We start from the raw sequence: 288,358 nt of genomic DNA, 5'->3' as shown, positions 1-288,358 counted from the left end.
TGCACATGCAATACTTTGCGTGTGCAAAATGCAAATGTTTCCTTTACTAAAATACAAATACTATAAAAGAGTACCTAGTGACTTTTGACTACTTTTCTACTCTGGACTTCTCATAAAAAAAGTTAAGAGCAGTGAAAATAACTTATGTTCCAAATTGGCAGTATCATCAGCTTTAGAAAATATGATTTTTTGTCAAAAAGGAAAGCTTTTTGCCTTTAGTGAACAATAAATTACAATAGGCATATTTATTGCAGCATTGCTTGCCTTTCCCACGTCGATGTTCACAAAACAACTAATATCTAAATACCTTTATAGTTCACATGGTTGACAAAATGCTAGATTTTTATTAGTATCATCATATTGAACATCCGGTTATACAAATTGTATACCACGAAAGTACCACTGGATTATATCCATTATCTAAATATATAAAAGGAAAAGGTGATTGACTGACTGACTGACTGACTGACTGATCTATCAAACTACTGGACGGATCGGGCTCAAAATTTGGCATGCAGATAGCTATTATGACGTAGGCATCCGCTAAGAAAGGATTTTTGATAATTCAACCCCTAAAGGGGTGAAACATGGGTTTGAAATTTGTGTAGTCCACGCGGACGAAGTCGCGAGCATTAGCTAGTTTTGCATATGACCGCTCGAATTTATACTTGCAGCATCTAACAAGCTTTTAGTGCGCGCCAATTGTTGAGGATATTATGAGTACTAGTATAAATAATATTGCAATTAGACCGCGTTACGACTGTATCGCGCTGCAATTGTCGCGGTGCTAAAATAGCGGAGGAGTGGGCGATTGTCGCATTATAATTAGGGTTGCCACTTGCCACGCGTCTTCAGCTTCATTGTTGGATGCAAGGATGCATTTAAATTGACGGCCACTCTGCCACGGTCCGCACCACTCTAGAATTTTACCATGGTACGAATTTATTCATTTATTCAAGTTCTACCAATCACGTGCAGCGCGACGATAGCGCAACTACAGTTCTAAAGCTGTGCGACTGTAACGCAACAGCGAACAACGCGGCAGGAGTGGGCGATTGTGGCATTTGAATATTTAGGATTGTCACATGTCACAATATTTTATTTAAGGATGCATTTAAAATAACCGCCACAGTACCACGGCTGCATTGCAGAATTGCAACCAGAATGCAGCAGTTGCACTGCTTAGAGTCTATTATAACTTATTAATAGCAATTTTTTTAAAGAAGCCAAGTTAATTGCTGATTAATTCCCCTTTCCGCTCCAAGTAAGCGTAAAGCTTGTGCTAGGAGTAGGTACGACAATAGTGCAACGGGTGGGATTTGAACCGGCGACCTTTCGGTTTTCAGTCCGCTCCTTTAACCGTTGAGCTATCGATGATCTTTTTTAATTAGAATGCATCAATTCAATACAACTTTCTCTTTCAATAAATAATTATTAATTTGCGTCAATAGTTTTCTAACTATCCTAAAAATCCTTACTTACAAACTTTTGTTGACAGCCCTGGGTTAGGCCGACTGATGGGATTAAATAATATAGTTAATTTATTGGAGCTACTCCGCCTTAGCAGTTAGATTTATTGTGTTGGGCTTCTGTTTTCAGGCGTTTGTTATTGTCATCTCGGAGGCAGTTCTTCCTTCCTCTGGTTAGGTATTTCGTATTATTACAATGGAACATTTAGTAGGTATTCAATAATAAATGCTGAATTAAACTAATGGATAGTTTTCATCCAGTATTTATCCGTTGCATGCCCAGCCATAAAGTGCACAATCGAGAGGACGTGAAACTATGCTCTTTATCGTTTATCGCCAATAATGAGAAAGCTAAAAAATAAAGATGGATGGTTTCATCATCATCATCATCATCAACCGATAGACGTCCACTGCTGGACATAGGTCTCTTGTAGGGACTTCTACACGCCACGGTCTTGCGCCGCCTGAATCCGGCCGCTCCCTGTGACTCGTCTGATGTCGTCTGCCCGCCTAGTGGGGAGGTCTTCCAACACTGCGTCTTCCGGTGCGAGGTCGCCATTCTAGCACCTTGGGACCCCAACGTCTATCGGTTTTACGAACTATGTGCCCTGCCCATTGCCACTTCAGCTTCGCAACCCGTTGAGCTATGTCGGTTACTCTAGTTCTCCTACGGATCTCCTCATTTCTGATTTGATCACGTAGAGAAACTCCAAAGCTCTCTATGAATGGTTTATTTTACTATAATTATCTTTAAGCTGAAATCCTAAAAATCCCTATCAAATAACACGTTTTATACTATCATGACAGATCATATTTTTAAGTTTCTGCCACAGAGCAAGCGATTAAATCTATACGCACAGTCTAAAAAAGTAAAAGTTATAAATATTCTACAGTATGATCCGTTTTTTCCCATAAAGCGTCACTAATAGCGCGGGCTGCGCGCGCATCACCATCAATCAAGCACGCGGAGCCGCAACAATCTTGTTTATAGGAATGTTAACCGTGTTTATTTCTTCGGCTACCGAATTCACTACAGGGTGCTGCGATTCTAAACTTACGGCCGCACTCAGAGTCGCTTAATCGTTACTTAAGGCATGAATTAGTATGGATAAGAAATGCCTTAAGTAACGATTAAGCGGCTCTGAGTGCGGCTGTTAGACTATTTAGATAGACATAAGTTCAAGTATAGCATAGCAATAAATAGTAAAAATAAAATAGGTATTATGTAAACATTTCTCAACTAAAATTATACATTCTACAGGACTTTCTTTTTCGCAAAGAAGTTACAGTAAATTACCTACAGTAAAACATGATTTTAGTATGAGAAGCTCGATAGTTATTTATGTAAACTGTAGATTTTTTGATTTTTAAATTGAAAATTGATAGTTTTGACGCTACAAAACGCAGTGTGTACCCTACTTTTTGCTTGGGGGCTTTAACTTCTATTTTTCTCATTTCTGTTTTGTTACCATACCTAATAATCATGTACAAAGACTGAACATACGAGTAGTGTTGCCTTTTCCGTATTTGTACACAATCTGATTCTCTACAAAACAATCCAAAAATCTCTTTTTGTTCTTTTGCAACTAGGTTTCAGTTCACGACAGTTAGGGAACTTCTAAGAAAACGTCGAGGCTTCGACGTCACTGACTAGAGTCAAATATTAGTAAGTACATTTAACTTTATTTTTCTATGATTTCACGTCACCCATAACCTAATCACATACATAAAGACATATCGTCGATTCAGGATCAACATTAAGTCGAGAGTTCCTTCAATCAATAGTACGTGACAGGTACCATAGCAATCGGGGTATAAATAAATATCCAATCCAATCCATCAGCCTGTTTGCGTCCACTGCTGGACATAGGCCTTTCCAAGAGCACGCCACCAAACACGGTCCTCAGCCTTCCTCATCCACCCGCTCCCCACCACCTTACCGTAATCGGGAATAGCAGGGCTGCCGGGAACTGGGGGCCTTTGTCTGTTGGCGCTGCTCATTAGAAGTAATGCCCATACTGACCACGCTGGGCAGGCGGGTTGGTCAGCGCAGGGCTGTAGGCCATTTGGCACCAGTGACGCTGCTGCCCGTCTCTGGTCTGTGTTATTTAAAGCCAAGCCATTTGGAATGGTTATCCCGCCATTCTTCGGTCGTCATATCCTCGTTCGCTGATTCGCAGGGGGCACCGCGTGCAGGTGAGGTTGACATTTGGGGTGTTAAGATGTTAGTGCACCCCCTTACCCCCCATAAATAAATAAATAATAAATAAATAATTTATTGTTTCACCAAAATTACAACCAAAATTAGGCTAAGCCACCGATGCCTAAAATAAGTTGTACACTCGTGTTATAGGCATCAGTGCTCTCCCCTTACAGACTAGAATATTAAAAACAATAAAGGAATCAGAGGTAAGTACGTGGCGAGGGTATGCCTCGTACACCCACACGTCAGCCGCGATATCCCGCACCGGGTTACCGTGGGGGCCGTGCGGGTGTCCCCACCCCGATTGCTATCGACCTGTCGTGTGCTATAGGTCACTCTGATTAGCTAGTTAGGTAGTACCTACTTCATTTTTTAATTTGCATGTCAACATCCTGTACAAATAGATGCAGAACGGTATCATGATAAATACAGGGCGTGCCGTGACAAATGGTAACAGAGTGTTTTTATATATTTTTAGAATACCGTCGTGGTGTGGCCCGCCGCGGTACTAATTGGACACACAATACGTCTTCGCCCAAAACTTTTGGGCATTACGTATATTTTTGATATTGTTGTCCTCAGTGAGTGTTAGAGTGACGTTTGTTGTGTTTATTACAGCAAACTCGGAATTTTAAGCTCTATAATCTTTATTTATATTATTATCATCTATTTCTTCCATGTTTACTTCAAAGTTCAAACTAAACATTTTTGACTTACAAAGTCTTTCTAACTTGAAGTTTATTTCCAGTAAATCTGATATAAAAGTTTTCGTTTCTATAGATGATTTGTTATTTTGAATAATAACATATAAATCTTTCCGATAATTCTTTGCTCGTAAACACTTCTTCGTCATTTGCAGTGACTGCGGTGGGAGCCGTTTTGTTGAACCTTAGGATTTTGACGCTTTAAATTCTTTCCGTCACATTTCACTAAAACTAATATGACCTATGGTCTTGTTTAGACTATTTTATTGACCCAATATCTGTAAAACGACTCATCTACCTACGTAATCAGTAAACCCATAATTAACAGGCAAAGTACGAAAATTTATAACCAAGTAGGTATAATTTTAATTTCAGAACTGTTCAGAAATTTGACACACTCCGTGCGTTATCAAATGAAAAATTTAAAGAAAAAGAACATGGTAGGTATTAGTTCAATATTTAATTGAGGAATAGTATCACAAAAAAAGGAACATGTAAACTATAACACGTCGGAAATACCTGCGCACCTCGCTGGAATGCGCTTTGCCTCGCGCTTCCTCGCAGCTCGCCCATTTTCGCCTATCCACATCCAGTACCCAAAGAGTATATATAAACACCGGGTTCTACCAGTACTTACCGTTGCCCGTCCCAGTGCCAGTAGGTACTTACTGTTGCCAACGCATAACGTCATTAAGCCAGGTTCTCAGATATTTCCGACGGGTTTTACACTCAACATAAATTATTTGTCAGAGAACTAAACTAGCGGCACGCTATGATGGCCGGTTTGACGTTTGTCCGCTCATGAAGTTCCGTATTAATTGATAACGACTTTGAAGGAAATAATTGTATTACTTTATTGACGATAGTGATGTGCAGAGATTCATAAATTTTATCGAATGTAGTTTTAGGTTTAGGACTCAAAATTTATTTATTAAATTGATTTCTTAAATGTATACAAGTGTAGAAAAATCAGTTTGCACCATTTAAGGGGTGAATGTACTTGTGAATATGAACAATTTTCACTATGTGGACAAACCTCTGAAATCGCAAAAAAATATCAATAAATTTTTAAAAATGGAATCTAATACGATCGTCACATAGGATCGCTGGCTAGCACAACTACTACCTCCGGCAAACTCGCGTCAATGCTCAATGCAAAACAAAGCAGTTTCGAATTGACGTTGCTTCGAAAAGTATAAACTGTCAGTGCAATGCGATTGTGATATAGTTTTGACCTGGCTTTGGATTTCAAATATTGATACTGCATTACTGTTGACCCTTGCTCGTTAATTTGGACTCTGTTCAAGCCCTTTGTTGTGGATTTCGTCGATATGACCGAACGTACGCAGAGAACTGTTCTAAATAGTCAGACACGTGAGTTCCTAATACGCCTTCGTAACTATTTCGATCGTGAAGCTCAAAATGGAGGGCCAATTTTACCTATAACGTCAGTGGTTGAACGCGTAGCTGATGCGCTTAATATTGGACAACGAACTGTTAGACGGATAACTAAAAAAAAATATGGCGAGACTGGCACAGAAGAAAATAAACTTCACACACCAAAAAAGAGAAAACGAGCAAAACCAGTCGTAGGCATCGATAGCTTTGATGCCGATGCTATCCGAAGACATGTTTACGGCTACTATTTACAGAAGGAGTATCCAACAAGAAAAAAGTTGGTGCATTCACTGAAGGAAGCTGGATTATTCTTCGGTGGGGAAAGTTCTTTAACGAAGATTTTGAAGACCATTGGATTTCGATACAAAAAATGTAACAAACGCAAAATATTGATGGAAAGATTTGATATAGCGATGGCAAGGTATACTTTTTTACGGCAAGTGAAAGAAATCAAAAATTGGCAAAATGTTGTGTTCTTGGATGAAACATGGCTTAATGCTAACCATACTGTAGGCCGTTCTTGGAACGATGACACAGCAGCATCTACTTCCAAAGTTCCTGTAGGAAAAGGATCGCGACTTATAATTTGTCACGCCGGAACCATCAACGGGTTTGTCGAAGGTTCTCTCATGGCTTTTGCGTCAAAAACCACTGGAGACTATCATGAAGACATGAATGGAGAAAAGTTTACTGAATGGTTTACCTCAATGTTGTGTAGCCTCCCTGAACCATCTATTATAATTATGGACAACGCCCCATACCACTCGATGCAAATTGACAAGCCACCTGCCCAATCCCAAAAGAAAGCTGATATCGTCGCATGGCTTCGTAAAAATGGCGTAGATGCAAACATGAATATGTTAAAAGCGGAATTAGTACGTCTTTTAAAAGAAAACAAACCAACCAAGATCCGATACGTCATTGACGAAATAGCATTAGAACATGGGCACAGAGTTATACGGTTACCGCCTTACCATTGTGAGTATAATGCGATTGAGTTGGTGTGGGCTCAAATTAAGGGATATGCTGCAAGACACAATACAGAACCCCCATTTACCACAAAAAAAATGCTAAAATTATTAGAAGAAGCTTGTGAACATGTGACTAAAGGAGACTGGGAAAAGGTTGTGAATAGAACTGTTAAATTAATAAGGGAAGATTATGAAAGAGATGTGAAAATAGATAATATTATAGAAAACGAACATATAATTATTAATGTATGTGATGATAGCAGTGACGACAGTGAAAATAGTAGTATGGACGAATCTGATTAATTATGGCCTTTTGTGGCACCTTTTTCGGTATCTTTTGTATTCATATGTTTCTTGTGTGCATATAAAGTATGTATATTCATTTTCGTTCAAATATTCAGTTCGTTCAAATAAATTAAATAAACATATACATTTTTGTTTTATTAAACCTATTTAATCAGGTACAAAAACAAAACTTAATTGTTTTTTGTTCGAGAATAAATTGACATTCCACATCACTATTGTAATGTGTCAAACCGGCCATCATAGCGTGCCGCTAGTGTAGAATGTAAAGCACCAAATACCTACAAAGAGCATAGGTTGATACCAGCAAAAAGATGTCACATAATTTCTACATGTCTTACAAATTGGTTGAACAAGAGCACAAACCACAGTTCCATTAACTGTGAACCTAGCATTCGGCCTAGTAATACTAATGTTGACATTTGTCGAGTTATTTAATGTACCTACATTGGGACACTTCATTTGAATTAGATTTAGCATCTCATTATTTCAGATGTAGGTACCCACTCATGTCAAATTGGGTCATTCTCATCGGATGTCGTTACTCTGGTCACACTTACACTTAGAAGGTTAACATTTAAAATCCCGTGGGAACTTTTGATTTTTCCAGGACAAAAATTAGCCTATTCGTAGTAGCCCGTCCTCGGGATCAGCATCAGGATTGAGGAGAAGGGGTAATCGAGTTCAAAAAGGCTTTACTCGGTAGGTACCTCCAATATCAATTTATAGCCGACAGTTTCTAAATCCAATCGGTTTAGGTGGTCAGGTCCCCTGCAGCATCAGGATTGGGGAGTTGGAATCCAATTTTTTTATGGAACAATGTCGCAAAGTTTCTCTATTGATTAAAAATGAAACTACGCAAATCGGTTCAGTAATCTCAGAGATTTCGATGTACTCGTATGTACATAAGTAGAAAAACAAAGTCCTTTTTTGAAAGTCGGTTACTTGTTTGTGAAAGTCTCGTCAAAATAGGTTCAGCCGTTCCGAAGATTAACCCGTTCAAACAGACAGACAGACAGACGAAAATTTTAAAAACGTTTGATTCAGTTATGGTACAGTTCAAATAACGATAATATGAGCAGTTATTTCGAAATTACAGACAGACACTTCAATTTTATTTATTAGTATAGATATACATATAGATGTAATCAAATACCCAATTTATATTTTGTAGAAATAACATACTGTATTTTAAAGTGCAGATAATATTATGACCACATTGTAACAATGTTTACACAGTGTAAAAATTGATTTCCATTCATTTTTGTGTTAGAAAAATATGAAAAATCATATTCGATGACATGTGGGCCAAAAATAATGCTCTGACAGCGTATACGGCAAGATCATTTTTCATCTAGCCACAGCTTTTGTAGAGCGTTTTGCAACTTACGACTTCTATACGACATCGTTACGACGCAACGATGCAACTCCCCAAAATTATTCAATTGAGAATAAAACAGATAAGTCGTAAATGCTTTAAAGATATCGACTAAAACTATCCAGACCACGACAAAGTTAATTTAGATCCAGATAATAATCATACTTGACACTAAACCTCGTGTGGTAGAATTAGCCTAGGCTTATGCAATACGTAGCATATACATCTACTGTAGCGTACACCTAGCGTAGTAAGCACAGGTGAGATTTAGATGAAATAAAGGTACATATTATTTGAATTTGTATATTTATATAGTCACAGTGCACTTCGCTGCCCTATAGACTTCAAAGATTGTAATAAAATTAGATAACCAGTATGTATTAACGATACGATAATTATTGTTTTCATATCGTGTCGTAAAGTATAAATACAACATACATACCACATTTTCCGATCAAAAGTTTAACAAGCTTTCGTTCGAAGGAAATAGATTAATTCACTAGTAGATACTTTGTGTTGGGAATAATATAAAGTAGCCTTGTTAAAATGATTAACGCCAGTCATTATTGTTCATAACCCAAACAAATAGTTTCCTTAACGCTGAATTTAGACTGAGTTAAATAATTTGTAGGCTGAAATTGTTATTTATTATGATTAATAGAGAGCCGGAATATTTATTGTATCTAACTGAAAACTTAGAATAAAATTATTGAAGTGTACAAAGACATAGATAGGTAGGTACTTAATTAGGTACTTATCAATGTACCAGTAAAATTTTGAATGGAATCTAATAGATTTTTATTCAAATAAACTTTTACAAGTGCTTTTAAAAGTTTAGCAGCAGTAGGTACATCAGATAACTTTAAGGATTCAAATCCTTAAAGTTATCTGATGTACCTACTGCTGAGCCCCAATATAATAGATCAGTAATGTAAAATTCGTAAGAATCTCTTCATAAATAGGTATAATAGTTATAATAGTATAAATGAATATAATACAAAAAATATTATTTTTCATAATGCAAAAAACTATGGTTTCGATATTTTCTTTTTAATGTAAAAATGGGTAGGTAAATGCATCCACAGAAATCTTTGTAAGTAACAAAAGTTATTAAGATATCTGTGGGTGCATCTATAGCATAACTCTAAACTTACAAGTTATTACGAGTAGGTAACATTTGTTATTATTTTAATTTTATTTTCTTTGGAAAACCAACAGCTCAAATTGATCTTAACAATTTTAAAATTAGGTAACTAGGAACTAACAATAGGTTTTCATAACAAAACAAAATTAAATAAGTAGTTAAGTAAGAAGAACACTGACCACAGTGACAAGCAAATTATAACCAGATATAAGGTTATATAGGTATAAAGGTAAGACTGCTCTGAACTACACAACAAGCTCTGCTGCGTTTTGCAACCTCTAATTACAGCTATCTCCGCCACCGCTCCAAATTTTTCGTTAGTCCGTTTAGTCGCACGGTAGCGCGCTCCAGGTCACCCATACCGCGCACTTTGGCTGCGCTCAACGCGCTGCTGAAGGAGTCCCCTCGCTGTGACATATTTGCTGACAAATGGGCTGACCTCATGGGTCAGATCTTGCACTTTTGTGAAAATTTATAATTTTGCTTTTTAAAATTTATAATTTTAACAATTTTTGTAAGTATGTTTATGTTAGTTTGTACTCGTAGTTTAATTAGTGTAATTGGCTTTATGGCCGTTCTAATTAAATAATAAATAAATAATAATAAGTAATTACGTTATGCTAAAAAACAACTTTGTTAAACTTTGGCGTGCACTATCTAAATAGTGCAATCATTGCCATAAAACAAGTGTATGCTAGATTTTTAATGTAGATTGAATTTAGATTGCGAACAATGAAGGAGTTTGATCTATTGTTCGTTATATAGGTGCATATTATTATTAACAGGTGCATACTAGAGCCACCAGCTGATAAGATAAATACCTAGCAATAATATATTGATTGCAAGTGTATTACGCAATTACCGCCTGTATCGAAACATAATGTAAATTTAAAAAAGAACACGATGATAGGTATTGCCATGTACCAGTGTCATTCAGAAAGTTTATTACTAATTAGAACTATAAATACACAAAAGGCAATTCTCTTTATGGCTTTGGACATTGTTAAATGCTCGATGGGTGGCCCGTTCTATTCCCGTCTTAGACAAAACTAACATGTCGCCATAAATAACTGGTTTTGGTTAATTAATAATGAAACCTCTTTTGTTCTATAATTAAAGGAATTAGACGGTTATTTGGCTGTGGCGTTTTGTCATTTTATGACGGCTCTTAGTATGCTCGTGGTATGCCTTTTTTTGTGGGCGTTCTTATTTAGGTATGTTTTTCTTTTAGTACTTAGATATTAGCAGATAGCCGCGACTTGTCAATGCGGAAAAACGTGTTTTTCGTAGAACTAAATACTGAGATTAAAATAGCCCACCCGTGTCCAACTCTGAATGCTCGATTGTAGCCAGCAGGCATTAGGGTTAAATTTTAATAACTTGTAAATAACAATAATTATGAGCTTCATAAAATATTTACTTTCTCTTGAAAATCTCTGAAAAAAACCTATTCAATTTAGAGTTTTCCAAAAACCACAGTCTAATATCTACAGAAAAATTGAAGAAATACTTATTCTAAAATGTAAATGCACAGTTGTCAATATAGGTACCTACATACAAACAGACAATCATCGAATTAAATTTCATAATCTGAAACACAGACTAGAACAAAATGATAGACGGAGACCCTGTTAGTATTTCTATTTCCTTTAGTCTTTGGATGTGTAAAGATATTCCATCGTGTTACAATGCAATAAAGCGTTTAATTAGACGGCATGATTTGCACATTGTGAACGGTAGCCGAATACCTACCTACTTGTAAAAACATTGTTAATAGGTTAAGTTTGAAAGTTGACGGAATAATGGAAGTCAACGAGGTACGAAACGTTTTTATTCTTTTTTTTTGTTTGAATCTAATAGAGTTCTAAAATTCTTAACAAAGCGAATTAGAAGCAGGCTAAAAGTCTAATAACCTACTTTATTTTGCAGTTTTAGTTTCTTGTTAGCTACAGTATCATTCATCCATTCATCATTAAGATTTAGTTCAACGATCTTTCTAGAGTACAGTTGAGACTAGACTATAGAACAGGTGCCGTGTGGTGACGGCAGATCAGTACCCGTAGTACAAGATTTTACGTCTCACCAAACCAAACCAAATTCGAGAGTCGAAATACTTCCGCGTTACAGTAAAATGAACCTAGACAGCCTTGAATTGAAGTCAAATATTCAATGCCACTGATTTTAATTTCGCAATGTTTCCGCTTGGAGCGCTGGCTGTAGAAGTGTAGACAAACTTGAGCTTTAAAACAAGGCATTTAAGATCCAGTTTACTGTAACGCGGAAGTATTTCGACTCTCGAATTTGGTTTGGTTTGGTGAGACGTAAAATCTGGTACTACGGGTACAGAATACAGTTGTCATCAACCCGCCTCTTACCGCAGGTGTGGTTACGAGGCGACAAAGGGAATATAATAGAGAACGGGCAGCTAGTTATAGATCTAGAATGACGGATAATAGAATAATAGGCGTAATACGTTTGTATGGAGAAGCGCGTAAGAAGGGCAACCTTAACATCAGCTGAGGTCCTACCGCGGTTGTTTGACAGCTACAATGTCACAATCGCAATCATCTCTGATTGGTTAATGCTCGCTCACTATTGGCTACAATGCATTGTTGCAACAAGAATCGCACTAATTCAGCCAATCAGAACAATTGAGATTGTAATAATGATTGATGCAGGTTTTAGACAATCGCCCTGCTGCTTGTTTGCGGTAGAATGACAGCTACAATGTCACGATCGCAATCACCTCCTGATTGGTTGACGCTCGTTCACTATTGGCTACAATGCATTGTTGCAACAAGAATCGCACAAATACAGCCAAACACAACAATTGAGATTGTAATAATAATTGATACAGGTTTTACGAAATCGACCTTCAGGTGACCCGCCTGCTAGTTTGCTCGATACTAAGTAATATCGATTTAAAAAAAAAATATAGCTTCATACATCTATGCACCTAAGTAGGTATAAGTACTTACCTAAGTTATCTGCAAAATTGTTTTCTGTACAGACAATTGTAACGAGGGCATGACTCAGCGGAACTTTTGTGAACTAACTTTAGAGGTAAGTAATTTCATTTCAGACGATTTAACCCTTTTGTGTTCCGTTTGATTAATGTTGGCATAAAAAGTGCCTTATGTGGTTCCTTTTTTTTTACTAAAACGTTAGTACGTGTTTAAAGTTTTATTTTATTGTTCGAATATTGTAACCAGATCAGTCACATCGTATTGAATAGATCGGATTTAAACATTTACTTAGGTAAGTCACAATTAATTTTAAATACATATCAAAAATTGCGGACCTGCATGAATCGAACCCCCGTCTCTTGGGATCGCGCCCGATGCTCTGACCACAAAGCTACGGCTAGCTTGCTGCCATTTTTGAAATTTGTGATAATAGGTAGATACAGGTTATGTTCACTCAGTACTGAAGATACTGTTTATGCCATCTAGTAGCGAAACTTTTGCAGCTATCGAAACTACTTTCTTTGGCCCATATTACAATTAAGTCACAGATTCTTGAATCAGCCTTTAAAAGATTTTTGAACATAAGTTTAGGGTCCCGAACCTCAAAAGGAAACCTTATAGGATCATTCGTTGTCTGTCTGTCTGTTTGACGTATCAAACTGCCAGCTTTCTTGTTCTTTTGCGGGAACTTCACGAGCTGTCCGGCAAAATACACTCACAACATCACAATTAAATTACTTTAGATGAAGATAGTAGATACTTACATTATAATATGTCGTTAAACCACAAAATGAGCCTAAAATTACTAGTATTAGTTAAAACTTACAAAGTTTTGAAACAAAACTGAAAATATCTTACTACAAAAACTGTTGAATGAACATCGTGATGCATTTATCAAGCAACTGCAATGCGACAACAACAATCCACAAGTATATTAATGGACGATCTGAATACCCAACAACAATGTTGGAATTGTAAAATACAACAATTAACGAGGCGCCAACTTCAGTGACCACTGTAAATCAGACGGAACAAGCACTGCAATAACTTTGCAGAGATTTTATTATAACAATAACTATAAAGACGAGTTTGAACGTTTTTAAACCACAAATTTGTCTGATTCAAAACAAAACATTGCTTTGATGTTTGAAGTCCTTAATGCTTTTGCAGTGGTTTTACATTATGCGATCAGATATACCTACTTGCCGACAATTTTTGGTACGATTCTGACATGATTCCACCTAAAGGTCTTAAACAATCGTCATACATAATTATCTACTTCTTCCTCGCAAGGGTTAGGTACTATACTAAGATATCAAAATAATTTTGCAGAGATTTTATTATAACAATAACAATAAGAGTTTCAACGTTTTTATACCACAAAGTCTGATTCAAAACAAAACATCGATGTGATGTTTTTACATTATGCGATCCGATATAGCGACGATTTTTGGTATGATTTAGATGCCACAGCAACTTGAAGAACAGTCAAATATACTTCTTTTCGTAAGGAATTTGCTATAGGAATCAAGGTAATACAATACTGCTATTGGACTGAACGATGGTGATGCCATAGGTAGGTATATAGTCCGTGACAGGTCGAGATCGCAATCGGGGTATGAGGTGGGGGGACGCCCCGCACACGTCACCCGCCCGTCTTATGAGAAATGTCGTATAAGAAATTCTGTCGTATTGGTTGTTATAATATGAGATCAAACCATATTAGAAGTTTTTTTTAACCGACTTCAAAAAAAGGAGGAGGTTCTCAATTCGTCGGAATCTTTTTTTTTTTTATGTACTTATCGGATCAGACACGCGCATACTAATTTTTTCTTGACTAGTGTCTATCTTATAATGTGCAAAAGGCCTGAAGAGCTATATATTTTTCTAATCATCATCCAACATAAAACTTCCAGGAAGAAGAAAAAATACAATACTTGGAGCGTAATTACTATAACAAAAAGCAACAATCGGTTTTGTAGCCGGCTTCAATTAAACTCGGACATTCCCGTGTTCGCGGAGATTTACGTCTCGGTCGCCGCGGCCCACGACGTCAGTTAAGGGTTAATTAGAGATTCGCGTACCACCAAGAAATTTATGCGCCCGCGCCGCGCACGAGACAATTGATTGCCAGATGGCAAGTGACGCACGCGCGGCTTAGGTTTGGTACAAAACTTAAAAAATAAAAATATTCTCTAAATATTTTCTATTATCTCCTAGGTACCAAAAACCAGTCAAGAGCGAGTCGGACTCGCACATGAAGGGTTCCGTACCATCGTACAAGATGTAACACTATTTACTTATCTTAAAAAATTGCATGGCAGCCATTTTAAATTTCGCCATCTTGTTTTTTGTTATTTGTTGTGACTCTCTATTTCCTCACCCTGATAGCCCGATTGGACGGAAATCCTACACAGCCGGAGAGAGATCAGGCGCAGGACCGACGGCTTTAGGTGCTCTCCAAGGCAACATTATACTGAGGCGTTGTCCTAATAAGTACAACGCTATTACGCGATCATCGCGTGCTTGCGTCAAATAGAACGCGAATACGCGATCATCGCGCGAATGCTTATTAGGACACCTATTCGAGATCAGTTGCTCGATTGCGGTAGAATGACAACTACAATGTCGCGATCGCAATCACGTTTGATTGGTTAACGCTCACTCACTATTGGCTACAATGCATTGTTGCAACAAGCATAGCACAAATTCCAACAATTGAGATTGATGACAAGATAATATGGTCAAGCGAACAAAAATTTTCACGGTTTTGGAACCAAATAAATCAGCGCCACCTCTTAGATACTAATGAACGACCCGTTTGAAATCCAGACGTCACTGAGGTTGCATTAGTGCTAAAGCACCACTGAGTCGGTGCCATTTTGTTTGTTCAATATCCCTGTCCACAGAAGTAATGTATGGGGCAATGTTCCTACGAGTAAAATTCGCGCGAACTTGCAATGATCCCGCAATCGCGTTGTATTAGGACAACACCTTACAATAATATTAAACTCGCTATCGCCTATCACTCATCCCACACGAAAGTAGTTTTCGTCTAAGTGACCAGCTTTATTTATTGTCATTATAACAAGGGGTCGCATAGACCGTACCGTACACGACTGTATTTCTTCAGTCAATTACTGTATTTTATTATTCGTTTACGGCCACAATACTTCAAGTTTAAAGGGATTACTGATCTGGAAATTTTATTCTTCTAAATCTACACGCTTTCAGGTACCTAGGATGATAATTAGATATCGTCATCATCATCATCATTCTACTTACTGCTGGGCATAGGTCTCTTGTAGGGACCTCCAAACACCACGGTCTTGCGTCGCCTGAATCCAGCGGCTCCCTACGACACGTTTGATGTCATCTATCCTCCTAATATAATGGGGGGTCTTCCAACGCTGCGCTTTTCAGTGCGAGGTCGCCATTATAGCAACTTGGGACCAACTTAGTGACTTTGAGCTTTTTTATGGGGGCCCATAGTTAGCGACCGTTAGACATATGTACTTACGTTCATAAATAAGACTAGAATATTAAAAACATGCGTAATATAATATGTACTAGAATTAGAACAAAATAAATCAAAACAGCTATAATGGCCACCATTAAAATGACTAATAATTGTTAAAATGTATCATAATGGCGGTATTTAGAGATATGATATAGGAAATATGCGGTGAGAGTCACGCGTTAACGATATATTTCATCTCAAAAGATTACTCTTAAATCCCACTTTGACACTTTGTATGAAGAATTAGTTGAGTCTACGGACGTTATTTTTGTAGTTTTTTAAGAATAGATGATTTTATTAATAGTTTTGAGTAGGTAAGTACGACGACAGCTGTTATAGATTTTCGAAATTAATTTCCCATGTTTTCTTTTATTGTAAAAAATTGTCTTAATTTTCTTTATATATCTTACCTATAATTTGTTTCTATTTATTATTGAAAATTCTATTTATTATACCAAAAAGATGGAGATGCTCTAAATTTAGTTTAGAGAAAGACAACAGTATCGTCGCCATTGTCAAACGATGTCTGTCCTTTTCATATTATATTAGTAGAAAGAGGATGTGAATACTCTAAAATTTAGTTGTGCTCAGAATCAGTAGGTAGGTACTTGGCCTATTTCCCAACACGATCGATGGCGCTAATGCGAGATCGCATTTATCATTATCAACGCCTTTGACTTCAGTTGTAACTGAAAGGAGGGTGCTTCTGTTGTATCGGTATACGATCTTAATCGACTGTCAGTCGGGGCCAGTTAAATACATAAGCAATTACAATAATTCACTTCCAAAGACTGTATCCACCTGTGAAGAAAGTCCAGTTGCATGATAGACACTTAAAGTTATGTTGTTGTTAGCGTGAAACTTTGACTGTCATTAAATAGCGAAGTGGGTTGCACGAGAGAGACATTCTTATAACTCATATTTTAATATTATTAATGTGAGTTTTATTCATCATATATTTTTTTTTAATAGAACCGGAGCCCACAGAGTTACACACATCAGATAATAGGCCTCGTGTAATACCATTTATGGGCAGTTACATCGCATCGTGCGGTTAAGACAAAAGTCGTACAATAAAATGATTAAGGTTAGGTAAAATTTTGACCCATAGTCAACAAATCCTGACTTGTGTAAGCCATTATGCTTATATTGAGGTCAAAGTTTAACCGTAACCATGACGCGTAACTTTAATCACCTGTCATGCAATTGGACCTTACTCAAAAAAAATAGTATGTAAAGTACATCTGATATTGTTTTCAAAAATAATTTGTTAAATGCACCTGCACTAAAGAGATGAATCGTTATAAGCAGATAAACTTTTTAAATAAATTAAATATTAGTATTAAAAAAGATGTTCGTATTGCAACTGCGCTATTCTCGAAATGGTTAAATATTTTCATAAGTTGCCTTGGTAGAAGTTACTTTATTTTCTAGTTGTTCAAATATATTTAATAATTTTAATTACTTTTTTAATAACAGCTTTTAAATAATGTCTATTATTCCATAATAATATAGATAATTATTATTCTTTTATAATCTTAACAACTTTTTCATTATATCTTAAATAACAGACAACAATAATTATTATGTAGGTACATGGTGTCCTAATTAAAGCGACATTGGCCCAGAATTCAAAAGACATAATACCAAAAATAAAAGTTACATTATGAATAATAAACTCGAAAAATTTCGCAAAACAATTAAACAAAAGCCGTTCGACAGCAGCGAAGGGAGCCCCTCATTAATTTAACTTTTTTTTCAAGACGCCTCCTATTCAATGATTGAGAACCACATAATTACGACCTGACAAAGTGCGGCTGACAACTCAAATGTTTAAGAGTGTGTGAATACAACGCCTACAATAACTTCACCTCGACTTTGTCTCTTTGCAATTATAACACCCCCTGTATATCTCTACAAACTTAAAAATTACATTTCACAAAATTAAATATGAACTTTATTTTTATAGCTATAGAGCTTACTACGCAAGTTTATAGTTGATATTATAAAGTGGTAAATAGTTCATATTTACTAAGAAGAAGTGTCACATAAGGTGGGGTGTCACGCAAACTGTTAAGATGTGTCTGGTGAAATATCAAAGTATAGTTTGGTGGTTTCCTATTAATTAATGAAACAAAAGGGAAATAAGTGTTGACTAATTAATACTTGAAGTAGGTGTTTTGTTGTTTGATCTTTGAATCTACCTCATTATTATTGGTATCTACCTACCTATCAATTTTTTGACAGATGGTGTTTAATAATAGTACCTACCTAGTTAGTCATTTTTAAAAATATTTTTTTACTATATTTATAATTTTTTTATGATAGTGTTTTACCTACACTTCAAGGAAATTTCTAAATAATTTTTAAGAATGGTAAGATCTAAGAAATACAAGGAAAGGATACACTTTCACTGAAGCGGAGTGGAAAGGTATTCAGTAGGCCAATCAATAATTTTATCACGCCGCGCGCCGTCTTCAAATAATCTGATTGGTGGAAAATACACATCTTCGTTCAGCTCCACTTCAGTGGAAACGCACCCTAGGATGTATCTGTATGTGACCAAAAAACGCAATATTCTTTGTATTTGGGTTGTAAAATATAATCCGTTTCCAATAACCAAAACCTAAATAATTCATACGTACCGACAATCGCAATAAAAAGTGTAGAGGCTTGGGGTTATAGTAAAAAATCGCTGTAATGAGAGTGGTCGGCACATCCATATTTAATTGGACGGACGCAGCCGGGAGCGTGGCTAGTTTACGAGCCCAGAGGGGCGATTTTAACTTTTTATATAGGTACATTTTTTTTCAAATGCCCGATAGGCTCAAGTGGTATTGTGAAGAGGACAGTAGTGCGCGTTGGGAGCATAAGGATATAGCCATTTTTTTAAAGTGCAATATTTTGATGGACTCTTCTTTAATGAATAAAATAATAAAAAGCTAGTCATGTCTAAAAAAAACATCTAACGGCTACGTGATTACGTGATTAGTCGGAGTATGCCCGACTAGTTTCGAACTCGTTCGGGGTCTTTTTCAAAGGGCTACTGCTCGCAAGTCGCGACTTGGCGCAAATCAGACTGCTAACAATGAGCTTAAAACAAATCTCGGCTGTAATACCTATTGTGTTCACAATGAAAAATATAATTAAATACTTTTGATCATAATAACAAGTTGTAAGTAATTAAAGAAATTAAAAAAACACAACTGCCCTGCCAAAAACGAAAAGATATTCACATTTGAAAATGGCTCCATATTATATTTATGTTTCAAAAAATGTATAGCCAGTGTCACTTGGAATGATATAAGGATTTTAGCGATACCCCATTCATCTAAATTTGTTCAAGCATTTCGAATGAACCTTGAAAACATTTACACTTCTTTTTTTGGGCAGTCATGTGAAAAGTTGAAGTTTGTTATGGGTAATATTTTTTAATATCAAATTCGTTTCAAGTAAAGATTTTATTAACAAAGCTCTGAACAGGCTAAACCTTCGGCGTTTACATTGTCCTGAAGAATTTTATTTCTATGACAGCCACTTTCAATCACTACCCATCCATACTAATTTTATAAATGCGAAAGTGTGTCTGTCTGTCTGTCTGCTAGCTTTTCACGGCCCAACCGTTCAACCGATTTTGATGAAATTTGGTACAGAGTTAGCTTATGTCCCGGGGAAGTACATAGGCTACTTTTCATCCGGGAAAATTGAATAGTTCCCACGGGATTTTTAAAAACCTAATTCCACGCGTACGAAGTCGCGGGCATCAGCTAGTATTATTATAAATGCGAAAGAGTGTTTGTTTTTTGGTTTGTCATTCAATCACATCACAACGGAGCATCAGATCGACGTGATTTTTTGTATGGGTAGGTATTTAAAGACCTGGAGCGTGAAATAGGCTATTTTTATCCCAAAAAATCAAAGAGTTCCGACGGGACCTAAATCCACGCGAACAAAGTCGTAGGCATCAACTAGTAGGTATAGAATAATATTATCCTATCCACACTATTATTTTCATACCCAAAGGGGTCGCGCCAGTCAATTGCATAAAAACCCCGCGAAATAATATCGAAAAGCTATAAATGTGGGAGCAACATAAAATATAGACAAACACGGGATGAGAATCGAAGCGAGAGCTAGTATTGTACGCTCTTTATACGTTCATAATATTTTACAGCCTTTTTCTATGGTCCAATGCTTTTACAGTGAAGATACCAGTGTGTATAAACCTTGTGTTATTACAGTAAACATGAAAAGATCAATATCTCACCCCTTTTTCGATTTAGCATATTATTGTAATATTGTACATCTTATTTTATTTCTATATAAAATAAGACAAGATGCTGGCTACTTGACTCTGCTTCGCACGGGTGGGCTTACAAAAAGGTAAGGTTCACTTGCTGCCAGTGACGAAATTTGTGATATGATATGTGATATGTTTGTGATATGTTTGTGATATGTTCACTCAGTACTGAAGCGACTGTTAACGCCATCTAGTAGCGACAGTTGCATTTATCGAAACTGCTTTCAAAGGCCCATACCATATTACAATGCAGCTCGCAAGGAACGAGAAATGACACATTTGCTTTTTTATTGCTTTTTTTATACAGTAGGTACGCGGCAGAAAATAATGTACATCGACCTTTACAAGGAGATAGCGGATTTGTAGAGCATTGTCTCTGTCGTTGAGACCGTTAAACGTCATATAGGTATGAGTGACAGAGACAACGCTCTACAAAGCCGAAATGTGATTCTAAAAGCCGATGTACATTATTTTCTGCCGTGTACTGTATGTCAATTTGTCTTGTCATCATCATCATCATGATCAACCCATCACCGGCTCACTACAGAGCACGGGTCTCCTCTCAGAGTGAGAAGGGTTTTGGCCATAGTCTACCACGCTAGCCATGTGCGGATTGGTAGACTTCACACACCTTTGAGAACATTATGGAGAATTCTCAGGCATGCAGGTTTCCTCACGATGTTTTCCTTCACCGTTAAAGCAAGTGATATTTAATTAATTAAAACGCACATAAAAGCTAGAGGTGCGTGCCCGGGATCGAACGCCCGACCTCTGATTAGAAGGCGGACGTACTTACCACTTGGCTATCACCGCTTATATTTGTCGTGTAATGTTTATAAATGATGCAAAACTGCAAACCGCATTCAATTTCACCGAAATCAAAAAGTTACAAGCAAACCCACAGAACTTGCTTCATACCATCTATTACTTATCATTGTTTAATACAAGAGAAGAAAAAGATAAGTTACAAGTACTTATACCTACCTGAAAATATGACTTACAGCCGCACTCAGAGTCGCTTAATCGTTACTTAAGGCTTTCCTTATCCATACTATCATGCCTTAAGTAACGATTAAATGACTCTGAGTGCGACTGTTAGTTTTATACCACCTACTTAACTACGAGTATTACCTACCTAAGAAAAAAGAAGAAATAGAAAAGATTCTGTGGGTTAGAATTTATTGGGACCAGCTGCGGGATTTCTGAAATTTGTTTTGGTGATAATAAAAAGAATACCCGGTTGAGTTTGTTGTGGGCTCTTCTCAGACCTGGGCGCGTTTGGAACCCTCGTAATTGCTTTAGTTTTAAGAACGTATTGATTATCACCACTATATCGTATCATCTTACAAATAAAAATTTATGACAATCAGGAAGCGTAAAATTTTACCAATTCTGAATAAATGATTTGAGTTTGAGTTTGAGTTTGTTTTTTTAATTCTAAAGGAGAACCAATGTGTAAATCTTAAGTTTCTAGAGTCAGCGGTTTATGCTGTAGAGTGTATACAATAGACATGCTATAGTTACGTTGATATGTCATTTTTTTATACCTATAGGTACCTACTTACATCTTCTTTCGAAGTGAAGAGCCTTCAATTAATAAAGTAAAATCCCTCACAACAAAACAGTTCTCAAAAATCCTTATGAATAACCCTTAATCCCGTCACCATTGTACAAATCGATTTTCACAATGTTCTTATATATCCTTCGTTTGTAATACTTGTTTACACATCCATTGCGTAATTCATTCTTTATTCCTTCATAATGTTAGTATCAGAACCGCAATGGATTATAAAAAGTTTATATAAATTGGTGGCGTTTTGTGACAGATCAATGTGGTACATTGTCAGACAAAGTATGACGCGGTAATCCGTGTATTGTCGGTGGGATTCAATTTAAAATCTATACAGTTCGCGGACAAAGCTTGATTGATTACCCTTTAAAATGTGTTTCCAATGGCAATGGAAATTGTAATCGGAACATGTAGGTATTTTAGGTAGGCATATTTTGGTATATTGATGAAAATGAGTATGAAGCCTAGTAAACATAGGGTTGGAGCACAGACCACCACCTTTAGACGCCTAATAGCCGGACACTCCCGATCGCCAAGCTTTTTTTTTTTAAAAAAAAGAATATTAGCCATGTTAAATGACTAATATTCCCCTTTCCTCTCCAATAATTAAGCGTCAGGCTTGTGCTAGGAGAAGGTACGACAATAGTGCAACGGGCGGGGTTTGAACCGTCGACCTCTCGGTTTTCAGTCCAATCCTATACCGGTTGAGCTATTGAGGCTCTAAAGCTTGGGCAGTGCTCTCATTCCGCACATTGTCTTGATTACGTGACTTTTGAGTCCACCAATCACAACAAAGCATTCTCCCCTGTCCCCCGCCAACATTTGACGATATGTTTTCATTCAAAGAATAATTATCAATTCTTATATTAAAGTATACCTATACAAGTATAAGTGTTCGACTTGTAGACGATCCCAAACTAACCGGCTCGTTGGAAAGCCTGGAGCACCGCAGAGACGTTAGCTCTCTATGCGTGTTCTATCGCCTGTATAATAGGAAGTGCTCTGAAGAGCTTTATGACCTCATTCCACCCTCCTTTTTCTACAACCGCACCGCGCGCCACCGTAAGGAATTTCACCCTCACCACCTGGGTGTCTGGTGCACTTCGACCGTCCGCTGCGCCAGATCCTTCTTTCCACGCACGTGCAAACTCCCATCGGCGGTGTTCCCACTAGATTATAACATGGGGTTATTCAAGGCGCGGACCAACAAATTCCTAAAAGGCCGGCAACGCATCGGCGGTTCCTCTGGTGCTGCAAATGTTCATGGGCGGCGGTAATCACTTAACATCAGGTGACCCGCCTGCTCGTTTGCTCGCTATATCTATTTAAAAAAAAAGTATTCTTGTCATTTCCGAGTCAATTACACCTTTATCTAAATGAACCTTTGTGCATCTTAGTTTCATTTTATTACTAAAAGGTGCCTTCCGGTGGACAATTGCCAAGAATCAAAGTAAGATCGCACTCTGTCCCTTTCGCACTTGTATAATTATAATATTTCCGTCTCGCAACTGTCACTGGGCATGCAGTGAATGAAAGGGGTTTTTTATTCGTCCTTTTGCAATACCTCTGACGCCGAGCCAAGTAGTGAGTGGATATAATAACGCCAGTACCATAGACTTTGAATAACTAGATACCGCAAGCCAGGCGTAAATGAAAGGCAAATGCCCATTTTTGGTCAAGATTCGGCCTGTCTTTCTATCTCTGCGTTGTAGGTCATCGTAGATGGGAAAAATACGCACCATCATCATGATCAACCCATCACCGACTTACTACAGAACACGGGTCTCCTCTCAGTGAGAAGAATTTGGCCATAGTCCACTACGCTGGCCAATGGCCATGTGCGGATTGGTAGACTTCACACCCCATTGAGAATATTATGGAAAACTCTCAGGCATGCAGGTTTCCTCACGATGTTATCCTTCACCGTTAAAGCAAGTGACATCATAAATCCGAAAAGTTAGAGGTGCGTGCCCGGGATCGAACCCCCGACCTCCGATTAGAAGGCGGACGTCCTAACCACTAGGCTATCACGGCTATCACGGCTAAAATAGGCACGGTTGGTTTTAATACAATTTAATGGACATGCGGTATTCCAGAACAGAATTAAAGGCCTTTTAGGTATAAAGATTTTAGAATTTTCTTAGGCTCGAATCACAAACACTTTCAGAAGGAACAGTACCTAGGTACTAACCTCGTCCTGTCCAGTAGCTTAGGATTTAAGTAGAGGCAGATAACATTTAACTCGAAAAACTGCGTTCATTTTGAAGAGGTAGGTGTAGTAGTGCATTCAATATTAACTGGCGTGTTTCCACTTGAGACCGTCATTAGCAATAACAATAGGATTAAGTCGTGGCGGGTGAATTCAATAGTTGGTTTGCGGTTGAACCGGCTCCTTTAAAAATGTTTACGTGGCATGTCGAATGTAATCCTATTGTTATTTCTAATGACGGCCTCAAGTGTAAACACGCCAGTTAATATTGAATGCACTATACTTGCCCCGAATCATTTTGTAATTTTTTTCGAAATTTGAAATAGATCTTTAACTGTGCATTAGCAATGTAAAGTTGAAATAAACTTCAACTTTACAACCCAAACAGTTTTTTTAATGGCTGAGATACACTGGTGGATAAACCAATGGACTGGATGAAATTATAAGGGTGCCTTCAGCCTTGTAACTTGTTATCCAACGGAACCCCAAAAACTCATTTTCCAAATTAAGCCAACCGGAATTCGAACCCGGAACATGTTGCATCGAGGCTGAAAATGATGAAATACTTCGTTTCTATTGCTTATTAATTATGCTTATTACATAAAAATTGTACTTGAAAAGAATTTTTAACATGATATTATATAGTACCTACTTGAACATGATTATGTAAATTATGGCCTATGGCCACCAGTGGACGTCTATTGGTTAATGATGATGGTGATGATGATAGAGAAGTAATTGGGAACACTAGATGTTTCTATTTCGAGTGTAAGATCATTGTGAATTCGCTACAATACAGTAGGAAATGCCTGAATGATCATTGTGCCCCATCTCCGGTTAACGTGCAGAATTCAAAATCTAGTAGACAGGAAAATTATTTTAACAAAAACACAACAGCAAAAAAAGTCCGACCGTATACATGTTGTATACGGTCAAGTTTATAATAAAACCTATTTTGCCTAACAAGTTAAAAAAATCGATCCAGTGGGATTCAGACTCGCACACGAAAGGTTCCGTACCATCGTACAAGAAATGACTTTTATAATTTTCATGGCGGCCAATTTGAATTTTTTTATTATTTTATATTATAGCAGTAATAGACATTCTGTGAAAATTGCAGCTCTCTACCTATTACGGTTCATGAGATACAGCCCGCTGCCAGACAGACGGACGGACGGATGGATGGACAGCGGAGTCTTAGTACCTAATAGGGTTTCGTTGGCATCATTTGGGTACGGAACCCTAAAAACGAAATAAAATACTTTTTTTAATACCTATAAAAAGTCTATTCGGTTTAGACAATCGAAATTGATCAGCCGGCCTGCATGCGTCCACAACCGCAGGCCATAGTCCTGCGCTTTCTGCTACCTTACATCTGCATACTAATGTACTAAAAATTCATACTCTATTGCAATAGAGCATGAATTTTTTGTACCTACAAAGTAACTATGTCAGACTGAAGGCAAAATCAAACTATGGAACGTGTCTGTAAGTCGCGACTGATAGATGCGCAAAGTCTTCACTAGTCTAGAAGTCAAAGAACGGGATGCGGATATCTAGCGGACGTCCGAGCGCGATAGTTTGCAAAGTTTAGTGTACTTCTTACTATCTAGATACCTATAAGTCGCGGCTATCAGCCACGTCCATCAGCCGTGTCTGATAATTTGTTTCCGTCTTTATGACTCAAATATTTTGGACTTGTCTATGAGTTCTTGAGTCTTTAGTCAGTGTCCGAGAACTTATGCTCGGTACTATTTGTGGACATCAATGAAAGTTCATTAGAATAGTCTCCGTTAAGAGCAACATGGCAATGAAGTGTGTCTAATTCAGACAGGAGAGATTTATTTACCTACGTACGGTTTTTTGCAAAAAAAAACAAGTTGCTTTTTAATTTGTAATTAGATTTACAAAACTATTTATATTTTATCGGCAACAGTTTCAGCTATGTACGGGTATGTCAGTCAGTCAGTTTCTCCTTTTATACCCATACTAGCTTATTCCCGCGTCCTAGTTAACAATGCCGCTCTGGCCAGTTGCGGATTGGCAGACTTCACGCACTTTTGAGAGAGCTTACGCTCGCGACTTCGTCCGCGTGGGCTACTTTCCAACCCCTATTTTATTCCTTTAGGGGTTGAATTTTTAAAAATTTCTTTCTTAGTCCAGTGGTCGTCCACGTCATAATAGGTATCTGCATGCCAAATTTAAGCCAACTAGGTACTGAACGAATGTTCAGTAGTTTGAGCTGTGTGTTGATAGATCAGTCAGTCAGTCAGTCCTTTTCCTTTACATGTTTAGATTAGGTCACGCACCCTGGTTTCGCTCGATTGGAATTTTTGAAAAGCGATGTGGGGTTGGAATTCCCAAAAATCCTGAAACCCTCATTTTTACCTACTTGAAAGTCCAAAAAAATTTTAAGTTTTTTTTACTTTAAACATATTTGTGTTGATTTGAAGCTTAAAAAATAAAAAGCTTTGACTCATCTTTACGAGCACAAGTAACATCGAAGCCTAACAGCGATTGAGATGTCGCGTCCCACACGGCTTTGTATTTGGTATTTGCGACAACACACATGATAATATATCGTTGTGCGTTTAGTACAAGTTAACGAAATATTTATCGCGGCCATAGATATAAATGTCAAGATATGGTCAAGCCAACAAAATTTTTCACAGTTTTGGAACCAAATAAATCACGCCACCTCAGATAGATAGGTAAGTACTAATGAACGACCCGTTTGAAATCCAGACGTCACTGAGGTTGCATTGGCGCTAAAGTACCACTGAGTCGGTGGCATTTTGTTTGTTTAATAGTACGAAGTAATATATAAGTCAATGATCGCGGCTCGAATTATTTTTGCCTAAGTACAAACATTTTATTCGTGGCTTGAAGACCAAAGTCTTCGAACAGTGCGTGTTGCCAGTTATGACATATGGATTCGAAATATGTCGCTAACTATGGGCCTCATAAGAAATCTCAGAGTCACTCAGCGGGCGTTGGAGACAGCTAAGCTTGAAGTCTCTCTAGTGATCTTAATATATAAAAGGAAAAGGTAACTGACTGACTGATCTATCAACGCACAGCTCAAACTACTGGACGTGTCGGGCTGAAATTTGGCATGCAGATAGCTATTATGACGTAGACATCCGCTAAGAAATGATTTTTGAAAATTCGCTTCATAATAGCTATCTGCATACAGCCCAATCCGTCCAGTAGTTTGAGCTGTGCGTTGATAGATCAGTCAGTCACCTTTTCCTTTTATATATTTAGATATTACACACACCTAAAGTTCCTCAAGCATATCGACATGTACCGAGAGTATTCATGTTTGTTGAAACACCGCGATTGTCATGTCCCTTTCGACTTCGATCGGTTTAGCCAAGTTTTATGGATGTCGTGCGCGCACGCAAATGTTATCCGTACGGTCCCACAAATCTAACCTTCAAAACAATTTATATGTTCAACGAAAAACGAACCCTATTACCCGCTAATAAAATATATTTTTAATTGTGAGAAAACTTGTTTTACCAACATATTGTTTAGTTTACTGTATCTGAAAATAATACTATAATAATTATTATTACGTATTTATCATAGATTTGAATTATACGGTTATGGGTTTCGATTAACCGTAATTAGATTCAACAATTATAATTTATAATTTTACGTTACGTTTCGTTATGGTAAATTTATGGTGAATTTATTGGCTTGGGCCAAGTGCCACACTAAACTGATGATGTGACAGTTTTATAGATATTATGCTTAATAGGTAGGTATCTAAACAAATCACATAGGTACTTACCTATGTGCCTATTTCTCAGACCTCTCTTTAGATAGAATCGGGGTTCCAGCTGAAAACCAGCGCTGTATGCGCAAAAAAAAACCGGTCAAGTGCGAGTCCGGCTCGCGCACCAAGTGCTCCGTATCCGTACTACAGTCGTAAGTTTTCGTCATTTTGCACGATAAATCAAAAACTATTATGCATAAAAATAAATTAAAATCTGTTTTAGAATGTATAGGTGAAGCTCTTTCATATGATACCCCACTCGGTACAGTAATCTCACTTTAAAAGTTAAAAATACTAAGTAATTATTTGTTCAAAAACATTTTTTTTTTAGTGATGTGGCCACAAATTCAGGGTTTTCAGATTTTTTTCCCCTAATATCTGCTATAAGATTTACCTACCTGCCAAATTTCATGATTCTGGGTCAACAGGAAGTAAGTGATAAGTAGGTTTCTTGACAGACACGACAGACAGACAGACAGTCAACAAAGTGATGTCTGTCAGACAGAGAGACAGACGGATGGACATGATTTTTTGCATGATGACTTATATACCGGAAATTAAAAAGTTCCCATGGGATTTTTAAAACCTAAATTCACGCAGACGAAGTCGCGGGCATCAGCTAGTTAATCTAAATATATAAAAAGAAAAGGTGACTGACTGACTGACTGATCTATCAACGCACAGCTCAACGTAGGCATCCGCTACGAAAGGATTTTTGAAAATTCAACCCCTAAGGGGGTGATATAGGGGTTTCAAATTTGTGTAGTTCACGCGGACGAAGTCGCGAGCGTAAGCTAGTAATATTATATTAGAAACATCCTGTACATTAAATTTTGACGTCGACTAGACTCAGACTGTATATTAAGCTAAGACATTTACTGGGCAGTAAAGCTAAGCATCCGTGCGGTTACTAGTTAGCTATTTGCCATTCGTATTGTTTATGTGGACGCCACAACACACCGAAATAGATGAGCGCTTATAAACAACGAAATTTATCTGAGTTTACGGTAAAAATGAATTATGGTCCATGACTGTATGGTATGAGCCATAAACGCGTGGACATTAACACTAGTCGCTTTCTAAATATTTTGGTGTTTAACTTGAAGCCTTTTATAGAGCTCAATAAATCATTTACCGTGTCATAGTTTTCTCTACTTCTCTGCCGTCTAAGGTGATTTGATTAGAGGTAGAATTTTCATAATCATCCCAATGTGCGGTTAACCTTATGTAGGCATAAGCTTAACCGCGGACGTAGGTTTAGGAACCTACGTCTGAATGAATTACCTACTTATAAGTCCCGCAAATTGCTATTGCGCTGGAACCATGCCTCATTAACATCGAAATGACGTCATTTTGACGTCAGGCTAAATAAAAATATACCATCAGCTCGAAACTTCAGTCTAATGATGACGGCCACGCGCATTAGCAATTTGCGACACTTATACCTAGACTTTTTAACTGACTATAATAAGAATAATATGTGCTTACCATACCTAATTGTCTTACCTACTAATTTTTTATTTGTTTCAGGTAAAAGCTTTTGAAGTGAAGCAGTCTTTTCCACAAAAAATGGTACAAAAATTCTTCACTGTCATAATTAATATAGAAATAGGTATTCTGTAGTAGATAAACGCGATGCCTTTTTAACTACTTAAGTATCGATAAAATAATAAAATATTATAAAAATAAACTTTTCCCATCATGAAAACTTGTGAAATTTATAACGACGGGTGAATTATTCACCTCATGTATCGTAAAGGGGTGCAATCAAATTGAAATAAAGTTATTGTTAGGGGAGCAACAAGTGTTCGACTTGTTACCCTGCCCGTTTGTTCTAATAGGGTTGTCACTTACTTCGGAGTATTTAAATGTCGTTGATTTTTTTTGTCATTTATCAAATCTGCAGCATTTCTTGCAGCTATTTGATTTGCAAATTATGTAATTTGGTAACTTAAAAACTATTTGTTACACACTAATAATATAAAAGATCATCACAGAATATATTTTATTAGTTCGGTTATAAGGGCAGCCGTATCACTTAGTGATCTCTTCCAGGCAACCTATATTATGATATACCTACTTATTGGCATGTCATATTGTGATTGTGGGTCTGGTGACTGGACTAGTTAATTCCTTTAAAATAAATTATTAAAATCGAATTAATTTTATAGTAGTATGGTAGCATGGTAGTAATATTATGGTAGTATGGTATGGTAGTTTAAAAGTTTAAAAATTGAGCAATAACATCGATTTTGAATTGAATTGAATCGACCTATCTATCATGGTTCTTAAAACGTAAACTTTATAAGCTACAAATATTTCTTAATAAGTTTTTCCGTTAAGAATAACCAATTTTATTACATCGGTATAAAACTATGTTAAACGGCAGCTGTTTACCATAAGTTAATTGTTGTTGTGGAATTTTAATTTTAATTAATCTATAAATTACTTGTAATAAAAAGGTCAATTAGTGTCAACCCTACCAACAATGTATCCCGAAATAATAGGGGTGGCGGGCAAACATTTGTCTTGTGTGAGACCGATCGGAACTCGCGGCACTACTATCAACAAGTATAATACGCGACAGGTCGAGATGGCAGTCGGGGAGGGAACGTGACGTCTAGCCCCCAAGGGGGGAGAGTGAACATAAGGGACAATGAGGAGACATAAAATAATTTGTAGGGAGTCGAGAAGGTGCCCCCGGAAAACGCCAAGAGCATCAGATAACCGAAAACTAGTCCTACTAATCCTACTAATATTATAAATGTGAAAGTGTGGATGTTTGGATGTTTGTTACTCAATCACGTCGCAACGATTGAACCGATTTGGCTGAAATTTGTTACAGAGATAGATTGTAAGTAAGTAGTCTGGAATAGCACATTAGGCTACTTTTTATCCCGGGAAATAAGAGAGTTCCCGCGGGAATAAAAAACCTTAATCCACGCGAACGAAGTCGAGAGTATCAGCTAGTAATAAATAAAATAAAAAAATATATACTTTGAAATCAGTTAAAATACATGATCATAAGCATTCTAATAATATTGTTTTAAAACAAAACAAAACAAAACAAAACCGTCATAAATCAAATAAAATTGCGACGATGCGCTGCACCGCGCTTAGAATGAGAAAAGACAAAATAAAATAAAATGCAGAACAAAATAAAATAGAAGGTGAGCGCCCACCGGACGCAGCGATTGTGCGCTCGAGCTGCACCGGAAACGCGGACATTTTGCCACAAAACATCCGTCGGAGACGCTGAAAAAATATTATTGTTTCCTGAAAGACGTCTCTTGAAAATTACGTCTTGTGTGTCCGTGTGGAAATGAGTCATTTTGCATGAAAGTATAAATTAAGTAGGTGCTGAAATATTTGACTTCGTGAAATGGGATGTGTTTTTCATTGTCTTATAATTGAGGAGCTGGCGAACAAAACGGTGTAATTACATGATATAACATTTTACAGGAGGAGCAAAAAACAAGATAACAATGAAAGAATGATAAAAGCTGTTGAAATTTTACTGTAATTTGTACCGTTTTGATCGAAATCACGATGTATGGACTCAATTTTAACAGTTTAAGGCCGTTGTGCTTGGAAATGAATTCTAGATTGTATTTAGTGTTCGAAACTTAACTTTAGACTCAGTTATATTAGGTATAGTTTTTGGGTATTTTTCTAGGAAATGAGTTTAGATTTGAATTAAATGGTCCAAATTCAAAACGTTCGAATTAAAGAAAAAAATATTCTGATCAAAACTGTTATTTTTCAAAAAATTATAATCAAATACCTACCACCTACTCAATTTATTCAAATTGGGTATCATTGTAAAATGCGTAAAAAATGAGTCCACATGCGCCATTTTAACTTTATGTGTCAAAATATATCATGACAAACGTACGATTTTAGTCTTTATTTTAAAGGTGAACCGTACCTACTTTTGACATGACAGTTGACCCATAGAGTTAAAATGGCGCGTGAAAAGTCATTTCGTACGGACTATACACTTTTTGATTGTCAAATATTGTGGAATTTGTATGGTAAGGTAATAATATAATGGTGATAATGGCTTGTAGTAATAATTTAATTTCAGAAATATACCTAACATTACGTAAACTCAATACTAAAGCTACGAGGGTTCCAAACGCGCCCAGGTCTGAGAAGAGGCCACAACAAACTCAACCGGGTATTCTTTTTATTATCACCAAACTCATACGAGTATAGTTATTATTTGTTCGCCAGCTCCTCAATTATTTCTTTGGAATTTGATTTATGTTAAAAAAGATAAGCTCTCACTGGACGGAAGGACCTCATTGTTTTGACGTAAAAAGCAGCTCCTAATTTTAGCGTGTAATTTCCGCTTGAAAATGGGTAATTTGGTGTGAAAGTGTCAATTAATTAGGTGCTGAAACACTGGTTGTGATTTATCCTTTAAAAGATAACAACAAAAATACTGCAGATTAAGATGCATGCCCACCGGATGCAGTAATTGTAGCATGCGTCAACTCATATTATAAAACAGTACCACAAATAGAGTACCGTGAACGACTGACTGACAGACAACGCATACTTAAGTACTTACCTACTTTAAGTATAACAGCAGAGTGAACAAGAGTGACGGAACTCCTGGTTTGATCCTGAATCGACGATATTATATTAGGCTATGGTGACGTGAATTAATGAAAGAAAAATAGGGCAACCTTGGGGCTATTTAGCGTCAAATGTACCATCTAACATTTAACGCCTGCCAGTGACGTCGAAGCCTCGGCGTTTTGTTAAAAGTTCCCCAACTGTCGTAAACTGTGATAGCAGCTAAACCGGTGCATGGACCTATATATTTGAAACTGGGGGTATTCCATGAGTACCTACCCCAAGGAAGGATTTTGAGAAATTCGACAAGATTATTAAGAGAACCGGTCAAGTGCGAATCAGACTCGCACACGAAGAGTTCCGTACCATCGTACAAGATATAACACTTTTATGTGGAAGACTGCAAGTTAATGATGAACAGCGCCATCATTTAGTAAACTTATTATTTAATCACGAACACATTTTAATTTTATTGTGATGTAACCACAAATTTATGGTATATTTTTATGGGCTTTTTCCTTTACTTGTGATAGCACAAGTCTTATTGAAGACTGTCTTGTAGCTCTTATAGAAGACCTACAAGGTTGATTCCCTTTTCTTGACAGACACGACAGACGGTTAGACAGACAACAAAGTGATCCTATTTAAGTGTTCGTTTTTTTTGAGGTAAAAATCCCTAAAAATAAATTTGACTGCTCACCGAATATAGTGACTTTAGCATGCGTCATACGACACAATGGACGTTGAAAAAATGGTATTGTTTTCTGAAAAAGTGAGCTTCTGAATTTCACGTCTTGTTTCCGCTTGGCAATGAGTAATTTTGTATGAAAGTGCTCATTTATATACTTGACGTCGTTTAATGTGGAAGTGTTTCTCATTGTCTTGTAGAATTTGTCTTTTAAATTGATTTATATGACGAAAGGTGAAAATTTTGACACGACACCCCAAATGAAAGAAGTGTTATGTTTTAAGGGTTCATACTTATGTGGAGTTTCTTTATTCTACCTAAATACTTAAAGCTGTGGTAGCGTAGTGGTTAGGACGTCCGCCTTCCAATCGGAAGTCGAGGGTTCGATCCCGGGCACGCACCTCTAACTTTTCGGAGTTATCTGTGTGTTTTAAGTAATTAAAATATCACTTGCAGGTTTCCTCACGATGTTTTCCTTCACCGTTAAACGGTGAAGGAAAACATCGTGAGGAAACCTGCACGCCTGAGAGTTCTCCATAATGTTCTCAAAGGTATGTGTAGTCTGCCAATCCGCACTTGGCCAGCGTGGTAGACTATGGCCAAAGCCCTTCTCACTCTGAGAGGAGACCTGTGCTCTGTAGTGAGCCGGTGATGGGTTGATCATGATGATGATGATGACCTAAATACTTAAACGTGAAGTGCGGGTGTGCGGAGCGTCCCCCGCCTCATACCCTGATAGCCATCTCAACCTGTCGCGGACTATAGGTATAAGTAGGTACCCACGTACGAGCATAATAATCTCTCTCCATTTCCTGGGTGAAGGAGTCTCCATCAATGACTTTGAACTTTCTTATGAGTCCCTTAATTTATAATTAGCGAATAGCGACCATGTCTCAGAACCGTAGGTATGTCATCACTGGCAACACTGTAAGAAGGTGCGTTGGGAAAACAAACTACCAAAACACATCTCCGCAACATTATTAGTAGAGTAGTACAACCGTGATATGCAACCGTAACAGGCCTCCTACTCACTCATGACTTGAAGACATAAGAAAAACTGACTTCGAATAGAAAATTCGAACATAAGTAAAGTAGTCCTCTCTAATAAAATCGTCCACTGAGTGAGTGGCTGAGCTTTCTTGTGAGGCCCAATAGTTAGCGTCTAGCAACCATATTGTGTCAGAACTTAGAACCCTATGTCATCACTGGCAACACTGTAAGAAGGTGCGTCGGGAAAACAAACTACCAAAACACATGTCTGCAACATTATTAGATACTAGAATAATAACATGCGTGATATGCAACCGTAACAGGCGTGTCCGTCTAATCCTGTCTTCCGACATTAGCTGAAGCAGGGCTGCGCCGAAACCGGTCGAACACAAATGGACGAAACAGACCATTCTTGAGAGCAGCTCGGAATAGATCACAATAATTCATAACCATTATGCGCTGGCTACGTCGATAATACCGTACTTGACTACACTTGGATAGGCCGTTTACATTATATAACTAACTAGCTGATGCCCGCGACTTCGTTCGCGTGGAATTAGGTTTTTGAAAAGTCCCGTGGGAACTTTTTGATTTTCCGGGATAAAAAGTCTATGTCACTCTCCAGGTCTTTATCTATACCCATGCAAAAAATCACGTCAATCCATTGCACCGTTGCGACGTGATTGTAGAACAAACCAACAAACTAACAAACAAACACACTTTCGCATTTATAATAGGTGAGGGTACTGATGTCCGCAAGAGGCGCTAGAACCGCTAGACTTGCGAAAGAATAGTAGATCTCAATAATTCATAACCGTATGCGCTGGATACGTCGATAATACCGTACTTGACTTCACTTGAATTGGCCGTTTAGTTTTGAGGCCCGGTTTGGCTTCAATTCATTCTATTTGATTTATCGTGGAAAGTGTCCAAAAATACCAATACATTATTAGCTTACAAGTTCCCGATACATTGTAGCCACACTACTTATAGTGCGTTCAAACAAAGCATCTCGTCCTGTCGTGCAATAATAAGCGGAAACTTGCAGACTTGGACCGACAACCCGTCTATGAATCTGTGTACCTATAGGTACCTACCTAGTACCTACCTATACCTATATATGGTAGGTACCATTGACTATTATCTTGTTAGGGGCCGTCCATTAATCACTTGATGTTTTTTAGCATTTTTAACACTCCAGAGTGAGGAACTTCCTTACAATGCGTGCCGTCTCAAGAAGTCTTGCTGCCCTGTATCCTGCCCTTGATCCAACAGTAATTAAGCGATAGTTTCTTGAGATGCAGTCAAAACTATTCTTAAGGGGACTCAGTTCAGTACTTTCTTCATACAAACGTAGGAGGGAAATTACAACAATGGGGCCGATTCTCTTGTACACAATCTTTAAACTAAACTAAATTAACAGGTCTAAATCTAGTGCTATCCTTTTCCGCAAGCAACATTATGAAAAGGATAGCATTAAATTTAGACGTGTCATTTTAGTTTAGTTTAGAGATTGTGTACAACGGAATTAGCCACATTATTCGATATTGTACGCACAAAACTAAGAATTATATCGATTTATCTCGTCATTATCTAGGTTTATTGATATATAAAACATTGAAAAAAATATTGATTTAAAAGTTACGAGTCTCAAAATATTCCTATTTTAACACTAAATTAATGACAACTTTGGGCGTAAATAAATAAGATTAGGGATATGAAAATTCCAAAACAATTTATCATTAGACGTAGTTTATTTATTCATTAGTTGAAATAACTTTACTTTGCAAACATAAATTCTGCAGTTTTTTCTCAAAAATACTTTTCCTAAACCCCTTTCACGCACTTGATTTCAGTGAAAATCATCGTGCCTCTCAACTTTCTCATACAATGTCAAGTGAAAAGCAAACATGTTACCCAGGTGCGCTGCCAATTTCGGCCGAGCGTAAGACCATAGACTAATAGTACCTACTCCAGTTCGTAAAACTGTGATACAATCGGTACAATAATCGCTAAGTCAACATTCCACATGGCGGTAATCTCGTCAGTCAGATATTTATTTCGATACCTTTTCCTTTACTAATAGATTAAGTTTTCGGAAATCCCGTGGGAACTCTTTGATTTTCCGAGATAAAAAGTAGCCTATGTCACTCTCCAGGTCTTTGACTATACCTACCCGTGCAAAAAATCACGCCGATCCGTTGGGCCGTTGCCACTTGATTGAAGGACAAACCAACAAACCAATAAACCAACAAACATACACACTTTCACATTTATAATAGGGGTTTTACAAGAGTTAAAATAATTTTCACATTTCAACCACTCAAGAATAACAAGGACATCTTTTAGCATCGTTCCTCAATTAAAACGTCCCGCGTTCCCGCTTTAATCATATCAACGAGCAGTAAAACTGTCCGTCCGTCTGTCTTCGTCAAATGATAATGGCTTTGTCGATGTAGGCGACATTGCATTTCTAGGAACTTATATTCGTATCTATTTTATGCTTAAGTGCTTTTGAGTGTTGGAAGATTTTTCATATTTCTGTCATTTTTAGGGTTCCGTACCTCAAAAGTTAAAAGAAACCCTTATAGGATCACTTCGTTGCTGTCTGTCTGTCGTGTCTAGCAATTCGGGGGAATCAAAACCTATAGGGTACCTACTTCCCGTTGACCTAGAATCATGAAATTTGTCAGGTAGCAATTTCTCATAGCACAAGTAAAGGAAAAAATCCGAAAACCGTGAATTTGTGGTTAAATGACATAAAAAAATTAGTGTGACACGACCTAATAGTTAGTTTACTAAATCACATCATATGTAGATGGCGCCATCCGTCATTAACTTGCAGTGTTGTATAGCTGTTGGAGCGATAATTTTTTTATTATACTGAGCCCTTAGTGAGCGAGTCCGACTCGCACTCGACCGCTTTTTGCTTTAACTATTGGACCTTGAAAATCAAAGAGTCCCCGCAATTCTTTCTTTGATTTTCTGGGACCAAAAGTAACCTTTGTCCTAAGTTATCATCCCTACTAAATTTATTTAAAATCTGTGGATGGGCCCTGAGAAGCTAGCAAACAGACATACCTACACAATGTCGCATTTATAATATTAGTATGGATTATGTATATTTATACTTAGTTACATTATAAAGATGTACTCACATGCCCAACTAAGTACTTACAAGACAGCCAACATTTCAAAATTGTGACAAAGGGATGAAACGAAACAGGAATAAAACTGGGAGTGTCACATGTCTTGCCTTGAACTTAACCCTGTTTTAGTTGTTTTTAGGTCATCAGCACAACTCTCAAGCTAGGCTATATGTTTGCAAATATTATAGAACTTTCTGACCCGCTTCCGCTGGAATTTTTTATAATAGTCATAAGTCATCCATACTTAAGGCACCTTCAAACAGCGCAGCAAAATCTCACAATAGATTCCTACAGTACCCGGCAAGAAATATTGTCACATCAACCTTTAGAAAGAGACGGTTTCGGAGAGCGTTGTATCTGTTGTTGAGACCGACAAAACGTTACATAGGTATATGAGTGACAGAGACAACGCTCTACAAAGCCGAAATCTCTTTCAAAAGGCCAATGTACAATATTTCCTGCCGAGTTCATATCAAATTAACTGATTCTACTTTTCGGGTTTAGATACATAATCCTCGGTAGTATAGTGGTAAGTATCCCCGCCTGTCACGCGGGAGACCGGGGTTCGATTCCCCGCCGGGGAGGAAAAATTATTTTTTGTCATATTTCATAATTTTTTTACTTTCTGAACTTTTATTTTTTTATTGGGTAAATTAAATACTTATTTTTTTACATAGGAACGTTTAAATCTGAGTAAAACGTCAAAGCTTTCTGTCAGAATAGCCAAACATAGTGGAAATTTGGGAAATGCAACGCATTTTTTTATCTTCATCAATAATATTCCTCTTGCAATAGCTTAGCATTCTCTACAAACGATACCTTACCGCTTTTTGCCTTATTTCAAAGTCAGAATTAGCCAAGACAATTGACTTTGTTCGCAATAAGTCAGACATAAAACGGATGCCAATGTCAGGATTCGGTCGCACTGTGGCCTGAGGAGTATTAATTACAAGTAAGACGTTAATATGGATGAATTGACTTGCTCACAGTTAATGCTGCATGTCACGTAGGTATATAGATTGTTTTGTTACTTTCGTGTTTTTGTGTGATCCTTTTGAATTTGCTCTATTTTTTATTTTTATAACGCTCTCACTTGTTGGTAAGTGATGATGCAGTCCAAAGATGGAAGTAGGCTAACTGGGAAGGGGTATGGCAGTTTAATTAATTACGTACCCCGGTTCGATTAATATAATGGTAGCCCACTGTACACTCCATCCCACATACCTACTCTCTCGTTCTTGTGTTGAGCAGAATTCCTTCCAACTCCTAGTATTGTCGCACTGTAGTTATGTGCATTAACAATATTGTAGGTAGGTTTCTAAGTAGATAAATATTGAGACAGTAAATCGCGGGGTGTGCAGAAAACGAATTATTATCGTAATTTATGGCCAATTAACCCGTTTGTAGGTGAACCAAACGACCGAATCTCTTACTAAATGGCCCTAACGGCCTATGTATTTAGACACCTTTATTTATTGTCTAGAATATTGGGTAACGAAGAGTTCTCGCGGAGTCGCTTATCCATTGATTTATGTGCAAAGTGCAAACACAGGTGCACTCTCTGTGCCCTCACTTTCATAAATTTCATGATTCTAGGTCAACGGGAAGTAAGTACTCAATAGATTTTTTTGACAGACACAACAGATTTAGTGATCGTATAAGAGTTCCTTTTTTCCTTTTGAGGTACGGAACACTAAAAAGTACCTACTTAGAAGCCGCTAGTGCCGATAGGTACGTAGGTAGATAGATCTATGCCCTTATACCGAGCTATTTGGTTATTTCCAACCTGCGCCCGCGCATTCCGAAATAGCCCGACCGGCTGTTCCATTCATAAGCACCACTATTTGTAGTCCACGCCAAATGACATACCTACGCTACTGGTTTAACGCAATTTCAACTGTAATTAATGAAATCTGGGTACCTTTAGTCTACTTTTTAATCCCAGAGACCAAAATGCCAGCTAGAAATGTCAAACTTAAAAATAATGATAACCAGCTTAACAAAAATAGTGTACAGATTAAAATCGTTAATAAAATACTATTTCGTGCATAACGAGTAAAATTATCATACGAATTGTGTAATTACGAAATTAAAATGTAGCACAAATCACAAACTATTTGAAATAGTAGATACTTACTTAAAGAATTTAGTAACAAAAAATACGAAAAATACGCTACCGGAACGCTTAATCAGCGACTAAGCGTACGATGCGGTGTAGACACCAAAGGGGTGTGGGTTTAATAAAAACTGACATACCTAAATGACATTACTTCCAGGTTAGCCCGCTTCCATCTTAGACTGCATCATCACTTACCACCAGGTGAGATTGCAGTCAAGGGCTAACTTGTGACTGAATAAAAAAATTAATAAACGGAGCGGTGCGGGAGGGGTGTGATGACGTAACGCGAGAGCTCAATGATTCGTCAACTTGTGACAACTGCAGTCACCCTCCTGCACAGCTCTACCACAGGCTAGACTACGGCAGGAGCCTTCTGAGTTATGCACATCATAGGTAGGTAAGTAGGTAGTTGTCTGACCAGTTTACATAGATACCTAAAATCACTAACCATATTATAAATGCGAAAGTGTTTGTTTGTTGGTTTGTCCTTCAATCACGTCGCAACGGAGTAACAGATTGACGTGTTTTTAGGGTTCCGTACCTCAAAAGGAAAACGGAACCCTTATAGAATCACTTTGTTGTCTGTCTGTCTGTCTGTCTGTCTGTCTGTCAAGAAACCTACAGGGTACTTCCCGTTGACCTAGAATCATGAAATTTGGCAGGTAGGTGGGTCTTATAGCTGGCTTTAGGGGAAAAATCTAAAAACCGTGAATTTAGGGTTAGATCACACAAAAAAATTATATTGTCGTCATGAACTAATAATTAGTATTTTCAATATTCGGAGTAAGATGACTAGGTATATCAAGTGGGGTATCATATGAAAAAGCTTTACTTGTGCATTCTAAAACAGATTTTTATTTATTTTTATGCATCATAATTTTTGAATTGTCGTGCAAAATGTCGAAAATTCCGACTGTAGTACGGAACCCTCAGTGTGCGAGCCTTGGCCTCGCACTTGGCCGGTTTTTTTGCATGGGTATAGTCAAAGACCTGGAGAGTGACATAGGCTACTTTTTATCCCGGAAAATGGAAGAGTTCCCACGGGATTTTTAAAAACCTAAAACTACGCGTACGGTTGCGGGTATATCAGCTACTTAGTAGGTATTAAAATAAATTACGGAAACCATTTGATAATAGCTTTATTTTCTAAACCTCATTACGTTTGATAAATTGTTGTGAATAACAATTTATGAAAACACGCTATAAAACTATTTTATTATTACATAAATCTTGAGACTTTTTAAATGTTTTGTTTTTGGAGAAGGAATTCCCCAAATCGTTTTGTTAAACGTAAATTTATGATATTATTTGGACACTTAACTATTAGATATACCTATTTATAATCCACATTGGAATCTGATAATTAGTGTGTTCCTCATATTTTTTCGGATTCCGTTGTAAAACAAAGGAACCTGTTAGAGCAGGCCGCACTGTGAAATTTCACTGTACGATTTTTTCCGCAGAATTCTGTGACATGGAAAATGTATGCGTCCGCACGTATTTTTTCCGAGTGCGGCTTCAATACAATACAATACAATTTCCATAGGTAGGTACCTATTCACAGAATTTAGCGGGAAAAATCGCACGGTGAAAATTCGTAGTGCGGGCTTACCCTACGTGTCTTACTAAACTAGCGGCACGCTATGATGGCCGGTTTGACGTTTGTCCGCTCATGAAGTTCCGTATTAATTGATAACGACTTTGAAGGAAATAATTGTATTACTTTATTGACGATAGTGATGTGCAGAGATTCATAAATTTTATCGAATGTAGTTTTAGGTTTAGGACTCAAAATTTATTTATTAAATTGATTTCTTAAATGTATACAAGTGTAGAAAAATCAGTTTGCACCATTTAAGGGGTGAATGTACTTGTGAATATGAACAATTTTCACTATGTGGACAAACCTCTGAAATCGCAAAAAAATATCAATAAATTTTTAAAAATGGAATCTAATACGATCGTCACATAGGATCGCTGGCTAGCACAACTACTACCTCCGGCAAACTCGCGTCAATGCTCAATGCAAAACAAAGCAGTTTCGAATTGACGTTGCTTCGAAAAGTATAAACTGTCAGTGCAATGCGATTGCACTGACAGTTTATACCGCCTTACCATTGTGAGTATAATGCGATTGAGTTGGTGTGGGCTCAAATTAAGGGATATGCTGCAAGACACAATACAGAACCCCCATTTACCACAAAAAAAATGCTAAAATTATTAGAAGAAGCTTGTGAACATGTGACTAAAGGAGACTGGGAAAAGGTTGTGAATAGAACTGTTAAATTAATAAGGGAAGATTATGAAAGAGATGTGAAAATAGATAATATTATAGAAAACGAACATATAATTATTAATGTATGTGATGATAGCAGTGACGACAGTGAAAATAGTAGTATGGACGAATCTGATTAATTATGGCCTTTTGTGGCACCTTTTTCGGTATCTTTTGTATTCATATGTTTCTTGTGTGCATATAAAGTATGTATATTCATTTTCGTTCAAATATTCAGTTCGTTCAAATAAATTAAATAAACATATACATTTTTGTTTTATTAAACCTATTTAATCAGGTACAAAAACAAAACTTAATTGTTTTTTGTTCGAGAATAAATTGACATTCCACATCACTATTGTAATGTGTCAAACCGGCCATCATAGCGTGCCGCTAGTGTAGGTACCTAGATTATTGTAACTCTTGAGTAAAACTAATAAGTAGGTAGGTATAGTACGCGACAGGTTGAGATGGTAATCGGGATGGGGACGCCCCGCACACTCACCCAACCCCCGTGCTGACCCGGTGCGGGATAGCACGGAAGACATGCGGGTGTAGGTAAGTTATGGGGGCGTCCCTCCACCTCTTATCCCGATTGCCATCTCGGCTTGTTGCTTACTTACTATAAGTACCTACCTAGTTTGTGTTTTCGCCCCTCTGGCCATTCGCAAAATAAGGTAAGTAGGTATAGTATACCCGTAAATTGCTAATGCGCGTGGCCGCCATTTTAGGGACGTCAGCACTAGACTGAAGTATCGAGCTGATGGTAGGTATATTTTTATTTCGGCTTACGTCATTTCGATGTTAATGAGACATGGTTCCAGCGCAATAGCAATTTGCTTATAAGTCCTACTTAAATAGTAAGGTAGGTACCTACTTTAATTTATGAAAAGATTAAAAAGATAAATATAAAAGAAACAACATCAAAAGGTCCTTTGTGTCTTGGACGTTTATAAAAGACCTATCTACGAACCAAAGCTAAGTCGCAAACCAAGAATAGGGACAAACAAAATGTCTATAGAAGCGAAACTAAGCATTTCCAAGACGCTGGGGGGTTAGAGGGTTGGGGGACTATGTCGTAATAGGGGGGAAAGGGGTGCACACATATCTACAAAACCAACTTTCTAACAAACTTACTTTCGTGTCCATTCAAGCTAAATTGAACCGTGTACCGTTCAAATAGATTTGGTTTAAAACGCAATTAAAATTTTGTGTTACGGCAAAATGTTACATATTGTCCATTTATGAAAGACCCGGTAGTGCATTAGGTATATAGTGGGGGAGGCTATATCTGGGGGTTTAAATTGTGAATGTGTGCCCGTTTGTTTGAAAGCAAATCTTAAGCTAGGTACTTAGGTAGGTACATAGTAAATAGTTGTATCTTCATCTAGGTAGGTAAGTTAGTCGGTAAGTAGATAGTTGACGTGGGTGTAGGCTACTTACCTACCTTTAGTGAAGTATTTATTTTTAGTCTTTAGAGGTACAGTACCTACGGGGCAGAATGTAAGTACAGAAAGAGATAGCGGTTTTGTAGACCATTGTCTCTGTCTTCTTCTTATTTTGCTTTATGGCTATTGTCTCTGTCGTGAGACCGACAAAACGTCACATAGATATGAGTAACAGAGAGAACGCCGAAATGTCATTCTAAAGGCCGATGTAGGTACCTACATTACTTTCAGCCTGTACTGTACTCTGATTAGCGGGCGATACTAAAGTAAGAGAGAGCAGCTATGCTTGGAGTTTCTCTACGTGATCAAATCAGAAATGAGGAGAACTAGAGTAACCAACATAGCTCAACGGGTTGCGAAGCTGAAGACGTGGCAATGGGCAGGGCACGTAGTTCGTAAAACCGATAAGTAGACGTTGGAGTCACAAGGTGCTGGAATGGGGAATTCGCACCGGAAGACGCAGCGTTGGAAGACCCCCACTAGATGGACGGACGAGTCACAGGGAGCCGCTGGATTCAGGCGGCACAAGACCGTGGCGTGTGGAAGTCCCTACAAGAGACCTATGTCCAGCAGTGGACGTCTATCGGTTGATGATGACTGTAAGTTAACATTTTCAAAATTCCTAGTTCATCCCGTAGTCGGTACCTACCTAATTAGGTAGGTACCTACCTAATTAGGTACCTATCCTTCAAAGTTCAAATCGTATTTGGTGCTAGCAAAAATCTTTTGAGATAATTAATACGAAAGGTCACGGTAGGTAGGTAGATGGATAGTAGGTTTGAAGCTAGGGTAGGCATTAGTTAGGTAGGCCTGTTTACTGGCAGGTCATAATGAAAAATATGCATTGAGCTATTACAACTGGGGTAAGCAGTGCATTTATGCCTCTATGACCTGCACGCCACTGTAATAAGGTACCTATACTTAGTACCTATGTATAAGTAGGTAGATAGGTAGGTACTTGACAGTTAAAACCGGATCCACTTATTACGGAAACAGAAAAGGTAGGTACATCTATTTAACCGTAACATCGAACTCCACTAATTACTGACCTTATCAATCCTAACGCAATAACATAAAGGCGATTTTTCAACGTACTGCAATCCATGCCACTGTTAAAGTTGAACTTTAGGCCGTCGCAGTAAAGTCCGGTTTGTTTCGTTGGATTGCATGGGACAGTAAGCGACACCTGTTCGCAGCATCCGGTCTAAGATGCGTCTGTAATGAGCGCCCGCTGCGGACAGTTGGGTGAAAAATTGCTTACATTTTTTATCTTTAAGTATCTATATGATGTTAGTGTGTAGTGTTTTTTGATGATTTTCTTTGGATAATAAATAGAGTTTACAGCTAATGATTTGTTAGGTGTAGATATACCTACGAGTACCTACCAGCTACCTACCTACTTATCTATTGACACTTCTTACGATGAAGTGGTTTTCTCTGAAGAAGGCCTTGGCCGTTGACCAAAGATTCGTTAAGTAGGTAAGTACCTACGTTACGTGCGTAACGTAGAAGATTATGACAGAATACCTCTAGCTACAAGAAGTGCCTACATATAGGTACCTACCTATCTATACTTAGAGCTTTTGAAAATGTTTTGGAAAACCAATTTAAGCAAAAGTAGAGAGAAGTGAAAGCGATGATTTATCAAAAGACTCATTTCTTAAAAATCGGGAAAACCGACCTAAGTAGAACTAATAATGGTTACCTAACAATTGAATGTAGGTAGGTAGGTACCTACTTATACCTAACAAAGAACCGTAGGTATGGTATCCATCTACCTATGTACCTATTTGAATTAGGTAAATATTATACTTAGATACCTATCTAAGAAAATCAAGGTAGGTAATATTTTTTTTTTTAATATTCTTTATTGTACACCAAAAAGAAAAGACACAAAAAGAAACATGTAAAAGAAGAACATACAATCAGCGGCCTTATCGCTGTGAAGCGATCTCTACCAGGCAACTAGGTTGAAGAGGATTTAAAGGCTAGTGAAACTGGGTTTAAGGTGTACGTAAGTTGTCAGGGAACATAAAGATAATAATTATAATATAAGTAATATGTATATTAATAGGCACAGAAATGCCTTAATAATAATATATATATATATATATATATATATATATATATATATATATATATATATATATATATATTATGATATCTAATGGTTAATATTAATTAGCGTCATGGCGCTAGCACAAAAAGATCATGTCTACTAAGGTATTTAGGTAGGTACGTACTAGGAATGTCTATAAACCAAAGGAAGTGAGATAGGTACCAATTACCCAGATATTAATAGATAATTTTCTGTAATAATCAATCTCACACTCGATATTATATAGGTAATAACTCATTTTCCGCACGCTTGTACCGAGTGCATTGAACACTTGACGTATCGTTTAAGTCCATTTTGCTATTTTATATTGAATATAAATAACCCGCAGATAACTTAAGAATAATGAGCTTAGTTAGAAAACTTGGAGATATAGGATCTAGTAGCTAGTTTATCATAACTTAACCGCCATTGGTCATTTTACTTGGAGTTTATTATATTTTGATTAGGTAATTATGATAGCCTAGCTTGGAGCCTAGTTTCAACAGCGCTTATCAGTCGATTGTGTGGACTTGTAGTTTAGCAATGTTGACCCAATTGCTAGATAGGTAGGTAACTGACTTTGGATGTCCTGCTAGCAGTGGCGTGCACAGGAGTTCAAGCCAGGGTATGCATTTAGGTATGAACTTATTTTACGGCAGGTTATAATGAAAAATAAGCATTGATTTATTACAATGAGGGTAAGCAGTGCGTTTATGCTTCTATGAGCTGCATGCCACTGCCTGCTAGGTGATTCGCTAACTCAGCAGGTATCTAACACAGAATGATAGCCACCGAGGTTGGTTGGTTCTACATTGCCGCTTCACTGGGTGATAGTAAAATATTTTATCATAGAAAACCTTCAACGGATTAAAAATTGAACTCAGTGGCTATCGTTCAGTGTTAGACACTGAGTTAGACTCTAACTCTAACTCTAACAGTTGGAGTTAGAGTTAGAGAGAGTTTCTCTGAGAATCACCCCAATGGTCAGATTCTGGTTATTCTGGCCTTTATCTTTCTTTCTTGCGTCGAAGAAATGCTAGCTAGAGTGTGGTACCTACCTAGGTAGGTATCTAGATACTAACCTACCTAGGTATGGCATGTCACAATATCGCACTAGTAATGTGTTGCTCTGTAAATAGGTAAAGCTTTGAAGTTACCGAAGACAATGATGTGAACCCCCTTTCTTCATAAAACTGCTCGAAACTTTAATTTATAGTACCTGTAGAGATATATGTTCACAAGCATTTCTTATTTTTGTTAAATAAGAAGAAATTCTAAATTACAGCAGGCAGCAAATTTATTTTTTTACTGTAGCAACGTAGAAAAACTAATTTGAAATTAGAAACAGCAAACTGAACTGATTCGGAGCCGAACAATTCTAAATTTGAAATAACCACACCAATCCGACAATAGAGTTGACGCGGCATTCCAATTCGGTGCGCTATTGTTGATTGAGGCGCCCTGATTGGCCGAGGGGCACAATGGGCCACGCCCCCCACACAATGCCCTATTGTCAGCCACCTGTGTGCCGCCCAGTGAACCTACGCTAGTTTCCTCTGTAAACTGTAAAGGGACATTTGTAACAATTACGAATTTTTCACGCTGACCGTAACAATTTCATTCGAATTTAGAATCAATTCTTTGTAGTCCCAACTTCCTCTCGAGAACTTCCACTTCATCAATATTACCGTAGGTAGGTAGGTACCTACTTACCTTACCTAGATATTAACCAGTAGGTGGTACCAGTGGCGTGCACAGGGTTTGAAGCCAGGGTAGGCATTCGTTAGGTAGGAACCTGTTTACTGGCAGGTCATAATGAAAAATATGCATTGAGCTTACAACTGGGGTAAGCAGTGCATTTATGCCTCTATGACCTGCACGCTACTGGGTGGTACCTACCTATCCTAATATCTACCTATCACATTTAATTGTAATGAATCCATGAGCAGTGGCGTGCAAGTCATAGAGGCATTAATGCATTGCTTACCCCAGTTGTAGGTAATAGCTCAATGCATATTTTTCATTACGACCTGGCAGTAAACAGGTTCCTACCTAACTAATGCCTACCCTGGCTTCAAACCCTATGCACGCCACTGTCCATGAGGGCCTTTTGGGTCAAAGATAGATTTGAAGGTGTCCCATAATTATAGATAGGTAGGTTAATATCCGATTAGGTAAGTAGGTCATTAAAATCGTACTTATTCGTATCTACCTAAGTATTTCACAAGACTGATATTCAGAGATAATATACTTAGGTAGGTAAGTAAATCCGTATTAACGTAAAGAACGTAACCTATCAAGAATCTTTGTATTGGTAGGTATTAGGTAGGTAACTAAGTTTGGTATTAAAGGGCTTTTTGTATTTATTTTAATAAGAACCTTTGTCCTAACTTTCTAGGTATACCTACCGTATCTACTTACCCAATAAATTTTCAAAAAGCTATTAGGCTAAACAGGGCTAAAAAGTCACCCAAAACACATTAGAAACATGTAGGTAGATGGGTAGGTAGGTAGGTGCTTAAACTGAAAATAAAATCGTTTGTACCTAAATGTGTAAACAGATTCTTAAGTGCTGTACCTAAATGGGAATGATTTAAGGCTGTTTACAATCGAGTGTCTTTCCTACTGCTCCCGAGATTTTGTCTGTTCCTAGTTCGTGAGTTAGCTTCAGACATATCTACTTACCTATAGGCAAATATTTATACCTTTTCTCTGCCCAATACAAAGGCGACCAAGGACATTAACTTAATGATAAATAATGATATGTTAAAAGTGGAGGAGACCACCGTGTTCCTGGGAATCACGTTAGATGCAAAGCTTCAATGGAACGCCCATATATCAACACTTGCTGGTAAACTCAGCTCTGCTGCTTATGCTGTTAGAAAGATTCGACAGGTAACTGACGTGGAAACTGCAAAAATTGTGTATTTTGCCTATTTCCACAGTATTATGTCTTACGGAGTCTTGCTGTGGGGTAAAGCAGCAGATATTGGGAAAATATTCGTATTACAAAAAAGGGCAATACGTGCAATTTATAATTTAAAACCGCGCGATTCCCTACGAGAGATATTTAAGGAAATAGGTATTCTTACAGTAGCTTCCCAATATATTTACAATAATATAATTTTTGTACTACAAAACATTCACAGTTACAAAAAAATCAGTGATCTCCATGATAGGCAAACTAGAAACAGAAATAAGCTGGCTACTCCTGCGCTCCGCCTCTGGAAGGTGCGAAAGTCATTTGTGGGAATGAGTGTAATATTTTATAATAAAATTCCACAACCAATTTTAGACTTGCCTTTACACAAGTTTAAAAAATGTGTTAAAAGTATGCTCCTAAAAATAGCATATTATACAGTCGCAGACTATGTAAACGATAAAAAAGCTTGGATTTGACTCGCTCCAGCAATGCACGGGGCTGCAATGGCTTGTATAGTACGGTATAATAACATTGTAAATTGAAAAATTAAAAAGAGCAACCGCCGAGTTTCTTGCTGGTTCTTCTCGGTAGGAACGGCATTCCGAACCAGTGGTAAATTAAAACTACCTGACTATTCATAAGCACTTTTAAAAAGTTTACATGAATAAAAAAACATTCTATTCTATTCTATTCTATTCTATTATAATTTTTTTATTTACTAAATCCTTTGTTTATTAAGACCCGGCTGGGTTTTTGTGGGCTCTTCTCAGACTTGGGCGTGTTTTGAACCCTCGTAGCTTTAGTTATAGGTAAGTAGTAATTAATTATCACCACTATAGGTAGGTATATTATTATCTTACAAATTAACAATTTGTAAGATTACCTACCTACCTACCTATAGCATTGAAATAACTAATAAGTGTAGTTACACAATGTTTAAATTTGTGTAATGGCAAATCTAAAAATTCTAATCTACCTATAGGTACAGTACGCGGCCAAAAGTAATGTACATCGGCCTTTAGAATGACATTTCGGCTTTGTAGAGCGTTCTCTGTCACTCATTCCTATATGATGTTTTGTCGGTCTCAACGACAGGGACAACGCTCTACAAATCTGCTATCTCCTTCTAAAGGTCGACGTACATGACTTTCGGCCGCGCAGGTACTGTACGTATTATAATAAGTAGTCATTCGAATAGGTAGGTATTTTAGTTTCACAAAACGTCGACCTTCGTCAACAGTTCAGTTCCCGCTCCGCGTATAGACGCCCTTATTTATTTTTTCCCGAAAAAACCGTAAAAGCGTCGTTAAAAAACTAAGTGAAACGGTCATCATCACTAAGCGAGTTACACGAAATATTGGCTGGGGGGGAAATAAATGAAGATTAGTCCGACTAATGGCCGCATTTACTCAAGTCGAGAGTATTTTTAAAATATCTGAAATGGATAGGTGAATGTGATTATGATTTTTATATACTTAGGTATATTTTAACGGTTTTCTGATGATTTCTCAAATTAGTTAGTTAAAACCTTATAAAGTAAAATACTTTTTAATTTTTTGTAATTTTTTTTAAAGTAGGTAGTGTACCTACCTACCTACTAACGGCTAACGGCTTTCCTTATATGTACTTAGGTAGCTAGGTAGGTACTAATTATTCTTCCTCTTAGAGGAGACCCGTGCTCTGTAGTGAGCCGGCATTGAATTGAAACCTTTAGGTAGGTAGGTACATCTTGTTTCGATTCACGAAAACGGAGTAAGTAGGTATAATAACCCATAAATTAAAGTCAAATCTGTAAGGGCAATCAAAAGCCTTAAGCATTGCTTCATAATAAGTAAAGCTCCACATCAAACATTTGGCTATATAATTCTACTATAATTCTGTATAGTTCATAAAATACACATTATTAATGTGTCTAAATTACACGTAACAAGAGCGACAGAGTAGGGACAAAGTTATGAAATTAGGCCCAGACTAGACGAAAGGCAAGTGCGGGAAAAGACAGCGCGACAGTGTTACGGGTATCGCATTAGATTAAAACATTTCAACAAGGAATTGCTAATTATTATCTTTGGTTACTACAAAGAACCTACCTAAGTATTCTGGAATAGTTAATGGTTTGAAGTTTCACTTGCGACCATAGATAATAATTCATACCTATAGGTAGGTATCGCTACTCTACCCTCCCGTCCCTCTTCTATCGTCCCGCTAATTAGGTACTATCTGCCCTGGCGAACTTTCGTTCCGCCTAATAGTCGATTCAAAATTTTTAAATTTTTCTCTCCGTAAGAACCATCCTCGTACTTCAAGGAATATTATAAAAAAATAATTAGCGAAATTGGTTCAGCTGTTCTGGAGATTTGCGATGACCAACACATTTAGTGATTCATTTTTAACACTAAGACGTATAATTTAGTTTATGCTTAGTTCTTTCAGGTCAAAGTTAGAGAGCAGTACTCGTCACGGTCGCGGTTCGAACGCGATTTAGGAACTAGCGTTTTATGTCGCACAGTCAGATCTCGCCTTAAGCCAGCTGTAACTCATATCAAAGTTTGTAAGAGCATCAAAATGAGACAAGTTGTCGCGGTAAAGGGCGGCAGGTAGGGGTATTATACGGAAGGGTGAAGTTAGCGCGGTATCGCTTCGGGGCCCTTTATAGAGTTTGCAGATACCTTGCGGTTTGTGAATTGTGATTAAGTGAAGATCCTCCCTTTTATTATAAACACTGCTATAACTATTCTATAGGTAGGTAGGTACCTACCCACTACCCACCAAGCTAATAGGTATCTACTTATTGATAGAATAGATATTAATAAAAGGATTACCTTTATCTATTCTAAAATTTTGAATAATCCAGCCTTATCCTTGTCTACATTTGCATTATTAAGAGACCTCTACGTCCAAAGCTTTGAGCTGGTTTGTTGATAAATCAGTCAGTGAGTGAGTCAGGAGTTTTCTTTTTAAGCACCTAGGTAGGTACTTACTACTTAGATATAGGTACTCAGATATGATTGTTGTTTATTGATTGTTTAACATTTCGCGTTTTGTAAGAGTAGGTACCTACTTACCTACCTACCTAGATAGGGAACTGCTGAGTTTCGTGCTGACATTTTCTTCTTCTAAAGGGCTATGGGTTTAATAAAAACTGCTATACCTCTTCCATCTTAAACTGCAACATCACTTAGCTGTACTTACTACCAGGTGAGATTACAGTCAAGGGCTAATTTGTATCTGAATAAAAAACTGCTTGTATTGTAAATACACTACTAAACAGCCTTTGACAAAAGATGGTTCTTACCTAGACAGGTGTAGGTTCCATCTTAGATAGGTAGGTACCTATATCTTGGTAAATATGGTACAATTCATTAAACTCTTATCAAAGTTTATTGCATATCAGAACCCGACATCTAAACACAAACACGATCTCTGGAACAGGGGAAACTTTCAAGAGTTCCACGAACCTTTAAGAACTCTCTAACAACAAACAGCCAACACAGAAACCCAATCAAGTAATTGCTATTCATCTTGCAATGAACTGTCAAGACAAAGGTGACCTTACCTGTGACACTGGTTTATTTTAAGGTCGTTGTTGTAGTAGTTATGTTAACTAAGTAGGTATGTTACAAAATTAGTACCTAATAAAATGTCAGTGCCCATCAAGTGCTCGTTTGATTCACAACATGGTGGCAGCGGTGGGATAAACTAAATATATAAGTAGGTAATACCTGGGTCTGAAGTCTAAACATAGTGCCGTTTTTATTCTCGTAGAAAATAGTGACAAAAATGGCATGGTATTAGGTAGGTAGGTAGGTAGTATTAGGTATGCCATTTTAGTTTCGAGATTTTGAATTCTAGCCCGTTTCCGCGGCTAGGTATTTTGACCTACCTACCTACCTACTTAAATTGTTAGTCAAACATATTCATTATTCGTACTTTCATAAGTATGACTGAGTAGTCAGTTATTTTCTGACCATCGTGGTCAACTACTTTTAAGTTTTATGTGTGTATAGAGACTGTCTAGTCTGACTCTATAGTCTATATCTATACTTACAGATCCATACCGTCGCAATGAATTCATAAGTCTAGAATTTGTCATAGGTAAGTGTAGACTGAATCGATGTCTACTTCTTCCACCTAACTAGAGGTATACTTACTTACCTAGGTACCTAAGCAAAGCATAATATAATAGTACTAACGTAAAGTAAGAAAGTACAGATAATTTTCACCTTCAAACTCTATTTTCAGGAATCATGCCTAATCTTAAGGGCCTTAGTCTAAAAGAGACCACCTGCCCTTAAAAGGACCTAAGAGAGATAGGTAGTAGATACCTACATTGTTTTTTAAATAAATCAAGCAAGGAATCTACAGATAAAAGACCCAAGAACACTCCACAACCACAATTTAAAAACCTAAAACGCAGACAAGCCCGGATCGAAATCAAAAAGTTCCATTACTAAATACGCTATTCAGCTTACACAAACAAAAAGCAATTCGCTTGGAACCAGTATAATAAAGCCGGGGGGGTGCAACCCCCACCGCCGGGTAGATAATAACCCCCCCTACCCCACGGGGGGGTGATACCCCGAGACACACATTCCGCTACGCCTGCGCTGCGCCCTATATGAGACATATTGTCCGCTTACAAAGAAACCTTGTAAAATGTGAAGAAGCTTGGGAATTGTATAGAAGTTGTTTTGTAAGTTGGTGTGCTTGTGTAGATGGCATGTGTATTGTGTGTGTGTGTGTATTCAGAATGTGTATAAGTATCTAGAATTGGCCATTGCAGGCAAGACACTGACTGCCGCGACCGCCCTTTAACTAAGATGTCATTAACTGCTAAGTAATTGTCCAAATTATCCGATCAGTCGAACAGTCTAATAAAACGGAACAGTTCTTTGAAAAAACTTTTCACGTCAGTTCCAAGTAGATACCTACTTAACCGAGTTTCTGGTTATATCGGGATGTTCAAAAAACAACCCGATAGGTAAGTAACCAGACACTTCTACTGGGTCGTTGAATGTGTCAGGCAATGTCTCAGGAGGTAAGTGGTAGTGGTAGGCATACTTAGGTATGCCTACCTCGGTAGCAGCTATAGTACCTACCTACTTCGTTATGGGTAGGTAATAAGTATTTAGATATTAGATGATGAAATTTCAGTTCCCACCCACACTTCATCTGTTTTTAAAAGGTAGGTTCCCTCAAAAGTCTCCCTCATACCTATCTATTCTAAAAAGAAATTCAATCTCAGAGCCATTCGGGCCCGAAGTGTAAACGATCTCTAATTAACACCGCGACCGGGCGGCAACCTCAAAATGTCAATGTTGGTGTCAAAAATAGAATTATTACAGTTTCGGCTCAGCTGATATCTATCGTCGGCTCTAAAATAGCGTCCTCCTAATGGACTAAGAGCCCGCGAGGGCTAGACCTCGTTATTTTATAAAAGCTGAAAGTTTCGGTGCGCATTGTCCCCAACACCAGGCAGGCACGATCAGCGACTATGAAGTTTGGAACTTTGGATCATGGCTTTGACATCCTTAAACTTGTCTTGGGTGTCTGGCAGGGGGTTGTCACGTTGCCTTTTTTTTCCTGGCTGATCGTTCCCCCCTGTGTTGGGGACAATGTGCGGAGAAAGTGGAGAAACTATCGGCTTTTATAAAAAACTAGATGATGTCCGCGACTTCGTTCGCGTGGATTTAAGTAGGTTTTTTTAAAATCCTATGGGAACTCTTTGGTTTTCCGAGATAAAAAGTACCTACTTACTACCTAGCCTATGTCCTTCCCCAGCATCTTTATCTTTTCAGAATTACTTAAATACCTACATTGGCTAGCCACCTTTGCAAGAACGATCGAAAACGTAGATAGTCAAATGCAAACCTGCCGATGCAGAAAAAAATTGTGGACTTTTAACAAGTCGGTTGTAAACAATCGAAACCAGTCTATAATGTACAGGTTCCATTAAAAGAGCTCAACTATAGGATAAAGCGATTTTTTATAAATAATATGCAAATGTATTGTGTGGAAGCGACGTCGCTAAAAATATTCGTCGTCGGCATCGTATTTCACGCGATAAGCCGTCGTATGGGAAAGTCCGTTGTGACGATGACAATAGAGCTCGCCAATCCAGCGGCCGCGCGCACAATAGACTTTCCACCGACCACGCCTCGCGGTCACAATACAACACGCCCAGCCGACTGTCGAAATAAAGAAAATTTTCTTCACAAATACTACAGAATGTAAAGCGATTGTATCGACTTTTTAAACGCCCTCGTAGATCGCACTCCCACCTGGACCGCTTTGTGTGCGAAGCTACAATACCCGGCTCCATACTTCCATAGTCCATCACCACGCACACAGCAGCGATCCGACTCAAAGACGCTCTTGGGCGGGGCCTAGAGCGAGACAAAACATCGTCTACGCCACAACCGCCACGCGTGAGCGAGATAGAAATATCGGCACAATACGCACACAGTATCGTCCGCGAGAACGGGACGGCCTCACGCCTTTGTATAGATACCGCGCTGTTATTCCGCATAGACAATTGATTTTCAACACAGTTCTAAATAGAACCCACTTGAATTATTCATCTATAATATTCTAGATTGTGTATTGGATATATTTGTATAATTAGAAGGCAGTGTTTTATTATAATTTCGGGTGCAAGATGGTGGAAGGACGGCATTGTTCGTAGGGCAGTGACATTAGGTCGGTGCGTCCTTGTCGCGCGCGCGCGGGCCGGGGCGTTCAATTGTAGCGCGCGCGTATTGTCGAAGCGCTTCGATCTGCTAGCATTGTGTGGCCACAGCGCGCGATCGTCGGACGTGTGTTGCGTTTGAATATCGAACACGATCGCGGGCATTACGAACTATTTTATTTATTGTGTCTCGGACCATTAAGTATTTTTTTTGTGTGTGTGTTTATTTTGTGACTGTTAATTTCGCAAGTTAATAGACTGGTGTGTAATGATGCCAAAGAATCGTTGTGATAGGACGATTTTACGTGTTTAATTTTATTTCTGTTGTTTTTTTTATTTTCGTCTATTTATAGTTTTTTTATACCGATGTCTCCAAAGGCGACAGGAACAATGGTAACGCACTTGAAGGTCAGTGATTAAATTAAGAGTAGTTTTACAACCGAGTGCTTCTATTACTTACCTAAGCATATCGTGCCCACGACTTCCCTTGCTATAGAACAGCTGATAGTAGGTAGGTAGGTATTATTAGAGGAATCTATAATTACTTAATTTAATTATGGAAAGGAAAACAATAAATACCAAGGTAGGTTCTCTCTGTAAGAACCTAGATTTAGTAAAATTTAAGTATATTCTGCAATAGATTAAAAATAATTTAACTGTCGATTTTTAAACCCGACTTCATCTTTGCGCTCACGCACAGTGGTCAATTTTCAAAACCGTTAGACAAAATAATTTAATATCTGTTTTTTAAATAATACAAACGGAGGTACTTACTGTCGGTAATTAAGTAAGTAAGTATACCTCCTTCGCTAAATCTACTAGGTATAGGCCAGTAGTGTCGCAAATCAATATCTCGTTAAGTTAGTAAATAAATACGAAGTTAGATAAGACATCTACTTACTTACTTATCGCAAGATTTTATTCTGTGATTATTCCAATATTCATTTTATACAAATATTATCAGACTTTAATACGTTAATAACTTAATAGGTAGGTATGTATATTCCTCCTATATACCTACTTACCGATAAGTGATAACCATTGGGTTCGCACTTATCGGTATCACTTACCTTAGCCATGTATATCTACTTGTGTGCCCATGTTAGTATTTATAGGTAGGTAGGGTAAAAATTAAAAATCTAAATACTATAAGTCTAAAAGAAAAAGGTGACTGACTGACTAACTGATCTATCAACGCACAAACTGGACGGATTTAGCTGAAATTTGGCATTCAGATAGCTATTTTGACGTAGACATCTGCTAAGAAAGGATTTTTGAAAATTAAACCCCTAAGGGGGTAAAATAGGGGTTTGAAATTTGTGTAGTCCACGCGGACGAAGACTCGGGAATAAGCCAGTAGCAAAATATAATATTATAAAGCATCTGTTTTTACTCTACAGGAAGTATCTATCTATTACATTCAGAGTAGGTATGTACCTGTTACTAACTTAAGGCAATATTGAATTTTTCCTTTATCGTGCCTTTATCGTTATTAAAAATAATGATAAACAGTGTCTACTTTTTACCCAACTGGAAAAATCTAGATTCAGAGTAGGTAGGTACTAAGACAATATTGTATTTTCCTTCATGAACCTTTGTATTAGCTTACAACAAATTGCTGTTGTTATTTCTTGTAATTATCATAATATACAATAGTGTACGATTAAAGTGAGTTAACAATAAATAATTTTAATAGATAATAACTACAATATTAATTCATCGAAACCAAGGACTTGATTAATTACTAAATGCTTCGGTAAATAAGTATGTTTGAATGTATTATAAAAATACCTTTCTAGGTACAATCACAAAAGCGATTACCTCCATACGACATACCTAGCTGCCTACCCAACTAGATTCTGCACTATATTTGTACTGTTTCATGTTACCTACGTGCTTTGGCTAATTTTGCAATTGCAATTTATTTGCATGTAAAAGCCTAATAATAAAAGATAAAACAAAATTTATTTGCAGCTATCTTATTGTTTATTGGGAACACTCTAATGGTATTTTCCATTTTAAATCTTATAAATAAAACTAATTCGTAACTATCAATCTTCAGCCTATTTGTGTCCACTGCTGGACATAGGCGCAAGAGCACGCCACCACACATACCTACCTAGTCCTTTGTTTTCTTCATCAACCCACTTTTTCCACCCTACCTTACCTGCTTAAGAAAGTAAACTTTATTTTAAAATGCTAATTTATTTGAACCACCTATCAAATGAAATAGTTTATAGGTATGTAAATAAGTTATAAGTAATATCTAATTAAGTACCTATATTAGATAAATAAAGATAAAGAGTAATATGATTTCAATTTAAATAATTGAACGGTAAGCTTATTAGCTTTGTTAATGTTGTAGTTGCACGTAATTTGTTTGTTAATGCTTTCCCTCCTCATTGAAATAACGAGTGATAAAGTTTAAAATTTATATAAAAAACGTGTTAGTATTTTTTATTAGTTATAAGTGGATGGCACTCGTTAATAACCACCTGTCATATTGAAGTACATAATAAGTAGATACTATATTACTAATATGTAATTTTGGTTACCGTTTAGAAGAAGAAACATTTTGCATGTTAGGTACTTAGCTATATTTTTTATAGTCACGCGCTGTTTTGCCATTTTTCCAATTTTAGTAAAATACCTACCTGATTAGGTTTTTTGTATGAGCAACTGCTCATAAATTATTTATTTATTTATCTTCTTCAAATACCTAATAGGTATGTTGTAGATTCTCTACCATCATATAATACTTAACACTTTTTAACATATTCTAAAAGGACGGAGTTTTTAATTTTCCCTTCTTGCTATTACGATAATGTTAGTTACGCTTCTCAAAATTGACTGTGCGTTTGTTTTAAAACAAGCTGATGCCCTCGATTTTATTCGCGTGCATTTATGTTTTTAAAAGTTCCGTGGGAGCTCGTAAAAAGTAGACTATGTCAGGTCAGATCCAAAATTTCAATACCCATGCAAAGAAATCCATTGCTAGTGTTGCAACGTGATTAAAGGACAAACTAACAAACCAATAAGCAAACACTTTCACAGTTATTATAATAATCATGAAGTTGTCTTAATACTCAGCTTGAGTTGTAAGTGATACCTACATGTTTTGTCTTCAGCAATATCAAAAGAGAAAAAATAAAATAGGTCACTCTCATTAGCATTTTCTGGCAGCTGGTTAGTATACAACTAAGTAGATGATAAACACCTTCTTGACAATTGAGAGCGAACTTTTTGGAAACCCATATTACCACAGAAATATAATTTTGTTAATAACGAGTTTATTTTATGGGTGACAATTGTTAATTGTGGCTCGCGGCATATTCACTGTTAAAAAATTGCATATTACGGTATTGTCGAATTCAACTGACATTGATTATAGGTAGGTATTTTAAAAAGCAGACGTTAAGGTAGAGAGATTTTTGGCCTCTCATCGCTTTGTTTGTCACCAGTGTTCAACTCTGTGACTATTGTTTTCAGGTGAGTTGAATTTTTTTTACTAAAATATAGATATTACATCATTTCTTACGCGTGAGAAGATCAGTGAAACATCTCTTAGAGGCTGTTTTCCTATAATATCCTTATCTTCTTTATAAGAAGACAAATTGCTTGATTCGTTGTTTCTAAAAGCACACCATTAGATAACCCTTTCAATTATTTAAATACTAATGACTACTAATTTTATTTATGTCTCCATAAAACCACGTTATTTCCAGTTGTCTATTCTGACAAATATCTTTAAATAGTTGCTTCGGTGCATCGTTTATAGATTTACATTATAATCTGTTGGGTTATTGACACTTTAAAAAGTTTTGATAACCGAATAAATTACTCATTAGCATACTTTAAACGTTGAAATGGGAGGGTAGGTGATCAATTTATTATAATTAGATACTTTGATACGGCCTTAGAAAAAATAAAGTTGTGTGTATACCACAGAGTTATTTATTATAAATTAAATTTATTTTTGTTGAAAATTGCCTAGTAACATAAAATTGTGTTTAGGATTCATCAGTGGCAATAAACTGACCATTTGAAAAAGAACTAGAATCACCAAGAATCACCAAGAAAAAAAGCAGCTTGAATCCCTATCAGTTAACTAAGTATATAACAAAAATACAGTAGGTACAAAACATTACCCCATAATAAAGAGATATTTTATGTCTGCTACCGTTGTTCGGTTGATACTGTCCATTACCTACTGGAAAAACTTTAAAACTTTATTAGGCCTTAAATTTTGTTTTAATTTGTCCTCAGTATCGGTTTGGTCTGACAAAAGAAAGTTACTTGCAATAAAATAATACATTTACCTCATAAGTTAAATTAACCATCAGAAATAAGCTTGTTACAAAATCTTCTGTGTTATTTTAATTTTATTTAAGTCTCAGTTTTCAGTGAATCGAAAATTTTAAAGATCTTGATCTTGAGCAAAGGTAATGATGCATATTGCAATAATTTTAATTTTTACGCTTTCATCTTATTATAAAAATAGTTTTGCTCTTACCAGTAAAAGACTTGATGTGCAACATGTCCAATTGTTTTTAATTTATAATTTTTCTTATTAACCAACAGGAAACCGTCTAGCATATTTATATTAAACAGTGCCCGCAATGAAAACAGTCGTAAATCCAATAAAATGTAAACCCTAGCACACGTTCCGGATGCAATGGATATTAAAGAAAAAAATATAACTATTCAACCAAACAGAAATACTAAATAGGCAACGTCAAAGATACGGCACGTAAACATCTGAAGATGTGGTTAATTTTAATAACCGATTTATGAAGTTTTAAAAAATCGATAGGATGTGGTTTAGTCTTAAAGATCGCGACGATTAAATCAAACATTGTGGTCGGTTATGGCGTTTTAAAAGAGTTTACGATTCATGGGTTAATGAAGTATGTTATGCTGCTTATTTCAGGTTTGACGACCGCTTAAGGGAGATTTAAAGGAGTTACGTCATTTAAATTTCAACGCTAATAAAATGTTTAAGTGCTTGTCGGTACATACGGTGCCCTAAAACGCCGTAAGTTGCTTGTAAACAATATTATTGGAATGAATGGTAACTGGAGTTGTTAACGGTTGTTCAAATATTACTTAATAAAATGTATTTTTGGTAAAGTTCAGCATTGTTAATGCATGATTCAGTTAAGTAATTAGTTTGTTGTTGAACCATTTTATAGCACATTTTATTTTTGGTATGGATAAAATGTGCTTTGTATAAGTAAGAAATGGTTTTATACATCCTAAGAGCTCGCCAAGTTAGAACTCGTCTTCATCAAATGTAGGTTTACGATGATGGCAAAGGCAAGATGCGAAGTTTGTATATAGGATTATAGCCCAGCCTATCCGATAGTAACGTTTGATTTTGCCGAGTTTATTTATTGAAATGTAGTGCTATAAAGTTGGCAGTGAACATCATAATGATGATTTTATTAGTTGCCTACCTGAAATACGCATATCGACTCCGTTTGCGAGTGATATTTAGAAATACACTTTGAAGTTCTACGGATTTTCGTCGCCGTAAAATTTATCTTAAATGTCCCCGTAAATTACTACTAATGTAGTTTACATTTGTATATTGTAGATTTTAAATAGATACTTAAGTGTAAATAGATAGTTAAATGTTATTTATAAAATTGCGCCCCTTCTATTTGCAATTTTACAAGAATCTAGATACTCGTTTCTGCTTCACACGGGTATCTTGGGAGTAACTATTCCACTACGTATTATATTGTTTTTGTATGTACTATTAGTGCAGCACACGCCACGGAAGCTCTGAGATGGACGATTTTTTCCGACTTTATTCACAATTTATCATTAGGTATACCGGTAGCGTAAAATACATATTGTTGAACTCTGTAAAAAAATACATATCAGCAGTTTCTGGGATAAACGCGGACAAACACAAAATCAAACAAACTCAAACGCGGCTGGGGACATTAACTTATAACATGTAGAATTATAGCTGTTAGTTTTTTTTCAGTTTTAAACATCTCTACCTACCTAATAAAGTATTTCTGATTATTTACAGTTAATCACATTTAACCCCCAATGTTTTTATACTTCTTTAAATATAAGTATGTTAATCTAGTAAAATATTATCATTCTAAATCAGTACAGCTCAATTTGCAAGACAAATCGCTGCCTGCTTACCCGGCAAAATTAAATAGGTCGCTCACGTAACACGTTACCATTGTGACATGTAATTCACGCTAGCTAGCAGTGTTGTCGCCACCCCGTCGTTTTGCCCTCGATTTTTTTTTACTAATTCCCAACACGTCTGAACACGACGCGTCTTTGTTCATCCCATTGTGAATAACGTGTTAGCGATAGAAAGAATTTCGCCTTATATTAGGTTTGTATATTTTTTCCAGAATTTATTTGCGTTAACCCCACTGTGTACTGAATGTATTTTTTTACAATCTACATGTAAAGTTGACACTACATTTAATTTTGCCTTTACATTTGGGTTTGTGCATTTTGTCCAAAAATGGTTGTATGACCAGATTGCGTAGAAAGGTACTTGCCTAAAGGTACTAGGTACCTGCTCGGTACTCGGTATTAAAACCTGAGATTAAAACTATCCTACTCCTGTTTTATCAAATTTTTTGAACCCGGGTTACAACAAAGATGCTCAATAACTAGGTGACTGTAACTCTACTGTCAGTCGGTCCGTCTGTCTATAAGCGGGCTGTATCTCATGAACCGTAATAGGTAGGTAGTAGGAAATTTTCATCGAGTGTATACCTAGGTATTTCTATTTCCGCTATAAAAACAAATCCTAATAAAAATTCCAAAATGGCCGTCATGTAAATTATAAAGTAGGTAGGTACGTACCTACGACCTACATAACCTTGCACGATGGCACAGAAGTCGGAATCGAGGAATGAAAGTCGGTTAAAAAGTAGCCTATGTTACTCCTTGGTTAATCCTCAACTTGTCTGTGAAAGTCCCGTCAAAACAGGTTCAGCTGTTCCGAAGATTGGCCCGTTCAAACAGACAGACACACGGACAAAAATTCTAGAAACGTGTGATTCAGTATTGGTACAGTTCAAATAACCATAATGAGCTGAATTTGAGGTAGTTATTTCTAAATTATAGACAGACACTTTAATTTTATTTATTAGTATACCTAGTATAGAATAATTTTATATGGATTCTGACAAGATAATGATATGAGCGATTCTATGATAAAAATATCACGAACGCTTTAAAAAAATTAAAAAAATTAAAATGTGTTCTAGGAACCAAGTGGGGTTCCGTCTGTCTGACTTAATATTGTGATGTACTGACACTTATATCTCATAATCAGCTGAACTTTAGCGCAAGATAATCGCTGTCTAGCGCCATCTAGTACACGAGCGAGAAATCAAACATCTTGCTACAACATGAAACGTGATAACTACACTAGCGGCACGCTATGATGGCCGGTTTGACACATTACAATAGTGATGTGGAATGTCAATTTATTCTCGAACAAAAAACAATTAAGTTTTGTTTTTGTACCTGATTAAATAGGTTTAATAAAACAAAAATGTATATGTTTATTTAATTTATTTGAACGAACTGAATATTTGAACGAAAATGAATATACATACTTTATATGCACACAAGAAACATATGAATACAAAAGATACCGAAAAAGGTGCCACAAAAGGCCATAATTAATCAGATTCGTCCATACTACTATTTTCACTGTCGTCACTGCTATCATCACATACATTAATAATTATATGTTCGTTTTCTATAATATTATCTATTTTCACATCTCTTTCATAATCTTCCCTTATTAATTTAACAGTTCTATTCACAACCTTTTCCCAGTCTCCTTTAGTCACATGTTCACAAGCTTCTTCTAATAATTTTAGCATTTTTTTTGTGGTAAATGGGGGTTCTGTATTGTGTCTTGCAGCATATCCCTTAATTTGAGCCCACACCAACTCAATCGCATTATACTCACAATGGTAAGGCGGTAACCGTATAACTCTGTGCCCATGTTCTAATGCTATTTCGTCAATGACGTATCGGATCTTGGTTGGTTTGTTTTCTTTTAAAAGACGTACTAATTCCGCTTTTAACATATTCATGTTTGCATCTACGCCATTTTTACGAAGCCATGCGACGATATCAGCTTTCTTTTGGGATTGGGCAGGTGGCTTGTCAATTTGCATCGAGTGGTATGGGGCGTTGTCCATAATTATAATAGATGGTTCAGGGAGGCTACACAACATTGAGGTAAACCATTCAGTAAACTTTTCTCCATTCATGTCTTCATGATAGTCTCCAGTGGTTTTTGACGCAAAAGCCATGAGAGAACCTTCGACAAACCCGTTGATGGTTCCGGCGTGACAAATTATAAGTCGCGATCCTTTTCCTACAGGAACTTTGGAAGTAGATGCTGCTGTGTCATCGTTCCAAGAACGGCCTACAGTATGGTTAGCATTAAGCCATGTTTCATCCAAGAACACAACATTTTGCCAATTTTTGATTTCTTTCACTTGCCGTAAAAAAGTATACCTTGCCATCGCTATATCAAATCTTTCCATCAATATTTTGCGTTTGTTACATTTTTTGTATCGAAATCCAATGGTCTTCAAATCTTCGTTAAAGAACTTTCCCCACCGAAGAATAATCCAGCTTCCTTCAGTGAATGCACCAACTTTTTTCTTGTTGGATACTCCTTCTGTAAATAGTAGCCGTAAACATGTCTTCGGATAGCATCGGCATCAAAGCTATCGATGCCTACGACTGGTTTTGCTCGTTTTCTCTTTTTTGGTGTGTGAAGTTTATTTTCTTCTGTGCCAGTCTCGCCATATTTTTTTTTAGTTATCCGTCTAACAGTTCGTTGTCCAATATTAAGCGCATCAGCTACGCGTTCAACCACTGACGTTATAGGTAAAATTGGCCCTCCATTTGAGCTTCACGATCGAAATAGTTACGAAGGCGTATTAGGAACTCACGTGTCTGACTATTTAGAACAGTTCTCTGCGTACGTTCGGTCATATCGACGAAATCCACAACAAAGGGCTTGAACAGAGTCCAAATTAACGAGCAAGGGTCAACAGTAATGCAGTATCAATATTTGAAATCCAAAGCCAGGTCAAAACTATATCACAATCGCATTGCACTGACAGTTTATACTTTTCGAAGCAACGTCAATTCGAAACTGCTTTGTTTTGCATTGAGCATTGACGCGAGTTTGCCGGAGGTAGTAGTTGTGCTAGCCAGCGATCCTATGTGACGATCGTATTAGATTCCATTTTTAAAAATTTATTGATATTTTTTTGCGATTTCAGAGGTTTGTCCACATAGTGAAAATTGTTCATATTCACAAGTACATTCACCCCTTAAATGGTGCAAACTGATTTTTCTACACTTGTATACATTTAAGAAATCAATTTAATAAATAAATTTTGAGTCCTAAACCTAAAACTACATTCGATAAAATTTATGAATCTCTGCACATCACTATCGTCAATAAAGTAATACAATTATTTCCTTCAAAGTCGTTATCAATTAATACGGAACTTCATGAGCGGACAAACGTCAAACCGGCCATCATAGCGTGCCGCTAGTTTAATTCCACTTTCCATACCTATATGTATTGTTATGTAGTCGAAATTCTGATGACTGGTTTTTCGATTACTTTTAAATGTCTGATTGAGCATTCACGTGTGGTTTGGAAGTTTGGATAACAGTGGATGGTTTTAACATTGAAAGTGGAAGGTAGACATTGGAACTCTCTAATGGCATAGGTACCGCCTTGGCACCCTTCTGGTACGGATACGGAACCCTAAAAATCGGTCAAGTGCGTGCCGTAGGGACTCGCACACGAAGGGATCCGTAGCATCATGTTAATAACCGATTTCTTTTAAACTTTCGTGGCACTAATTTTGAAATTTTTATTATTTGTTGTTATAGCGGCAATAGAAATACACATTCTGTGAAAATTTCAACTCTAAGTACCTATTAAGGTTCATGAGTTAAGTAGGTAGGTAGGTACAGCCCGCTGACAGACAGACGGACAGATAGCGGAGGCTTAGTAATAGAGTTCTGTTGGCATCCTTCGGGAACGGAACCCCAAAAAGCTTCAAGCAGTCGCAAAAATTTCAATATAGGCTCCTAATAAACAGCCAAAAAAACCCAATAGGTAGGTACGTACCTAATAAATTCCACCTCACCGAGTCAATTTGCCAGAATAAGGCTTGATTGGCCAATTACTGTCGTGCTGAGCATTCGCTTAATTTGATTTCACACCCCTTTAAAAACTTTACATCGATTTTCATACTAAATAAACCCCATCGAATAACAATGGGCAGCTCCCTTCCGACTGTTTGTAACGGTTCCGTATCTCCACAAAAATAAACGAACCCTTATAGGATCACTTCGTTGTCTGTCTGTTTGTCGTGACTGTCAAGACTCGTCAAGGGAATCAAAACCTATAGGTACCTTACGGACTCAGTGGCGTGCACAGGGTTTGAAGCCAGGGTAGGCATTAGTTAGGTGAGAACCTGTTTACTGGCAGGTCATAATGAAAAATATGCATTGAGCTATTACAGCTGGGGTAAGCAGTGCATTTATGCCTCTATGACCTGCACGCCACTGCTTACGGTATACTTTCCATTGACTTAGAATCCTGAAACTGAGCAGGTATAGTACGCGACAGATAGAGATGGCAATCGAAGTATAAGGCGGAGGGACGTTTACCCGGTGCGGGATAGCGCGGGTGACGTGCGGGTGTGCGGGGCGTCCCCACCCTCAACCATCTCGATGGTCGCGTACTATACTTAGCATTTTTTTTAAATCTATCTCTATTATTATCTAGTTATTTTTAATAGACTAAGCAGCTTTCGCTGATGCGTCTATATCAGAAGTGCTTCGAGTTTTGTAAATGTTATATCTAATCTACTTATTCTTGAACTGGTTAACAGAACTTGACATGAGCACATCGTTAGGCAATTTATTCCATACTAGCTGATGCCCGCGACTTCATCCGCGAGGAATTAGGTTTTTAAAAATCCCGTGGGAACTCTTTGATTTTCCGGGATAAAAAGTAGCCTGTGTCACTCTCCAGGTCATTATTTATACCCATGCAAATAAATCACGTCAATCCGTAGCACCGTTGCGACGTGATTGAAGGACAAACTAACAAACCAATAAACCAACAAACTGATGTGAACAACTCTGTTGGTCAGAAAGTGTTTTAATAATGGATTTGACGGTGGCAATAGGCTACTTGACAATTTTTTTAAGTTGGTCTTAAATGGTTAATATTTGTCCTATTATATCAAAAAAATTAACACTATATTTTTTTGCGCCCTAAAAACCGTAAAACTTTAATTTAAAAAAATATTTTTCTTAGACAGGTGAAAACACTGTCGGCCATGTTTGGCCGATAGATTATCTGTGCTCTGACGTCATGCATTTGTAAACAACAGTATAACCCTGTGGTTATAAATATATAATATAAATATAGTGTTAATTTTTTTGATATAATAGGACAAATATTAACCATTTAAGACCAACTTAAAAAAATTGTCAAGTAGCCTATTGATATTGTAGCTTCATATCATGTCTCCTAAATCTAGGATATCTATCCATGAAGTTACTTGGTTATTTGGTTAATTTGATTTCACACCCCTTTAAAAACTGTGCAGCGATTTTCATAGTAAACAACCCTCATGGAACAACAATGACCAACCCTTACAATTGAATCCTTTATTATTTGTCGATCTTGGAGACAACTGCCTTTCGTTTCTTTCGCTTAGTAGGCAGAGTAATGTACTGTGTGGTACATGTTACAAGCGTTGAGCGATTTATTTTATTTTGTCAGTGGGTGGTACCAGGTACAGTCAAATCGTTTATAATTTGTCGATCTTGGAGACATCTTCCATTTCTTTCGTTTAGTAGGCAAAGGTAATGTACTGTGTGGTACATGTTACAAGCGCTGAGCGATTTAGGTATTTATTTGTCAGTGGTGGTAGAGCTAAATCGTTTATTATTTGTTGAACTTGGAGACATCTTCCATTTCTTTCGTTTAGTAGGCAGAGTGATGTACGTACGTCGTACAATGTACCTACATGTTAAAAGCGTTGAGCGATTTTGATATTTTACAAGTCATCACCATCTTCATCGTCAACCCATCGCCGGCGCGGGATAAAAAGTATGTCTAAGTAAGCTATGTCACTCTCCAGGTCTTTATCTATACCCATGCCAAAAATTATGTCAATCCATTGCACCGTTGCGACGTGATTGAAGGACAAACCAATAAACCAACAAACAAACACACTTTCGCATTTATAATTAGGGTACTGATTTTGAATAAATTATAAGGGGGTCTAGTGATAAATGAAACTAGGTAAATAGAAACGCCAGTGTTCATGGCTTGGGCCACACGCGCAACCAAAAGTACAAAGGGTCCCGTAGGTGTATTGCGTTGTAACCCCCCATTGTTTGCGCGACCCTCGGGTTTAGCACGTGTTCTATGGCGCAATTACAACACAATCATTGTAGGGCCTGCCAAGTGTATGTTAAGGAAGCCTCTTTGTACGAAAGAGAATGGAAAAGAAAGTGGGCGCGAACACGAATAAATAATGGATTTGTATTTTTAATGTTTAATTTTCTTGCCGGCTCTTCTCAATAGAATCTGCTTGCCAAACCACCGCACTGGTAGAGTGACAGACACTACTACTATCAATACCCATATTATAAATGCGAAAGTGTGTTTGTTTGTTCTTCAATCACGTCGCAACGGAGCAACGGATTGACGTGGTTTTTTGCATGGGTAGGTATAGTTTAAGACCTGGAGAGTGACATAGGCTACTTTTACTTTTTACCCCGGGGAATCAAAGAGTTCCCATGGGATTTTAAAAAAACCTAATTCCACGCGGACGTAGTTTATCTAGTTATAGATAACTTTCAGATATGCAGGTCTCCTCACGATGTTTTCCTTCACCGTTAACTGCGAAAAGTTAGAGATGCGTATTCGGGGTCGAACTCGCGACCTCCCGAATAAGAGGCGCACGTCTTAACCACTAGGCTAATAGGTAGGTATTATAGTTCTAATCTTTTTACGCAATAATTCAAAAATTCTTCAATCGAGTATCGAACCTGGATCATACGTGCCCACTGCCCGAGCGACTGGATCGGGCGAATAAAGAGTTTCCTGTGCGATTGTCAAATCCAATGGGAGGAAACGGCCATTATGACACCTTCACAAAGAACTTGCACGTGTTGTTCTGTGTGGAAGGGGCAAGACTATAAAGGTGCTTGTATGATCGAACTTGTTTGTCAAACTACGTTCAATCAATGATTTAATGAAGATTTCAAAACAAAGACAAGTTGGCGAACAAAACGGTGTGTAATTAGGGTTTCCAGGCGTCCGGATAAAGCCGGACATAGGTAGGCTTTTTGATTGCGTGTCCGGCCAAAATAAATGGTGTCCGGCTTGTCCGGCTTTTGTTAGGCTTTTTACAATTTTCGCAAATGAGTGTGGCCGAGCGCAGGCGAGTCGACGGTCGGTCACTCCCGTAGGCGGCAGTGCCGCCTGACAACAAGATTTATGACAATAATAAAAAAAGCTTGATTTTTACATACTATACAATTTTTTTGTCGTACCTATAATAAGACACAAAATCCTCAATAATGTAGGGTTTCCGGCCTTTGTACCCAAATGTCCGGCCAAACTGTCTGGTCTGTCCGGCTATTAGATTTGCCGACCTGGCAACCCTATGTGCAATTAGGTGTACGCAGCCAAAAGTGATGAACATCGATCTTTAGAAAGAGACAGTCGGCTAATTTCGGCTTCGTAGAGCGTTATCTCTGTCGTAAACTACCTATGTTACGCTTGCCAGCACCGGGTTTAGCGCAGGGGCTGTGCGGGTGTTCCCACTCCAATTGCCATCTCGACCTGTCGCGCACTACACCTTGAGATATGTTGTGGCCGTATGGTAATAATTAAATGCGGCAACGGTGAAAGATGTTTATTGAGAGCCGGCTTATGATCTACTCTCGCTTATGGACTAACAATACTAATAAAGAAATCTTACATACTATTGTCTTAATCGTATTGCCTAACTACGTAACCTACATAATTTTGCATCACCTCTCTTTCAATCCGATGTGCAGGCAACCTACTTCGATATATTGAGGAGTTGCATTTTTATGTTACAGCTAATATGAACATGCTACGTTTAAACTGACAATTCGTAGTATATTACACCTATTACCTACCTACCTACCTATTATATAAGAACATAATAAAATCATTCCCAGCTGTTCTAGTACGGAAGTCCACAACAAACGCGTCGGATTATTATTGTAACCGTTTACATAAAATTAACTATCGTGCTATCGCATCATATTTATAATGGAGTTTTACGAGTTTATACCGAACTCTACTAAAAATATATCCCGTTTCCACAGGATGCAGGATGCATAGAACAATGTGTTAACTTTATTGATATCGTAGATGTACCCTACCTACTAGATATCCGCATTATTATCATCATCATCCCATCGCCAGCTCACTACAGACCACGGGTCTCCTCTCAGTGAGAAGGGTTTGGCCATAGTCTAGCACGCTGGCCATGTGCGGATTGGTAGACTTCACACATCTTTAAAAACATTATGGAGAACTCTCTGGTATGCCGGTTTCCTCACGATGTTTTCCTTCACCGTTAAAGCAAGTGATATTTAATAACTTAAAACGCACATAACTACGAAAAGTTACAGGTGCGTGCCCGGAATGGAACCCCCGACCTTCAATTAGAAGGCGGATGTCCTAACCACTAGGCTATCACAGCTTAGCGTACAGATACGCATAGCGTACCTATAGATTTTTTTAAATCTTGGATAAATGTAATTTTCTCCTTTCGTTATCCAAATCTGTTTTAGGTAGGGTGCGGGTGTGCGGGGCGTCTTCCGCCGATTGCCATCTCGACCTGTCGCGTACTATAGGTACCTCACACCGCCCTCAGCCTCGGCATATCTATAATTAACTTATCCTAAATCAATCCCAAAACAATGCGCGATCAATATGTCAATCGATTTACTTCCGCCCGCCATTTTTCCGTTAACAAACAAACAGACGTCGCTATTGGAACATGTTTACTTTAAACTGTCTCTTTTCTATACATATAGAATTATTGTGCGTAAATCAGCGCATTCGTCTTTGTTTAGTTACGTTACGGAATTAGGGGCCCCTTAATTTTATGGTAGAATCAAAACATAATATTTTTTAAAGGTTAAAATTGCATAAAAATATCCTATAATATGCGTAATGTATTTGTGTTTAGGGTTCCGTACCTCAAAAGGAAAAAGGAACCCTTATAGTATCACTTCGTTGACTGTCTGTCTGTCCGTCTATCTGTCTGTCTGTCCCTCGTGTCTGTAAAGAAAACCTATAAGGTACCTACTTCCGGTGCCCAAGAATCATGAAATTTGACAGGTAGGGTAGGTAGGTCTTATACCTATAGCACAAGTAAAGGAAAAAAATCCGAAAACCGTCAATTTGTGGTTACATCACAAGAAATAAATTAAAATGTGTTCATGAATAAGTAAATATTGGTAGGTATTTTCAACTTTTAGAGTAAGATCACCTTCTATACCAAGTGCGGTATCATATTATGAAAGGAATTTACTTGTACATTTTAAAACAGATTTTTATTTATTTTTATGCATAATAGTTTTTGATTTATCGTGCAAAATGTCGATAAAATACGACTGTAGTACGGAACCCTCGGTGCGCGAGTCTGACTCCTCTTTTCAGTAGTAAGTATTCTGAACCGGTGTTGTAGAGTTCGATACATATCATAAGGCACAACTATGTAAGTAGTTGGATTGAATCAATCATTAATCTGAGGTTCAACATAATTTATAAATAAAACCCCTAGTTTTAAATTATTCCGAAATACGATTAATTGACCACTAACCAAGTTCTGAAAATCATTTAGTTAGGTAATGTGTGATTTTTTTTTGTAAAAATGTCTAATCTCAATTTTTTTTCTTTCAGGTAATGGCTGTTTTCATATTATGTACTTATTGTCATAAACATAAGCATAGAGTAAAGTACTGAATGGAGCCGCAACTCTGTGATCTGTATTGAGGTAAGCAACTAATCACTATATTTTTGTCTCTTTTAGAAACAGGATCGCCATCGACCTGTCCTTTGTTTTATTGAACATTTTAGTCTTCTTTGATAACCGAGTATAAAGATTCGATATGTTTATCTTTCTGCTTAATTTGGGACAAAAGATTAGTTCAGAATGTTCAGAACAGACGAGGCCGAATGTATTCCAAAATCAAACTGCATTAATTAGACTCCATATTGAATTACGGATGGCGCCTTTCGGGCAAACATCACAAAGGCATTTTGTCTCTGATCAAGTGTTACCAGACGTCTGCCCGGCCATAGACAATAATATCTTTGTGGCAACGGTTGCCCACATAAAGAGCATTGTGGCCGAATCAATTAAACCATAATGTAGCCATTGTGAAATGTGCGCGTAACATTGTCTTAATGTATCTCACTCGTGTATCGTAAAATAATTTTTATAGTTCTATTTATGGCCGAACTGAATTTATTGGTCAGATAAGTTTCAGTAGCTTTTCGGTTTAGAATTACTTATTCTGTTGCAACGGGTGCACGATTTATTGCTTTTGTCTTGGCCGTAAAAAGCAGAACCATAATGCTTTGCTCTGTGACGTATCAGGGTTTATTTTGGTGCACTACCTGACGCCCAATTAAGCGGAAAGTAAACAACGGTTTTAATGTCACCTGTTGATAACCAAATGGCACTACGGAAAGCTTAATGTAATATCGAGTTCCGCCAAAAAGTACTAACGCTGAGACATCAAAGAAAAAGAACACTGCACAGCCTCTTGTTTTAGATCTTAGAATTCCAAAACACGAAATATAATGGACGCTGAGATATGAGAAACTTTGAAGAGGCAGTCGTTATTGTGAAGTAACCTAAAACCGCCACATGTGTCACATATCGTCCAGGATTGCGATGCCATATGTGAAATGAAATGGAAAAAAAAGACAAAAATCTGTTGTCACTACTCCCTAAGGTACGAACAATGCCGCTTTTAAATCCAGATCCACTCAACACGTTAATTTGGACTCTAAATCGTGGTCATTAGCATGTAGAGTCGAACGAGTGAACTGGGAATTACGGTCGATTTCACAGGAACACATCTCGTTTTGAGACGATTTTTTGTGCAACCTTCCGTAACCTTTAGCCTGTGACATGGATTGTAGATTAGGGATATTGTTGACCTTTTTGCTGCCATTTTGGATGCACGTGGTTTTTACTTTTTGCCCCCGCTCATCGTCGCAAAAGGGCCTTTTGTTTTTACTGAAGATTGTACAAGATTTGCATTTGTGTTCAGAACGGTTCGGTTTTTGGAATAACAACCGATCGCGAGGATATCATTTGCGATTTGCGAACGTCAATTTGTTTTCTCTAAAAATTCTCGCGATGTCGTCGATGGAGATAAAGAATTAGATTTATCGGACGGCGAGTGGCGTTTTCTTGTTGTAATGTCAGCGGAAGTTCTAATAAGTATTGCCCCCGCTCATCGTCGCAAAGGGCCTTTTGTTTTTACTGAAGATTGTACAAGATTTGCATTTGTGTTCAGAACGGTTGTTGGAAATTGGAATAACAACCGATCGCGAGGATGTCATTTGCGATTTGCGAACGTCAATTTGTTTTCTCTAAAAATTCTCGCGATGTCGTCGATGGAGATAAAGAATTAGATTTATCGGACGGCGAGTGGCGTTTTCTTGTTGTAATGTCAGCGGAAGTTCTAATAAGTATTGCCCCCGCTCATCGTCGCAAAAGGGCCTTTTGTTTTTACTGAAGATTGTACAAGATTTGCATTTGTGTTCAGAACGGTTGTTGGAAATTGGAATAACAACCGATCGCGAGGATGTCATTTGCGATTTGCGAACGTCAATTTGTTTTCTCTAAAAATTCTCGCGATGTCGTCGATGGAGATAAAGAATTAGATTTATCGGACGGCGAGTGGCGTTTTCTTGTTGTAATGTCAGCGGAAGTTCTAATAAGTATTGCCCCCGCTCATCGTCGCAAAAGGGCCTTTTGTTTTTACTGAAGATTGTACAAGATTTGCATTTGTGTTCAGAACGGTTGTTGGAAATTGGAATAACAACCGATCGCGAGGATGTCATTTGCGATTTGCGAACGTCAATTTGTTTTCTCTAAAAATTCTCGCGATGTCGTCGATGGAGATAAAGAATTAGATTTATCGGACGGCGAGTGGCGTTTTCTTGTTGTAATGTCAGCGGAAGTTCTAATATTGGAGTATCGCGCTCAGCCATGGAGGCCGTTGACAAAATTAATGTTTTATTATGAAACAATGAACAGAATGGTGTTCTTGATAAATAATGCGTTGCGGCGCGGGTGAGAGATGTTCCCGGTCATAATGGCGACGTCGCTCTACCGCTGAGATATAGATTCGAACACGTGTTCCGTTGCTAATAAATGACATTACAGACAATGCTTGAACGAACCGAAACGACGATTTTGGACGCTAAATGAACATTTCCTTTGACACCAGTCACCCCAAAGTCGTTTAGTAGTGACCTACAAGATTTTAGTTTGCTTCTTTAAAAAAACATTGAAGAGTTGCATTAATAAAGCAATGAGGCTAATTCTGTTGTACCTACACAATCTCTAAAAATGGACAGGTCTAAATCTAGAGCTTCCTTTTCTGCAGGGAGCGTTACGAAAGAGATAGCAGTAGGTACATTTACATCTGTCATTTTAATTGAGAGATTGTGTATAGTACGTGACAGGTTGAAATGGCAATCGGGGAGGACACAGCCCCCGCGCCAATCCGGTGCGGACCAGCGCGGGTAGGGTTGCCAGGCGTCCGGATAAAACCGGACATAGGTAGGCTTTTTGATTGCGTGTCCGGCCAATATAAACGGTGTCCGGCTTGTCCGGCTTTTGTTAGGTTTTACAAAAAAATAATTTGTCGTACCTATTAGGTAAGACTCAAAATCGTCAATAATTTAGGGTGTCCGGCCTTTCTACCCAAATGTCCGGCCAAACTGGCTGGTCTGTCCGGCTATTAGGTTTGGCGATCTGACAACCCTAAGCGCGGGTGACGTGCGGGGTTGCGGGGCCTGATACCCCGATAAGTAGCTATCGCGACCTGTCGCGGATAATAGGTACAACACAACAGTAGCTGATCTACGATGTGTTTTATTTTATAGCTTAAAAAAAAATTACATCTTTGTCAGGTTGCGGAATCTAGACGAATTAACAAGAATTTTAATAGTCACTAAGCTTTTCTAAAACACGAACATTTTAATTATGCAAATTCAAAATTTGCCAATGCATTCTTTCCAAATTGGGTGTGAATACGTCCACGCTTTCTAGGAATCGTACCAGATTTATGATTGAATCTCGCGAGATGTGTTACGAATAAAAATAATAATTGTCGTATCTAATAATATATCGCCCGTTTCCGTTCGGCTTTTGGTTTATTTTGGGTTTAGATATCTGTGCGAATATTTAGGGGCATTTACCTACTTAATGAAAATTCTATAGAGTTGCATTGATGAAACAATATAGCTAATTTGTTGCACACAATCTCTAAAAATTTACAGGTCTAAATCTAAATTACGTAGACTACTTACTTACCTACCTAGAACAGAATTAGCCACATGTCGATCTACGATGTCTCTAGTATTTTAAAATTAAATTAAACTGTTAGATAGAATAGAATAGAATAGAATAGAATGTTTTTTTATTCATGTAAACTTTTTACAAGTGTTTATGAATAGTCAGGTAGTTTTAATTTACCAGTGGTACCACAGATCTTTATCAGGTTGAGGAATCTTGACGAAATAATAAGAATTTTAATAGTCACTAAGCTTTTCTAAAACCCAAACATTTTAATTATGCAAATTCAAAATTTGCCAATGCATTCTTTCCAAATTGGGTGTGAACTGTGAATACATCCCCGCGTTCTAGGAATCGTACCAGATTTATGATTGAATCTCGCGAGATGTGTTACGAATAAAAATAATAGAATTGTCGTGTCTAATAATATATCGCCCGTTTCCGTTCGGCTTTTGGTTTATTTTGGGTTTAGATGCGAATATTATAACTCTCATTCAGTGGCGTTAAACGGGATTTTAGTATTACAGCTCGTCTGATTGTTATTATTGCATGCGTATAATTAGTTTCTTGTTAATAGTGTGTTAGTGTTTAACACTGTTAGGTATGTAGATTTATGTGTTTAGATAAGGTTCGTATTTAAATGTTGAAAAATTGCTAGGTACCTACGAACTCTGTCTGCACTATTTATTGACTGCTTTTTAGTTCCTATTTAGTTACCTATAGGGAACTATTACGTATATGAATTCATATTTTTAGTTTTATCTTGAAATTTCTTTGACAAATTCAAGTTCCATAATTTTTATGCAATAATAAATAGAAACAGATGCAGATACTCTAAATTTACTTTAGCAAAAGACAAGAGAATCGGCACCATTGTTAAGGTAGTTTAAGTAATTCTTCACCTAACCTTAACAGAAGTTAATAGTTGAGTCAAAAAGCTAACACGATTTTGATGGAATCGTTAACAAAGGGCATTGAGCACGATTTGAACTTCTTAATCCACACAAACGAGCTATTCCCATGAAACAAGACCAAATCCGATGACTAATGTACATCTTTGCTTACAAGGTACAGTCAGCAGCTAAAGAGTTTTAAAATTAACTTCTCTAGGTATACCTATAATATGTATGATAAATAATAATAACTTCAAGAATAATAAAGAACTATATAATAAACTAGCTTATGCTCGCGACTTCGTCCGCGTGGACTACACAATTTTGTAACCCCTATTTCACCCCCTTAGGGGTTGAATTTTCAAAAATCTGAATTTGAAATCACATAGCGATAATTTCATACGTCGGTCTATCCACCTGTCAAAAAAAAGATTAGGTTTATTTAAGTACGGTGAATGAAAATATCGTGAGGAAACCTGCGTGCCTGAGAGTTCTTCATATTAAGTTCTCAAAAGTGTGTGAAGTCTTCTAATCTGCACTTGACCAGCGAGGTAGACGACATTTACCCTTATCATTCTGTGAGGGAGCCCGTGCTTAGTAGAGAGCAGTAGGGCGATTGTCTAAAACCTGCATCAATCATTATTACCATCTCTATTGTTCTGATTGGCTGAATTTGTGCGATTCTTGTTGCAACAATGCATTGTGGCCAATAGTGAGCTAGCATTAACCAATCAGAGATGATTGCGATCGTGACATTGTAGCTGTCAAACAACCGCGGTAGGGCCACAGGTGATGGGTTGCAGGGGATAAACGATCTTCCGGAATCTATAAAATATGCAAAATAAGCTATGAGCTATGGCACCTATACCGCGTTCATTGGCATCGTTCAACGCGCTTTTGGACAATAATGCTCAATGGGATCCATTCATTGACGGGTGTACATAACTTTGATTCGGGAGTTACTGAAGTACGCGGAGAGCATTGCATGAACATGTCATTCAATGTTCTCAGCGTACATTCAAAATCCTTTAATGTTTTATCGTTTTGTATTTTGCGTTTTTTTGTGTTTGTATTTAAATTTATCATTGATTATCTTGTTAGTGTAAGTGGCACTACCGTTCTAATTATGTATATGTAAATAAATAAATAATGATGACTTAATTATTAGGTATTATTTATTGCTTGAAATTTTTCCTGTAAAATCATTTTTGCTATCCGTACAAATCTTGGAACAATAAGCGGGAACATGATAAATGCTACCGGTGTCGGCTCAAAAGAAAAAGATCCGAGATGTAGGCGATAATTCATAAAACAACAATAATAAGCGGTAATTTCGTACGGACATATTGTTCGTTGAAAAATAACGTGTTCTCGCGACGAATTATTGTTGTTTTGTTTCAATTAGATATCGTGATGTGGGTTTTTGTCTAGATTTTTTTAACGGTAAAATGCTGTGATAGCTAGTGTTTACTGTTTAGGATGTTCGCCTCCTAATTGGAGGTCAAGGGTTCGATCTTATCGGAGTTACGTGCGTTTATATCACTTGCTTTAACGGTGAAGGAAAACATCGTGAAGAAACCTGCATGCATGCCTGAGAGTTCTTGTTCTCAAAGGTGTGTGAAAGTCTGCCAATCCGTACTTGGTCAGCGTGGTAGCGGTTCTCAATCTGAGAGGAGATCCGTGCTCAGTAGTGAATTGGCGATGGGTTGATCATGATAACGATGAACGTACCTACCTACATTAGTTTACAGCCTCATATGCTATTTCAGGTAGACATAGATAAAAGTTCAATGGAGCGGCGTTTATCTGTCACTTTGTATGCTAAATCAAAGCTTTTGGAGCAAAAATGGAAGTTATTTCGAACGATTTTCATAAACTCACTACCTACTAAGTATCTTGTCTTGGCCAAGAAATTAAACAGCGAGCGTCATAAAAACTTCATCTTCCCTTCTAAGAATACAGGCACTTTCGCCAGCCAACCGAGAATCGAGATCCACTTCTGTTTTATTGTTAGAGCAATATTTTATGACTGGATTGTGTTCAGATTTAGAATATAATGGACCGTTCTCAACTATAAATCGCTGCTACGTTTCGATACAACGCTGCGCTCACTGAGAGATTGAGTTACAGAATACAGACACTGAAGTAATTATATCTGAAACATTGATAGTTTCAGGGAACTGTCTATTAGCTTAGCTCATTGTGAGCATGTTCTTCGACAAATAATACAGTATGTTTGTAACAGTTTCTTACATAGCCTACTCATCGTAGGTATCAACTTCTGCTTTATTGCTAGAGCAATATTTTATGACTGGATTGTGTTCAGGTTTAGAATATAATGGACCGTTCTCAACTATAAATCGCTGCAACATTTCGATACAACGCTGCGTTCACTGCGAGATTGACTTACAGAATACAGACACTGAAGTAATTATATCAGAAACATTGATAGTTTCAGGGAACTGTCTATTAGCCCTATGTTCATTGTGATGTGCTTCAATTCGAATGATATAAGTAGGTACCTACTTAGTGAAAATGATATCTTCAGATTATAATGAAACTTCACCATTCTAGCACAATATTAGGTATAATATAAGTTAGTTTGCCAATCCGCACTTGGCCAGCGTGTTAGACTACGGCCAAAACCCTTCTCACTCTGAGAGGGGACCCGTGCTCTGTAGTGAGCCGGCGATGGGTTGATCATGATGATGATGATGTCTATAAGTTATAGCTAAGTAGTTACAGAGTACAGAATAGTGTCTTAGCTCTATAATATAGACAATGTGGCTAATTCCGTTGTACACAATCTCTAAACTAAACTAAAATGACACGTCTAAATCTATTGCTATCCCTTTCATAATGTCGCTTGCGGAAAAGGATAGCACAAGATTCAGACCTGTTAATTTAGTTTAGTTTAGAGATTGTGCACAAGAGAACCGGCCCCACTTTTCATGGTTAGCTTTATGGGTACCGTCGTATTCACATACGGTCAGTGTGTACCTAATCTCATTAACATTTGAAGTCCGACATGCGCACTTCATGCGTAGTCTTCAATCACACGACTGTTCTGCTATCTTCAGATTATAATGAAACTTTTATGGCTTTTATTTCGATATGTCCGAACAGAGGCGCCTTGAGATAATCACCTTTCTTATGGGGGCTTTTAGTATGGCATAATCTTTAAAGCTAAAAAAAGATCGATGCAAAATTTGCATATTCCTTCTTCTCATTTATTTGGAAATATGTTTTATTCAGATACAAGTTAGCCCTTGACCGCTATCTCACCTGGTGGTATGTGATGGTACAGTCTAAGATGGAAGCGGGCTAACTAGGAAGGGGTAGGTAGGTAAGTATGGGTTTAATACCGCCGATCGGTTTCTACGCGGCATTGCATCGGAAAGCTAAAGCGCTTGGCTGCACTGCTTTGCCGGTATGGTAACTAGCCACGGCCGAAGCCTCCCGCCAGACCAAATTGTTTTTAGTATTGAAATAAAATATTTTGTTGTCTGATTAGGAGGGTATCAAACAAAAATCGTGTTCTATAAAGCTGTCAAAATTAGTATGAAATTGTTCAGACTAGGGTTGCCCAGATCAGATTCAAAGAAATACTGAACTACCTTTGAGTTTTCTATACAAGCAACGCCAAAGTCGCGTTGCTGTTGTGCTGTGTGGCACAACAAAAAGCCACTAAATATTAATAAACAAACAACAACAAGTTGTAAACAAAAACGAGTTCCTGTCCGCAATTTTTTTTCGAAATGCTTCGGCTATGGGATACCTACGTGGGACTATGGAGGTCGGTCGTTGATTTACCTAAATAATATTTCAATTATTATCAGTCTTTGTGAAGTTTTAATTGGTTTAACATTTACTGTAATTTACAACTTACAAACAACAGTTAAGTACATGGTTGTATCCTATTCACGTTAACCACTCAGTGTACTTAAACACTAGTTAATACGCGTGGCCCATTCAAAGTGCTCATCTTAACGTCGTGTTTATTAGGCGTATATTTTATTAACAAGTGTTCAAACCCAATGTGCAATTTATTTGACATCTATTATTATTTTGTAGTTGTTAAGAAAACGGGAGACCAACTAAATATAATGACGATGTAGATTCCGTATAAAAACCCGATAAATAAGCTTACACAACAATGACTATTGTACTGCCGGTTGCAATCATTAGTATTGATGACGCAAATATAACAAATTTCAAAACAGACTATGAAAAACATTAAGAGGGGTTTAGTCGTAGTGCACTCCACACAAACGCAATTTGGTTCTCATTTGAATACTAACCAATCAACCGATAGACATGGGTCTCATGTATAGGCTTCCACACGGTTATGCACCGCCTGAATAAAGCGGCTCCCTGTGACTTGTTCGAAGTCCACCTATTGGTAGGTCTCCCAATGCTGCGCTTTGATGGGAGGTCGCCATTACATACGTGTCACTTTAAAACCTTTATTTTGCGAATATGGCAAACCACACATAGATATTAGTTTCTAGAAAGCGTCTACAAAATTACAACGAATATGATTGGTTAATATCCAAACTACGCTTGTATGGAGCGAGTGATGGAAAGACTAACATTAAGAGCCAATCAAGAGGCAGGAGCTCACAATGCTTTGTGTATTAAAGAAGATGTGTACACGTTGTGTAGTGTAATAAAGGGGGAAGCAGACAAAGGTGGTAAGAACGTAATGATTCGGAAGAGAGTGGATGTACGGAGTCGTGAATGTGAGGAACGGAGCATGAATATTACGGCTGAGGCTCAATCGCAGCCGCTCCTTTGTGTCGGACAATGTGAAGCGGTCAAGGACTTGATTGCGACAACAAAGGGTTGCGAGGCGTGGTAAAAAATTCCCATTGCCGAATTGAGGATTTGATTTACCGGTAAGGTATTCTGATTACCGCGCGTTCCAATACGATTTGTAATAATAATGATCGCGCTATTGTTGTTTTGCGTCTTATGAGATTTTTTTTTCTTAAAAAGAATATAATAAAATCATGATTAACACTCCCTTTTTCATCTCCAACTAAGCGTAAAGATTGTGGGAGTAGCACAGATAAAGGGAGTAGGTACGACAATAGTGCAACATATTAGCCAGTAGCCACTAGCTGATGTCCGCGACTTCGTCCGCATGGAATTAGGTTTTTTAAAAATCCCGTGGGAACTCTTTGATTTTCCGGGATAAAAAGTAGCCTATGTCACTCTTTAGTCTTTATCTCCATGCAAAAAACCACATCAATCCGTTGCACCGTTGCGACGTGATTGAAGGACAAGGACGTGATTTTTTGCATGGGTAGGTATAGATGGAGTGTGACATAGGCTACTTTTTATCCCGGAAAATCAAAGAGTTCCCACAGGATTTAAAAAAAACCCAATTCCACGCGGACAAAGTCGCGGGCATCAGCTAGTCTGATAATTTTACGGTCCATTGAAAAATAAGTTTCAGTACAATGCAAAATCCTCTTTGTACAAACCTGACTCACAGCCGCTTAGAGCATTGAACGAAGGTTAGAAGCATCAAAGTAAGATCAGCGTGAATAAAGGCATCGCTGGACGAGGCGAAGGGGTAGCACAATGTGGCCAAACAAAAACTGACAACACAATACGGAGTGGCCTAACAACAGTGGCCGCTCATAAATCAACCTCCGACAAAAGTAACAAAGGTATTGAGGGTACCTTATAAGAGATCTTAGCATTGTGTTTATTCTTTGATGTTCACTAATAAAACCTTTGATTAATATCGTATAGACGGCACATACGGACCAGTTGGTATGCAAATAATAGGGCACAAAAGGTAGGAATTCGTCGGTAGTCGAAACACACGTGCTCGGCTGTGTACAAAGAGGCTAATGCTACATCTCACTCACAATGCTATTGTTGGACGCCATTCTTATAGGAATCCAACTAGTTTTTACGGCCACATATTTTGGAAAATATTACGAGTTTTCTGTTTGAAAAAATCGGCCAAGTGCGGCCGACTGTCTCGCACACAAAGGGTTTCGTACAAGATAATAACACTTTTTAATTTTTTTTTTAATTTTCATGGAGGCCATTTCGAAATTATTATTGTTTGTTGTTATAGTGGCAATAGAAATACACATTCAGTGAAAATCCCAACTCTCTACCTATTACGGTTCGTGAGATACCTACATAAGAGGCGAAGCAGCCCGGAACGTACAGGTGCCAGGCCGGCACCACGGAGGAACAGCAGCGTGGATATCAGCTGTGCTAATGTCGTCTATTCCCCAAGGACGGTGAGTGAGCATTAGGGACAAGGATACTGGCTGCATTTCCGCGCTGGACAGCTAGGCTGATCCCTTGCGCAAAAAATGAGCCAGCCCTTCTGTCACCAGATGAGGCTATTAATTGCGGTAAAATGTCTCGTAATTTTTTTTAGCACTAAGGCTCCATGGAGAGGCATACTTGCTTGCCGTTTTCAGCCATTTCTGCTGCGGCACCCGGTCTTGATGCTGTCTCCCTGATAATATGACACGGGGCCAATGTATCAACGTAAGTTGCGTCCCACGTTAGCACCCGTGCCCGTTCCCAGGGAACCAGCGTCAATCCATCAGGTCTCTTGCCATCATCCCGACTAATCCCTACCGGCTCAATGAGCGCAGGAATGTCTATGGCGGCAAGAGCCCTTTTGAGAGAGCTATGCCTAAATAGCCTAATGTCGATTTTACCTATTACAAATATGGGTCAGAAGTTACTCGATCGCTGACCCAAAGATAAGTAATTTTTTTAAATGCCATAATCGTTTTATTGTTTTCAATTCGGTAGTATTATCAATTGAATTGTCTGGTAATTTGGGTTACGGAGATAAATCGGAGGAACATTACATTTTATTTAGATAAATGCCTAAGTATAGACACTGTTACTACATAACCTAATTTTTAGCCGACTACGGCAAAGCCAAAAGGAAGAGTTATGATTTTAGCATTCTATGTATAAACGTATGTATGTTTGTATATCCATAGCGCCTCAACTACTGAGCCGATTTTGATAAATGAGGTGTCAATCAATTTGTTATTTTAATCCGGGTGACATAGGATACATTTTAAATGAGGGTTTCGGAATTATTTTTGCTATCTTATCGAGTGAGGTGTCAAATGAAAGAGTTAATGATGATGATATTAATGATTACTAGGTAAGTACATAGTAGGCGCATAGAACTCATAAAAAAGCTCAGAGTCTCTCAGTGGGCGATGGAGAGAGCTATGCTTGTAGTTTCTCTACGTGACCAAATCAGAAATGAGGAGATCCGTGGGCGAACTAGAGTAACCGACATAGCTAAACGGGTTGCGAAGCTGAAGTGGCAATGGGCAGGGCACATAGTTCGTAAAACCAATAGACGTTGGGGTCCCAAGGTGCTGGAATGGCGACCTCGCACCGGAAGATGCAGAGTTGGAAGAACCCCCACTAGGTAGACGGACGACACCAGACGAGTCGCAGGGAGCCGCTGCATTCAGGCGGCGCAAGACCGTGGCGTGTGGAAGTCCCTACAAGAGTCCCTATCTATGACTGCATTATCACTTACTACCAGGTGTCAGAGCGGGGGCACACAATGCGTTGCGGCGGCGGTGCGGCGCCGGAGCGGTGTCGCTGCGTCGCGTCGTCTTACATAGAAATATCTGTGGCATGTCACACGATGCGCTCCGGCGCCGCACCGGACTTGCAACCACCGAGACGAGGCGGGGAGGGGTGAATGCGTTGCGACGTCGGAGCGGCACCGCTCAGTTGTTTTTATTAACAGACTGTCCAATGCTGCTACAGCGCCGCGCCGCTGCGACATAACAACGTTGCGGCGCCGCACCGCTCGTGTGCCCGCTGATACGGTGAAATTTTTGCGGTGCGGAACCGCAACGCATCGTGTGCGTCTCTTACAATAAAAAAAAAATGTTTACTTTCGTGATTCCCGGTGCGCTGTTTACGGAAAAAAATACACCTATAACAAAAATACACTTATCATCGTGTCTTATATTATTTCTCTATTTCTTTTGAACAAACTATTGTGTGAGGTTATCTGCTATGTCGCTATCGTAACATTTTGTTCTGTTTTGTTTGTAAACTTCGCTTTTAATAAATTCACACAGTGGCTTATTTGTTTCGCTATCAATTCGTGTTACTGCGGCTATTGTTTCTGTTTATTTTAATTCAATGTAATGTGTTGTACTTCCGACTGTTGTTTTAATTTGAACGGACTCGTAGGTGGACTGACTCAACAGGGGAGAAGAAGGAAACATTACGCTCACCTTCTCTTTCCCTAGGTATTAGGTGTAAACCTGTGTTTACACCAAATACCGGTAGCGTGCACTAAAATTTCATGTTCTGTCCCTTTTTAGCATTGTTAAAAAGAAAAGCATTTCGCTATTAATTCGTATTACTGTGCTATTGTTTCTGTTTATTTTAATTCAATATTGATGAAAATTTGTATTTTCTCTGTCGGCTAAATAGAATAGAATAGGTAGGTACGTGTTTTACAATTTTCGGAAATTACACTCCTAAGGGTGTTAAATAGGGGATGAAAATTCGTAGGAAGTCATTATCCAAGTTATATTATCACCGATTTTCAAAAATTCCACTCGAGCGAAGCCGCCTGGCTCAGCTAGCTGAGCTAATTTATTAAAATTGTATTTAAATCTGTACTAACAAATATAGCAAACACTTATTTTACTAGCAGAACGGATTCCTCTGTTATTCAAGATAACAGACATTTATTTCACTGCAATAGGAAACGGATGTTGTTCATTTACTTTGTGTTTTTAGAATATGCTTTAGTTCCTAATAAAATTCGCCAGACGTTCGTTGTAGAAAAAATAATAACTAAGCAGATTTAGATTTATGATTAAGAGTTTCACTGTTAAAAAAATTACTCATACTATCATTTATGAGTAATTTTTTTAACAGTGAAAGAAAACATCGTGAGGAAACCTGCATGCCTGAGAGGTCTCTATAATGTTCTGAAAGGTGTGTGAAGTCAGCCAATCCACACTGGGCCAGCATGGCGGACTATCCAGTGATCAGTAGGGGACCGCCAATGGGTTGATCATGATGATGATGAATACCTATATTGGTTATATCTTGTACGATTGTACGGAACCCTTCGTGTGCGAATCTGACTCGCATTTACCCGGTTTTCTTATAACTCCCTATGCGGCACTTCCATTCAATCTGACATTGGCGAAGTGCTATAGGCACTACTAAAAGCTATATAAAGCAAAATAAGAAGAATACCTGAAGAGCTCTCCAGGAAATCTAAATACATGCTGATCTATATCTATGACCATTGCAAATTAGTCGAATCGTCTAGTCACCAAAACAGCGGTTCATGTTCACATCCCATTATGCAATCAACAATATACACCCACGTTATGATACGAACACAATGTATGATATTGTCACGGTGCCGCGTGTACGCAATAATTTCGTTTGTCATATGCTTTGTTTCCTCTGAAGAGCTTGCCAACAGCTCGGAGTCTATTTGTATTGTAATTCTTGCGGTACATTTGGCTATGTTTGACTCGTTGATATAGAAATGAACGATACGCAGTTTCGAACAGCTGTAGCTCCTAAAACTGCGGCTTCGACGAGAGCGGGGGCGGAGCGGGAGCGGCGGCGAGAGCGTGACGGTAATACAATACGCAATCGTATATAAGTACCTACAGCACATAACTAATGAGGCTCCTACGGTAGTGGAGAGGTGCAGGAGGGGCAGGAGGGGTGACAGTTTGTCACAAGTTGACGAGTCGCTAAGCTCTCGCGTAATATCATCACACTCTTCCCGCACCGCTCCTATACCGCAGGAACCATAATCAGTTAGTTATGCGGTATGCCGTTAAACTTGTAAAAGTGGCTCATTATTGTATGCATATTATGAGTGTCAGTCATGACAGGTATTCTTGGAGATGGATTAGGTATAGATTTCAAGTTTCCATTTTGTTGTGAATAGATTTACTAAATAATGTTCAATAGCTGTACTGTAACAAATATTCGATCTTGAGAAAAGTAAGACATTATTTTTTTACAATCATAGACAAAATTTATAACTATTCATACATTTTCCATCCTTAAATGGAAGGGCAGAAATAGTAAGTGGCTGCAGGTAGCTACTCTCCAATATTAAAAGTTTTTCTGGAACATTTACCGCTCGCCTGCGTATCTTTGTCTTTATACATCAGCGTTTTGAACAAGATAAAAATTTCTGCGGTTCGAGAAATTATTGTTCTCATCTTGAAAGTATTTTTTTGATGTTTTATATCGTTTCGTAACAAAAATGTTGTTCATAAAATACTGATCGTACATCTTATCGTCGGCGTAGCATCTTATAGTGTGTATATAATTCTGATATCTATTTAAAACTCATGTTATTTATGGCTTGATATCTTGAATATTACACCATCCAGCTGTTCACCTATGTGAGGTGAATAATTTGAATTTCTGAATAGTCTATCTATATATATAAAACGAAAAGGTGACTGACTGACTGACTGACTGAATGACTGACTGACTGACTGACTGATCTATCAACGCACAGCTCAAACTACTGGACGGATCGGGCTGAAATTTGGCATGCAGATAGCTATTATGACGTAGGCATCCGCCAAGAAAGGATTTTTGAAAATTCAACTCCTAAGGGGGTGAAATAGTGTTTTGAAATTTTGTAGTCCACGCGGACGAAGTCGCGAGCATAAGCTAGTCTAAATATATAGAAGGAAAAGGTGACTGAGTGACTGACTGATCTATCAATGCACAGCTCAAACTACTGGACGGATCGGGCTGAAATTTAGCATGCAGATAGCTATTATGACGTTGGCATCCGCTAAGAAAGGATTTTTGAAAATTCAACCCCTAAGGGGGTGAAATAGTGTTTTGAAATTTTGTAGTCCACGCGGACGAAGTCGCGAGCATAAGCTAGTCTAAATATATAGAAGGAAAAGGTGACTGAGTGACTGACTGATCTATCAATGCACAGCTCAAACTACTGGACGGATCGGGCTGAAATTTAGCATGCAGATAGCTATTATGACGTTGGCATCCGCTAAGAAAGGATTTTTGAAAATTCAACCCCTAAGGGGGGGAAATAGGGGTTTGAAATTTGTGTAGACCACGCGGACGAAGTCGCGAGCATAAGCTAGTTTTGTTCATATTATGGTATTATTGTCTACTAGCGGCCCGCCCCGGCTTTGCACGGGTGCAATATAGATACTAATCAGTCAGGTTATTTTGTTATGTTTTACAAGAATAAGGTGACATTTTCGATGAAAACTGATTTCTTCTGCTTAAAGCAGGCCTGATTTCTTTCGACATCTTAAAGAATTATCGTCATATCGTAACAAATTAATACACAACAATATTAAACTATACCGACGTATAAACTTTCCTCTTGAATATCTATTGATGAAAACCGCATTCAAATCTGACGCGTAGTTTAAAAGATCTAAGACAGACGGCGGGAAGCGACTTTGTTTTATATTATACTTACCTTACTATGCAGGGATGGCAGAGATTTAGATTTTAGTGGATATTCTGATGACGTTTTTACAAGCCTTTTAAACTTCTGAATAGTCTATTTTGTTCATATAACATTATTATCTATTTAGTTATTTATTTAAATACTCTGATGAACGCCCGAAATTAATAAAATTAATCTAGTTATAATCTCTCAATAAGTTAGATATTTTAGCAAAATTTTTAGTTGTCAAAAGTTGCATGCCTTTTATGACAAATATAACATTATAACGATTCCAGGTCACACCTTAGATTAAGGAATTATATGCACGTTGAAAATTCAAATAAGTAAGTATGAGAAACTCAAAAAAAGAATTAAGTATTAGAATTATTACTACAGTGTTGATAAACGCAAAAGCGACCAAAGCATGTCACTCCAGAAACCGCAAAGATGTATAAACGATAATACTCTCTACTCCACAAATATTGTTAAAAGATTTACTCGGCAATAAAAAAGTAAAATGAACTGTCATCAGTAAATCACTCTGTAATAAGACATCATAAAAATAAATAATGCTCCGTCTTCAATTTGGCTCTTTGGCGTTTTCTTGCTTCATTTGTAACATTGTCCGGGTGCACTTTTCTCAATTGTTCTCTTTGATCTTCGAGACTCTGGTCTTAATGAAAAAGCATTGCATTAGTAAAAATACTCGAAAGGTTGGAATCTTTTCCAACTTTTCAAGTTATTTTAGTTCCAAAAGTTGTTTGGTTTGTAACAATTTGCCTCTTCGGTGGTAATAAATTTTGCGATTTATTGTATCAAAATAAAAAGCCATTTGGAAAGTACACTTTTAGCAGAATGAACAGACGAATTCTTTGAGTCTTTTTCATCTAAAACAGTTAGGGCGCATGCGAAAAGAACTAACAGTGACAGAAATATTCAGTGCTCGTTGAAACAAAATAAAAATTGCTAGGCTGAGCTCAAGAGTTTTCTATTAAATACCATAAGTAGGTATATCATTATCAACCCATTGCCTGCCCACAACTGTCTCCTATCAGAATGAGGAGATTTTAGGGCATAGTCCGCCACAATGGCCAAGTGCAGATTGGCCGACTTCACACACTTTAGAGAAAATTATAAAGAATATTATTCGGGGTACAAAACATCCAAGCTTTAAAAAGGAATGAAGGAAGAACACATCGTAATAAACCTGCATAGGTACATATACAAATAAATAGTTAAATATAAATACAACCAAAGATTTTCATTACAAACATTAAAGCAAATGTTCGAACAGAAAAATTGATAGAAATATCATTACTATAGAGGTCACACAATGGTCCCCTAGTTCTTTGATGTGACAACAAAACTAATCAATGGTTAACTGGGAAAACATATTTATTTTACGCCTCTTTTTGATGTCGGAACAGCCGAAGTGGAGAACGTGTGATCTTACAAATCATAATTATGTCTATGTACAATTAATATTAATACGTGCATCCGTTAACAATATCCGTTACGACTGACAAGAAAAATATTATATAAATTAACTAATTAGCATTCTATTCTTATTAACCTGGATAGCAATTAGGATGACCATGAATACAACCTTGAAACCAAAATTTATATCGTTAAAAATTGTGATCTAAATATATAAAAGGAAAAGGTGACTGACTGACTGATTGACTGACTGATCTATCAACGTACAGCTCAAACTACTGGACGGATCGGGCTGAAATTTGGCATGCAGATAGCTATTATAACGTAGACATCCGCTTATTTATTTATTTTAATTTCAAAAATTAATTATCTTTAAAAATAAGTAGCTTTTTCTGTAACATTTTGTAATGCAAGTCCTTTTTTTAGAAAATATTTATTTAGGTCCTCTAAAAGAGTAAATAAAAACACAAGAGTGAACAGATAGAACTTGAAATAATATACCAAAAATATATCATGATTCGAAACCATCGAATTGTATCGATGAATCGGGACGCATTATCGCTCAGCCCTCTTGTTTGTCGACTCGATTATTCCGCTTCATCTAACGCTTATTGGGTCCAAACAAGGTAATACTACCCTTGCTTTAATAGAGATCTCATTGTATCAAGTTATAGGAATAGGTACTTAGTTGTAAGATGTACCTTCTGCACCGGAGCTAGGTATCTAGATAATTCTGTTTTTATGTTCGACTCGTTTTTAAACTAAGGGTTTTCTGTGTTTTAGTTCTGTTTGATCCAGTATTTTCTTGTTATTTCTTCTACTCGGGGTTATTATGAACTGTAACCGGGAATTTCTATTAGATCGCCAAGCTGTTTGCACCAAAATGTTGTCTTTCCCATGCCCCTTTTGCCTTAGTATATCTTGCTTGATTATATCAACTATGTTCGCTTTATTAAAACTAGGTAGGTACTATTCTTATGAACTTACCTACCTATTCGAAAGGCTGCGCAATTCTTAGACTGTTCTACTTTAACTTCTGAGACCTTAATAATAATTTGATCAATAAATGAGCCAGGTTTATTTTTCTTCAGTAATTAGGCAAACTGTTCTCTTCCTAAACCTATCCCGCCCTTTAAAGGGTGTTTGTCTGTCCGTTCTCCGTGGCATACGATATGAATGGCCTTAGTAGGTCTATGACGATGTGAGTTTTTCGTCCTTGCATTCACAGAATTCATCATCATCATCATGATCAACCCATCGCCAGCTCACTACAGAGCACGGGTCTCCTCTCAGAGTGAGAAGGGCTTTGGCCATAGTCTACCGCGCTGGTTATGTGCGGATTGGTAGACTTCGCACACCGTTAAGAACATTATGGAGAACTCTCAGGCTTGCAGCTGGTTTCCTCACGATGTTTTCCTTCACCGTTAAAACGAGTGATAATTAATTTCTTAAAACGCACATAACTCCCAAAAGGTAGAGGTGCGTGCCCGGGATCGAACCCTCGACCTCCGGCTAGAAGGCGGACGTCCTAACCACTAGGCTATCACAGCTTTTGCACAGCACAGCACAGAATTTAATCAGTTTGTACGTATTGTTCTTAATCTATATTTGGCAAGTTGCGTTAATCTAACTCAAGGATTACCTACGTATTCTAAACTCGACTGCAAATCGCGCAAAGACGTAGCTCTCGACGGGAGAGGCATAATGAATCGTGCCTCTCTGCGGATTCAGCCATTTCCGCCTCGGCTCCCGCTGTCCTGAAGCAGTCTGATATCGATTACAACTAGCAGTACCTACTTGCAGTGCTACATACAACTTACAATAATAGTGTTATCTAATGATTTTAAGCTTATTTCGTGGTTTAACGACGTATATAATATTGTAGTCCCATTCGTGAACATGACTCATGCAACTGAATCGAAATATCGGCAAATAAAAATCATCAAATTAATCGTGGTACGTATGCTACCTACGCGTGCTACAAGATCTACTCGTGTGCTACAAGTGTAGTACGCGACAGCTCGAGATGGCAATCGGGGTATGAGGCGAGGAGACGCCCCGTACACCCGCACGTCACCCGCGCCCGCCCGCATTGGGTTTGCGCGGGGGTTGTACGGATGTGTGGGGCGCTACTCACCCGATTATCATCTCGATCTGTCGCGTACTATAGGAACGCGACTGTTCTTAAAATCTTAATTATATTTTTGTAATGATATTTTGATATTTGAATGATGGTAATTTTGTTTAACCATAGTTTTATGTACCTATATGAGTTTTTATGCTATTACATTTATCGTGCATCATACTCATTATCATCAATCAACCCATGGCTGGCTCGCTACTGAGAACGGATCTCCGCTTGGAATTTAGGCGGTAGTCCGCCACGCTGGTAGTTCACTCTGACGCTGGCGTTTGGATTGGCAGGGAGAAATTTCAGGCATGCAGGTTCCCTCACGTTGTTTTCTTGAAACCTACATAATTTCAAAAAGTAGGTGCGTGTCAATCGGGGTTTTTTTAATATAAGCTAGGCTTCTTTAAAATCATGTTGCGTTATGATGAATTCATTATTCACAGAGTTATGAATTCAAATCTAAATTGTGACATAAACAAAATACACTGAAACACGACCACTGTGTACCGTACAGCAATAATTTGCGGATTATTGCAATCTAAAATTGTAATATCAAACAGAAACATTGATAGTATACGCGAAATTCGTGATTATAATTTTGCGCACTATATAGGTAAAGTATTTACCTACTAAAATCTGAATAGATTCGGCCTCCAAAACACGGCCTGCGCGAAAGCCTATTGTAGTAACACAATCACACTGTAATGTGGATGTGACACTTTATTTATGGCACTTGCGAAATTAGACGTCACGCGTCCATTGTTTAGTATGAATAGTGCCTTAACGTGAATGGTTAAACTAGATGTTACTGTGCCGTTCGAGAAAATTAATAACCAACAGTGTGGCTGGGCTTACGAAACTGCGCCTGGGTTTGAAATATCAAAGTGGTCATGTTTTCTGCTGATTTGGTTTAAATGTTTAAAATAAAAGATATCCTTGATGATATCATCTAAGTAAGTAGTTAAAATAGTCTGAAGAAGGAATGCTTTGCCTCTATTTTAATCTGAAATAGATAATGTGGCTGATTAATGGGAACTACGATAGTCTAGTTATTAGGACGTAGCGTCGGAGGATCCGGGTTTCGTCCTCAAACTTTTCGGAGTTATGTGCGTTCTGAGTAATTTAATATCACTTCCTTTAGCGGTGAACAAAAACATCGCGAGGAAACCTGCATGCCTGAGAGTTCTCGATAATGTTCTTAAAGGTGTTTGAAGTCTGCCAATCCGCATTTGGCCAGCCGTGGTATAGCCGTGGTATCGTACTCAGTAGTGGACCGACGATGGGTTGATCATGATGATGACAATTGCAATTATTTGCTTTAAAACGTAGAGAAATGATCACACCCATTTTGATGTCTCTACATCTACTAGCATCCAGACTACCGTCATTGCTCTATGATAAAAGGCTTTAAAAATAAGCTAGATTAGGTACTGCAAAACATCACTTAACATCAGGTGACCCGCCTGCACGTTTGTTCGCCATTTTTATTAAAAAAAAAACAGCGAGATATCAACAATAAACAAATTGTCTTACTAAACGGTAACCGCATTCAAAAAAATTTTCGTGAGAACACCACTTTAAACACATCTAATAAATCTCTAAATACGTCATTGCGTCGAGTCAATTACCATCATAAACACGACGACAGTTAGCGCAAAAACATTAAGAGATTTAACCGAAAACGCCGGTTCAGAATGTTTAGTGAAATGTCTCAGAATTACGCGGGCTGACAAATAACCGCAAATTGTGATTGTGACTCCTTGAAAGGGTTAATAATGGCTTTGATGGCGTGGGATTGTGCGGAGTGCGGAGTCTGGATGTAATTCGGTTAGAAAGCGTAGATTGAGCTATTGTGAGCTGTTAACAAGGCTCCGTTTGGATATATGAAGTTTAATTGTTTGTTTATCAACTGTCACATGCTTGGCCTTTGTCTTCATCCATTCATAGAAAATCAAAATCAGTCTCTATCTCCATTTAAAGTTAGTACTATTCGGTGATAATGCATAAGTTATATTTGAAACATTCCATTAGTTTTGAGAGACTACGTTTTAACAGTCATTCCAGGAATGAATCATAAGTATATGTAATCTAAACTCTAAAAGCTGTGATAGCCTAGTGGTTAGGACGTCCGCCTTCTAATCGGAGGTCGGGGGTTCGATCCCGGGCACGCACCTCTAACTTTTCGGAATTATGTGCGTTTTAAGTAATTAAATGTCACTTGCTTTAACGTTGAAGGAAAACATCGTGAGGAATCCTGCTTGTGTGAGAGTTCTTCATAATGTCTCAAAGGTGAAATTTCTTGATAGAATTTCTCAAAGGTGTGTGAAGTCTACCAGTCCTCACATGGAACGCGAAAGATTTCCACAGTGTCCCATTTTCTATCCCTTCAATGATATTTTATGGGGCAAAGAGGGCAGACCGCGGCCCCTGCAAAAATAATACTTGTCTGACATCTAAATTATTCACTGAGGTGTAGTGGCTTTGCCGGCGACCTTATGAATTATATATGTACCATTTGATATTATTCAGCTACATTTGCCGTTTACATATGACACGATATTGGCTTTCCATCAATTGTATTGATATTTAAAACCAACTCACAGTAGATTCTTTATCTTTCTTTATTCAGATACAAGTAAGCCCTTGACTGCAATCTCACCTGATGGTAAGTGACGATGCAGTCTAAGGTGGGAGCGGGCTAACCTGGAAGGAGTATGGCAGTTTTTATTAAACACATACACCTTTGGTTTCTACACGGCATCGTACCGGAACGCTAAATCGCTTGGCGGCGCGGCTTTGCTGGTAGGGTGGTAACTAGCCACGGCCGAGGCCTCCCACCAGACCAGACCAGAAATTTAGAAATTATAAAATTCCAAATAACTGCCAGGAATCGAACCCGGGACCTCCCACTAATAAGACGCGCTTACCACTGCGCCAGGGAGGTCGTCGTAGATTTTATATTCTATCTATTATCTATTCTTCTATTGCACAATCGTTCCTCAGGTCCGAATCCTTTAAATATTGTTTGTCACAACTTATCCTATCATCATCGCCTTTGTCTCTAGACTCGTGTCGACACAGCCTAATTTTTAGGGTTCTGTACTCCAAGAGTGGCAACGGAATCCTATTACCAAAACTGCGCTATCCGTCCGTCCATCCGTCTGTCTGTCATGGGGCTGTATCTCGTGAACCGTAATAGGTAGAGAGCTGAAAATTTCACTGAAAGTGTATTTCTATTGCCGCTATAACAGCAAATACATTTTAACAACTTTTCAAAAACTTTTATAACAACAAAACATTTCAAAACAGCCACCCTGAACATTAAAAGAAGTGTTATTTCTTGTACGATGGTACGGAATCCTTCGTCTGCGAGTACGACTCGCACTTGACCAATATATTTTACATCTTCATGCTTCTCCTTAAAAAATATGTTGGTATTCATAGTTGTGGTCTAAAATAAACATAGCTTTTAAACATAAAATTAAACATACTTAGCCAAGGTTAAAAATATTTTTTGTTTTACTAAGCATTTTATAAAGGACGATAAAAAGCTAAAACTATGACAAAACACTAATACCTACCCGGACAATGTTATTACAAAAGTATTATTGATGGAGCGACGGTATTGTGATTAACACGCACAAAAAACTTAATCTAAACGTTCACATTAAACTTATTAAAAATTAATGATGATTTATTACTGTTGTAAAATTATTCTAAATAAAAAACAATAATTCAAGAGATTACTTAATAATTTATTACTGACAACTTTAACAAAATTAAAATAAATAGTTGTCATTAAAAATACTAACCAAAATGATTAAATTTCTATTAATTTTACTAACCAACTCTACATCTCCTCCCAAGTAAAGTTTTTAAAACATCGATGAAATTATCAAATTTTTACTTTACAAACACCACGTAATAATATATTACCTAGACTCTAGAGTTACCAAAAAAACTTCAGTAAAGTTACGTGGCATTCCATAATGCTGACTGAGACCCAGATGTCTTTAGGTAACAATAAGTGACCGGTGGTTGGGGTCGCAGTGATCATCCCCGAATACATCTTAAATATACAGAGGCAAGAAATCCAGAAGTCGATATGAAAGTTGGATATGACACTGAATTCTAGATGAAGCCTTATATTATGTAACAGAGTACGAAAATACTTTTCGGAGGAAACGTTAGAAATAAACTCCAATACGATGATGATGTTTTCTCCTTTCTAAAGAAATACTTGCGACTAGGTATTTGAAAACAGACATTTTATTGAGTTATATTCTATACACAAAACCCTGACCAGCCATATTAAAGACACAGGACTAGAAAGAAGATATCGATCAGACACAGCATAATGAAGTTTATCTAAAACAAGTACTATTTACAAATTAAAATACATGTGCATATCATTTAATTCCCGGCCATCCAGTACATTTTGCTTCGTAACTCCTGCTGGAAGGGATCGTCGTCCGAAATGCCCCTGAGATTTGACAATAATTCTCTATAGCTATTCTACCGCTCCCAATGAATACCGAATTGAGACGGCACCCTGCATCTTAGACTGTAGACAACATATTTCAATTTAGATTATTGCGTCGCCGACTAAATGCAATATCATTTAAAGGATTATTGCAAGTAGTTGAGCAAAAAACGACCTTGGTCCTTCGCTGCAATCAAATAAATCAAAAACATGAATAATAAACATAAATGAGATCGTATTGTGTACATCATTCATTGACCTCCCGAAATTAACAGAGATAACGCTCACAAAGGGCCTGATTGAAAAGGGCACCTTTCACTGATTCGCTACTCTTTAATCTTCCATCGAAAACAAAACTCGGGATCGTAACAGGATTGTCTGCCCGTTCATTTACTTAGCAAATTATTCTTTGTAGAACGGAAGAGAAGGCTTTGAATCCATTAATTCTCTGATGGGGTCACAAAGAGGTGGTACGAATTAAAATAATGTATTCTACGACTTCAATGGATCCCTCCGTCCGGTTCTGTTATTACAAGAATAATGTATTTAAATCAAAGTCTGCTTTCAGATGAAGATGCCCCGCTTTTGTGAGTCCACCGAATAAGTGATCACGTACGACGCCATTAGGATGTGTTTTATGTGCAAATTATAGGCTTCCATTTTTTAACTCGAATTTCAACTTCCCGTGAACAATTTCGCTTCATTAGAAAAGTTTCGTGTCGTGTTTATTGTGCGTTTTGTGACGTGATGAAACTCTACGTGTAAAGTGTAATTTTTGTAATTCGAGATTCAATTGTTATGGTTACGAAATATTACATGGCAAACAATATATTAAATATCAAATTTACAAATTTACAACAAGTTGCCAAAAGATTTAATTGTCTTACCTTTGAACATATTTAAAAATAAGATTACTGACTGGTTAATGACCCGCCAATTCTATTCGGTTGGAGATTATTTAAATTTTAAAATTTAAGAAATGTACATTTTTACCAGTGATAGTATCATAACTCTATGATTTTTACTAACTTATTTGACATATAACTTTTTTTTTTTTTTTTTTTTTTAGTATGTACTTATTCGGACATAATAGAAATACTTGAAACTGCCCTTTTGCCATTAATTAGATTATAATAATTTTATGACTTACTTAATATTAAACTTTTTTTTTTTTTTTTAAATGCAAAATAATAATAATTGATTAATTATAATGAATAATATGTTAATAATGAGATATTTGAGCTATTGTATTAATAAATAATTGTTGTGTTGCCTATTGTTGTAGTAAGGATTCCTATTAATAATTATATTTGTGTACCTTTTCAAATTTGCACACCATAATATGGTAGATTGTAGCTCGAAACAAAAATTGTAATTGACAACTTATAAATGTACCTACAATCAGCAAATAAATAATTTGTATTTGTATTTGTATTTGTATTTGTAATTGACAAGAGCCTATTATGAAATGTTAAGTGTTGACATATTACTGCTTTACTCTACATTGCTTAATAATAGTAAGGTCGAGGAATTATCAGTTTTTGCGTTACTAGATCAATGGCTTCCTCAATCATACTAATGCGAAGTTACTGTATTCATATCACTACTTTCTTTCTTTATTTCTACTATATATTTTTAATTAATATTATTTCGCTCAACGGTTGAGCCTTGCCGTTCAGCGAGGTAATAGCGCCAGTGTTTTGGGCACAATGCCCATAAATGACCATTTGGACGGCGTATATTTTTTGTAAATATAAATTTTATGGTGATAAGTTTTTCTGTATGTTTTATTGTTTTAAATTTTTTATCATTTTGCCAACTAATTTTGATGTAGTTAATACCAATAAAAAGCTTTTAATTATAAATAAAAAATAAAAAAAAAATTATAGGTCTGAATTCTTTATTGTACTCAGGTCCAAAAAAAAAGTTTTTAGTCACCGTAATTATTATACTTATAGATTCATTTAATTTCAAAATTAGCGACATTATTACAGTCTTTGTTAATTACAAATCCCGATACAGAGACAAACGTATGCACAAACAACAAATTAATCCTCACTATCAAAAGGGGTTTGGGAAACTACCCCTTGTTACGGGATAAATTCGAATATGATCACCCCATCGTCGATTATTTCGGGGCAAACATTTCGATGTATTTATTCTGGTGTTTATTTTGAAGCGTAATATGTCGTGTTCCACTTTGATGTCGTGAAATCGCTTCTGTTCTTTGTCAGTCGTTCAAGGATTTACATCTATGAAGTGATACGTTTAATTTTGGATTTTATTGACTTCTATTTCGGTTTAATTTCCTTTGTAACTTGATAGGGAATTACCACTTTCGGGAATTGGATCGGTCTGTGTAGAATTATTGCATATGGTTGGCTGGAGTTTGTTTGGCAGTATGAATGGTTCATTATACGTAGGGATACTTTGAGCGGGGCGCAGATAATATTTGCGATGTACACCATTGTTTATGATTTGGACAATTGTTTGTGTTGCTCTGTCAAAGGATGTGCACTTGTTTGTTTTAAGCGACGACAGCTAGGGCGGGGGATCGTACGTATTATAAACAATATCATTTTAATAATACATTGAACTTTAGTCTTCTTCCTTTATAGCTCTGCGCTTTGAAGTCGCTTTGGGCTGCCGTTAATACGCGACTTCGTCATTTAGAAAAATATTGTGTTTTCTCGTGTTGGTTTGAGAAAAATCTTCAAGTACCGCTCCGAACAAAATTTCTCTATCGAAAGCTTTCCTTTGCGGGCAACTGTGCGGAAATGTAGTGGCATCTTGACTCGAACTCGGGTACTTACTTGTATTTTCATGCTCAACTATAAGCCCGCCATTTTTATTTCCACTGTTTCATTCAGAAGTGTTTTGTGCACTTTTCGAGTGGATTGCATTTGTTTCACAATAATTTTTATTCAAAAATGTACCATCGTAATTGAATAGAAAAACTTCATGTTAAAAGCTCTTTTAAATATTTTTAAAATATGATTTTTTCTTGCTGAAATTTTATATGAAAATTCCGAGGTTGTGAACCACGTTGATTCAATGTAAAGGCGAAAATTTTAATCACGACATTAGTTTTTTTTTGCTTTGATTTTGATTTCAAAAACGTGTAAATTTCTTTACACTGGAAATTTAAAAAAAAGAGTTGTACTTAATCTAGACATTCATCACACGTTACGTTGTTATGAAATATTAAGTTTTGACTGCGGTTTAGCTTGTTAAATACTAAGGAAGAAAAAGGAAGAAGTTTTCATTTCAAATGGGATTTTAGAAATCAATTTCTAAATGTACGATTTAAAAGGTCGAGCATCGAAAATGAGTCCCAGCTGTATTTGGCATCAAATAAAATTGTAATGTGTAGTTCATAAAAAACCGTGATTTAAAAAAAATCATATTTGACCGTGGCACCGTGCAGCCGCTATATTAATTTCAAAATATTGTACCCAAATCTGTACATCGAAATCTGCCCAGGCATTTAGAAGTTATGGTCGAATAAATACTCACATACATACACTCTGAAAACATTACCCGTCTTTTTTTGAACAGTCATGTAAAAATGATCATCAAAGCGATTTTTAACATTCAAAAATATATAAGTATCAACGTAGACAAAACAATTATGTGCTATATTTCGAGATGGCAATCCTCAGCAATTATCCTAAACAAGAGGGTCTGATGAGTGCATTGTGTAGTCCTGAGGTCATTCAGGGAAATTAACCAAGATTGTGAGGAGCTAGTGAAAGAGGTCGCGTGAATCGGTGCTTCAACGTTCTACCAAAATTGTGTCTTTTAAGATATCTAGTGTTCTTAAAAAGGCAACTAAAAAGCGTTTATATGTTTGGGTACCTTTAGTTGATATTACTACATACACGTAGATAATACACGTAGAACTAATACTCTGGTAGGTACTGCAAATGTTCATGGGCGGCGGTAATCACTTATAACATCAGATTTTATTTATTTTATAAATGCACTCAATAGTCTATATTCTGAAATGTTATAAAAGTATAATAGCTTTCTGTTATTTTACAATAATAATAAGATTATTGCTGGTAAGAATAAGATAGCTTGAGTATGCTATATCAAGATGTATTTAAAATTTAATTATTTTTAAATTTTTTGTCTAAAAAAAATTCATAATCAAAATAATAAAATATTATAGACAATCACATACATATATGCAGGTACTTAGTTGATAAAAAACTTCAAACGTCGTATGATTTTGTTATAATTTGCCCTATAATTACCTACAGCAGGGAAAGTCGAAAATATTTTCCCTATTTCCATTTGGTAGGAACAGGGGCACGACAAAAAGATGTTGTACTAATCTTCCCGGTGATTGAGCATTGTGCCGGCGACATTACCGGCATTGTTTGCGACGACATAATCATAACGTCTCTTATTACCCTAGCAGTCGGGGGAACCGACTAACATGGAAACAGACTCTTTTATATCTTAGGCTTAAAATATTGTAACTGTTTATTCAAAGTTCCGTAGAAAAACAAGGAACCTTTAATAGTTTTGTCATGCTCGCCCGCCCGGTTGTACATTATGTTCATCATCATGATCAACCCATCACCGGCTCACTATCACTATCACTCACTATCACTGAGCACGGGTCTTCTCTCAGAATGAGAAGGGTTTGTGGGCCATAGTTCGCCACGCTGGCCTAGTGCGAATTGCCTTGACTTCAAACATCTTTGAGAACATTATGGGAGAACTAATTCGCATTCAGCTTTCCTCACGATGTTTTCCTTTATCGCTAAAGCAAGTGATATTTAATTCCAAAAAGTTAGAGGTGCATGTACCGAGCCCCCGACCTCCCGAATAGAAGGCTGACGCGCGACGTCTCCACTCTAATCTGATGAAAGATACGCGACGCTGACAGTCTAACATTTTCCCGGCTGGTTTCGTTGTGGGCTCTTCTCAGACCTGGGCGCGTTTGGAACCCTCGTAGCTTTAGTTTTAATTTTATATAATTATTTATCATCACTATATCATAAAAATCCAACAACTGACAGTCAAAAGCTGTAAATTTAACCTACTTTGAATAAATGATTACCTTTTTGACTTTTTTGATTAGTTATTGTTTATAAATTGGAAAAATTTATTTATTTCTTTTGAAGATGACGATCTGATAGCTAAACTTCGAAACAGAATCCGTTTCCATATTTTTGCCTACTTAGAACGCATTGTCGCGTGCCCAATGGGTAATTTCCCCCATTGTCAGTCACAAGAAAATCTCTCCTACAAGGATGTTCAACTGCCACTAGAAGTGATTGTTATTATCTAACAACTTCTATGGAAAATAAAACTATAATAACATACATTAACTATACTTGTAAAGAGTAAAGTGAGGTAAAACGGACTACTAAGAATATCCGTATTTTTCAAATTTATTCAGTAACGCGGAGATCCATTTTAATCACATAGATTTAGTTTTCCAAATAAAAGCTATAGATAAAGAAAATATCTAATAACTGCATATTTTACTTCTTTGGCTGATCGAAAAGTATTCGTAAAGTACCTACCTATCTATGTACATATTTTATAATAATACTAGCTTATGCTCGCGACTTCGTCCGCGTGGACTACAAAATTTCAAACCCCTATTTAACCCCCTTAGGAGTTGAATTTTCAAAAATCCTTTCTTAGCGGATGCCTACGTCATAATAGCTATCTGCATGCCAAATTTCAGCCCAATCCGTCCAGTAGTTTGAGCTGTGCGTTGATAGATCAGTCAGTCAGTCAGTCAGTCAGTCAGTCACCTTCTCCTTTTATATATATAGATTAGCCATAACCAGATGGGATTTTCTATTGACAACATCTCAGGAACTTTTCTGCTTGAAGTAGGTGAAAATTTTCCTTGAAGGGGGCTGCTTAGGGGATGAAAGTGTGTATGGAAGTTCGTCATTCAAGTATACAAGTCAGTTGTATCAGCGTCTTTGAAAGAACACCAAATTCCATATTGCTAACTTCAAAAATGACTAATTATCATCCTCTATTTTATACCCCTTGTGGGATAATTTTACAAAAATTCTTTCCCAAGGAACTTCTCTGCAAAATGTCGCGCTTCTAACACCGAAATGCATAGTCTCTCAAAGAAGCTCCTTCAGACGATATGTGTCATACATAACCTTAATGCATTGCATAAAACTTGAATATGAAATAAGTTGTTTCAATCGTCCTGTAAAGAAGCCCCTATGTTGACTATGAATTCCAAACCCACCGGCTTAAGCTGTGCTGTCACTCTGTGCTAAGAATTTTATGGATCTATTTTTATTTAAATAGGAAACGAGTCGTACAATAAAAATCTAAATAACCATTCTTAACGCTTACAAATTGGCAGGATAAAAATGGCGCATTGAAAATTCTATTTACACGGAACGCTTGGAAAATTTATTCTGTTATTGTGAATAAACTTATTATAGAAAAGAATAATCCAGTTACTGGTCGGCGCGGAGAAAACTCGGGCACTTTTGTAAGGAAGCGGGAAAAATCTGCTTTCTTCATTGGATTACTGAGCATGCTTCACAATATTTCTAATAAATTCCTGTTTTGCATTGTACCTTCTGACGACTTTCGTTTAATTTGATTTCTCTGTTTCAGCTGTGGCGAATGCTTTTGGTTCTTTTGTTATTTATCAACGCAGCTCATCTTAAATGAAAAATGATAATTTAATGAAAGTCCTACATAACTATTATATCAATAATTATTTTTTTGTGAATTACAGAGAAAAATTGACCAAGAAATAAAGCTTACTAAGCATTCGGATGTTAGCATCCGAATATACATAAGTAAAAGCCCAAAAACCATCTTTAATAATGGCACTGAGTAGTTTTACGTTATCATACAGCTAGCAACTAGTGTACGATAAATCTGACCCCTTGAAGGAGCGTAGTTGAAACTTAATTACCTTAGATCTAAGAGTGTCCGATACGAGATTTCGACTTGAGGACTTATTTAAGACGGGGCGTAGCAATTTCCCTTAACTAATAGACTGGAAGCTGACTTGGACCGGCTATCTCAGGTTGATTCCTAAACGGATGCACATGTTAATATATAAATTAGTCTATCTGCCATTCCACTGATTGACTTGGAAGGTTTTGACTGTCCCTCAATTCCGAATTAATAAGAACCTTTGTCGCAAACTGTCCCCTTTCACAAATGTGTGATCGTTCCGAACTTTGGCTTGTTATCATCAATTGTATTAATATTTATTAAGGAACTGTTTTTAATTTTATAGTGTAGCACATATTTTTAAATAGCCTAACCGCTATCTGATTCATTTCGAATGTTTTCATTTCTCTCATCTGTCTAGGTCTTGTAGTAAAAATCTGTGACTACTAACAGAATTTTTATGTTACACACATTGATTTTTATTTAAATTCTTACATGTTTTACTTATTTCTTTCATAAACCTGCATCAATCATTGGTACAATCTCAATTATTGTTGTGATTGACTGAATTTATGATATTCATACTGAAACAAAGCATTTTAGCCAATAGAGAGAGATTCTCAACCAATCAGAGGTGATTGCGATCCTCACACTGTATAGTTGTCAAACTACGGGGACCTCTCGAGTAAGAGGTTAAAGTTTTAACCACTAGGCTATCAGTGCTTACTCATCATCATCATGATTAACCCATAGCCGGCCAGAGCATAGGTCTCCTCTCAGTATGAGAAGGGTTTGGCCATAGTTCATCACGCTGACCAAGTGCGGATTAGCAGACCAGATTAAATTCATCATTCACGCATCTTAGGTTCGCAATCCTTTTAGAAGTGTGACGCAAATGATCTCTCATCGAATCAGACGCTTCGCTAAATACAACAAAGTTTTCAACAGCACATTTAAAAGCGATTTTTCCGCGTCGCAAAGGGTTACCGACTCGTTTAACAAAACAATTTACCGTCAATTTAGTAACGTCATTGTTTCCGCCCAACGCTCCCCTTCTCGAATTGAAATCAGCTGTGCCCTATTGAACCTTACCCTAATATTTTTGTAGCGCTTCCATCAAATTGTCATTAATATACCTTGTTATTTGTACTCATCATCATCATCATCATCATCATCAACCAATAGACGTTCACTGCTAGGCATAGGTCTCTTGTAGGGAGTTCCACACGCCACGGTCTTGCGCCGCCTGGATCCAGCGGCTCCCTGCGACTCGTCTGATGTCGTCTATCCACCTAGTGGGGGGTCTTCCAACGCTGCGTCTTCCGGTGCAAGGTCGCCCTTCCAGCACCTTGTATTGAATTATTTAATATTTTTTGAATTGTGTTATTTGTACTGAAATGATTATATTCTATTTTTTTTTAATTCTTTGTAATTTTAACTTTGGTATGGTGACGTTCTTGGTCGTTGGATTTGGCATAATAGTGATAATTCGTTCCCCAGACTTTTAGTTTTAATCCTCATGTTTTCTCCCTAAAAATTTCCTTAATTTACTGAGGAAATCTTTCTTTCTTCTCAGACAAGGACGCACTTGAAACTCTCTTATGACACAGGTTTATTAAACTTACTTCAGGGTTCCCGACACTAAACTGTAAACCGACATTGTTGTCATAAATAAATTTTATTTCATTTCATTTCTTATTTTTAGTTTTAATTTAACGTACCTAGGTAATCAATTATCACCATTAGGACTTACCTTTAGGTACCTAGGTAGTGAAGGTACGTCAATTTATTTCTCAAATTTCAACAACTGATAATCAAAAAGTGTTGGTATTTTAATGAGGAAAAAAGACTTTGACTTTGAAATAACTTTAAAATACTGCTTGTTTTAAAATACTCGCAATATACGTACGTACGGTATACCTACGTACCTACTTATCGCAACACCGGTTTACCTAGAAATTACACATACATATTAGGTTTATTTTATCGCAGAGTACTCAGAGCATTTCAAAGAGAATCCATAAATAATATTCTCTGTAACATTTTCTAAATATCACAAAGCTCAGTACACAATTTTCCGAACGTAATTGACTTAACTATTTTCGCGCCAAATCGCCATATTGTTCCCGCCACCACGTGATGTTATTGTGCTGGTAATAGGAAGGAAATTAATAGTTACAAACATAAAATGTAATGCAGTTCATCAAACCTTTATCTCTACAGATATAGAGTTTATATTCGTGTGTTTTGTGGCAAGTTTAATGTGGTTTCAGGTTGAGAACTATCGAGGGATGGAGTGACTACAATAACAGTAAATCCATTTCAATTCCAATGCGTTTCCAGTTTGTTATTGTCAAGTGCAGATTGCTTATTCATTTGATTTACAATTGGATTTGTAGAGTTTGATTTCGATTTTGTAACACCTACCTGCCTTTTATAAAAACAACCCTTGTAATATCATCTAGGTACTTACTTATTATATATTTTTACCTATAGGTACACTTATAGAGGCATTTTAGCTCGAGTATCTTGTTCAGCTGACAATCTACTTCATCAGTTTAGAAGCATGGGGATCTATGAAAGAAATGACTTCCCTGTTAGTATAATAATTTATTTAATACTAGATGATGCCCGCGACTTCGCCCGCGTGAATTTAGGTTTTTTAAAATCCCGTGGGAACTCTTTGATTTTCCGGGATAAAAAGTAGCCTAGTCCTTCCCCGGGACGCAAGCTATCGCTGTACCAAATTTCGTCAAAATCGGTTGAACGGTTGAGCCGTGAAAAGCTAGCAGACAGACAGACAGACACACTTTCGCATTTATAATATTAGTATGGATTTTAATTTGGTATGGTAATTCTTTAAAGATAATTAATTACATATTTTGATTCAGTTTTATTGCATCAATGAAAAGTTTCATAATATCATCGATCATAATAATCATCATCTCAATGCATCGCCGGCCGACTACTGAGCCCCTGTTTCCCCTCAGAACAAGAAAGAGTTTATCACACTGGCCAAGGGGAAGTTTGCATCTCGACCTGTCACGGACTATACGTGTTCGGGATCGAACCCCGGACCCCCGAATAGGTGACCGAAGTCTTCCTCTAGGCTATCATCTATTATTACGGCTATTGGTGTCTTTTTATGTACTTGCGAGACAATTTAAATTTCCAAACAAGATGGCATTCTCCGAGGATTCGTAACTCCTCACAGCGACCCTCCTTTGTCAGGCGGCCGATAACACAATTTCTAGTGTCACTGTGCTAACGGGACTTTATTTTATTAAGGGCTGTATGACTTCCGACCCCGGGCAGCCATCGATTCACTTAGCTTCAGGTCTTAGTAGTAAACTGCCCCTAATTTATACCGATTTTTAGGTCCTACCGCCTTGTGACTTTAATTTTTTACTTTATACGTAAAACTAAGATTTTTTTGGTTAATTTGCTTAGAATTTTACTCAGACAAATAAGTTTAATTTAAGTAAGTTAGAAGGAATAACATATACTTAGAGTAAATTATTATGTGGATTTACAAAGTTTTAGGCACTTTACCACCAGTGGCGTGCACAGGAGTTCAAGCCAGGGTATGCATTTAGGTATGAACTTATTTTACGGCAGGTTAAAATGAAAAATAAGCATAGACTTATTACAATGAGGGTAAGCAGTGCGTTTATGCCTCTATGAGCTGCACGCCACTGCTTACCACCATCAGAGATAATAGAAGTTTATATAGAAGTCTAGCATATACCTACCTAATAGAAGTTTATATAGCAGGGTTTACGCGCACGAAGTCGCGGCGACTACGTGCTAATACATACACAATTACGTCGACGACTTCCATATAAATTGCAGATTCTAGCGGTCGCCGTCGACCAAGTTGCCCGGCGACTAGTCGATCGTGTATAATGGGTGTAAGAGTTTGGGTTGGGCGTTGATAATTCAGTCAGTGATGAGTGAGGATTTTCATTTTATATATTAGTAGCTGATGCCCGCGACTTCGTACGCGTGAATTTAGGTTTTTAAAAATCCCGTGGGAACATGGATTTTCCGGGACAAAAAGTTGCCTATGTCAATTTCCGGGATGCTACCTCTGTACCAAATTTCATCAAAGTCGGTTAAACTGGTGGGCCGTTAAAAGCTAGCAGGCAGACAGACAGAGAGACAGACACACTTTCGCGTTTATAACATTAGTATGGATTAAGATAACAAATAGCAACTAATTATCTAATTATGTACTCAAGCATGTTCAAAATATACTAACGCACGTAACGTAGGTATGTACAATCGTATAACCCCAATCAATACATAAGGGGCTCCCAATCGTCTTCATTGGATGTATCAACAAATGAATTTCTTGTTCAGACACCGTCTGGCTTCGTTTGATGTTTGTTTGTTGGGTACATACCGGCTTAATTGGGCTACGAAATTGACTTATTTCACTAACCAATTCTTATACTACAGATATAGATTAAGAAGGGGTCACCACTGAGTTGCCAACGTCTTGGGAAAATCAACTTTCGGAAATCAATTAGAAAAGCTTCTGATTTTTAATAGAAGGGTTAGAGCCTTAATAGCTCAACCGGTATAGGAGTGGACTGACAACCGAAAGGTCGACGGTTCAAACCCCGCCCGTTGCACTATTGTCGTACCTACTCCTAGCACAAGCCTGACGCTTAATTGGAGAGGAAAGGGGAATGTTAGTCATTTAACATGGCTAATATTCTTTAAAAAAAAAAAGTCTTGGGAAAATCATCATTCGGAAATCAATTAGAAAAGCTTCTGATTTTAGGATATATATAATAGAATATATAGAATAGAATATCTAATAGAAGGGTTATCTTTGTAAGTGACTTCAACTCTCTACCTATTTCGGTTCATGAGATACAGCCAGCTGACAGACAGACAGATATAGACGGACAGACGAATGGACAGCAGCTGAGGTTTTACTTAATAGGGTCCTGTTAGCACCCTTAGGGTATGGAACCCGAAAATTAAATAACAAACTACAGGCTGTTTATTTTTTATCATATGATACCCCACTTGATATAGTTATCTTAGGTACTTACTTATAAATTTTGTTTGTGGTATGTAACCACAAATTCATGGTTTTCAGATTTTTCCCTGAATGTCTGCTATAAGACCTACCTATCTACCAAATTTCATGATTCTAGGCCAACGGGAAGTACCCTGTAGGTTTCTTGACAGACCGACAGACAGACAACAAAGTGATCCTATAAGGGTTCCGTTTTTCCTTTTGAGGCACGGAACCCTAAAAATTAAAAAAAACTGTAAATATTTCACCCGGAATATTTTAATAGGTACGAGTAGCTTTGTAGAGGTAAAAAATAGGGGTAACGTGCCACGTCAAAGAAAACTCGAACTTTATTCCAACGGGCACCTTAAGTCCAAATCAGAAGCAATTAGTACAATCAGCAGAGCCCAATTAGATGCTTTAACGAAGCGAGTTGGAGCCCAAGTAGCTGACAAATACGTCGCCTGTCCGACCTGCGAGAGGATGCGACGTGTTTATGTTTGCTAACAAGATGATACCTACTGGTTCACGAGTTTTAGCTGTTTAACTTCAACCGTTAGATGTACGAGATAGCACTGTTGGTTGTCGATCTAAATTCGATTTTGAATTGGATGTTTCTCCTCAATCCAATACAGTTAGGTATCTATGGTCAATTGAGTTTTGTAAACGACATGTAAAAGCATCGTTATAGATTCTACCACGGATAACGATTTTGATTAAATTTGGTGGACAATTTGCATTCCAGGGGTGGACATAGACACTTTCTATCCCGACAAATCCAACAATTCCTACGAGATTTTAAAAAAGTCTGTATAAATTCATGAAATCTAATGGATTCTTTTTGTTCCCAGAAACATGTCATCTAAAAGAAAGTCGCCACCCTCAAAATTGCAAGAAGGAGCCGCCGACACAGAGAAATCGGAACCGGGACCCGCCAACCTGGACTTCTCCGACCCCCACGAGTCAGACGAGAACGACCACCAGAACTTCTACAAATTCTCCCCTAGCTCTTCCCCCAGAACCTCAATAAGCGAGGAGGACACATACGAAGACGAACAGCCAAGCAAGAAGCAAAGATTCGACCAATCATTAGACATGACAAATAACCTTCTAGTCCCATCGTCCTTTCTAAGTCTCCACCAAGTCAGCGATCTTCAAACTAGAAGACGTGGCTCCTCAGAATGCAGTAGTCCAGGAGCGGAGGCTAAAGTTTTGGGACTCTGTAATAATAACAATTCATTGCTGAATCATAATAGCGCGTTGTCGCTTGCCGCGCCGCACAAGCGGTCGATGGATGATGTGCTGAAAAGATTAACGTCCAAAATGAACAATAGCACTATTAAAGAGGAGAAGAGGCCTACACCGTCGACGACACCTGTGAAGCAGAACAAGTAAGTAGCATTTCTTGTAACTTAAAGGGTCTCCTAAAAATAATGTAATCGTACCTATAGAAGTGCTACTTTTGCCTAATACGAGATCTGAACACAAGTAGGTAAATTTAAAAGTTTTTAAAAACCCGACTGCGGTTTACACTGCATCAATTTTTGCATACAAATTAATATAGTATAATATAATATAATATAATATAATGTTCAAGGCCTTCAATTTGGTACTCATATTTGTAATAATTGAATTTAAAAAAAAACACGTTTGAAAATGGATTATGCATCCGCCATATTGAATTTGTTTTCAAAAATGTATACCCGTTGTAACACGGGATAATATGTATAGGTAGGTAAGGGTTCTAACGAGACCTATCCAAATCTGCTTAGACATTTAGAAGTTATGGTGCATTAGAAAAACTTACACACACACTGAAAACATTAGATACACTCCTGTTTTTGAGCACAGGTAAGTAAAGTACTTGTTGGTAAGAAAGGAATTAAAAAAAAAAGAAAACTTGTCCTCACTTTTTGACGTAAACAACCTTAGCACGTAGATAGGAGACAGAGAATAACATTGATTTATCTACAATGTCATGCATGATATAGTTTATTATCATTATAATAATGATTTCCGTATCTCGCGTAAACATTGCGAAACAAAACATTTGATTAATAAGTAATTTAGGTATACATATTGTAGGAAATTACCAATAAAGGTTGACTAAAGATTATCTCTAACACAATAAAGACGTTTCTACGGACATAATAATTATTTCAAGTACATTAAGTCTGATCTAATGAAAATAACAGGGGTCTAACCCTTTCCACGGATAATTTGTAAAACGTCCTCATACATTTGAAATAGAGTTGTAAACATTATGAAAGAGAGAAATTTTCATAACATCTTCAAAAGTGAATAGGCATCTTCTAGAATCTAGACAAGCGTGCTCCAACTTAGACCTCATCATTGCTTTCCTCAAAGCTCAACGTTTTTGCCCAACGTTACTGATACGAACCGCTAAGTTCTGAAACGGCGTCCGTTTTTTCTGCCACATATAACTAGGTACCTTTCTTCATAGCTTGCTTTTAATGCATGTTTGTCGTCAAGCGCAAGCTTATCTTGAAAAATGAAAAATCTGAAAAATGTGTCAATGTCATCCTGATTTAATATCAATTATTTTAAACGTTAGAAATGTAATAAGGGCATTTTAATGTTGTATTTAATTAACCCTGCTCTAAATAAAGCTAAGTTTAATTTTGTTTTACAAAATAACCTTTGTTTGCATTAAAAAAAGTCAACTGCTTCCCTTCCCGAATCCTGCTAAATGTCACCACATAATTACGTCGTAACTACCATTTTAATTACCGACTGTTTTACTGTCCCACCAAAATAAAGCAAGTGCTTGCCGTGCTTAGTCGTTTTCTATTTAATTGGCCATATAATGGGCAGTTAAAAACAATGTTAAGACCACCACGAACCTTGTAATAGGTAAGCGTGGTTTTAACTAGCCTTTTATACATTACATGTCCTTGGATAACGGAAATGTTAACAGTTCATTGATTTTTTTATTGTTTTCCTTTTTATATTATACTAGCCTTATGCTCGCGACTTCGTCCACGTGGACTACCTAAATTTCATACCCCTATTTCACCCCCTTAGGGATTGAATCTTCTAAAATCCCTTCTTAGCGGATGCCTACATCATAATAGCTATCAGCATGCCGAATTTCAGCCTGATCCGTCCAGTAGTTTGAGCCGATTGAGACGTTGATAGATCAGTCAGTCAGTCAGTCACCTTTTCCTTTTATATATTTAGATAGAAGATAGATGCTAAATTGAATATAGATGGTAAACATATTATAGATAGTATATTAAACTAGTTGACGATTCAAAAGCACTTGTAAAAGTTTACTCGTATAAAAATAATTTCATTCTATAAAATATGTTCTATTCTATTCTATCGGTATGTAACGCGCTGTGAAATTTTTTGATTTTGATAAAAAGGAATGATTTAGAATAAAATAGTCGTCATAACTTAGATTTATAGTAGGTACCTACTTATGATTATTAGATATAATATTTATCTGTACTCTACTCAGTGGTACTTGGTCTAGTTCACAATTAAAATTAGAAGCTGATAATGTAATAATAGGTGCTAGAGGTTAATACGGTCGAGAGATCTGTGTCAATATTTGTATTTACTTGGCTGTATCTAACGCATTATCTCCATAATTAATTGCGATAGTAATTATCATATTGTTTTCGCGGATGTTATGGTTACTATGGAATACATTGTCTATACCTATATCTGACTGACTGACTGACTGATCTCTCAACGCAAAGCTCAAATTACTCGATGGGTCGGGCTGAAATTTGGCATTATGACGTAGGCATCCGCTAAGAAACGATTTTTGAAAATTCAACCCCTAAGGGGGTGAAATAGGGGTTTGAAATTTGTGTATTCCACGCAGACGAAGTCGCGAGCATAAGCTAGTGTGTATAAAAAGCATGGCGATATGTTTTTTTTCGGGTTGTGCCACACATGACAGTTTATTCCGGCGCTTCTTCTGCTTGAGGTTTTTGCCTTTCCTACCTACCAAATTTCATGATAAGTACTAGGACTAGGTCAACGGGAAGTAAGTACCCTATGGATTTTCTTGAGAGACACGACGGGCAGACATACAGACAGACAACGAAGTGATCCTATACGGGTTTCTTTTTTCCTTTTGAGGTACGGAACCCTAATAGTCAAAAAACAGAGTCATACTCTTAACTAATGACAAAAGGCGGTAGTTCAGAATAAGATGTAACCCGATTGGACGGGCTATTCGACCAGTATAATGACAAATGTACGGCCGTTGTCCCGCGGGTATCCACTAATTAAACGCAGTGCTAATCGCCAGAGATTAAGACAGGGCCCGTAATGTGTAACAATCTATCTACGTTATGATGTTGTTTTGTGCGTGGGACAAGTCACTGGCGATGAAGCTGTGCTTATGAATGAAGTTTATATTTTTAGGGTTCCGTACTTGAAAAGGAAAAACGTCCTTCTTGTCTGTCAAGAAACCTGGGCAGGTAGGTAAGTCTATTATAGGTGTTATAGCACACATAAGGGGAAAAATCCGAAAACCGTGAATTTGTGGTTACATACTCGTAAGACAAAAAAAATGTGTTTATCGACAGATAAATTAGTATTTTCAATTTTCAGCATCAATCATCATTACAATCGTAATAATTGTTAAGATTGGCTGAATCTATGGATCTAATCTTGTTGCAACAATGCATTGTAGCCAATAGTGAGCGAGCGTCAACCAATCAAAGACGATTGCGATCGTGACATTGTACCTGTCATTCTACCGCAATCGCGCAGCAGGTTTTTATTTATTTTTATGCATAATAGTTATTAGTTATTGATTTATCATGCGAAATGTCGAAAAAATACGACTGTAGTAAGAATTGATATTAGAAAGAGATGATGATGGCTGCAACTTTGCGTGAGTTTTAATTAAATTTAAGAATCTCATGGGAATTCTTTGATTTTTCACACTTTCACATATTTTATAATATTAGTAGGTATTGAAATAGAAAAATGCAACAGTATGGATTGAAATCCCATGGTTTTTTTAAAAGTAAATCGCTTATGACATGCACCACACATAATAACCCAAATTGTTAACAATAGACGAAAACTTAATTTGTACAGTGATATATATATTTTGAAAGCACAATGTAAATGTTCAGAATTATAAAAGGCAGTTAACATTAGTTAATATGAATATCTTATTTATGATGGAGTTGAGTGATGGTCCACCTGCGGCGATGTTTTGTAGGTGTTTTTACGAAACAATAGAAATATTTTGAGTTCTACCACATCTTAGCTGGTTATACTTGCTTTGTTGATATGAGTAAGTTAGGCGTTTTATCAGTTAACTAGAGTAACTATAGTATAGTATATATATACATATATATATATTATATATTACTTTATAGAGCGAGTCTACAAAACATTGAGTTTGATTGCTATAAGTATTCAAATAAGTGTTGTATAGGCGCACACACACACAAAGCACGAGTGTGTTTTGGGATTTGTGTGGCGACCAGTGGTTCAGATTCGACCTGTTTCAGCAGATTATAGCAAAATAAGCTTTTGGTTTGTATTCAAATAAGATCATTTTTTGTGCGGTTCAGAAAGGAAACTTCGTTTGTACGGGGCACTCTCGAAGGACACTCCTCTTAAGAGATACGATTTATTCCATACATGCTTACGTCAAGTAGTAAATTGAATACCTAATATCTGAGACATGTACGAGAAACAATCGACAAGGCCCCGCGACAATGCGTCTTTGTGTCCCACAATAACTCTTTACAGCTGTGACAAAGTGGTATTCTGCAAAGATTTGCCGCACACATGCAATAGACAATAGGATGTTGTTAAAACTGAATTGTCCATTCCCACAGACGTTTATGCTTATTGAATATGAGTTATGGTTTGTTTTATTGTTTTAATTGTTTAAATATTGCGCGTTTATTTGTGTAATATGTTGCCAGTGTAGGTAAGTAAGTAATAAGATACTTATAAAGGTACTTACTTCAATTGATTTTTTACTCCATTACTAGCAAGAGTGCAAACTGTGGAACCAACTCCCATCGGCGGTGTTCCCACTAGATTACAACATGGGGTTATTCAAGGGGCGGACCAACAAATTCCTAAAAGGCCGGCAACGCATCGGCGGTTCCTCTGGTGCTGCAAATGTTCATGGGCGGCGGTAATCACTTAACATCAGGTGACCCGCCTGCTCGTTTGCTCGCTATATCTATTTTTTTTTAAAAGTCCTTGTCTGTAATCTCACCTGGTGGTAAGAGATGATGCAGTCTGAGATGGAAGCGGGCTAACTTTGAAGGGGTATTGCGTATGGAAGTATACCTAATAATTAAACCCATACCCCTTATCGATTTCTACACGGCATCGTATCGGAACGCTAAATTTCTTGGAGGCGTAAGACGCCACGGTCTTAGAAATCACGGTAGAAGTCCCTACAAGAGGTCTATGTCCAGCCGTGGACGTCTATCAGTGGTTGATGGTGATGATGATGATATAATTGCAAACATTTTCGCATAAATAATGTGGATACACAACCGCAACAATCAATTCATATTTAGAATCATTATTAGATTTATAGGTATATTATCAAGAGTAAAACATTTAAAAAAAAGTTATTGTTTTTATTCTTGCTTCGCAACACAAAGCAAGTCTGTACCGGGAATCGGGATTGTGATGCGTTCCTGATTTCCGACTGCGATATCCAAAGATATCAGCCCGTTCGGTCGGTTGCATCACAGACAATTAATGTAGCGATTCATTTATTTCGCATTCTACGGCAGGGCTGTGTGTGATCTTTCCGACCTTCGATTAGAAGGTGGAGAAGCTCCTCATACCTCATACCTATTATAAGGAGGTATGAGGAGCTAAAGGTATAGCTCCTCATACCTTTTATAAAATCTCCATTGGTATAACAGTATCCGCACCGCTATTCATATTCAGGTAATCAAGCTCATTAAACACTGTTACCGTCTTAAATTTAAATAAGTAGTGGCACCGATTCCGTTGTCTTTCTCTAAACTAAATTTCGAGTATCTGCATCCTTTTCTTTTTAACAATGCTAAAAAGGGACAGAACATGAACTTTACATTTAAAGACTCTTAAATTTTAGTGCACGCTACAAATTTAAACAGTAGGCTCGCGACTGTGCGCTAAAATCACGGGTTTTATCATCTAAAAATTAAATTTAAAACTGTCAAACTGCGTCTGTCCTTTTCATATTACATTAGTAAGAAGAGGATGCGAATACTCTAAAATAATTAGGTTGTGCTCAGAATCAGTACCAATAGGCAAGTAATTTAAGTAGTAAAGTGAATTTAAGTTCAATCTGTGATCCGCCATTATGTTGGTCGGCCGGTTTTTTATGGCGCTGTGTCCCTTTATGCAAAAAGTTCTTCATACAAACAAAAACACTTTTAACATGTTTCAGCATACAGTTCAGTTTCAGCCCGTGAATAATTCATGCGAGCCCGTTTCAGCCGAAGCGTTGATAATACACAAGGGTTGTTGTTACGAACATTAAATTGAGTTGGAACAACCCTTGGGCCCTTGAACTCTATGAACATGTAACATTGTCAGATTAATTTTATTATGTGCTACAAAAATCGCATATTATGAAATCGAAATATGAAAAACTAGATGATACCCGCGACTTCGTCCGCGTGGATTTAGGTTTTTGAAAATCCTGAACTCATCAATTTTGTGTAATTGAACTCAATTGTATGTTCTTCTTTTACATGTTTCTTTTTGTGTCTTTCCTTTTTGGTGTGCAATAAAGAATATTAAACTAAACTAATTTTCCGGGATAAAAAGTAGCCTATGTCCTTCCTCGGGATGCAAACTATCTCTGATTGACCAATTTTCGTTAAAATCGGTTGAACGGTTGAGCCGTGAAAAGCTAGCAGACAGACAGACAGACACACATTCGCATTTATAATATTAGTATATTATAAATGCAAAAAGATGAGTAGATACTTACATAGGTACTATTACACGACTTATCTGTCTAAATTTGCATGCTGTAGCCGCCTATAAATAACTTAGCACCTAGAATACCTACTTACTGTATTTTTTTTGTATGATTGGTGGTTCAGTAAAAAAAAAGGTGTGAACTGCGAATATTAAAATATAAGCAATCTGTAATATAGCCGTGCTGTGATCGGGGGTTCGATCCCGGGCACGCACTTGTAACTTTACGCAGTTATATGTGCTTTTAAACAATTACCTGTATCACTTGCTTTGACGGTAAAGGAAAATGTCATGACTAAACCTGCATACCCCATAATGTTCTCAAAGTTGAGTCCCCATAATGTTCTCAAAGTTGTGTGAAGTTTGCTGATCACGGATCCAAACATACTGGAAATATTTTTACCAGAATCAAAAACATTCACTACAAAATATTTTGCACTGTTGAATAATTTAATTGACATCTAGTCACTTAAATAAAATAATTTCCAAAAATAAATTATGCGGATTATTTTCATTTAATTTGGCCCAAAATCTGTATTCATCTGTCACAAATCTTTTTCAAAATTGATTCTGATTTATTCAAATTATGTCACTATTAAGAAAAACTGGTCAAGTGAGGGTTGGAATACTCATAAAGTAGGGTTCCGTATATCATCATCAACATTATGATCAACCCATCGCCGGGTCACTGCAGAGCACGTGTCTCCTCTCACAGTGAGAAGGGTTTTAGCCATAGACTACCATGCACTATGCGCCACGTACGGATTGGGAGACTTCACACACCTTTGAGAATATTATGGAGAACTCTCAGGCATGCAAGTTTCCTCACGATGTTTTCCTTCGTATCCGTATTTCCGTATCCATGCTATATGCTAAATGCTTTTTGGCAGTCATTGGTACCAATAGTTCTGTTGCACCGAGTTGTGTGCAACATAACTAAATTTAGTGCTGTTGTTTTTCGCACGGAGCATTATGATGAAGCATATTTTGTACACTTATTTTATTATTGTATTGTACTATACCGATTTGACATTCGTAAGCGCTTTTATAAGTCTAAAGCATCATATTAGACAATAAATATTAATAAAAAAAAGATAATGTAACAATAACAATAACCATAAGTTATTACGACAAAGTAATATACATACTTATTTAACTTTAATTTATATAAAAATAAATAAACTATTATAAATGCGAAAGTGTTCGTTTGTCCTTCAATCACGTCGCAGCGGAGCAATGGATCGACGTGATTTTTGCATGGGTATAATTAAAGACTTGGAGAGTTATATAAGCCACTATTTATCCCGGAAAATGAAAGAGCTCCCACGGGATTTTTAAAAACCCAAACCCACACGGACGAATTCGCGGGAATCAGCTTATAAAGTCTATTAATTAAAATCTGTGACACACCATCAGACTTACATACGGACTAGACTGGATGAAACTATAACGGTTCCTGCTTTTACTAAGCAACCCTAATAATCTGATTTAAACCTCGTTTTAATTATATCAAAATTAACAACCAAGCGTACTCGAATATGCAATTTTGGTGTAAAAAAAGACAATTATAATGATTTATCTGTGCTCATTTCGGCGGCACAATGGTACCACTTTCACTGGGCGGGCCGGTGGCCGTCAATCATTTATTTAACTTAACGAGAGCTAATTAAGTAAGTAACTTATTTTTTGTCACAAAATATTAAAGGTCTACCCATCAAAATATCGTTCAATTTAAAATCCGTTCGACTGCTGAAGGTGCAATTAAAATACTACACAACGTAATATAATTTTTTGTATGATGCAAACTTTAATTATTTTATTTATTTTTTATTTGTACCAAAAACATTTACAGTAAAGAAAAAAATAGCAAAAGTTAGTTCTTTTATTGCATACTGTTGTATGTTAATGATGTATAAAAGAGTTTGTTTTGAATTTTCTGCGATCACCTTATAACAATAGGCGATACCTAGGTGAAGCTAATAAGTATCCCTCTTGGGTTTTCTAATTCTTTCGATTATAAAAAACGTGGTGCTAATAAATAGATTTTTATCTAGAAACCATAATTATCATAATGATTGTCTAATAACTGTGAATCACAGTTATTAGACAATCATTATCTACAACTCATAATCATCATCACAGTCTGTGATGATGATTATGAGTTGTAGATATTTGCGTCTACTGTTGGACTTCGGTCGTTACGAGTGTGCGTCACCATAAAGAGCCGCCGGCCACCATACCGTCCTGATGAAGAGAGAGCACTCTTATCAGTCGAACGTATCACCTGTTAAGAAAAAGCTACCTCTTCGGTGGTATAAAAGCTGTATAAACACGTACACAACCTGCCGCTGGGCGAGCCAATGTTTTATTTTCCTGTTCAGTGGAACGCCACTCGTAATTTATTGTCTGGCGATATAAAATGCGGTTTTTTCTCTACTCCATTTGTATAATACTTTGTGCCCAATTGTTCGCGTTTTACAGCTTAATTCATATACAGTTAAAAGATATTCCAATGGCATCTTAATCCAGTGTATAATAATTGATTCAGACCAGGGTGCGTTTGTTTTGGGACTCTCGTAGATAATTAATCTTAGTCTCGTAGCTTTAGTTTTAAGTCGATGTTAAAATTAATTATCATCATTATCTACCTCACCTATATTCTATATTATATTAGGTACTTATTACTATTACTAATATATAAAATGAAAAGGTGACTGACTGACTGTCTGATCTATCAACGCACAGCTCTAACTACTGGACGGAACGGGCTGAAATTTGGTATGCAGCTATATACTTAGCTATTATGACGTAAGCATCCGGTAAGATTTTTAAAAATACTACCCCTAAGGGGGTGAAATAGGGGTTTGAAATTTATGTAGTTCACGCGGTCTAAGTCGTGAGCATAAGCTAGTTATTTATATGAAGCTTTATGGTAGAATAAAATCTACTATTTATACCTACTGTCTAAAACTACGTCCCCCTACCTAGGGGTGACTAATAGAGCATCCAGTTCGCGACCAATATCGATTCAATTACGCCAATTTGGAGGCCACTGCTGTATCGATTCTGGGTAACTTAGTTTCTTTGTAAAGGTTTTTAGTTAAAACATGTTCAGTTTCTTCCAATTCAGTAAATAGCGTGGAAAAATTATTTTTATCTAGAAATCATAATCATCGTCATTGTCATCAGCCTATTTGCGGTTCCAACGAAAGTATGATTGAGACGAATAAGTAGGTCAGTAAGATAATCGAAAAAACTATGCATTTCAAAATGCTGCAATCATTTACGGAAGCATTAGATAAGTAATTTTTGGGCAGAGTATTTTATTCCGAATCACATGATCCTGTGGGCATGCTGCAATGTCGTATTATGTTTCTCTGGCGAAAATGAAGTTTTTTTTTTAAATAGAGATAGATAGATAGATAGATAGATAGATAGATAGATAGAAATACTTTATTGCATACAAAAAAATTACATAACATCACAAAAACAAAGAAACTAAAACTAAAAAAATTAAAGTAGGTATGCAAAGGCGGCCTTATTGCTCATAGCAATCTCTACCAGGTGACTGACTGATCTATCAACGCACAGCTCAAACTACTGGATGGATCGGGCTGAAATTTGGCATGCAGATAGCTATTATGACGTAAGTAGGCATCCGCTAAGAAAGGATTTTTGAAATTCAATCCCTGCGGCGGGAAATAGGGGTTTGAAATTTGTGTAGTCCACGCAGACGAAGTCGCGAGCATAAGCTAGTGAAATTATAAAATACCAGCTTTGTAATCATAAAGCAAGATCGTTCGCAACCTGTCAATGACAAAAACAATTCATTTATTCCTTGAGGATTGCCAAATAAAAACAAAAGAGTGCGGCGCGGCACGCACTCGCGACTCGCGACGAAATCTCGCAAGGGTTAGAGGGTGACGTCATTAAAATGCATGCGAGGGGCCTGACGTGATGGATTTTGACGTTATACAGCATGCTCTGTGAATTTAGATACTTTTTTCCCCTTCTTTTTTTTTTTATTCGTTATAGGCGCACGCTTGACCACACCTGATGGGAAGTGATGATGTGGCCTAAGATGGGACGCGTTTGCCTAGAAGGTGCCTATTCACTCTGTTTTAAAGATACCCGGATTATAATTGACAGGAAACACTGATCTAGGAAGAGTATTCCAGACCCTAGCCATGCGTATAAGGAATGATGACGCAAAGCGTTTCGTACGCGAAGATGGAATGTTGACGACATAGGGGTGGAAACTCGCCCGGAAGTTGTATCGTTCCTGATACAACTTGACTGCAATCTCACCTGGTGGTAAGTAAGTGATGATGCAGTCTTAGAAGCGGGCTAGCCTGAAAGGTGTATGGCAGTTTTTACCAAACCTATACCCCTTTGGCTTCTTCTTTATACTCAGCATCGTACTCAATCGCTTGACAGCACGGCTTTGCTAGTAGGATGGTAACTACCCACGGCAAAGACTCACCAGACCAGACCAGAGGTAAATTTAGAAATTATAAAATTTCTGATTTCCCCTGAACCCGCGACCTCCCACTGATAGGTAAGACCACATCGCTTACCACTGCGCCAGGGAGGTCGTCACATTTATAATGTTGTGATGTCTTCTCGACAAACTGTAAGGCTGAGATCTATAGAGCGCACTTTGACTTTGCTCATAGACTTAAGATTGAGTTAAAACGAGATAGATTTATGTCAGAGATATAGCTCTGACTCGTTTTAAGTCTAAGCTAAGTCAGAGTGCGCTCTATAGATCTCACCCTTACAGCCGCACTCAGAGTCGCTTAATGGTTACTTAAGAAATTCCTAATCCATACTTATTAATGCCTTAAGTAACGATTAAGCGACTCTGAGTGCGGCAGTTAGTCTGTTGGGGTTTGGGCCTTGAGGTCGAGCCTCCTTGATCAGGCGTGTCCTCAGTATCTTGGGCTACTTAGACTATAGGTATATTTTAGCCCTTTTCATGACCATTTTTGAGAACTGACACAAGATGGCTTAATTATTATTAAACCAATAAAATTCCCAGATAATTTCATTAGTTTCTCTTTAGGATTTATGTAGTAGTGTCGCTTTAGGATTTATTAGTTTCCCTTTAAGATTTAATAGTTTCTGTTTACGATTTAATAGTTTCTGTTTAGGATTTATTAGTTTCTCATTAGGATTTTCTCAATACAGTGAACATGCTAACTCAGACGGATGGCATAATGATTACCTACTTGAATGATGAACAATCACAAATTGATTTTTAAAAAATATCAAATAGGTAGTATCTATTAAGAAATAGTAACGAAACGAACGAACATACTTACTAACGAAAAAAAATCTTAGTTTGCCAATAACATTGTGCCTAATTTTAATAAAAGCTTTCCCAACCAGCCTGTATAAAATTCGATCTTGTTCCTTGTATAACTTTGGGAGACTTTAAAAAGTTCGAAACATCCAATATTAACCGTCACGCCCATCTGACGGTGTCATAATTGTGAAAAACATGTCCTTCTTATAGTACTTTAAGAGCTGGTGCTAAATAAGTTGAAAGGATTTTAAAAAAAACAATGCCACCACAGCACTGACCTCTACTAATACAAGTAGCTACACTGGAATTACGTTTGCCGACCTGCAATCAAAGTCCGACGTATCTATACAGTACGCGACAGAAAATAATTAACATCGACCTTTAGATAGCGGATTTGTAGAGCATTGTCTCTGTCGTTGAGACCGACAAAACGTCACATAGGTTTGAGTGACAGTGACAACGCACTACAAAGCCGAAATTTCATTCTAAAGGCCGATGTACGTTATTTTCTGCTGCGTACTGTGCCTACTTGTATTAGTAGAGTTCAGTGTTTTACAATCATCAATCAACGTGTATAGGATAGGCCATGTTTAAAACAAAGCGTCCATCAGCTCCTGGTCTATTACTTCATTCTTTTTAAAAAGTTTCCTTTGATTTTTCTTCGATCAAAATTTTCGCCGCTCCTTTGACGATCGCAAAGGAAGCGCAAATGAGAAATTGGCTGCTATTATTTTCTTGTACGGTTTCTTTCAATACAAATATATTATTAAACTCATTTTTTCCATTAATTATGTGGAATCGAAGGAAATTAATTCTCTACGGAGCTTTTGTCAAATTACCATCTTTAATTAATTACTTATACTGCTACTGTTTCGATTTCAAAGAATATAACTTTAGCTTGCGTGAAACTTGGGGTCGAGCTTATCTGATTTTTTATACTTTTATTTAAGGACACTTAAAGAAAATTCCGTAAAAATAATTTAAAAACATATCAGAAATTGCCAGAAGGATGCAAGGTTCAGTCTTTGCCGGTTCCGGAATTTTTGATATACTTATTACTCAAATTATTATTTATTTTCAAGCTTATGTGAGGTTATTTTTAATTATTAGCCCTAAATTGAAAAAAGTAGTGATAGTGGTTAATAAGACGTCGTAGGCGCCTCCTAGTCGATGGGTTCGGAGTTCGATCCCGGGCACGCACATCTAACTTTTCTGTTAAGGAAAATGTTGTGAGGAAATCTGTAGGCCTGAGAGTTCTTCATTATATTCTCAAAGGTGTGTGAAGTCTGCCAACCCGTACTTGACCAGCGTGGTGGACTACGAATAAACCCTTCTCATTCTGAGAGGAGACCCGTACTCAGTAGTGAGCCGGCAATAGATTGATTATGATCATGATGATGATGCTTGCGAACTGCGAAAGCTTTGTTGCGAAACTTGCAAAAGAAAAAAGATACCGTAGAGTGGACATTTATTCAAATTTTTATTGAACTTAATCACTTTAGATCGATTCCCACACTTTTTTGTAATAAAATTAATTTATACCTACCTAATGATATTGCAAAATACTTAATTAAATTATCGTGCCCATGACTTTTAATTTAATTTGTTTATTTATTACATTGCATAAATAACATGTCATTTTTTTGATAGTGTTGTGCAAAAAAATCCTTTCAAGCATACTATTATAGTAAGTTGACAATAGGTAGACATAGTTAGACATACATGATACAACCCTATAGAGGAAGTAAGAGTAGGAATGAATCCAACATATAAACTATGCAGCGTTACTTAGGGCTGTCGACTTAATATAATAAAAAATATTTTGAGTTGAATTAACCTGGCAAAGATTTAGGAAAACTGCGTTAATCAGTTGGTATCAGTACTTCGTAGTCAAAATGCAAGAGTGAATAGACATCTTCTTGGTAAACGCGTCCCATCTTAGGCCGCATCATCACTTTCCATCAGGTGTGATTGCGATCAAGCGTTTGCCTATAATGAATTTTAAAAAAAATGCTATTTCTGGTAGAAATATTTATAATATACAAGGAAAAGCTGACTGACTGATCTATCAACGTACAGCTCAAACTACTGGACGGATTGTTGAAATTTGGCATGCAGATAGCTATTAAGACGTCGACATCCACTAAGAAAGAATTTTAGAAAATTCAATCCCTGAAGGGGTAAAACAGGGGTTTGAAATTTGAGTCCGACTTCCGTCATCCGATTTCTCTCCGTCATCCATGAGTCTCCAATTCGGAAGAAATATTCGGACCGAAGTAGTCGTAGGCGTACTGTTTGTACGAATGCTTTCGCATTACTTCGAATTTTGAGTGCGTAAGGCAATATCCGAATTCGGTCCGAGTTTTTAATTCGTATTTTCATGGATTCGGATCGAATGTCTGCGTCACCACTCTAACCGAGAAGGTGACAGCCCTTACAAGTACGTATAAGGCGACATAAAGTATGCAACGGTAGGGTTGCCGACACAATTTGTGGCAACAATAAAAAATCCCTTAGCGCCAGACAACGGTAAGTTGCCGGGCTATCCGTCTTCTTCGCCCCTCGCGGCAAAACGATGGCTTAATATGGATACGCCTGGTATTTTAATAACTGTCAAAATAGACTAGTATAGTGCAATCAATAGCATTCACGTGAAGAAAAAAACCGGCCAAGTGCAAGTCAGGCTTTCGCAATGAGGGTTCCGTACTACAGTCGTATTATTTCGACATTTTGCAGGATAATTCAAAACAATACATAAAAATAAATAAAAATCTGTTTTAGAATGCACAGGTGAAGAACTTTCATATGATACCCCAGTTGATATACCTAGTTATCTTACTTAGAAAATTGAAAATACTAATTTTTAGTTCATGACCACAATTTAATTTTTTTTGTGTGATCTAACCCTAAATTCACGGTTTTCAGATTTTTCCCAAAATGTCAGCTATAAGATCTACCTACCTGCCAAATTTCATAATTCTAGGTCAACGGGAAGTACCCTGTAGGTTTCTTGACTGACAGACAGACAACAAAGTGATCCTATAAGGGTTCCGTTTTTCCTTTTGAGCTACGGAACCCTAAAAAAGCGGCCAAGTGCGAGTCAGGCTCGCGCACCGAGGGTTCCGTCAGTCGTATTTTTTCGACATTTTGCTCGATAAATCAAAAACTATGATGCATAAAAATAAATACAAATCTGTTATAGAGTGCACAAGTTTAGTCTGCTTTAGAACCCTTTCATATGATACTCCACTTAATATAGTTATCTTACTTTGAAAATTGAAAATACTAATTATTTGTTCATGATTTTTTCTGTGTGATGTATGAATTAATTGATTGATTGATTGATTGATTTAAGAATTAATTTCTCTCAGTTCCAAAGTTTGAACTAACCATAATAAAATCGAATTTATAAACAGTCATCGCTTGTTTCACATTGTACTGTTAATTAGAATAATTTTGAACAATAAATAAGAGATAGCCAATGAAAGTTGTATCATTAAAGAATTGGGTTTCTCTCCAGAACTAAACATTCAACGCTTTCTAAAATTCTTGCGATTTGGCCCTACTTTTTTACAGTCATCATTTACCATGATCAGCTCGTTTCTGAGGCATGCTTTAGTTAATTTGTAACTTCATCTAATCTAAATATATAAAAAGAAAAGGTGACTGACTGACTGATCTATCAATGCACAGCTCAAACTACTTACTGGACGGATCGGGCTGAAATTTGACATGCAGATAGCTATTATGACGTAGGTATCCGCTAAGAAAGGATTTTTGAAAATTCAACCCCTAAGGGGGTAAAATAGGGGTTTGAAATTTGTGTAGTTCACGCGGACGAAGTCGCGAGCATAAGCTTGTACTCTATCTGTCTGTCAGTATGATTGCCTTATGGGAGACTACGGTCATGGCTTGTTACCAGCCTACCGTCAAAGCCTTGCCAAAGCAAAGCGCAAGCTAAGTGCGAGCCAAGTGATTTAGCGTTCCGGTAAAATGCCGTATAGAAACCGATAAGGGATATCATCATCGTCATTGTCAGCCGATAGACTTAGGCTGAGATCTATAGAGTGCACTTTGACTTTGCTCAGTCTTAAGATTGAGTTAAAACGAGACATATTTATGTGAGAGATATAGCTCTGTCTCGTTTTAAGTATGTCTTAAGTCTGAGCTAAGTCAGAGTGCGCTCTATAGATCTCACCCTTACACTGCTGGACCTAGGTCTTTTTTAGGGACTTCCACACGCCACGGTCTTACGTCGTGACCCTCTGACGTTTGATGTCGTCTATGCACCTAGGTCCTAGTGGGTCTTACAACGCTGAGCTTTCCGGTGCGAGGTCGCCATTCTAGCACCTCCGGACCTCAACGTCGTACGTGACTGACATTAGAGTAAAGGATGATTTATGCCAGCACGTGGCGGCGTGGCGACGTCACACGGTGAAGCATAAACTGCTTCATATAAAATGTTCGTGATGTTTTAAATCCGTGCCTCGTCCGTGTGTCGTACGTGGCACGGCCCACGCCCGCCACGTTCTGGCATAAATCGTCCCTTAAGAGGCATTGAGGCATAGTAAAAACTCGTTATCTTAAAATAGTCCACTTTGAGCACTTTTTTCCTGAATATAGGTACTAATATAAAGTGAGCAAGTTACGTGAAAAATTATACAACAGCAGACGCTCGAATACATGAAGAAAATTATGAGTGCAAAAAATTTCAACAAATCACTCATCCACTCTATGTCTTAAGGCAACAATGCACTCATTATTATTTTAAAGGCAGTCGCCGGCCTCGTCCGTCATCCGAGTTTTTATTGAGCTGGCGGTTGTTTGCTGTACTTCAGAGGGGGAGAGTGATAGCATTTTAGAGCAGGTTAAGGTCAGATGGCAGTTCAAATTTAACTAAGTTTTGCATTGTAAATTTTACTCTTTACTTGACAGTATGGCATAAAATTTCAGTGAAAAAAATATCTTTTAACAAAGATTTAAAAAATGGAGGAATTAATAGCCTCAATAGCTCAACCGGTAAAGGAGTGGACTGAAAACCGAAAGGTCGACGGTTCAAACCCCGCCCGTTGCACTATTGTGGTACCTACTCCTAGTACGAGCCTGACACTTAGTTGGAGAGGAAAGGGGAATATTAGTCATTTAATATGGCTAATATTCTTTAAAAAAAAAACTGAAGTATACTATGTTACCTATTGGATTAATGTAATCCGCGATGCAGTAACTTACACGGAGCATGCGAAAAGAAAAACTGTGACAGCCATGGACGTTGTCTATGCTCTGAAACGGCAAGGAAGAACTCTGTATGGATTCGGTGGATGAATAAGTATTATAAAATGATTCGGGAGGAATAAAGTCAAATTTTAAATATTTAAATAATGTGATATTGATGTTTATTACACAGAATTACAAAAATTAAGAGTGTAAGAAATTCTTGAAATGAGTGCATCCCTGACTGAATTTATTTTATCTTGGTGGATCAGTGATGGGCCCATTTCAGGTTAATATATTCATTATATTAGGCCGCGGCCTATCCGTTTGAAGGAAAAAAAATAGAGATAGTTTGCATCCTGGGAATGGAGGGCTATTTTTTTCTTGGGAAATCAAAGAGTCACACGGGAGTTTTAAAAACCTAAATCCACGTAGACGAAGTTGCGTTACGAAATAAATATCCTATTTGGTACAGAAACAGCTTGTATCCAAGATTTTTTTAAACATAAATCCACATGTACAACGTCACGATTATCATCCAGTAGCTAATAAGTAAAAGTCAGGTACATATGGAAAAATATAAATGGGCACTCGTAACATTACTTTCGGGCCTTACCCCAAAATACACGTGAAAATAGGTTATTATGTATTTGGTAACCATCACTTACGTTTTACTGTTGGGTGTTACGATTGTAATACGAGACCAATACCACTTCAGGATAACCTGTTTCGGTCATCTAATAAAAGTTGTTTTAGTAGAAACGTCCATAAACGTGCTGCATACATTGCCAATAAATAAAATGGACCGTACGATTCAATTCTGTATGTTCAATAAAAGTACATACGAAATGTAAAGGCGAAATGTTACATGAATTCTTCATTGCAAATTGTATGGCTGGCCATGTTGGTATTATCATTTTTAGTGCTCGCCACACTGGTATATATTCAGATGGAATTTTTGATGCACTGGCAACACAGCTCCGATGCGATTGGCCGCCCTGAATATTGTATGAGCCAATCACTGCGTTGCGCTTAACGCTGCATTCCAATTTCAAATGATGAAGGCGGCAAAACAACAAAGTGAGTTGCAATGTAACGGTTATGCAACGAATAATTTTGTTATGTCATGTTCTGCAGCCCGAGTACAACCATTGCGACATGACTTTTTCGAGGCTTTTGCAACGCTTTGTCGATAAATAGGTATGCCGCGGGAAAGCGTTGTCGCGCTGATTACTTATGCTGAGATTTTTTTTAAATTTATAGACTAGCTCTTGGCTGAAATCAGACCTGCTGGTAAATGATGGAGCACGCCTGCCTAGAAGATTGATATTAAAAGTTGAGAGGAAAACTGATGCCAGAAAAGCGTTCCATAGGTACCTTAGCGTTTCGAATTAGAAACTAGGAAGCAAATCGCTTCGTACATGCCCGTGGAATTTCGACTGCGTACGGGTAGACCTTGACGATGCCCTGCGGACTGCAGTAGTACTATTACGATGGTAGAAGTGTGAAGGAGTAACCAGGTCAAAAATTTCTAGGGCACACTCTCTGCATGTTATATCCTGTAGAATACCGAGAGAACGGGAGACTTTGATTGACTGATGACTCAATTCACGACAATTAGGGAACTAGCGTCAAATGTTTCTATATATTGACGGTAGCAAGCCTATGAGTATGCATCCGCGCCTATTTGATAACCGACATCCAAAAAGGAGGTGGTTCTCAATTCGGCCCGATTTTTAATGTACCTACATCGATTTTTTCTTTGACATCACGTTATCCATATTTGACATAATATCGTCGATTTAGGATCAAACCGAGAGTGCCCTTACACTAGTTGTTTTTTTTTTTTTTTTTTTAAAGAATATTAGCCATGTTAAATAACTAATATTCCCCTTTCCTCTCCAACAAAGCGTCAGGCTTGTGCTAGGAGTAGGTACGACAATAGTGCAACGGGCGGGGTTTGAACCGTCGACCTTTCGGTTTTCAGTCCACTCCTTTACCGATTGAGCTATTGAGGCTGTTCACTCTGTCGTTGATGTAATCAAACTAGACTGCTGATACACGAAGGAAAATCTGTTTTTAATGCAGCTTCCATTTATGTACTTTATCTTAGAAAGTAATAGGTACCTACATTCCTAATAAAGAAATATGTAAAATACAAAATAGAAGACATAAATGGTGAAAATGTTTCCGCTGTGACTATTGAGGTTAATTATGACTGTTACATACGAACGTGATTTTAATGATCAAATATTAATCAACAAATTACACGGTTTCATGACCATTAGTTAGTTATATAAAGCGATGCGTTTTGTTAATGTATAAGAACCCGAATGGATTATTCAAATTTTGTTAATAAACTAATCAAAAGTAGATTTAAATTGTCGGCAGTGTTTATTTTTTCATAATTCATATTTAACAAGCTCTGAAATATACGGAACAAATGTTTTATATTGCAGATATATTAATCCATACTAATATTATAAATGCGAAAGTGTGTCTGTCTGTCTGTCTGTCTGCTAGCCTTTCACGGCTCAACCGTTCAACCGATTTTGACGAAATTTGGTACAGAGGTAGCTTGCAACCCGGGGAAGGACATAGGCTACTTTTTATCCCGGAAAATTTAAAAGTTCCCACAGGATTTTCAAAATCCTTAATCCACGCGTACGAAGTTGCGGGCATCAGCTAGTCTTAAATATATAAAAGGAAATGACAACTGACTCACTGACTGATCTATCAATGCACAACTCAAACTACTAGACAGAGTTTTGAAAATGCAATGCTTAAGGGGGTAAAACCGGGGCTTGTTTGAGTACTGGTCCACGCGATTGTAGTCGCGGGCATTAGCTAGTTAGTTATATAAACCGATAGATTTGTTAATGTATAAGAACTTAGTTTCGTTTCGCCAGTGTAGCCTGCGCTTTAATGATGTAACTATACCTACCAAATAAAAGAACCTCAATGAATGTATCACATAAAAGCGTAAATAATAACAGTAAACACTGAATCAAAAGCTAATTTTAACGGTTTTGTTGCAGCGAAAGACGCGGCGTCTTGGACGCGGCGGCGCTACAAGCGTTAGCCGGTGAGAGCGTGCTGGAGAAGGAGCGGCAGCTGTCGGAGATGATCCTGCAGCTTCAGATGGTGAGGGAGCAGCTGTTGGCGCAACAGGAGCATAGTAAGGTTAGTGCATCAAAGTTATAATAGGGGAGCGGGGGGGGCTGGTTGCAGAAATACCTACTTTTGTCATTTATACAAACACGAATATTTTTCGTACTATGAAAAACCTAATTGCTCAAGTATTTTATCTGATTACTACATTCAAGTAGTAAGGATAATATATAATTAAAAACCATTACCTACTTAGCTAAGATTGTTGATAAATTAGTTATTCCATTGCTAATCACTATACTGGATGTAACCAGAACGCTAGCAAAAACTTAGCGTTCTTGTTACACTACCTAAACACTATCCAATACCAATAACAATTTGCCTCATTTTGTAGTGTTGGTGATTTAATATTTTTCAAACCCGCAATGTATAGCGTGCAAAAACGTGTCAATGCCCCGCCTACCACGCTGCATTGACTCCGAGTGGCCTACTTACGCAACGTTCATTGACATCTAGCGTCAGTCAGATGTTTTATTTGCAATATATCGTAAACTTGAACAAAATTATACGATTTTTAATCATATCAGTAATCACCTATCTGTTCTGTACTATCACCTGTCTTTGTTTTTGCCAGCGTTCTTGTTACACCCTGTATATACATATGTAGGTATTGTATTCAATGTTAAATTGTGTTCCGTGCCATGGTCTGCATTGTGTGGATTGTCTTTTTTGGCTTGATGATGATTTCATCATCGTGATCATCAACTGATAGACGTTCACTGCTGGACATAGATCTCTTGTAGGGACTTCCACACGGCACAGGTCTTGTGCCGCTTAAATCCAGCGGTCCTTGTGACTTGTTAGATGTCGTCTGTCCCCTACTTAGTAAATTTCCGGTGCGAGGTTACATTCTAGCACCTTGGGATACCAACGTCTACACTCTACGTCATAGCAGGTTTTCAACCTGCATTTATGTGCTCTGTTCCTTGGTTAAACGGCTTTGTAACTCGTTGATCTGGTTCTCCAACGGATCTGTTCGTTGCTCTTTCCATCGCCCGCTGAGTGACTCTGCTAACGTTAACCAATTTTTATAAACCCTTGCACTGCTAGTCGTAGCAAATACTACGAACCTAAGAATTTGCTTTGATAGTCTAATTTCCGAGGCGACCCGTTTTGTTTACCCTTTTTGCAAATTAAGTTTGTTGCGCCTCGATTCGACGCTGAAAGACTTTGTTGCCGGGAAAAGTTTAAATAGGGTCTGTCTGTTTGTCTGTTGTGATGTTTTTAAATTCAATTTAAATCTTTGTGCAGTTGTTTGTTTTACGGAACGATGAACTCTTATGACCATTGCTGGTAAAATACCTATAGTAAATAGACTAATAAACTTTTATTAGCTAATCAGAAACAAAGTATCCATACCAATATTATAATGCGTATGTGTTTCTTTCTGTCTGTCTGCTAGCTTTTCATGTCTTATCCGTTTAACCGATTTCGACAAAACTTGATAAAGAGATAGCTAATATCTCGGGGAAGGACGTAGGGTACTTTTATCCCGGAAAAACGAAGAGTTCCCACGGGGTTTTTACGGGGGCATTTGCTTGAGATGAAGAACTATGTGGATGAAGATTGCTAAGACGCAGTCTCCCACTCGAAGACCTTTCGAATCCAACGTGGATGCGGAAATCCGTCAACGAAAATCCGTAGTTCTTTCGAAAGGATACTGATTGACCTGAAGTCTCACTGTTAGTGGCCAAGTTTCACTAGGGGTACGTCATTACTGGTAGGACACACTGTTCAAAGACTTGTCCTCAGGTATTGTGTTGTGCTCACCAGATCGGTTATTGACTTCTGTGCAACTTTATGCCTTTAAACGGTCATAACAAATATCGTGTTATGGTAATCAAGTATCATATCATATTTCATATATCGCGAGCTAAATCATTTATTAAATTTACGACCATTAAGGAACTGTTAGCTCTTTAAATATGATATTCCCCATATTTAAATAGCTTCCAAGTTAAATGATTTTAACTTTACAGCTCATAATTATTCGAGAAATTCACATTTTGGAGACATTTTGACGTCTTTTAATATTTTGATTGGTATATGTACAGTGTACACGTTACATTTATTTATTTGATTGGTTTTTCTGAGATTAGAAACTTTCCTTAAATGCTCCACCTATTAATAATTAATTCATCTTACATTGTAGTAACAAATTTTTATAATTTTGAAGTTCTAATCAACCCACTGCACTAGGTATTGTCGTAGCTAGTCTTAGCACTTAGTTTTACGACTAATAAGAGTGAGATTATCTATGATTGTAGTATTGTATGATTTTGAATCTCAAAATGTCGTAAGTTCTGATCTGCTCACCGCACTATTGTTATTCCCAATCTTTGCACTAAACTTAATGGTCTTGGTTGTAGTATTGTATGATTTTGAATTTCAAAATGTCGTAAGTTCTGATCTGCTCACCGCACTATTGTTATTCCCAATCTTTGCACTAAACTTAATGGTCTTGTTTGTAGTATTGTATGATTTTGAATTTCAAAATGTCGTAAGTTCTGATCAACCCATTGCACTATTGTCGTGGCTACTCTTAGAACCAGTAAGAAATCTATCAGCTTTTTTAAACTGCATTGAGTTTTTTTAAATATTTACTATTTTCTACTCTCTCTCTTTAATTAAGTCTGTGATAAAAGTGTCGCTGAATTTTCTTGATCTTTTATCAGAAAAACATCTGGTACCTACCTTTTAAAGTCAACAACTGGCTTTTATTATAGGTTTTCTCCAAAGTGGGTTTCACAACACCACTTTTCCTATCACAATCCCTTACAAAAGGGTAAGTGCGGGACAAAGAAGGGGACCCTTGTATTCAAATCTTTGAAGTTCGTGACCTTGCATGCTAAGCGACCGTCTGGACATCGGGGTTGAATAGAATAGACGGATTTATCTCTGCGAGAAACAACATGATCAATTTTGCTAGCTTCTTTTGCACCTGGGGTTCAAATTGATTCAATGTGATGCAATCATTTCAATTGGCGAGATGTGCTCTTATTAGCTGTTTGTTTGGAAATTTCCACAATAATTTCGTAATTTCCATCATTGTCAATAGTAGGTAGGTACCTACGCGACAGGTCTAGATAGCAATGGAGGTGGGGACGCCCCGCACAGCCCCCGCGCTAACCCGGTGTGGGATAGCGCGGGTGACGTGCGGGTGTGTATGTCCCCCGCCTTATACCCCGATTGCCATCTCGACCTGTCGCGTACGTAATCTAAGATTCCTAAACTAGTTTTCAAATCAGTATCCTTATTATAAATGCGAAAGTGTGTTTGTTTGTTGGTTTGTACGTTTGTTGGTGTCTCCTTCAATCACGTCGCAACGGAGCAACGGATTGACGTGGTTTTTTGCATGGATACAGTCAAAGACCTGGAGAGTGACATAGGCTACTTTTATCCCGAAAGGTCAACGAGTTCCCACGGGATTTTTAAAAACGTAAATCCACGCGAACGAAGTCGCGGGCATCAGCTAGTTATAAAAACCGTCCAAGTGCGAGTCAGGCTCGCGCAACGAGGGTTCCGTACTATAGTCGTATTTTTTCGACATTTTGCACGATAATTCAAAAACTATGGTGCACAAAAATAAATAAAAATCTTTTTTAGAATGCACATCCGAATCTGTTTTAGGTAGCCCTTTCATATGATACCTACCCCACTAGATATAGTTAGTTATCATACTTCAAAAATTGAAAATAGGTACTAATTATTAGTTTATGACCACAATTTAATTTTTTTTGTGTGATATAACCACAAATTCACGGTTTTCAGATTTTTCCCCTAATGCCAGCTAAAACGGGAAGTACCCTGTAGGTTTCTTGACAGACCGACAGACAGACAGACAACAAAGTGATCCTATAAGGGTTCCGTTTTTCCTTTTGAGGTACGGACCCCTAAAAATAAACAAAATTCACACGCACCTTTCATTAGGTATATCGGAACCAATATATAAAGCACGACTTTCGCAAAAACAGCATCGTGTATTTCCGCATTACAAAAAAAAAACACTCATATCATAGGTTCATCAATTTAAACGCTACTCATAAAGCATAAAAGGTAAAAAAGGCTTATACAAAAATATCTGATTGCGAATAGTGTATTGATTGTAGAGCGCATTGAACGTGCAATTTGTCTTTAATTCGGATTCAGATACAATAGTAATGAAAATCCTTTCATCTCAAATCAATTTCATGTATGTATGGTGTGCTTGTATGAATACTTATGTGTATGGGTGAAACTGTGTACATTAGAGCTGTGTATGTAATTTTTGAATCGAATACTTGACTCTAAATCGAATGGCTCGAGTTGGTAATAATTATAAATCTTTAAATAGTGCCCATAGAGAAGAAGTGCCCCAATAGAAGTTCATAGTACAGTCAAAGCTGTGGTATGCTTCAGGACTATGAAGCATAAGAAAAAACTTTTTTGAGAAGATCCACAAATTAAAATTTACTTTAATTTACAAATTAATACTCCCTCTTGAAATTCGCAAAATACATAATATAGTAATCACTAACTTTAGTTCATTTATTTTTATAATTTTTATGATAGTGTTTTACCTACACTTCAAGGAAATCAGTACCCTTATTATAAATGCGAAAGTGTGTTTGTTTGTTGGTTTATTGGTTTGTTGGTTCGTTGGTTTGTTGGTTTGTCGTCACGTCGCAACGGTGCAATGGATTGACGTGATTTTTCGCATGGGTATAGATACAGACCTGGAGAGTGACATAGGCTACTTTTTATCCCGGAAAATCAAAGAGTTCCCACGGGATTTTCAAAAATCTACTTCCACGCGGACGAAGTCGCGGGCATCAGCTAGTTACTAAATAATTTAAAATAAACAGTCGCTTCAGTACTGAGTGAACATACGTATCACAAATTTCGTCACTGGCAGTAAGCGGAATCGTGGCCGGGTGGTCAAGGCATCGGGCGCGCGCAGAAGATACAGGTTCGATTCCTGCCGGTTACGCAATTTTTTAAATGTATTTAAAATTATTCAGTTCATTTATTTTTAGTAGACGATGGGTAGAACTAGTAACGTGTTTGCAACTTTTTTAGATGCTGATGCAACAAAGATATTCTCATAATTATGGAAGAGCGATGAAAACAAGAATAATAAGAATTAGGCACGTAAGTACGTAGAACTTTGATTGAATACGAAAGAATACAAGTATCTTTGTTATTTTCTTATTCGAATCCGAGTTCAAGTTGGTGGTAGCAATTGAATCGAAAGATCACTCGTATTGTTATCGTAGGCGAATGTTTTTTTCGTAGTCGAAAGTTCGTAAAACATCCCTAGCGTATGGTGTTTGTGTTAGGGCGCCGACTGCAACAAAGACACTCTCATACTAATGAATCAGCGATAAAAACTCGAACTCTCGATCACATGCCCTCTGTAACAGGGCTGCCGATAAGTGAAGTAGTTTTTTAAGCTTCACTGTCATAGATTACAGAATATATGGCAAGAATTAGAAGTTGGAACAAAAATTTCTCAGGAGTGTAAGCGTTTAGGATATCAGAATTAATTTCTTGTATGATAAAATTTCTTGTGTCAGACACCGTGGTTAAAAATCTATATCAGGTAGGTAAGTTTTCTAAAAAGTAGATAAGTAAAATGTTTGGACTCCACTGTACCTTGTTTTCTTCAAACAATGTTTTCGAAGATTATTCGAAAATATAATACACTATAGACTATTAATTAAACTTTTGGAAGAAAATATTCAGTCAGTATTTAACTAACCTGCATATGTTTATTGATTTTTTATTGCAAATATAGACTATCCTGATAGAGTAAAGAATAGGGCAATCCAGCTGTACATAAAATAATTAGGTACGTATGTGCATAAATGAAATTTACTTAGGTACTGTTCCATACAATAAACTAGGATTTTTCAACCCTTACAAAAGTCAAGGGAAAAGAGAAAAAAACGCAATGGTCAATATTTTCCATCAACAAAGAAAAAAAGCGTAGTAGCGTACGCTTTCCTTCTATTGTGAAATGAAAAAAAAAGGTTTTGTCCGTATTAGCCCGCTAGCCAACCCTACAATTGTTGACTGTACAGATTGAAGAGGCCTGCCATAGATGCGCAAATGGGTACGGGTAATGGCAGCTCGTATTCGCGCGTTTTTTCAAATGCAGAACGTCCCTTTGTTGACTCCGGATCCATTCCGAATAGGCGCGTTCGATACTGGATGAATTTTGTTTTTTTTTCAGCCAATGCTTGTTGTTTTCTGTCTTTCAGCCAGCCAGGTTTGTTTAGGATTCGATTGGGCTCAATTGATTTGCATGGCATCTCTACGGTATTTCTACGTGATACACGGACTAACCTTTTTTTTACGGCAAGGAGGAAATCTTGTTAATATATCTGACGTCCTGGGAAAGACATTGGGTTACTTACGTAGGATTTTTACCTTCTAAAACCTGGGTGGTTCCGAGATCTCTTACGAACATTTCGGTGAATACTTATCAATGATAAGTTATCATCAAGATCGTCATCGATAGACGTCCACTGCTGGACATGGCTTTCTCTTAGGAACTGACATACACCACTGTTTTACGCCGCCTAAATCCAGCAGCTCTCTGCAACTCGCTTAATGTAGTCTGTCAACCTAATAGGGGGTCTGCCAACGCTGAGCTTTCCGGTCTGAGGTTGCCATTCTAGCACCTAGGGACCCTAACGTTTAATCGGTTTTTTGAACTATGTGCTTCGCCCATTGCCACTTCAGATTCGCAAGCTATTTTAATTACCTACTCTGGTTCTACGGATCTCCTCATTTCTAATTTGATCACGTAGAGAAACTCCAAGCATAGCACTCTCCGTCGCCCGCTGAATATTATGTAAGAATACCTATACGTACCTACGGATAATAATATTGTGCATAACAAAATGCAAAGTGTGTCTGTCTGTTACCAATTCGTCAACCGCTCTGACTAAATTTTCTTAAGATCGAGTCGAGGCAGTTAGTGCCCGAAGGTGGACATCGAATAATTATGGTCCTGTAAAAACATAGATTCCTAGGGGATCTTTGAAAACCCGTAGGTATCCTCATGAAATATGGAACATCTTCTTCTATGGAAAAATCTTGTAAACCTTTATGAAGTTGTTATTCTGTAATTACCTGAAATTTTCTTTTTTTGTCCACTGCGCTACTTTTATGACTCGCTTAAGTTAATTACTTAGGTACCTACTTAAAAGTACCTACAACTTCTTAACCCGTAGATTTTATGTACTAAATCGAATTTATTTTTATCAAGTTACAAATCTCTACCTCGTTCTTATGTAATTTGTTGTCACATTATACGATTCTGAATATCTGTCAAAAATATTACCTACCTACTGATTTTACCAACCCTAGTCCCGTCAATTAAGAGCAAAGTGACACAAAACATGATTATTTGCAAATAAGAAAAATCCTTGGTTCACTTTACACGTAACCGGCGTAGGACGCACCTATACTTACCTAGGTATATTCTTTCGTAATCTTACATTCATCCATTCAAGTCAATGCACCTGAATAAGGGCAATACCAAAACAGAAGTCCACGATTTATTTTTATCCGTCTGCGAAGGCACTCATTCGAATTAAATATCCGTACATCTGTACGCACTCTGCGTTGATAACACGGAACACCCCACATTGTGCCCTCCCTGCGCCCAGACAAACGGAAATATGAAAATGAAACGGCGAAACGGAAAAACGCATCAAACACCCGCGCGGCACGGCAGCTGGACAAAAAATGAACACAAGCGCTTAATTCGCAAAAAGCCCGTTTGATGTTTACTAATTGACAATCAGTCGAGGGATGCGTCTCATTGGTCCGCTTCCTCGTTCCGTTTTTAAAAATTAAAGACAAAATAAATTAACGGGGTGGCTACTTTTTTATTCTTTGTTTTTTTTTGGCAAGCCGGGCGTATCGCTATGCTGTTACCTATCTGTTTTCTGAGTGCCTTACCATACGATATATAAAAAAATACTATCCATAATAGGTAATCAGTCAGTTAATGGAATTATGTATTTACGGAAAAAATATTAGTAGGTACCTACTTACTTATTAAACTTCAAAGACAACAGAGTTAATAATTTTTCTTCGATCAGTTTTTTTTAGAATAGCCCAAAAATATTAAAGTCGCCTATGTAGGAGTTTCAACGGTTGATTTTATTATAATTTAAAATGTATTGTAATTGTGTATTGTATTGCTAAATTAAGTAGATACCTAATTCGTTTTGTCTGCCTTCAAAATCTGTACTCTTTACCACGCCATGTTGCTCTTAATAGAATGAGAAGCGCAGTTTGAGACTATCTATCTATCGATAGATCTATGTCATATCTATCGATATGGGTAGGTATAGTGGTGGACAGATCGAAATGGCAATCGGGGAGGGAACGCCCCGCACACCCGCACAGTCCCCGGGCTAACCCGGTGCGGGCGAGCGCGGATGACGTGCGGGTGTGCGGGTCGGTCCCACGCCACATACTTACCGTGATTGCCATCTCAACCTGTCGCGGACTATAGTTCTCTACCCATAGAGAGATATTATTTTTCTTTTAATACTTATTAAAAATTAATTTAATTTTTGATGTCTGAAAAAATTTAACAAGCCTACTGCTGGCAGAAGTCTATTGTAAAATGGAAAACGCGAAAAATTTACGTAACATTAAAAATAATATGACTCCGCTCTTTAATATTATGAAGTGCCAACATAAAAGTGTTAAAAAAGTCTTTTTAACGCTCGCTCGCCACTTACAAAAGCGTCATGTTGGTAATATTGACAAAATTAATTTCTACCGAGCGCATCCATTTACATCATATTCCAAACACTCCAGCTCTACACTTAACCGACTTGGTGTTGACACTTACATAAATAAAATCTACACTAAAATCGCACATGTCAACGAGGTGCATTTAAAAATTGCTCTGAAACGGAAAACGCCAGGGGTTACCGTCAGACCAATTAGTTTGTGAAAGAAGCCGACGGACAGGACAACGTTTTGATTAAAAAAAGTTTCAATATTAAAAAGTTACGGCACTTTACCTCGCTGCGCTTGCCATACAGCGCAATTGGATTGGAATAAAAAAACACGCGATCGTTTTGTGTCTATTAATATTTTAAATATAGAACGCGTAACATGGCCGAGATGAGATGTTCCAGAAAGTTTCTATTCGTATTCGGTTTTTTTAATTCGATACAGCGATGTGACAAGAATACCCGACTGAGTTTGTTGTGGTCTCTTCTCAGACCAGAACTCTCGTAAATTTAGTTTTAAGTTGACGTTTTAATTATCACCACTAGGTACATCATTGTATTGCAAATTCTGCAAATAACAATCAGAAAGTGTATTACAATAATACCTACGAAATCTGAATAAATGATTTGAGTTTGAGTTTGACATTTAAAATTGCCAACATTTGTAAAGTTTCCGAGTTATCGATCTAACTATTCGTTTTGAATCGATTACCTACCAAGTATTAGTGTACAAGGCAATCACTACAATGATAATTTTATTGTCCGTACCAATCGGATAGCTGTCATACCGCACGTTTTAATAACCCATTTCCAATTTTAATCACGCCGTAATTTCATAATTCCGTTGTAAAATCCCGCCTACGCTACGCCTGACGTCACGAATCCACTTCCTATCCAAGATCATAATAACCTATTTATACCATCTATTGTTTTCCCAATGATAACCGCCGATTCAAATTATTGGCTGTATTACACTAGATTTTCCTGCAAGCGACTCGCGACTTTATACCGCGAAAATTGTGAGTTACATGAGTGAAATTCGCACAGCAATCCTTCACTAGGGCAGTTCGGTATTGTAGTGGGGATAACAATTGTCTATTGTCGATGCCTATCTCTTTTGCGCATCGGTAACAACGGTGTTTGTTAGAAAGAGAAGCAGAATAAGGTCGTCCCGTTCTCACACAATGAGCGTGGAAATGGGCACGCCTTTGTAGTCAGTATTTTCCTCCATTCGCCCACGTTTATTCACTCATCCCATGTAATCTGTAATCTGCGCATGTCCTTTAGATAATTGTTATACCTAGCTAATGCGTATTTTATTTAATTAGACGTTAGTAAAATACTTCTTTGAAGTAGATAAGTATGTGTATCTCTATTTTCTTAGAGGTAGTTACCTATATGTTTCAATTGACTTTACGCGAACTATTCAAAAATGTCGTGTTCTACAATTTTAAGACGAAAATTTTACGTACGTCAAAAATATACCTACTAATCTCCAAAAACTTAAACTAGTTGTTTTTAAGGAAATCTGGCAAATACAGACATAAAATATATGATTATTAGTTTCTCAAAATGTTTCCACAAAATTAGACAAGTCTTGTATTCATTAGGCAACATTTGTTAATAAAGTGTTAAGAGAGACCGCCGTTGCCCGTTAAATAATCGTTTAGTAAAAAATATTATTTATCAAGACCAGAAAAATGAAAAGCTGAAATTTTTTTTATTTACCTACCCACTGTTTTTTATACCATCAAAGCATAATAATTTTAATAGGTGCTTATTGTTAAAACTACTGAATATTATCCAGCCTATTACTAAAAGCAATACTCGTTTCAATTTCGTAGTGCCTACGTTTTCTCTAACTGGTTTACTCGATGTACTAGGAACACATAAAATTTTGCAATGGCATCTGCATTCTTTTGCGTATGAATTTTCCAGTCACCGCTAGTGACGGGGCGGGAAATCGTATCTATCGATACTAGAATTAGCGTATTAGGTATTTATTGATTTACTAGATGATGCCCACTTTAGCTATTATTTAAATAGGTAGGTACTCATAATTCAGGTAACAATTTTGTTACTGTTACTATAGGTAGGTACTATTGACCATTACCATTGATGCATCCGACGATTCGAAAGTACCTAAGTACTTGTAAAAGTTTATTTGAATAAAAAGATTTTTATTTTTTTATTTTTACCCATCACTAGGTACCCAAATGCGAACGTGAGTGGTCTATTCGTTTGTTCTTCAATCACGTTACACCGAAGTAATGGATCGACGCAATTTTATGTAGATACCTATCGGTATAGGTAGGTAGGTCTAGGTATATTTAAAGACTTGGAGAGTGAGATAGACTACTTTTTATTCCAGAAAATCAAAGAGCTCGCATGGGATTTAGAAAATCCTAAATCGTGACAATAACGCAGGCATCAGCTAGTAAAGAAATAGAAAAGTAGAGCTGCAAATTGCAACCAAAATACCTTATAATTGATCACGTACCTAATAGGTAACAATATTAAAATATTTATAGGTGTTTCCTACGATATTATCACGATATAAATTAATTTAAATCTATCGATGTTAAAGTCGACATCACTGAGCAATATTTAGCAATTCATCAGTAGGTAGGTACTTCTAGAAGATTAATTGTAGAGTCGTGCATTTAATTTGTGCAGAGCGTGTAAGTGGTTATTTGGAGTCCGTGAATATATGATGTACGGTCAATCAAAGTGAACGTAATAGTGCTGTCAAACAACTTATCGATAATCAGGTAGGTACTTGTTTATTTGAATAACTAACTTATGCTCGCGACTTCGTCCGCCACCGTGGCGTGGGCCACACAAATTTCAAACCCCTGTTTTACCCCTTTGGGGATTGAATTTTCAAAAATCCTTTCTTAGCATAATATTTCATAATAGCTATCTGTATGCAAAATTCGGATCGGACTGAAATTTTCAATTCAATTCAATTCAAATTTCTTTATTGGGAATCTGCACTGTTTACCCATATTCGCAATAAAGAAATTTGAATTGAATTGAAAATTTCAGTCCAATCCGTCCAGTAAGTAATTTGAGCTCTGCCTTTATAGATCAGTCAGTCAGTCAGTCGGTGATTGACTGATCGGTGATTGATCGGCCATTCTAGCATCTTGGGACCCCAACGTCTATCGGGTACCTACAAGTTAATGTGTAGGTATGGGTAGTTGAATTATTATCAATTAACTCCTATTTTAATACCTGTTATTATAAAAATGTAGCATGAAAAGTTAATTATGACTGACATGAGAGGTATAATAAAAACAAGCAAAAATATATTTTTTTTTCATAAAACAGGTAAAAGAAATTGATGTACATTTCCTGTAATTAGATATCAGTGGTACTTAGAATCTCACATTATTTTATTGAAAGTTATTATGTACCTATTACTTTCCTACTAGCAGTCTTTATAGGTTAGTGCGTAGTCTTGTAAGTGCTTTTATCATTAATTTTATCCTTCCTACTTTAAATGACAAGCCGAGCTGCAGTAAACGTTTTGCTACAAAGTAGAAGACATCATTTTCTTGTCGATTTTATGTGCCCGCAATCGACAATAAGGTAGGCATAACTATGGTTACCATAGGAATAAGGTTTACTTATTTATTTTATTTACTCGTTTCAAAAAACGTAAAATTAAAGATAAAATGAACAGGATTTATCTCTATAAATGACTGGCAAATCACAGATACAGATATTTGTTTCTAGAACGTGGTTAATATTCAAATGAGAACACGCCTTCCATCTTTGTTATATTTATATTCTTCTTCCTTTATAACCTCTCCCAAGCGTCACTGGTAGAGATCAGTGCTTTCCTGTCCAGTTTCCTCTCTTCCTAGTTTCACAAGTTCTTCGGTATGTATAGAATACATACCGAATAACATAAAATATTATATATTTTATGTTATATATAATACTATATATTTATATATAACATAAAACTATGTTCGTATGGGAAGCGCCGACGAGCGTGCTAGGGTATACTTCTCTTAAGAGACTTGTCAGTCTTCAGTGACCGCATTCTGAAAAACGTGATACCTTTAGACAGGTAGAAAGAAGCCTTTGAGAAAATTATATTTTCTGCCCCTTTGTGGAGCAAAAGAGTGGAAGGGGGCTGGAGAAAGGGAGGGGGTGTTTCATAATTAAATAGTGTACGCTTAGTTACGCGAACAAGTCGTGAAAAGTTTGTGTAAGGAAAATTCGAAACGCGCTGTTCGCGGAGTTGCAACATTATGAGTCCTATTACTAATTTAGCAGTTTGTCTTGTTATTTTTGTTTAAGGCGTTAATTAAGAGAATCTTTTAGAGTGTTTTTTTATTTAAGTATACAAAAAAAGTTATTTGAATCAGTGAGTTTTAGTGAGTACCAACTGTTTTTTTTTCGAAATTCCCACGATTAGGTAAAGAAGTGAACGCACTTAATGTTGTTTAAAAACAACTTTTACACCAAAATAAAGTCTTACTTAAAAGAAAAAGTTAATATCGAATTTGAATAAGACTTCAAATTTCGCGTTTCCATTTCAGCGAAAAGAAGCAAAAAAAACCAGACCCGAAACAAAATAATAACTGGAATCACAAAATACAATATTGATGAGGGATCTAAAAACAGTCCTTTCACGTCAAGGGGGCCGCAACAAAAACCGAAGTTGGAAAGCAAATTAACCTTTCCACAGAACGAAACTCATTTACCGATACAAAACAAGACCCCGACCAATAGAGTCGAGTTGCCTGAATTGGAAAATAGGTGCCGGATGAAAGGAAAGTCTGAAACCGGTACGGAATCAACACTGAAACCCGGTTCTTTGTCAGTTTTATTCAGGCAGAGCACACAAATGCTTTTCTTGGACGGCTTTCACAGTTTTCTATGGGGGCAATAAAGGTTCCCACGGACACAATGAGCCGGGAAGGCAAGGAGAATGATGAAAAGTTGGGAATGTGGGCCGCGCTCCCGAGGCTAGTAGGGCCGTCGGCGTCACTCCTCTGCTTGTCGATGTTCTTGAGAAAAATCTCTTCATTTGAATACTGAAACGTCTTCGCCCGCGGTGCTTAATAGCGTGTGCAATTTTTAAATTTTGTTACATTATCTATTTCAATTTGCTAAATCGTACTAATTTTGTTAAGAGATTTTCTCAGTTTTCTAAAAATCCCGTGAGAACCTATGTCCCTCTTTAACTATAAACATGCAATAAATCACTTTACTTAGCTTAGTTTATTTAAGTTTATTTGATGTACAATATAGTGTATTTTAATTTAATATTATTTCATTATGTGAGAGAATTATTTCACATTATTCTCGATGGATTATTCTCGATAGATTTAAGAATTTTAAACCTGGGTTCCTCTTAATTCCTTATTTTGAAGTCTTGTTGTGTGAAACGATATATAACCTAGTTCAAGACGTTATCGATAGACGACAATGCTCATCACTAGAGGCCGGTTGTTCTCGTCACTTTCCAATTATTTTTGCGGGCTTTCTTCGCTACAGTCCGCGTTGAATGCCGAACATAATGGCGCCGGGTTTTAAGGAATTACGCGCTTTGTCCGCGAGTAAATGAGAGGACCGCTTAGTTTTTCCTTTTCTAGCAACTTGCGATTAATTTATTTAATAAGTTGTTGCTGAATAGACCGCTGGCTACGAGAGCTGAGGATGAATCGGACTTTCCATTTTGTTTTTTATATTTTTCTATACACAAAAGTCTTGTGTTTTGATTTCGAAACGCGAATAGACTTGAGTCTTTCTTCTTTTTTGTATAGCATTTTTAGCGGGCATCTTAGATAGTGAATGCCAGTTTAAATAGCTTCTTCTCGTACCTACCTACTTGATGACGGACTGAGTAGAGTTTAAAAATGTAGGAGAAAAGGTATGGGTAGGTACGTTTTTAGATTAGACAAGCCTATACTCGCGACTTCGTTGGCGTGGACTATACAAATTTCAAACCCCTGTTTCACCCCAATAGGGGTGAACCAAAACCAAACCAAAACCCCGTAGGGGTTGAATTTTCAAAAATCCTCTCTTAGCGGATGCCTACGTCATAATTGCACATAGGTGCATGCCAAATAGCCTGATCCGTCCAGTAGTTTGAGCTGTGCGTCGATAGATCAGTCAGTCAGTCACCTTTTCCTTTTATAGGTATATTTAGGTTTACGCAATACGAAATCATTCAAATTGGTATCTAGTTGATTAAAGTTTCCAAAGAAAAACATCGATTAACTATTTGACGAAAGCTTGAATGCGCCCTGCGGCATTCGCTTTAAGAAATTAAAATCTTATAAAAAGAAAGATATATATATTTCGCGAATTGTTTTACACACGAGCCAATAAATCCACTTTATTTTACAGCTTGTATTCGCGTTAATTTATTGTCTGTTGTTACTCAATCTCAGATTGAAATACGCTTCGAAATATATGCAAGTAAAATTACTTATAGCGGTGCGTTTTTGATCTTTTGTTTTGATGCAGTTTTGAATTCAGCTTATTAATCAGTTAATCACATACTTACCTATAGGTGGCCTAGTTGCGGTACTGATTCTGATGGACACAAAATTTTTGAGTATTCGCATCTTTTTCTTACCAATGTAATACTTACCAATGTAGACTACACAAATTTCAAACCCCTATTCAACCCCCTTAGGGGTTGAATTTTCAAAAATCCTTTCTTAGTGGACGTCTACGTCATAATAACTATCTATCTGCATGCCAAATTTCAGCCCGATCCGTTCTGTAGTTTGGGCTGTGCGTTGATAGATCAGTCAGTCAGTCAATCACCTTTTCGTTTTATATATTTAGATTAGTCAAAGTACCAGATTATTTCTCATATTATAATTTGTAATGAAGTCAAATAATCGCTTCATTACATGTTATATTATATTATGTAGTTTCTGTTCTAGTTGTACCTAGTGTTGATAGAAAAACGTCATTTTTGCGACCGAAATAAAATGTAAAACAGTTTTTATTATAACATTTTGTGTTTCCGTATTTGTTTTAATTGTATAGAATTATAATGTTTTGTATAGAAGACGTTAACGATACTATGATTTACACTCAGTATGATAATTAAATTTAACTAATGGACTAAGAGCCAGCGCGTGCCAGACCTTTGCTATTTATAAAAGCTGAAAGTTTCTTTACGTATTGTCCCCAACACTGGGAGGAACGTTTGTTCGGATCATAGTGGTTTTGGGAGATCGCAGGGATCCGCTGGATTCAGGCGGCGCAAGACCGTGGCGTGTGAAAGTCCCTACAAGAGACCTGTGTCCAGCTGTGGACGTCTATCGGTTGTTGATGATGATGATATTAATTTTGGAAAACTTAGAAATAGTTCATTCTTCTATCAAATAGTGGCATCCCGGAAAAATAAACTTGTCACATGCACTTCGTTACAAAAGAACAGCTCATAGGGTTTAGCAAGCTTTAAGCGCAAAGCGTTTTATTATATTACTTGATTCAAAATTATCATCCTACTGGTACCTTATTTTTGCAAAATTATCATCAACTAGCTGATGCCCGCGACTTTGTCTGCGTGGAATAAGGTTTTTTAAAAATCCCATGGGAACTCTTTTATTTTCCGGGATAAAAAGTAGCCTATGTCACTCTGCAGGTCTTTATCTATACCCGTGCAAAAAATCTCGATATTCCGTTGCACCGTTGCGACGTGATTGAAGGACAAACCAACAAACCAACAATCCAATAAACCAACAAACAAACACACTTTCGCATTTATAATAAGGGTACTGATTATAGTCTATAACCTTCTTAAATGATAATTTTACTATTTCTATTGGTGAAAGAAAACCCTATGAAAATCCGCACAGTAGTTTCGGAGATTCGGAGGGGGACTTATTATAATAATAGGTACGTATGGTCCGCGATAGGTTGAGATATCAATCGGGGTATGACGCAGGGAAACGTCCCGCCGACCCGCACGTCACCCGCGCTCGCCCGTACCGGGTTTGCGCGGGGGCTGCCCGGGTGTGCACTGCCCCCACCCCGATTGGCATCTTGACCTGTCGCATACTATAGGTAGTTATATGAATTGAGCATATTGGCAATACCTAAAGAATGATTTGTGTCGTTAGTTAGAGAAACCTAACATCTTTTGTCTTTTGCTGCATATGGCCAGGGGTTCCCAGCTACTTACCTACTTGAGAATGTCGGTTCACAAAGTAGGGGTAGGTCTTCCTGCGCTGTGTTTTCCGGTGGGTAGTCGCCGTTCTAACATCTTTAGGACCCCAACAATTCTCCGAGCCATTGGGTCCGCTTATTACTACTTCCACTTCGTAACCAAAGATTTTCGATTCTTTTACTTCTAACTTGCGTATAAATCTCATGCCTCATCGGCGGTCACTGAAGAACCCTTAATCACTACCCCTATTATAAATGCGAAAGTGTGTTTGTTTGTTGATTTGTTGGTTTGTCCTTCAATCACGTCGCAACGGAGCAGCGGATCGACGTGATTTTTTTCATGGGTATAGTTTAAGACCTGGACTACTGATCATAGGGTACTTTTGTCCCGGAAAATCAGAGTTCCCACGGGATTTTTAAAAACCTAAATACACGCGGACGAAGTCGCGGGCACCAGCTAGTAATTTTATATTTTTAATTTCCACCGCTTCTAACTTGCACCACATTCCACAACAGCGCCATTTGGCGGTCTGGCGCATAGATCCGTCATCGGCGGTCACTGAAATCCCCCGATATCATATGCCATTAGTGTAATAGACGTCAGAGGTTGGCAATCAGTAATTCCGGGGCTATTCAGACGTTTTGCATTATTCCCCTTTATTCGGCCCTGTGATTTATGTAATACGATTTTTTACGTGTTTCGAAAATGTTTTTCTCTTGTGATTCTCTCTTGGATAGATTCTTTCTTACATTCTAACCCAAATCCAAGTCAACTTAGAAAATAATTAATTAATATGAATAGCTTTTTCTAAAATCAAAGAAAAAGCCAAATCTTGTTTGGTCGCTGTTTTAAATCTAGGTAAACGTTTGGATTATAACTTCTTAGTCATATTTTAATGTAGATAACGGATACATACACGGTTAATTTGATGTTTTTATTTAAATAAAAACATGAAATTAATCGTGGTATGTACCCGCATTTTGTACGCATTACACAATCCGCTAAACCAGGTCAATTTTTTACTGCGACACTAGAGCATCAGAAGATGTTGACTCCACAGTGCACAATAAAATTGCCTGTGTCTTCTTCAACATCTCCCGAAGATGAAACTCCGGTGAAACTAGCGAAATGTGGCTTGAGGAATCTGTGTAGGTACTTACCTAATGGTTTGCATTTTGGATATTTTTGCTGCATTCGAAAGTTCCATGAGAGTGAATGGTGCATTGTGCATTGAAACTTACTCCTATTATTATGTATATTTAGGTACATGTACTTTTAAAACTACATTTCTGCTGGTAGTGACTCTATCACCAAAAATTTAAACAATGGAAACTCAAAGACGAAAATATAAATCATATTTCACCCGAGCTGTCGACACCTCTTGCCCATAACCTTCCGTTTGTCATCACACCTATTCGCCGAATGCCGAAATTCTAACAGATAAACGTTTTTATTCGCTCCCGACAGATTTACGGGCGGCCCAGAACTATTGTGACTCTAATATTATTGTGCTCTGTTCGCCATTGATATACAAAGTCTAGATAAGCAGTTCCTTTTGGGAACGTTAACTAATGGGTTCCTTAAAAAACTACCTACGTACATATAGTAATTACCTTTTTTTTTTTTTTTTTTTAATAGATATAGCGAGCAAGCGAGCAGGCGGGTCACCCGATGTCAAGTGATTACCGCCGCCCATGAACATTTGCAGCACCAGAGGAGCCGCCGATGCGTTGCCGGCCCTTCAGGAATTTGTTGGTCCGCCCCTTGAATAACCCCATGTTATAATCTAGAGGGAACACCGCCGATGGGAGTTGGTTCCACAGTTTGCACGTGCGTGGAAAGAAGGATCTGGCGCAGCGGACGGTCGAAGTGCACCAGACACCCAGATGGTGAGGGTGAAATTCCTTACCTATGTTAAAGATCACTTTAGTGATAAGACCGTCTGTGCATGCAACCTTTTTTTTCGTGAGGAAAATCCATCATGGATACCACCGGCCACAGGGGAGCACAGTGGTTACGTCGGACTCCTACCGACTAAAAACCTCACGAAGTTCCATCCCACCGCTAACGACGGAGCACAAGGGACCAACAACGCCTCGTTACTCCGGCAGCGGATGTCCGCCGTAGCGTGGCCGTAGCAGACCCACCTGTTACTGTCACTGGGGCACTACGTGCCCTCAAACACCAATTGTTTATCTTCTTGTTTTTATGCTTACACGGTGACACCAGCGATTCTTCAGATGTTGTCTACAATGCAAATGCACAGAGTGCGCCTTGAAGGATGTGTGTAGCATTGCGTGGTGCGAACTGCACATTGCACATTTCTTACAGTGTAGGTATGTGCAGTAGATAGTAAGGGTGGGCGACATGTAGTTTATATAACAGATGAGCTCTTTAATCCGTGAGCACATTCAATATTATTATTATTCTTCATCAAACATTTTTTTTGAGACAGATTGTATGAATATCTTGGGCTTTTCGTATCAGTGTAATTTTGTTCTACAAAAATATTGTAAGATTTTCTTATTTATTAAACTTGAGCATTAGTACTTCCTGTCAGCTCGTATGATATATTTATGTAAAGGTTAAATAGGATCACAAAGATAGATGAATCTTTTAATATTCATAACGCGAAGAAGTTATAAAATCATTTTATTTAACACATTGAACTCATTTTTAATCTTGCATCTCTTATCCTATCCTATTACCTTGTAAATTTTTATCAAATAAAGATTATTTATTATTTATTATTTATTATTATCAGAATCTATGATAGTGCTTCCTAATCGGAGGTCGGGGTTCGATCCCGGGCACGCACTTCTAACTTTTCGGAGCTATGTGCGTTTTAATTAATTAAATATCACTTGTTTTAATGGTGAAGGAAAACATCGTGAAGTAACCTGCATGCCTGAGCGTTCTCCATAATGTTCTTAAAGTTGTGTGAAGTCTGCCAATCCGCACCAGCCAGCGTGGCTATGGCCCAAATCCTTCTCACTCTGAGAGTAGACCCGTGCTCTGTAGTGAGCTGGCGATGGGTTGATCATGATGATGATGATGATGATCTCTTGTTAATTTGATTACACGCAACTAAGAATAAGTATACCTACCTATACTGGTACTGATTCTAAGCACACCTAAATTTTAGAGTATTCGCATCCTCTTCTTACTAATGTACCTAATATGAAAAGGACAGACACAGTTTGACAGTTTTAAATTTAAATTAGAGCTGTCAAACCGCGGGACTTTAGCTGCCAGTCGCGAGCCTATTGTTAAAATTTATAGCGTGCACTAAAATTTAGTCTTTAAATGTAAAGGTCATGTTCCGTCCCGTTTTAGCAATATTAAAAAGAAAAAGATGCAGATACTCTTTAGTTTAGAGAAAGACAACAGAATCGGCGCCACTGTTACTTTTATAGGAATCCGCCAAGTAAAGATTAAGGTCCTCCGGTTACCTGTTATCTTAGCTGATCGATTGGTCCATTTGCTTACACAAACGTTCTTGTAAGACGCCGCTTTAATGTCATTTTGTTTTTATTACCTCCCGTCCCTTATCGCTGGACATCAAATATCTTACAATTATCTTTATTTTTCATGTATTTTTCTTTGGAATAACATTTAGTTTGTATGTTATTGTACGGTGTATCTCGATCTTTGATATTTCTAATTTATCCAACCTAAATATAAAAAGGAAAAGGTGACTGACTGACTGACTGACTGACTGACTGATCTATCAACGCACACCTCAAACTACTGGACAGGTCGGGCTGAAATTTGGTATGCAGATAGCTGTTATAACCTAAAATTGTGTTTTTAAACTTATTTAGTCCTCGCGGACGAACTTGCGGGTCGCGGGTGGGAATTCGAAATATTTTTTTAAAGAATTCTTTAAAAAATAACGATTCATAGCTTAGGAATCGTCTAGTGGAAATCGTTTGGTGAAAAGTAAATTAGACTAATCTCCTTAGCTTAGGCGTTACCGAGTTAGGCGTTGCCTTGTTCGTCGTTAGTGAAAACGGGCATATAAGTACACAAATGCTAAGCTGAACTTTTATTGCGCAGATTGCAGATTAAGTACTTTGATTAAAGAAGTTAACAGTTTATTTTTCTTTATCAAGTCAAGACAATCAGTTGTCACTAAGACAAAATGGCCGTCACAGTGTCACAGCGATGCGCAAGCGTCGGCTGTGAAGACTTGACGAGACAATCAATATCCGGTGTGGACGGGAGGTCACTATTATGCTACAATGTAAACGACGAGGTGTGTCTTTGATCTCACCCGCTTGTTGGGAGGTAGGGTTGTCACTTAATATTATTAGTAGGTATATCAATCAATAAAATGTTTTTTTCTTTCCAATCAATCATTTATTTATTGCGCATTGGGTTTACATGGTAATTCCAATATGGTGTACTCTTTGTCCAAAAAAATTAAATGTAAGTTATTAAATATTACACGTATTGCCCTTACAAATTAGCAATGCAAAAATTTTCTCAATAAGCGGCAGGCGCTTTTACCCCACAGCAAAATTCCATAAGACAGATATGATACTATGAAAATAAATTAGTAAACACACACGGTGGCCTCTTCTATTTTTAACACGTCATTGGGGCCGATTCTCTTGTACACAATCTCTAAACTAAACTAAATTAACAGGTCTAAATCTAGTGCTATCCTTTTCCGCAAGCAACATTATGAAAGGGATAGAAAATGATTTAGACGTGCCATTTTAGATTAGTTTAGAGATTGTGTACAACGGAATTAGCCACAGTATTTACCATTAGGTTAATGTTATGTATATTCTTGGCGATTCTCTCTGTAAAAATATCGAAATCTGTAAAAATAAAACGATTATGATAAATTATTACCTAATCCTCATCCTTGAGAAAGGTACACCTTTTAGCTACATATTACCCAGTTCAGAGACACCCTACCCCGTTTCGCGCCTATCACTAAAATTGCGTTGCTTTAATATTTTTTTTAATGTATTAAGCTGTACGTGAAATCACAGAAATCGACTAGTTTTTATATAAAAGTACTATTACTTTCTGAGCTTTCTTATGAGGCCCATAGTTAGTGACCATAAGAAAGCTCAGAGCGGGCGATGGAGAGAGCTATGCTTGGAGTTTCTGTTATACGTGATCAAATCAGAAATGAGGAGATTCGTAGGAGAACTAGAGTAGGTAACTGACATAGCTCAACGGGTTGCGAAGCTGAAGTGGCACTGGGCAGGGCACATAGTTTGTACAACCGATAGACGTTGGGGTCCCAAGGTGCTGGAATGGCGACTTCGCACCGGAAGACGTAGCGTTGGAAGACCCTCCACTAGGTGGACGGACGACATTAGACGAGTTGCAGGGAGCCGCTGGATTCAGGCGGCGCAAGACCGTGGTGTGTGGAAGTCCCTACAAGAGACCTATGTCCAGCAGTGGACGTCTATCGGTTGATGATGATGACTAATACTTTCTTTTTTATTTATGTTGTTCTGTGGATGCTAAAGCATTGAAGGATTCCAACGTTTGAAAGTCTGCCTAGAAACTTATAATAATGATTGTCTAGCTAATGCTCGAGGCTTTGCCTGCGTGATTTAGGTTTTTAAAAATCTTGTCGTAACTTTTTGATTTTCCTGGATAAAAAACTAGTCTATAACACTTTCCATGTCTTTAACTTTATCCATACAAAAAATCACGACGATATAATCCTTAAATTCAATGGCTTGAATACTCTTTATTCCAAGTACTTGACTTAATGGACAAATAAGCAACTTTTTAACGTCGCGTCGTCTAGTGGTTAACTAAATGAGCGACAAACGCTGAATCTTGACTCATCGACTCATAATTAGGTCAATTAGTAAATTATGACAGAATTAGTTTTCGTTTTAAATATCACACGTTTCAAATTGTTTATTCCCCGACAACCCTAATGAGCACAGAGTAGATCACAGTACAGAGTTTACATTGCCATCATTCAAATGTATGAAGCCGCTATTTACGTTTGACCAGAGCACTCATTACGGATTGTTATTGGAATAATAAAGAGAGAGATACTCGCATATATCCGTTTGGTGGTGATCGCACACTATACACTTCACATCCGCACGTAGTACGCATTCAAAATTAACTTTCCTTGGAACGCAAGACACTGAGATGATTTTACAATAAGGTGACTGCACATGATTTAGAACGTACAAAACTCAACGTATTTTTCAACATCGATAATTCAAATGGCTTCGTCAGTAGGTACCTAAATAAAATAAGTAAATCATTCTTTATTTGGGTAAGAACGATCCAAACAGAGTAAGAAAATTATAAACACCAAAAGAGATCACACAACAATTTCGAAATTACTATACTAGACTCGTAAGTATTTTTCAGCATCGAAAATTCAAATTACTTCATCAGTAGGTAGGTAAACAAAATAAATATTTTTTTGGGATATTATCAACACAGTAGAGTAAGAAAATTATGGACAATAAACAAATTGGGTTAAAGAAAATTATGAAGAATAAATAATTTGGTTGAAATATCGACAAATAAAAAACACCAAAGTAATCGTGGTATGTACCCGTCATCTACATTATAATAAGTCTTTAAACCACGAAATAAGCTTAAAATCTTCAACAACAAACAAATATCACACAACGATTTGTACAAAAACCCGGACGCAATTTCTTGGAGCATTCGACTAACAGCTTTATTTTTATTTTCAGTAAGTGCCTGGTTTCTAAAAATGCGGTACGTCCGGCACGTACTTATTGATGTACACACATCTTAGATCTTGTGATCGTAACGTCTTTCCGAGTATTCCTCACCGTTGCGAAACGCAATCGCTTTATTCTCCGAGATGATTCTGCGAACTGACACTTCTGTTGTTGTTTATTAATCTATGTTTATATGAACTAGTTTTGTGTGAAGTTGCCCGTTTTGATAGGCTGTTTAGATTATGAAAAGTGTTAGTTTTTTTAGAGACATTTATTTTAATCGCCTCTCGAAGAGATTTTAAATGGACGCCATTTTTTATGCAAATGCTGGAAAAGTTTGGGTACTTGAAACCTTTTAGTTTTATTGGATGAGAGAAAGGTTTTAGAGGTAAGGTATGGATACAATTATCTAAAGAAATGTATAGATTTATAATGTTTGTTCGATGGGAAATCTTTTTGAAATAATTACGTTTAGATTGATTGCCTAAATTCAGATTTAAAAATTCAAAGAGATGATTAGGTAAAATATTCGTATTTCTACAATTTTAAATAGCATTTAATAGCATATACCTACCCTACCTGCGCAGAAACTGAATTTATAGCAAGCTAAAAACCTTAGGATTAAACAATTGACAATATTCTTAGAAATGTGTACCAAACCACAGACTCTGATATCTTCCCTAACGGAAGTATTATCCAACCAACAAAAATGCGAAGACTTAAATATTCATCACTTATCTGAATCTCTCACAGCAATTAAACATAATATTCAACACAAAAACGTAATATGTGTCACCTTCTTCACATCAATAAAAAACGAGGCAACAACTCGCACAAGAGAGATAAAAAAGGCAAAAATAAAAATAATTAATAGCATACAAATATTAAATGCAAAACTATAAAAAATTCTGAGGTCGGTCTCGCTCCGCTACTTACATATGAAAAGCTTCTGCCAAAAGAGCGGCGCCACGACAAAGTGCCTTAAATTTTTTAATTGCGAGCCGCCTTATGATTATTATGCGTCTTTGTGCATGCACAAGGCAACATGTGTGGAGGTTTTCCCCCGTAATATGCGAAGGCATCGTCTGAGGCCCGAATCCAGAGACGTAGCGGGCTTCGAAACGTAAGTTTAAACTTAAAACAGTTTTTAATTTCAATACATCAACGAGAGATGATGATTGATTGCAATCGCACGTAAAGGTTAGTGTAGTCTAGTGATGGTCTACAATGGAAATCATTTAATCGGGAAGACTCATCATCCACTCATACCATCGATCTCTATTTGCTAATGTCACAATTTAACGGATCATTCCGAACTTTGCGGGCTGCAATTCGTTTTTGCCTACAACTTGTTGTTTAGTGTCATATTAATTTTGACCGATTTTTGTGTGGAATAGCCATAGCCATAAATAACCGTAAAAAAATCTGTAAAGTTAGGCAGTAATTGCCGTAATTTGACGAAGTCAAAGCCTCAATAGCTCAACCGGTAAAGGAGTGGACTGAAAACCGAAAGGTCGACGGTTCAAACCCCGCCCGTTGCACTATTGTCGTAGTCGTACCTACTCCTAGCACAAGCCTGACGCTTAGTTGGAGAGGAAAGGGGAATATTAGTCATTTAACATGGGTAATATTCTTTAAAAAAAGAAAAAAAAGTACAATTTGACGATCCTAATCACATCTGATTGGCCGACACTCTCTCACTATTGGCTAAAATGCATTATTGCAGGAAAATACCGTTTACCCAATCAAATAATTTGAAGTAGAAACCCTAACGAAGAAGACAGCTCCCCGCCACCGCCTATGACTTGCAGACGGTCATCGCTCGCACCCTAGCGTTAGAATTTAATAGCTTCGCTCCTTACCAACACTCTATATGTGGACCTAACAAGACGCTTTTCATTCGGCACAATATTATAATATTATGCTCATTAGTGGGCATTTATTTAAGTTTGTCCACAGACTCTTATTATGCCGTAGAATTTAACTCGTAAGCGGTTTTTTTAATGTGGATAAGACATAACATTTTAAAGATTCCATTTACTTATTTTCTTCTTTCTAAGTAGGTACTTATAGGAGATTCTCAATGTGCCATAAGTTTAGAAGCATAAAGGTATGATTCCGAACCACGCTGCACGCAGCAGCGCTGCCGCAACAGTGCTGCCGCAACAGTGCTGTCACGGGTCACCAGCTGTCACAGTCCTGTCGCGGCACTACTGGTCCCCATACAATCTCTATAAGCTTATATGAGATTACATTCCGAGCTAGGCAACAATGTCGCGGCAGCAATGTAGCGGAACGTTAAAATATCTAGCTTAAATATTAAACTATATTGTCCCTCCCGTATATCAGTACCTACCCTTAATATAAATGCGAAAGTGTGTTTGTTTGTTGGTTTGTTGGTTGGTTGGTTTGTCCTTCAATCATGTCGCAACGGTGCAACGGATTGACGTGATTTTTTGCATAGGTATAGAATATAGATAGACCTGGAGAGTGACATATATACCTACTACTTTTTATCCCGGAAAATGAATGAGTTCCCACGGGATTTTTAAAAAACCTAATTCGACGCGGACGAAGTCGCGGGCATCAGCTAGTAGCCGAATAAAAAAACACGTGGACCATAAAATTAATTCGAGGACTCCATAAGGCGAGGCAAAGTTCCATCTAATAGAAAGCGTAACCTCTGACATTTGGGCGAACCGACCTTGTAACTAGCCTGAGGCACTCCTTGGCACCACCTTTTCTTCAGCACAGCACAGCTGCGCAATGTGTTTGATGTTTGTTTTACGTTTGACGTCACGGTACAGCTTGTTATCACACGCCTTTGTTGAAGGTTGTATAACAGGTGTTTTGTTAACTATTTTGTTTTGTGGACACTCATCATCATGATCAACCCATTGCCGGCTCACTACAGAGCACGGGTCTCCTCTCAGATTGAGAAGGGTTTTGGCCATAGTCTACCACGCTGGCCATGTACGGATTGGTAGACTTCACACACCTTAGAGAGCATTATGGAGAACTCTCAGGCATGCAGGTTTCCTTACGATGTTTTCCTTCACCGTTAAAGCAAGTGATATTTAGGTAATGGATTAAAACGCACATAACTCCGAAAAGTTAGAGGTCCGTGCCCGGGATCGAATCCCCGACCTCGGATTTGAAGGCAGACGTCCTAACCACTAGGCTATCACAGCTTGCTTTGTAGACACTACTTAGTTTAGAGCCTCAATAGCTCAACCGGTATAGGAGTGGACTGAAAACCGAAAGGTCGACGGTTCAAACCCCGCCCGTTGCACTATTGTCGTACCTACTCCTAGCACAAGCCTGACGCTTAATTGGAGAGGAAAGGGGAATATTAGTCATTTAACATGGCTAATATTCTTTAAAAAAAAAAAAAAAAAAGTTTTTATTCCCGGCTTCATCTTCCTAGAGTTCACTATAGTCCACAACCAGGCTCATTTGCTCAGTTGGTCACGTTACCATAGATACATACCTGGCACCTGCGGGGTGTTTCGCTAACAGTTCAACGCTGAATATAGATACTGATAGCCACCGAGCTCATTTGACATTTATTTTTAATCCATTGAAGGTTTTCTACGAAAAACTGTTACTATCACTCAGTGAAGCAGTAATGTAGAACCAACCAATGTCAAATGAGCTCGGTGGCTATCATTCATTGAGAGGCCATTGTGCGGGGCGTGCCTCCATCTCATATCCCGATTGCCATCTCGACCTGTTGCGTACTACACAATCGTCTTTGATTTTGAACGGATTTTGATATAATATATTGGATGGTCTGGAGATTGGACACTAACCACAGAACTATCTTTACCTGTGTGTTCTCATACCTATTATATTCATATATAGTATATTAATAGTCCTAGTACACCTGGGCGCGTTTGGAACCCTCGTAGCTTTAGTTTTAAGTGTGCGTAATAATTATCACCACTGGGTATGTCTTACAAATCCAACATCAAAAAGAGTAATTTATTACCTATTTTGAATAAATCATTTGACTTTTACTTTGACTTTATATAATCTATGTATATGTACCTCAAATTGTTTTTTTTTCTTTTTAGGTACATAATTGCAATCTTCTATAACGCCGGGGTGGGGTAAGCAATCCCTGCTTTTAAAAAACTCATGACAATTTATCTATGGAATCTTTTAAAGAGAGACGCGCAATTGAACCTTGGAATTCTTTCGTCTTATAACAAATAGGTAACCCACCACCACCCATGGCCCCACCAAACTCGCGGTTATACCTATGGCCCGAAACGCGGGAGGGTGCATGTTCGGTACTTGCTCGGTGGCTCTTTCCCGGAGCGCCTTCTTGACTCTCTACAAATTCTTTCTATCCTTTCCTTGTTCCTTTTAGTCTTTCTCCCCTTTCTGGGGCAGACTTGCACAAAAATTGGCAGACTTGGTCCGGATCCTTCCTCAAACACCCACTGGTCCATGATCACGGTCCGAGCTGTTCCGGCTCTTGTGCCAGTGGTGCGCGAACTCCCGTAGCTCGCCGAAGTTTCCCGCCGAGGCAACGAGGTCCTGGTAGTAAACCGGACCCTCTTCCTCACGAACGATCCAGTCCAGCAGGGCGTTGATAACAAGTAGGTAAGTAAAGAGAAAGTACCTACCTACGTAGGTACAAAACCTTATTATATTTCAAATGGAGCGAGCTATAAAAAGGATCAGATAAAATTGGGACGTTGCCATCAAGCTCTTAAGCCCAGTAATTAATACAAGTTCCCACGACTACCAAGAAATCATCGCTTAAAACATTTTTACTCGGATAGTTAGCTTTAATTACACCTGAGGCCGCCATTAGAGAAAATTAAGCTTGTTACAATGAACGAAAGAAAATCGTAGTGTATTACTTTTTAGAGTTCCGTACCTTGAAAAGTGCCAACGGGACGTCTGTCTGTCAGCGGGCTGTATCTCGTGAACCGTAATAAGTAGGTAGAGAATTGAAATTTCTATTGCCGCTGTAATTACAAATGATAATAATTTCAAAGTAACCACCCAATAGACCAACCGCTCGGTGGGAGATCTTCTCTTTGGTACGGTAGAACCTACACACTGCTCCCCTACAATGATGATAGGTAATTATTCAGACGTCTACTATTGTCTTGCGCCTCCTAAATCCAGCGGCTCCCTGCGACTCGTTTGATGTCCATCTAGATACTAGTCGGGAGTCCTCTAACGTTGTCGTCATTCTAGCACCTTGGGACCTCAATGTCTATTGATTTTAGAACTTTATATCTACCCTGCCCATTGCCACTTCAGCTCCGCAACCAGTTAAGCTACATATTATGTCGGTTACTCTAGTTGAAAAACAGTTCAAAGATATTTATTTCACTATTGTGACATGTCAAGTTTAATCTACAAAAGTGTGGCAGTTTTATAGTCCCAAGCCTAGTGCCGAGCGTAAAAAATGTACTAGTGTTTTTATTAATACGTACATCTACAGTACTTATAGGTAGGTAGTAAGTATGGTTAGGTATGTAAATGGGAACTTTAAAAAATAAATATTCAATGACAATAACAAATACGAAACAACGTTAATAAAACATATTGACAACAAATCTACCGATATTGGAACCAAAAAATCTAATTACAAATTTATCTTAATATAAACGGACCTACTACGGCGATATGACCATCGAAAAACCTCAAACACTGTACAATTTCAAGGATGAAGACAAACAAAAATGAATTGTAATCAAAGAAAGATAAAGTAGAGATTTGGCTGTCGTATATATTTTCAAGTGTCAATAAAATATTCAAATACACAGCGTATAAACAATAAAAGTTAGTAATGACCCGTTCACACTATACTGTCTCCCGGTCCCACGCTTCATAGCTATTTCCACTTCACCATAATCTAACAAGCTATGCCCATTAATAACTATTAGAGATATGAAAAATATTCCATACGTCATTGTACAATAAAATTTCTGTAATATAATTTAGTGTGTCCCATGCATAATGTTTTCTTCGAGTAGTTTGTTTCTGTTTCCTGTATTAATTTATGCGACTTTTTTTGATTCGACTTGTAAAATTATATTGGTTCTGTACATCATTTTTATTTTTACAAACCAACCAATTTTTTTATTATTAAATAGGTATTTTTAAATGTTATATCGAAGCTTAAAAAAAGAACATGGGATAAATGAACTGTATGAAATTATAAATGTATGCATAATTTAAACAACTATGTCTCAAAACTGAAAATTGCGATTTTCTCAATAAATTATCGATACTTATCGATACTAACACATAATATTATAATTATTGCGAAAGTGTGTCTGTCAGTCTATCTATCTGTCTTTCTTTCTGCTAGCTTTAAATTATCCATTCATTAAACCGATTTTGACGTTTAGTACTTACATCCTGGGGATGGACATGAGCTAGTTAGTAGTTTTGTATCAGAAAATCCAAGATTCCCATGGGATTTTTAAAAACCTAAATCCACGCGGACAAAGTTGCGGGCGTCATCTAGTAAATGATAATTTCTTATATGAACTATCACAGAAATCAACTCAGCATTTTACTGCACGAAGACAGATACTCATACTTACTTAGGTAGGTACATTACTGATGTAGTGGCCCAAAGAAGATGTTTGCTTTAAAGGCTACTTCCAGAAGCTTCTATTCATGCTTTTTACCGTACCTCAAAAGGAAAAACGGAACCCTTATAGGATCACTTTGTTGTTTGTCTGTCTGTCTGTCTGTCTGTCAAGAAACCTACAGGGTAAGTAGAAGTACTTCCCGTTGACCTAGAATCATGAAATTTGGCAGGTAGGTAGATCATATAGCTGACATTTGGGGAAAAATCTGAAAACCGTGAATTTAGGGTTAGCTCACACAAAAAAAAAATGTGGTCATGAACTAATTAATTGTATTTTCAACTTTCGAAGTGAGTGACTATATCAAGTGGGGTATCATATGAAAGGTCTTCACCTGTACATTCTAAAACAGATTTTTATTTATTTTTATGCATCATAGTTTTTGAATTATCGTGCAAAATGTCGAAAAAATACGACTGTAGTACGGAACCCTCATTGCGCGAGCCTGACTCGCATTTGGCCGGTTTTTTTATGCCACCTACCACCTAATTAAAACTAAGCTATAAAAGTTCGGATAGGCAAAGCTCATACATTGGTATTTTAAAAAGCGAAGCAACCCGTTCGTGCGTGTGTGTGACACGCATGCGCATAGCGGCACAGATTGCATACATAGTGGCGCATTGTTTACGCACCTCAGTAAAGCAACACCTACGAGGCTACGACCATACTTCAAAAATTGCCGACTCCTTACTAAGTCGTTGCTCTTAGGTTTGTTATTCCATAAATTTCCCAAAAGAACCCTAAATGATCCTATCACCGATGTCGTTAATAGCCGAGGAAAAGAAATGCTTCCCTATCACAATTAACGTTAAATTTAGCCGTTTAGAAGTGATTAATTCATATATCAGCTAAGAATTATTACGCGCTTCCTAGTGTTGGTAGGCACGTTTGTTTTGTAGATAGTGTTGGGAGGAAATTAAAAGAGATAGTTCACTTTATTCACAAGACAGTCAATCGTAATGACACCTGTTTTTCTAATGTTTTACTCCAGTTGGTCCTTCATGACTGAGGAATGAGGATTGTGATCACCTCACTCTCTAGTCAACACCTTACGATAAGAGGTCCTTCCATCGAGTCCTGTTTTAGCCATCTGTAAAGTATAGTAAAAGTTGAGCAGTTTCCTTTAAATGTTGTATAGAAGCAGGCGTTAAGTACTTTGCGGAAGTTCATGATATGCAATGAACCAAAAACTTAATTTGCTGTAATCCGCTGAAACAGATCGAATCTGTATGATGCAACATGCAGCATGCGAAATGCACAACCTGCCCTCCCACTGCTAATCATGCAGGAAAAGTAGCCATTCGGCAAGCAATTCGCACCACCACCACGCAGCACCACACAAATCCCAAAACACAGTCGACGTCGGGGCGAAACGTGCGTGTAACATCTATATAACCTTTGATTTCCTTCGAGTGAGGCAAACAAATTGAACCATTATTTTAGCTTAAAATCACTTATAACAAATAAAGAGTCACTTCTTACGTCCTTCAAACCGAAATCTTTGATTTCCTTTTCGCAAATTTTACATTATTCTATCAACAAATTCTCTATCGTCTAAATTCAATTGTCAATCACCTTAATATAATAGATCAAGAAGATCCAGTAAGGCAAACAATTGAACCATTCTTTTGGCTCAAAATAAAGAGTCGTCTCTTACTTTATTTTGAGAGGTAACTCAACACTATGTACCATACTAGCCAAGAGTTATGCGTGTGTCGAAGTGTCGTGCGTTGTTTGTTTGCCTCATAAAATCTCCACACCTGGACTGAATAAATTAAAAACAAAACCAGCCGCTTTTCAGTTGGACAAAGCCGAATTACGAATTAATATCGTGATGCAGGTGATAAGCGGCAGGTGAAAAGTATTTTGTAACCATTCCGTGTGTGCCTCTTATTATTTGTGTAAGATGGCGTCATATGACGCAAACGAAAGCATTCGTAATAGGTACCTACTGCACAAATATTTGGTTGAATTGAATTTTAAATTGTAGCAAAGTTTTTTGTCTGCTGTATGAATTACAACCTGTTTTATTTTTTACTACTACAACATTTAAAAATCTAACTATAAAAGCAGATATTAAGAGGAGTTTATTCGTAGCGTATTCCAAATAAACGTATAGTGCTTACGCGACAGGTCGAGATGGTAATCGGGATGGGGACGCCCCGCACGTCTGCGCTAACCCGATGCGGGATAGCGCGGGTGACTTGCGGTTGTGCGGGGCGTCCCTTCCCCGATTGCCATGTCGACCTGTCGCGTACTATATAGTTTGGTCTTCAATGAATATGATATTTAATCAGAAAGCACTGAGAAGCGTCGCGGGAAACATCTCCTAATTTCACCTTAATTCTGAATCTTACTTCAACGCGTATTGAGAGCTAATAAATTTACAGCTAGCTTATGTGACTATAGACACTATCACTGTGTTCTTATTTTCGCAAAATGTTCATAAATTATAGCTTATAACATTTTTAGACAATAACTGATTTTCATGCGGTTTTTGCCAATAGTAAGAGGAATTATTCATCTTACTATTGATAAAAACCGCATGGAAATCAGTTTTGAAGATCTGCTCAAACAAACAGGAACGCAACGCGTTACGACGATAGATTTTTAAAGGTTGCTTAGTTAGTGCCTACGTGAAAAGTGTCTAAAAATATTTTTTCCTGAAATGGCTACGCCCACGATTTGTAGGTATGTGAACAAGCATTTATGTCGAGTTGTCGAGTATATCTTAGAGTTAGGTAAAGGCTTAATAAAATGTTAATAATCCGTTCAATTGGAAACGACAAAACATGGTAACACTAACAAAAATAAACACATACGTTTTACATAATCTGCGCACTCATATTCAAAGGAGGCTTTATATATTCAAAGACTGTCTTTTCAGATGTCCATCGGTCTGTCAACAACAATAGGCGGGACAAAACACGGAATATTTTCCCATATGGGCGCACAATACCGCTTTGTGATGCGTGCGCGCATATTATCTTTACAAATCGCGTATTCCGCTTTCAGTATTGTTTTCTGTCTTAGCCTTTTTTAGATTTCCTTGTTTTGAATCATTGTCTGTTGGGATTATAATGAGTGCAGGTACAATACACCTTCATAACATGTACTACCTATCTTAAGAAAGGTTTTGTTATAAGTAGGTATAAGTACTTACATATAGATGTGCATATTATTGCAGCGCTTAATTTATTAAGAGCAATTTTTTTACGGCCCTGTATTAAAATAAGGAACCCTTAAAGATTAAAGGGACCCGTATGTCAAGCAAGAAAGAAAAAGCTTTTAGGTGATCATTAAGTATTATTGTAATAATTTAAAATAATAAATCAAAATTACAATATCATACGAACTCAATGGTATTATATTTAGAATAACTACCTATTGCAAAAACATAATAGTACATTATATCTTAGTGAATGAATGAATGAATAAATATGCTTTTATTGTACACCAAAATTGTTACAGAAAAACACATACAAAGCAAAACAAAAATATCGGTTTAAAGTTTGGCAACCTTTATCGCTACCTAGCGATTTACATTTAACTCGCACAATATTGATGAAAAAGTTACAGACACTAAACTGTAGCGTGGCAACATTTAAGTACTTCGGTCACAGTGAGAATTTCGCAAATATTTGCAAAACCCTTTTTGTTCTTATGCATTTAATGATTCAGCCGAGGCGACAATGCCCCGCAAGAGTCGACAAAGAAGTGAACCGAGCCGCATAGACAACGAGCGAGGTTTTGTCTCGACCATAGACAAAGGCTCTTTCATCCGCGAGACAATGGCGACCTGTCTTTACCTCATTTATCATACAGCCAGGTTACTTTCATCGAATAATTACAATGTAGGCACATCGTCCAATGAGGCTGAACGTAGAAATTAATTACAAAACTCCTCGGCACTTCTCATTCCTTTGTCGACGTAATAAAGTATTTAATCTCGAACTCGTGGGCTGTTAATGTGCTTCTACAAATTCTGCGCCAGCCATTATTTCATAACTGGCGTCCAAAAACACTAAATCAAGAACTGACTATAGAGTATAGACATAGGCGCGATCAAATCACACATAATGCTGGAGACAACGCATGAACGTATCTAATTAGTAGAAGACGATGACGTTTCGTCGATAAAATACCTACCCATTTTATTAATTCAAAAAAGGAATGCCATTTAAAAAGTACGCGTTTGAAAAAGAACAAACACCATTGAAATAAGATCTCGGATATATGTGCTTTATTTTTGGAGAGACGCAGTCTTTGAAACCGGTTTAGGTTTCGGGGTCCCACATCTTTCGAATTACGAGCTAGCCTTAAGTGGAGGCGACATTAGTATAAGATAATAATTCTTAGAATCACGTTACACACATTATAAGGTGAGAAATGGTACGGATCTCGAAATTGGTAATTACCTTCAAGTCCGCGGGCCTCATGCCTGATATAGAATGCGTTTGTTTCTCGTTCTCATGGTTTCTGGAATCTCCTCAGTATTCGGGTTTCATTATAAGAATATGTTATTACGGTATGTTCGGATATGCCTCTATGTAATACGAAACTGTGCTTATCAATGCTGAGGCAAAAGCAATAAATAAAATATATTATTTTAGACATCTTTTGATCTGATTGTATCGTTTTTATGAGTTCTAAATGTCAATCGAGACAAAAGTAAAGTCTTTGATTTACCTGCTTTTTAAAATGTATTCAGACCGGCTGAATCTATCAACGCTGCTAATTAATTCGTTATGTTCAAGAAATATTACGAAATCGAGACATTCGTTTCCTATTCTTAAATTATAATAAAGTGAGTCACAAACTCACAACACATAACTGATTTTAAATACCAAAAACTCTTTAAAATATTGGAATTTTTTTGTGGTATGGAATTTTAAGTGAGCATACCTATAATATCTTAGTAGATATGTAATTGGAAATGACTTTTTTTGCAAATGGAGATAAGAGAAGTGCTTATTTCCTCAGGGTAGTTTTGCCTACCAACAGTGTCAAACCATTTATAAAAATCAGTTTTTAGGAAAAAAAATTTGATTGACAGAGCAATTTCGTAACGAAATAATTACTTCATTTATCAAATAAAAAGACCCATATAGATCAGAAATCTCGGGAAAATCGTTCATATATAAAAATTAAACCGGTCAAGTGCGAGTCAAACTCGCACACGAAGAGTTCTTTACTATCGTACAAGAAATCTCGTACCAGTGTAATAAAAATGCAAGTTAATGATATGCAGCACCATCTATGATGTGATTTGTCAAATAATTAGTTTACTATTTTTTTTGTGATACATAACCACAAATGCACCGTTTTCGGATTTTTTTCTTTACTTGTGCTATAAGACATTGCTACCTGCCAAATTTCATGATTCTAGGTCAACAGGAAGTCCGAAGTACCCTATTGGTTTTCTTGACAGGCAAGATAGACAGACAGACAGACAACGAAGTGATCCTATAAGAGTGCCGTTTTTCCTTTTGAGGTACGGAATCCTAAGATATTGCAACGAATTAAAAAACCGCTTTGGTCGGCTGAGATAAAAGACAAGCAAAATATCAGTTTTCATTATTCTAAGTTTGTCTATGTTTAAAATTATAGCTATGAAAAAAAAGGAAATAACAATATCCATAAAAAGCTCTCGTGAAGTCGACCCATTATGCGGGGAGAGGCAAGGGTAAACACGGGCACTAAAAAGCAGGAGTGGGCTCCAAATGGCACGCGTCGCGGGCCACAACAAACGCACAGAACGACAATCGTAATAATTTTAATTAGAGAAAAATTGCACGAAATGCGCACTTGGGGTCGTCAGCAGAAAAAGAGATTAGGAGTTTTCTAAATCTAGTCTAAATATATAAAAGGAAAAGGTGACTGACTGACGTAGACATCCGTTAAGAAAGGATTTTTGAAAATTCAACTCTTAAAAGGGTAAAATAGGGGTTTGAAATTTGTGTAGTCCATGCGGACGAAGGCGCAGGCAAAAACTAGTTATTTCATAAAGGTCAGACCGCATTGTCAGACGCAGACTGAAGCGGTTTTGCATAGCGCGGCACAGAGCGTCAAAATATCGTGTTAATCGTTTTGAATGGTGTATGTTTGCACTAGAGCGGCGCCGCGCCGGTGCGTTGCAACGTTGTGTCTTGGAGGCAACTATAGACTAGACTCTAGTCTTGTTTTCAGGATTCACTGCTATAAACTTTTTGAAAAACAGCTTAGTTTGTTGTTGTTTGTGTCGTGTTTTTTTTAAATATTTTAAATGATTACTTGTAGAAACATGTTTTTTTTGCTGATCGTACAAACTCAGAAACAATACTTGACGAACCCTTTCCGCAAACAATTAGCGCACAAGTGCTCTCCCGGAACAACGGCAATACAGCGTCCCTTGCTTGAAGCGCTTCAATCGCTTTAAACGGCTTCCGACTCGCTGCAGGTCCCTTTGCCTTGCCGCCTTAGCGTTCCGCCATCTTTTGTTTTTCCAATTATATTTTTTTAAATTTTTAAATACGCCTCTTTGGATAAAGAAATGTACAAATGTACGTAAATTTTCATACTTACATCATTAAAAAAATCTCTAACTTGATTACTTGAGGGTTCTATAGTTTTCAGTCGTAGAAAGCTATTTTTTACCCGACTGCGGCGAAACCTAAAGGAGGAACCCAATATTTCCGTAAGTTTTGACCGGCATTTGTCCCTTTTTATGTTCAACACGTCGTATTTTAAAAGTTATTAATTTCTAACTTTTTAAAAATACAAAATGAGGAGCAGGCGTGCAAAACGGTGTAATTGCATGAAATGAAAACAGGACAGGAGAAGCAAAAATCTGTATGAAAACTGTTGAAACTTTACTGTAGTTAAACCGTTTTGACAGAAACCTTTGAACATTTGACTCAATTTTTAGGTCGTTTTATTTGAAAATGAGTTCAAGTTTGTACTTAGTGTTCGAAATCATGAACTTTAGGCTCAATTTTAGTACAGTTTTAAGCCGTTTTGCTTGCCGTATTCAGTGGGGTTAATTCGGATTAATGAAAAAAAGTATTTTAATCAGAAGTGTTATTATTAGTGTTCGCCAACTCCTCAAATGATATAAGTTACGGGTATGACCCACATGCCTTGCGTTTCATAAATTGCCTACTGTTGCAAGAATTGAGATAACTTGATATAAAGAAAAATAAAAATTAAAAACCGCTATCCAAGCAGTCTCTTTGAAACGTTATCTTCCCAAACTTTCTTCCAACACATTAACGCGCGAAAATTTTTCGCATATTGTATACGTGTGATAGGACGCGTCAAAAAAAAACAAGATAAGCATAGACAAATCGTGACTGAATGACGGTGCGCTTTGGCCTGCGCTAATGACGGAAAAATCTCTAGCGTCAGAGGGGACAAAAATGGTTGGTTTTAAAAAAAGGGGGCCCTGAAAGCCCTTTGTGGCCAATCGTGCGGCGTCCGATGTTTTGTTTGATTTTTCTCACGTTGGGGCGCTGATGGCGGATTGATTGGGATTGATGATTGTTCATCGCGTTTGAATATCGAATCCGTTTTTGTTTTTTTGTCTATGAAGTTTGATGCGCAATATTTTTATTTATAAAATTGTTTAATCGTCGTTTTTATCTTTAATTATTTTAAGAACATATTTATATAGAAATAAAATTTTAATAGGTAGGTCTAGGTATGTCCATGATTTATTTGTATCGCATTATGTAATTATATTTAGTATAGCAGGTATAAGTTCACACAATTAGGTACATAAATAGAAAGAAAGAAAAGACTATTTACAGGCTCTGCCACTCTAGACGCTATTTTTCAGATTTCTTATTGGAATATGAATAGTACTTACTCCAGCATTTAGTGGCAGAGTGTACGAGACAGGTCGTGATAGCAATTGGGGTGGAGGCGTCCCGCACATCTGCACAGCACACTCGCTAACCCGTTGCGGGATAGCACGGGTGACGTAAGTACGGGTGTGTGGGCGTCCCCCCGCCTCATACCCCGATTGCTATCTCAACCTGTAGCGTACTATACCTACGCAAAAGATTGTCTAGTTTAGGCGATAGATAATTGTATTTTAACCATTCATAATAAATATAAAATGAAAATTATTGGTTCACTTCGTCCGCGTGGATTTAGTTTTTTAGGTTTTTAAAAATTTTCCGGGATAAAAGTACTCCTTCCCCGGGATGTAAGCTAAACTCTGTACCAAATTTCATCAAAATCGGTTAAACTGTTGGGCCGTGAAAAGCTAGCAGACAGACAGACAGATAGACAGACACACTTTCGCATTTATAATATTGGAAGTACAAACGAATTGCATAAATCTGAAAAAAATCCCATGATACTAATCCTTACATCGATACTTACTCCAAAAGCTTGGACTATACCTAACTGCCTAGGTGGGAACATTAAAACATCTGTTATCCATACTAATATTATAAATGCGAAAGTGTGTCTGTCTGTCTGTCTGTCTGCTAGCCTTTCACGGCCCAACCGTTCAACCGATTTTGACGAAATTTAGTACAAAGTTAGCAAATATCCCGGGGAAGGACATAGGCTACTTTTTATCACGGAAAATTGAAGATTTCCAAAAACCTAAATCCACGCCGACGAAGTCGCGGGCATCATCTAGTAATAACATAATTATCTCACTTGTAGAATGAAATATTCAAACAAAACTCTATATAAGTCTTAATTTAAACTTTATACAAGTTTGCGTGTACCGTTTCATCTCTACCACACCTTTTTACTTTGATCGTCTTCCGTGAGCGCTCGCACACTTGACTTGACACGTGTCTGTTGATTGTTAGGCTGTGCGCCCACCGGCTGTGTAACACGGCCAATCTATGTATACTTTAACTAGCTTATGTACGCGACTTCGTCCGTGTGGACTACACAAATTTCAAACCAATGTATTATACCCTCAAGGGTTGAATTTTCGAAAATCCTTTCTTAGCGGAAGCCTATGCCATAATAGCTATCTACATGCCAAATTTCAGCCCGATCCGTCCAGTAGTTTGAGCTGTGCGTTGATAGATCAGTCACTCAGTCAGTCAGCATTTCCTTTTATAAATATAGATTCTACCAGAAAATCGATGTGATGGCAATCGGGGTGGAGACGCCCCGCACACCCGCGTGCTTATCCAGTGCGGGATAGCGCGGGTTACTGCGGGTGTATGGGGCGACCCCGTCTCATACCCCGATTGTCATCTCCGCCTGTCGCGGACTATACCTACTTACAAAACTATGGTTGCTTTTTACACGCAATAGTTTGCACTCATAAAACCAAAACATAAACCGCTTAAACAATCTGACAACGGTCACACCCATCCTTATCACTCCTGACAAAATTATCTGGTGTAAGAAAGGGACAAAAAACAAAGCGTGTTTATTAATAAGGGGGTGTAGAGGTATCATCAACGGTATTAGGCGATCCCATTAAGCCCCCGCGTACAGGGGCAGAAGGCAACGTCTTTGTTTAACCAGATAAAATCTCTTTGACAATTTGTGCTTATTCAAATAAGCCATCCCCTGATACATAATAGCTTAATTCTAATCATAATGTTGTATCTACTTACATACTTAGTCTGCGACAGGTTGAGATGACAATCAGGGTATGAGGCGGACTTAGCTTTTTAGGTTAAGACTAGGTAGGTATAGCTTGCTCTCCGGGAATGGATATAGACTATTTTATCTTCGTTCCCGGGGAAGGACTTAAGGTTACTTTTTATCCCGGAAAATCAAAGAGTTCCAACGGGATTTTTAGTAGCTGAAACTTACGCGGACGAAGTCACGGGCATAATCTAGTTGTCTAGAAAATTATATTGAAAAAAATTACTACTATTACGCCGGCCGCCTTTCGTTGAGTCTAGAAGAAACATGGGATTTTTAAAAATCCTAAATCCACGTGGACGATAAACCCAGTCTAAAATTATGGTACAGGGTACCTAGGTACAGTAGGTACCTATTCCGTACAAAAATTAAGATAATCTTTTACGCTTTGAACGGACAGAGATACCTATGCAGATAATCTTTTATCCATGAGACAAGGTCCAATTATCCCGGGAGTAAACAAACTTTGTGCCGGGGCGAAAAACGACGAAACTCAAAATTAACAAAACAGATTACATTCGAGTCAAAGCGGTTGTTTGTTGCTGATTCTTTTCATTTACCTACCCTTGGAACGAGGCTACCACCCTCTACGGTGCTACGAGCTTGTGTAGCTGGTTATGTAGACCGTAGATACCGACTACCTACTATAATAGGTATATATAGGTAGAATTTTTGTTTTGTTTCTTACTTTTTGCAGAGTAGGTACTTAACAACCTTTTTATAGTTTTAAGATCAACGCACGATGACCTTTTTGGTCTTAAAAGTAGGAGGTCCTGGGACCAAGATTCCGGTCGGGGTCCATTTTTGCCTGTGGCTAGTTACCACCCTACCGGCAAAGCTATGGCGATTGAGCGTTCCAGTACGCCATGAACTCAAAATTAACAAAACAGATTACATTTGAGTCAAAGCGGTTGTTGCTGATTCTTTTCATTTACCTACCCTTGGAGCGAGGCTACCACCCTCTACGGTGCTACGAGCTTTTGAGGTGGTTATGTAGACCGTACCTAGGTATTCCTACCTAGTAGGTATACTAGGTAGGATTTTTGTTTTATGTCTAACTTTTTGTAGAGTAGGTAACAACTTTTTTGTAGTCTTAAGGTCAGCGCACGATGACCTTTGTGGCGCAGTATTACGGGCTGTGGTCTTAAAAGTAGGAGGTCATGGGTCCAAGATTCCGGTATTCCGACGCCGGCGTGTGGCTAGTTACCACCCTACCGGCAAAGCTATGCCGATTGGCGATTGAACGCTCCAGTACGCTACGAACTCAAAATTAACAAAACAGATTATATTAGAGTCAAAGCGGTTGTTGCTGATTCTTTTCATTTACCTACCCTTGGAACGACGCTTCCACCCTCTACGATGCTACGAGCTCTTGTAGGTGGTTATGTAGACCGTAGGTAGGGTTTTGTTTTGTTAACGACAACTTTTTTGCAGACGATCAAGCTTTTTGACCTTGACCATTTCAGCGAGAAGCTACTTATTAGGGTCCCATACCCGAAGGGTGCCAACGGGACCCTATTACTAAGCCTCCGCTGTCCGTCCGTCCATTTGGCTGTCAGCGGGCTGTATCTCGTGAACCGCAATCGGTAGAGAGTTGAAATTTTCTCAGAATGTGTTGTTCTATTGCTGCCATAACAGCAAATACTAAAAATTTCAAAATAAACACTATGAAAAATAAAAAAAGTGTTATTTTTTGTACGACACACAGAACCCTTTGTACGCGAGTCCGATTCGCATTTGACCGGTTGTTTATGATCTTTGAGCATTACGTTTTAAGTAAGTATAAAAGGAAAACTAAAGTATACATAAGTACACGCGGTTCTTCATAAAAGTGTTTTACTGTGATTCTAGTATTTACATTTATTTTTACATCCATACACATTTATGTTTATACATTATTAATTCCGAATTCAAACACAAAATCGTCGAAGTCGATTCGAATCAAAGCGTTTGTCAAATTAGCCGCCACCCTCCCTCACTTGTTGGTAAATTCCGAATTCATCTTTAAAATCGCTACTGATTGTCTGTTTGCATTTCTGCGCTTGTTTTGAATTTAAAGACGAACAACTTAGGCCTCTGAAGTCTGAACGTGTTAGGATTCTCGCAGAGTGTCGACAATACTGTCGCGAAAGATTTGCTATTGAGTAAGTTTTACTACGAGTTCCTCTTTTACTTGTAAGGAATTTGATTTTTGTAAGGATTTATTTTTTATACGAACAATAGATATATTCTTCTATTCGGAATAACAACAACATCGATAAAACTTAAAGCTAGCCTTATCTAATTACAAATGTACAAATCATGCCCGTGTGGAATGGTGCCAAGAATACTATTATTAATACAGACTGATCCTTTGCGCAAAAATGAGCCAGCCTTGTCCACCAGATGAGGCTGTTAACTGCGGTGAGATGTCTCCTAATATTTTGTTTTCACTAAAACTCCCATGGTCCCGGAGTCTCCTGTGCCTACAACTAATAGATTAATTAAAAAAATACAGTTTTTCTAAACGATACAAAACACACGACCCATATTTCGTTGGTATTTAAATCCTTAACGATGGATTCGGGATCTTTAATTACAAGCATTTTGCGATCAACATAATACACCATTATTCTGATTAGGTAGAATATACCTAGGTACTTAGTTAAATTCACATCGCTTTCGCGTGACAAATACAAACTTTTGTCATCAGTTAGTATTAATAAAAATATTGTTAAACTCCATACAATTTTACATGATTCGTAATTTTACAAATTTTAAAAATATTCACAAATTTTACATGCCTTCCTAAGCTTGTCCCACTTACATTTCACCTTATCTGCTCTGCAAGGTCTTATAATGTGTAATAACTTACGAATGTAATGTTTCAAGACACTTTAGTCTTATGCCAGTATTGTTACGCAAATGAAATCGCACTTTGTAATTTAAAGGGACCATCGTAAAATGGTTACATTATTAGCCCTCAGTACATAATCGTTCCGCGAATCAAAGCACAGCGAAAATGTATTTGATTGTACTGATAAGTAGCTTTTGCAAATTACGCCAACCATATTATTTGTTTTCTGTCAACCAAACGAGAAGTTTGCGCCGAGTTTGCGAATTCGAATATTTTACAATAAATTGGAGAATATTTTGTTGAAGCTTAACTGCTTTGTGGTTATAAAATGATAATTCTTTGAGATAACACATACTCAATTCTTTTATGTCTTTTAGGTCTATACTTTTTTTGACGTTTATGACGACTTTTTAACAAGAGAAGAGAAGAAGAAGAGATTCGAGATTTACCCGTTTGAAACGCAGAATCTACTGCGAAGAAACCGGCTTGAAATTCTTCTCGATCAGTTTTTAGGGTTCCGTACCCAAAGGGTGCCAACGGGACCCTTACCTAACCTCCGCTGTCCATCCATCTATCCGTCTGACGGGCTGTATCTCATGAACCGTAATGTTGCATTTTCAAACCCAATCTCCTAATTACCTTGCGGTTTTCACAAACTTTCTCCCCCTAAGATCTTGCCATCGAAGTTACTTATTTGTGTAAAGAAAATTGCTCAAAGATTAAAGAACCGAAGAACCCCGATGTCCACTTGCATAAATTATTGTGCCCGAAGTCTATCAAAGAGATAGCCTCTTTTGTGAAGGAATGAATCGGGGAAAATTAATTTGGGATATTTTTCGAGGCCCATTATAAACGTTATTATGAAAGGAGACGTATTGACATTTTTTCCTTTTGATCTGGTTCGTGGAAAATAATAACGTATTTGTCTTTGAAATTGTGTATCTATTAATGTGATTTTTTTTTGATTATTCTTTGATGGATTTCTACTTAAATGATTTTTTGTGGTGACTTAAAATATCTTGAATGAATAATCATTATGTACATTTTCAAGTCAATTAATTGAATACTTTCAAAATCATTTTTTTTTGTTGTTAATCGTCTTTCCTGCAATTTAATTAATAATCAATGTTCAGGCATGATAGGTCTTAAAATAAATAACGTAGTTTTAATTTTTGGCGTGTTCCTTATGCTCTTAGAAGTATATCCTCAAAAGTCCCAATCCCTAGGATGTCGGCTTCCCCCTTTCCCTCTTCACTGTCGCTCGTCTTTCGACGTTGTTGCTCGTACGGGTACGCGAACGGGTATATAGAAGTGACGCGCAAGTGACGCCAGCTGCCGCTTACTGCAGTTGTAGTGCGACGAGACGACGACGACGAAATGACACGCCCTGAAGTGCATCGCAGCGCAGTTCAGGTGCGTTGGCAACTTAAGTATGATCATTTCAAGATTTATTATAGTTTTGCAGCATTATGAGGATGAAAATGCGAATTTCTTAGTAAGCTAATGAGCAGAACGCAATCTATGAGCCACAACTAATTTCGTACTTAACCGAATATTACCACACCAAGGTAAATATAACAAGACACAACGAGATAACAAGAGGTTTTAATGATAGACAACATGTTTTATTGATAGGTGGATACGCTATAGAGGTACCTAGTCCATAAGTTAGCAACTAGCGGATATAGCAAAGTTTGGCGGTGTATTTTGAATGGGTAGTATTTGGCGATTTGAATGGACCTCCAAAGCACCTCATCGTGAAAGCCATTGCTTTGTGAGCGTTGTGTTTGTCTGTCCGACCGTGCCTTTGTACCGACTATAGAAACGATTAGGGTAATAGGTAACCTCTGATAGGTTCTAAGTATTGTGATTTTAGATAAATAGGATTTCGTTATGCATTATCCATACTAGTAGTATATGTAAGTACGAAAGTGTATCTGTCTGTTACTTTTTCGTCTGTGATTGATTTTGATGAAAGTTGGTAAAAGTCACGCAAATTGCTAATGCGCGTGGCCGCCATTTTAGTGACGTCAGCACTAGACTGAAGTCTCGAGCTGATGGTATATTTTCAAAATGACGTCATTTTGATGTAATGAGGCATGGTTCCAGCGCAATAGCAATTTGCGGGACTTATACAGAGACAGCTTGTATACTTGTACCTATAGATTCGGAAAAATTATAAGTTCCCACGAGAGTTTTGAAGTCCTTAATACTTACGGACAAAGTCGCGGGCATAATCTAGTGTTTCTATTAGTGTAATACTGACAGGTTTTATATAATGCAAGTAGAGGAGAATTTTCGAAGTCCTCATAGACCTAGAGGAAATGCTTAGGTTAGGCAGACTTTATACACCTTTGAGAACATTAATAAATTAATTGTAGGCATGCAGGTTTCAGGACGTCTTATTATAACCACTAGGCTATCACCACTTCAATCCTGAGTATATAAATACCTAGTTATAATTTGCAACTTCAAACTAGAATGCGAGATTTTTAAATCCGAATTGCCAGAATCAAATAAACCAATAATAATTTTCCCATTTCCATTAATAATAACATAGCATAGATAAAACCAGTTACGCAGAATTACAATTCATTAAAACAGAGCTTGTGCAAATGTAATCCCCGACAGACAATATTTGGTTATTATAATCTAAAATTAACAGTTTAATCTTCAAAGCGCATATCTGGAAAATAACATAGTAACTTTTCAATCGAGTTCCATAGAATCCGGTATTAATGATCCACAATGGATCTGCCATTGCGGTGCAAATTCAGTTACGCAAAGCACCCCGGAACGAAAGGATTTAAATTTCCCACAATCCAATCAAAAAGCAACCTAAAAGTTACGAGACTAAAGTTGTAATTCTCCCAGCTGGCTTATACCGGTTACATCAAAGACAGCCAACTCAGGATGTGAGATTGGAATTCCTGATCTGACTAGTAATAAACTTGCTTCAACTTTAAAGAGATTTCAAAAGAACGTATAAAGAAAGCGAAGATGTTGTTATTAAAATCGGCGCGGACGGAAGAAAGGGGGATTTTATTTAAAGTGACATTCATCCGATACCTTATTTTAAAGATGGCCGACTAATCTCACGGTTCTACCACACAGGTGCAAAATTCAGAAGATCATTATTTAGCAGTGCATAATATATTGTTATTGTTGTTATTTTTTACCGACTTCATGTTATACTTATTATGTCCTTAGTGGGATATGTTGTTTACTATAACAGCCTGTTATGATACTTTGATTTGGAGATCGTGCTGAGCTTGCACTCCGACACAGATAATATACTTACCTAGGTTAATTTTTGTCTCGGAAAATCAAAGATTTCCCACGGGATTTTTACAAAACCTAAGCCCACGCGTAGAAACTCCTAGATTTAATCTAGTAGCACCATAAATTTAACTAATGACAAAAGGTATGATGATTGCAAGTGACCAAACTATATTTAGTTCACACTACTTATCAATATCGATCAGAACTTCGGGCAAGGCCGTTCAGTAATATTGCCGATATTGTCGGTCGAAATTCCACCATATTTGGCAGAGACCTAAATCTTTATCACGGTTGTATAAGTATTTTGCATTCACCACTAGGATTCTAACGTTTCTAACATAATCAAAGAACAGAATCGGCTGAATAAATTGAATGGTTGATTATTGTCAAATTAGGTAGCAATAAAGATTATTTATCAAATTAAGCAACATCGGATTACTTAATTAATTCGGCATTTTAACGACTGTGTCTCCGTCAGTAGCTCCATACACACGTAGTTTGGTTCTTATTTTAATATTAACAAATTTAACTCGATGTAGTTTTGTAGATACGTTGGAGAAACTAATATTTATTAGTATGTCTGTGGTTTGCCAGATTTCCTTAAAAATAACTAAGTAGTTTCAAATTTACTCGGGTTTAAAGATTTGTATGTAATTTCGTGTAACTTTGAAACTGGATATTTAGAAAGAAATCTGGAAAAAACACAGACATAGATATGAGGTTTTAGAACGTAGGTTTCATTGAGTTTGATTGGTTAGTAGATACCTATTCAAATGAGAGACAAACTTAACCATGCCCCTAATCCACAACTTCAAAGTCGCTCAGAGACCTAAGGAGACGGCTATGTTGGTGTTTTCCTGAAGGATAAGATCCGGAACAAGGAAATCCGCAAGAACCAAGGCTCAGATAGCTGAAGTGGCAGTGGGCAGACCAAGCTTGTCGTAGAGGCGATGGCCGTTGAAGCCGAAAAGTCCTAGAGTGGACACCGCGTACCACCGTAGCGTGAGGCACTCTCCAGCACTATGGACTGATGACATCAAGAGGATGGAGGGAAGCAACTGGATTAAGAAAGCTAAGGACAGGGTGTGGTGGCGCTCACTAGGGAAAGCCTATGTTCAACAGTGGACGTCCGCAAGCTAATGAATCAAAATATTTGTCATTTTGGTAATCACATAATTTGAATAGCGTTTCAGCACCTGTAGATATATTATTATGTAGTACATTTTGCATAATAACATTATGAGCACATTATATTTTATCTCGTCTGCAAAATTAATGATATTAAAGAGAGCATTTTTATGTTTATTGAATGAAATTTTAATTTAAACCGCGTTTTATCTGGTGTTTTCATTTATGTTTAGTATTTTTACTGTTTTATAGATTACTGGGAGTCAAATTATATTGGACGTGTTTTATTGCATTTAAGAAATTTGACGGTTTCTTCATTTGAATCGTATTTTTTAACGCGTGATTTTTGTAGGTATAGATTTGCGATTAATCCTGAATTGAAAAACTGCGAACAATATTTGTTGTAGTAGTTGTTGTCGCAATGGCCTCATATCTCGATTGCCACTTCGACCTGTGGCGTACTATACCTACCTATCTATCAGAAAAACGCATTCAGAAAAAATAAAGAAGAATAACGAAATAACAATCCTGCCGGTTCCGGAATTTTTGATATGTATTTAAAAATTATTTAGAAATAAAGGAAGTTTACATTCCTTGTTTAAAACACAGTTTCATAAAGAAGTATACGTAAGTACTTAAATACCGAGTGTTGAACAGACAATGCGAATGTTTAGATAGAAAAGTATTTAGATCTGTCCGTTCGAACACTGAACAGAGCACCCTGTTTGTTATTTTATTAAGTGCTCCGATACGCGCACATTTATTGTAATGCCTGTACGTTACATTACAAAGCGTGTTTATTTTAAATCCAAGTGGCAGCGCGGCGCGGCGCGGCGTGGCGGTGCGTTTTTCAACTAAATGTTTAAGGATGATTCACATTGTAGCTGATTCTGTTGTTCTGCAACCTCTAAACTAAAATAACAGGTCTAAATATATTGCTATCCATATCATAAAGCTCCCTAAGGGAAAATCATCATATCAATCTATTATATATCTTCTAAATATATAAAAGGAAAAGGAGACTGGCTGACTGACTGACTGACTGATCTATCAACGCACAGCTGAAACTACTAGACGGATCGGGCTCAAATTTGGCATACAGATTGCTATTAAGACGTACGCATCCGCTAAGAAAGGATTTTTTCAAGAAATTCAACTCCTGAGGGAGTGAAATAGGGGTTAGAAATTTGTGTAGTCCACGCGGACGAAGTCGCGAGCATAATTGTAATATATAAGCTAGTAATAGAATATAAAGAGTTGTTGATTTATCAACGCACAGCCTAAACCGCTGGGGTTAGTAACATGAAATTTTAACAGTAGCTTCTTTTTATAACGTAGGCATCCAATAAGAAAGGATTTTTAAAAGTTCAGCCCCTAAGGGGGTTAAAGAGGGGATGGAAGACCGTCATTTTTAGAGTAACATCGATGACCTCCTGAGTAGCCAATTCACCACTAGGCTATCACGGCACCTATCTACCGGTTTGTTTTGTTTGGGAATTGGATTTTAGTGTGAATAATCCTTTACTTTATTAAAATCTTCAAGTCAATTCGTTCAGTCGGCTTGCCGGTGCGATTGTATGGGAGTAAATATTTACTTTTGACCGCACATTGTTAGCGAAAGGTTAATATCTTTGTAAATAGACCACGTGGCGATCGCAGGCGCTGATTGACGCATCTTTATATAGACAGTCGGAACAATTACCTACCATTCACTGAACTGACCGTTTGCCGTTCATCCTGAACTTTTCTTATTAGAATAGGTATGAATGAATGATTGAGATGCTTTTATTGTACACCACATGCAAAATTATTACAGAAAAACACACAAACAATATAGGCAGATACAATTTGGCGGCCTGGCGATAAATATGTAACTGTTGCCAAAATTTGCTCAATTTATCATGTGCATTTAATTTAGACTAGATTTTAATTTTAATCATACCGCCGATTACTAGCCTTATCTAGTGACAGAAGGGCTGGCTTATTTTTTGCGCAAAGGATCAGCCTAGCTATCCAGCGCGGGAAAGCAGCCAGTATTCTTGGCACCATACCACGCAGCCATGATTCATACAGTAGTTAGATGAAGCTAACTTTGAGTTTTACTGTAACATTTTCCATCATAAAAAAACCGACCAAGTGCGAGTTAGGCTCGCGCACTGAGGGTTCCGTACTATAGTCGTATTTTTTCGACATTTTCACCTTTCATATGATACCCCACTTGATATAGTTATCTTACTTCGAAAATTGAAAATACTAATTATTATTTCATGATCACAATTTAATTTTTTTTGTGTGATGTAACCACAAATTCATGGTTTTCAGTAGGTTTCTTGACAGACCGAGAGACAGACAGACAGACAACAAAGTGATCCTATAAGGGTTCCGTTTTTCCTTTTGAGGTACGGAACCCTAAAAATTAGGTATAATCATACACATTTTAGTCAGTACTCAGTGTACTGAGTACATACTGACTAAAATGTGTAGAATCTAGTCTGTAGTAGTTAGTATGGAAAAGTGCAGCAATCACTGTCGATCAACAAAGCTATTACAATGTTTTGTAAACAATGAGAGTATGAAATTTAAAACAAGCAGATATAAGATAATGGGTATACATATCGATATCGATATAATGTCGATACATTTTGATGGAGCAACGTCTGTCGTCGGCTGCAGTAAGAGCTTGCGGATAAATCGATTCTATTTACAAGCCATTATTATTAAAACTGGTAAAAACATTAAAACCTCTCTTTCAAATCAATCAATCAGCCTGTTTGCGACCACTGTTGGACACCTTCCCAAGTGCACGCCACTACACACGTTATAATCCTCCGCCTTCCTCATCCACCCACTTCCCACTACCGTCTTAAGGTCGTCATTCCAGCGGGTTGGAGGTCTCTCACCCCAAAAAACGCGTCTGCCCCAGTAGCCATTTGCTTCTTGCGAATACCAGTGGAAATGTTGATGAAAAATATCGCTTATGACAACTAAATGATGCCTGCGACTTCTTCCGTGTGTATATAATCAACCGATAGACGTCCACTGCTGGACATAGGTATCTTATTATAGGGGCTTTCACACGGCACGGTCTTGCGTCGCCTGTATCCAGCGGTTCCCTCTGACTCTCCTGATGTCAATCAAATACTTGGGGGCCTTCCAACGCTGCGCTTTCCGGTGCGAGGTCGCCATTACAGCACCTTGGAACCCCAAGTCTATGAAGAACTATGTGCCCTCCCATTGCCACTTCAGCTTCGCAACCCTCTAAGCTTATTAGAAAATTTTAGATTTTCCTTAATAAAAATGTCTATGTGTTAATTGAGGGTATACGCTATCCCCAAACCAAATTATAGCCAAATCAGTTCTGTCACTGTAGCGTGATAGAGTAACAAACATTAAAATATCCAAACTTTCATATTTATAATAAGAATAGTAAAAAAGTAAGATAAGAACCAAGACTCTACAATCAGTTCAGAAAGTAGTTGCAACTAATATAAGAAGAGTCGTCCAGAAACACGGCGGTTACTTCTTTCAAAAGACAACATGTAACTTACAGTAGTAATCAAGCCGTGTAAAAACTAGAAGCACAGCTAAAAGCCTATCAAAATATATGGCTATGTCAAATCGTTATCAAAACAATCTAAAGTAATATTGAATGTAGCAATCATTAAGACAATCGTAAACTTTATTGCTTTCTTCTCTAATTAGTTCAATGAACATTTATTGATTTCTAAAAAAATCTCACTAGAATACCGACTATCTAAATTAAGCATCATCCAAACCTGCGCGACCAAAGCAACGGGTGAAGCCGCACGATGCGTTGCGTTGTTAGCGGTGCGGCGCCAGAGCGGTGCAGCTGTATCATCTTACATAGAAATTGCTATACTATGCCACAGGATGCGTTACGACGTCGTCGTAAGACGCCGCACTGCACTCGGAACGCACTGTCGACCAGAGAGACGAGGCGGGGAGGGGTGATGCGGTGTAACGTCACACATCTGCCGGAGCGGCAACGCAGTGCCAGTGTGGCACCCAATACTCAAATTCACATACATACACGCAACGTACCGGAAACGCATCATGTAGCCTCAGTCTTAGTACAAAGCGGGAACGTCAGCCGCGCGACGACGGCGCGGCGCTTGCCTCCCACGATATTTTAGTGGCTCCATGCGCGCGCACCTACGCGGCTACAACAATCGCGTAGGTGTACCTACCCTTATGGATTCGCGTCGTGCACGCTCCCGCATCGCGTCCCGCATCTCGCGTTCATGATGCGCAGATGTGGCTCTATCTTTAGAATAAAATACTAAACATATACCTAATTCGTTTGAACAAATTATTTTTTATTTTTTATTTCAACGGCTTATTTTGGGAAGATATCTCTTGCTCTTTATAATATATTCGAAGTCTAGTCTGGTGGTTCTAGTTTATCCTGTAACTGCTAAAAGCACTGTGCTTTCTATTAAATATATTATAGACTAGACTAATTCTTTATTTTAGCTTAGGCAAGCGACTTCGTCCGCGTGGACTTCACAAATTTCAAATCCCTATTTTACCTCCTTAGGGGTTGAATTTTCAAAAACCCTTTCTTAGCGTATGCCTACGTCATAATAGCTATCTGCATGCCAAATTTCAGCTCGATCCATTCAGTAGTTTCAGCTGTGAGTTGATAGAACAGTCAGTCAGTCAGTCACCTTTTCCTTTTATATATTTAGAAGATTTTACAATTAATGCATTATAAATATTCAATTATCATTAGTTGCCCTACGGTTGAATGTTGTTGTAAAATATCTTGAGCCCGCTCCAAAAAGTCTATCTGAACTTTGAGAATTATCAGAGGATACAGATACGGAGATAGGAAGCTAAAAATTAAAAGTTGCCTTCCAGACAGTTTGAGCTGGTGTAATTGAAGGAGACTCGAGCTAACCGGCCGGATGGGGGTAACAGGCGAGTTATCCGGATAACAAGTATCCGGGTAACAAGCGAGCCCGGCTGTGAGAGCTGCCCGGTAACGAGCCTAAGACGTAACGATGTGCAACGGAGCAATAGACTAAGAGCCAGCGAGGGCCAGACCTTCGTTATTTTATAAAAGCTGAAAGTTTCTGATTGTCCCCACGACAGGGAGGAACGATCAGCGAAGTGCCAGGCGCCCTTAAAGTTTAAAAGGTTCTACGTGAAGATACTAAGTGTCTGGCAATGCATGACGTGATTTTTATTACTATTCCGAAGAAAATATAAAAAAATTATACTTTAACCTAAGATTTTTTACACCTTTGTTACCTGTACCCGTAGTACAAGATTTTACGTCTCACCAAACGAAACCAAATTCGAGAGTCGAAATATTTCCGCGTTACAGTAAAATGGATCTAAACAGCCTTGAATTGAAGTCAAATATTCAATGCCACTGATTTTAATTTCGCAATGTTTCCGCTTGGAGCGCTGGCTGTAGAAGTGTAGACAAACTTGAGCTTTAAAACAAGGCATTTAAGATCCAGTTTACTGTAACGCGGAAGTATTTCGACTCTCGAATTTGGTTTGGTTTGGTGAGACGTAAAATCTTGTACTACGGGTACTGTTATCTCCCAAAACCACCATGTTCCAAACTTCATAATCGCTGATCGTTCCTCCCTGTGTTGGGGACAATACAGCTTTTATAAAATAACGAAGGTCTGGCACTCGCTGACTCTCTCTCTACAAGGGATAGCCTTTTGTGATTTTTGTATTTCGCTTTTCGCATTTTCATGCGAAATGCCGAAAGCAAGCGGCAGTTTTCTAGACGAAATGAGAGGCTGTTAGGTAATTTAATATATTTTAATAGTTACCTGTATTTCCCTTTCCTTTACCGACCTATCGTCCTTCCTACCTTCTTGAAGCTTCCATAGAAAAGAACCAAAGCATTCCAAATCAGATGATGGAAATGGTAGTCTCTGTCAACATTTTAAGACGAACCTGCATTCCGAACCTGTGGTAGAGTCACAGACGTAGCCTAAGAGGCACTAGCTTGCTGGTGCTGCTATATCCTACATGAAATAAATAAATTTTGATCTTGCTTTTTGAGAACATTATAGAGGAACTCTCAGGCAGGTTTCCTCACGATTTTCTCCTTAAAACGTACATATCTCCGAAAAAGGGGTGCGTGCCCATAATCAAACCCCCGATCTCCCGACAGTCATTTGTATATCGAGCCTAGACTGTTTTAAGAACCAACCAAGCGGCCTTTTAATTTCCTACGCGGGGGGAATATTACATAAGAAAATTCATTACATTTTTATTATAGTAGGTACTTACTACTTATATTTCATATTGTGGCTTACTTTACTTGTAGTTAAACATCAAAATAGAAATCTTTTATCGCGAACTATTTCTCCCTTGTTGCGTCCTTTTCCCCGGAGATTATGCCGGGCGTCCATTAGCGACAAAGGACAGGTGTTGCTTCAGTGTGCGCTAAGCTTTATTAATCTTTTCTCTCAGAGGTTTCGCACTTTTGTGGCATCCATTGATGTGGACGGAGCAGCAAATCTTTATGCGTTGGGGTAATAATAACTATAAGTGATGTGTGATATAAATAGTAAGGTATTAATGTTTTTAGAGTTCCGTACTTCAAAAGGAAATAAGGAACCCTTATAGGACTTGTTGTTTGTCTGCTTGTCTGTCGTGTCTGTCAATTCGGGGGAATCAAAACCTATTGGGTACTTATCGTTGATCTAGAATCATGAAATTTAGTCATCATCATCAATGCCTATTAGTAGGTATCACAAGTTAAGAAAAAAATCCGAAAACCGTGAATTATGGTTATATCACAAAAAAATAAAGATTTGTGTTCGACCAAAAAAGCTGACTGACTGACCTATCAACGCATAACTCAAACTACTGGACGGATATGGCTGAAATTTGGCATGCAGAAAGCTATTATGACGTAGACATCCTCTAAGAAAGGATTTTTGAAAATTCAACCCCTAAACGGGTACAATAGGGATTTGAAATTTGTGTAGTCCACACGGATGAAGTCGCGGAAACTAGCTAGTTATTCAATAAAAAAATATGAGATTTACATTAGGCAGATTTTATTGGCGGGCTAATAAAGCTCCCAAAACTACGTTTTATTTATAAACGTAACGAACACTACTAATTGCGTCAAAATAGCGTCAAAATATTTCCTCCCGTCCTTAACTAAATATAATGATAGCTGCGAATAGCGTTGTTTATTATTACAGCGCTATTTATAATTAAAAACACAAGTGTCTATTCTTGATCCGCGATTCCATTATACGTGGTTTGTTTAAAAACGAGGTAAATTATAAGATTGAATGCAGAGCCACATAATGACTCTCCAACAGACTATCGCCCACAAATCTTGAGCCGAAAGAAAATTGGGGATAAGGGGATTAAGCTTTTTATGACTACCGTCATTCACATAACTTTTTACTGGAATCTACAAGAAAACTTTTATTTCTTTGAGACAAATTTGAATAAAAATTTATGACTAACTCGCTATTTATAATTAAAAAACAAATATTTTATGACGTATTGACGTATTGAGTGTTTTGATTTTTTAATCAAAATAATTTTGAAATTAAAAAACGCATTTGATTTAGTTGTAAGTGGTTGTAAGTTCGTTTTATCTTAAGCCGATATCATGACATAATAATAATATCTCTTTTTAAATGCTTCCGCTGTCAAGTGCAGGTCAGTATCAAAATTTTAAATGGAACTAATTTTTTTTGGCGGGATCATCGTAATTTTATACATTTATAGTCTACGTTCTCGAAATTAGAAAATCACTATAAAATACAAACGTAATATAATAATCTAACAGTGTTTACAATTTTGTTTGTGCATGCACGTAAAACCTCTGGACCGAACTTTCGTAATTCTAAAGGATATAGGCGTAGTATGATTAATTTAACTTCAACTATTAGGTATTGAAAAATAGTCTACTAGAACTTGATGAAGCTTTCCAGCCCAACTTCACGAAGAATACCAAAACTCATATAAAATCAAACAAGGTAAGTAATTACCGCAATTGATAATTTGTAGAACACGGAAAATTCATGCTCATATTTTAATTTGTTTTATTTTAATAAAAAATCAAAAAAAGTCAGTAAAATTAATGTTAAATGAAACGTCCATATAAAGCCAACGCCATTATTTCCGCTGTGTAACGGAAAACAAAAAAGAAAAAGAAGAGTACGCAAGGAATAAAAGAAACGCTGAAGTGGGACGAGCATCCGGGTAGGTAAGAACCAAAGAGGCAAGACAGGAGGAGGGCAGAAAGGAGGGGAGGGGAGGAGGACAGAGACAGAGGCTACGTTGAGCCGCGATTTGAGAAGCTACTTGGAGAGCGAAATAAAGAACCGTTCATTAATCCATACTAATATTATAAATGCGAAAGTGTGTCTGTCTGTCTGCCTGCTAGCTTTCACGGCTTAACCGTTCAACCGATTTTGAGACTAATATTATAAATGCGAAAGTGTCTATACGTCTAAAATAATCTCTATGCCAAATTTTATCCCGATCCGTCGAGTAGTTTGAGCTGTGCATTGTCAGATCAGTAATTCAGTCAGTCACCTTTTCCTTTTATATATTTAAGATTTACCCGCATACCGCCCCGCTCGCCGCCGCCGCCTAAAGCCGTGGGCGGGCGGTAACGTAGCTTCAGCCAAAGAAGGGGGTACCCACGGGAGTTGGTCTGTAAGCGTCCCTCCGGCTTTGGGGTCGCCTTTGTTTATCGTCTCTTTATTTATTCAACCTGATACGCTCTGCTACGTTGTTTTTACAACTAATAGGCTTATTTGTGGAGTTTCGATATAGGTAGGCTAGGTAGGTATTGCTGTTTGATTATTGTGAAATAAAAAGGTTCCTGTATTATATTGTAGTAGCGCGTGGCGAATCCTGAAGTGGCAATGGGCGGGGCACATAGTTCGAAAAACCGATAGACGTTGGGGTCCCAAGGTGCTGGAACGGCGACCTCGCACCGGAAAGCGCAGTGTTGGAAGACCTCCACTGCGACTCGCCTGATGTCGTCCGTCCACCTAGGACGGACGACATCAGGCGAGTCGCAGGGAGCCGCTGGATTCAGGCGGCGCAAGACCGTGGCGTGTGAAAGTCCCTACAAGAGACATATGTGTGGACGTGTGTATCAGTGGACGTCTATCACTGATAGCCATACCTACACCGTCAAGTTTACTGGACGCTGCTTCAATTCGGCTGCAAACTTGACCGGTAAACTTGATTGTGTATGACTAAAACTCAATGGCTACAATTTCGATGATCACAATTTATTATTATGTAACAATTTTGATCGAATTATTTTTAGAAGTATTTTTATTACTTCCTTTGTTAGACTTACGTAGTAAATCAGCAATTAGGCTCATGCCACATCACACGCGTTTCCACGACAGTTCTATCATAATCAACGGTTAACAAAGCAATTTTAAACTTCCGGTCGTTGACGAGATTTTACGTTCATATTAGAAACACGTTTTATCAATTTTATGTGTGGAACAAAGGATTTATTTTCAACTAGCTATAGTTAAAAGATTCCTGATCGTTTCCACTGTTTTTAAGCCAGGATACCTTTGAAATATGACTGCTAACTATACAATTATGTAGGTACCTGACAAATAAGTTCGGTGTGACTCAGCGGGCGATGGAGAGAGCTATATGCTCGGAGCCCAGACTGGTCGGTCTACTGGTCTGTGACTTGAAGTTACTCCACGTGATCAATCAGAAATGAGATCTCCAAAGAATACCGTTCAATAGAATAGAATAGAATATATTTTTATTCAAGTAAACTTTTACAAGTGCTTTTGAATCGAGGTAGTTTAATTTACCACTGGTTCGGAATGACGTTCCTACCGAGAAGAACCAGCAAGAAACTAGGCGGTTGCTCTTTTTAAGTTTTTTACTAGATACAGTATTCTGGAATTAATGACTTCTCGAGTAGCAATGCTAAAGTGGCAATGGACAGGGGTCATAGTTCAAGTTACCGATGGAGGCTGGTTTCCGCTGCACGCTGGAATGAAGACCCTAGACCCCGTACCAGAAAGCAATGTAGGTGGACTTCTAAGGCGACAGATGACATCAAACGAGTCTTTGGGAGTTCTAGACATGACCGACCGTTGAATTTGGAAATCTTCAAGAGATCTAATATAGTTTCCAGCTACAGACGGGGACGTCTGTCGGTTCAGTCGACTTAGCATTTTTCTCATATTTTGAGCATCGTTGTATCAACTGACAGACGTCTACATCGGGACATAGGTCTCTTGTAAGGCTTTTTACATCCTGCGGAGTTGCGCTGCCTGAATTCAGCGGTTCCCAGCGACACATTTTGAGGTCGTTTGTCCACCTAGTGGGAGGTTTACAAACACTGTGTTTTCCCGTGCGAGGTCGCCATTCCAGCACATTGGGACCCAAAGTTCATCTGTTTTTCGAAATATCATAATATTACTATCTGATGCCCGCGATTTCGTCCGCGTGGAATTAGATTTTTAAAAATCCCGAGGAACTCCTTGATTTTCCGGGATAAAAAATAGCCTATGTCACTCTTCAGGTCTTCATTTATACCCATGCTGCATGGGTATAAACGGATTAATCCGTTGCACCGTTGCGAAGTGATTGAAGGACAAACCGACAAACAAACACACTTTCGCATTTATAATAAGGGTAGTACCTACCCAGGATTATTACCTGAAAAAAACGTTAGTTGATTATTGAATACTTAGGTAGGTAATTATTGTTAAAAAAATGGAAGTCGAAAAAAAGAAAATAATTGACTAGCTTTTTTGACGATCTAAATAGACTCCTATTATGGCCGCCCTCGTTAATTCAAAAGTGCAAACAATCAAGTTTGAACACTCAAAAAGACAAGACTTCGAAGGGGTGGCTATTGCGATTCACGGTTAGTAGCCACTAACTAGGGCTGTCACATAAAAAAATAGGGCTGTTTATTAAATTATACCATTACATTAGTGTGATTATTTATCATAATACTTATTATTGTTCAAGTTACCTATAGTCCGCGACAGATCGAGATGGCAATCGGCTTCTCGGAATGACTACACCCCATAAAGCAATTAAGATTATGGGTCAATTAAATAGATACCTACAATATAATAAACCCCGTATGTTAGCGCGTTGCAACCTTAAAAACCTGAATTACTTTAACAATGGGGGCGAGGAATGGTGCCAAGAATGCTGGCTGCATTTCCGCGCTGGACAGCTAGGCTGAATGAACATTTGCGCAAAAAATGAGCCAGCTGGAAAATCTACTTTTATATTGCTGCGTGACAACCCTTGTGGATTGCGGTTTCTTCAAATTAGCGCGGCGGTTTCGGCACACGACGACGCCCTGCCACGTGCCGACTTTATTATAGCCTTCATACTTCAAACTTCAATAATCATATTCATTGGGAATGGTCTACTTTTCGAAAAAAATCCAACATCAATTGTTTTGAAAGTTGTTTTTTTTTTAGGGACGCTCATATTTTGTGAGTTCGCTCATTCTTTGAAAGATTAGTAGGTACCAGGTATACTGCTAAAAAAACTTAGTTATACCGAACTAACTAGGTAGGTACTTTATTAATAACCATGTATCATGTAGTACCTAATAACTTACATGTACACAATTATTATTATTACTCAAATGATGTACCCAATTAACAAAAACATCTAATTAAATCAAATAACTTCCAAAAAAAGACACCCATGACTTTTGCCCATCCATTAAAAAACCAAACCCCTCCACCGAAGTCGAAAGAAGTTCAACATACATTTTGCGATCGTGCCACTTGTCCGCAGATCGCCGCAGGAGATCCTTATTCTGATGGGTGAATCGCGATTTTCAACTGAAGCTAATCCCGTAAAATCACAAGAGTTCACTTTCGTTTAATTGGTTTTTACGAAATTTGATACAAAAATAGCTTGCATCAAGAGAACTCAAAGAGTCCCCACGGGATCTTTCGAAATCTAAGTTCAAGCGAACAGAGTCGCGCGCATTATCTAGTGATATTAAATAAAAAAATATCTCATTCAATTAATTCCAAAAAGAGAAAGCATTCTAACCCATGACTTTTGCTCGTCCATTAAGAAACCAAACCCCTTCACCGAAGTCAAAAGAAGTTCAACAAACATTTTGACAACCGCCAATTAAACTGTCAGATCGATCGTGCCACTTGTCGACGCACAAATCCGCAGATCGCCGCAGGAGATCCTTATTCTGATGGGTGAGTCGCGATTTTCAACTGATGCTAATCTAACATCGGCCGGTGATTATGCGTTTGCTGTATAAAGGACTCCCCATGTTTTGTGGGCTTTATTATGTTTTGTCTGGAGTTTATCAGGCTCGGAATAGGTATACGGTATGAACAGTGGTATATAAAAGATATTGGCAAACGTGTGATACAATATTGACCAATGCAGATCGCTTTTCAAACTTTTTGCTAGGTACACATTTATAGTTGTACCTGCTAGTTTGTTGGCTATACCGCAAAGGTGTTGAGTATCATCCCTAGCTAGAATGGTTAATTGTAAATGCTTAATTTCTAAATAACTAGCTTTTTCCCGCAGCTACGCCCGTTTCGTATACCGAACTAAAGCACTCGGGGATAGTGTAGTTAATTAGTTATCTATTAGTGAAAACAATTCAAAATAGGATCATTAGTTCCAAAGATCTACTCCCTACAATACAAACCAATACAAACTCACCAATATTACCTCTTTATTAGTATAGATTAAAGGTAGACTGAAGAATTAAGATGGCACTAAAAAACCATTAACTAAAAGACCTAGATCAAAGTATCTCTTTTGAATCGTTAACTCATAAGAAAAGCATAATATTTTGTGGGCAAATGAAAATTTGTAAAAATAATCAGTCTCGGTCAACGTCGCTTATTCAAAAACAATATAACGTATAAAATTCTCGTTACATTTATGCCAAATCACGTTTATCAAAGTTAGTAATTGCATATGCCCTAACCCTTTTAACTATACCTACTTAATGTCCAACTAATCTGGGCCCCATCGGACCGCTGATAAAAACAAGTCATGGTATTGCAATGTTATAATTAATTCAAAGCATTATTGTGCAATCTGGTCTCGATATTAAAATGCATTTTAGTATTCCTATCAAAATGAGTGGAGTCGTCATTTACGCTACATACATTTCAATAATTTGATTAATTTTAGCTACAATACCTAATTGATCTTATTAATGTGTTCATGCTAATAAATGAGATTTTAATAAATCATAGTCAAAATGTTTTTTGCTTTTAATTTTCGATTAGATTGTAGGGTTTAATAGAACCACAATCATGTATCGTACGAAAAAGCACCGGAAGGCCTTATAGTATTTTTCGTTGGCTTAAAAATGTAGCTGATACGAAAATATTACATTTGTTAGAGAAAGGCAACTTACTATAAAATGATAAGGTTTTGTTAAAGACTTTTTAGTGTCTAATAATATTATGTAGCTTTCCTGTTAATAGACTATATTGTAATACCACTGGGTCAAAAACCTAAGAGAACTAGTGTATAATTTTGTGCCCTAAAAGAGATCAAGTCAGTAAGTCCCTAGTAGATTAACCATACGTGATTAATTGTGATCAAAATAAAAAATGCTAATACGGTGTCGTATTAGCATGTCGTGTCGTAGCTATATAGATAAGATATCGTCCATTGCCTTCCGTTACCGTGTCAGTGTCCAAGGTTTCAATTAATGTCGTAAAAGTTACTTTTAGTAAAAATATTGTCCGAAATTTTGAAATTAAAAATCTGTCATAACGACATGACAGCAGGAAGCTGCACAATCGAGGAAATTTTTCATGTTATCTACAAAAACATACCAGACAAGTTCTGAGAATCAAATTATCCAATAATAAAAATGGTTTCAACACAATAATTAATAATGATTCATGTTGGTTTTTAAAATTTAAAGGTTATTAGTCTGTTTGTGTGTAAGTTGCGATTTACGAAATAGGCACTTGACACATTACGCATATCCTAAAAAAATTATATTGTGAGATAGATATAATACATTACGTATTCGTAGATACGCATGCACTCAAAAATTTCTAAATAGCCTTATGCCAGAATCTGAATTCCTGTTAAATCGCTTACGCTTTTCACATTACTTTGCATGATCAACGACTCGCTCGTGTGATTAAGGGATGACTTATGCCAACACGTGGCAGGCACAAGCCGTGCCACTTATGAGGCGCGGACGAGGCACGGATTCAAAACATCACGAACATTTTATATGAAGCAGTTTATGCGTCACCGTTCCGTGTCCGTGCACGGACGCCACACGGTGAAGCATGAACTGCTTCATATAAAATTCGTGATGTGATTTCGAATCCGTGCCTCATCCGCGCCTCATATGTGGCACGGCACGCGCCCGCCACGTGTTGGCATAAATCATCCCTTATCCACCGTTCGGTTTACCACTGACCAATCAGAGGCAAATGTAGATACCTCCTCACGAAGTTTCTCTGACGTAATAAAAAACGTAATATTAATGTTAATATCGCCTCAATTTTCGTAACCTGAAAAGGGTTTGCAACGATGAAGGCTCCACTCATCCCATAGCCAGGATTGTGCATTAGCAATTCATTTTGATATGTCATCGTACAGAATGCACCGCCTGCGTTGCGCTTTGTTCAGCCCTACACGCCGCCCGACGCCTATTGTTATCCCTTTTATAATCCCACATTTAAATTATCAACACATCAACACATTTCGTGCCAACAAGTAGGAGGGTATTGTCAGTTATCCGTAAACAAATCACGATCGTCTCTTTTGCAAGACAGGCTTGCATCATCATAATCAACAGATATACGTCCACTGCTGGCCATAGGTCTCTTGTAGGGACTTCCACACGCCACGGTATTGCGCCGCCTGAATCCATAGGTTTGATGACGACAACCATGCAATCATAAGAATGTGCTTAAGTACATATGCTCTATACACAAAGATCAGTTAACATAGGGCTTTCTGTGTTACGTACTGCAATACAAATGAAAAAAACAAAGAAGTCAGCGGGCGTTAACCATTTTGAGTGACCAACCAATCTCAAACGAACTTATGTTTTCCGTACAACTCTATTAGAGAATCTAAGCTTTCAAAAAACATTCGAAATTCAATTCGGAAACATAGATTCGTTTGTGATCGGTTGGTCACTCAAAATGGTAACGCCGAGTGACTTTTGTCTTTATGATTTGTATGGGATTATGTAACAGAGAGAGGCCTAGTGGATAAAGTATAGTGTTGCCTGTTTACTTTTTCCTTTACTCGTAGCAGGAAACTCGGACGCCGGAAGAGCATTCCAAACTTCAACAGTTCGTATCAAAAACGTTAAACACAAACATTTCATGCGAATTGATTAGATGTCAACCACATAAGGTTGCTTATGCTATGACGTTTTCTCTATTCTTTGATACAACGTGGGTAGAGCGGTGAAGGAGGGACAAGGTTGTGAAGTCTCCATAAAAACATTCGTCATTGTTTATCGTAAGCTCGACGACTACAGTAATTTATGGCACACCAATCGTCCGCACACAAATACACAAAATCTAAATGGAATCCTAGAATAATATATCTAGGAATGAGGACATGTCAACCACTGACAGTAAATATTATGATTTCACCCAAGATCTTGCATCTCCTACGTCAATGTGACGTCCGTTTCATTATACAGCTTTCGATATATTTTCACCAAATCCAAGCCTTCCGCAACACACATCGACCTAATTCTAATGGCAGTTAGGATTAAAATCGTCTTTCACAACTTCAAAAATTAGGAACGCACTATTTTGATATGGGCGCCGACTTTATAAATTATGTCATGGCATGTCCGGTCATCTCTGATCTCTTTGTCAGCTCCTACTACGATTTCATATTCTTCAAGTAGGTAAAACGTTTTTGATCTACGCCTGAACCTAATCTTCTCTTTCATCTCGATCATTAGGATGCGGCATTAATGCTCTGACAATAGCTTAATGACGATTTATCGGTAGCTCAAAGTATTAATGTACAATTTCGAGATGTTGAGAGACGGGTAATCTCTTAAGCGGTGACATTATTGTATGAAATGCACCGTTAGAGTGCCAAGGACGCAGTGACAGATGGTGTGTGTTTACCCAGGTTAATTATAGCTGCGGCCATCTTTATTGATCGGACATCGGCGCGTACGCTCACCAGTCACCACGTTACGCCAGATCACGCCCAGCATTTTCTATTGGCACGGCAACCATTGCCCTAGCCACTTTAACGGTATCACTTTATCTTTCCTGTACATAAATACACATTTTCATGTATCATTTACGAGGGTCCGGCTCTCTTGGGCGGTGAACAATAAATTGTAACGCCGCACCTGGTCATCTCCATCAAAATCGAATTTTTATGTCTCAAACGTTAATAAAGCTATTAAAATGTGAAGGGAATGCCAAAAACATGGTCGGTTGTAAAACACGAGCATCCATCGCTAGGACTTCTCCGCCTTTCCGCGGAGCTATTAAATAAAAGTCTTTTTACATTAGATAAATCGCGCACGTTATTCGGGAACATCTGTCCCTTGCCGATTACATCCATACATTATGCTCGGTTTGTTGTTTTTAATAAAAAGTTTAATCCGTTCGGTTATGACGGCAATTTGTCTGCCGAATGGAAAAACTTGGTCGATTACCTACCAGTGGCGCTCCGGCCTCCGATATCGGGATCGGGTACCTATTACAACCGCACCACGCTTTTTATTCGTGCGATTATATCACGCTTATTTATGTTTTCGCTTCTGTCTTCCATTAGCGATCTTCCTTTTTATCTTCCTTGCTATATTTCACTTAATCGTATTCGCTGCCGGAGACACTTTGAAGTGAATCGCCAAAACCTTTTGTAGTGTCCGAAGTCGGTGAACCTTTTCATAATTTGCGCTCAAGACTTTTTTTGAACTCCGGACGTACGAGTCATCGAGGTATTCGGTTTTCATCGCCTTATAATATTGTACAACCATTAACAATTCAATACTGTCTTAATGAAGAGCTGATAAAATGTATATTGTGATATTAGTCACGACTCCTGGGCAATTAATCCAGAATTTCTTTTTGGGTACAAGTTTATGGGTGCAGAGATTTAGTGCAACGTCCCCTACTTGATTTGTGCACACAACTTAGTACTCTTTGTCACGGCGGAGTTTAAGTGTGCAATATATCGTGAAGAACAAATTTCTCGAAGAAAGATCTCTCATTTAAACGATTTGCAAAAGTACCGCATTCTGCTGAATGATTGTTCCTATTCGAACGTTCCTTTTGTGCTGTGGTAAATTATTGCGATTCGAGGAAGGCAGTAACATTTAAGACTGCATTAACACTTAAATGGATGATGAGGAAAATGTTTATTTAAAGTTAACAATGTCTTTAATTACGAGTTTAACGTTAGTGAGAGTATTGAATCTTGTGAAATGGTAGAATCCAATTTAATTAAAATAACTTTTCACTTGCCTGCGCAAGATTTTGTTTCTGTTTCGTTTTTATCTGTCGGACAGTGGAATTAGCGTCATCGCTTTTATTCCAATATCATTTGAGTGAAACTTTTTAGAGCCCTGATTCTGAGATACTTATTCAAAACGTGTCTTACTCCAGAGTTTGATGTCATAGACAATGTTTGTAGAAGAATAAAAGGTGTGCTGCATGTGACTGTTTTGAGATTCAGTTGCCCACGAAAATGTATTATTGGACTATTAAGTATATAAAAAGCAACATTTTAATTTAGAGACTTTAGTCTCTCGCCTATTTTTGTTTTCCGAACCAGTAAAGCCTTTTAGGCTTTACTGGTTCGGAAAACTGGACTTAATCGAAATCAACTCTCAAAATTTATTTGGACTAAGACTGCTCTAAAGAGTACTCCAAATAAATTATTTCGATTTCAAGGACAATATCTAACGTAAAATTTTCTTTTGCAGAACATTGGAACAGTATCAGCAGAGCTGGAGCTTCAAAGACTTCAGCAAGAGCAGCTACGAAGACAGGAGATGGTCAGGCGCGGGCATTCCCTGTACCCTGGACCTCCGCTGGGCCTACTTCCTCTTCTGGAGCAAATGCGGCCGCAGCCACCCCCACCAGCTAATGTAAGTCTTGCCTATATCTTCTCTCTGCCCTCGAGTAGATATTCTCTTAGAGCACTACGTCATAACTACCAAAATGTCGAAAAAATACGACTGATACGGAACCCTCCTTGCGCGAGTCTGACTTGTACTTGGCCGGTTTTTAAAATAAAAAAGCCTTTGTCAATTCTAATTGGCATTATAATAAATAAAGTTGCAGCAACCACGAAATACAATGGGAAAAAACTTATTCAGAGATTTCAAGTTTATTTTAATTTTAGCACGTCAATAAAGCTGTGAATAAATAAACACAGTGCATAAAAATTATGATAGACAATCAACTTGGCAAGCGTTCGATAGTTAGTTATAGAGAGAGAGAGCCCGCGAGGGCCAGACTTTCGTTATTTTATAAAAGCTGAAAGCTTACGCTTCTCTGCGTACCTATTGTCCCCGATTTGAGGAGCGATCCGCGACTATGAAGTGCTATTAAACTGAAAATTTAAAACTTTGAGGGTGTCTAGCAGGGGATTGCCACGATTCTAAGTGTCTGGCAATACATGATGTGATTCCTAATACTATTCTTCGGAATATAATATTTAAAAACAATTGACTTTATACTTTGACATAATATTTTTTACACCTTAGTTACCTACCTGTTATCTGCCAAAGCTACCATGATCAAAACTTCATAGTCGCTGATCGTTCCTCCCTGTGTTGGGGACAATACGCAGATAAACTTTCAGCTTTTATAAAATAACGAAGGTCTGGCCATCGCAGGCTTTTAGTAAATTAAATATAATTAATTAGGTACGTTTCAACGCTAACGTGTGGATGTTGCCTAATATCCTGTGTCGGTCTTTAATTGACGCCATATTTGTTTGTCTAAATTCAATTTCCTTACAACGCAACGTCTATTCTATTTTAATTTTACCCTACATTTTTAAAAATCTTGTGTTTACAAGAATTTACATAATATTATTATTGCAATCTATTTAGATTTCATTTATTTTTGTAAGTACCTAGGTACCTAGTACGCGACAGAGTCGAGATGGCAATCGGGGTATGAGCCGGGGGACGCCCCCCACGTCACCCACGCTATCCCGCAAAGGGTTAGCGCGGGAGCTGTGCGGGTGTGCGGGGTGTCCCCACCCCGATTGCCATCTCGACCTGTCGCGTACTATACCTACCTACTTGAGTTTCGAAAGCATTTTGTAAAAAAAACATTTTAATATAAATATTTCTATTCTATTCATAATTTCAAATGGTGGTTGTAGATTCGAACATAAAATCGTTCGGAACGGACGGATGACTTTTCGTACCCAGCCACTTCATTTTGGGGCATAGGCACTCATTTTGGAGTGCCAGCAAGACGGACCGACAATATGAAGACGGGAAGTAACTGGATCAGGAAGTTAAGGAAGGCTTGATATGGACTGTGGTGGCACTCTTTGAGAAAGCCTATGTTCTTCCATCCATGATGCTTCAAAGTTCAAACCATCTGTGTTAGAAACTTTCTATTTTTAGAACAAGATTGACAAATATTTTTTTAAAATACAAATACTAAGCAATAAATTTTTTCGGGAACAATAAATAGTACCTACCTGGTAACTAGCTACTTGCAATACCCAAAGTGGTCGTACTTAATACGCAGTAAGGTACGCTGTACTTTTCGCAGATCACATCCCAAAAGCATACGAATTGTATTTCAATGGGTCAAGATTTATTTTCATAATTTTATGAGCCATCATGATTTTTGGCACCCATTTATCATAATATCTATCTGGGTCAGGAGTTTACGAATTTTGGAGCAGTTTCAATTATTTTATAAACTGTCGACTATCTATTTTGTGAATAATTGTACTTCTCAAAGTAAACAAGAATGTCAATCTCGAGGTACCTTTCATATGCAGCAATCTTTGCGTAGTACTTAGCTAACTGTCTATCAATTTTTGTTATGCGTAGGTGCAGGATGTTAAATGACACTTATTTGATTTTTTATTTAAAACAACTTACTAAAGCAGTGATAGCGTAGTGATTAGAACATCGAATTCCTATTCGGGGTTCGATTCCGACTTCCGAGCATACCTACGAGTCTACCTTTTTGAAATTGTGTTGTAACGGTGAAGGAAAACATCGTGTGGAAATTTGCATGAGTTCTCCATAATATTCTCTAAGGTGTTCTCTAAAACCTTCTCATTCTGAGAGGAGACCCGTTATCAGTCGTGGACCAGCAAACAATTAAGATTATCAACTTGCTCAATACCTATGACCTATCTCTACATTCCAGGTGGTACCCAGCCCAGCCTGGCCTGCTACAGCCCAGCTAGCCCAACTGACAGCCAACGCGCGTTCCCCCCCACCCCAAGACCCCGATACCCCCCTCAACCTCAGCAAGCAACGCACACCGTCGCCCGCGCAGCCTATGATGATGCAGAGATTCGTGCCCTACCCTCCAATGGAAGAAAACAGCCCGTATATGAAGAAGGACGACGACTTTAACGCGGCTTGCAATAGTAAGTACATTTTGCCTTATACGTACGTACGAGGTCAAGATGGCAATCGGGGTATGAGGCGGGGGAGTCGCCCCGCACACTCGTACGTCACCCGCGCTCGCCCGCACCGGATTAGCACGAGGGCTGTCCGGGTGTACGGGGCGTTCCCTCCCCGATTGCCATTTCAACCTATCGCATACTATACTTACTTATTATACCTCCGTCATAGTTTGAGAGACAGTACTCCGTCGCCTTTGATCTTGAGGTAAATGACGACCACAACGACTCTGCCATATAGGCACATGAGTAGATATATAGGTCCCAGAATTACTGGGGCCGTCGAGGTTGCTCACTTACCTACCGCACTCTGGACTGGTAGGTAACAACATACTACTTATCCTTAGGTACTCTCTGTACCTCTGTTAAGAAGGTTCATTCACTGCCTTCCGCTATAATCAAATAATCATAAAAATATATGACGGATCTATCATCCTATTGAAAAAACTGTTCCAATAGGAAGAAGGCGATGATGAAGATTTGAAACGCATTGCAACAAGAATGCTTCACGTTTTAGCTATTATACCTACATGCCCCTTTTCCTACCTCTGAATTTCGACTAAACCTAGAATCAAGAAGCTAACATATAACCTTTCTATTATTATGTGATGTCAAACTTTATCGGGTAAATTTTATAGTCTAACCATCTATTTTTACTTTCGACGGGGTTTCGTCTAGACACATTGTAGGCACCTAGGCCTAATAAATGATTTGATTAGACAGCCGTACGAATATTTTTCAATCGTTTGCGTAAGTTGTGACGCAGATTTACGTCATAATTGTTAAGCTATGCGTCCACAAGCTTTATCTTAAAAATCTATGGCTGTATTCGTGATTACTAGTCAAATTAAGTAACTATAACAACTCTCTGTTTGTACCTAGTACTAATTTTTGTACCTATTATTTCCTTATTTATTCCTACCAAAATCTGAATTCATGATACAGCTATTGTATCGACAGAAAGATGTTTTTAAGCTATGCAACACACAATACATGATTCTACATTTTGTCGATTCTCAAATAAAAATCAAATGCGTTAATATGCACAAATTCTGAAGGCAATCAAGTTCAGGTTCAACAATATCAAAATTGTTAACGTTGGTTGGTTTAACATTACCTACCTTAGGCATGAATAAGTCTAAGGTAGTTAATGTTAAACCAACCAACAGTTAGATAGGTCAATTAATGATAATGTGCAACTACTTAAACGCATAGCTGACGAATAAGTGGAGTATGGTAAATTTTTGAATATACTGGATGTACCCAAAACCTTGGTGTAACGCTGGCAAAACCTTAGCGTTATTGTTATATACTACCTAAACACAATCCATTACCAATAACCATTTGCCTCATTTTGTAGTTTAAGTGAATTAGTATTTTTCAACCCCGCAATGTACAGCCTGCAAAACTCGGGTCAATGCCCCACCTACGACGCGGCACTGACTCCGAGTGACCTACTAACGTAACGTTCGTTGACCTCTGGTGTCAGTCAGATATTTTTTTTGCTATATATCTTAAAATTTTACAAAATAATAGGATTTTTTTATTTCTTTTTTCGCTGTTTTTTAATGTTATCATATCAGTAACCATCAATATTATCACCTGTCTTCGTGTTCTGGTTACATCCTGTAGATATGCAAGATAAATGATAAAATTGTCGCGTTTAAGTTCATGCTAAGTTGCAATCTACTCAATGGACGATTAGCTTAACCACTGATTCATGGCACGTGTGCCATGTCTGTTAGGGTTGCTACCTTTTTTTGGAATGAATAAAGTAGGTATTTAAAGTAGGTATTACTTCTCTCTTTAAATTATATTTTTGTTACCTTCCACAACATTTAACAAAAAATTGTTTTTCCTCTTTACCTCTTTGCAATCAAAATTAAAATATGTGATCAGTTCATTTTTTAATTAAATTTAGTAAAGCTTTGTTCCTTATCCTTTCGTCTTTGTTTTGTTTGTGGTTACGTATGAACGCTCAAAAGTGAATAGGCATCTTCTAAGCAATCACGCTCTATCTTAGGCTGCATCATCACTTGCCAGCAGGTCTGATTGCAGCCAAGCGCTAGTCTTCTAAATATATAAAAGGAAAAGGTAACTGACTGACTGACTGACTGATCTATGGCACGCACGTGAACGCACAGCTCAAACTATTAGACGGATTGGGCAGAAATTTGGCATGCAGATAGCTATTATGACGTGGGCATCCGCTAAGAAAGGGTTTTTGAAAATTCAACCCCTAAGGGGGTGAAATAGGGACTTGAAATTTGTGTAGTCCGCGCAGACGAAGTCGCAAGAAAAAATCTCTAACTCTATTTTAGAGTAGGTTATCAGTGGCAACCCTAGTCTCGGTGGAAACTGTGTCACAGTCTGCGATTATCTGCTAGCAAAAAAGTCCGTTTAATAGTTGTTTACTTTTAGAACATTAAATGTACCGCCATGCGCTAAGCTAATGATCTCTTCATGAATTAAACCATATTGATAGGTACCTACCTAATAATTTTTTTAAGATTTTCGATGATGTCACACTTAGTCGCCTTTTCGGAATGGACTTGATTCTCTAAATGCGAAAGTGTGTCTATCTGTCTGTCTATCTGTCTGGCAGCTTTTCACGGTCCATCCTTTTAATCGATTTTGACGAAAGGTACCTACAGAGATACCTTGCATCCTGGGGAAGGACATAAGCTGCTTTCGGTCATATACCTAAGTATACGAGATACGCACAACAGACGGAAACGTTTAAGTGCGGAAACCAGCCCAGAAGGAAGAAGAAGTATACGAGATTTTTAAAGTAAAGTAAAGTCCACATATAAACGAATTTGCGGAAATCATCTACTTTGTACAGAGATAGATACTTTGCATCCTGGAAGCGGTCATAGACTACATTTTTATCCCGGGAAATCAATGAGTTCCCACGGGGTTATTAAAAAGAAATCAGCCCGTACCTACCTAGGGAAACGAAGACGCGGGAATCATCTAGTACATAACTATGTAACATAATTCGAATCTCAAATGCAATGAATGAAAACGAAAATTCAGAACGCTAAGATAATATAGTTACTTGTCAACTTATCTAAATAATCAATATTTGTCATAACCACAGAATCAGCGAAGCATTACGCAATAGAAACGAAAATAAACAAGGAATTAGATAAATCGCCACAACGCAAGCTTTCGCCGCGAAATGTGAAAACTAAGAAATGTTCCGTGTCGCCGCCAAACATTTTGATGTTCGGGTGTTTAATTGCTAAATATAATTAATTCCAGAATCCAGATATTACACTGTAAAACAGATTGTAAGCGTGAGTTTACATTAGCGACTTTTGTCATTAAAGTTTTGATACCATCACCATGATGGTGATCATCATGATGTTAAGAATTATGACAGGACTGCTTTAGTCCGTCGCTGGTCGAGATGGCAATCGGGGTGTGAGGCGGGGGGACGCCTCGCACACCCGCACGTCACCCGCACCGGGTTAGTAAGGGTGTGCGGGGCATTCCCTCCATCCATGGCCATCTCGAACTGTCCCGTACAGTACCTACAATTTTTTTTAAATTCCATTACAAGTTAGCTCTTGACTGCGATCTCATCTGGTGGTAAGTGATGATGCAATCTTAGATGGTAGCGCGCTAACTTGGAAGAGCTGTGGCTGTTTTTTATTACACCCATACCTCAAATCGGTTTCTACCGATACCGGTCATCGTACTCGGGACCTCCCATTTATGAGACCACCGCGCTCACCACAGCGCCAGGGAGGTCGTCAAACATAATATTACCTAGTAAATAGCGTATCAGGGGATGTTTGCTGACGCCAGAATAGATTGCCTAAGCCATGCCATGATTGCAGTCATGCGCAAAAGATGCGCATCCACCTGTGATTGTGGTCAAGCGTTTGCCTCTAATGAATAAGAAATAAAAATAAAGATTTTTCGTTTACTTGTGCTATATAAAATATTGCTACTTGCCAAATTTCATGATTCTAGGTTTACGGGAAGTACTCTATAGATATGTTTTGATTCCCCCGAATTGACAGACAGACGAAGTGATCCTATAAGGGTTCCTTTTTTCCTTTTGAGGTCCGGACATTAAAAATTACTTGAAATGAAGGGTTAATCATTTATAAAAATAGCTTATTAAAAACCTACTGGCTAAAGATTTAGTCTTTTGCCTGAAGAGTTTTTTGTCAATCCTAGGGGTGCCTGTAGGCAAATGTCGATAGATACTGAATTTTATGCAATCTCGAAGCTTCCGAAAGATCCATCACCTAGTCGACCTTCGTTTGTAAAGGTATGGCAACTTTTTATCATCCGGCAAGTCGTTCTCGTTAGTGTAACCGCACACTTGTCATGAGAGTCATTGGGTTGGTATGTAATGTAGGTCAGGTTGTTAGAATCAGTTTCCAACTGCATCGTCTGATGTACTGTCTACTTCAACACGACACGGGAAGTGCAGTTTTGTTACCCAGTGTCAACTACTGCCAAGAATATAGGTTGGGGTATGTAGAATTACTGTATTGATTGAACGTCACTCGAAATAATCAGGTGTTCGTTATGTTTGATTTGTTGCACGGATTTTTTGGGTTCCGTACCCGAAGGTTGCAAGGGGACCCTATGACAAGTCTGTCCGTCCATTCATCCGTCTGTCAGCGGGTTGTATCTCGTGAACCGTAATGTTAGGTGGAGAGTTGAAATTTTCTCATACCAACCTAATGTTTATGTTTCTATTGCCGCTATAACAAAAAAAATTTAATATTAAAAAACCGGCCAAGTGCGAGTCGGACTCGCGCACGAAGGGTTCCGTACCATCATCTATAAAAACGAGCAAAAAAATCACGTTTGTTGTATGGGAGCCCCTTAAATATTTATTTTATTCTGTTTTGTTGTTATAGCGGCAACAGAAATAGGTAGGTACATCATCTGTGAAAACTTCAACTTTCTAACTATCACGGTCCATGAGATACAGCCTGGTGACAGACGGACAGACGGAAACCCTTTGGGTACGGAAACCTAAAAAATTCAAAATGACCGCCATGAAAATTAAAAAGTACCAATAATTTTTGTACGATGGTACGGAAGAAGCTTCGTGTGTGAGTCCGGCTCCGCATTTGAATAATTTTTTTAAAAAGTGTTTTTGTTCTACATTATGAAAATTACTTTCTTTCTCTCTCTCTTCGGTCATTCCTGCATTACTGAAGATAGTAGTCTGGTGAGATCCTAACCTTGAGTGGATGAGCTGGGTTTTTAATCATCAGTAAAATTTTCAAGCATTAAAATAAATAATTAGTACCTACTTAGATACCTAACAAGGGTAGAAGAAGTAAAAAATAAGTAGTATTTAACCTAACGAAATTTTTATTAATCATGTAAGTTGTAAGTCATAGACCAATAATTAATCTATGTTGTAAGTAATACCAGAGTTAACTGTACTTACCTATACCTTAATGCTTGTTGGGTTTTACCATATTAAAAATTATAGTAATAAATAAAATTTATTAGTTTGGCTTATGAATTAATGTCATCTGACCCCGGACATTTGGCATTAGAAGAAAAACTATTTTGTTTCGACTTCACTACGTATTATCTAATGCACTCAAATCAAACTTTTTGTTACATTATTTAATGTAAATTATGACGCAAATAAATTTAATAGTGTACACTTTACATAGTTGGCGCGAACCCAAACCAAAATGGTTACAAAACATAATGTCGTTTGGTTTCCTTTAAAACAAGAGAATTGCAAGAAATATGGGATAGATGGCGCTCGAGACGCACGTTTCCGCTCTCCGCTGATCTTAGCTGAAAGTACTATCGCGTACAAAAGCACTTTAGAAAATTGATATCCAAAAGGCCCGAGTTAATTCTTTTGCGTTGCGTTCGACTTCCTTCTTACCTATGGCACGTAACGATGATTTGGAACTCTATTTAGTTGTATACCAAATACTAAGACCAAATAGTTCAAAGCTTCAGCAGATTTTTGAACATTTGATTGTGCCCAAAATTATGATCCACGATAGTAATAAAACCTTCAATAAAGTCTCCCTTCTTTAAAGGTTGTCTTGAGACAGCTTTAAGCGATAAGCTACCTTTTGGCATGCTGTTCTCTGTTCTCTGTTCTATGCCTAGTCTACTCTTTCTTCTGTGAATCTTTTTATTTATATGCAATAAAAATTTAAAACAACCAAACAAACGAACTTCCTTTTTTTAATCCTTTAATTTTTTAAATTATTGTTTCTTTAAAAACGATTAACTAACATTGTTGAACTTTAGGGTCTCTATTAAAGATTTTATCAATCAAACTTTTTCTGACTTTACGAAAACAGACAATGAAAGAAGAAACTGTGAATATTGTAGTCTGCTTTTACTTTAACTATCCGACCAGAGTAATATTGTTGTACACTTGTATACTTCTGTCAAATATTCGACACTTAATCACGCGCACACAACATGTTTTCGCGTTCACTAATCATATTAATATCATTCATTTCGCGCGTACCAGTACGAAATACGTTCCGAAGTCGTCTATCGCGAATCAGCCTTATGAGTAGGATGTTATAAATTATCTAACAGCGTGTCAAATTAATACGAGGAATGCCTCGACTTTGAAAGGTCGATGTTTCCGTGCGGGCTTATTAATTGTGCGGACACTTGCTTGCAAATCCGTCAAGCGAAATGTTAGCGGATGTGTTCTGGTTGACCCACATATTTGGGAGACGAGTGACTTTTATACGCGACTGTACTATTGCAAAGTTATCTATTACATAATGGAATTTGAGTTATGCTTTGTACTTTCGCTGAAAACCTGGCAAGGAGTATCAGGAAAGCGCTTTTTGTATTGATAAAGTTGGTGCCATAATATTATTTTGAATCACTACCCGTATTATAAATGCGAATGTGTGTTTGTTTCTTGGTTTATTGGTTTGTTCTTCAATCACGCTGCAGTAGAGCAACGAATCGACCTCTTTTTTTACATGGCTAAATATAGTTTAAGACCTGGAGAGTGACATTATACTTTCATCCCGGAAAATTATAGAGTTCCCACGGGATTTTATATGATTTTTAATATCCTGAACGAAGCGAAACCCACGCCGATATCGCAGGCATCAGCTTGTTTGTAATAAATTAAGTTAGGTAACAGTTACTGGTAGGACTCATTAATCAATTGCCTATTCTACACACTAATAACTATAGGTAGGTATAACAGAACTGAGTCCTCTACCCCTAGACATAAAATTTGCAGCTTTTGCAGATAACACCGCGAATAAAAATGTCTATTGGCGGACTTTCAATTTTTTTTAAAGTATCGGTCGATCATTCCTCCGCTCTCAACGTGACAGAATAATCCTGCCCAAAATATAAAATGGAAATTCGACATTCCGTATCTCAGTGGGCTTATCCGTATAGAGCAAGAATGTTCCAGAATAGATCCATTCTTAATCTTTGTTTAACGATTGTTTTACAGCCGGCATTCACTGTTCGCGATAATTTATGGCATAGCTTAGTAAGAAGCTTCCGATTGAATTCTTTGTCCACGCATATCCACGTATCCACAGTCATACACCTACGCTCTTACCGCGTTACAAATAAAGCCTATAATCCAATCGTCAGTACCCCCAAAAGCACCAATTTTCTACACGGTGCTTCAAGCGAAAATAATCCGTATTTTTCGATAAATAGAAATTTCATTCAAACAATTCTCCATAACTTTTAATGGCTATTATAGAAACATTTTGTAAATATTTTTCGAAAGCTACCATCTTAACTGCCGGCATTAAAATAAACTAAATCAAATTGTAAGTCTTTGATTTACGTCGTGTTAAATGGTATTTTCGAATTCCACCGTATTGTGGAAGTGGACTTTGTTACAAATCTCTTTGTAAAATTCGATCATAAAATATTCCATTAAAATGTATATTTTCACGTTCTATAACACAATGAGTCTGCCTTCAAATTAGAGGCTTAATTTCTAAAACGTAAGTATCTAGGTACCTACTATTTTTTTTAACTTTTTAATTGTTTCTTTACAGCGTCATCCTGGCCACAGTCCACACCTGAAGAATCAGAAAAAGCCAAGTTAATTCGCCAACCGAAACGCGATGAAACCGGCAAACCCCATATCAAGAGACCCATGAACGCCTTCATGGTTTGGGCGAAAGACGAACGCCGCAAGATCCTAAAAGCGTGCCCAGATATGCACAATTCGAACATATCCAAAATCCTGGGAGCAAGGTGGAAGTCCATGTCCAATGCGGAAAAACAGCCATATTATGAGGAGCAGTCGAGACTTTCTAAACAGCATATGGAGAAACATCCTGATTACAGGTATGCTTTTACCAATAATATTACGTCACTGTTTACAGCTGGCTTGGTCTTGTGCCACTTGGGTTGCAAGATTTGAATCTGTTCTGTCACGAATTGGAATTTTAGGAAATAGAATATTTTTATTTGCCCAGTACGGTATACCTATGGTGTTAGTTAAATAAAATTAGACACGGTGTAGTGCCGTGCAAGACGTACAAAGTTGTATGCCCCTAAGAATCTTTGAGCCCTAAATTCCATTCCTAAATCAAACTGAATGTAATGCCGCGTACAACATACAATGAAAAAATTTACCCGTCTATATTGCTGAAATGTATCATGCAAGGTAACACATTTTCATAGACTGGACAATGGACATCCGTCCGAAAGCCGCTTTGTACACGTTGCCATAGTGCGTTTGTATTTCCAAACAATTGTAATTCTTTGCAATGGAACCAACTTATCTATTGGATTGGATTGGATGATACCTAAAGAACCATTGTCAATTTCCAGGTACAGACCAAGACCGAAGCGAACGTGCATAGTCGACGGCAAGAAGATGCGGATATCAGAGTACAAGAACCTGATGCGCACGCGCCGGCAGGAGATGCGGCAGCTGTGGTGCCGGGACGGCGGCAGCGAGCTGAACTTCCTACCTTCCATGTCCAGCCCGGGACCTTCCAACTCTTCCCCCCCACCTAACGGGGGGAGCTACATGAACCCAGTGTTCTCACCCCCTTTATCGCCGCGAGAGGAGGATTGAGGTACGGCGCGCGGCTGGCCCTACCCGCACGCCGCGCCCCTCTCTATGCCCCCCTCTCACCACCCCTGGTAAGCTTCTCGAACCTTCGCGAAGGAAAGAAGTAGGAACAGTTAAAGAGACAGTCTAAAGTTACAGAGGTTGTTCATATGCCAGTGTCGCTCGGATCTCTCGTTTATACAAATATCTAATTATAATTGAGATTATTCCATTAGTGAATTAAGATCGACTTTGTAATCTGTAAAATGTATCGTGTAGACGGCACGGGGTTTACTTTCGAATTGTGCCAAAATTGTAGGTACCTATCTACTTAGACAATTAGAAAAGTGTAAATAATAAGTTAAATTGTTATATTTCAAATCTTTCAATGTAAATATAATGCAAAATCTTTGTAGATATTGTATGCACGTATTCGATGTTCGGCTATAGGTAGTTACTCGTATCTGTAGTAAGTTCTAGAATAGGCGTAGAGTAAAAAAATTTAAGCGGTAGGATCCCGAGTTTAATTTTTGTGTGGCCATTTGTAAATCTTAGTTAAACTATCTACAATTTCGTAGTCTAAGCTTAAGGGACTTGTATCGAACCAAAAATTTGAAGCGAAATGCTTGAAAATTTAAGTGTTTTGAACACAAAACTGTTGAAGAACCAGTGATAACTATGATGCATAATAGAAATACTTTTAATAAAAAAATATAATACTCATTAGCGAAAATCTGTACTTTAATATATAGTGGGTACACAGAAAAAAATGTTTGTAATATAATATAAAACCTTCGATGCTACTTAATATTACCTTATAAGTATTTAAAAAAAAATGTAATCTGTACCATCCGGTGTTGAACACAAAATGGTGGTCAATTTGGAGATCGTCAATTTAATTCAAAAATAGAACGAATATTATACACAATATATCACAAATAGACCCACCGAGGTGTGGGGATTAATACTTTTTAAATAATAAAAACAAATATTCGCTTTATCAAATCGTGCAATTTATAAGTAGATGTAGATTAAGTCGTAGTGGACAAGTATCTACCTAATAGATCTAGATTTAGAGAACAAAGTTGTATAGTTTTAGTGTAAATCGGGCTGATGGAGTGATGTCGTTAATTGCCATTTTTATTCGTTATTTATTTTTCTAATTGTACTTTCTTGTTTTTATTTTTTTGAACTGATGGACGGGTACACACCTTTTTAGTTCTAGAACCTTTCAATTAAGTATCTCAGTACCTACTTATTTTTAATTAAATGGTTAACAAATCTGTCTACTCATAGATGTGCCTATTCATAAAGGCAAGATTATTTTATTACGTTAGAGTCAAAAAGTCTAGAACTCATAATGAAATCATAATCTTAAAAAATGTTGTTCAAAAATCATTCTACAATCTACGTCTTAACTTTTTTTGTATACTTTTGTAAATATGTAAAAATATAATTGTTTGTCACAAATTAAATATTTATTGTTCTTTTTTCATGGCGTGTGCCCGTTCTTACTTTGTATGCCAGTAATATTATGTACTCAACGTGAATAGTTGTAGAGAAATAAGCGTATAAATAAATTATTGTGTATGTGACTTAATCGAATATTTGTAGCGTGTACTATTGTATCGATTAGGTTATTTTCTATAGACATCATTACTTTTTCGATACTAAGATATAAAAATAAATTGTAATCGAATAGGAAAACGAATAAAAATCACACTAGAGCTCTATCGATAAGCTACGAGTATATCCAAGTACCTTCGAATCGGACATCACTAAAATTCCTAGTAGAAAATGTCATCAACAAAATAACCTGATGGATAGAATAGATTATACTTTAGTAAATGTGTAAGGGTTTAGACAGTGCCGTTAAATTATTTATTCTTATGTTGATTCCCAATGTAAATACGCGATATTTTTGATGTGAACGTTAGTTGTGGTTATTTTATAAATGATCGATACTTAAATATGCCATTGCGCATAGATCTCGGTCGATTTTTTCTTATTCTGTATTTATTAACTGTTTCAGGAATCTCAGTTTGTTTTTTTAAAAATAGAATGTCCTGTCTTTTTTTTTTTAAATTTTACTACACAAAGATTTTAAGCAGAGTTTTTATTAACGGGATATTTTAATGTACTTATTAAAATCAATAATAATATGTTGTTAATTTTTTATGGTTTTATAACGGAATTATTTTTGTCGATTGAGATTATTTTGTTAAACCTAGTTTTCACTCAATACATATAAGTAGACAGACTTAGGTTTTAATACCAATTCGGTATTAACCGGGACACATTATTTCAGAAATTGTGCCAAACCCAGAAGTTTAATAAAAAGTAATTATAAAAAATACTCCGTTGTTTCATTTCTATTATTTCTACGTCGACGTTCGTCGAAGAAACTGGTCACTTGACAACTAGCCAAATCAGTAACTTTTTATCAAACGTCAAAACGCGCACTTAGTAGGTCACGTCACGAGCGACAAGGCTCTCTTGGCACTTGAATGACATTGACAGAGGGGCGCTGTTGGAGAGCAAAGGCTTAGAACTTAGAATATTCAAACAAGAACAAAGGGCAAGGGACGGGAATGTTAGTTCCGATTTACGCCACGCGCCAAGATAGCCCTGTCGCACTGTATGCGATATTCTATATTCTATGAAATACTGGAATGTGACGTCATATTATCATAATGACGTACTTTTTAGTTGGTTATTTATTATTACTTTTTTTTTTTTTTTTCGGGGGAGGAAAAAATCCCTACGGACTTCTGCCTGCTGGCAGGGTGTGTCTGACTCGCACGGACTAAAATAACCTCCCCATGCCTACCAAGGTGAGCACGGAACTGCGTAAGCATTACTTCGTGCTGACCTCCTAAATTTCTATCTTCCTCTTTTCTTCTTTTTCCCTCTCTTATCATTACAGCCCTCAGCATTTTGCTATATCGTTGCCAGGCATCTTCGCTCGACAGCATCCGCGATATAAGGTTACGAGCGTTCACACCCTCCGCGTCGGTCGATCCTAGCGCTTCTGTCCTTAGGTCGGCACAACCGGGACATTCAAAGATTGCGTGTCTCGGAGTGTCTTCCTCTCCGCAGAAGTAGCAGTCTTCGCTCGGCGCTTTTCCAATTGCGAAGAGGTAGGTGTTAAACACCCCGTGACCGCTGAGTGCCTGCGTTAGCCACAGGTCTACCTCTCCATACTTCCTCTTGTGCCTTTTTTAGGTCTGTAACCAGTTCTTATTATTACACTTAAAACTAAGAAAATATGATTTTATGTATTTCCGAAGACCCTTGTCGCACTGTAATTCCATTATCCCATAACAGCGCCATCTATTAACATTATTTAAAAAAATTAAGGTCTATGTTTTTTTATGCAATATTCGGCTGAAAGCCATTAGTTTACATACCATGTTTAAATTTAAAGTGATTACGTTCAGTAATTCAGAAGTTATAAGGCTGTGACAGATGGACAAGTGCATTTTCCCTCAAGTAAACTGACTTCGCATGGTTGTAGCACTAATAAATATTGAATGAAAGATATTAAGTAAATAATTTGAAATTATTTATTAGCCAGAGTTTGAACGTTAAATAAATTATATATATAAACATACAAGTGATATGGTTACAATTTGTTACATAGATACAAAAATATAACACATGTATTCACTTAACTACCTATTAAGTATATAGCTAATAAATAGGTACCTATGTATTCTAAGTACAAATTACAATGTACCTACGCCCAAAAGCATTCTAAATTTTCATTTGGTAACATTTATTTTTCAATCTTTACAATAGTTTTTATCGGTAGTAAGGATTGTAATGAAAATGTAATGTATAACAAATATTCACCAATATAATAGAAGGTTTATTCAACGGTAATAATTTATGAACACTGCGAAAATGACCTTTATGATGATAATAAATTTAATGTGAATGATTGTCTGAAAGAATCCGAGCGAAGCCGGGGTGGGTCGCTAGTAAATTATAAAATATAAATTATAAATCCACGAAAAAAATTATTATCGATACGATTCACCATTCCGAGGCAATTCTAAAGGACAACCCCAACAAAACTTGTTAATTATTTTAACTGTTGGTTTAAGCCATTTATGGTAAAAATTGAGTGTATTATCCGTGAAGATAGGTACACTTTCAAAAAATAACAATTATCTTATAGCACAATAGGAAAAAATCCGTCTGTCTGATAATACAATGTGGTGCTCTGCTATGTGTATCACATAAGTACACAAACTTTAATGCGAAATAAGGTCGTTTAGCGCCATCTAGTTTTGAGCGAGCAAATCAACGCAAAAATCACGTTGATCCGTTATGGCTGGCATTCAACAAACACCAGTTCCGCTTTGATAATAATATTATGAGTGCTAAGTAGCTATAAAAATACAAATTTTAAAATATTCGCATCTTTTTCTTACGAATGTAATAATAAAAGGAGAGAAAAACTTAATTTAATTTAGAACTGTCAAACCTCGTGACGAGTAGGTAGCACTAAAAAAATCATTGATTTAAAATTCATTTCCCGTCCTTTTTCAGCAATATTAAAAAGAAAAAGATGCAGATACTGTAAATTTAGTTTAGAAATTGCTTAAATAAGCTACAATTGTGTACCGAATTAGCAGAAATACCTCCCCGAAGGAGTTTAGAACTAAAATATTGAATACTAAGAAACAAATTTTTAATTAAAACTATAGTACCTATGAATGTACTTATCTAACAGTGGGGCCGATTCTCTTGTACACAATCTCTAAATTAAACCAAATTAACAAGTCTAAATCTAGTGCTATCCTTTTCCGCAAGCAACATTATGAAAGGGATAGCAATAGATTTAGTTTACAATAGATTTAGACGTGCCATTTTAGTTTAGTTTAGAGATTATGTACAAGAGAATCGGCCCCAATGTCTTACAGTGCGTAAGTCACTTTTGACCGGTTTTATCATTTTAATTTTTAATGCCATTCGATGAAGATAGTTCACCCGCTTTCATTCGACCAATCAGCTGACCAATATGGCCGCATTTTTCAATTTAAAATATTATACATCAAGGTTTGCTAATGAATATTTTATAGTTTTAATACTCTCCAGTAGACTTTTTGGACTTACGCACTGTTAGAACTTCACTGACATTATATAACTTTGGTGTAAGTATGTTCATCACTTTACCTATTGGTGTTGTTGGCCTATTGGTTATTTCTTCTAGAAAATATCTTACCAATAGATAGCGCTGTGTTCCTGTTCAGTCCACCGGGTTCAATGACACAAAGTTCACCAATTATATTGTTAACATTAAAAGGTTGAATCGTTGTATTTGTTTTCAAAAATGTTAGCTAAAGTAGGTCACCAAAAATTTAGGCCACCAAAATATATGCTTAAAAATATTATAAAGTAACTTTAAAATTTAAGAATGAAAAAATACTTTAAACCTATTTAAAAAAATACAGATCCTATAGTTAATTACAATATTAAAAACTTTACCTAAAATAGTAAATTATTCTTTGAAGATTATCTAGTACAAACATTTTTTAGCATTCTTTTCCAGTTAGGTGCCAAAATGTCGTAATGGCATCTAACTGAAAAAAAAAATGTTAAATTTAAATCATGGCACTGTAAATCAAAATTGTTTAACTAAAAAAGTTTCATAATAGTTATAGGTAGGTACTTACTTAGCAAAAATAATACAAAAACCGTATACACATAGAATCTTAGTAACGTGTTTATTTTAAAAATAATGGAATTAGTGTTCAACTGAAAAATAATACTATCGCCATATTATTATTTGAACTAGCAATATGGCTAATTCTGCTGTACAGTATCTAAACTAAATTGACAGGACTAAATCCAGTGCTATTCATAAGACTCCCTGCGGTCCCAGTAGTTTAGAGAAAGTATGCAAAAGAATTAGCTACATTTTTGTTTTACTGTTGGGCCTTTTCCTATTTAGAAATAATAGAATAACCCACAACGCAAACCGGCAGAACTGAGGGCGGGGCGCGCGAAGCCCCGCCCGTAGAAATCGCTGTACCCATATGCTACAAGATGCGATACAACGTCGTGCGGCGACGCACCGCATGCGCATTGCGCAACAGGCTTGGGACTAGAGAGACGAGGAGACGAGGCGGGGAGGGGTGGTGCGTTGCAACGCCATTCTCTCTGCTAGAGTGACGTCGCAGTACCCGTTATGACATCCAACACTCAACAGCCCCCCACCGGGAACGCATCCTGTGGCCTGTCAAAATCAGGCATGGCCAAGCGCGAAGAACATCCGTGTTTTGCCTTCAGTATACCAATTTCAACGCTATGTCATAATATTATGTACATAAAGCTAAGTTTAAGATCTATAGAGCGCACTTTGACTTTGCTCAGACTTTAGACACTGTTAAAACGGGACAGCGTTCGCTGGCATAAGTCTCGTTTTAGCTGAAATTTAAGTCCGAGCAAAGTCAAAATTCGCTCTACAGATCTCAGCCTTATTATTGTTATCAAAAAGACTTGGCTGTACTCGACTCAACTCCGTTTGCGCTGGCCTTAATTTATATGACACCTATATTTTATGATGAAGACATACAATTACAATTTACAATAAATTGAAAGTTTAGAGCTATATTTAAACTTGTTTGTACGATATTATTTGTATGAGTCTATTATTTTTAAGCCACTATTTGGATACATAACAATATTTACTAAACATTACCTATTTGCAAAGAGTATAGATATCTCATGAGTATTTACTATATTATAATAGGTACTTGTATAAAAGATACATTTTTTTTTAGTTTTCAATAGTTATACAGCAGTTATATGTCGATGTTATATGTCACACTCACTCCAACACTAGTATAAAACTTATCAATATTTTTCAACATAATATACATATAACCGCATACAACATATTAACAATATACAAAATAATTACAGTAGCCGGCAAGAAATATTGTACATCGACCTTTAGAATGAGATTTCGGTTTTGAAGAGCGTTGTCTCTGTCACTCATACCTATATCACGTTTTGTCGGTCTCAACGACAGAGACAACGTTCTACAAAACCGCTATTTCTTTCTAAGGGTCGATGTACAACATTTTCTGCCGTGTACTGTCTTACGTTGTACGGTTGTGTATTACGTTGTATGGCAGCAACATTACAAATTAATATAATTACACAAAATTAAAAAAAAACAATTGCAATCTTTAAACCATTTTAATTGAAGTCATGTTAAAAATAACACCTCAATGAAATCAACTTAAAAAGCATAAATAATATTATTGGACTAGAATAAATTAACAATTTGAACAATAAAACCTGACAGACGGACGGACATGACGAAACTATAAGGGTTCTTTGTTTACTACGGAACCCTGAAAAATGAGTTAAAGTAAAAGAGTCTAAAGTCTACATGGTTTTGTAAGAAAGGATTTTTGAAAATTCAACCCTTAAGGGGGTGAAATAGGGGTTTGAAATTTGTGTAGTCCACGCGGGCGAAGTCGCGAGCATAAGCTAGTCTCATATACAACAAGTTTTAATCATCGAAAGTAGTTACGCAGAAATCTACTTCATTTCTGGAATTTGGCAAGACTATCGCAATATTTCAATTTTTCTAAATAATATCTGTCCCGGCTGTACTCACGTGTTTAGTCGACGTTAGCCCGACTAGTTTCGAACCCATCCGGGGTCCTTTTTCAAGGGAGTCCGTTCGCGCACGTGCCGCGGTTTTGACTGCCATGACTGCCATTTCAATATTTAACAAATAAAAGGCTGACATACATATAAATGTAAAAGGATGTTAATAAAAGATTAAAAAAAAACAAATAAAAATCCATAACACATAATATGGCATATGGCAAGAACAATTTCATAATTTCGATACAAAAACATGAATGTATACAAATGATACAAATTATATTACCAGTGTGGCCGATTTTCTTGTACACAATCTCTAAACTAAACTAAATTAACAGGTCTAAATCAAGTGCTATCTTTTTCCGCAAGCAACATTTTGAAAGGGATAGCAATAGATTTGGAAGTGCCATTTTAGTTTAGTTTAGAGATTGTGTACAACAGAATTAGCTACTATGTGGCTAATTCCGTTGTACACAATCTCTTAAAGAAAGAGCAGCTTCAGTGATGAGCAGAATCCGAGGTAGTTCCCCAACGGTAATCTGAAAACCTTATCTGAAAAACTAGATAATCCATTTATGAGACACTGGGTTGGTTTGCACATGCACTCTCAGTGTCTCATGGGTGGTAGATTCCTAGATAAATAAAAGTACGCATGAAACAGCCTACTTACTAACATAGTCATTAGCAATTAATTTTATTACTAACAAAATGGATGTAATAATAATAATTTATTATTATTAATCGCAACTAAATAGAGTATTCGTATCTTTTTCTTATCAATGTAATAAAAAAGGAGAGACAAGCTTAATTAAAAATTGACAAATCTAGTGACTTTAGGTGCCAGTCTTGAGCATAACGCTTAAATTTGAAGAGAAGCACTAAAACTAGTCTTAAATTTAAGATTTATTTTTCGCCCCTTTTTTGTACTTTTACAAAGAAAAAGATGCAGATATTCTAAATTTAGTTTAGAGAAAAACATCAGAATCAACGCCATTAACATAGACTTATTATAAATATAAAAATAATAACATACAAAAAGCATTCATTTAACAGAGCAAGAAGGGCACAATTTTATTTGGTTCAAGTTCAAACAAGCGCCGTGGAAAGTGTGGCCACACCTAAACACCCACAAGCCGCCATCTTTGATTAGCACTAAATTTTGTAATGGCAACCCACATAGCGCACAGTCAGTCAAATTGTTGACTGTCATGGCCATAGAAATGTCATTTGAAAGGAGATTTTCTTGAGGGTCTTTGGATAATTTTTCAAACACTTCCTTAAGCCCCCAAAAGGGCGATGTCGCTGCTATGGTTAGAGGCAATGCAGTATTATTTATAACTCCCGCAGAAGTACTTTGTAGAAGTTTGTGTATCTGAAAGAAAGAAAAAATTATGCCTTTGATTCACACATTATTATGAAAATAAGGTGTAAAAGTTTTCTGCTATAAATTATTGCACAGTATAAAGAATTTGCGCTAATCCAAAGACAAATCTGTAAATTAAACTAAATTACAATATCTATAAACAGTGTTAACCTTTTTCTATGGTCTTGACATAATTTTTTTACTCCTTTTTAAATATATGATTATTTTGTATTTTGTATAAACTACAATTTAATTATACCCCAACTGTTATTTTATGAACTGCATGAAAATTTACAAAAATAATTCGTTTCTAAAATTGTATACATACATACTACATACCACAATATTTGTACGCCGCTACGGCTAATGTGTTGAACTTTTGTGATAATTATCATCTTTTGTAACACACATTATACAAATAAATAATTCCTATTTCTATTTCTATTTAAGGAAAAGGATAGTACTAATATTAGACCAATGTTTGTTGCCAGTGATAACATTCGGATCCGAGACATGGCATGGTCGCTAACTATATTGTGTCTCATAAGAAAGCTCAGAGTCACTCAAACAAGTCGCAGGAAGCCACTGGATTCATGAGCGAAACCGCGGTGTGTGGAAGTCCCTACGAAGAGACTAATGTCCAGCAGTGGACGTCTATCGATTGACAACGGCGAATGTTAGACCTGACAATTTAGCTCCGTTTACAAAGTCTACGAAAATTTGCCCCATAATATTATTTTAAAATTGAACATAGTGGTGGCAGATTATATGGTTATTTTACACGGCATTGAAAAGTATGTTAACTTAAAATGATAGAGAAGAAATAGATTAAAACAAAATCTTACCTCTTTCCTGGACTCTTCAAATTCGTATGAACTGTATATAGTATCGGCCAACGGAATTGTTATGGTGCAGTCATATTTCTCGTACAGAGCCACCAACAGGCATGCGTAATAGAATTTCACGGTCAACGCACCAAACTCTATCAAGTTGGCATGTTTTTGCATTACTTTAACTGCATTTCTACCGCCAACCGATTTTATAATCATCAAGCCCAATTGATCCCAGCTCAACATGTCTTTTACGGATATATGCTCGAACTTTTTATTGCAGTTTAAGCACATATTTGCATACAAAGTCGCATAAAGTTGTATCGCGCGTTCCCACGTATCCAACGTGAATTGAGGTAAAAATGAGTGCAATAAACTCTCATCCAGCATCTGTAAAAGGATCCTGAGCACGTTTATTAAGTCTTCGTTCCTTCGTAAGTACAAAATTTTCCTCCACAAATAAGGCATTTTTCTACAAACTTCGTAGCATTGCTCCTTCGTCTGACTCGACCACTGCTGTTCGATAAATTCGTCTATTAACTCGGAAAATACTGGCATTTGACTCGTTCTCACATATGGAAGTGGAAAACCACATTCGCAACCAATATTTGAGTGTTTCTGAGTCTTTATATTTACAGCTATACAAGAATCTACGAAATATTTATACAGCGTTACATCTTTTATTATTAAGTCTATCAAAGCACGTTTGTTCTCAGAATTGCTCAAGTAAGTTAGAAATATATTGTTCGGCACAAACATAGCTTCATCTACAGCACCTATAGAAATACAATACTTTTCTAGTAACAACATTAGATCATATATCTGGCTAATATCACAGGCGTAGCTCTCGATTATCGAGTTTAAATTCGACAACTCTGATTCCGTATTCACAAGACTTAACCTAGAATATTGGTATAGCATTTTGCAAATCTTATCTTGCTCTAAAGCATCATTATTGACCTCTATAATATCTTGACTAGTTTCTTTGAAAATAATATCATTGTCTAACACGGCTGGCGCGTCATCGAGAGTATATTCATCGCGAGAAATCCATTTAGGAGCTTTGTCGTTTTCTTGGATTGTTTTGAATTGAGATACATCTTGTTTTTCAGTACTAAGATGTTTCAAGTCTTCCCATTTTTCTTTTAACATTTTTTTACTTGTGTTCAGTTTATCAGATACTGTTATGCTCAGTCCTTTTAAAGCTTGCATTGCTTCTGGCCCAAATATGTTTTCGTCCTGTTTCGTTTGAACATTTTCATCTAATAATGATTGTGTGTGATATGTATTTTCTAAAACGTAAATTCCAGAGTTCATTTGAGTGGCATCACTAGATTTGAGACTGTCGAACTTTTCTAGAACACCTTCAACACTTTTTAACACCCCATTATTATCCAGCTTATCTCGTAGTCCAACCAAAACATTTAATTTCGGGGATAAATTTTGTGAGAGCAAGTAATCCTTGAAAACGGTGCACAGTTCAGCACATAGTAAAAATTTCTCGTCGAAATAACATTTTACTAGAAACCTATCTAAATTCATGAACTTTAAGCTTATAAGAGATCCATTAGCCAGCCAAACATATAGCATATCATTGTATAACTTGCATTCAACGATGTCTTTATATGTATCAAACCACACTGTGTTATCGACGTTTTGAAAATTTAAAAAGTATATTGCGTTTTTATTAAATGCGAATATGGTGTCATTAAAGCTGTATATTTTAGAAAAGTTAATAGATTGTCCACTAATATCATGCGACAAATCTTCTATACAATATTTTTCTTTTTCATAGGATTCCAGTGAGACAACTTTCATGGGATGTTTGGCCAATACTTGTTTGAACTGGTGGGTTCTTTGAACCATGCCATCAACCGTAGCTTCCCATAAACGGGAGGAAGGTCGCGCGCAAAATATAACCGTATTAGAAAATTCTTCACCAACAATAAATCTAGCATCATCATCAACAATATTATATTTTTTGACTTCCGTAAAATCCTGTTCCTTATTGTCTATTGAACCGTTTGTAAGAGGCTTCTGTGCATTTGCAAAACACGCCCCAAACTCTCCATCTCTGAGCTTCTGACCTATTTGCCTGTATTGTTCTTGAGTAGTATTACAAATGTAGCATCGCGTGAGAGTTGACACAAGTATCATGCAATCTCTAGAGTCGAGTTGGCATATTCGTGAGTCTAAACTCATTATCGTTTGAGAGGAACTCTGGAATATTGTTTTTGCCTGAAATTATAAATTACAAGAATTATACATTAAAGTATTCAATTATATTCTTCACCTTTCTCATTAGTTTCGATATGTAGTACTGTAAGGGCCAGCTGATGCCCAAGACTTCGTTCGTTTGCGTGGATTTAGGTCGTAAAATATTCTGTGGGAACTCTTTGATTTTGCGGATTAAGAAGTGGCCTATGTCATTTTCCAGGTCTATATCAACGCAAAAAATCACATAAGTCCACATTGCTACATTTCGGGGTGATTGAAGGACAAACCCCTAAACCAGCAAACGAACAGGCACTTTCGCATTTATAATATGGGTAGTTGTTTTATTTTAGTTGTTTACAAACAAATGGGACACGCCCTTTAAATGTTCCTCTAAAATTCATACTTACGATAAAGCCTTGTACTTGTAGAACTGATACTTTGCCAACATCGTCGCCAGCAAACAGCATATTCCTGCTCCACACCATCGCTGTGACCTCATTCCCTTGATGTTCCTTCGACGAGGTTGATGAGTAGCCATTGCTATGCGATTGATCACACTCTGTCACTGTGAGGAAGCCTTTGCCATTCGCAAAACCTATGTGCTTTTCATCAGGTGATATTGCCAGGCGAGTAATTGGGCCATCCTGTAAAATGACAATATTATACATGCATTTTGTTTACTTTATATGGTGTTGGAAATTAATGTCAAAATTGTTGTTTCAAGTTATTATTTGTTTAAAAATAAAATTGACTATTTTATTTTCCCCTTTTTTATGTGTTCCGCTAATTGTGCCGGCGGTGTGTGTATTTGGTTGAAACAGCATGAAATCATAAATAAAATAAATAAGAAAATTAAAAAAAGTACCGAGTTGAGAACCACCTCATTTTTGGAAGTCGGTTAAAAATAGCCTTTTTTCTTTGATCTACTTATACATATTATTATATGACTAACTAACAGTATTACTAATTTCCTATTCTTATTATTTAATTATTATTCTATCTTACATGATTTATTCTACAAATTGGTTAGAGGAAATTTTCAGAAATTTAGATTGGGAAGGGTGGGGAATAAATATTAACAGATGTAAGCTATCACACCTGTGATTTGCAGACAACCTGGTACTATTTACCGAGGACCCAGTCACTCTACAAGAAATGCTTGAACAACTAGCAACAGAGAGTCAAAAAGCAGGTTTGACAATAAACACCACCAAAACAAAGGTTATGACCAACAGGCATCAACAAAAAATTAACGTAAATAATTAGGACATAGAGTATGTGAATGACTATGTCTACCTAGGTCAAGCATGAATTCTTACTGAAAGTCAAATAAAGTTTCCCTGAACAGTAGCGTATCTCGCAATCTAGCTCCTTATTATCTACACTATTATTAAAAATCGCACAAATTCTGTGGATTCATATGCTATCAAATTAGAACAAAAATTACTGCAACTTCGATAATAATTTGACGGCATCACCACATCACTTACATACACCCTTTAGCCTTTTTTCACTAGTCATTATATCCTCTGTAACATGGTTGCCTGGCAGATTGCTTCAAAGCGATAAGGCCACCAATTGTACTTCTATTTTGCTACATAACGTTTGACTTTTGAGTTTCTGACAGTGTACAATTAAGCATATTTCATTCACATGTTACAACACTTACCTTACTGGGTATAAGTTGCACAAATTCACATGGCCATCTGTTGAACACATAGATCCCACCGCTGGTAGCGCCAAATGCTATCAAAGACCTTGATATGTCAAAACAGGTATACTGAAAATTTACAAAGACTTAATTGAATTTTTGAATAAAGAACTTATAAACTGGGTCTACTTATTTTTTTAGACTGGGTCTTCTTTTTATGCTTGTACAACTAAGCTTTTTGTGCATATAACTAGGAAGAGTGGTGCCAATGTACACCTCATGGTACCAGGCAGAGTGGAAGGCGCACATCTACATCATAGTTCCAGAACTAGGTAGATGGACTTAATCTGTTCCACAACAAATACATCTGTCTCGAAGGGAGGGAGATTAGAAGAGCAGCTGTGAAGGACAACTCACAACCACAATCACTCTGCCAAGAGTGAATGAATGAGAGGAACTGTTTGTTGCTTGCTTTGCATTGGCAACCAATGCAGGCTTACATAATCTAAAACTATGGAAAGTGGGAGAGTCATTAGTGGGAATTGGTGTAATATTTTATAATAAAATTCCACAATTTTAGAGTTGCCTATATACAAGTTTAAAAATCTATTAAAAATATGCTCCTAAGAAAAGCAGTTATTATACAGTCGAAGACTAAAGGATAAAAAAGCTTGGATTTGGTTAAAAGGCTTTTTGAAAATTCAATTCCTAAGGGGGTAAAATAAGGGTTTGAAATTTGTGTAGTCCATGGGGACAAAATCGCGTGACAAAAAGCTAGTATAATAAAAAAACACACTATTCATTGCAGCGATTCATTGAACATTAGTAATAATAGATAGATAGGTTACCTTACCTAGCATTTAATTAGAAATATGAAGTTTTTGAACTGGTGCCAAATACGAAATATTTAAATGAACTAACCTTAATGCGCTGTATATTTTTTATGGGATATTTTACAGTTTCGGTAATATCTGGCAGCTCCTGCAGGATATACGGTGGTATTTTGAAATCAGACATGTTTTAGATGCACATTTTCTAATATTTCACAAATTCACACCTGTTTTTCAGTAAATAAACATTAGTGGACTGTCAATGTCAAAATTCAAATTTCAAATGTCAATTTGAGAATAATTGGGTATCAACCATAGAGATATTCTGGTCTATGGAAATTCTAAAGTTTTGTCTCAGAATAATGACTGTTGTTCTCCAACAGCGCCCCCCTGTCAATGTCATTCAAGTGCCAAGATAGTATTGTCGCCTTTGTCGCACAAAACACTCAACATGGCACTCAAATTTGCAATGGTTAAAAATTAAAATTATTTCTAAAACCCCCATGATTTACTACCCTCTAGGGGCGAGTCGAAAAACAATAGCCCAAAGAATTTCTAAGTACTAGGTACCTACTTAATAGCCTAAAGCTAAGCTTCAGTGCAAAGAAATTGTATTAAAATTTTACGCATCACGCCGACGCGCGCGACGCAACTAATTTCCTTGATATACTGCCCTCTAGTGGCGAGTAGAAGAACAATAGTTTTATAAAACTAAGCTATCACTAACAAGATGGCGCTCTGTTGCAAAGGTTAAAAAAAAACCTTTTTTTGAAGTTGGTTAAAAAATAATAATTAGGTAAGTATATTAAACCTCCTTGATTTACTGCCCTCTAGTGGCGAATCGAAGAAAAAAAGCTTTATAAAACTAAGCTTACACTAACAAGATGGCGCTCAATGTTACAAAAATTAACGTAAACCTCCTTGATATACTACACTCTAGTGACCAATGGAGAACAATAGCTTTATAAAACTAAGCTATCACTAACAAGATGGCGCTCAATGTTCCAAAAATTAGAATAGTATTACAAATCTCCGTGATGTACCTACATCTATTATTTAAATTATATTAAGAGTTTGAATTACCTATTAATTTGTAGTTGAGAATATATTTTAAATCAGCAAAAAAAAAACACTCCGACCGTTGTGGCTTGTGGCGTTATTCGTAGGGTAGGGTAAGAGCCATAACACGTTTTGTGTCGTAGCCTTTTTGCGATTTCCAGGACGCGATGCGTTGTGAGCTACCTATTTTTTCTTTGCTGATTAGGTATGCCAGTGTATAGGTACTTTTTATCGATTATAAAATTGTAGTAAGCAGGTAGGAGGTAGGTAGGTATGAGTAAAAGCAACTATGTAGGTACCTAACCTACCTACTTGGGTACTTGGGCACTACCGTGACTTGGGTATATAGGAATAAAATAAAAGAATGTACCTACAACCTAATAGGAAAATTATTTATTTCTATATTATTTTACTAGTAGGTAGTAATATTATACTGAAAGTCTTCATTTTATTAAAGTTTACAATACTTTCAAATGAACTTTAATCGTGTCTGGCCCAACTTCATTCTCGGCTACACACTGATAAATGCCTTCCTGTCTTCGAGTTACATTTCCTAAAATTAGGTCTAGCTTTCCCATGGAATGACTCCTGTAATAAAAATAATGCACGAAAATAAAATCGTAAAAATATGTTGACGAGGGACAGGGGGAGAATGCTTTGTTGTGATTGGTGGACTCAAAAGTCATGTAATCAAGGCAATGTGCGGAATGAGGGTACCGAACGGGCGTGGGCTGACTTTTATGCTAAGTAACTGCCTAAGCTTGGCGATCGCGGGTGTCCGGGTATTAGGCTTTTATAGGTGGTGGTCTGTGGAGATTATGTACAACCGAATTAGCACGGTGAATAATGTTGTAAAGTTAGGAGGCTGTGATTATTATTTCCCTCCCTATCAAATCAGAAATGAGGAGATCCGTAGGAGAACTAGAGTAACCGACATAGCTCAACGGCTTGAGAAGCTGAAGTGGCAATGGGCAGGGCACATAGTTCGTACAACCGATAGACGTTGGGGCCCCAAGGTGCTGGAATGGCGACCTCGCACCGGAAGACGCAGTGTTGGAAGACCCCCCCACTAGGTGGACGGACGACATCAGACGAGTCGCAGGGAGCCGCTGGATTGAGGCGGCGCAAGACCGTGGCGTGTGGAAGTCCCTACAAGAGACCTATGTCAAGCAGTGGACGTCTACCGGTTGATGACAATGATGATGATTATTATTTACCTTTGCAGAACGGTGGTGTCAAACTTTGGAGAAATGTACTCCCATTTGGTTGAGGGGACTGGGTTGCCGAAGGTTACGTCGCAGGACAGAATCAACGTGGTCCCAGCTCTTACTGATAATGTCTCCCACGGAAGGTGTTCTATGTACGGTGGCACTACAACAAGAAAATAAGTTATTATTTCTAATAAGTAGGTACTTATCCATATCCTCACTTAATAAAATTATTTGTGGCCCTAACACAGGATATTATAAATGCAAAATTAGTGTGTCTGTCTGTTTGTTAACGTTTCACGGTACATCTGTTTAACCATTTTGGATCAGATTTGGTTCAGAGATAGCTTGCATCCCAGGGAAGGACATGAACAGGGATACGAAAAATCAAAGAGACCCTATGGGATTCTTAATAAACCTAAATTCACGTAGATTACTCCCACTTTAGGTAGGCAATCCAAAAACTTACCCAATACGTTTAATCTTACAGTTCTTATAGCGGTGCCCATCTCATTTTCAGCAATGCAATGGTACATCCCGGAATCGTTGTAGCGAGCGGAAAATCTAAAAAAATACTTATAATAATTCATAATGATCATTATATTTTATTATCATCAATCAATAGACGTCTAAAGCTGGACACAGTAGGGCGATTGTCTAAAACCTGCATCAATCATTATTACAATCTCAATTGTTCTGATGGGCTGAATTTGTGCGATTCTTGTTGCAACAATGCATTGTAGCCAATAGTGAGCGAGTGTCAACCAATCAGAGGTGATTGCGATCGTGACATTGTAGCTGTCATTCTCCCGCAATCGCGCAGCTGGTCTCTTGTAGGGACTTCCACAGTCCACACGCCAGTCGTGCGCCGCGCCGCCTGAATCCAGTGACTCCCTGCGATTTTGTTGAAGTTGCAGTTCGATGTCGTCTGTCCACCTAGTGGGGGATCTTCCAACGCTGCGCTTTCCGGTGCTAGATCGCCATTCTAGCACCTTGGGAGCCCAACATCTACCTATCAGTTTTTCGAACTATGAATGTGACGAAAATTCGTACTTAGGTACAATCATCACTTCAGCTGCGCAACCCCTTGAGTTATGTCGGTAACTCTGGTTCTCCTACGGATCTCCTCATTTTTAATTTGATGACGTAGAGAAATAGCATAGCATAGCATAGTAGAGTAGTAGCATAGCCTTATCATTACTACAAGCACATTAAAGAGTTTACTTGTGCTATAATACCTACCTGCCAAATTTTATGATTCTAGGTCAACGGGAAGTATAGATTTTCTTGATAGACACGACAGACATACAGACGGACAGATGGACAGACGGACTGATAAACAAACAACAAATTGATCCTATAAGGGATCCTTATTTGAGGTACGGAACCCTAAAAAATACAATGATTATTATTTTACCGATGCGTGTGTCTATCATCACAATGATGGTGGTTGTCAAAAGCTATGATCACGTCGTCCTGGTACATATCCCAATGGACGTTGGCTTTGGGTACTGCATCCACGTCACAAGGCAGTTCTACCATTTCGCCTTCTTTGACAGTTATTATCTCATCGCCGTTCTTGATTTTGGGTGCATCTGTTGAAAACAAATTACAAAAATACAACGTGAACAGTAGAGTCTCGAGTCGGAACGAGACTGGCTTAAAAACCATCAACCACCCGTATTTATACAATCGTCCTAAGATGGTTGCCCCGCAACAGATCACGTGACTTCCATTTCAGAAGGAGGCGTAGATAGAATAATAGGTAGATTTAAGTACTGTGTAACCGCGTATGAGATAGCGATAGCACCGACGTAACGATGAATAATACGACAATTATTACCATTGTTTAGTAGTCAATATTTGTATTTGGTGTAAATTCGTGGGCCACTGTCCACCAGTGGTGGTGGTGGTGGCGCCACCAGTATTAAACGTTTTTTATGTGAAAACAAGTAAATAACTCATAAGAAATACAATTACGCCTTGAATTCTCAAAGTTTGTTTTGCAACTTCTTGTATGTATTCTTGAAAAAAACCAGTTACACGATAAGGGATAAAAAATAGGTTAGCTGCGACTCTGTTTATCACATTAGTAACTTTATCTGTGCTCTCTTTTTAGTGCGAATGAGAAAGCAAACGTTCCTGCATCTACCTTTATTACTCTATCTACGGAAGGCGGCAACACTTACATTGAACTTTCACTTTTACATGTTGAGAATCTGTGCCAAGAAGGTTTACTGCTTCGCATACGTAAAAGCCTCCATGTGTTATATCAGCTGCTGGTATCTTTAAGGATTTGCCTTCAACCACGACACCGTCAGGGACTGGATCAAAATCCAAGCTTCCATCTTCCGATTTATACTTCCATGTAACTTCCGGTACCGGTATTCCTGCTAAGACCCTAGAAATATCTTCTCTATACATAAAAATGAATCGCTAAATGTGTTGCTGATCGCAAATCTCGAGAACAGCTTAACCGATTTCGCTAATTCTTTTTTTATAATATGCGTTGAAGTATGAGGATGGTTCTTACGGAGAGAAAAATTTAAAACATTAGAATCGACTCTTAGGCGGTACGAAGTTCGCCAGGGCAGCTAGTTATAAATAAATAATTGTTTATTTCAGATGTTTCCATCCATAGATACTTTATTCATTATTTTAAACGAAAATTGGCCTTGTTAATCATGACTATTTCCCTTTGCCCTCCAATTAAGCATGAATCTTGTGCTAGGAGTAGGGACGACAATTAAATAGGTAGTGCAATGGCTCACCCGTTAAATTTTTCATCATTCTATTAAATTTTTAGACTTACACGCAATTTTCTTCAGTGAAATCACCAGGTTTCAACTGAATTTCCGCCGTATTCAACTTAATTTGAGGTGGTTCTACAACAAGAAAATAAACAATCGTGACTCATATGCAACTTAATTTTTCCAATTTACGTTTCAGTCAGATTTATATCTAGTGCTGCCATTTAAAATCCAGTTCTAACTTAGATAATTGTCATCATTAATTGTGATAATTAATTCACAACTCACAATTAAATTAATCGCAACTAAATTCACAACAAAACAGAAACTTGATTTTTCATTAAAAACTTAATTTAAAGTTTAAACAAAACGTTAACTGTTTTTTTAGAATGACTAAACCACCACTATTTTTGCATCTTGACCAGCTTGTATAACAATAAAAAATGTACTCTACCGTTAAAATTTCAGTTATAAGAAAACTAGAGAATGCCTGCGACTTCGCGTGGATTTAGTTTTTAAAAATCCCGTGGAAACTCTTTGTTTTTCCGGGATAAAAGTAGCCTATGTCCTTCCCCGGGATGCAAGCTATCTCTGTACCAAATTTCGTCAAAATCGGTTGAACGGTTGAGCCGTGAAAAGCTAGCAGACAGACAGACAGACACACTTTCGCATTTATAATATTTTTATGGATTTATAGATATTTACCCAATCCAGTTATATAAACGTTGGCCACATAAGATTCACTTGTCACACTGTTAGAGACTTCACATTTATATTCTCCAGTATCATCTATACCCATGTTCTTTATTAACAGCATATATTCATCGTTTACAAGCTCAACGTTCTCGGACTCCTCAAGGAGAGTATCGTTGTGGTACCACTTGATGACAGCTTCAGGATATGCGTTCGCTTCACAGAAAAGTTTTCCTTCCATACCAAATTCAATCGTAGCATCTGTATACAAAGTATATTTTTAAGAAATTTCAAACAAACACACAATAATTAGTGTTCCTTAGTTTTCTGAATATAAAAAAGGAAAAGGTGACTGACTGATCTTTCAACGCACATCTCAAAACTCAAACTACTGGATGGATCGGGCAGTTCAGGCTGAAAGGCATAGTAGACATTCGCTAAGAAAGGTATTTGAAAATTCAAACCCGGGGGTAAAATAGGGGTTTCAAATATCTTATACTTTGTTATATGGGCATTTCAGTGCCGCACTTGTTCGTTTGTTTTGCATTTTGAAATTCAATTGCTTTTCTCCATCACAACCTTTTTTAGGAAGGTTCGCTCCAAAACTCCTTACCGCACGCAATAAATTGCAACTAAGTTATTTATAGGTTTGACATCTTCCTGGTTAACTCTGTTTTATCATTGATAGTCGCAATAATTTCTGTTTTTCAGAATCTATTCATCATCATCATCATCGTCAACCTCAACCTGAGTGGGAGGTCTTCCAAGGCTGCGCTTTGTGGTGCATGATCGCAATTTTAGCACCGGCCGCAGTGTCAATCAGCGGGCAATGGTAAGAGCTACGCAGGTGACCAGATCAGAAACGAGGAGATCCAGAGTACCAGAGAACCGGAGTTTTTAACCGACATAGCTCAGATTGCGAAGCTGAAGTGGCAATCGGCAGGAAACATATTTCCGTAGTTAATAAAGTTAATAAAAGCGATAGACGTTCAGGTCCCAAGGTGATAGTATCTATTACTATAACGTGTTAAAGTTCTACAATTTCTGTTCTAAAAATTTACCTACCTGTGGGTTTTTGTACAATTTCAAAGGTAAATGTTCTGTTGACGTAGAGATTCAATGCAACTGCATCTTCACCTTGATCATTCTTGCATTTACACGTTATTGTGTCATTTTTGTTTACATTCTCGATTCTTACGTAACTTATGTAGGTCGAGGGGTGCTGGAGAAGCGCACTCTAGAAAATAAGTTGAAGTTATTACAACAATCGTTCGTCATCATCATGATCAGCACGGGTCTCCTCTCAGAACGAGAAGGGGGCAAAAATCGTTATGGGATCATAAGCACTAAGCAGGTAAGTACCTAACTGTATTTGAAATCAGTACCCTTTTTTTTATTGGTTTTTTAATGAAAATATTACAATAAAACCCTTATTATAAATACGAAAGTGTGTTTAGTTTGTTTGTGGTTTCTTCTTTTTTCTTGGTTTTTTCAATCACGCCGCCACGGAGCAACGGATAGACATGATTTTTTGCATGGGTATAGTTAATAGGCTACCTTTTATCCTGGGAATTCAAAGAGTTCCCATGGGATTGTTTAAAATAATTTTATGAGTTTTCCTTTTTTAACTTTATATTCAGGTTCACAGAAAAAATATCTACCTCTGATGACAAGGTCTCCCCAGCATCATTTTCCCACCAAATTAATGGTTTTTCATTAGAATTAGCTTTGCAGACTCCCGTATAATTAGTCCCGTAGTCCACCAAAACCGATTCCGGCTCGAGAAGTTCTATCAGAGGGGCTGAATTTCGTAATCCACTTTTCCCATTCACTGCAATGAAACTGAGTGAGTAATGGAAGGGTAAAGGCCCAATTCCAAGGATTATCATTATGATCAACCCATCGCCAGCCCGCTACTGAGCACAGGTCTTCTCACATAAAGAGAAGGGGGCTGGCCAAGTGTGGATTGGCCGACTTCACACACCTTTGACAACATTTTGAAGAACTCAAGCATTTGAGTTTTCTCACGATGACTTCCATCGCCGTTAAAGGAAGTGACACTTGCTTAAAACGCACATTTAACTCCGAAAGGTTAGAGGTGCATGCCCGGAATCGAATCCTCGACCTTCCAAATAAGAGGGGGACGTCTTATCCTGCCGGCTATCACGGCTCTAATTCCAAGTACAATAATATATTGTACCATTATTTGCCAAATTAAAACCTCCAAAGTAAAAAACTTAATATTCTGTGGTGCTAGACCTTAAAAACGCACACCCAATCGTCACCCGAGCTCGCCCGCACCGGGTTAGCGCGGGGGCTGTGCGGGTGTGTGGGGCGTTCCCTCCCCGATTGCGATCTCGACCTGTCGCGTACTCATAGGTACTTACCAGTTCTTTGAGATTCTAAAACATTGCTGTAGCCTGATATTTCTTGACCAGTAATTTCATCTCGGCATCTTATCTAGATTAATAATGATGATTAATTTATTTATTACCAAAAAATTACAGTATCATTAAAAAAATATATATATTTCCACATGAAACCCTGAGGAGAAAATACGCGAGGGATGCGGGACGCGGTTCATCATGAATCGAGAATATACATAATGGACCAAGAGCCAGCGCGTGCCAGACCTTCGTTTTTTTATAAAAGCTGAAAGTTTCTCTGCGTAAAGTCCCAAAGTCTAATTTAGGAGGAGGTGCCACGATATTAAATGTCTAGCAATGCATCACGTGATTTCTAATACTAATCCGAAGGAAATATAAATAAACTTAGACTTTATACCTACTTTGACAAAAGATTTTAACACCTTTATTAGGTACCTGTTTCCTCCCAAAGCCAGCATGATCCAAACTCCATAGTCCTCCCAGTGTTGGGGACAATACGCAGAGATACTTTCAGCTTTTATAAAATAACAAAGGTCTGGCACGCACTGGCTCTTAGTCCATAAGTGTTCCACATCCCGCGCAGATCTCCTTCTAATTATATAATTAGACCATAGTTTAATACTCACAAAAACTTTGAAGGCCCTATAACTTGCAACAAACACTTCTGCGATGTACAAATTTCCTCTTTCATCCAGTGAATGATATTGCAACATTTTAGTTTCCATATTATTATCAGTCATTTGCAATTCAAGAGTCAACAATTCTGTTGTCTGTTCTGGTAATGAAATAATCATGAAAGTAGCCACATCTGAAAATTTTGGATATTTTTACGCATTTTCCCGGCTCAACCGCCGAACTTATCGCGAGAAATTTTAGCAAACCTAGATAGAAAGAAAAAAGCATGAAGAAGACCACAGATTAGAGAATATTATTCACTCATTTGTGCAGAAGACAGATATAAATATAGTATACATTCTACTTCAATAAAACTAAAAAAAAAATCCACTGGTTTTATTAAAATACTTTAATACAACTTGGATTAAGTTGCGACCTTAAATAAATTTATCTATAGTATTTAAAAACAATAAATCGTCTCATTAAACTCTTAAAAATAAATAAAACATTTCGACATATTTTTCTCTTTTTTTCTCTAATTAGGTAATTTAGATAAATAATTGCCAGCAGTGATATTTAAATGGATTAGTAGATTATTTTACCTGGTAAAGGTCTAGATGATGTTTCTCGAAGACTTTTGGGTTTGAATGGAGAGAAACCCACTTGGAATGATATCTCTTTCCTCCTATAAAACGTCGTGACTGCGGTACCTTGGCAAGTGACGTCAGTAGTTAGTTCACCAATCCCAGCGTTCTTTACTCGAATTACCTTCAATAAATTTTTTTATATGTAAAAGGGAAAGCTGATTGACTGACTGATTTATCAACGCACAGCTCAAACCACTGCATGGACGGATCAGGCTGAAATTTCGCATGTAGATAACTATTATGAAGAAGGCATCAGCTAAGAACGGACTTTTGAAAAGTCAACCCCTACAGGAGTAAAATACGGCTAAAATAAGCTACTTTTTCTATTATAGATCATTGGACAGACCAAGATAGTTTTGACAACCTTCCTGACGCAGCGATGGTCTTATAAGTGGGAGGGCTGGGGTTCAATTTCCGGGCAGTTTTGGTATTTACAATCTCTAAAATGTCTCTAGTCTAATCGGTCTTCGGTCGTGGCTAGTGACCACCCTACCGGCAAAGCCGTGCTGCCAAGCGATTTAGCATTCCGGTACGATGCCGCGCAAAAACTGATCAAGAGTACGGATTTAATGAAACTTTCATATCTCTTCCAAGTTAACCCGCTTTCATCTTAGGGTGAGATCTATTAGAGCGCACTCTGACTTTGCTTAGACTTAAGACAGAGTTAAAATGAAACAGAGCTAATATCTCTCACATAATTCGGTCTCGCTTTAACTCAAACTTAAGTCTCAGCAAAGTCAAAGTGCGCTCTATAGATTTCAACCTAGACTGAATCGTCATTACCACCAGGTGAGATCGCAGTCAAGGGCTAGCTTGTATCGGAATAAAATAAAAACCTCTTACGTGACGTCCTCTTACATGACTGCACTAGGAAGGCAGCCATCAGAGAGGTACATAGTTAAGCGTGCCACAGCACTGCAGTGACGACCAAGACCGCTCTATCAAGAGTGTAACGACAAAGAAGAAAATCATTTGGATTTGCATTTCGTTGCCAATTTTTAATGAGGTACATTTGAAATTAGCATGCTAAAGTGGCAATGGACATTCAACAGGGCATATATTATCTAGTTCGAAAAACCGATAGATGTTGGGGTCCCAAGGTGCTGCATTGTGACCTCGCACCGGAAAGCACGGCGTTGGATGACCCCCACTAGGTGGACAGATGACATTAAGCGAGACGTAGGGTTCCGCTGATTCAGACGGCGCAAGACCGTTGCGCGTGGAAGTCCCTACAAAAGACTTATGTCCACCTGTGGACGTCTAACTGTTGATGATGATGGGGAAATTAAAATAATACTTACAAGAAAAGCATGTGTGTCTACAATTTTTTCGATCTGTGGGCTATCTCCAAAACTGTTTGTGATTGTGATTTTTGGATAATTTCCGGATACGGCTACAATAAAGTCCTTGGTATAAACATCCATTATGAACTAAAATAAATAAAAGGTTGTCTAATTAATACGCTCGGGTTGCCTTTGAAGATTACGTCAGTGATAAGGCCGCCTTCGCACAATATAATTAATATTTATTTATGTGAAAAGTACAAAATATACTTACTGTAAACCGCTTTCTTCCCGAGAATTCTATATGGGAGTCGACGTCACTCCACTCTATACTAGTTATTTCTTTCATATATTTAAATGCCTAAAAATAAATAATGATTTTACAATGTAATATTCATTCATTAAATATATTATGTATAAAATGAAAAGGTGAAGGTGAAAATGACTGACTGACTGATCTATCAACGCACAGCTCAAACTACTGGACCAATCGGGCTGAAATTTGGCATGCAGATAGCTATTATGATGTAGACATGCGGTAAGAAAGGATTTTAGAATATTCAACCCCTAAAGGGGTAAAATAGGGGTTTGAAGTTTGTGTAGTCCACGCGGCACATGACGGGCTCTTAGAAGTATATCCTCAAAATTCCCAACCCCTAGGATGTCGGCTTCCACCCTTTCCCACTTCAGTCGCTCATCTTGCGACGTTGTTGCTCGTACGCGAATGGGTATAGACTATAGAAGTGACGCGCAAGTGCGCGAGCAGCCGCGTACTGCTGCGCGATTGCGGGAGAATGACAGCTACAATGTCACGATCGCAATCATCTCTGATTGGTTAACAACCGCTCACTATTGGCTACAATGCTTTGTTGCATCAAGAATCGCACAAATTCAGCCAATCAGAACAATTGAGATTGTAATAATGACTGATGCAGGTTTTAGACAATCGCCCTACAGTAGTTGTAGTGCGGTAGGTACCGTGAGCGGCCTGAAGTGACGCTTTCTGCAGCCGGACTGCAGTGACTCGCAGTGCAGCTCAGGTGCGTACGCAGCTTAAAGTCCTAAGCTCAATGAATAAATGTGCTTTAAAAATCCAACTTACATAATACAGATTACCCAAATGGAAATGAAAAACGGATCCACCACATTTGTTAGCGACTTCGTAGTAGACATTTTCATTTTCGCTATGTGCTATTCCCTGTGGTACACATTTACCACTTTGGAATATAATTACCTGAAAGAAACATAAATAAAGTCAGACAAGTGCGAATCGGACTCGCAAACGGAAGGTTCCTACTGACAAGTTTTTCTTTTTTAATTTTCATGGCAGCTATTTTAAAATCTATAAATATATAAAAGGAAAAGGTGACTGACTGACTGACTGATCTATCAACGCACAGTTCAAACTACTGGACGGATCGGGCTGAAATCTAGCATGCAGATAGCTATTATAACGTAGGCATCCACTAAGAAAGGATTTTTGAAAATTCAACCTCTAAGGGGGTGAAATAGGGGTTTGAAATTTGTATAGTCCACGCGGACGAAGTCGTGAGCATAAGCTAGTTCTTATTATTTATTCTTTTAACGGCAATAGCACATTCTGTGAAAATTTCAACTCTCTACTGTTACGGTTCACAAGATACAGCCCGCTGACAGACAGACGGACGGGAGGGATAGACAGCGGAGGCTCAGTAATAGGGTTCTGTTGGCACCGTTCGGTTACTTATCTCTTTAAAAAAAATTCAATGGGATTTGCGTGAACAGAATTTATAAATTGATCGAATGGCTGGCTCTCTTTTGAAAAATAGTAATAGACCCAGCTAAGTTTGTTGTGGGCTCTTCTCAGACCTGGACGCGTTTGGAACCCTCGTAGCTTTAGTTAATTAATTATCACCACTACATCATTGTATTGCAAATTCAGCAATCGACAATCAGAAAGTGTACACAATAATAACCTATCTGAGTTAATGATTTGACTTTTGACTTTTGAGTCTGGATACCTATTGATATCTGTAGATAGGTATATAGGTACTATATCAGCAGTTGAATCATTGGAATATGTTAATACTAGCTGATCCCGCGACTTCGTCCGCGTGGAATTAGGTTTTTTAAAAATCCCGTGGGAACGCTTTGATTTTCCGGGATAAAAAGTAGCCTATGTCACTCTCCAGGTCTTTATCTATACCCATGCAAAAAACACGTCAATTCGTTGCACCATTGCGACGTGATTGAAGGACAAACCAACAAACCAATAAACCAACAAACCAACAAACAAACACACTTTCACATTTATAATAAGGGTATTGATGAGAGAAAAATATACGATATTGCCACAAAAATTGAGGCGCGACGTGATGTAAACTTTATTAAGTAGAGGGTACCTGACTTCCTTTAGTCTGACATAAGTTCTGTATAGCTTCGAGCCTACTTTGGCTTTTAGCTTGAGCATCTGTGAATACGTATATATAGGACTTCGGCTTGCTTATTTGAAGGGCCTTTTCAATGGCGGCGAGCGAGTCCTCTGGGCAATCGCGTCCTCCGGCAACCTCTACTAGATGTATCAAATCCAGTAGGTATTCGGGGTTTGATGTTACTAACGGCGGTCCTACGTCTATAAAGAAAAGAAAAACCCGGTTGAGTGCGAGTTTGATTCGTACACGAAGAGTTCCGTACCATCATGATCGACCTATCGCGATGGGTTAAATGATGGTACGGAACGCATCGCCGGCACGGGTCTCCTCTCAGAGTGAGAAGGGGTTTAGCCATTGTTCACCAGGCTGGCCAAGTAGGTACGGATTGGCAGATTTCACCTACCTACCTTTGATAACATTATGGAGAAATCTGAGGTATGTAGGTTTACACACGATGTTTTCCTTCACCGTTAAAGGGAGATGTTTAATTTCTTAAAACGCACATAGCTTCGAAAAGTTAGAGGCCCGGGATCGAATCCCCAGCCACCTAAATAGGAGGCGGACGTCCTAACCTAGCCGGAGCCTAGCCTTTCGTCTGTGCTCAGAACCTAGTGAGCCAGCATTATGCTTATCACGATGATGATGATGATGATCATCCACTCTTTTGTTTTTTGTATAATATACTTGTATATATTGGTTTCATATTCTAATGTTATTTTATACCAACTAAAAGACGCTTGTTGCCTGGCTATCCAACGCGGAAATGCAGCCAGTATTCTTGGCACCATTCTACGTGGGCATGATTTGTATAGTAATTAGGTAAGGCTAGCTTTATTGTAATATTTTCAAAAAAAAAACACTAAAAGACTTTTTTTAATAAAATATAAAACATGTCACTTTACTTACCGTTATCGCCAAAAGGCAGAAGAATATAATTTGCGAAATTTCTGTTACGCGCTGCATCTACAACAGTTTGGATATTATTTTTTAATATCTGAATTTCTTCTCGCATAGATGCAGTTGTATCGGTCACTATGGTAAAACTTTTATCAGAAAAAGCAATTTGAATTAGTGTCAAAAATAATATAAAATAACGTAGCATTTTGAAATATATAATTTAGATCGCACTTCGGCAAACGATCGTTAGCTACTGAACACTAAAACATGTAACTAATTCTGTACAGCAGTAGAAGTCTAAGCACTAAGGTCAAGCTGTGTACATCCGCTCCCAATATTAAATACTAGCTGATCAACCCCGGCTCCGCTCGAGTAGATTTTTTGAAAAGCGCTCGGGTTTCCAAAAATCCTGAAAAACGTGCATACATCTTTATTTTTGCCCGAAAGTCCAAATCCCAATTTTCATAGCTGATATAACAATAAATGTTGAACTTTCATACATGGAATTTGTGCAAATCCTCAAAACACGTGTTTCTTCATATTTTACCAAAAGCTCAAATACCAAATTGTAATAGATGATTTATACCTATCTATTAAAATTTGGTATTTGGTATTTTAATAGATAGGTATAGGTAAACCTTAGTTTTGGTTTAACTGTCAAATGACAGACTTTCATGCAAAGTTTCACTCCCAATTCAACCCCCTTAGGGATGGAATTTCCAAAAATCCTTTCTTAGTAAGCGTCTAACGTCATAAAAGAAACCTAATCTACAAATTTTAAGTATCTAACCGTAGCAGTTTATAGCTCAGTCAGTCAGTCAGTTGGGACAAGTCTTTTTGTACTTTTATTAGGATTAGTTTATATCCGCGACTTCGTCCGCGTGGACTACACGAATTTCTAAGCGCTATTTTACCCCCTTAGGGGTTTAATTTACAAAAACCTTTCTTAGCAGATGTTTACATTATAATTGCTATCTGCATGTCAAATTTTAGCTCGATCAGTGAGTGAGCTGTGTTTTGATAGGTCAGTCAGTCAATCGGTCACCTTTCCCTTTTATGAGTAATTTAGATTATAGATTAATAAAAAAATAATGACAACTCGACTGATTTCTACGAAATTATAGTAAACTTGCAGACATGGGATAATTTTTAGGGTTCCGTAACTCAAAAGGAGAAAAGGAACCTTTGTTTACCTTTTTGTACATAACTACATTTTAAGATCTCTTTTTGGTAACCTGTCATTTGTGTTTCATAGTTCAATAAAGAATATGTACATACATACATACATTTTTATCTATTTAGTACATAATCGATAACATTTTGCCCTGACTCTTGCAATTACAAGTGCATTCCGCTTGGCATGTTATATTTAGTCTTATGTGACTAATTAAAATTACTTAAATTGATCCTTATTACTAGGTCTAATAAAATAAAATTATGATTAATCATCTAATGGAATTCGGACTGTAAATAAAACAGAAAGCTTTACTCGTGTCGTGTGACTAATGGTCGGCAGGAAACTTTACTTTGTATTCACAAAGTTTTCATTGTTTATTTGAATTTTAAATAGAATGAGTTTCCAGGAAAACGATAATGTTATGTATTGCCAGAAAAATACTGGCAAGATTGCAATAATCCCAACAGAGCTAAATGTTGGTAGAGACCACTTACTTCTGTAGTCGAATGTAGAGATCGAGGATCGGAGGGTTCCGTACTATAGATGTATTTTTTCGATATTTTGCATGATAATTCAATAGTACATTATGGTACAAGTGTGTAATGTTGGTGATTACCTCTGAGGCGCAATTGAGACCCGAGCCGTTGAGGAGTTAAACACTTTTGACAAAAGGAGTTAAACATCGTGATTGTTAGTCACGATTTTTAATTCCTTTTATCATTCTTGAATTTGGAGTCGACAGCAAGGTGACAGCACACAATACATATCAACTCGGAAAGGGATCATCATCGCCTTTCGCCTCGCAGTCAACCAGACGTGAATCTAATGTAAAAGCGGATCAGCAGCTCTGGTACGTCGACTCGGCTACAGCTACGTGTAGGCCCGTTGTCCCCGTTTTAGCCGTGTCCCCGGTAACGGGGACAGCGGGAATTGAATACACTGCGCACACAGGCAAGCGTGGATGGAGTGACGTATGGACTTATGGAGATGACGTAAAGGGGACGACGAGCAGTAGTCCGAGCTTGACCCAAGACGAGGCGATTACGCACTAGACTACGAATCGGATTAGTGTGCGTTGCAGTAAGGAGTTTCATACAAAGAATACTGGACGGCTCGAGTTGATACTGTGACGATCCCTTTCCGAGTTAATATGTGTGCTATGACCTTAAACCGTGTCTAGAAATTACTTAGTAGAGATTTTGCATGTAGGCTTTTTCTATAATAGAGATTCTCGTTAGAAAGGATTTTCGACATTCTACTCGAGCAAAGCGACACACCACTAAATAAAATAAAATAAATAAAATAAAAATCTTTTTTATTCAAATTAACTTTTACAAGTACTTTCGAATAGTCGGATGCATCTCCCACTGGTTCCGAATGCCTTTGCCACTACTTTTTGATTACCATAATTTTAATTTTTAAGGACGAAGAAAAACCACATTTTCATCAAATACTTTTGGTTTATTTCATAATAACAAAGTAATTTATCTAATCAGTAAGACTTTTAAATTAAAATTAAAATAGTAGGTACAGGTAGTACATCAATCAATTTATTATCTCGTATAATATCATTGATGTTGGAATCCCCCATAATACATATAATACCTACCTATAAAAAACCGGCCAAGTGCGAGTCAGGCTCGCGCAATGAGGGTTCCGTACTACAATCGTATTTTTTCGACATTTTGCACGATAATTCAAAAACTATGCATAAAAATAAATAAAAATCTGTTTTAGAATGTACAGGTGAAGACCTTTCATATGATACCCCACTTGATATAGTCACTCACTTCGAAAGTTGAAAATACTAATTATTAGTTCATGACCACAATTTAATTTTTTTTGTGTGATTTAACCCTAAATTCACGGTTTTCAGATTTTCCCCCAAATGTCAGCTATAAGATCTACCTACCTGCCAAATTTCATGATTCTAGGTCAACGGGAAGTACCCTGTATGTTTCTTGACAGACAGACGGACTGACAGACTGACAGACAGACAGACAGACAGACAGACAACAAAGTGATCCTATAAGGGTTCCGTTTTTCCTTTTGAGGTACGGAACCCTAAAAACTACCACCATTAGTACTTCCAACTTCTTAGACTACCACATGTTGCGAGCTACCTATAAACATATTATAATACTTGTCCTAAAACATGTTAAATTATATGTAAATGTAAGACATATAAATTTTTAAGATGCTTGTTAGTGTTGGAAAGTTAGGTAGGTAGGTATGTCTAACTAAATATTTTTATTTACATATAACTAACTTCCCAAAACTAAAAATTGCGTATAGTCAGTCAGGTAACATTTTTAGGTATTTTGACTTATTAATGTACCTATTTCAAACTAGATGATGCCCGCGACTGCGTCCGCGTGGATTTAGGTTTTTCTAAAATCCCGTGGGAACTCTTTAATTTTCCGGGATAAAAAGTTGCCTATGTCCTTCCCCGGGATGTAAGCTAACTCTGTACCAAATTTCGTCAAAATCGGTTGAACGGTTGGGCCGTGAAAAGCTAGCAGACAGACAGACAGACAGACACACTTATTTATTATTAGCTTATTTATCAGCCGACCACAAATAAAATACACATCGATTCAAAGATAATCTAACGTAAATGTACTGGCACAAGATGAGCTGTTTATTTCATTTTATTAGAATAAGTAATAATTTGAAATAATTGAAATTTTGCGGATGACACTATACGTTTAGTCCGCGACGGGTCGACATGGCACTCGGGGAGGAAACGCCACGCACACCCCCACAGCTAGCCCCCGCGCTAACCCTGTGCGGGCGAGCGCGGGTGACGTGTGGGTGTACGAGACGTCCCCTTGCATCATACCCCGATTGCCATCTCGACTTGTCGCTTTCTATAGGAGCCATCGAATTAGTATTGCGATATTCGTGATTCCATCAATGATTGATACCAACATCTTCATTTCATCATATTGACTTCCACTGCTGGATAAAGGCCTTTCGTAGGAGGTGACCGTCACTATAACAGCTGTTCATCCTTCCTCTTCCAGCCACTTCCCGTGTCTTTATTTAGGTATCATATCATCTTTGCACGCTACTTCTACTTGTATGTGGTTATTTACTCAAGAACTTTCTGGGTCAAAACCAAAGGGCTGTTCCCGTCGAGTCACACTACCGTGAGTAACGCTGTGACACAAAAGGAATCTAATTTTCCCGGTGAGTCACAGTTAAAATATTATTCTTGAGCCATACTGTGAAATAACGCCACTGTGACATAAATTAACATGAAGTATTATTTACTCCCCTCACCTAACGGCTCGTCTCAATGGCGCCTCAGCGGTAATCACCAACATTACACACTTGTACCATAATGTACTATTATAGCATTATTTTGCAACATTTTCGTAACAAAACAGTGTTACAATGTTTTTTAAATATTATAGATGTATGTGAATAAAGTAGGTCAATATGTGACACATTTTGATATCATAATAAGAATTTTAAAATATGAGCGTAGATAATAGTAGTTAATGAAACGGTTTTATAATGGGGCGTATTAAAACATGGCTGTGAATTTATCACCCGATTGTTTTAATTTGAGAATCTGTCTTTATAAAAAATTCCTTGGTAATTGAAGGCGTTTTCAAATGCGTCGACATAGCAGCAGTAAATGAAACCTTTGTCAACATCGTGCCAATGTGGATTTTTCATCCAGGGTATTGTATCGCATATGTCATAGCATAGCACGTAAGTTAATGCTTGAGGTAATGTTAAGCCAGGAATGTTTACGTGGATGATCACAAATTGGCGTTCGACGACCTGGATAATAAAAAAAAAATTAAAAATCCATATTTACCAAACATTATGAATGCGAAATTATGGTTACAAGTTTTTTTTAACTCTTATCCTTAGATACCTAGTCTTGCGCTTGACCACAATCACTCTTAATGAAAAACATTCATTAGGTCTAGATTGGAACGCGCATGCCTAGAACTTGCCATGCTTCACTTTTGCCTTGAAGGTATGTAGGTTGTAGATACGTGGCAAGAAACACGGGGTTATTCCCGTTGAGTCACAGTGTTACTCACAGGAGTGTGACTCAACAGGAATAACCCGAAACACGGACGTCGCTCCGCAAGGACACCGCACCTCAGCGGTTCGTATTAGAAACATAGAGCTCAACGTTTCGTGCGAGTAGGATACCAACATTCACTTATAATACCACAAGAGCTTCAAAATTATCGGGTATTTCCCGATAGGTTTGCAGGGAACCTTGAGGGAAATGCCAGATAATTTTGAAGCTCGTGTGGTATTCGGGGGATTATTTTTCCGTCCCAAATGTCGGCCAAAATCTCCAATTTTCACAATTGAATTCAACCTGTCAGTTTGACGTGTGGACTTCAACTACCAGAGAAAATTTTCAAAAAATTATCAGTATAATACCATGTAGGTTGTACCACGTGACGTCGAATGGTGCAATTCTATTGGTCGACATTTGGGTCGGAAAAATAATCACGGTTACTCGCTGTTTTGTGATAGAACACTCTCTAAATTAGGTAAGTGTATACGATAAAACATCGATTTGGGTTTGGTTATCGTCCACCAAGCTATGTGCATATTGGCAGACTTCACATACCTTTGAGAACATTATGGAGAACTCTCGGCATGGAGGTTTCCCCACGATGTTTTCCTTCACCGTTAAAGCAAATGATACCGGAATCTATCCTCCCTGGATAGGAGGCAGATGTCTTAAACACTACGCTATTAGTGCTCTAGTGTGTTTTAGAAGTGGCCAAACTTTATTGTTTACTGTAGCCGGCAAGAAATATTGTACCTACATCGATCTTTAGAAAGAGATAGCGGTTTCATAGAGCGTTGTCCCCGTTACACATACCTATGTAACGTTTTGTCTGTTTCAATGACAGAGACAATGCTCTACGAAACCGCTATGTCTTTTTAAAGGTCGATGTACATTATTTTCTGCCGCGTACTGTACAAATTTAGTTGCCTAGGGTGTAGGCTAGTTTTGTGGATTTGTCAGTCCCTTGTGCTCCGTCGGCAGCGGTGGGATGGAACTTCGTGATGGTTTTAGTCGGTAGGAGTCCGACATCACCACTAAGCTCGCCCGTGGCCAGTGGTATCCATGATGGATTTGCCTCACGGAAAAAGTCTAGCTTTAAGGTTCATTAGAACTAGACAATAGCAATAAAAAAAATTACCCTCCATATAAACTGCGGCACTTGTAGTTCCTGATTAAGTTTGTCTCTCAAATTTATTGCAGGAATATTGCTTTTCACAGAGTATGCAGCACCTGTCCATAAAAATATTTTATCGTCTGAATTTAAGGCATACAATCTCACTCGCCGTTCAACCTCGTCCCAATTCTGTAAAATAATATTATCATCTGTTAACTCTGAAAAGTTAGAGGTGCCTGCCCGGGATTCTTTTTGTAAAACTTAAGACTTAGACTAGGGCCAATGATGATTGTTGAAAAAAATTATAGTAACTTTCGATTTTGTCAAAAATAAGGAGTTTTTTAACTATAATAAATAGGAAATACGCACTTCGGTACCACAAGAACTCCACTGAGGTACTACATTTAAATAGTGATATGTGGCCACTTGAGATATTCCTGGTAAGACATCCATCGGATTCACTAATTGCCGTCGCTTAAAACAACACTTTTCGCTTGTAAATGGTGATATTGCGTTCACCTGATTTCCGCAGTCATAGATTTCGTCAAATTCGAAACTCAATGTAGTGCCTCTAGTATATCCCGCTACATGTTTTGGTATTGTATGTGCAATAGCCTTATGCATACTGTGCATCGCATATAATGTCATATTTGTCTTTTCATTGAAGCAAACCCTAAAGACATTCATAGGGGCCCCATCTACGTCGAAGCCTACGTGTAATATTTTAGTGTCGTGCCCTAAACATTTAACAACACTAAGATTTCTTGCTACGGGAAATACTGGTTGATTGCATGTGATATCCGAAGCTTTCACGGCTCTTTTTCCTAGTTCAAACAATGAATCACCCGCGCAAGATATCTTAAGATCGTTCCCATAATTCGAGCTACCGTAGGATATAAAAGAATTAGGGCAGAATAGTTTGAAGTTTTTTTGTTTGCGCATTCGAAGAGTTCCACCAGATACTTTAAAGACAGGCCACTCGCGTTTCTTGTAGCCAGCAATTAATATTGGTTGACGTGCTGTGAAATCATTTTCTATATTCATCAGGCATTCTGTGGAAATAAAGAAAAGCTGGTAAGTATTTATGCGTGTGTTGTAAACAAATAACTTAATATTAAAGATTGACTCTCTATAGGTAGATAAGCAAAATATATCGATTTATTTGTGTATAATGGATAATTATAAAAACGCATCTTATACCTATCCAAATCTGTAATATTTTAACACGAGTAACAGAATCTATTAAGTATTGTATTTTATTTATTCTATTACCATATAATTAAAAGGTTAACAATCATTTAATGCATGCAAATCTCACTTTATAAAGTAACTAGATAAGGCTAGCTTTAAGTTTTATTGTAATAATCAATCATCAATACTTATAATAAAACTGTAACAGGTCAAATTCTGTACATTGAAGATATTTTGAAATTTTTTTTCGAGGGCACTCTATAATCGATACTGAACCCAAAACTGTAATTTTTTTCATTTTTGTCTGTCTGTCTGTCTGTCTATCTGTCTGTCTGTCTGTCTGTCTGTCCGTCTGTCTGTCTGTATCACGGCCGCGCATCACGCTGAAACTACTGAATGGATTCCAATGAAACTTGGTACGATTTGAGGTCATACTATGAGGAAGAATATAGGATACTTTTTATCCCGAAATTCAGCATGGTTCCCGTAGGAGAGGGGATGAAAGTTAAAATGTATACCGAGTTGTAATTCATTAACGCGTAGTCCGATTTCATTCATTCTTTTTTTGTTAGAAAGGGGATATTTTAAAAATTGTTCCGTATTTCAAGGTCATTAGTTTTTAACCGACTGTCAAAAAGGAGGTGGTTCTTTTTTCTACATCGATTTTTTCGAGGTTTCTGGACCGATTTGCAATTTTTTTTTAAATCAACAAAAAAAGTTTTTGTGGTGGTCACATAAAAAATTCTGGATTCAACTCCTTAATCCTGATGCTGCAGGGTTACTGCCCGCCTGAGTTATCAAGATTCAGGAAGTGTTCATAGTGAATTCATATTGTAGGTACCAAGCAACGACTTTATTCTCAGACTTCAAGTCTCAACTCCTCAACCCTGATGATGTAGGGTACAGCACTCCTAAACTATAATGTTTCAGGAACTGCGGATGATGCAAAATTATTTTAGGTACCAAGCATAGGCTACATCATTGAACTTCGGATCCTAACTCCTCAATCCTGATGCTGCAAAGTACTGAAGTCATAAATCGTGGGGATTTTAGAATTTCTGATAGTGAATTGATATTTAAAAAACAAAAAATTTGAATCGACTGTTAGGCGGAACGAAGGTCAGCTAGTTACTTTATAAAGTTCGTTTCATAATCTGCCATACAATGGCGTGCATAATTTATGATGAGTTTAATTTTAATATTGCAGAACAAAAATATAGTGGCAAAAATAAGATTATGGTAAGTAGATATAGTACGTAATACCGATCTACGAATACTACTTCGATCATGCTCGTCGAAGCTATACATAGTCTTTCATAAACAGACAAGGTTTAAAAGATCATTTCAAAACTATTGACTTACCTTCAGCAATAAAATCAAAACTTCGCTTGATAGTATCAAATTCGTTGCTCACATGACACATCATTTGCCCTATGTTATTTACATCCATTATGAATGAGTATTGACTTAAATCTACATCGATTTTAGTATGATCGCGCCACCAAGTAGTCTGAAATAAATATTCTTATTAAAACTTTTTTTTTATTCATTATAGGTACACGCTTGAACACAATCACACCTGATGGAAAGTGATGATGTGGCCTAAGATGGGACGCGTTTACCTACAAGATGCCTATTCACTCTTGTTTAAAAGATACCCGGATTGTAATTGGTAGGAAACACATATCCTGGAAGAGTATTCCCAAACCTTAGCCATACGTATGAGGAATGATGACGCAAAACGTTTCGTGCGTGTAGATGGAAACTTAATTTACTTTGTCCAAAGTTTACCTGGAAGAGAGTAGATACTTACATAGCACTATGGTAAATTATTCTGACGATTCAAAGCACTTTTAAAAGTTCATTTGAATAAAAAATTATTCTATCGTATTATTTTCTAACTAGTTTAAAGAAAAATTCTAATTTGCCCCTTCCGCCGCTGCGTTGACAATTGCCCCTGCGATAGGTGTGACAGTAGCGTGCTTTACTTCCACAATAGCCCATCTCCATGAATAGGGTATAAACACTCAGCTCGTCTCCATGAATAGGGTATAAACACTTAGCTCGTCTCCATGAATAGGGTATAAGCACATCTCCTTCCTGACCATTTCCCACGCTACGTAGGGTCGGCACAACCCTGTCTTCTTCTTCCACTCATTTCTGTTCTAGCTTATTGAAGTTAGTTTAATGAATTAGACAATATTTGACTCATCCGATGTCACGCAATCTGTGGTGGGGTAGCCATCTTGATTCGATTTGTATAAATACGAGTGTTTGACAGTTATTACTTGTCTTGTTCCGACTCGAGACTCAACGACTATTAAATACTTTTGTGTTTAGGTCGATATTTTGATTAAGTGGTTACAATAGCAATTGTGCCCTAATCAAGTTAATATTGCAGTTAGGTTATTATAAAGATTAAATCTCTCAATAAGCCTCTACGCGTTGTGATCTATATCCACGTGCAAGCTTTATATGAGGAAACATTTTAATAACTTACAAAATTAGTTAAATTAAACCTGCTTTTCTGACTTTAGCTTAAACTTGTCATTGGTCGTCTTCTCCTCTTTTTTCCAGGGTATAAGCACATGATTACAAATAAAAATCTTACTCTTGGCGCTGGTTCTCCAGTAGCACTGCAATCCAACTTTGCTACAGCTCCATCCTTAAACATAACTGTAGGACTTCCCGCAGTTATAAATTTGGGGGGAGTGCCAACAATAACGTTTTTAGGGAATGTATAAGAGCGTCCTGGTGTATTAACTCGGCAGATGTAATAACCGGCGTGGGCTTTTGTCACCCCAGTTAGAGTTAGGTCTCCTTCCTTGATGAATACGCCATCCTAAATCAATATATGTATTATTTATAAAATATTTATGCATAATATCTTCATAATATACAGTGTGTTTTTTTAACTGGGACAGTATGGAAAATCCAAAACCATAGGAGGTAAGTACAGGGAAACTCTCTTAGAAAACTTCTGCTCTTTTTTTATTAAAGCAATTTTAGTTAAGTCAATTTTTTGATTAAGCGTGAATTGTCCATAAAAATTAATGAAATTGACTAAACTTTTTCAATGCCGATCCATTCAGTTTTATGTAAAAATCATTTCATTGTGTGGAAAGAAAAAATCAAGACAGCAGAAGTTGGTCAAAAAGTTATAATTAGGTAAAAGATCCGTAAATGATCCGCCAAGAAGTAACGGATACGGATACGGATATCCGGAACATCACTAGTAAGGAGTATGTAATGCGAAGGGAAGAAAGTCATATCACTAGAACAATGTTAAATATGCATATGGAAGGAATAAAATTAAAAAACCTGACTGCTAATAAGATATACATAGTAAGTGGTAACTGAAGAGCAAAAAATTAAAAATAGAAATTGATAAGGTCATAAACATAGAATCACAGATTAATTTCATTGGTTTCGCTGTATGCATAGAATGTTAGAAAATGTATGGCAGGCGGGGACAAGCTAATAGCTCGCCGCAGTCAGGTGAAAAGGAGGACAGGAAGACCAAAGAAAAAGTTGGATGAATTGTGTGAAAGAGGATATGCTTGTAAAAAGTGTGGATGGGTTGACGGATGACAGAAGCGAGTGGAAAAGAAAGCATGCCACTCCACATAACGTGGGACGGAGACAGGGAGAAGATTAATATGGTTAATTTTTTTGTTTTTGTTGCATGTTAGCAGATTGCACATGATTTTATTATAATAAACTAGCTGACCCCTAAGAACTATCCCCGTACTTCAAGGAATATTATGAAAAAAGAATTAGCGAAATCGGTTCAGCTGTTCTCGAGATTTGCGATCAGCAACACATTTTGCGATTCATTTTTATATATAGAGATTAATGATTACGTTGGAAAAATTCGTGCGGCGATATTCTCAAGTGCTCATTTTGTCTATTATTATCGAGTACGTTACCTTAAACCATCGTACTAAGAAACCTTTGTCTAAAGACAAGCCACAGTGCATGGGTTTTTGGTTCCCCTCAATGATTGTGATCGTGAGTGGCAATTCATTGGTTGTTGGAAATGCTGTAAAATAATATTATTTTAGGAAATTATACTAAAACGCACAGTGAAGTTAAGCCTTTTGAAAAAATAGGTAGCAAACTTTGATTAAATTAAAGGCGAAATTGGGACATCAATTTTTAAAAGCATTCCCTTACCACATATATTCCTTGATTAGCATATTTTTTGACTAGCTTATGCTCGCAACTTCGTCCGCGTAGACTACACAAATTTCAAACCCCTGTTTCATCCCCTTGGGTAAAGGGAGTGAAATTTCAAAAATCCTTTCTTAGCGGATTCCTACGCCATAATAATGTAACGCCACACACTTGAGCCAACCCGAGCCAACCCGAGCCAACCTATGTGAGGCCGGCTAATCACTGCCAAGCCGGTCTATCACAGCCAATGACAGCCACTTACCGCCACTGACAGCGAATCACCGCCAACCGCAGCCAAACAGCGAATCACAGCCCACCTACCGGACGCCTTCGGTAGGGATACAGCTTTAAAAAGCCATGAGAGCTCATTTCCGTGCTCGGCTTCCGCCCCGTGCGGACGTTCGCTCATGCGCTCTACCTCTCGGTACCGCTCCGACTCTCGCGCGAGTTCGCCCTGTGTCAGTGCAAGTGCCCTGGATTGCCAGTGCTTCGATTGTTCCTGCGTTGTGTATAGTGTAGTGTAGTTCTAGAGCCCAGGTTCCGTGAGTACACTAGTCTAAGCGCAGCATAGGTTCACACCCCCGTCACCCAAGGGCGGGGACTCACATTAGGGCCACACCGTAGGTACCCACCTCCCTGCCTTGGCAGGGAGGACCTTTAGCGCCACCGGGTCCACTATGGGCCCCAACCACCCCGACCAACCCGCTCCTGGGCCCCATCAGGGCCCGGAGTTCCCCCAGACATTTTACAAAGACGTCGACATGAGTGCTCTCATCGCCGACCTCGCGACCCGAGACCCCAACTACCTTAAGAAATTTAAGGTACATGCGAGTCGGACGCCTACGCGCTACGACCGTCCCCCGGCATCTCCTCCCTCGGCCACGGCCATGGAGGACGACACCCCGACCGTGACACCGACCGACACTAAGGAGCCTCACTCCAAAACCCCAGCCGGGCCTTCAGCCCAAAAACCGATCCCGACCAAGGAGCCTCACTCCGAAACGTCCCCAGCCTCCTCTGAAACAGAGGAATTCATGACGGTGCAGACGAAGGCCCAGAAGCGAAAGCTGAAGGCCTCAAAGTCGCACGCAAACCCACCTAAAAAGGTGGGCGTTGCAGCCCCTTCAGGGCCCGGTAACCAACCCACGACCTCCCAAGCGACCTCCGAGGAGGAGTCTGAAGACTCCCCCATGGAGGAACCGCCAAGGGAAAAAGTCCCTCCTCTCTTCATTAGAGAGAAACTGAGCTGGCAGCGTATCCTGCCACTTTTAGACCAGCAGGGTATCTCCTTCACGAGTGCCCGCTCGACCGCAGTGGGCATCAAAGTTCAATGCCCAACTTCAGGCGACCATCGCCTTCTCACCAAGACTCTCCGTCAAGAGAATGTAGGGTTCCACACCTACGCTCTTCCCGACGAACGCGTTTTACGCGTAGTCATTCGCGGCCTTCCGAAGGAGCTGAACACCGACCACATAAAGACAGACCTCCTTTCCCAGGAGCTGCCAGTACTAGAGGTTCACAGGATGTACCATCCTAGAACCAAAGCCCCCTACGAGATGGTGCTCGTAACCCTCGAACTTACCCCCGCGGGTAAGAAAATCAATAACATCACATCGGTGTGTCGCCTCACGGGTCTTAAAATAGAGCCCCCCCGTAACCGCGGCAGGATGGGCCAGTGCCATCGCTGCCAGATGTACGGCCATTCCGCAAGGAATTGTTTCGCCCACCCCAGGTGCGTTAAGTGCCTAGGGGACCACGGCACCTCCGACTGCCCCAGGAAGCAACCTACCGAGGAACCCCCGAGCTGTGTTCTTTGCAGGTCTCAAGGGCACACCGCGAATTATCGCGGATGCCCTAAAGCCCCCAAGGAGCAAAAGCGAAGGGTCAAACCGGCCGGCCGCAAACCTGCTGCAGCTCCCCAACCCGCCCAGAAATTCGTCCCTGCGCCGGCTCCGGCCACCAACGCATGGGAAAAACCCCTTCCCAGGGCTAACCCTCCTGCGCCAAAGCCCGCCCAACCAGCCCCGGCCAAGCCCGCCCAATCAGCCCCGGCCAAGCCCGCCCAATCAGCCCCGGTAAAGGCTTCCGCGCCTACGCCCCAGCCCCAAGCAGAGCCTTCTCTCCATTCATCCGCGGCGACTAACGCTGCGGATAATCTCCACTTAATCGAAACTGTCCTCGCCTCTATTGATATAGTGGAGATGGAAGTTTTCGCCCGGACCTTCAGGAAGGATCCCAAATTAGCTATTACCCAACACTTGGGTCTGCTCATCTCCATTAATAACCTTAAAGCAACCCATAATGGATAGTACGACCAAAGGTAGATTAAAACCCCACTCCTTAGTAGTCGCGTTCTACAACGCGAACGGCCTTATCGACCAAATGGACGAAGTCCGCGAATTTGTATGTGCACATCAAACCGACATTCTCCTAGTGCAAGAGACCTTCTTGAAACCTAGTAGAAGTAATCCCCGAATTGCTAATTTTAATATAGTCAGAAACGACAGGGCCACTGCTAAGGGTGGCACTGCCATATACTACAGAAGGGCTCTTCACTGCACTCCTCTCGATCCTCCACAACTAACCAATATGGAAGCCTCCATATGTCAGGTGAGTATGACTGGCCATCCGTCGGTCATACTAGCATCCGTCTATCTCTCTCCCTCGAAAGATCTGTTAGAAAGTGACATCCGCGCACTTCTCTCATTAGGAGACTCCGTTATCGTGGCCGGAGACCTTAACGCCAAACATCAAAGTTGGAATTGCCGCTCCCCGAACACACGAGGACGCCAACTCGAAAGACTGACGCACCGCCCCGATCTTAACTTCATAGTTATAGCACCTGACACACCGACTCGTTACCCAATGACCGACAATTCAACAGACAGACCGGACATACTCGATATAGCTCTTCTAAAGAACATCGCCCTTCAGGTGAGTCCTTTGGAGGTGCTGTCCGAGCTAGGTTCAGACCACCGTCCCGTCCTAATGCGGCTAGGACCCCCGCCCACCGCGGCCCCCCCGACCAAAACAGTCATTGACTTCAAGAAGCTCTCAGAGCATCTTAAGTCTATAGACTCTGTGCACATCTCTCAAATTCCTGACATTATAGGTAGTCTAGATGAAGCGCATGCAGCCTCACTGCACCTTACTAATCATATCCGCGATGCTCTAAGCGCCTGCTCCCGACAGATGCCGAACGGTTTCACCCGTCGACAGTTGCCGGACGACGCCAGAGAGCTCATCACCATCAAAAACGCTAAACGTAGAGCCCATGACGCATGTCCTAACGCCGACAACCGGAGAGAACTCTGGCGAGCCCAGAGGGAGGTAAAGGCTCGCCTTGCCGAACTCCGCGACGAACAATGGGACAGGAAGCTGAGTGAGCTCAAGCCATCGCATGTAGCCTACTACAGCCTGGCGAGAGCTCTCAAAGCCGACCCTGTCTCGGCCACTCCTCCGCTTTTACGTCCCAATCAACCACCCGCCTTTGAAGATGTCGATAAGGCCGAATGCTTGGCTGATAGCTTAGAAGCCCAATGCTCCCCGAGCACCATCTCTGTAGACAAGTCCCACATAGAACTAGTCGAAAACAAACTAGCATCTATCTTCTCTTCCGCCCCAGATGGCGATCCAATCCTCCCGACGAATAGCGGCGAAGTTCGTCAAATTATTAAAGAATTTCACGCCAAAAAAGCCCCAGGCCCCGACTCTATCAATAATAAAACTCTAAAGTTACTCCCCGACGTATTAATCAACCTCCTGGTTGTCATTTTTAACACCCTCATGGCGGGATGCTCCTTCCCCGACAGGTGGAAAGAAGCTACCGTTATAGGCATCCCCAAGCCAGGGAAACCTAGGAACCTCCCTACTAGCTACCGCCCCATTAGTTTGCTCAACACCCTTGGCAAGGTGTATGAGAAAGTCATCCTTAACCGACTTAGGTCCGTCGTAGAGGAGAAAAACCTCCTCAACGACGAGCAATTTGGCTTTCGAACCAGACACTCATGTGTTCATCAAGTGCACCGCCTCACGGAGCACATCCTTCTCGGTTTCAACCGATTCAAAACGAGAGGCATCCCAACGGGAGCCCTCTTCTTCGATGTAGCCAAAGCCTTCGACAAGGTGTGGCACGCCGGCTTGATCTACAAGCTTTACCATCTAGGCGTGCCCGAAAGACTCGTACGTTTACTACGAGAATTTCTCACCAATCGAACTTTCCGCTACCGTCTGGATGGAACCCTATCCTCCCCAAGACCTCTTCGAGCAGGAGTCCCTCAGGGCTCCCTGCTCTCGCCACTTTTGTACGCGCTGTACACCAGCGACATTCCCAGATCCCCTCATGTTCATATAGCCCAGTTCGCGGATGACACCGCTCTATACAGCTCCGACTTAAACTACCGGAACGTTAAAGCTCGACTCCAAAAGGCAGTCAGTAGCCTAGGCCACTGGTTCCGCCTTTGGAGGATAGAGGTTAACCCGGAGAAAAGCGCAGCAGTGCTCTTTCAAAAGTCCAAAAGGAAATCACAATACAAACTTCGACAGACTGAAATAACTCTTTACGACCGCCCCATTCCCTGGCAAACTAATACCAAGTACTTGGGTGTAACCTTTGATGACAAGATGAGCTTCGCCGCGCACATTCGTAGAGTCCGCAAGAACGCAGCGTATGTGCTCTCCCGTCTTTACCCCATGATTTGCGCAAAGAGCAAAATGTCACTTCGACATAAAGTCACGCTATACAAAACGTGCATCCGCCCAATAATGTCTTATGCCTGTGTTGCATTTGCACACCTGCCGCCCTCCTCTCTCAAACCTCTCCAAGTCCTACAGAATAAGTTTATGCGTACGGCCACTGGCTCCCCGTGGTACATGCGCAACGTGGACCTCCACAGAGACCTCCAACTCCCGACAATAGCTCATTACTTTAAACAGCTCTCCAAAAATTATTTTGAGAAAGCCATTAGACACCCCAACCCCCTAATAGTTGAGGCAGCGACTTACACCCCTGACCGAAACGACCCCCCAGATAAAAGACGCCCTAAGCACGTCCTTAATGACCCCGACGATCAAATCATGACCGACAATGCACCCTATCTCGTAGGGCTACACAATTCAACCTCATCACAGCGTCTTCGCCGGCGAAGACGAGGTCCCCGATTTCTAACGTCACCCGGACGTGGGCTCACGCCACGGCCCCGGGGGCGTACGGACTAACCAACAAAACCGACAACTCCACCCATCCCAACGTCATCCTAAGCCGTGGTCCGAGCCTCACAGGAGGCGCCCTTAGGAGGACGTTGCCCCCCGACCTCTCGAATTATTTCTTCGAGCCCTAGGGCTCACCCCCAGGCGGAGCTTCGCGCTCGCCAACCCCCCCGGTGACGCTGTAGCGGCCAGTAGGGCCTACGCAGCATAGTCAATCCGAAACAACACACAAAAACATTTCGTGAGATATTATTGTACTTAACACGATGTCAGCAAAAACTATGCCAGTTTGTGTTCTACATATTAGTTAATCGGTAAATTCAGTGTAAGTAGAAATTGTGACAAGTAGATCAATGCAAATTAATAGCGATATAAATAAACAGTAATAAATACGTCAGTGTAAGAAAAAACGAATGTGTTGTAAATAGTATTAAATATAAATCAGTGATTATTATTGCGATGAATGATTAATAAATAAATTGGAGCGATTACACTGCTTGCTGGTTTTTATTTAACCCACTGCTTCAATAACTTTATATTCCGTAGTGCGAAATAAGCTTTAGCCTCATTGCGTATGCAAATAATAATTCAGGTTCGTATTCCGCAAACATACAGGGAGACTATAACATTAGATTTATATAACTAGATATAATTAGATAGACTATAACACTAAGTTGTCAAATAAATAAAAAAAAAAATATGCCAATTACTGGATTTGTCATAATAATATACTTACGATCGACATGTACATCATATATCATTGTATCCTTGTTATATATATTTTCTGCCGTGCAAGTGTAGGTTCCGCTATGTCTTAAGACAACATTATTTACTGTAAGAGTTCCGTCATTTGAAATTTTAAATCCCCCACCGCCTAGAAAGACCAGATAAAATGTAATTAAGTAATTAGTGCGGATTGGCAAACTTCACAAACCTTTGAGAACATGGAGACTCTAAGGCATGCAGGTTTCCTCACGATGTATTCCTTCGCCGTTAAAGCAAGTGATATATGTATTGTTTAAAAAACGCACATAACTCCGAAAATTTAGTAGTGCGTGTTCTGGATCGAACCCCCGATCTCCCTAAAAGAAGGTGGACGTCTTAACCACTAGGCTATCACAGCTATACTATAAATATTAATTACTTATATTAATAAATTAATTACTATTGATAGCACATGCGTTACCTACTTCCAATTTTAATTACATCATGCTGCCATGATATATCTGGTTTCGGACTACCTGTCGCAATGCATGCAAGGATAAAACTCAGATCTCCCTCAACAGCATATACATCCTTTGTCATGAAAAAATCAGGAATTATTGCGGCTGGAACTAGGACAATAAAAATACATAAAATTATTATAAGTAGTCACATAATAGTCGGTTGTTCAACAACCGAGCGGTTATAGAATTGAGTATGAATGGGTTTTAGTCCTGACTCCTGAGTTAAGCACTCTACTTTTCATTTCGATTGCAAGGAAATGAAACAGTGATACGAGATCGCACGACATGTTGGTGAGCTCATCACTTCTTCTGGTCATTGCTCTAGCTGCTAGCATCGAAAAATCCCCCTTTGCGTAAGTACAAAGTCGGAGACCTTTTAACAAGACGCTTAATATGTAGACCGATATATCATCCACTGTGCGAGTTCAAGATTGGACGTCTTCTGACGGGACTCCAACAGTCAACTGTATAATTTACATAAATAAATTACCAGCCACGAATCCACGCAGTGTCCCTTACGAGACTACGTCCTACGAGCATGAATTTGAGTAGAGCGATGAGTGGAGATATGAATCTTCATATCTCCACTCAAGATTCAAGATGGCCTGTATTATTCTACATAAGTACAATCTTGTATACAGAATAATGCAGGCCATCTTGAATCTCTGATCTTGAACCATCACTAAAATAGGTACTAAGTTAGTATTCGCTTTTTTTAACGAACTGCCTATTCTAAATCAACTAAATTCTTTAAGTGTATTCGGAAACTACATAGTAGCTGTAAGGCTTTGATAATAACGTTTTGTTTTGGTTTTCAAATAGGAGAATAAACTAAGTTTATTCAGATAGGTATGGCGGATAATAACATGTGTTTTCCTACTAAACTTATTGAAATTGTAGGTAGTTAGACAGAAACTTGCAGAAAAATATGGAGAGTTGGATTAGTAAGAAATATTCGCCATTTTTCGACTCAGTGACTTTTCGCTCAACGGGGATGATATAATCTCTATGTATAAAAATGAATCGCTAAATGTGTTGGTGATCGCAAATCTCGAGAACAGCTGAACCGATTTCGCTAATTCTTTATTATAATATTCCTTGAAGTACGAGGATGGTTCTTACGGAGAGAAAATAAAAAAAACTGAAAAAGAATCGACTGTTAGGCGGTATGAAGTTCGCCGGGGCAGCTAGTCTGCTTTCTTTAAATAAAAATGAATCGCTGAATGTGTTGCTGATCGCAAATCTCGAGAACAGGTGAACCGATTTCGCTAATTCTTTTTTTATAATATTCCTTAAAGTACGAGGATGGTTCTAACGGAGAGAAAAATTTAAAAAATTGCCTGAAAAAGAATCGACTGTTAGGCGGTACGAAGTTCGCCGGGGCAGCTAGTTTATTATAGTTTTTAGGATAATAGCAGTAAGTACCTTGAATGTTTACTGTGTATGTGAATTCATCTTTATCAAAACCATTATCCGCTGTGCATCTATAAAATCCTTCATCTTTAGCTTGGACTTTATCTAATTTAACATTATAATTTTTATCACAACTGAAAAAAACAATTTACACTTATTATTTACCTCTTATTAAGAAACTAGCATATGCTCGCGACTTCGTCCGCGTGAACCACACAAATTTCAAACCCTTCTTTCACCCCGTTAGGGGTTGTATTATCAAAAATCCTTTCTTAGCGGATGCCTACGTCATAATAGTTATCTAAATGCCAAATTTCAGCCCGATTCGTCCAGTAGTTTGAGCTGTGCGTTGATAGACCAGTCAGTCAGTCAGTCACCTTTTCCTTTTTAACCGACTTCCAAAAAGGAGGTGGTTCTCAATCTTATTTAGGGTATCTTTTTTAGGGTTCTGTACTTTGTCTATTTGTCTGTCTGTCTGTCTGTCTGTCAAGAAAACCTATAGGGTGATTCCCGTTGACCAAGAATCATCAAATTTGGCAGGTAGGTAGTATAGGCACAAGTGAAGGAATAAATCCGAAAAAATCACACAAAAAGAATTAAAATGTGTTCATGAACAAATGTTGCTATTTTCGACTTTCAAAGTAAGATTGCTATTCCAAGTGGGATATCATATGAAAGGGCTTTACCTGTACATTCTAAAACAGATTTTATTTATTTTTAGGCATAATAATTTTTGATTTTTCGTGCAAAATGTCGATAAAATACGACTGTAGTACGGAACCCTCAATGCGCGAGTCTGACCCGAATTTGGCCGGTTTTGATGTTGACACATCAAGAATAAAATTATTTACTTACTTTATTTTTATTGGTATGCTCGTAAGTTGTGTCAAATGAAACCACTGCACTTTAGGTTTCGGATGTCCTTTTACATTACAAGACAAGATATGGTCAGTTCTTAATTTTACAACCAACTTGCTATCTTTAGGAGGCTCGATTTTTGGTGGCTCTGAAAATACATCTTAATAGTGTATACCATAGGTCATGGGTTCGATTCTCACCCTGGACAAATCTTAAAAAACTTAGCGTTATATTTTTGTAATAAGTAATAACATAGTAATTTTAATTTATACCGTAAATGAAGACTGACAATTCTGCACGCACTGTTTTCAAATAGTTCGAAGCTTCACAAGCATATTTTCCATAATCTTCAATCAAACCTGTGAAACTTTTTCTTAAATCTTAATAAAAACATAATAATAATCTTCATTAATTAATACATTTTCTATGAAATTGAAGGAATTGCTTCGCTCAAGTTAAATTATTTTTATGGAATTAAAGATACTGAAATACGGTACCTAGATAGAGACAGGTAGATACCTGTACTGTAGACAGTATAGGTACATAGGTAGGCAATATATTATATACATGTAGGATCAAAGTAGGTAAATACACCATAACCATCGCAATGGATAAGAACATATTATTGATTAACGGACTATACAAAGGTGAGGGCTCTGATATTTTGAATGTTTTTTCGCCGTCGATCGTGTCTATTGCTTCCAGCTTATATGAAAATGTCATTATGACAAACGATCGGCGCTGTCAAAAGAAGCTTTTGTGCTGGTACTGTAAGTATATCAGCGGACGACTCTTGCGCAAAAATTTCAATTATTTTTTTTCATTATAAGTATGGGGCTGAAATGTGTCGTTACAAGAATATGTCACTAATATTAGATATAAGTATTATTATATCGGAAATTTCAGCATCGGTGATATAATAGGTAGTACCTACTGTGGTCTAGGGCTAAGACATTCAGGGCGCGACATCAAAATATCCCGGGGTACTCTGCAATTTTTGATTTGACTGGATTTGACGTACCTATTTAAAAATGTCGTCTAATGTTTGTAAAAAGGCGATGTTTCAAGAATATAGTATTGGCCTTCGGCTAGGACTTGTTCAGTATACTCAAAATAGCCAAGAAAATATTATCCTGATGTCTTAATCTATGATTGTGACTGTGTTTAAATGCATAACATAAAATAAAATTGATACCTTAGAGTATAATCTCGATTAATTTTATATTTTATTCCGTAGGAGATTTGCATGTTATTGACAAACCATCGTACATTGGGAGTGGGTGATCCGTCGACATCACAAGCAAGTAGTACTCTGTCACCCTTTTTACTTATAACTTTGCTTGGATTTAATTTTACTGTAGGAGGATCTAAAATAATAAGCAGACATCCTTAATAATTATTAACCATACTATTACAAATGAATAAATAAATAAAACGTTTATTTTTCAATCATCTAGTTACACACATACATGGATTTGATCTTGAACAAAATTTGCGTGCTTGTTGACATAAGCATATACAATATTAAAAATGGTACAAGATCAAGAACTGGCTATCCTAGCTAGATTTTTAGATCTGTGTTAAGGATAAGTCGTCATCATCATCATCACCAACCGATAGACGTCCACAGCTGGGACATAGGTCTCTTGTAGATACTTCCAACCGCCACAGTCTTGCACCGCCTGAATTCAGCAGACGCTGTCTGTCAGTGGAACCAAGCGTGCGCGTATCCACGGCGATAGAAATAGCAAAAATTTTTTTCATTAACACCTCCCCCCCAGTGATAGGACGTCACACTTACATTCAATATATAGCTCCATTTCATGATGGTCGAGCCCAACAACGTTCACAACATCGCATCTATATGTACCGACATCGTTATTTGTAACATGATCAATACGAATAAATTCTCCAGTATCCTTTAAATTTGTAATTTTTCCCAAAAAATTGCGATCGAATGACCACGAAATCACCGGCTTAGGCTTACCCTGCATAATCCTAAAAAACAACCAAATAATTGTAGTTTTAAAATACATTATAAATACATAGATAGCTATTACGACGTAGACCTCCGCTAGAAAAGGATTTTGGAAAATTCAACCCGATAAAATAGGGGTTTGAAATTTGTGTAGTCCAAGCGTAAAAGATAAGACTCATTGCCACAAACGACTTTCGGACATTCTTGGGTCGGATCGCAGAAGTAGCAAGCCTAAGTGTTATGGTTTCTAGTGTGCCTGTCATGTAGATCACCAATTTTCTTGTAACAAAGAAAAGTACTTATATTTTGTCTTACAAAAATTATATTTTTGTAAATATATTAAGGGCTACTGTAAGATACTGTAATTCTATGTAGGTACTTAACTGAAGAGTTGGAGCTAGTATCTATGGTAATTCCGAAACAAAAATTACAAAAATAAAAGTTTTCTTCTCTCTCGCGCTTTTTAACATTGTCAATGATTGTGAAAGAATCAATACACTTCTAACACAGTCCTTGTCACTTGTTCTGAGCTTCTAACAAATGTTTAGCGTTTGAAGTATCGTGAGTGATTTTCATTATAAATAAATAGTGCTATGCTACGTCGGCTAACCACGTGTGTACATCCGGGAGCAGTACTATATTTTTAACAAATGTAGCTCATCCAAGTGCCAAAAATAAAATTGCGTTCATTTTAGACATATTTTTTTTGTAATATCAGTAGTATTTCGTAGAGAAAAATGAGGAAAATATTCAGTATTTTTCTGTACATCAAAACTATGTAAGTAGGTACCTATATTACGATTTACGATAAAAATATGTTTAAAATGAACGTTATTTTATCGTTTAGGACTTGCCTAAGCCAAATTTTTGTTAAAAGTGTACTGTTTCTTTCACAATCATTGAAAATGTTAGAATGTGCGATATAGAAGGAAACTTTAGGTAACCATAGCGCCTTAATATTTTGTAAGTAATATAACATAAGCCGTGGTAGCCTAGTGGTTAGGACGTCCGCCTTCCAATCGGAGGTCGGGGGTTCGATCCCGGGCACGCACCTCTAACTTTTCGGAGTTTTGTGCGTTTTTAAGTAATTAAAATATCACTTGCTTTAACGGTGAAGGAAAACATCGTGAGGAAACCTGCATGCCTGAGAGTTCTCCATAATGTTCTCAAAGGTGTGTGAAGTCTGCCAATCCGCACTTGGCCAGCGTGGTAGACTATGGCCAAAACCCTTCTCACTCTGAGAGGAGACCCGTGCTCTGTAGTGAGCCGGCGATGAGTTGATCATGATGATGAATATAACATAAGAGAATTATACCTGCACTCTAAATCCACACTTGATCCCTTGTGTTTTGTGTAACTATTAATATGTTTGTTAACTCTTGGCACTTCTGGAAGAAAAAATAGATAGATTTTTTTTTTTTAATATTTTACGCCATTTAACCAATTTCAAAATTATTGAATAATGTAGTACCTGTACCAGTCACAGTGACATGGAATTCATATTTCACTTGATCATTAACATTAGAGGCTTTTACATAGTATTTTCCTTGAAGTCCAGGTTGAGCATTCTTAATTTTTAGAACAGAACTGTCCAAAGAAATATCAAAATCATTATCATTTCTAATTCCTTTATCATCCAGGTACCAGATAATATTTGCTGGTGGCTGGGCATTAATTTTGAAATGTAATTCCACAGATTTGCCATATTCTACAGACATATCTGAAAAAAACCGTTTTATAAGTATTAAAGCAACGATGTAATTTACTTGTAATTCTAATTACTAATATGTGATACCTATTAGAATATATTATATAATATCATAAATTGTATTTTTTTTATTTAAAGCTGTAGGTACATTACAAAATATGTCTAAATATGTAAAAGGAAAAGCACAGCTCAAATTACTTTACGGATCGAGCTGAAATTGGGCATGCAGATAGCTATTATGACGCAGGCGTCCGCTAAGCAAGGATTTTTTAAAATTGAACCCCTAAGGGGGTGAAATAGGGGTTTGAAATTTGAGTAGTCCACGTGGACGAAGTCGCGAGCATAAGGTAGTTCTTAAATAAAATATCAAACCTTTCGGATATTGCAAAACATTAAAAAAAGTTTTCTTTTTTATAATAACTTTGACTGAGCCTGAGTCATCTTTAAAATTGTTCTTTGCTTTGCAAATGTATGTACCACTATCAGGTACAGCTGCTTTATTTATGTGAAAGATACTTATGTACTCGTATGGCGGAGTTGCTGCAATTATCTATAACATCAAAAATAAAGATTAGAGTAGGTATAATTAATTTAGTTTTTGTATTATTTTAGACGGCCTAGTAGTTAGACGTCCGCTTCCTATTCGAGAGGTCGGACACTTATAACTTTTCAAAGTTATGTGTGTTTTAAGCAAATAAATATTAATTCCTTAGCGGTTGTCGTGAGAAAACCTGCATGCCTGAAATTTCTCCATAGTGTTAACAAAGATGTGTGAAGTCTGATAAATCGCACTTGGCCAGCGTTGCAGATTATGGCCTAATTCTCATTCTGAGAGGACACCCATGCTCAGTAGTGGCCTGGTGATGGGTTGATCATGATGACATACAATCGCGTAGTCGTTGTATGTCACTGGAGCAATGAAATATACCAGCATAAATGTTATATGTAATGTGAAAAATGTGTAATTATTATCTTTATGTTCCCTAACAACTTACGTACACCTTAAACCCAGTTTCACTAGCCTTTAAATCCTCTTCAACCTAGTTGGCTGGTAGAGATCGCTTCACAGCGATAAGGCCGCTAATTGTATGTTCTTCTTTTACATGTTTCTTTTTGTGTCTTTTCTTTTTGGTGTACAATAAAGCATATTAAACTAAACTAAAAATGTAAAGAAGGAAAGAGAGGCATTTGCCCAACATTGGAACACATCATGCTAGAAATACATAATCATACAAAAATTAATAAATATTATGACTCATTTATAAATTATATAGCAATATTAACAATAGTGATTTAAAAGGCGGTAAAAAATAAATGTGATTAAAATTAAAACTGTTAACCAAACCGTCATTGGATGTATTAAATCTAAGATTACAAGTAGGTAAATAACGTGAATATAGGACTACAAAGACTACAAGAGATATTTATTTTTTATTTATAAAATAATCGAATGTTAAAACCGGCTGTACCTGAGATGACAAAGCATTTTGATACTGGTCTTCCCACGTGATGGTTGGTGCAGGAAATCCTTCTACCTTGCAGTTTAGCGTTATAGGTTGGTCTTCATAAGCAGTTAAGTCATTTCCCTCTAAAATTGTAACTATAGCTGCCTTTGGCTTTATCGTTACTGCAATATGTTGATATGAATGAGTATTTTTTTTCGAATTATATTGATAATTTGGAAGGATTATTAAGTATATGTATTTAACTTTTGTAAGCAGATAACAACTTACCGCTAATTTTGAATTCATATTTTTTTGTTGTATGAACGTTTGAAGCTATCACTGAATACTGTTTTTCTAGAGACGGTTCTGCACTTTTAATTTTCAAACAAGAGCCTTGAGAAGAAGTTATTATTTCCATATCGTTGTTACTATTGATTTCTGTACCATCTTTGTACCAGCTAATTGTTGCCGGTGGGTTTGCATCAATTTTTAAATTTAACTCTAAGGAGTCTCCAAACTCTACAGTGCTATCTAAAATATCAGAAACAGCCTTATTAGTATTAGTTATTCTGTATAAACTGGATTATGACAAGTAATTCTATTTAATAAAGAACCAAACCTTTTGGATATTCCAAAACATTTAAAAAAGTTTTCTTTATTATAGTAACTTTGACTGAGCCGGAGTCATCTTTAAAATTCTTTGCTTTGCAAATGTATGTACCGCTATCAGTTACAGCTGCTTTATTTATGTGAAAGGTACTTATGTACTCGTATGGCGGAGTTTTTGCCTTTATCTATAACACCAAAAATAAAAGATAAGAGGGGAATTAAAAAAAACCAAAACTCGTTTATCACTACCCATATCATAAATGTGAAAGTGTGTTTGTTTGTTGGTTTGTCCTTCAATCACGTCAGAACGGAGCAACGGATCGTCGTAATTTTTTGCAAGGGTAAATAACTCAAGACATGGAGAGTAACATAGGCTACTTTTTATCCCGTGAAATTAAAGAGTTCCCACGGGACTTTTAAAAACCTAAATCCATGCGTACGAAGTCGCGGGCATCAGCTAGTACTAAATAATATTACTTGGCATAAATATATGCCAATATATATATTATTATAATAATAATGGCTTAGCGGTGAAGGAAAACATCGTGAGAAAACCTACATGCATAAAAGTTCTCCATAGCGTTATCTAAGGTGTGTGAAGCCTGCCAATCCGCACTTGGCCAGCGTTGCAGCTGTGGCCTAAACCCTTCTCATTCTGAGAGGACACCCATTCTCAGTAGTGGCCTGGCGATAGGTTGATCATGATGATGTATAATCGCGCATTCGTTGTAAGTATATCACAGGAGCAATGAAATATACCAGCATAAATGAAAGGAGGAAAGAGAGGCCTTTGCCCAACATTGGAACACATAAAAAAAAAATAGATATCTAACTCATTTATAAATTACATAGCAATTTTAACAATAGTGATTGAAAAAGCGGTAAAAAATAAATGTGATTGAAATTAAAAATAACTATTAAGATTAACTGCTACCAAACCTTCATTGCATGTATTGAATGTAAGATTACAAGTATATAACTTGAATATAGGACTTCAAGTAAGACTACAAGAGATATTTATTTTTATTTAGAAAATATTCAAATGTCAAAACCGACTGTACCTGAGATGACAAAACAGTTTGATACTGGTCTTCCCACGTGATGGTTGGTGCAGGAAATCCTTCTACCTTACAGTTTAGCGTTAGAGGTTGGTCTTCATAAGCAGTTACGCCAGTTCCCTCTAAAATTGTAACTGTAGCTGCATTTTCCTTTATCGTTACTGCAATATATTGATGTGAATTAGTAATTGTTTTTCATGTAATCATTATTGTAATTGATAATTTTGTATTATTCGCGTCAGGTCGAAAGGGCAATCGGGGTATGAGGTGAGTAGTGCAGAGGGGGGAAGGGGAGGTCCCTCACACTGTCATCGACCTGTCGTGAACACTAGTGATAAAAACTGGTCAAGTGCGAGTTGGACTCATACACGAAGGGTTCCGTACCATCGTACAATGTATATCTAACAGTTTTATGAGGAAAACTGCAAGTTAATGACGGACTGCACCAGATAGCTAGTGCAGGGGCTGTGCGGGGCATTCCCTCCCCGATTGCCATCTCGACCTGTGGCGTACTATATATTATTAAGTGATTTAGTAAATTATTTTTTTCGGGAACACATTTTAATTTTTTGTGATGTGATAGACACGACGAACAGACAGACAACAAAGTGGTCCTATGATTGTTCATTTTTCCTTTTGAGGTACGGAACCCTAACTAAACTTTCATAAGCCATTATCTGTAATAGTTACATATAAGTAATTATCTACAACTTACCGGTAATTTTGAAATCATATTCTTTATTGTTATCTGCCGTATGACCGTTTGAAGCTATCACAGAATACTTTCCTTCTAGAGACGCTTCTGCACTTTTAATTTTCAAAGAAGAGCCTTGAGAAGAAGTGATTATTTCCATATCGTTATTACTATTGATTTCTGTACCATCTTTGTACCAGCTAATTGTTGCCGGTGGGCTCGCATCAATTTTTAAATTTAATTCTAAGGAGTCTCCAAACTCTACAGTGCTATCTAGAATATCAGAAACAGCCTTATTAGTATTAGTTATTCGTATAAACTGTATTATGACAAGTAATTCTATTTAATAAAGAACCAAACCTTTTGGATATTCCAAAACATTTAAAAAAGTTTTCTTTATTATAGTAACTTTGACTGAGCCGGAGTCATCTTTAAAATTCTTTGCTTTGCAAATGTATGTACCGCTATCAGTTACAGTTGCTTTATTTATGTGAAAGGTACTTATGTACTCGTATGGCAGAGTTTTTGCCTTTATCTATAACATCAAAAATAAAAGATAAGAATGGAATAAAAAAGACCAAAACTAGTTTTATATTAAATATTACTTGGCACGTACAATGACGAATTTTCATCATTTTTGTGACGGTGAAATAAAAGCTTTAAAAGTTCTTTTGTTGTCTTGTACAGTTTTTAAAATCGGAATTATTACTGAAAATTTAAGATGGAGTTGGACGTGAAGCATCGTGCTGTAATCCCAGTTCTGATGATGAAAATTCGTCATTTATTAGAAATATGATAGACAGCTCGACGTCCGCCTCCTATTCGTGAGTTTCAATCCCGGGCAAGCACTTCTAATTTTTGGGGTTATGCGAAAACGCGTTTTAAAACGCAATTAAGTATCGCTTAAGTACTTAGTGCTGAAGGAAAACATCGCGAGGAAACCTGCATGACTGAGAGTTCTCCATAATGTTCTCAAACCTAATTCTGAGAGGAGAACCATGGTGGGCTGGCGATGGGTTGATCATGACGAGGACGGATAATCGCATATTCAACGTACATATTTCGGCAACGAAATATACCGACATAAATGAAAGGAGGAAGAAGAGGCCATTGCCCAACACTGGAACACATCATCTAAATAAAAAATATAGTAATAATAAAAAAAAAATTGAGTGTTAGATTACAAAATAATATAATTTAATTTTATTCATAAAATAATCGAATGTCAAAACCGGCCGTACCTGAGATGGCAAAACATTTTGATACTGGTCTTCCCACGTGATGGCTGGTTCAGGAAATCCTTCTACTTTGCAGTTTAACGTTATAGGTTGATTATTATAAACAGTTAATTCACTTCCCTCTAAAATTGTTACTATAGCTGCCTTTTGTACTGTCACCGTAACATTGTCTGAGTTTTCCCTAAAATTTTTTGCCTTGCAAGTGAATGTTACAGTTCTTGATACTATGATGAGCAGAACAATCAAATATTCATTTGGAGCAATTTCATATAACTAGAATTACAAACACGTAAAAATGTAATTTACAAAGTGACACTGCAGTTTCTACAGTTTAGCATAGTTAGTGAATTATAATTAAAAGGCTTCTGATACCTTTGTCCCTGCTCTCATTGAGCCAACAGATATTAGTTAGGCTTGACACCTGAGATCTAATCCTAAGAATGAGGACGAACATTATACTTGACCCCGTGCCATGTCAGCAAGATGAGAGAGAAACTGATAGCCGCAGTTAAATTGCTTAAATCCAACAATGTCTTGCAAAAGCAAAAGTTGTTTGGGCTCAATTTGCAGTCTTTCTAAGACATTTTAAAATACCCTAAGACGTTCTAAAACGTTCTGAAATACCCTATTAGTTAAACACAACGAATGACAAACTAAACACCACTATGAATGCTTCTAACTTCTTGTGGGTATATTTCAAAAACTTAACGTCCTAATTTTTGTCTACTTCAATATCCAATTTAGGATTAATGTTTGTACCAATACCAATTGGTTCTACCTATGCGTAAAAAGCATAGTTAAGTAGTGAAATTATTGTATGCCACGAAATAAAATTTAAAAGCAACGAAAGCATAACACTACTGGATCTCTCCAGATTGTATGCTTTTTACCTACTTGTTGAAAACGGTCGTACCTTATCTTTATCACTCTTTATGTGAAATTCATCTTCCCACCAAATTTCAGGCTTAGGAAATCCAGTCACTTTGCATTTTAAGGACACAGATTTTTGATTATCCCCAGGAACCTTCTTCGGTCCTAAAACAGTGACTGTAGGTGCTGTATACACTGGAACAACTTGATGAGAAAGTTGAAGATCATTAACATGAAGTACATAATATTATAACGGTAAGTAGTAACTGTATCTGCTCACATACACGCCGTGAATTGATAACTTAGTCATTATAAAAAGAGAGAGAGAGAGAGAGCCGTGACGTGCGGCCAGTAAAGACCCGATAGCAGTCCTATGTAGTGAAATCCTTTCTTCAGTAAAGTAGCAAATTCCGAAAAAGTGGAAGAAAAAAATCTTACGTCAAAGTACACGAGGTCGCCACGAGTCTAAAGTGTCTGGCAATGCATGACGTGATTTATAATACTATTCCGAAGAAAATATAAAAAAGTAACGGTGAAGGAAAACATCGTGAGGAGACCTACACCTTCTCCATAATATTCTCAAAGGTGTGTGAAATCTGCGAATCCACATTTCGCCAGGGTTGTCGACCATGGCCAAGCCCTATTATTCAGATAGGAGACCGAGCCATGGGTTGATGATTATGATGCATGTTAAATTTATATTTCTTTACATATTTTATTTGTTTCCGTAGTGAGAACTTACCTCCAGGTAGCGGTGTATGATACTCTATGCTCGTTTGAGATACCCTGGTTATTTTTTCATTTAATTTTGTGTATCCAATTACCTGAAATGTTATATGTTTCGTTATAGCTGTTTGGAGGATGGTGTGGCATAGTTGGAACAGTAAATATCAATCGACTTTGCTGGTTAAGCAACGTTGATTCACATTGCTGGCTGGGTGGATGACCGACTCAGAGAGCAAGTGAAACCGTCAGTCCCGGTTAATAGCTACTACTAACATCTGAAAATCACTCATGAGCTGTTTACCAGATTCTCAATTCACCAGATTCGCAACTCACCACATTCTCAATTCACGAGATTCGCAACTCACCAGATTCTCAATTCACCAGATTTGCAACTCAACAGATTCTCAACTCAGCAGATTCGCAACTCACTAAAGTACAGTTAAATGCAAATAAAACAAAAATAAAGAAATTAAAAAACTAGAATATTTACAAGCAACAATAGAGATTAAGGAAATTGGCCAATTGTTCCCTACCCGAAGGGTGCCCACGTGCCTATTACTAAGACTCCGATGCCCGTCCGTCCGTCCATCTGTCTGTGTCAGTCTGTATCTCGTGAATCGTGATAGGTAGAGAAATTTTCAGAGAATGTGTTCATTTCTATTGCCGCTATAACAACAAAATTATTAAAAACTTCGTAATGACCACGATGAAAGAAAAAAAAATTAAAAGTGTTATTTCTTGTACGATGGGACGGAACCGTTCGTGTGCGAGTCAAACTTGCACTTGGCCGATTTTTCTTTGATAAAATAAAAATAAATAAAAATCTTTTTTATTCAAATAAACTTTTACAAGTACTTTCGAATAGTCGGATGCATCTACCACTGGTTCTGGTACCACTTTATTTCTATTGTTGCTTGTAAATATGCTAGTTTTTTAATTTCTTTGTTTTTGTATTATTTACTTATTTACTATTAACTGTACTTCTGGTGAGTTGCGAATCTTGTGAATTGAGAATGTGGTAAGTTGCGAATCTGGTGAAATGAGAATCTGGTAAACTGCTCATGAGCGGGATAATGTTCATGAGAACACCAACTTCGAACAATCTTTGAACATTAAGTAGTAGGTAGGTGGCAAAAAATTCTTAATTAAGTATTTTATTTTCTTACCGCAATTGTAAACGTCTTTGTTGGTGGAGTAAATAAATTTGTAATATAAAATTGCTTGTCATTATCTACCAACTTTAGTGGCAATTCGGGTGGAATTAAATTATCGTCCGTATCCCGAATTTCAACAGTTTTTAATGTGATATCTCTTTCTTCGTTGGTTAGTGCGATTGCCAAATATGATTGTGTACCTGAAAAGTAGATTTCAATGCATCAACCAATAAAACTGGTAAAGTGCATGTACCTACATTTTGAAAAATCACTCACCATAATGTGTGAACTGTCGTATCAATTGTACGGTTCACAGTTCATTTTTAAAATTCCTAAAATCGTCTTTTTGACATGACAGTTGGCACAGAGCTAAAATGGCGAGTGAGATATCAAAATGTATGCTCCTGACTCGCCATTTTAGCTCTATTCTCAAAATGTATGCATGCGCCCGTCTGGTGCAGCTGCGTGTAAGATAAAAAGGTATGAGGCTGTGACAGACGGACAACTGCAATTTCACTCAAGTAGACTCAGAGACCACGCTTCGTTCGGTCAAATTATCAATGCGAAGTGTGTCCACTCTGTATGTCTGCCTGTCTGTCTGTCCGCCTGCTAGCTTTTCACGGCCCAACAGTTTAACCGATTTTGATAATATTTGCTATAAAGTTAGTTCACATAGGCTATCCCGGAAAATTAAAGAGTTCCCACGGGATAAAAAAAACCTAAATCCACGCGGACGAAGTCGCGGGCATCATCTAGTAAATGTATACATTTTGAGAACTCACTCGCCATAATTGGGTATTTTCCTACTTTTGAATTTGATAAATATTATTACTTTATTATAAACTAGGATAAAAATAATGACGTATCTACGCTGAAAAAAATATTAACATCCAACAAAGATTTACAAAGTTACAGGCATTTTAATTTCGAGTGGGAGGGTCTTCTATCCCTTTCTCGCAAAACGAAAATTGTATGAAACCGCACGAAGCTACTATGGCATTATTAAGGTGTGACGTCAAAATGCTATCATAGCGATAGCATTTGGCGTCACACTCTGTCTAATCAAAAATATTTAAATGTTTATAACTTTTTTGTCATTTGATCGATTTAATTCGTCATTATTTTAATCCTAGTTTATAATAAAGTAATAAAAAAATTGCACGGTTTCAATTGTCATGTCAAAAGTACGGTTCACCCTTGAAATAAGGACTAAAATCGTACTTTAGACATGACTGTTGACACATAGGGCAAAATGTACGCACCGGTACGCACTATATACATCATCAACATTAATGGACTAAGAGCCAGCGCGTACCTACCAGACCTTCGTTATTTTATAAAAGCTGAAAGTTTCTCTGCGTATTGTCCCCACCACAGGGAGGAACGTTCAGCGACTATTAAGTTTGGATTATGGTGGCTTGGGGATATAACAGTTAATAAAGGTGTAAAAAATCTTACGCCAAAGTATAAATTCAAGTTCAGTTCAGTTCAGTTCAAGTTAGGGGTTGAATTTTCAAAAATCCTTTCTTAGCCTCTACATATAAATCTACGTCATAATGGCTTATCTACCTACATGCCTAAGCCCGATCCGTCCAGTAGTTTGAGCTGTGCGTTGATAAATCAGTTAGTCAGTCAGTCAGTCAGCTTTTCGTTTTAAATATTTAGAAGATTTGCCTTAACTTTTACCTAACGCATATTTTTTGGTTTTAAAATTATTTTGAAATTGTCGATTTGATTTTGCCACTGCTTTGGTCAGCAACACAAAAGCTGACATGTTTTGGTCCTGAACGTTTGTCTCTCATGCCGGCTCCATACTTTGTCCCCAACGTTGGCCCCAATACTGGTCGCCCAACGTGAGGATGCGGAAAATTAGCTTTGCCAACGTTGGGGCCAATGCTAATCTTCCGATGAACACTTTGGGCGAACTGTGTTGGGGCCAGCGTTGGGGCCAACGACGTGTGGAGCCGGCGTCAGAAGAGAATTCCAATTCGAGGTTGTGATTTGTGTATCAGCCTCGAACTTTACATGATCACTATTACTTAGTTTGACTTTGATGTCAATAAAGCTGTGATCATAAAGGTCTTCAATAGCAAGACACTAAAATATAACTTACCTGGAACAGGCTTTGTGGAAGTCTCATCTAAAGAACTTGGTTTGATAGGAGAAAAGCCATGACTGAAACTTACAGATGTCGCAGCACTTACAACTATTGTAATTCCTTCGCAATCTATTATTTCTATGACGTATTCACCCGCTTTGCCTTGCATTTTGACGATCTAAAAAAATGGGATGCATTGGGGTAAATGCGAATTTGGGTATAAGTATTCCGAAAGTTAATTTTTCCTACTACTAACTTTATATACTGATAGGATCACCAGGCTAGACGCCGTCTTTATTGTCCTTGATGGCTACACCGCTACAGGCGTCGCAAGTCACTAGTGTCAAACGGACGTGCGTTAAGTGAGTTTCAAACAAATTCAATACGCGCGTTTTTTTTGTAATAGCCCCAACATTATTTTTTTGGAATTTTGGCAAGATGTTTGTTAATTGCTATTTACGCATCCAGTAAAGGGTCGCAACGTGTGCTCTGTTTTTGCACTGCATTTATAAATACCCTTATTCAGATACATCTATATAATCTTCACAGTAAATACGATCTGGTTTAATTCCAAAATACCAAATCTGTAGAAGAGCAGTTTAGCGAAACTACTAGCAAAAGTGATGATATTTTGTTTCAGGGGTAAAGACGATCGAAAAATAAACGTAAACCTTGGGTTCGAGTTGCAATAAAAACCACTTTTGATAAAATTCGGAAATAAATCAAGACAGACTACCCCAATTCCAAGAAAAATAACCCAATTTTCAATAATGTAAAAATATAAAACTATCTACCTACGTTATGAGTATCTCATGTTTCTCAAAATATCTTTCAGCATGTATAGAGAGGTAAATCATAAATGGACCTAATTAGAAAAATTGTTTATAAAAACGTTAGACCATTTCATACAAATTTCTGTCGAAATTACCCCAATGTACCCTGGTAATATTTACTTATTATCTTTTTTTTTACTTTAATGGTGAAAGGTGGTAATGACGATGCAGTCTATGATGGAAGCAGGCTAACTTGGAAGGGATATGACAGGGATATGACTCCAAGCACTAAGTAGTCAGATAGGAGAATAGACCAACGGGTATGATATACAAGGAAACAAAAACTTAATTTGCTATAATCCGTCGAAACAGCTTTTTTAGCGGATTGTAACAATTAGTTAAAGCTTTGGGTTCCTTGCATACCTATTAACATAATTATGGTATGATGGGTATGATTTAAAACTACGAATTGAGTGCTTCAAATCTTCATTTTTTAGTAAGACGCAAAAATTTTACATCTATATATAATATATAAAATTCAAAGTCCTGACTGACTGACTGACTGACTGACATAGATATCAACGCACAGCCTAAACCGCTGGTCCTAAAGACATGAAATTTGGAGGGTCCATTCTTTGTAAAGAGTAGGTATCCACTAAGAAAGGATTTTTCGAAATTCCACCCCTAAGTGGGTTAAATGGGGGATGGAAGTTTGTATGAAAGTCCATCATTTGTCAAGTTATGTGCATGAAAATTGGTATTTGGGGTTTCGGTCACAAATGAAGAAATACGTGTTTCAGGATTTTTGGAAAATTCGATGCGCGTCCTGATGTTATAATGTTTGTTTCTAAAAAAAATGCCATTTGTTTCCTGTAGGCCACGCGGGCGAAGCTGCGGGCAGAAGCTAGTTTAAGTATAATAATATTAATATTATAATCGTATGTAAAAGCTCACAATTGCGAGCTTTTACATACGATTACAAGTTACATACGATTGTGTTCTCCGTGATTATAAAATCTTGAATTGATTCTTTAGTACCACCAGGTCCATACACTATGAGCTCACTATAATATAAGGGTCTCGAAGCTGATAGGGCAATTAGAATTTCCCAAACCTTGCTGTCCACTGTAAACTGAAAGCAATTAATAAGTAGGTACAATAGTCTAGCTTTTTTACTCAGTCTACGGATAGAGCCTGTTGTGCGGAAGGGCCGGTAGGTACCTACATAAAACGTGCTTGAATTGAAAATACTTACTTTTAAATTGTTACATCTACGAGTATATTCATAAGTCTTATGTAGTAAAATAATCCTTTTGTTCCGTAAATTTGCAAGAATGTATTCAATGATCTGAAATCATAAAAATATATATTTCTCAACGTAAACAATATTCATGAAGAGTCGATTTTAATCATAATATAATTTAAACCAGCCAACTAATACGCTAACTCAGTGAATATAGCCATCGAGCTCATTTGACATTAATTGTTTTTAATCCATTGAAGGTTTTCTACGAAAAACTATTTTGGTTATCACTCAATGGATCAGTAATGTAGAATCAACCAGTGTCAAATGAGCTCGTCGGCTATGGTTCAATGTTAGACACAGTTAGCGAATCAATCCGCACATCTCTTTCGAGTAGGTATATTTAAAAATCGGGCAAGTGAAATCGGTCAAAGTAAATTTTTTTTAATTTTTAATTTTCATGACGGCCGTTTAATTTTTTTATAATTTGTTGTTATAGCGGCAATAGAACACATTCCGTGAAAATTTCAACTCTCTATCTATAACGGTTCACGAGATACAGCCCGCTGGACGGACGGAGAGCGGAGGCTTAGTAGGCAGTGGCGTGCACAGGAGTTCAAGCCAGGGTATGCATTTAGGTATGAACTTATTACACGGCAGGTTAAAATGAAAAATAAGCATTGACTTATTACAATGAGGGTAAGCAGTGCGTTTATGTCTCTATGAGCTGCACGCCACTGTTAGTAGGTAATACCCACTTTTGGCACTCAGGCGCGATCCTCTTTCATTGTATGTATGTGTTTCGCTTCTTACTTCTTAATAAATGGGTAATTTCTTATTATTATGCAAATAAAACTAAGTAAATCTTTTCCAAAACCCAATTTACTGGAATAAGTCCGTTCAATACTTTTCAGTTCTGCGTTTTCAAATAAACATACTCAGCATTCTAAGGTGATGATGATGATGATGGAAATATTGGGATGGTACTAAGTAGGTGTACCTACTAACATGTTACATGACTTTTTGCCAAACTTATTTAAAAATTGGCCAAACACAAACCATTCTCCATATCCCGAAGAATACTGTGCCTAGTGAATTTGTCGAATGCCGAAATATCGTAAAGTTTGTCCGAACTCAAATTATTTGCCGAATCCCGAAAGAGGAGCTATAACGTGAGGCGATGTTCTAATACAACGCGATAACGCGAATATTGCGCAAGTGATGAGGTGGATGAGACCATTGCGTGCTTGCGTCAAATAGAACGAGATAATATACGCAATCATCACGATCAGTATGTTTGATCGCGCGTTCGTACGAGTAAAATTCGCGTGAAATTGCGATGATCGCGTAATCGCGTTGCATTAGGACAACGCCTAACGCAGCGTGAGCATCGCGTCGTTGCAGGGTCTGCGCTACACGTAGGTTCGACGTACCCTGGAGAAATGCTAGTGTGTAATTGATCTAAATAGTTATTTGTTATGCAAGGCTGCAAACTTGTTATTTTGTCGCGAGGAATTCAAAGGCTCGAGCGCAAATAAATTTGCAGCCGCGCGAAACACACAACTTTTCATCTCACTACAGCGAGGAAAACGCTAGATGATTGATACAAGTAACAAGAGGCGCCATTACCATGAAGGTTTCAATAAGAAGTTTCTATATTAATAGGCCACAAGTCAGACAGTGAAGCAGGTTCTAATTCAAGAAGATTCTATAAATGAATAAAGTTTTTTTCAGGTGCGCTAGCGAGCAAAATTACCACTTTCCACTCAGATTTCAAAGGGCAAACGGATTCTTTCCGAGCGAGTGAGATGAAAAGTAATTTATAGTAGCTTTTACCTTGCTAATATCGTCTTTGTCAATATGAAAGACCTGTCCTGAAGTGGCTGCGGCAAGATGGTCGTACACAAGGTGTTGCTCTACCGAATCATCCTCACATTCACCGGTTAAAAGAAAATTAACCTGTAAAAAGCAAAACATTTTATTATACAACTGTACACACAAAGGACATATATAAAAAACTGGCTAAGCGCGAGTCAGGCTCGCGCAGCGAGGGTTCCGTAATACAATTTTATTTTTTCGACATTTTGCACGATAATTCAAAAACTTAATAATGTATAAAAATAAATAAAAATCTGTTTTAGAATGTACAGATGAAGACCTTTCATATGATATCCCACTTGATATAGTTTTCTTACTTCGAAAATGGAAAATACTAATTATTAATTTATGACCACAATTTAATTTTTTTTGTGTGATGTAACCCCAAATTCACGGTTTCCAGATTTTTCCCCGAATGTCAGCTATAAGACCTACCTACCTGCCAAATTTCATGATTCTAGGTCAACGGGAAGTACCCTGTACGTTTCTTGACAGACCCACAGACAGACAGACAACAAAGTGATCCTATAAGGGTTCCGTTTTTCCTTTTGAGGCACGGAACCCTAAAAACTACTCAAGTGCGAGTCGGTCTCGCGCTTGAGTAGTTTGGTTCCGTGCCATCGTACAAGATATAACATAACTATGTATAGTACCTACGGGACAGGTCGAGATGATAATCGGGGTAGGAGGCGGGGGATGCCACGCACAGCCCCACTTCACTTGCGCTATCCCGCAGCGGGTTAGCGCGGAAGCTGGTGTTCGACTCTCCATTGTTAAGTAAAACAATATTTTGCTACTATTTTTTTTGTTTTGGACCTTTTGCAAATCATAATAATATTTTTTTATATTTTTTTATTCAGATACAAGTTAGCCCTTGATTTCAATCTCACCTGATGGTAAGTGACGATGCAGTCTAAGGTGGGAGCGGGCTAACCTGAAAGGAGTATGGCAGTTTTTATTAAACCCATACACCTTTGGTTTCTACACGGCATCGTACCGGAACGCTAAATCGCTTGGCGGCACGGCTTTGCCGGTAGGGTGGTAACTAGCCACGGCCGAGGCCTCCCACCAGACCAGAAATTTAGTAATTAAAAATTCCAAATCCCTGCCAGGAATCGAACCCGGGACCTCCCACAAATAAGACCACAGCGCTTATGATTACAAGTACCTATACCTGAATGGATTTCTGTTGCGCTAAACTTTTGACGTTTTCATATTGATCATAATCCACAGCAGACGCGTCAGTAAACACATACAAAAATGAATTTCTTTTGCTATGTTCGAGAGCTTCTTGGATTCCAGCCATTGCCATTTCTGGACAGTCACCACCGCCACCAGGTTGTATCCCAATTAATGCTTTTGTGAAGAGATCGCTATCATTTGTTTTTATTCGAAAATCAAAATCTACAAAAATAAAAGTGTTTCAAAAAAAATCACACCAGACGCTTTTATAGTTTCGGTATGATCTATACCGATAAAGCCTTGTGAAATGCTACGTCTGGTCTACTTTCTCAATTATGGTTGCGAAACTTAGGTAAAAAGAAAAACCGGCCAAGTGCGAATCAGACTCGCGCAATGAGGGTTCCGTAGTACAATCGTATTTTATCGACATTTTGCACGATAAATCAAAAACTACTTACTAGGTCTCGTTCAAACTAATTTTCGTTGGAAGTTTGCATGGTAATGTACATCATAAATTTTTTTAGTTTTATCATTCTCTTATTTTAGAAGTTACTGCAGGGGGGCGGGGGGACATTTTACCACTTTGGAAGTGTCTCTCGCACAAATTATTCTGTTTAGAAAAAAATGATATTAGAAACCTCAATATCATTTTTGAAGACCTATCCATAGATCCACACATATGGGTTTAATGAAAAAAATTTTTAAGTTTCAGTTCTAAGTAGGTAGGTATACTTAGAACTGAAACCCCAAAATTTATTGTTTTTTTTTTTCTATTTTGTCTAAAAATCTTAATGCGGTTTACAGAATACATCTACTTACCAAGTTTCAACAGTATAGCTCTTATAGTTTCGGAGAAAAGTGGCTGTGGCATACGGACGGACAGACGGACAGACAGACAGACATGACGAATCTATAAGGGTTCCGTTTTTTGCCATTTGGCTACGGAACCCTAAAAATCATCTGTATGACTTTACACTAAAATAATAAGAAAATGGAGCACAATGAGAAAGAAATCATATCCAACATTAAAAGCGCTTAAAGATAGTCACATACAAAGAGGTAAAATGAGGAGTCTAATTCTCGTATCCAAGATTAATGTTGTCAATGGTAGAGATCTCTTATAGAGATACGTGCCTCTCTGTTCAATTCTAATCGTTTTTATTTCTGTTACTAATTTTTGATGCGTTTGGTTCGGTGTTTCTGCAAACAGTGGTTGTTGCCACTTGTCGGTGAAGACATAATATGGATCCGAGACATGATCGCTTAATACGGACCTCATACGAAAGCTCTGAGTCACTCAGCGAGCGATAGAGAGAGCCATGCTTCGAGTGGATATGATCAAATCATAAATGAGGAGACCAGTAGGAGAACCTCTGGTTCGAGTTGCGAAGTTGAAGTGGCAAAGGGAATGGCACATATTATGTAGTTCAAAAAACCGATAGACGTGGGGTTCCCACGTTGCTCGCACCGGTAGGCATTGGAAGAACCTCTCACTAGGCGGACAAACGACATCAAACGAGTTGCAGGAAGCTGCTGGATTCAGGTGGCACCAGACCGTGGCGCGTAGAAGTCCCTACAAAACCAGCCTACCTATGTACCTCCCAGAAACTTCTTAAAACAGATAGGTAGGTACCTATTTAAGCATGGGAAGATTTTGATTATATTGTCTTGCGAGGTGTGAAAAGTAGAGTGTTGAACTTGGGAGTAATACTGTCTTAATCTTGGGCGCCCCTTAACCCCGCGCTTCACTCAGGATTCTACATGCAACACCCTCACTACGCTCGGGAGTTACTCTAAACTCCCTCGATACACTTGGGATTTATTCCGGCACCCGTGACGTAAGATGTTGTACTGTTATAATCTACTATTTTATGGAGATAAAATTTTACTTACAAGGATCATTGAAAGTCACAATAATAAACTCATCCATTTGTGATGCATTGGAATTTTGTACGGCTGCAAAAATATCACTTGTTTTCTCTTTAACTTGATCGATATCAGGTTGCATAGAGCTTGTGTCATCGATAACAAACGTAAGACTACCCTTAGCTTCTTCCCCACTTGCAAAACTCAAAAGAATTACAAACGCTATTAAAGTACACATCTTTTTTATAACCATCATGTTAATATCACAACTGAGCTCTAGACATCAAAACATAAATAAATAGCTACTCAAAGTGGTTGAAGAAGTATTTAAATAAGCATTTTATTAACACATTTTACTACACTCGTATCAATGGCCACTCAAATAATAAATTTTAACAATTGAAGAAATAACATCCTGTACGAATCAGATTTATTTTTGAACTAAATTATTTTATCATACACACTTATCACTGTTGGCAAATTATAAAATTGTGCGGCACAATTTATTTATACGAGATATATTAGGCACTCTATTATGTCTATACCTTACATACAATGTAGGAAACTGTGTGGGAAAACCTTCGTAATTTTACCTACTTATTGTTTTTTTGGGAGGGTGTAGGTATAATATTAGTGTTGCGGGGTGGTGGTGGGTCTTGCTTGCTTGGTGGGTTTTTCTTTTCCTGGGCATTTACTAGTGGGAGGCCGGGCGGTGCATATCGCATGCTTCACGATCTACCTATCATACAGATTTGTCTGTTTAGCGGATTATAACAAACTAGCTGATCCCCGCGGCTTCGCTCGCGTGGATTTAGGCTTTTAAAGATCCCGTATAGCCTATGTCACTCAGGAATAATGTAGCTTTCTACTGGTGAAAGATTTTTTTAAATCGGTTCAGTAGTTCCAAAGATTACCCCCTACAAACAAACTTAACGACATTACTTCTTTATAATATTAGCATAGATTAAGCTAGTGCTCCTTATGTATCATAGACTTCCGCAAAGTAACGTTTATTTCTATCCTACAAATCAAAGGTATAGATTCTCAAAATATAATCTAACATATAAAACTTAGTGTCTGATTGTTTGTTCGTTACATACGTATTCCCGCATCATTCATCTGATTGAGTTGAAATTTTATACAGTTGTTTTTGGGACTTGCGTGAAGGTTTTTAATAGGTACAGTACAGCGTGAATTAATGGTTGTCTTTTTGCAGTGAAATTAAATTGTCTACTGTTTTAATGTTTTCCAGATGAAAATATTACAGATTTACAACCATCGTGAAAACAAAACTCGAAAGCGAACTTGAACCTGTTTTATTTCCTCTTCTATGGTGGTCTACCGCGGGACTACCCCCTGGTTATTGGCGAAAACCAGCGAAAACTAAATAGAAATCCCTGCAGTACCTACAGCGGAGAGAAGCACGTCCAGATAAACAATTTTATATTAATATGTACCTAACTACTTCGTGATATCAGGACCGGAAGCAGCAACAGCAGTATCAGTTTCAGTGGTAAACGCCTCAATGACCCTGGGGGCACAATCACTTGACCTTTTTCATGGTTCCGTACCAAAATGGTAAAAAAGGGATCCTTAATATGGACCCTATTCGTCTATCTGTCATTTCAGTAATTCATGCTACCACAGAACACGTTCGAAAAACTTGCATCTAACCTTGCATTACCCTCACTGTAGTATGCAGTAGGTATGAGGAAGATCAACCCAAGGGTGTAAAATAGGAGTTTGATGTTTGTGTAGTCCACGCGGACGAATTCGCGGGCATAAGTTAGTTCTTTAATATTATAAACTCTATTTTTAAATAGTGAGTATCACATAAAGAATCAAACCTTTTGGATATGATCTTTTTTATAACCATCATGTTAGCACCACAGTCTGACTGCAACACACCCCTTAACTCTTTTTAGGGTTCCGTACCAAAATGGTAAAAAAGGAACCCTTAGTGGTGCGACTCTATTCATCCGTCATTTCAGTAAAATTCAGTAACTGCTAGGGGCGGTTACGCACTCATCCGAACCGAGTCCGTGAAAATACGTTCTGAAATAGTCATAGAACTATTTGTATGTATGGTAGCTTATGTCATATGACGTAGATATTTTTTTATATCCGGATATATTTTCACGGATTCGGATCGGATGAGTGCGTGATTGCTCTTACGCAGATTTGAATTGTTTTTCTTGCATCTAATGATCTAACCTACTTAGCACTATCCTTTATTTTTTATTTTTATTTTTATTATTCATGTACCAAAAATTGTAGTTACAAAGTAATAATAAATTAAGTTACATCGGAAATGCTTATCTCTAAACAGAGATTTCTTCCAGCTTCCCATTCAAGGTTGTGAGTAAGGCGTATCAAGAAGTGGAATAGGTCTACGGTACTAGAATCTAATAAACTACATAAATATCTTATAATAAATACCCAAATCAACTTATATACAATAATAATACTTATCATAAATAATTATATACATAATATATGAAAAATATAAATACATATAATATATAAAATACTCTATATTAATGATAGGTAATACTGCTTCACTCTGTATCCTTCTTGTAGTGAGATGAAAATTTTGTTTCCCACAGCTGCAATGTTATGTTCGTCTCATGCCATTGAATTCCTCGCTACGCTCAGGATTCAATTTTAATAACACAGTCTTATCAGTTTACAGTACCTTTATGGAGTCACCTCGGTATCCAATAAAATATCATTTTTTTAAATAAAATTTATTACGTCTAAAACTGGGAATAGAAAATCTTTATTTAAGCACAGAATATATAGATTGAACTTTACAAATCATTACAATAAATCTTATGAATAAAAATAACGAAATCTTAAAATTGACTTCTGCTTTAAATTTTGTAGCGATAATTTCCTTTAATTTAAAAAAATAAATCTAGATTTGAATTCTCAAATTATTAAAACTTTCGAGCTTAATTCACGGATTTTAAATATTGTGTCTTTGTAACCAAACGCTGTCTCGAAGTCTTTAATTTTGCAGCAAAAAGTGAATCCCTTCTTGACGTCCCGCCACTCTGTACTTTTCATCCATTCTATTTGGTGACAAATGTCTTTGCAAAGCATGAAGGAAAAGGCTTGATGTAGAGTGATATCAGGAATGTTGATCTGAATAATAGCGACGGCATTGGCTTCGTAATGATCTACTATTACCTGAAATAAAGCATATAAGAAACATTTAATAGCGAACTATATAGTTACTTACATACTTCCATATTAATATTACAAATTTCTATTGCGATTGATAAGCAACGTTGACCCAAGTCCGTAACTGGATGTGTGACCAACTTAGGAGGTCCAAAGAAGACCGATCATCTCCCATACATCGGTCCTTTCGGTAGGAAAGGCATTCCGAACCAGTGGTAGATGCATCCGACTATTCGTAAGTACTTTTAAAAGTTTATACGAATAAAAAAGATTTTTATTTATTTATTTTTATTTATTTATCGTTGGGCCCAGAAAATGAGGAACCGTTACAAGTTCCGAATTAGTGAGATTTGTTAGATAAAAATATCTCCTTTAGAACGCTTTAGTTTCAGTTTGGGTGACAATTGCATAATCAAAATACATGGGCTCAAATCCATGATTAGGTTGTGTTTGATAATGTGTTATTTGAACAATATTTTTGCAATTATCAATCAAATGATAATAATTAGACGACTAGTGAACTGTTTAGATGGGTTTCCTTAAAGTACGTAAAATAATCCAACACAAAATAAAACAACATCCTACTGTACACTATTCCACTATACAATTACAGTAATAAGTTCGACAAAAACACAGACATTTCCGTTAATATTTTTCTATATTTAGCAACTGTAAATTCAAATAACTTTTTGTGATTTTGGTTTAACATAAAATAACAAGACTGGGCCCAAAACTGGGCAGTTTCCTTTGGCCTTTTCATTTTCTTCAAGCCTCGACAAACACGTAAAGCCGTCAGGGTCACGATTATTATCACTATCATCTGATAACGATCAATAACCGCCAAAATTTCGTAGTCTCACCACAAAAACCCAAAAAAAGTATAATCAACATTAAACACATGCGTTTGTATGGTCTAAATGTATTAATGGTCAATCATATTTGTTTCTCTTTAAGTACGATTATGGAGTATATATTAGTCTATTTTATTTTATTAGTATATTGGTATTATACATATTATTTAATACATGTATTAGTGATTTATGTATTAGTATGTATCAGTTATTTGAATGTATGTTTATTAGTATATTACACACCACCTGCAATCTAATTTTCCTTATACTTTCCAATCTTCAAGGTTGCCTGGTAGAGATCGCTAATTAGCGATAAGGCCGCCTTTTGTATCTTCCTTCTGTCTGTGTTTTTTATTCTTTAATGTAATCCTTCTTGTGGTTGTGCAAATAAAGTGTATTTATTATTATTATTATTAAATAAATAAATAATCTTTTATTTCAGACCAGAAGAGTCCATATTTAAATTTAAATTTACAACTATATATTTACTAGAGTTAGTGTGTTAGTAAAAATATTTCTTATTATCTTATCTATTAATAGTTATGTTAGTAATGTACTAACATAAAACGGGCTTGAGTTTCTTGCTGGTTCTTCACGGTAGGAAAGGCATTCCGAACCAGTGGTAGATGCATTTCAGAAGAAAGAAAGAAAGAAAGAAAGAAAAGACGTTTATTAATACAAATTATGCCACACATCACAACTTAAAGCTAAGAGCTGGTTGTTCCGGCGCTTCTTCCACCTGAGAACAAGCAAAAGAAGCGCCGGAACAAACTGTTATATTGTGTGGCACAACCCGAAAAAAGGGTCCCAGCTCAGCATTATGCTGTATGCCTTGTTGCACAAGGACATACAGCGCTGATTTTCAGCTGGTACCCTGAACCGGGTGACGCCACGGATTATAAACTAATGATAACTAAACTAATGATAACTAATAAAACACACGGAAACATAAAAAATTAATAAAATAAAAAATCACTAACTAACAACTATACTTATTAATGACTATACTAACACAGACTGTAAGACTAGTTATTACTAAAACAAAGACACACATACATAATTATATTATAGGTATATAAATATTATCTTAATATAAATGTTAACACCAGGTTAAGTTTGTGTATAATATATAAAACACAGCTATATATACATACATATACACATATATAAATATATACACATATTTATATATACATGTATTTCACGATTCGAAAGTACTTTTTTATATATGACATTTTGTAAAGGGCTTTTACATAATCTATGTTTTGTGGTAAGCCAGTAAGTAGGTACGAGTCGAAATTTCGTTCTCTTAGTCGAGTTGTATGCGCAAGGATGGAAACCCACCTCTTTATCATCCCAAGAAAACTCCAACCATTATAATTAACTAGATGATGCCCGCAACTTCGTCCGCTTGGATTTAGGTTTGTAAAAATCCCGTGGGAACTCTTGATTTTATGGGATAAAAATGTAGCGTATGTTCGTTCCCGTGATGTAAGCTAACTCAGTACAAAATTTCAGCAAAATCAGTTTATCTGTTGGGCCGTGAAAAGCTAGCAGACAAACAGACAGACAGACGGAGAGACATGCAGACACACTTTCGCATTTATAATATTAGTATGTAAGGAAATATCATGACCCTCAGTAATGAGGAATACAATGCAGTGAGAGAGGTACCTTCCAAGTATAGCGCGGCACTGGTTGTTGCCTATTGAATCTGTCGACCAAATGTACAGTATTTTCTTTCGGCTGTGCTGGAAGCTTCATCAAATGCGAAGAACCTGTGTACACTTCTAGTGGATGACCTAACGCCTTCACCAGACTTCTTACTCTTTCTTCTACTTCGTCCCAATTCTGTAAGTTCACCAATATTATCTTCGCGCTTTATTATTGATCATAGCTTGTTACACCTAATTCAACTACAATATTGGGGCCTTCAAAAGAAAAGCAAAATTTTATGTCTTTAGAGTCAGTGGCTTAGACTGTGCTTTGATATATAAGTCAGTCAGTCAGTCAGGACTTTTATATATAAAGATACTATCCAAAATGTACCTACCTCTGTGCCGCATGTACCCCATTTCGGTATAACATTTAAATAATTGTAGGTTGCAACTTGCTGATATCCTGGAACCACGTCTCTAGGGTTCACCAACTGTCTTTTAGCAAAGCAGCATCTGTTATCTGTGCTCAAACGTTTTCCAGTTAAAGATAAAGTGCTGTTGCGTTGTCGCAAACAATTGTACATGTCTTCGAATTGAAATGGTAAATGTTTACTTCTAACAAATTCTATTTTCTCATTCGGGATAGTGTCTTCAATTATTGGATACATGTCGAACTTAGTATACAGTGGCAGTTTGCTGTGTTTATTGATACAGACATCGTAGATACCTACAAACTCAAATCCTATATCGTACCCAATGTTCAATAATTCGGTACTACCAGGACCGCAGCGAACTCCAGTACTCTTCGTTAAAGGCACGATTTTATCGTTACATCTTATATTTGCAAAATCCACATTTATTCCATTTATGTTCAGTATTGAGTTATCAACGCATGTACCGTTGAGATGATCTCCGAATTTGATGCCATCAATATTAATGAAACTGTTCGGACAAAACATAAGTATGCTATGTTTAGCTGGGATCTTAAGCAGGCCATCGGCACTTCGAAGGGCTGGCAGATTAATATCTTCGGATGATAATAATAAAGGCTGTTTCATTTCAAAATTTCTATCAATGTTTAATGTGCACTCTGAAAAATAAAATAAAAATTCTTGAAGAATCGTAAAATGTTGTCGTTTAGTAACACGTATGATAAGATAATGTTCAAAAACTAAATTCATACTCTAATAATATATTGTATTAGGTATATAAAACGGGTACAGGCGATACTCTAATAAGGCCAGTTACCAGGCATTAAACATTTTATTTTAATACAGATATGAAAACTTATCAAACTCGATGCATTTACCTCAAATTTATTTTATTTCTTGAAGTATTTTTATATTTTTTGTTAAATCTAACATCATGTTCTATTTATTGTGTACGTACTTTAAATATATAATAGCATATGCGTGGACTACACCAATTTCAAACCCCTATTTCACCTCCTTAGGGGTTGAATTTTCAAAATTCTTTCTTAGCGGATGCCTACGTCATAATAGCTATCTGCATGCCAAATTTCAGCCCGATCCGTCCAGTAATTTGAGCTGTGCGTTAATAGATCAGTCAGTCAGGCTCACCAGTTACAATCACCGTTTCCTTTTATATAATTAGATGACGGCTCTAACGACGTACATTAAGACAAAGCCTCATTTATCTAAATCTAATAACTTTTGAGATGTGATGAACCAATGAATACTCTGACAATGGATAAATGCATGTAAACGTACGTAGGTAAACAGCTAAATATACGTTGACTTAGGGAAAGCTCCCTAAGTCGTTTTAAAATACAAACCATTTGCAACAATAATATTGAAAGTTCGACTTATATTTCCGAATTCATTGCGAACTCTGCAAGTGTACTGTCCAATGTCACTATTTTCCATAAACAAAACATGAATCATAGATGTTTCTTCAATGAGTTGATTATTTTTCCACCATTGTATCTAAAACATATTGAAATATTATTTTAAATTTTTTATAATGTAAAAATGATGTATTATAAAGAGTTAAAGTTAGTAAGTTTGTCGGGGGTAGTATCTGGAACTTCTGAATCGATTTTGAAAATTTTTTCACCAGGAGAAAGCTACATTATTCCTGAGTGACATAGGATAAATATTTTTATTTCAATAAAATTAGAGATCCCTACGAAAATTGTAATAAACTACCCATGCGAAGCTGGGGTGGGTCGCTGGTTTATTTTAATTTTCTAGATCTTAAGAAAAAGGAGATTCGATAAAGTTCGATACCATAGAAAGAATTTCGAAATAAGTACCCCGTTTTAGTCTACACTAACATGCTACAGGTAGGTACTTAGTTTCTCAAAAACGATATAGCTATGAAGTGTCGTAATAATGTTTACCTAATTTCTAAGCTTATATCATGTCATCCCCGAATTTCTACGAGAATTCCCTGAACTACTTAATCAAATCATTCATTCCCTGAATTAATAACATCAATCAAATCGAAAAACACGAAGTGAAGCTCAGTTAGGTTATTCTGGCTCAATAGTGCCCAGATGTCAATATACACACAGACAGTAGACAGCAAGGGTAAGTGTAAGCAAAACCGACAATTATTATCAATTTTTAGTCCTCTAGATATGATGGATTTGAAGAAAAAGTTCCTTTTTTGATTCATTTAGTTATAGGGCTTTTAGATTTATACTTAGGTTTAAATATTTGAGTTGCTTTACAACTTTGACATACCTTAGGTTTTGGTGCTCCACGAGCATCGCATGACAAAGCAGTGACAGAATCCGCAATGAAATCAATATTGGTTTCTTCATCGGAAATAAACTTTGGCTTGAAACCAACAATGACGTGGTAATGAGATGAATGGGAGACTTTGAAATTGCTCACTCGGCAACTGTATGTACCAGAGTCAGCCATTTGTACATTATTTAGAGCTAAATCGCCGTTTTTAATGAATCTTCCATCCTGAAATGAGTTTGAGTTATTAATAAAATTTTGCTTTGGTAATCCAAAAAAACAATTAAATTACCTTTGACCTTTGACCTTGAGATTTTTTAGGGTTTCGTACCTCAAAAGGAAAAAAGGGAAATCTTTACGTATATTTTACAGCATAAAATAAAATCTACGCTTTAACTATCATAGTTTCTTTGATATTAACATACCTCTACAAACAAAGCTAGTTTTGCGGTTCGTTAATTGTAATTCTTACTCTAAATAAATATTTAAAACGGTAAACGGTGTAGTATGAAACGCTCGGTGCGCGAGTCTGACTCACACTTGGCCGATTTTTTTTGAACTTCTGAAGCAATAAGCTTCTTTCAAGAAAACGAGATCTAAACGTGTGTAAATTTGATATGGAACAGATATTCTAGCAGCGTTGGGTTAATTTAGATTATGTCTAGTACCTTAAACCAGCGTATCAAGTCACTTTTCTTATGAGACATTCCACAGTCAATTCTAAATGACTGTCCTTTTTCTAGAATTAGCATTGTACCATTATTACCGTCTGAAGTTGGAGAATCTGTAAAATTATGTGATAAATAGGTAGGTATCTACATAATTAAAAACTGTTAAATATATTATTTAACAGTTTACACTAGGTTAAGGCCAGTTTTATGTACACTAATAAAACTGGCCTTAACCTAGGAGCCTCTAACCAGCATTGATACCAATAAAAATTACGGAATGTTATATAAATAACTAAAGGCATATTATGAAAATAAAAGAATAAGAATTTTTATAAATCATTATAATTATATAAAATACTAAAAAAAATATATTATTTATGCTTTTAGATTTAAAAAAAACTTAAATCTAAATTAAAAGTAAAATAAAACAACATTAAATTAAAACTAAAATAAATTAAGGATTGCAGACTCTCCAAAAATATTAGGCACGATTGCCGTACTATAAAAAATATTAAAAAAAAAAACAATTTAATACCTACTTAATAAAAATGCAAGAATAACGAATTTTAGTGTCACACGCGATAGTGTATTATAGCGAAAAGTTGTGGAGATTATGTTTATCTATTTATTTAAAAACATTCAAACTTTTAAGATAAACAGTTTTTATAAACCACAACATTAATGGTGCAATAAAGTATATACATACATCAATGCATAATACCTAATCGAAAGATCGTTTGTCCTCTCACGCACGATTTATTTCTGAAGTTAATTTGAACACCACCCAATTCAGCTTCAAAATTGAGAAATTGTAACTTGAAGTACACTGTTTTGTCAAGGTAACTTAATATATATAGTTAGATCGGAAGTAATTGAAAATCCCGATGCAATATTTGCAAACAAATATACGACAGCGATGCTTTATATAAAGCTGATTGACAAAAAGCCTTAAAATAAAACACAGCTGTTAATCATAAAGATGAGTGCTAATTCTTAACTCACCGAGAACAATAACTTTATAGTCTTCGAAACTTGACCCCAGTGGGTTTTCCGCTTTACATATATAGTCACCTGCATCATCCTCGTCTATATTTTTTATAATTAGCGTACCATCTTCTTCAACGTCGTACCATTCAGTTCCTGAAATTAATAGAGTTAGAATAACATTTTTTTTTAATTTAGTAATTTTTTTTAATGTGGAATATTTTTAATTATTAATAGTATATACTAAAAAACTTAATTCTAAATTAAAAGTAAAATAAAACAACGTTAAATTAAAACTAAAATAAATTAAATTAAATCGAAAACATCAATTACTTTTCTGTTTCATTCAAAATGAATTTGAAAAAAACAAAGTCTTTATCAGCGAATGGGTCAAATTATAGAATGCACGATGAAGACAGGGTCATCTTCGGTTGGCCGAAGGCCAAGCGGGGGTACGGGCTTCGAGGCCTCTTTTTCTGACATAATAATAATATGCTATGGAGTGAGAGAGAACCACGAATCGAAAGTTTCTCGAATAAAAACTGCTGCTTTTGAAATGTGTATAATTTATTTTTATTTTTATAAAAAATATTAGCCATGCTAATCACGACTAGTATTCCCTTTTTCAATCCAAACAAGCGTAAAGCTTCTGCTAGGAGTAAGTACGACAATAGTGCAACGGTGGGGTTTGAACCGCCGACCTTTCGGAATTCAGTCCGTTCTTCAACCGTTGTGCTATTATTTAGTAGAATAGTAGTTGATTCTATTAAGTAGAACTTACCGGTAACTACATTTAATCCATTTCCAAATGTCCACGTAACTGTTGGTTTCGGATGACCGTCTACTATGCACGGGAGCCTTAAAACTAAATCCCCTTTAACAGCCTCGATAGTTTTGTCTCGTAACGTGTTAAATATGGTTGGAGGAGCTGTGAATAAAAATGGTCTTATTTTCTATATTATAAAACACAAAAAATGGTCCTAACTGTGTCTGTTATAGACTTTGAAACCTTAAGTTAAATAAAAACACCGACTTCAATAACCCTAAATGAAGTGATCGTATAAGGGTTCCTTTTTCCTTTTGAGGTACGGAACCCTAAAAAGGAAATGTGATAAAACTTACCTTTCACATTAACTTCATAAGTGATATTAGATAAGCTCTTAGCATTGCTTGCCACGCACGTATATAAACCTTCGTCAGTTAATTGCACTCGGTCGATCACAATGGAATTTGTGATATCTTTTCTGAAATTATTTTTTTATAATAATTAGTGTTAACTGTTTGAATATTTGAAAAGAGCAACCGCCGAGTTTCTTGCTGGTTCTTGGTAGGAACATTGAACAATTATGTACTAACGTACTAGGAACGGCATTCGGAGGCAGAGGTAAATTTTTTGACGATTCAAAAGCACTTGTAAAATAGAGAGATTTGAATAAAAATCTCTATTCTACTGTAGTCTAGTAGGTAGTACCTGCATAATATTTTAAATAATCATCATCAATACATCGATGTTTAAACCTTATTAGTAAAATGTTTTTAAATTCTAAGCGATTAAAACGCCGATTGCTAGGTACCTAAGTACTTAATTTTACATTGCATATATATTTATTGAAAAAAGGCAAGAATAGATGATAATAAATAGGATAAACTGACTGTCTAAAGAAACTTGATTTTGTAGTAGATTTTCGGGACGGGTTTGATACTAAAATTCGAATGAACACCTGAAAGGGTATAGCTACACTTTCGGCATCGGGCGAGTCAGCAGAGACCACGTCAGTGCCAACATGTGCATTTCTTCGCTGCCATTGATGCAGACGCATTGAGCATTCGCATTAATTTATAAAACAATGCGGTTGGGGAAAAATAAGCGTGGACGTAGATGAATCAGTGCGGCACCAGCAAAGAGTCTCCAGAGCGGTCGGCAGAACAGTTAACTGGGTTGGGTGAGTTTAGGCCATAAGTTATTAAACGTAGTCTATAATAGTACAGTTTAACCACGGCAACCATACCCAACGCAGCTGCTGATATCAAAATCAGTAAGTCAGCGGAAAAGCTGCAAAGCTTCAACATTTGGTAGGTAGGTAGGTACCTTAAAGATTTTGGTGCAATTTTGGAATCCTTGCTGAAGAACATCCATTTTATATTTGGTTTTGGAAAACCATCAGCTTGACAGGGAAGTGCCAGTAAATCCCCCACTTTCAGTTCTATAAGACTTTGTTTCGGCGACTCTATATTCACAGGAACTAAAAAAAAGAAATCTTTAAGATCGGGTTGTGAAAAACTACACTTCATTATTTACTGAGTTCTGGGTACTTGTTTAAAAATTTCATGTTTCTGGAGTTATACAGTGTGTTTTTTTTTTAACTGGGACAGTACGGGGTAGTATGGGGAAATCCAAAACCATAGCAGATACAGGGAAACTGTCTTAGGAACCTGTAGGTCTTTTTTTGTGAAAACAACTTCTGCCGTCCCAATTTTCTTTCTTTCGATACAATGAAATAATCCTTACATGAAATTGAGTCGATCGGCATAAAAAAATTTTTAGTCAATTCCATTGATTTTTATGGATGACTCGCGCTTGACCAAAAAATGGAGTATGCAAAAATTGTTTTCACAAAAAAGACCTAAAGGTTCCTAAGACCGTTTCCTGTATCTCCTATGGTTTAGGATTTCGCCATACTGTCCCATATCATTTTAAAAAAACACTTCGTACAAGGTCTACTCGTTCTACAATAGTTGTTGACTATCCACAATCTCTTTTTTCTCATTTTGTATACGAAAACGTGTTCAACTTACCAAACACATCTAGGTGTACGTCTTTGCGTGATTTTCCTAATGGGTTTGATGCTTCACATGTATATACACCCCTGTCGTCGACTGAACTTCTAAAACTAATAATGAATATTATTAAGTATATTAAGAAGCAGTCCATTTTATTTTTTCAACGATTTAATATAGGTATACAAATATATGTATAAGTCGAATAGCAATTGCACCTTCTCACTAAAGCAGCTTAGGGGTTTGATCAAATCACTGACTTTCTTCAGGGAAATAGTAAATCTGTCATCATTCCTACCGTAAAAATTGAGTAATGAGAAGTTTACCTTAAGGTGTTATCCTTGTAAATTTTATAATTATTTGTAACATTTATTTCCAGTCCATCAATAAGCCATCTAACGGTTGGAGTAGGCACACCGTCAACATAACAAGGGATTTGTATTAATTCGCCTGCCCTCATTGATGCTTTATATAGGTATGCATCATTAATTTCTACAGTTGGTGGATCTAAAAATATCATATCAATAGTTAACTCACTTATTTAAGTATGAATCAACATAAAAACTGTTTGGGGCTGATATTTCAATCGCTAAGTATTCTAATGATGTCGCGCATAACCTCACCAGTGCGCGATCGAAAGACGAAACCAGAGGAGAATGTATAATCAGGCAGCTCTGGTCTTATCTCAATGCTCGTGCGAATTTGTAAATGTACATTGAGGACTCAAGATCGTCGCACCCAAAAGATATTGGTGACCAATCACTAACGCAAGCGATATTGCTCAGTCTAGAAAGTCGCAATTTTT

General features: G+C 37.5%; 5 protein-coding genes and 1 non-coding gene across 6 annotated transcripts in view; 2 read left to right on the top strand and 4 right to left on the bottom strand.

Annotated features, from left to right (window-relative positions):
• The first annotated feature begins 37,842 nt into the window (after positions 1-37,842).
• TRNAD-GUC (transfer RNA aspartic acid (anticodon GUC)) lies at positions 37,843-37,914 on the top strand. Its single transcript has one exon. It is a non-coding gene; the product is annotated as a tRNA-Asp (tRNA).
• A 17,076-nt stretch (positions 37,915-54,990) lies between these two features.
• Sox102F (transcription factor Sox102F) lies at positions 54,991-207,654 on the top strand. The gene is made up of 7 exons (XM_034980550.2): positions 54,991-55,289; positions 107,758-108,297; positions 128,417-128,561; positions 193,575-193,739; positions 196,003-196,228; positions 204,289-204,583; positions 205,073-207,654. The coding sequence occupies exons 2-7, from the start codon at positions 107,762-107,764 to the stop codon at positions 205,320-205,322; spliced, it is 1,617 nt and encodes a 538-aa protein (XP_034836441.1). The 5' UTR covers positions 54,991-55,289; positions 107,758-107,761; the 3' UTR covers positions 205,323-207,654.
• Positions 207,655-212,499: 4,845 nt separating this feature from the next.
• p (WD40 repeat domain-containing protein pink) lies at positions 212,500-220,076 on the bottom strand. Its single transcript, XM_034980694.2, has 5 exons — positions 219,916-220,076; positions 219,013-219,123; positions 217,751-217,987; positions 215,142-217,364; positions 212,500-214,305 (listed from the first exon to the last, which is right to left on the bottom strand). Exons 1-5 carry the CDS (start codon positions 220,009-220,011, stop codon positions 213,976-213,978), a joined length of 2,997 nt encoding a protein of 998 aa, XP_034836585.1. The 5' UTR covers positions 220,012-220,076; the 3' UTR covers positions 212,500-213,975.
• Positions 220,077-221,254: 1,178 nt separating this feature from the next.
• Positions 221,255-234,038, bottom strand: LOC117992965 (hemicentin-1-like). Its single transcript, XM_034980695.2, has 17 exons — positions 233,784-234,038; positions 232,848-233,077; positions 231,569-231,700; positions 230,741-230,827; positions 230,485-230,613; positions 229,139-229,304; positions 228,548-228,729; positions 227,922-227,994; positions 227,196-227,365; positions 226,600-226,771; positions 225,547-225,795; positions 224,904-224,976; positions 224,281-224,492; positions 223,509-223,686; positions 222,561-222,655; positions 222,101-222,254; positions 221,255-221,471 (listed from the first exon to the last, which is right to left on the bottom strand). Exons 1-17 carry the CDS (start codon positions 233,977-233,979, stop codon positions 221,342-221,344), a joined length of 2,628 nt encoding a protein of 875 aa, XP_034836586.1. The 5' UTR covers positions 233,980-234,038; the 3' UTR covers positions 221,255-221,341.
• A 4,321-nt stretch (positions 234,039-238,359) lies between these two features.
• LOC117992714 (hemicentin-2-like) lies at positions 238,360-274,967 on the bottom strand. The gene is made up of 27 exons (XM_069506015.1): positions 274,742-274,967; positions 272,841-273,070; positions 271,625-271,747; positions 269,801-269,893; positions 269,537-269,677; positions 267,788-267,950; positions 265,687-265,874; positions 264,537-264,618; positions 263,838-263,989; positions 262,928-263,197; positions 262,047-262,221; positions 261,827-261,959; positions 257,644-257,765; positions 257,488-257,560; positions 255,996-256,192; positions 255,390-255,561; positions 254,467-254,561; positions 254,192-254,342; positions 253,349-253,470; positions 251,888-252,031; positions 251,434-251,571; positions 245,243-245,355; positions 243,925-244,155; positions 242,676-242,823; positions 240,492-241,174; positions 240,147-240,311; positions 238,360-238,746 (listed from the first exon to the last, which is right to left on the bottom strand). Exons 1-27 carry the CDS (start codon positions 274,965-274,967, stop codon positions 238,519-238,521), a joined length of 4,758 nt encoding a protein of 1,585 aa, XP_069362116.1. The 3' UTR covers positions 238,360-238,518.
• Positions 274,968-277,482: 2,515 nt separating this feature from the next.
• LOC117992963 (hemicentin-2-like) overlaps positions 277,483-288,358 on the bottom strand; it is a 23,172-nt gene continuing 12,296 nt past the window's right edge. Inside the window, exons 14-25 of the mRNA XM_034980693.2 lie at positions 287,880-288,060; positions 287,572-287,666; positions 286,865-287,018; positions 285,898-286,019; positions 285,557-285,703; positions 284,794-284,931; positions 283,789-283,904; positions 283,118-283,348; positions 282,205-282,355; positions 280,805-281,499; positions 280,426-280,602; positions 277,483-277,906 (exon numbers count right to left, since the gene is read on the bottom strand). Coding sequence (XP_034836584.1) covers positions 277,646-277,906; positions 280,426-280,602; positions 280,805-281,499; positions 282,205-282,355; positions 283,118-283,348; positions 283,789-283,904; positions 284,794-284,931; positions 285,557-285,703; positions 285,898-286,019; positions 286,865-287,018; positions 287,572-287,666; positions 287,880-288,060 — 2,468 coding nt within the window. The 3' untranslated portion in view covers positions 277,483-277,645. The remainder of the gene's footprint in view (positions 277,907-280,425; positions 280,603-280,804; positions 281,500-282,204; positions 282,356-283,117; positions 283,349-283,788; positions 283,905-284,793; positions 284,932-285,556; positions 285,704-285,897; positions 286,020-286,864; positions 287,019-287,571; positions 287,667-287,879; positions 288,061-288,358) is intronic.

This window comes from Maniola hyperantus, chromosome 22 (assembly GCF_902806685.2).
Source record: "Maniola hyperantus chromosome 22, iAphHyp1.2, whole genome shotgun sequence".
In the NCBI taxonomy this organism is placed as follows: Eukaryota; Metazoa; Arthropoda; class Insecta; order Lepidoptera; family Nymphalidae; genus Maniola; species Maniola hyperantus.
Note: the sequence above shows the minus strand (reverse complement) of the source record. Positions and strands in the feature narration are given on the sequence as shown.

Excerpts from the sequence above, each read along its gene's own strand:
- Sox102F (XM_034980550.2), top strand. The coding sequence starts at position 107,762 with ATGTCATCTAAAAGAAAGTCGCCACCCTCAAAATTGCAAGAAGGAGCC. Across the intron at positions 108,298-128,416 it reads ACACCTGTGAAGCAGAACAA|CGAAAGACGCGGCGTCTTGG; the intron begins GTAAGTAGCATT and ends GTTTTGTTGCAG. Across the intron at positions 196,229-204,288 it reads CTTTAACGCGGCTTGCAATA|CGTCATCCTGGCCACAGTCC; the intron begins GTAAGTACATTT and ends GTTTCTTTACAG.
- p (XM_034980694.2), bottom strand. The coding sequence starts at position 220,011 with ATGTCTGATTTCAAAATACCACCGTATATCCTGCAGGAGCTGCCAGAT. Across the intron at positions 217,988-219,012 it reads TGCAACTTATACCCAGTAAG|GATGGCCCAATTACTCGCCT; the intron begins GTAAGTGTTGTA and ends GTCATTTTACAG. Across the intron at positions 217,365-217,750 it reads TACAAGTACAAGGCTTTATC|GCAAAAACAATATTCCAGAG; the intron begins GTAAGTATGAAT and ends TTATAATTTCAG.
- LOC117992965 (XM_034980695.2), bottom strand. The coding sequence starts at position 233,979 with ATGCTACGTTATTTTATATTATTTTTGACACTAATTCAAATTGCTTTT. Across the intron at positions 229,305-230,484 it reads TAGACACACATGCTTTTCTT|GTAATTCGAGTAAAGAACGC; the intron begins GTAAGTATTATT and ends AATTTATTGAAG. Across the intron at positions 224,493-224,903 it reads TTCACTGAAGAAAATTGCGT|GGTCTTAGCAGGAATACCGG; the intron begins GTAAGTCTAAAA and ends AGATATTTCTAG.
- LOC117992714 (XM_069506015.1), bottom strand. The coding sequence starts at position 274,967 with ATGGTTATAAAAAAGATGTGTACTTTAATAGCGTTTGTAATTCTTTTG. Across the intron at positions 262,222-262,927 it reads AAAATGTTTTGCCATCTCAG|ATAAAGGCAAAAACTCTGCC; the intron begins GTACGGCCGGTT and ends TTGATGTTATAG. Across the intron at positions 241,175-242,675 it reads TTTTGATTTTATTGCTGAAG|AATGCCTGATGAATATAGAA; the intron begins GTAAGTCAATAG and ends TTATTTCCACAG.